General features: G+C 47.1%; 1 protein-coding gene across 2 annotated transcripts; it reads right to left on the reverse strand.

The window, feature by feature from the left end:
• Window positions 1–76,626: 76,626 nt before the first annotated feature.
• On the reverse strand, window positions 76,627–223,412 carry ENTPD1 (ectonucleoside triphosphate diphosphohydrolase 1). Of its 2 annotated transcripts, none has more exons than XM_075352245.1 (10): window positions 205,553–205,642; window positions 123,325–123,452; window positions 100,163–100,280; window positions 94,847–94,997; window positions 94,310–94,469; window positions 92,591–92,806; window positions 84,754–85,014; window positions 82,206–82,319; window positions 81,970–82,107; window positions 76,627–78,572 (listed from the first exon to the last, which is right to left on the reverse strand). In XM_075352245.1, exons 1-10 carry the CDS (start codon window positions 205,587–205,589, stop codon window positions 78,366–78,368), a joined length of 1,530 nt encoding a protein of 509 aa, XP_075208360.1. In that variant the 5' UTR covers window positions 205,590–205,642; the 3' UTR covers window positions 76,627–78,365. The 2 variants fall into 2 exon arrangements, with proteins under 2 accessions (XP_075208360.1, XP_075208361.1); XM_075352246.1 differs by lacking the exon at window positions 205,553–205,642 and adding an exon at window positions 222,849–223,412 and having other exon boundaries at window positions 76,628–78,572.
• Between the last annotated feature and the right edge of the window lie 64,946 nt (window positions 223,413–288,358).

Genomic DNA, 288,358 nt, shown 5'->3' on the forward strand with positions numbered 1-288,358 from the left:
CTGTACTGGGATCAGTGGAGACCGCAGGGATCTGTACTGGGAGCAGTGGAGACCGCAGGGATCTGTACTGGGAGCAGTGGAGACCGCAGGGATCTATACTGGGAGCAGTGGAGACCACAGGGATCTGTACTGGGAGCAGTAGAGACCGCAGGGATCTGTACTGGGAGCAGTGGAGACCGCAGGGATCTGTACTGGGAGCAGTGGAGACCGCAGGGATCTGTACTGGGAGCAGTGGAGACCGCAGGGATCTGTACTGGGAGCAGTGGAGACCGCATGGATCTGTACTGGGAGCAGTGGAGACCGCAGGGATCTGTACTGGGAGCAGTGGAGACTGCAGGGATCTGTACTGGGAGCAGTGGAGATCGCAGGGATCTGTACTGGGAGCAGTGGAAACCACAGGGATCTGTACTGGGAGCAGTGGAGACTGCAGGGATCTGTACTGGGAGCAGTGGAGACCACAGGGATCTGTACTGGGAGCAGTGGAGACCGCAGGGATCTGTACTGGGAGCAGTGGAGACCGCAGGGATCTGTACTGGGAACAGTGGAGACCGCAGGGATCTGTACTGGGAGCAGTGGAGACCGCAGGGATCTGTACTGGGAGCAGTGGAGACCTCAGGGATCTGTACTGGGAGAAGTGGAGACCACAGGGATCTGTACTGGGAGCAGTGGAGATCACAGGGATCTGTACTGGGAGCAGTGGAGATCACATGGATCTGTACTGGAAGCAGTGGAGACCACAGGGATCTGTACTGGGAGAAGTGGAGACCACAGGGATCTGTACTGGGAGCAGTGGAGACCGCAGGGATCTGTACTGGGAGCAGTGGAGACCGCAGGGATCTGTACTGGGAGCAGTGGAGACCGCAGGGATCTGTACTGGGAGCAGTGGAGACCGCAGGGATCTGTACTGGGAGCAGTGGAGACCGCAGGGATCTGTACTGGGAGCAGTGTAGGTCACATGGATCTGTACTGGGAGCAGTGGGGACCGCAGAGATCTGTGCTAGGACCGATTCATTTTATCTCTTTATTAATGATCTTGTGGATGGGATTTATATTAAAGTCTCAGGGGCACTCTGCACACTACGACATCGCAGGTGCGATATCGGTGGGGTCAAATCGAAAGTGACGCACATCCGGCGTTGCTGTCGACATCGTAGTGTGTAAAGCATTTTTGATACGATTAACGAGCACAAAAACGTCGTAATCGTATCATCGGTGTAGCGTTGGACATTCCCATGATTTGGGAAAGACCGATGTTACGATGTTGTTCCTCGTTCCTGCGGCAGCACACATCGCTGTGTATGAAGCCGCAGGAGCGAGGAACATCTCTTTACCTGCGTCCCGGCCGGCTATGCGGAAGGAAGGAGGTGGGCGGGATGTTTACGTCCCGCTCATCTCCGCCCCTCCACTTCTATTGGCCGCCTGCCGTGTGACGTCGCTATGACGCCGCACGACCCGCCTCCTTAGGAAGGAGGCGGGTCGCTGGCCAGAGCGACGTCGCAGGGCAGGTGAGTGCATGTGAAGCTGCCGTAGCGATAATGTTCGCTACGGCAGCTATCACGATGATATTGCAGCTGCGACGGGAGCGGGGACTATCACGCTCGGCATCACAGCATCGGCTTGCGATGTCGTAGTGTGCAAAGGGCCCCTCAGTCTTTGCTGATGACACCAAACTATTTAGGATATTAAAAACTGACCTTGATAGTACAATATCCAAAAATCGGGATAAGATGTCAGAATGGGCAGATACTTGGCAAATGAGATTTAATGTTGATAAATGTAAAGTAATGCACCTAGGACGGAGTAATGCTATAGCTGCATATACAATAAATGGAAGTAAACTCGGAACTACAGAACAGGAGAAGGACTTTGGTATTCTCATTACAAATAAGCTGAGCAGCAGCACTCAATGTCAAGCAGCAGCTGCTAAAGCAAACAAGATTCTAGGGTGTATAAAAAGAGACATTAGATCCCGGGATCCCAACGTATTGTTACCCCTCTATAAATCACTTGTAAGGCCACATCTGGAATATGGGATCCAGTTTTGGGCTCCACATTTTAAAAAAGGACATTCAGAAGTTAGAGTCAGTTCAAAGGCAGCAACTAGATTATTACAAAGAATGGAGGCCGCCCGTATGATGAGAGGCTGGAAAAGTTGGATTTGCTTACCTTAGAAAAAATATTTCATTTATATGTATAATTACATGTGTGGTCAATACGAGGGACTGGCACATGACTTATTCCTTCCAAAGACAATACTAAAGACCAGGGGGCAGTCACTGCGAGTGGAAGAAAAGCGATTCCGACAGCTAAATAGGAAAGGGTTCTTTACAGTTAGAGCAGTCAGACTGTGGAATGCCGACCACAAGAGGTAGTAATGGCAGATACTATAACAGCTTTTATATCAGGGCTGGATGATTTCCTTGGTACACACAACATTGTCGGTTATAATTGACAATGACAAAATGTAGAACTGGTGGAGGAAGGGGGAACTAGGTCTTTTTTCAACCTCTGTAACTTTATAAAATATCCATATTGTCAATATTGATGCATCAACATACACAAGGGTAAAGAAGCTACTTGTACACAAGTACAACACTGGAGCATTGTGGTCAAATGTCCCGGCCCAACTAATGACCCAAGACCCGTAGAACTATTAATAAGGACAACAAAAATGTCTTGGATCCCAATAGAGTGAATATGTCCCTCTGATGACAAAGATGATGCCACAAGGGATATTTTATGGCACAGCTGAAAGTTCTGGAACTTTTTGATCTACTTTGTGCTTCAATTCTTTATCAAGATGTCAGGTTCCGCACGTGAAGAAAACTAGTCTGTTTACGTCAAAAAAAGGGAAACCCAACTGATGAGAATAGATTTGTGTCTTCCTTTTAATATAGCAGCAATCTATCGTGTCGCGAAAGTTTGCAACAATGTATCGGTGCTGGTAAAATAGGAATCGAGCTGTTCAGCACGCAGAGAATTGTCTAGACTGGAAAAAATGTAACTGGGATAAATATTAGATTTGTGCCAATTTCTTTCTTCAGTGTGTAAATATTTTCATTCGTTGACAGAAAATAGAGATCTTGAAAATGGAGAGAAACGTAAACATATAGGGGCGAAGTCATCGGACAATTTTCACAAGTCGCAAATGTTTATGCAGTTTGTGGATGCGGTTTAGAGCTAAAGGGGGCTTTAAGCGCAACGACATATCTAACGATATGTCGTCGGGGTCACGGATTTCGTGACGCACATCCGTCCTCATTAGTAACGTCGTTGCGTGTAACAGCTACGAGTGAGTGTTAACGATCAAAAATGCTCACCTAATCGTTGATCGTTGACACGTCGTTCATTTTCAAAATCTCGTTGGTCGTTGTGGATGTAGGTTGTTCGGCGCTCCTGAGGCAGCACACATCGCTACGTGTGACACCCCGGGAATGACGAACAACACCGTACCTGCATCCTCCGGCAACGAGGTGGGCGTGTTGTTAATGCTCTCCGCCCCTCCGCGACTATTGGACGGCCGCTGTATGACGTCGCTGTGAAGGCGCATGAACCTCCCCCTTAACGAAGAGGTTGCTCGCCGCCCACAGCGACGTCGCTAGGAAGGTAAGTCCGTGTGACGGGTGTTAGCGATATTGTGTGCCACAGGCAGCGATTTGCCCGTGACGCACAAACGACGGGGTTGGATGCTTTCACGAGCAACATCGCTAGCGATATCGCTGCGTGTAAAGCAGCCTTAAGGCCAAGTCAAGAGGCCGAGACCAAGAGTAGGGGCTGGTTTTAGGGGTGTAGCCATGACATGCTGTTTTTGTGGGAGTTTTAATTTGTTTGAACTAAAAGCAAAGTAGATTAAAAAAAGGGGGTAAGCATTTTGGGTCTACTCCTGTGTTCAAGCCTAAAAGGGGTTGTCCGCTACTTTGACATTGAAGACCTATCCTTAAAGGGAACCTGTCACCACATTTTCCCTATTAAACCAAAAATATCACCTTCTGCAGCTCCTGGGCTGCATTCTAGGAAGGTGCACCTTGTTGCTGGCCCCCTTTTCAGACCTCCAAAACAACTTTATAAAATATTACCTTTTCGTATGCAAATTAGTTTTGTTGGCCAGATGGGCGGGCTCTATTTTGCCTTCTGTCCTCCCTCCTGCCGCTGTTTGCTGTCCCCCTGTCTTGATTTGAATGGATGACGACAGCTCCGTCATCCTCCACGCTGATGCCGAAGTCTTGCCCAGGCGCAGTCAGCAGGGGCCACTATCGCGGGCCTGAGCAGAAACTATCCCTCTCGCGCATCGGTGATGTATTTGCGCAGGCTAGAGCATCATCCTGAACAATGACTAAGGAACAACGTCCGAAACGCGTCTGTTTTTTATATGAATGGCTTACTGTTTTTTTGTACTACCATTCCTATGATTTTAAATTTTTGGACAATAAAGATTTTGGACTTTTAGAAGATTGTTTGCTGGATCTCTTTATCTATTAAAAAAAGTGTCCCGGAAGCTTTCAGTGGCTTGCCGCACAATGGACAGCTGGACTTCTCCAGGATGTCAACCTCATATAGTTTTTTAGCAGTGTAGGGAATGACAAGACTTTTGAAATCAGGTCCCTTATCACTTGCAGAACCAAGGGAGTAATTTACAGGATCCTTTGCTGCTGTGGCAAACAGTATGTTGGCAAGACCATTCGGGAGTTGCGCAGGAGGGTGGGGGAACACAAAAATGATATTCGTAAGAATAATGACACATCCATAGCTAGGCATGTCAACAGCTATCATGGTGGGAGGGAGGATGCCATAAGAGTGATGGGTATTGATTATATCAGACCCCCAGTAAGAGGAGGCAACTGGGACAGACTATTACTGCGGAAGGAGTGCTTTTGGATTTATACCCTAAAGACTGAGGTACCGACTGGACTGAATGAACAACTGTCTTTCCTCCCTTTTTTAGATGCACCTTAGTGTAGGGTGCATCTTAGGAGGGATAGACTACGGTGAGTGGGGGCGCCATTGGCGTGGGATTCTAGGGTGCCGACCTCCACAGGCTAGGTAGGGACAGTCTATAAGTTTAGGGTGTGTTCAGTGTGCACTTAGGCTTCTCCTTCTTTCTTTCTTTTCAACTTATGGTCTATGACAGTTCTCCTTTGGAATAGGGTACTGCCCCCTCTTTATGGACTCCTTTGCATGTCTGAGTCTGAGTCTAAACTATATCCCCCCCCCCCCCCTTTTCCTTGGTAACCCTTTGGGTCTGTTTGTCCTCCTGCTCACGCCAATTTTGTTTTTGTGCCTTCATTGGGGGTTCTTTTTGTATTTTTTGTATTTTATAGGTTGGAGTATTGTCTGATTGATCAATTGGCCTTTCTGTCTGAATTGGTATCTTTAGTATGTCTTGGAAGATCCTGCGATCGTGTAGGCCCTGTGCACCTTTACTGAACACAAGGATTAATACCTTGTTGTTGTAATTTTATGTAGACGTAGCCTGGTTAATAAGCAACTGTTTACCGTACACTTCCGGTTTTACTCCGACTATTGGCTTGCGTTCCAGGCTCCTGTCTATGACGTCGGCGGCGCATGTCTGTTGATGCGGCCGACGGACATGATTGTGACGTCGCGGCTTCCGGCACGGTGTATGCTGGGATTGACGTCACGACGCTGCGGTGGACTTACCGCGCATGCGCGGCCCCTATAAGAAGCGCGGTTTTTCAAATTAACCGGCGCGGCACCTGCAGCTTGGCGTTCTTCCTTGCTGGACGTTATTTGGGGTAAGCAGCTTGGCGTATGATGCTATTCCTCATGTTTGTTTGATTGGATGGGCTGTAATCTATGATTTTCATTCTACAGTCCGTCCATGGGGCAATTTTGACTGTCTATCAGTCCAGTTATTATTACTGATATGACGACTTGTACCCTAAGAAGACTCCCCTGATGATTATTCCTTGAAACGCGTCGGGAGGTACTTTGGTATGGTTCGAGCCAAGTGAAGGTATTTGTGTAGGACCTATATGAGGTCACCTGATTTTGAGCCATATCGTCTTATGCCCTAGAAAAATACGGTAAGGCCGTTTTTTCTGTTTTAATGGTTGCGAACAAATGTTTGATCCTGATGAAGCGACCATCCTAGCTGTGACTATCAATGCAGGTTTGAGTGTGACTTGTATTCATACCTCCTGTAGTGTGTGCCTTGTATGATTTGTTTGGAGGCTGGTATTGCACATTCTGCAGCCCCTGACAAACATTTTTTATTCTTTTATGGTGGCAGTCCACCTTTTATCTGCATATTTAATAAATGTTATGTTTTAGGAGTTTTGTATCCTTGTTTTGACCCCATCTGCTATCTATTATTAACCTCATATAGTTGACAAATATACACTGTATAAATGTATCATGTATCTATAAGATGAGAAATCAATATGTGATCACTGAGGGTCTGCCTGTTGGGTTCCCCACCGTTCCTGAAAAGTGAGGACCCCTTGTGAGTAAAGCCGTGGTGCGCACTGCTCTATTCACTTTCATGGGAGTGACACCAGTCCTATAGAGGTGAATGAAGATTTCTACAAAAAGTTATTTTTTACCTTTTACATTCATCATGGCACTTGCTGTTTTAGTCAACCCCATTGACACTGAATGGGGTGCAGGGTGAATGCATGGATGATGGTGGGTTTATTTTGTTGTCACTCCGTGACATCGATGATTGTGAATTTCAATTGCGATCTGTAGGTTTTTTCATAAGCCACAAACAAGGGGAAGTCGCACACATGTCATCATATTCTCTTACCTTGACCTACGTATCCTGTGTCCTAATGATATTCCGGTGTAATGTCGCATTATGTTCCTATGTCTGGACAGAATGTTACAAGTCATGGTATTTCAAAGTAATAGCTTTGTTTTGTTACCACATATAGGGCGACACGCATAAACAGTTCTGCAAAATGCCAAAAACTGGTCACACCAGACAGAGCAAGCTGGGACATAATTGGGCATGAAAAAAATAGCATTTTTCCTTTCCGAGTTTTTCCTAGGAAAATACGTATTTTATATAGAACATAGCCACTATCATGTATGGAACGCAACTCCATGAGCAAGTTAATTCAAAGTTTATTTTAATCAATAGATCTTGGAATAATTAATCATTTCCACAATTGGATGTATTTTAAAAAAATGTTCCTAGAATTCTTTTCTATACATCAAATGTGGATCTTATTAGTATTCCAAGATCTTTTCATTAAAGTTAACTTTGTCCATGGGAAACCCCCTTTAATGAAGCTTAGGGTGTCAGTCCTGGGTGTGTGGCCTGTGATCCTTAACTCGGTCCCTCTCAAGGCAGGCACAGTTACATCAAGGTTCAACAGGTATAGATGTGTACATAGTATGAGGGAACTAATGTAGCAGTTACAGTCTGGTAATGAGGGGAACATATTGGTAATTATATACAATAGCAAGGCAGAGAGCTTGCTGCTTGCCGGTTACACAACAGGATAAAGGCACAGAGCTTTGTGCTTACACATCAAAGACGAGGCACAGAGCTTGGTGGTTAGCACAGCAGAGTAAAAGCACAGAACTTGGTCGTTACACATTATTGGTGAGGCACAGAGTCTGAAAGTTAAAACACAGAGCTAAATGGTCCTTCACATGTTAGTTGCGTCATGGGCTTGGCCTTTACACATGTCAGTTGAGTGAAAGAGCTTGGTGGTTACACATCAAACTTAAGAACTCGATGCCTACAAATCAAAGCTGAGTTACAGTACTTGGTGGTTACACATCAAAGCTGAGGCACAGAACTTGGTGGTTACACATCAAAGCTGAGGCACAGTACTTGGTGGTTACACATCAAAGCTGAGGCACAGAACTTGGTGGTTACACATCAAAGCTGAGGCACAGTACTTGGTAATTACACATCAAAGCTGAGGCACAGTACTTGGTGGTTACACATCAAAGCTGAGGCACAGAACTTGGTGGTTACACATCAAAGCTGAGGCACAGTACTTGGTAATTACACATCAAAGCTGAGGCACAGTACTTGGTAATTACACATCAAAGCTGAGGCACAGTACTTGGTGGTTACACATCAAAGCTGAGGCACAGAACTTGGTGGTTACACATCAAAGCTTAGGCACAGGGCTTGGCACTTGCAAATTTTAGCTGAAGCTCAGAGCTTGGTGGTTACACATCAGAGGAGTTACAGAGATTAGCAGTTACATATTATTTGAAGCACAGTGCTGGGCAGTTACCCATCAGAATTGAGGTATCGAGCTTTGTGGTTATACACCAGCATTTAGGCACAAAGTTTGACAATAATACATCATATTCATGACACAGATCATGAAGCTTATACATCTGAGTTGAGTCAAGGACTCTAGCTACACATCAGAATTGAAGGACAGAGCATGAAGACTACACAACAGAGTTGGCAGTTACACATGTTATTTGAGACACAAAGCTTGGCATTTACATATCACAATAGAGGCACAGAACATGTTAGCTACACATCTGAGTTTAGGCACAAATCTGGGTGGTTAAACTTCAGAGCTAGGGCACAGAGATTAACAGTTACACATCTCAGTTGAGGCACAAAGCTTAGAGGTTATGTGACACCCCAGTGGTCATGGGAGCCACAGTGGCATTGTTCTCTTCACCTGGGGAGCAGTGTTATGCCTAGAAGCAGCGGGGAAGATCTCAATGTCAGGTACCATTGCACACAACACTTCCTGACTCAGACCAGAAGGGGGAGCTCAAGTCCTGGTTGGGCCGAGCCTCTCCTGTGCATTCTGGGATGGGAAGGGGTTAGTCTGAGGAACAGGAAGAGGAACCTCAGAACCCTGGAGGAGAGGAAGGAGACCAATCTCTGTAAGAGAGCTGTCTACAAGCTTTCCAGCGCATTGTACAGGACACAAGAGTCCTGGATTACTGGGTACTAAAGGCTCAGTAGTAAAACCCGAAGGGCAGGAGATTCCATGTTTCCTGGCCCACTAACAAAGCCCTAAGGCGAAGTAGCAAAATAGAGCACGGGGCTGCAGAGGAACACATGGGCCCCATATCTAGCTCGCGCTTCCCGTCAGAGAGGGACATAGCACTAAGCAACCAAGAACCGGGGTCCTCAAGTAGCTGCAAGCCACGGGGATCCAACATACAAAGCGCATAAAGGAAGGCCTCCAACGTACCTGGCATAGAGACCTTTTTCCCTGCTACAAGGCTGACTGGAGCATGGTAGCCTCGGGACTACAACCCATTACCAGTAAAGGTAAAAGGAAACTACCAATCTGTGTCGTCTGGTTACTGTCAGCACCCTGAGCCCTGCACCTCAACTCACCACTACTACCTCCATTATCTCCCTAGGGCCCGCTCCACCTGTGGGGAGCAGAAACATCCCGGCTGCCACTACCATCTGCCGCGGAGGACAGCGACAGCAGCGGTGGCTATTCCCTGGCCGCATACCACAGGTGGCGTCACGAAATCAAACCTCCATTACCACCCCCTCCTTTATTGTACACCTCTGGGCCACGAAACCGGGAGACCGGGGCCACCCTGTGACAGCCCCAGACCTGATATCACCAGGTCCCGCGACGATTAATTTAACCCCTGCCCCGTGGGTGCAACAGTTACATATCAGAGTTGAGTCATGGAGTTCAGCAGCTACACATCAGAGTTACAGCACAGCGCTTGCTGGTTACAGTTAGGATTTGAGGCACATAGCTTGGCAGTTAAACAGATTATTATAGACAGTATTTAGACACAGAGCTTACACATTTATTCATAGAGGTCACCTAGATATAACAGAACTAGAGAGCAGGTCCGCTGAATAGGCAACAATTACAATCCACCTTGTTGGATCTAGTCTTCTTAAAGGGTCTCCACAATGAAAGTAGATTGTACTTTGGGATAGATGGAATAATGCTGTCAACCAAGCAGTCAGTTAGATAAATCATCTATGTTATGTGCGTGTGCTAACCTTATGGATGCTCGAATTCAGGGGCATATTACTGTAGTGACTCTCAACGATTATCTTGGTGTGTTGCCTAAGTTTTTGAAAAGTGTGCGTCCAGGAAAAATTATAGCGTGTGTACAGGATTCTACTATATATTACTGTAGTGAGTTAGGAAACTTACAATTTGCTATTTTAATTTAATGGCACTTGGCTCTAGGATAATTCAGAGGAGCCGAACATACAAATACTCAGCTCGGCTTGATTTATGGGTTTGTTGGGTCAGTTACCAAGTGGGAGGCACTGTTGGCATCCACTGCTACAGACCATAGCGTTGTTTATATCTAGTGTTTCCAGCCTGGGGTATGTGTAGCATCAGGAGATACACACTTTTTCGTTAGGGATTACTTACACTGTCCTCAATACTTTTTTTTTCTCACTGGAATCTAGAGCCGTGTTCATCCTAAGCATCATGAATCTCATGTCAAAGCTTCAGATCTGCCAAAAGAATTAGGACCGGACGCATACAAGAGATCTATTATAACCTTTGGACCAAGGTCCTTTCTTTTCCAAATGCAATTACATTGGCCAGGATCACTCCCTGCCCGACGCACTGCATGTGATGAGGACAATCTGGCCAGGGGCCCCTCGGAATTAAGAACTTCGGACAACCAGATTGCCCTCATTACTAGAGATGAGCGAACCGGTCCCGGTTCGGCTCAAGGTCGGTTCGCCGAACGGAGGTCCCGTTCGAGTTCGGTTCGTCGAACGTTCGACGAACCGAACTCGAACCACATAGGAAACAATGGCAGGCATTCACAAACACATAAAAACACCTAGAAAACACCCTCAAAGGTGTCCAAAAGGTGACAAACAACTCACAACACAACACAAACACATGGGAAAGTGACAAGGACATATACTCATGCGAAAACAAAAGAGCTGGACAAGGAAAAAGAGGAGGAGACACAGATATAGGCATGGCACGCCCTTCTAAAATCATGTAAAACACCGCAAGGTGACTCCAAGCGGAGTCTCCCTTTTTTCCAAAAATTGGGCCCCACACACACCCACCCATTCAGTGGCAGCACTTGTGCCCTAGTTGTACACTTCACAGCTAGATTTGCATCAAGCACATTCAAAAATACGCCATACTTAACCGTCCCCAGGATGACTCCGGGGTAGGTAGCAAAGTCTTTCCTGATCCCAGCTCTGTGCATCTTGGATCATTTATAAAAAACATAGCAATCAAGGGTTACTCCAAGCGGAGTCTCCCTTTTTTCCAAAAATTGGGCCCCACACACACACACCCATTCAGTGGCAGCACTTGTGCCCTAGTTGTACACTTCACAGCTAGATTTGCATCAAGCACATTCAAAAATACGCCATACTTAACCGTCCCCAGGATGACACCGGGGTAGGTAGCAAAGTCTTTCCTGATCCCAGCTCTGTGCATCTTGGATCATTTATAAAAAACACAGCAATCAAGGGTTACTCCAAGCGGAGTCTCCCTTTTTTCCAAAAATTGGGCCCCACACACACCCACCCATTCAGTGGCAGCACTTGTGCCCTAGTTGCAAACAGGATGTTTTGATTTGCATCAAGCACATTCCAAATCCACAAGCATTTACTCTCCCCAGGATGACACAGGGGTAGTAAATTCCTTCTGGATCCATGACTTGTTCATTTTGATGAACGTTAGTCTGTCCACATTGTCACTGGACAGACATGTGCGCTTATCTGTCAGCACACACCCAGCAGCACTGAAGACACGTTCAGAGACAACGCTGGCAGCTGGACACGACAAAATCTCCAAGGCGTAACTGGATAGCTCTGGCCATTTTTCTAGATTTGAAGCCCAAAATGAGCAAAGCTCCATTTGCAAAGTCATGGCATCGATGTTCATTTGGAGATACTCCTGTATCATCCTCTCCAGCCGTTGAGTATGTGTCAGACTTGTCTCTGGTGGCCTTGCAAAGAAGGGTCTAAAAAAATTATGAAAAGATTCCATAAAATTGCTGTTACCAGCACCAGATACAGTCCTACTGGTACGGGTAGACTGTTGAAGATGACGAGACCGTCCCATGTTTGTCAAGTTACAACTGGGAGAATCACTCCCTGCACCTGCACGGTTGTTTGGTGGAAAAGCCGAGCTAAGATCGAGTAACAGCTTCTGCTGATACTCCTGCATACGTGCGTCCCTTTCTATGGCTGGAATTATGTCACAAAATTTGGACTTGTACCGGGGATCTAATAGTGTGGCAAGCCAGTAGTCATCATCACTTCTAATTTTGACAATACGAGGGTCATGTTGGAGGTAGTGCAACAAGAAGGTACTCATGTGTCTTGCGCAGCCATGCGGACCAAGTCCACGCTGTGTTTGTGGCATAGAGGTGCTAACCGTTCTTTCTTCCTCTGACATCTCCCCCCAACCTCTTTCAACAGAAATTTGACCAAGGTCTCTGTCAGGGCCGGGAGGACTGGTGGGCCCAGGAGGTGGATCCACTGGACCTTGCACCCCACCAGAGGGCAGGGCACACGGAAGCCGGAGCACTGACGTGGCAGGGACAAGTATAAGCAGGTTACCAGAGTCACAGAGTTCTTTAGGACAATAATGTAAACAGGCACAGGTACCAGAGTTCAAGGACAAGAAGTCAGTAGGACACGGTACCAGGGGACCTGAACACCTAGCTCATAAGACTAGCCACAAGACACGTTGATCAGGCCCCGCCCACATGGAAAGGCAAGTCTTATATACCCAGCACAGCCCTATGTCATTTCCTGCTTCAGGTGTGCTGGGCCTATAAGACCAGGAGAGTGGGCGCGGCCTGGTCCTATACAGAACCATGTGGCTAAGACTCAGAGTCAGACTCCTGAGACCAGGAACAGGACTCAGGGGAGCAAGAGCGGGAGCGGCAGCCATGACTGGTGAACACATGGACTGGATCAGTGGGTAAGGAGTGGTGCTGGGACACGGGGAGCGTGACAGTACCCCCCCTTGAAGCCCCCCTCCCCGCGGCCGGGACATGTAGGCACGCCGAAGAGGGGCAGCAACGTACTTCCGGGACAACCAGGACCGGGCCTCAGGACCACAATCCACCCAATCGACCAGGAAGGACTGCTTACCCCGGACTGTTTTCATGGCCACTATGTCCCGTATCGGAGAACCCAAGTCAGCGGCAATGGAGGCAACGGAAAGGGGAAGACAGTCAGAAGCCGGACTGGAGTCTTGGACGACCGGATCGGGCGTCTCGGACTGGGTACAGGACAGTGTCTCTTCCTCGGTAGCCGGTGGCATCACAGTCTCAATTGTCAGGGACGGTGGAACGTCGCTGGAGTGCGTCGTCTCCTCTGGTTCCGGTGGCACCACAGTCTCAATTGTCAGGGACGGTGGAACGTCGCTGGAGTGCATCGTCTCCTCTGGTTCCGGTGGCACCACAGGTACAAGTGACAAGAGTTGTGGCACGGCACTGGACTGAGTCGTCACCTCTTCAGGGATCGGTGGTTCCAACGGTTCAGGTGACAGGGACTGAGGAACAGGCTGTAGGCATTGGTCCTGACACAAGGGTCCCCAGCGGGAAATAGTGCCAGAGCGCCAACTAATGGCAGGATCATGGAGTTGAAGCCAGGGCAGACCCAGCAGGAGCTCAGGAGCCATTCTTGGGATGACATAGAAGGCTATAGTCTCGGTATGCGAAGCTCCAACCTGGAGGGTCACGGGCTCGGTGGTATACTGGACGGGTTTGTAGAGCGGTTTGCCGTCTACGGAGGCGAACCAGAGAGGCTTCTTCAGCGGAGTGACAGGGACCTGGTATTTGTCTACCGTGGCCTGGTGAATAAAGTTGCCTGTTGCCCCGGAATCGATGTGGGCCTCAGCTGGAAACTGGGTCCCCTCTGTCGTCACCCGCACAGTCTGTTTCATTGGAACCAAAGGGATTTCGGTGGCAAGGGTGGCGGTTCCCACCATCCCTTGGACCTGGGGTCTACCAGGTTTCTCCGGGCAAGAATGTAGCATATGTGACCCGTCTCCGCAATAGAAGCACAGGCCCCGAGCGAGCCGTTCTGCACGGCGTTGCTGGGCCTGGGTCAGACGGTCCACCTGCATGGGTTCTGGCGATAAGTCACGGAAAGGCAGGGACGAGGAAACGGTAGGTCTCTGCGGGAGCACGGCATGGCAAGGTGGTCGCTTCTCCCGGACTCTCTCTTTGGTACGCTCCTGAAAGCGAAGATCAATCCGGGTGGCCAGGGAAATCAAAGCGTCCAGGGTGTGAGGGACATCACGGCCGGCTAGTTCGTCTTTAATACGACCAGAGAGACCCTCCCAAAAGGCCGCTGTTAAGGCCTCATTGTTCCAGCCCAGCTCCGAAGCGAGCGTGCGGAACTGGATGGCGTATTGGCCGACTGTTTGGGACCCTTGGCGTAGCCGGAGGAGCGTAGAGGTCACTGCGGTAGTTCGTCCGGGTTCGTCGAAGGTGCCTTTGAAGGCTCGCAGGAACTCCTGGATGTCGGTGATCATTGGATCCTCGTTTTCCCACAGGGGGTTAATCCAGGCCAGGGCTTCGCCTTCCAGGTGTGACATCAGGAACGCCACCTTGGCCTGGTCTGAGGCAAACAAGTGCGGGAGCAACTGGAAGTGCAGAGAGCACTGGTTCAGGAAACCACGGCAGGACTTGGGATCCCCTGCATAGCGAGGCGGAGCAGCGAGGCGAAGTTGCGAGGCCGTGGAAGAAACTGGTTCGGACCTGGAGACTGGTTGCTGCGTGGACGAGACGGCAGTCTGCAGCGTATACAACCGGTGGTCCACGGACGTCATGAATTTCAGCATCCGGTTCAGGGTTTCACGCTGTTGTGCCAGCTCCTGGCGCAGCTCAGCCAGCTCCGATGTTTGTGCTCCAGCGGGATCCATGGCCTGATCAATCTGTCAGGGCCGGGAGGACTGGTGGGCCCAGGAGGTGGATCCACTGGACCTTGCACCCCACCAGAGGGCAGGGCACACGGAAGCCGGAGCACTGACGTGGCAGGGACAAGTATAAGCAGGTTACCAGAGTCACAGAGTTCTTTAGGACAATAATGTAAACAGGCACAGGTACCAGAGTTCAAGGACAAGAAGTCAGTAGGACACGGTACCAGGGGACCTGAACACCTAGCTCATAAGACTAGCCACAAGACACGTTGATCAGGCCCCGCCCACATGGAAAGGCAAGTCTTATATACCCAGCACAGCCCTATGTCATTTCCTGCTTCAGGTGTGCTGGGCCTATAAGACCAGGAGAGTGGGCGCGGCCTGGTCCTATACAGAACCATGTGGCTAAGACTCAGAGTCAGACTCCTGAGACCAGGAACAGGACTCAGGGGAGCAAGAGCGGGAGCGGCAGCCATGACTGGTGAACACATGGACTGGATCAGTGGGTAAGGAGTGGTGCTGGGACACGGGGAGCGTGACAGTACCCCCCCTTGAAGCCCCCCTCCCCGCGGCCGGGACATGTAGGCACGCCGAAGAGGGGCAGCAACGTACTTCCGGGACAACCAGGACCGGGCCTCAGGACCACAATCCACCCAATCGACCAGGAAGGACTGCTTACCCCGGACTGTTTTCATGGCCACTATGTCCCGTATCGGAGAACCCAAGTCAGCGGCAATGGAGGCAACGGAAAGGGGAAGACAGTCAGAAGCCGGACTGGAGTCTTGGACGACCGGATCGGGCGTCTCGGACTGGGTACAGGACAGTGTCTCTTCCTCGGTAGCCGGTGGCATCACAGTCTCAATTGTCAGGGACGGTGGAACGTCGCTGGAGTGCGTCGTCTCCTCTGGTTCCGGTGGCACCACAGTCTCAATTGTCAGGGACGGTGGAACGTCGCTGGAGTGCATCGTCTCCTCTGGTTCCGGTGGCACCACAGGTACAAGTGACAAGAGTTGTGGCACGGCACTGGACTGAGTCGTCACCTCTTCAGGGATCGGTGGTTCCAACGGTTCAGGTGACAGGGACTGAGGAACAGGCTGTAGGCATTGGTCCTGACACAAGGGTCCCCAGCGGGAAATAGTGCCAGAGCGCCAACTAATGGCAGGATCATGGAGTTGAAGCCAGGGCAGACCCAGCAGGAGCTCAGGAGCCATTCTTGGGATGACATAGAAGGCTATAGTCTCGGTATGCGAAGCTCCAACCTGGAGGGTCACGGGCTCGGTGGTATACCGGACGGGTTTGTAGAGCGGTTTGCCGTCTACGGAGGCGAACCAGAGAGGCTTCTTCAGCGGAGTGACAGGGACCTGGTATTTGTCTACCGTGGCCTGGTGAATAAAGTTGCCTGTTGCCCCGGAATCGATGTGGGCCTCAGCTGGAAACTGGGTCCCCTCTGTCGTCACCCGCACAGTCTGTTTCATTGGAACCAAAGGGATTTCGGTGGCAAGGGTGGCGGTTCCCACCATCCCTTGGACCTGGGGTCTACCAGGTTTCTCCGGGCAAGAATGTAGCATATGTGACCCGTCTCCGCAATAGAAGCACAGGCCCCGAGCGAGCCGTTCTGCACGGCGTTGCTGGGCCTGGGTCAGACGGTCCACCTGCATGGGTTCTGGCGATAAGTCACAGAAAGGCAGGGACGAGGAAACGGTAGGTCTCTGCGGGAGCACGGCATGGCAAGGTGGTCGCTTCTCCCGGACTCTCTCTTTGGTACGCTCCTGAAAGCGAAGATCAATCCGGGTGGCCAGGGAAATCAAAGCGTCCAGGGTGTGAGGGACATCACGGCCGGCTAGTTCGTCTTTAATACGACCAGAGAGACCCTCCCAAAAGGCCGCTGTTAAGGCCTCATTGTTCCAGCCCAGCTCCGAAGCGAGCGTGCGGAACTGGATGGCGTATTGGCCGACTGTTTGGGTCCCTTGGCGTAGCCGGAGGAGCGTAGAGGTCACTGCGGTAGTTCGTCCGGGTTCGTCGAAGGTGCCTTTGAAGGCTCGCAGGAACTCCTGGATGTCGGTGATCATTGGATCCTCGTTTTCCCACAGGGGGTTAATCCAGGCCAGGGCTTCGCCTTCCAGGTGTGACATCAGGAACGCCACCTTGGCCTGGTCTGAGGCAAACAAGTGCGGGAGCAACTGGAAGTGCAGAGAGCACTGGTTCAGGAAACCACGGCAGGACTTGGGATACCCTGCATAGCGAGGCGGAGCAGCGAGGCGAAGTTGCGAGGCCGTGGAAGAAACTGGTTCGGACCTGGAGACTGGTTGCTGCGTGGACGAGACGGCAGTCTGCAGCGTATACAACCGGTGGTCCACGGACGTCATGAATTTCAGCATCCGGTTCAGGGTTTCACGCTGTTGTGCCAGCTCCTGGCGCAGCTCAGCCAGCTCCGATGTTTGTGCTCCAGCGGGATCCATGGCCTGATCAATCTGTCAGGGCCGGGAGGACTGGTGGGCCCAGGAGGTGGATCCACTGGACCTTGCACCCCACCAGAGGGCAGGGCACACGGAAGCCGGAGCACTGACGTGGCAGGGACAAGTATAAGCAGGTTACCAGAGTCACAGAGTTCTTTAGGACAATAATGTAAACAGGCACAGGTACCAGAGTTCAAGGACAAGAAGTCAGTAGGACACGGTACCAGGGGACCTGAACACCTAGCTCATAAGACTAGCCACAAGACACGTTGATCAGGCCCCGCCCACATGGAAAGGCAAGTCTTATATACCCAGCACAGCCCTATGTCATTTCCTGCTTCAGGTGTGCTGGGCCTATAAGACCAGGAGAGTGGGCGCGGCCTGGTCCTATACAGAACCATGTGGCTAAGACTCAGAGTCAGACTCCTGAGACCAGGAACAGGACTCAGGGGAGCAAGAGCGGGAGCGGCAGCCATGACTGGTGAACACATGGACTGGATCAGTGGGTAAGGAGTGGTGCTGGGACACGGGGAGCGTGACAGTCTCCCTCATCCACTGAGTCTTCCATGTCCATGGACAGTTCGTCCTCCATTTCTTCATGTTCTCCTGCACCTTCCTCAACATTTAGCTTGCTACCATGCGCCCTTGTTGATCCCTGTCCCCCATGGTCCCATGCCTGCCGCGTTGGTGATGATGAACGTCTGGACCTTGGTGATGTTGTTGTCCCTTGCGCATATGAATCCTCCTGTAGTTCCTCCCCTTCCTATTGTCCCACCCCCTGACTCCGAATAGTGTTTAGCGTGTGCTCCAGCATGTAAATGACTGGAATTGTCATGCTGATAATGGCATTGTCAGCGCTAAACATATTCGTCGCCATGTCGAAACTGTGCAGAAGGGTGCATAGGTCCTTGATCTGAGACCACTCCATCAGGGTGATCTGCCCCACCTCTGCATCTCGTTGGCCCAGGCTATACGTCATGACGTATTGCACCAGGGCTCGGCGGTGCTGCCACAGTCGCTGTAACATGTGGAGAGTTGAATTCCAGCGTGTCGCCACATCGCATTTCAGGCGATGAACCGGCAGGCCGAAAGACTTCTGGAGCGATGCAAGTCGCTCAGCTGCGGCGCTTGAACGGCGGAAGTGAGCAGACAGTTTTCGTGCCCTGTTCAGAAGGCCATCTAGGCCGGGATAGTGTGTTAAAAATTGCTGGACGACAAGGTTCAACACGTAAGCCATACAAGGCACGTGTGTCACCTTGCCCAGGCGAAGGGCCGCACCCAGGTTTGCAGCATTGTCGCACACGGCCTTACCAGGCTGCAGGTTGAGCGGAGACAAGCATTTATTAAACTCGGACCGCAGAGCTGACCACAACTCCTCAGCTGTGTGACTCTTATTCCCAAGACATGTCAAGCTAAAGACCGCCTGATGCCGTTGCGCTCTGCTGCCAGCATAGTAATGAGGCGTGCGTGATTCCTTCTGCGCAGTGAGAACACTGGTGGCCTGACCAGGCAGACTTGGGGAGGAGGTGGAGGACCCAGATGAGGTGGAGGAGGCAGAAGCAGTGGCGGAACTTGAACAGACAGAGGATTGACACACAAGTCGTGGGGACGGCAAGACTTGTGCAGCGGACCCTTCACCATCTATCACCATAGTTACCCAGTGCCCAGTCAGCGACATGTAACGTCCCTGTCCATGCTTACTGGTCCAAGTATCGGTGGTGAAATGCACCCGTTCACACACAGAGTTTCTCAAGGAAGCGGTGATGTTGTGTGCGACATGCTGGTGTAGCGCGGGCACACCTTTTTTAGAGAAGTAGTGGCGACTAGGCATCTGGTACTGGGGCACAGCGACAGACATAAGGTCTCTAAAATCCTGTGTGTCCACTAGGCGGAAAGGCAGCATTTCGGTAGCCAAGAGCTTACAGAGGGATACAGTCAACCTCTTAGCTTTGTCATGGGTCGCAGGAAGTGGCCTTTTATTTGACCACATCTGAGGGACAGAGATCTGGCTGCTGTGTGTAGACGGTGTTGAGTAGGGTGTCCCTAGAAAAATGCAGGTTTGTGAGGAAAGTTTAGGCGGAGACCTGATGTTGCCTTGATCCAACGTTGGTGCTATCGATGTCTGAGAGAGCTGTACACACTCACTTGTTTCCCCTTCCAAACCAACTGACGACCTACCAAGCAAACTGCCTGTTGCGGTTACAGTGGTGGAAGTTGTGGGTGGAAAAACAGGTGTGACAGCTGTCCCCACAGTCATAGAAGATGAAGAGCGCGCGGATGCACTGGAAGGGGCAGGCGGTGGATGGTTCGCTCCGCTAGGCCGCATTGCAGCAAGGTGAGCTTCCCACCGGGACATATGATATTTATTCATGTGACGATTCATGGAAGAAGTTGTCAAACTGCTGAGGTTTTGACCTCTACTAATAGAACCATGACAAATTTTACAGATCACATAATTTGGGCGATCTTTTGCTATGTCAAAAAAGGATCAGGCTAGGCAAGGCTTAGAGGGCATGCGACCTGTTGATCCACCCCGACTAGTGCTCAGAGGCAGAGTGGTGGCTGAGGATGCAGTTGTAGACGTGCTACCAGTACTCCGACTCTGTCCAGGAAGGCGCAAGGTAACTTCGTCATCAGTTGCATCCTCCTCCACCACCTCTGTTGACCTCCTCGAGTGCCTGACTGTGGGTTGACAGTAGGTGGGATCTAGAACTTCATCATCAATTGTTGTGTTTGCACTCCCCTCCCCCTCAGACCGAGCCTCTTCTTGCCCTGACCGAATATTTAAGTTGTCATCCCAATCGGGTATCTGCGTCTCATCTTCATCAGTATGTTCCTCATTGTCTATAATCACAGGTGTTACAGTTTGTGACAAAGGGTCAACATTATGCTCAGAAACTTGGTCCTCACGGCCTGAATCAGAGTCACAAAGGTTCTGGGAATCACTGCAGACCATTTCATGTTCTGTACTCACTGTAGCTTGGGACCTCTGATTCCCAGGCTATAGTGTGACTGAACAGCTCTGCAGACTCAGCCATCTCAGTTCCACCATACTGTGCAGGGCGGATGGAGACTTCAGAGCTGGGAGAAAGCAAGTTTGATTGGGATGACAACTCAGAGGACTGGTGTTTTTTGGATGCGGTAGTTGAGGTGGCGGAGAGGGCACTTGTTGGACCACTTGAGATCCATTCAAGCATTTTCCTTTTTTGGCCATCATCTACCTTTGTTCCTGTTGTTCGTGTCCGTAAAAAAGGGAGCACATCGGATTGTCCACGGTAAGTAGTAGACATCTTACTTTTGCTGGTAGATGGTCTATCTTCAGCAGATGATAATGGAGCTTTGCCACCTTCCCCACGGACAAAACCTTTTTTTCCTTTTCCACCACGCCTCTTCCCCTTTCCACCAGCATCTGTCATTTTGACACTCATGTTGATTGCGACAAGATTGTGCACTGAAAATGTGGTAGTAAAAATTGACAGGTGGTGTAGATTACAGCGGTGGTCTAGCTTTATTAACAGCAGAATAATAAAGAATAAATATCCCTGACAATGCAACTACGGCCCTTAAACTGGCAGCAGTGTTTGCTAGTATAATGGCTTAGTAACAATGAGTTTGAGTGTGCAATGCAGGCAGACGTGCTGCAAATATCTTTGCACTAGTGGGACTAGACAAAAGTCCAATAGCCACGTTTAGGATGCCACTAGGTACACTGAGTGTTTGCTACGGTAGTATAATGGCTTAGTTATAATGAGTTGGAGTGTGCAATGCAGGCAGACGTGCTGCAAATATCTTTGCACTAGTGGGACTAGACAAAAGTCCAATAGCCACGTTTAGGATGCCACTAGGCACACTCAGTGTTTGCTAGTATAATGGCTTAGTTATAATGAGTTGGAGTGTGCAGAGGACAGGAGGGTACAGTGCCAGGATTGTGGGGCTCTGGGTAGAGGAATGGAAGCCTGCCTTTCTATTCCCTCCTAATGGGGAAATGCAGCGACGAAATCCCTGACCTTTGCTACACAGACGCTGTCTCTGTTTTCAGGACCTGTCACCTATGGCTCTCTGACCCTGCCGGTACGAGCCCTTAAAAGGACTTATAGAAAGTGCTATCCCTAAGCTGTACAGCGCTGTGTATGGAGCGCATACAGCAGTATCGGCGATAGGACAAAGGACGGAGCTGCGCCAGTGATGTCTGACACCAAGGACGCAGAAGAGATAATGGCGTCCGGACGGGCAGATACTCGTTTTTATAATGCAGGGACATGTGACATGGACATCCTATCACACATGCCGTTGCTTCTCTGGCTAAAAGTCCACTTAGCTGTGTGTGTGTCTGGGATTGGCTGACATGCTGGCCCGCCCCACGCGCGCGCTTAGGGAAGGAAGACAAGGAAAAAAAAAAAAATGGTGATCGCCATTATACAAACAGCAGTGATCTGAAGGCGCTGTTCACGCACACTATACACTGAAATGTCATAATAGTGTGAGTCACAGAGTGACTTACACTATTACAGCGGAAAGCCAGCTAGGAATTAGCTGTTTTTTTGCTGCTAGAACCATTATCGAACGTTTCTAGAACTATCGAGCTTTTGCAAAAAGCTCGAGTTCTAGTTCGATCTAGAACAGGCCCCAAAATCACTCGAGCCTAGAACTGGAGAACCTCGAACCGCGAACAGTGCTCAACTCTACTCATTACTAACCCGCTAGCAAGAGCCCCCCATGAACCTTTCAGCATCGGCGGCACCGGCAGTATGTCCGCCACTACATTGGATCCTAACCCCACACAGGACATGATGGCAATGAACAGTAAGTATATGCCATATTTTGAAGATACATTTGAGTTTAGTGACGGGCACTAAGGGATCTTGTCTGAGGTCCAAAATAATTTGGAGTCTGGCGTCTGATTTATGAGTGAATATGGCTGGTTGTGTCTCTTATCTCTCACTTTTAGCCTCTGAATCTTATTGCGAGCAGGAGAGGGATAGACCGCCAAGTTGGAGTAAGGTTACTCCTGCCCCTTCATCCCAAAGCAAAATTCTCAGATGCACCCAACCTTGGATCACCAATTTTCTTGTATAGTTGGTTGAAACTGTGTCCAAGTAAAAAGTGAGTTTGCGGGTAAGGATTTCGTAAGCTCTGACAGATGTCATTCTCAACTCCAGAAAGGATTTGGGGGACAGTTTGGAAAAAAATCATCATGTCATGGGGTAGCAAGAGAACTTGTCTCCTTGGATCCTGTGAACATTGCTGCAGATATAGTCCTCCTTTCCAGGAAACCTTGTTGAGTTTGACTCTCTAACATAACCCCTCTTGGCTTTTGTACAATGATTCTACTGAGAAAATATTGCACTGTAACCACGCTGGCAGTGACAGGACACCTCAGCTGAACTTCAGCGAGCAGCACAGGAACATGCCCGCTTGACCACCCACCTGGACCATGAGCCTTGGCCAAAGCTCCCTACTGCACTGCTGTCCAAAAGGCATTGCAGAAGCAGAATATATCACGTGGACATCTATCAGAATGGGGGCTGTAGGGTTCATCACCTCTGTCATATATTTAGGGCAACAATAGACAGTCCTCGGCAAACACTTCCAGTGAAAAAGAATCACTGACCTTGTGGAGTAGTAGATGCATAAGTGCTAAACTTCAATGGTCCATTGCTTCCCCCCAGCAATATAGCAAAGTAGGCTGGTGCCATGCACATTTCTGGAGATCTGCTTCCCCATAGACAAAGAAAAAAAAAATCTATTTATTTTTTTTTTTGCTTCAGTGGTTGTATGTAAGCTTGGTGCAGATTGTAGACGAACATATTTTTTCTCAGACTCTGATCAGGTTTGCTCGAATATGAAGAAGATAGAAAATCTTTTCTCTATCTTCCCCATTCAGTGATTCCATGAAAATCAGACTGCATTCAGATGTCACCCATTGACTTGAATGGCCGAGTGCGATACGATTTATGAAGCCAACTCGGGTATGCAGCATTTTTTCATTGGACATGTTCGGTCTTAGAAAAAAATCAGACTTGTGCACGACCCAATGGAATAACATTGGTCCGAGTGCAAGCCAATGTTTTGTCAGATCACACACGGACTGCAAATAGGGCTGTCTGCACCTAGCTTTAGCCCAGGTTCACATGACCGTTTTTTTGTCTGGTTTTTTTGTTTTTGTTTTTTTTTTTTTTTATGGATAGTGTGGCGCCCCTGAAGCTTCAGTCGCCACAGAGGTCCTGCACCTCACCAGAGGTGTGGTATTCCATCCTGGGTAAGGAGGAGGTCACAACCGGTTCACGCAAAAGCACAACACCCAGGCTCAGAAACACCTCATCAGACATGGCAAGGGCGTGATTATACCCGAAGCCAGGCTGGGGGAGTGGAGTCTTAGGGGCACTTTGCACACTACAACATCGCAGGTGCGCTGTCGGTGGGGTCAAATTGAAAGTTACGCACATCCGACATCGCAGGCGATATCGTAGTGTGTAAATCCTAGATGATACGATTAACGAGCGCAAAAGCGTCGTAATCGTATCATCGGTGTAGCGTCGGCGTAATCCATAATTACGCTGACGCGATGGTCCGATGTTGTTCCTCGCTCCTGCGGCAGCACACATCGCTGTGTGTGAAGTCGCAGGAGCGAGGAACATCTCCTACCGGCGTCACCGCGGCTCCCGTATGATATGCGGAAGGAAGGAGGTGGGCGATGTTTACATCCCGCTCATCTCCGCCCCCCTGCTCCTATTGGCCGCCTGCCGCGTGACGTCGCAGTGACGCCGCACGACCCGCCCCCTTAACAAGGAGGCGGTTCGCAGGCCAGAGCGACGTCGCACGCCAGGTGAGTACATGTGAAGCTGCCGTAGCGGAAATATTCGCTACTGCAGATATCACAATTATATCGCAGCTGCGACGGGGGCGGGGACTATCGCGCTCAGCATCGCAGCATCGGCTTGCGATGTCGCACCGTGCAAAGTACCCCTTAGGAGTGGGAACATAACAGTACAAGTGGGAACACAGTGTGAAGGGTGGAGTCAGCGAGTGAGGAGCTAAGACCCACGGCCTGGAGCAGGTACCGCTCGGTCTAGGCACAGATAGAAAGGGTCCTAGAGACCATGGGGGTTATCCTTCCGTTGCCTTCTTCCACATATAATCTACGGGTGGAAGGACTTTGTCGCAACACGGGGACTGGTCCCTAGGCTAGAGGAGAAGAACCTATGGGCTCTGCTAGCAAAACCAGCGGCTGAGGTGACTCCAAGCACTGCAGCCACACACACTGCACACAAATTTGCTGGAAGGTGACCCAAAAGGACCAAAGGATAGAGCTTCACGCCACCCAACAGGGTCCAAGGGCACTGGCACAGGGTTCAGTGAGCGAGGGCGCAAGTCAGGAGGGCGAAGCAAGCGCAGGAAGACAGCCAGGGAAGGTACACTTAAGAAATGTGCACCAGACTCGACCGCCGAATTATCCGGGATCGGCTGGAGCCCAGCACAGTAAAGCCCCAGCACAGTAAAGCCCCAGGTCACTGGCATGTCGTGTTACCCTGGAACCTGCTACAGCGAGTAAAAACCTTGAGACTGCATCCCTGTGTCATTCTGTTATCCTCCTGCGCCCGCCATCATAGACTACTACTACCACCTCCATTCGCCCTGGGGCCCTGCTTTACCTGTGGAGAGCTGCACCATCTAAGCTGTGTGACCATCTGCCCCAGGGAGCCCCATCCCGCAGCGCCAGCACCCAACTTGCCGCATACCACATCTGGCGTCACGAATAAACTGTCATCATTCCCTTCATATTTCCAAAGGCTGCTTTCACACATCAGTTTTTTGGCATCAGGCATGATCCAGCGAAAAAACTGATGCAACGGATCCGGCGAAAAAACGGATCACTTGCAGTTTTTCCCATCAGTTCCTTCAGTTTTTTGACGGATCTGTTGGGATACTAAGCATGCTCAGTTCAAAAAAACTAATCCGGCGGCTGTATCTGTTTTTTTGCTGCATTACGCTGGCGTCCATAGGCTTCCATTATAAAACACGCCGTACGGCGTGATGCGGTTTTTCGCCGGAGGAAAAAAAAGTTACTCTCTGCGTTCCATCCGGCCGCCGGACAAGCAAATTGTGCCGGATCCGGCGAAGGCCGCATGGAACGCAAGGCCATCCGGCACAAACCGGCGCTAATAGAAGTCTATGGGGGGAAAAACTGATCCGGCGGCAACAGACGCCGGATCCGTTTTTTCAAGTTTTTGCCGGATTGTGCCTCATGGCAAAAAACTGATGTGTGAAAGTAGCCTAAACAACACCACCAGAGTCACAGAGCCGGGCCATGCCACCACGGCGCCCCAGGAGCAGAACCACTGCCTGGTAACGAGTCACCCCACGGCCCCGGTGCAGGCGTGTCAATAGCACTTGGGCTAATTCTATTCAATGGGGTAGTGCAGATGACAGATTTTTGTCATTGACAGACTCTGTGTGTGAAATAAGTTGCAACATGCTCAATATTCCTCCAGAAAACGAATGAGACTTACCCATTTAAGTTTATGGGTGATATAAAAAAAAACCAAAAAAAAAAAACACAGATGCCACAGTATAACATTGAATTTTATGAATACATTGCAATTCTGCAACATAGAAAACTGTAAATGGTCCTGTAAATTATTAAAAGCTGCTATATAAAAAAAAAAAAAAAAAAAAATGGATTGTATACAGATGACGTGAAAAAAAATCACTTCTCTGGATGAAAATCAGACCGATTTTTTTTAAACTGTTGTGTGTCTTTAGATAGAGGAAAGGTTGCATCTATGTTGCACACAAAATGCAAAGTGACCACAGTATGCTTAGAGTTGTAGGGGCACTTTGCACGTTGCGACATCGCTACTGCGATATCGTCGGGGTCAAATTGAAAGTGACGCACATCCGGCGCCGGTAATGATGTCGCAATGTGTAAAGCCTAGATGCGCCGATAAATGATCGCAAAAGCGTCGTAAATCGGCGATCTGTGTAGTGTCGGTCATTTCCATAATTTCGGAAGGACCGATGTTACGATGTTGTTCCTAGTTCCTGCGGCAGCACACATCGCTGTGTGTGAAGCCGCAGGAGCGAGGAACATCTCCTACCTGCGTCCTGCCGCCAATGCGGAAGGAAGGAGGTGGGCGGGATATTTACGTCCCACTCATCTCCGCCACTCCTCTTCTATTGGCTGCCTGCCGTGTGACGTTGCTGTAACGCCGCACGACCCGCCCCCTTAGGAAGGAGGCGGGTCGCCGGCCAGAGCGACGTCGCAGGGCAGGTAAGTGCGTGTGAAGTGCCGTAGCGATAATGTTCACTACGGCAGCTATCACAAGATATCGCATGTGCGACGGGGGCGAGTGCTATCGCGCTCGGCATCTCTAGCATCGGCTAGCGATGTAGCAGCGTGCAAAGTACCCCGTAGTCTCATAATAGCTGGTGGCCACAGATTGGGAGCCACTGCTGTACAGGATGAGCATTGCAACTAGCGCTTCATTTATAATGAGTATTTACATAATACAGAAAAAAGAACAATGTAACCAGAAATGTAACATAATGATAAGCAGCTTTGTATGAAGGCTCTAAACATGGAACAGTGGCGCCTCCTATGGAAAGTGATGGTATTACAGTTATGAATTGAAGACTAGAAAAATGTAAGCAAAATTATTTGTCTGGTGGGCTGTTGTGTATTCAGTGGTCTCTGTACTTTCAGACAACTTGATCTGGCTTGATAGATAGATAGATAGATAGATAGATAGATAGATAGATAGAGTGATAGATAGATAGATAGATAGATAGATAGATAGATAGAGGGATAGATAGATAGATAGATAGATAGATAGATAGATAGATAGATAGATAGAGTGATAGATAGATAGAGGGATAGATAGATAGATAGATAGATAGATAGATAGATAGAGGGATAGATAGATAGATAGATAGATAGAGTGATAGATAGATAGATAGATAGATAGATAGATAGATAGATAGATAGATAGAGTGATAGATAGATAGATAAATAGATAGATAGAGGGATAGATAGATAGATAGATAGATAGATAGAGTGATAGATAGATAGATAGATAGATAGATAGAGGGATAGATAGATAAATAGATAGAGGGCTAGATAGATAGATAGATAGATAGATAGAGTGATAGATAGATAGATAGATAGATAGATAGATAGATAGATAGATAGATAGATAGATATTAGGATGGGTAGATAGATAGATAGATAGATATAGATAGATAGAGGGATAGATAGAGGGATAGAGTGATAGATAGATAGATAGATAGATAGATAGAGGGATAGATAGATAGAGGGATAGAGGGATAGATAGATAGATAATTAGATAGATAGATAATAGACGATCTGCAAATCACTTTATTTAGAGGACCTGTCATCAGGTCTCAAGTGGTCAATTTTTGCTTTTAGGTTATTCTCCTGTGACTCCCAAATGTTCCATTATTTATTTTTTTTTTATTAAAGGGAACCTGTCACCAGATTTGGTGACTATAAGCTTCGGCCACCACCAGTGGACTCTTATATACAGCATTCTAACATGCTGTATATAAGAGCCCAGGCCGCTGTGTAGAGCGTAAAAATGACTTTATAATACTCACCTAAATGGTCAGTTCAATACAGATGGGTCAAATGGGTGTCTCCGTTCTCCGGGTGCGGCGCCTCCTCTTTCGGCCATCTTTGTCCTTCTTCTTCTGAAGCAGGGGTGCATGACGCGTCCTACATCATCCACACTAGCCGGCATTGAGGTCCTGAGCTAGACTGCAGGAGTTATGTATGGCTCACTTAGGGTTCTTCTACGTTTGCTCACAACATTGTAGTGCTATGGTTTCATATCATTTAATTGAACAACAAAGATGCTAGAGGATAGTTATTTTGTGATTTGACAGCTTTGGGTTTGTCTAAGCTTGAATTTTTTATTGGATTGTCCATTTTACAAAAAAATAGTGCAAGAAAGTCAAATGGACATGTTAATCATGGTTCTACCACATTCTGCTTGTGATGGCCCATAACCCTGTTGGTCCTAATGTGGGATCTGAAACAAAGCCCCAAACTAGCACAGGTCTATAATAGTATTGGTCCTCATAAGAGTCCTTTTGGGCCATCCTAGGCTCCAGCGTGCAAGTGTAACCCCTGCACCCACTACATTTATGCCCCAAACTCTCAGGTCTAACACATCTACTCTATACCATAATTCTTCAAAAATGTTGGTATCAACAAGTATCCCTGATGGTGAGGGGACCGTAGAAGTCCTATCTATGATGGTGAGGGCAATAACCATCTGCTATCTGTCTAAAAGAAGTAAAATGATCACATAGTCCTGAGTGGCCTTGAATATAGTATATGGTGATATGTGATATACACGTTCTTTGACTACACTTTGACTACATATTCAAGGCAAGAGATGAACAATTCCACTTGGACACTGAAGCTTTAGGGAACTCAAAAAATCCTGATCCATAAAGATGCCACAGTTGTAAGCTAAGGCTATGTGCCCACGGGGACATTGTCCTGCGGATATATCCGCAGAAATCCGCAACAGAACTTTCTCTGTTTCAATGCTGCGGATATACAGCGGAATGTCTTGCGGATATGGTGCGGACATTCTGCATTGAGGATACAGTACCATGGCTTCGGCACTGCATCCTCAATGCAGAACAACTGCTGCAGTGATCGGGGTGCTCATACTTACCTCCATCATGCAGCACCTCGCTTTCCGGCGGCCGGGTCACTGTCAGGCAGCGTCTGGTTCACTGTGCTGGAGGTGGGCGGGCCTGAACTAGCTCCGGCTGTCACATGACCGGAGCTCGTGCAGGCCCCGCCCACCTCTTCCTTCCTGTACCTGGCTGGATTCACCGCGCTGCTGCCGCTGCCGCTACACCAGACGGAGAAAATGACTCGGGTCTCTATCAAGGCAGGTAAGTATATGGGACCCTGCGGAGAAATCCGCAACAATAATTGACATGCTGCAGATTTTTCCGCACGGAAATCCGCACGATTTCCGCTGCGGAAAAATCCGCAGCGTGGGCACAGCATTTCCCAAATGCCATAGAAATGGCTGGGAAGTAACTTTGCTGCAGATTTTCGGGAAATCCGTGGCTTTTCCGCGAGAAATCCGCGGCAAAATCCGCGCATTTTCCGCAGCGTGGGCACATAGCCTAAGGATAGGCGCAGATTTTGCCCCACTACCAATGGTAGTTGAATGGAAGTTGAAATCTCTTGGCTCAAAAGGGACCTTTCACATGCTATAAATATATTTTTTTGGGGGGTGTAAATGACTGTTCTGAATCTGGTGTGGTTTTCTGTTCCTTATATATTGTGAGGTAGCGACCACCAATGTTGTAAATTGGTCGCTATGTGTCACAGTGGAGAAGGCCCCCTGCGAAATGAATCTGAAAATACTACTATGGGACCTGTAGTTCCAAAAGTCTTGGTATTGTATTTAAGGGTCAGGTTCCCTGTAAGAATAGCCAGTGTGGTGGACAGGTCTGGATAATCACATACCCCTCCCATGGTTGTGTTTGACATGTGGCTCACAGGCCACATGGTTCTTTAATGAAGTCTGTTTGGCACATGGCAGACTGAGTTCAATGTGAGGAGGCCATTTGTGTGTGAAGCCTCTGGGAAGAATCCTCTGGGAGTAGAGAGGATTGGAGAGTTCTGACCTGGACCATGTATAGAGGCTTGAAACCTCTGGAGTAGACCTTCTAAAGGAGAGTGAAGGTCTACATCATCTGAATGGAGTGAGCAAGTGGAGGGAGACAGCTCCACTGGGATAAGTCTGAGGAGAGGTATCGGAATCTGAGCGGACGTACCGTGAAGATAGCCACGGTGTGCTTGGCCACTTCCCTGGTGCTGCTAGGAAGGAAAGGGTTAGTGGGAGGAGCACAGGGCATAAGAAGCACAAGCAGACAGGGAATGACAGGAGAGTCCCCCTGAGTAGCAGAGAGATACCACAGCTGTGGGAGGTGAAGCCCCTAGGGGAAGAAATTGAGACCCTCAGGATCATAACTTGGCACTGTTGAGAGTTGAGCTGACCGAACCATGTCCCAAAAGGGTGAAATCTGGAAGGACTGGATGTTGGCTGCCAACTGGCGTATACCCAACGAACCCCCTCTCCAGGCTGAAGGTCAATGGGCTCCTCAGAAGTAGGAGTAGGTACTGATGTACCGGGTCAAAAGATAGCCGTCCCCAGGGACCCCCGTCACAGCCTATAGCTATCCCTGTGGGTAGGAGACTCTGGCCAACAAATGAAGATGAGAGAAGGGATGAGGGGCTTGGAGGCCCGAGTACCAGGGACGTGGCTGGCCGGTAAATTGAAAGTAGTTCCAGTTGCTAACGGCAATGGCCGTAGGAAAGTACTGGAGCGGTTATCTGAAGGACTGTATATACTGAACCTGATATCCCCTGTACAGTTGAAGATCGGTTCCCGCTATTGCCGTGATGTAAATCCTGTTGAATTGGTTGATAAAGAAACGTTGATTGGAAAGAAAACAGCTTCTGAGTGGAGTTTGGGGACCCTGGGGCCTGCTGCAAACGGCAGCTGGGAAGAGGCCCAGAAGGCAAAGAAGAGAGGTCTGGTTTACAGTCCGCAAGAGTGTGTCCTGCACTACAAGTCCCAGCACCCCTTTCCCTTTATTAGATCAGCGACTGAGATGCAGGACACTAACCCAGGCAGCCAGTAGGCAATGTCTGCCACGACTGCCGGAGCACCCGGTCGCCCATCTAACAAATCTAGTCTTTTAAAGGCAAGTGGGTGTTTTCTTGAAGATCACAGCCATTTGGACAAATAAACTAGATAGATATGTGGTGAACGGGCGGCGATATCTTAGGAACGGAGAGGCACTGGAAAAAAAGAAAAGCAACTGTGACGCCCTGGCCTAGCCAGGTGGTCACAGACACAACACCATACACCCCTTCCCTGGACAGGTCACACCAGTCACACATTAAACCCTTGTTGCCACCCTCCAGAGTTGATGTCCACACCAGGTGGGGCTGAGTCAGGCGGTTTATCCCCGCCCACCGAGGAGTTCACAGGCCTGGAGGCGGGAAATCACAGGCAGTTAGAGAGTCCCGTTGTGGGCAGTAGAGTGAGAAAAGTGAAACTGTCGGTATCTGGGTTGGAGCCCAGGCACTTCAAGCAAGGTAGGCAGACGGTGGTGGCCGTCTGCAGGAGTTGGCTAAGGTCAGCGGAACCGTAGGACCGGGGTCGGACGGGGTCGGACGGTTCAGGCAGGGTACTCAGACCCCGACTAGGCTCGAAGCCAACCTTTAGTCAAATTTACTGATTACGGTCTGGACCTCAGGGGTTCATTCCCACCCAAGTCCTGAGTGAAGGCAAAAGTCCAACCATTCTGGATCAGTGCCACCGCCAACAGCCAGAGATCCACAGGGCCAGCGTCTGCGGGCAAAAGGGCTCCTCCGGCACATATATGTCGGGGAGCGGACTATCGGTGCCCAGGCATTGGAGTCAAGATACAAAACACAGGTGCAGGGAAATGACAGCCACCATCAACCCGTCCAGGGAGAGCACCGCAGCTGGCTGCGGGCCCCGTCCATCCAGCCGTTTGGTTTACCAGACACTCTGTCCATCTGTGTCTGAGTGAGTATACCTGTGCCATCCGGCACCGCGCTGCGCTGCACCGCAACCCTGCACCCTACCAAAACCCATCCTGCGGAACCCTCCGCCCTCCTATCGGGCCCCAGGACCACCAGCCCCTACCCACAGATGGGTTAACACCTGCTCCCCGTCATCGCTCCCGGGAACCCCGCCACCAGCAGCGGTGGTGCCCACCATCACCACAACCCGTGGGTGGCGTCACGAACTCTCCACATCTCAAACGAGCCCCAATCCCCCTTTTCACTCGAGGGCGAGGAGCGCTGCTCGAGCTCCGGGTCCGGCCCGCTCGAGCCACTGAGTAGGAGGCCCCCGCCCCCGACACAACGTCAGATCCAGGAGAACAATGGCATTTACACTAGGTAAAATATATATGTTTTTGATAAGGCTAGGGCCAGAGCAGAAAAATATTTTTAAAGAGCTTCTCTCTTTGAAGGACCAAGCACAATTCATTACGGTCAAAAGAGTTACAGGAATGGAGGGTGGGGGTGGGGGGGTGACTGGATGGGAGACACTACGCTGACCCTTAGACGACTAAGCATACCCTAGGGTTTCCCTCAAGCCAGATGCACGCTTAAAGGTAGCGAGGTCCAGACAGGAATGGGTGGTGACTGGATGGGAAACCCTACACTGACCCTCAGACTAAGCATACCCTAGACTTTCCCTCAACCCAGATGTACGCTTAAAGGTAGCGAGGTCTGGGCCCCCAATGTCTCCCTGCCTCTTGTCCTTGATGGTAAGACCCACAACCCACCTCCCGGGGGAAGGGTAAAGACAGAAGTAGAAAACCCCACCGACTAAAGTGACAGACAGGGGTACAAACAAAACTCACACCTAATACCAACAATAGGGAACACCAAAAGGTGTACAGGGCGGGGAAACATAGAAAGGAGAGCGTACAAAAACAAGCTACCTTCACATACACCAATACAACAGACAGCAGCAGCAGCAGCAGCAGCTCACAGCTCCAGGCCTGGCTCCAGACTGAACTGAATAACCAGCACCCTCTGCAGGAAGTAGAGGGTTTTTATCTAGGATCACTTGGGCAGAGTTAATGAACTTGCTGCTAGCAAGGAAAACTGATTTACCCAAAAGAAAAAACATACGTTTAATGTGTAAGGCCTCTGATGATAAGACAGACCCTGAGCCTGTCACTAACCTCACCAAGAGACGACCGTGACAATTGCACCACGTATTAAGAATTGGAATGGCAATGGTGTCTCCAGAGGCACTGCAGTTACTGGGGATCCCTACAGCAGTACCTCCTTGTTTTGATTCTTTTCCTTATAAAAAAAAGGAATGTCTAAAGCGAAGAACCTCTTCCCTTTGGAAATATATGCAAGGTATGACTGGTATTCAACATAAATCTTCAGATGTTTTCATGGATTACTCTCCTTGGAGATTCCATAGCAGGAGGTTGGACAAGGACATTGTTGGAGTAACCTTTACTACCTAATCTTAGCTCCCATGAAGAGGGAAAAGAGAAAACAGCCCGGAATCATACTACGGAAGGGCTGCATACACATGCGGGGCCGGGGACTGAAGAACATAAAAGCTCTGGCCTCCTGCTCTCTTTGGTGTTCAGCTGATGAGCTCTTTGAACCTCACTTCCCAGAAGATTTTGGCTTTCATCTTTGTCCAGCAGTTTGGTTCTTTGTTCTGTGCGTCAACTAATTAATGCCACCAGCAGTACCCATACATCTAAAAAGTACACAACAATAACAATCATTCTCAATGAACTAATGGATATCACCGGCATTTTACGCAACAAAAAGAACAAAACAGAAAACAAACACGCTACGGTCTATTAACGAGAGAACAGGTTAATGAACCGATCCAAGAGAACACTAAACCGTTTACTAACAATGGGCATGTGGCTCTGAAAATCCAATCAATTAAGGGACAGCAGGCCCCAATTAGTTTGCTGACTTGATAGCTAATTATCGTCATCAGTCAGAGCCAACCATTTACTCTCGAGAATTATTTGGCATAATTGGAGCAGGAAATCGTTTGTCCAGTTTTGGATTCCAATAGATATGATTGCGTTGGTAAATTAGGGGGGAAAATCTGTGTCCCCCCCCTATATGTAGCACCTCTTCTGTCCACAGGCTGTGTTGGGTATTGCAGCCAAGTGAGTTGCAATACCAGACTGAGCCAGGGTGGCGCTTTTCTTGGAAAAATACTGAATAGTATTTTAATATCACAATCTCACTTTATACTATATGTAGATTCTGACTAAATTCTGCTATTTGAGGGTATATGCGTGAATATTATTTATAGCAAATCTAATATTAGATTCTTTTTAATCTCTTTATTAATGACCTTGTGGATGGGATTGATAGTAAAGTGTCAGTCTTTGCTGATGACACCAAACTATGTAGGATATTAAAAACTGACCTTGATAGTACAATATTACAAAAAGATCTGGATAAGATGTCAGAATGGGCAGATACTTGGCAAATGAGATTAAATGTTGATAAATGTAAAGTAATGCACCTAGGACGGAGTAATCCTATAGCTGCGTATACATTAAATGGAAGTAAACTCGGGACTACAGAACAGGAGAAGGACTTGGGTATTCTCATTACAAATAAGCGGAGCAGCAGCACTCAATGTCAGGCAGCAGCTGCTAAAGCAAACAAGATTCTAGGGTGTATAAAAAAAGAGAGATCAGATCCCGTGATCCCAACGTATTGTTACCCCTCTATAAATCACTTGTAAGGCCACATCTGGAATATGGGATCCAGTTTTGGGCTCCACATTTTAAAAAGGACATTCAGAAGTTAGAGTCAGTTCAAAGGCAACAACTAGATTATTACAAAGAATGGAGGCCGCCCGTATGATGAGAGGTTGAAAAAGTTAGATATGTTTAGCTTAGAAAAAAGACGTCTCAGAGGAGATCTCATTTATATGTATAAATACATGTGTGCTCAATATAAAGGACTGGCACATGACTTATTCCTTCCAGAGACAATACTAAGGACCAGGGGGCATTCACTGCGAGTGGAAGAAAAGCGATTCCGGCAGCTAAACAGGAAAGGGTTCTTTACAGTTGGAGCAGTCAGACTGTGGAATGCCGACCACAAGAGGTAGTAATGGCAGATACTATAACAGCTTTTATATCAGGGCTGGATGATTTCCTCAGTACACAAAACATTGTTGGTTATAAATGACTTAAGGCTACTTTACACGCTGCGATATCGGTACCGATATCACTAGCGTGGGTACCCGCCCCCATCTGTTGTGCGACACGGGCAAATCGCTGCCCATGCCGCACAACATCGCCCGGACCCGTCACACTACTTACCTGCCCGGCGACGTCGCTGTGACCGGCGAACCGCCTCCTTTCTAAGGGGGCGGTTCGTTCAGCGTCACAGCGACGTCACAGCAGCGTCACTGAACCGCCGCCCAATAGGAGCGGAGGGGCGGAGATAAGCGGGACGTAACATCCCGCCCACCTCCTTCCTTCCGCATAGCGGCCGGGAGGCAGGTAAGGAGAGCTTCCTCGTTCCTGCGGTGTCACACGGAGCGATGTGTGCTGCCGCAGGAACGAGGAACAACTTTGTTACTGCTGCAGTAACGATTTTTGAGAATGGACCCCCATGTCACCGATGAGCGATTTTGCACGTTTTTGCGACGATGGAAAATCTCTCATAGGTGTCACACACAACGGCATCGTTAATGCGGCCGGATGTGCGTCACAAATTCCGTGACCCTAACGACTTCGCATTAGCGATGTCGCAGCGTGTAAAGCCCCCTTTAGTGACCATATATAGAACTGGTGGAGGAAGGGTGAACTAGATGGACCTAGGTCTTTTTTCAACCTAAGTAACTATGTAACTATGTAATATAAAGCACACCGAATAGGGTTCTCAGAAAACCCCTTTAGGAAGTCCGAAAAATAAATTTATTTTATCAATGTAGGAAAAAGAAATATAAAGATTTTAAAGCCCTGGACATAAAGGCAAAGACTGGATCAGGTCTACTAAGTGTACCCCGTTTCCCCCGAAAATAAGACCTACCTTGAAAAATAAGCCCTAGTAGGAATTTTTGGGCTTTTAAAAGTATGTTTAAAATATAAGCACTACTCCAAAATAAGCCCTAGCTGCGATTCCATAAGGAAGTGTCCAAGCAGCTAACAAACTGAAAGAATACAGCAGGACTCTTCATCAAAGAAAGCAGTCGCCCACAAAGAAAGCAGGCACCCCCCCCCCAAAAAAAAAATTACACTTACCAGACCCCAAACACTTACAATTGGCAAGTGCCGATGGTGGATGGGCTCTCACACTGCGTTGCTGTCAGGTCCCTCACCCATGCAGCTGCATTGTACTGCAGCTCTCACACACAGATCGGGTACCAGTGTCATTCCGCGCGAGTGATACTACTTCCAGTCACAAGGGGGAGCCAGCCGCTGTAGAACGCAGGGGGACCTGGCAGCGATGCAGATTTGTATGTGAGAGCCCATTCACTTGCCAATGCTAATTATTTGGGGTCTGGTAAATGCGATTCTTTTAGAGGGTGTCTGCTTTCTTTTGGGGTAAATTTAGCATTACATAGAGAATAATAAATGTAAGCAGATAATTTAAGCCTTTGTAAATATGGACTGTACCCACTACAATAGGATGGGTTCTGCACCATGAGAATAGCGGATCAGATAAGAAAATGTGCATCTGATCCAGTAATAGGATTAACACAAAATGTTGATGTTCCAGGATGTGATGACATCTTATATTTGAATAAATGTTAATAGTTTTGTTGTTCATGGGAAAATATAAGACATCCCCTCAAAATAAGCCCTAGCGCATCTTTCGGAGCAAAAACTATAATGACACGGGCTTATTTTTGCGGAATAGTTTATGAATATTTGTCTACAGAACAGTAAATATTAAAGGGCTGAATCACAAGCTATTGTTTTCTATAGTATCACTTTTGTTCCTAGAAAAGATAACATCCTTGTAATGTTTGGGTTCTTGGAGGACCCATGTAATAGCTTATCACATTTTGGTATTTGGATAATATTACTTCTTCATGCCTTGCTAAAACTACGAGTATACTATGTGGTTTTTGTTTGTTTGTAATCCTTTAATCCTTTTGTAAACTTCAAAAAAAAAAAATCACTTTATTATAACAAAAAAACAACAGTACAGACCTCACCTGTGTAGTAAAAGTATGTAGCGCCCCTGAGGTTTCAGTTGCCACAGGGTACTAGATCTCACTTAAGGTGCAGTATTCATCTTGGGTAAGGAGGGAACTAACCACCGGTATTGTGAATACGTTTTCCAGTTTGGGGCTCCCTCTTGTGGTCAGTGCTGGCGATGCAGTTGATGTGTGTAATGAAAGCCTCACACCTGCAGAGGACTGGCAATCAGGGTCAGATTGGGACTATATAACTGAGTAGTTTTCTCTTATTTCTTGCCGGTGCTCAATGGTCTTCTGTGTGTTAAGGACATTCTGTAACCAGCCCTGCTCACAACCAGAACTCCTCTCAGATAAGTGGTCTTTGTACCTCTGCTGTTTGTTTTCCAGTTTCTAGTTTTTTTTTTTTTCTGCTTTAATACTAATGCTTGATTCTCATTTGGTCTGTGTGGAGTTCTTGGTGGAATGGCATCAATCCCTGCTGGGAGTGTCTATACTTAGCTCCATGATTCTGCAAGGTATTGTGTTTGTCATGCTTGGTATTAATTCAGTCCGTCATCTGTATTAGTGTTTTTGGATTCCAGTAACATCAGTGAGCTGATATAGTGGGGGAGAGGTTGTGTGACCTCAGGATTTTTCTATATCAGAAGTGCTGGTATTTATTAGGGTTTTTACGGTTGCAGAAAGTTTCTCCTTCCTATCCTTTTCTATAAAGATAGTTTGGGCCTCACCTTTGCTTAATCTGTCTTTTCTGGCCTTGTATTGTGTTTTTCTATATCACCGTAGCCTTTACATGTAGGGGGCTATCTATCTATCTTTGGGACTGCTCCGAGGCAGATTAACTTTCTCATATTTCTGTGAGAATATTTAGTTTTCCGGCTGTGTCGAGACGACTAGGTCATCGTAGGCTCGTCCCACGGCTACTTCTAGTTGTGTGTCAGGATTAGGTCTGCAATCTGTTAAGGTTCCAGCCACTCTGTTACTATTTGGGATTCTGCTTTTTTTTATCCTCCTCGGTCCCTGAATCATAACACACTGGAGTTTCCACATTTCACCTCACACACAGCTTAGGTACCTTCTCACTGGGGACTGGACTAGGGTAGGCTGGGGGGGGGTGTCCATCACGAGGCATGGGACTTTCCCAGTCACTAGGACAACCACCTGGGGGGCACACACCTCTTGGGGTAGAAGTAGGAGCAACCTTACACAATCTTCAGTCACGTCGGGACTTCAGTTCTGACAGTACGACATCACTTTCTTCCTTCTTTTTCTTCACGGAACCTGAGGTTTTGTGCAGGAAGCTCAGCCCGGCTTCATCACTTCTGAAGGGGCATCCCTTGGGAAATGACACTTTTAAATACCGGTGGCTACCTCTAACTTATCCGAGATCAGCTGAAACCCATCACGGTAGACACCGGCACCTCCGGGCAACCCACAGTCAGTGAGTAAAGACCTGGAATCGCAACTGCTGTGTCTGTACTTCATTGCCCGTGCCCTGCGCTTCGGCGTCAACAGCCACTAACACCATCATTCTCCCTGGGGCTTAGCTTCACCTACGGGTAGCTGAACTATCCTAGCTACGACACCATCTGCCGCAGAGGACTGTGACCGCAGTAGCGGCTAATCTCTGGCCACATACCGCAGGTGCCGTCACGAGACAACTACTACTCCCATCCTCATCCTCAATCCTCCTCTCTTTTGGTGTACACCTCGCGGCCATGAAGCTGGGCAAGGGCCACCCGTGACATCCCAGACCCGGCATCACTGGCCCGGTGATGAGTAAATTAACCCCTGCCCCATGGGTGCTACAAGTACATATGACAGAATGTCCAGTTCTGACATTACATGGAAAAAAAATAATTTGTTAAAAGGCGTTTTCCAAAAATTGCATGTTATTCCCTACACGTAGGATAGATGGGACCCCATGCAATCCAGAGGATGGTGCTCTAAAACCCAAGAACAAGACTTTGCAGCGACCCATCTTAATGGAGTGGAGGTGTCATGCGCGACTTCACCCCCATTCATTGTTCATGGAACTGCTGGAGAAATGTTTCTGGCAGTTTCATAGAGAATGAATGTGCTCATTCATCGCTCTGCAGAGCTCCATTCTCAGGAAATTGTTGGTGGGGACATGCAATCATAACTCACTCTTGACCTCATTCAGTCCCTTGCTTAAGAGTGCATTGGCCATAGAGACTGCCAAGGCCAAAAAAATGCCACAAAAAGGTAGAAATTGGTGTTATAAATGACATATGGAACATTGGAAAACCAGAAGCTTCAAGGTCACACCTCTGGCTTAGTATGTACCTGTTGCTGGATGGTGACACCTCAACGACTGTATGTTCTTTGTTACTTACTTGTCATGGATCCGGGCTTTGCTTCCCTCACCACAGTTGGTTAAACTCTGTTGTGCTCCACATTGGGCTTTGCAAATGTCCTGCTGTGCTCCTTTTTGATAATCTACCTGGACTCATAAGGCTCACAAGACACACACCCATGTCTTGGTATGAAGACTAGTATTCCTGAGTCCTGTCTGTCTGCGGCTTCCAGTTCCTCTGCTATCAGCCTCCTGTTCGCCTGCAGCCTCCAGCACCTCTGCTATCTGTCTCCAATCTCCAAGATGTTTCCTGTCTACCTGTGTCTTCTAGTACCTCTGCTCAGGGTCGAACCGATCTCGGTTGCAGGGGTCGTGATTGCAACCGGGCCCGAGGACCTCAGCCAGTGGCATATCGCAAATGCAGGCCACGTAATTGCTATGGGGCCCATGAGTCAGGGAGGCCCGATGCCATAGCTGGCTCCAGGCCCCCTCACGGGCTCTCCGCCGAGGATCGCACTTTCAATTGTATTGGCATCGCAGATGTTGGCCGCCGTGCTGCAGCTCAGTGTCAGGGTGTTAATCTTCTTATAGCCTCGGCCATCTTTATGTAGAGAAACAATTTCATTTTCAGATCCTTAGAGAATTTTTTGCCATGAGGAGCCATGCTGAACTTCCAGTGACCAGTATGAGAGGGTGTGAAAGGGATAACACCAAATTTAAGACACCTGCCCCCCATTCACACCTGACACCTCCTAACACTAATGAGTCACATGACACTGGGGAGGGAAAATGGCTAATTGGGCACAAATTGGCCATTTGCACTTAGGGGTGTACTCACTTTTGTTGCCAGTGGTTTAGACATTAATGGCTGTGTGTTGAGTTATATAGAGGACACCAGATTTACACTGTTATACAAGCTGCACACTGACACCGTACATTGTATCACAGGGTCAGATCTTTAGTTCTGTGCCATTAAAAAATATTTCCAAAAATGTGAGGGGTGTACTCACTTTTGGGATATAGTATAATAAAATTATATATATATATATATATATATATATATATATATATATATATATATATATATATATATATATAAATAAATAAATAATATAAAATTTTATTTATTTTCTCAAAAAAGCACATAGCCAACAGTAAAAAATAGACTGAGAAATGACCACCTTTTCCGTAAACCCGAAACGCGTTCTGAGCAGTTACCACCTCCTTTCCTCCACTCCCTTTGGCATCAAAGTTTACTACTCAGCAGGGAACAACCATGAGCAAAGGAGAACCACCCTCCTATTCCAAAAAGAGTATGAAACTTATGCTGCTGTCTATGATATGTTATCTACTGAGTATAGCAGTAACCAAAGCTTTCGCGAACCCGGGCCAGATTATTCCGTACACATCAGCATTTAGAGAATGTGTTAGAATTTTGTAACCTGTAGAGAAAATGACTATTATAAATTGACAGAATGGATGGGGGAGGGAGGGCCGCAGCTCGGCAAGGAGAGGGGGTGCGGTGGTGACTCACAGCACTTGGCTCTCGCGCTCAGCTTTGTTTTGTATGCAGTAATGTAATATGGGCACGTTCCATGGGCTTTCTGTGAAAGTTTATATTTAAAGTCTTGTTAGCATCTGCTACGTAAAAAAAAAAAAACGCTACTTGCAACAAAAGATCTATTGGACAGAAGATTGCCGTTTTGATGGAGAATAGCCGGGTACCTGCAATGATAGAAGCATACCATACAGATAGATCACTACCCACCAGGAATGGCCCTCACCACCACATGTCACTGGTAAACCATGACCAAGTTTTAATATAATCTCCTCCATCTATATAATTTCTCTGCAACATGTGAAGAGCTGGGCAATATATCACCCAACTGGGCCATGAAGGTGCAGGGTCATAGCTCTGATTTATAGCTTTTTCCCATGGCCAGAGTGAAGCTGTGATGCTATTCTCTATGTGGCGCTAGACACTGCTTGCGTGCAGTATGAACAGAGGGGTAGTTAGACAAGCTGGGATCAGAAACCAGGACAATGTGACAGGACACAGGGAGCAGGCAGAGACGTAGTCAAGACACAAGCCAAGGGTCAGGATTCCACGGGAGTACGTATTCGACTCAGGGAGTAGACAGAGATGTGGTCAGGTAATGGTCCGAGGTCAGAAGCCAGGAGGTAACGACAAGAACAGGGAGCAGACAGAGACGTGGTCAGGTAATGGTCCGAGGTCAGAAGCCAGGAGGTAATGACAAACAACAGGGAGTGGGCAAAGAAGAGTCAATAACAGTCCAGGGTTGAGAAGCCAAGAACAGAACACTACACAAACGGGAGCCAAGAGCACTACTCAGGAACCAGCAAGTACAACTGGCGATGTTCTGGGAAAGCATGTTCATTAATGAAACAGAGCAATCGCCAGGAACGAGGAGCATTTGTGTAAGCACCTCCCAGAACCATCGTGGAACCCAGTGCTGAGAAACAATCCATCCGTAAGTGCTCAAGACACACAACAGAGCATCTCAACTGCAAAATGCTCTGCGCGACGGAGCATGCAAGTACCAGATCTGCAGATGAGGAGAGCATGGCAGAACATCACAGTGCACAAGTTGTTCCACACATCGGAACCGTGACAGAAGCTACCATTATGGCACCCAACTGAAACTGGTGGAAGTTAACAACCAGGGCCAGAATGGCCCACCAGAGTATCTTCACAATAAGGATCCAGTAGATTACAACCCCATATGGAGCTGACTTTGGAGCCAACCACCTACCATAGTTTTTTATAGGAGAGATCTATAAAATTATCAAACGGGTATGTGCACACTGACACTCCCATTAACCAAAGCTTTTTCATCAGAAAACTGGCATAAAAAGCTTAGAAAAATTGTGCAAAAAATGTTGCGACTTTTGGCATTTTCATACCACAAAGTGCCTGAAGCTGGGGCAGGACGGGACATGGCGGACCCCCGTACATCGAATTCATGATGACATTCCTTTATTACGCCATTCCCTGACTGGAGTGAGATTTGTAGTGAGGTGCACACAGAGGAGCAAGCCACTTTGCACCTTATCGGATTCATTTATAGACATGCACTTTGAAAGGGAACCGGTTATCAAATTTGGCCCCTATAAGCTGCGGCCACCACCAGTGAGGCCTTATATACCGCATTCCAAAATACTGTATATAAGAGCCCAGTCTGCTATGCAGAACGTAAAAAACACTTTTGTAATACTTACCTAGGCAGCGGTCCGGTCCAATGGTTGTCGCTGCACTCCAGTCCGGCGCCTCCTCTCTGCTGCGATCTCCGTCCTCCTTCTTCCAAGCCCAGTGTGGATGACACGTCTACGTCATCCACACAAGCCGAAATTGCCCTCCTGTGCAGGCGCACTTTGGTCTTCCTTACTCAGGGCAGATCAAAGTACTGTAATGCACAAGTAAAGTTATGCGCATGCGCACTACAATGCTTTGATCTGTCCTGAGCAGGGCAGATCAAAGTGTGCCTGTGCAAGACCTGTGGATGACGTTTGACGTGTCATGCACACAGGCATCAGAAGTAGGAGGACGGCAATTGCTGCAGAGAGGAGGCGCCGGACCAGAGAGCAGCGACACCCATCAGACCGGACCGCCCCTTAAAGTGTTTTCTGTTCTACACAGCGGTCTGGGCTCTTATATACAGTATTCTGGATCGCTGTATATAAGAGCCCACTGGTGGTGGCCACAGGTTATAGTCGCCAAATCTGGTGACAGGTTCCCTTTAATTAATCAGACACCTCGCACTCCACCTAGGCCCCTCATCAAGACTGCTGTGAACATCGCCAATCTCTATCGGGTCTGAGTCTTTTTGCTGAATTTTTTGAGCGAACATTCCAAGTTTTTGAGTAGTTTTGCGTTTTTGAGGAGGTTTTAGAAAATCTGCACATAACATCTTTTTCAAAAAGATTCCACACTGAAAAAGCTGCAGCAAAAAATGAACATAATGAACAGCGATGTAAAATATTTTGTTACTTTTTTTTTAATGGCTTTAGGGTTTAGAAACTATGAAGTGGATAAAAGAAGTAGCATGTACACTCCACCCCACTTCACTAGTTCTAGTTAAAAGCCAGGGTCAGACAGCCATATAACTTGGACGAGGATTGAAACGCAGTGCACATTCTGGCCGGTGGCTCTCCCGACCCGAGCATGACAGCTTCATGTATTTCTATGCAGCTCTCATGTTCAGGTCAAGACAGCCACCGGCCAATTCTGAGCATTTTAATGTGATCGTCGTCCGTTTTATATGGCCTTCTGACCCCAACCTAAATGATAGAAAAAAAGGGTCTAATAGTAGAGCCACCGCAAAAACGATTGCAAAAATCTCCAGGGAAGCTGCTTCAAGAAAATACTGCTGGCGGGTATGCTGATGTCCTAAAGACGCCGCGTGCCCATACCTTTAGGCTACATGCGCACACTGTGGGTTTTTTTGCCACCTTTTTTGGTGCAGTTTTGGTAGCAAAAAGTTCTTACTTTTGACTTCCCAGCAAAGTCTATGATTATTCAATTTGCTGTGCGCATGTTGCAGTTTTTTTGTCAGCAGTTTATTTGTCACAACCGCTCCAGCGGCCGCTCATTAGGCACATGCATATTCACTGCTTCCCCCGCCCACCGGCGTCTGTGATTGGTTGCAGTCAGACGCGGCCCCGCGCTGAGTGACAGCGTGTCTGACATTTCCAATTACAGTCAAGGGCAGGTGACAACAAAACTGCAGCGTGCGCATGTAGCCTTAGGGTATCTGCACGCTTGCGTTTTTTGTTGAGTTTTGGAGCAGAAACTGGCTGCACACACAACCTCTTTTAATCTCGGATGAACCCTTTAAGTATAATAAGCACAAGACTCTTCTAGAAACTCTGGAGTTTTCTGTTTTGAAAAGTCTTTTGTGACTTTTTTTGGGTTGTTTCTCAGATGTTTTCAGCCAGCAGTTTTTTGTAAATGTTTTCACTGGTTTTTTTTTCCACTACATTGAATAATGAAGAAACCGCTAGCAATAAGGACACAAAAACGCTCCAAAATATATTGTGTCATCTTGCAGGAGTCTTTTGAGCTTTCCCATTGACTTATCTTCTAAATTACAAAGCATCTTCAGAGTGGAAAACTCCAGAAGAATGAACATGATACTTCTTGTAACCATTCTAGGGTTTTAGGGTTTCCAAACTCTAAAGGAAATAACAAAAAGCTAAACATTGTATATAAACATGCATATGTGACGCCCTGGACTAGCCAGGTAGTCACAGTTAGGCCCTTGCACAAACACCCGTCCCCCTAAAATGGTAACAGCAGCCAACCTAAAAACCTAGTCACCTCCCTGGTCACACCAGGGGGCGGAGCCAGGTGGTTGGCCACGCCCACCAAGGAGTCCAGAGGGCCTGAGGCAGGAGAAACAGTAGTTGCTAGTTGACAGTTGACAGAGTTCAGTTGAAAGCAGATTAGTGACAGGAGTAGAGTGCAGCAGGCCTGTGGTCACAGGTCTGCAGCGGAAACTGACAGGTGTGAGGGTCGTAGCCCGCACACCTTGGCTAGGGGGCAGGTGGTGGCCTTAGCCTGCAGGAGCCGGGAAGACGGCCAGGTGGAACCGTAAGGGACCGGGACAGGGTAGTGGCCCGCCGGTACCGAACCGGGGAACCGACTGGAAACCGGAGCACCAGGGGGGTACTCAGACCGTAACGAGGCCCAGAAGCCACTGGACCACGTCGAATTTACTGATTGCGGTCTGGACTTTAGGTCCATTCCCATCCCAAATCCCGACTGAAGACAACAGCCCACAGAGGGGGATAGAAAGCCACCGCACAGGCAGAGAAATCCCATTGGCCAGTGTCTGCAGGCAAACGGACTCCACGACACATACACAGCCGGGGAGCAGACTCCTGTTGCTGAAGTACACAACACGGTGCAGGAGAAAGGCCAAGACCACCAACCCGAGTGGGGGACCAGACGCAGCCGACAGCGGGCACCGACCACCATCAACTTTGTTTACCAGAGACTTGTGTGTGTCAATAATCGTGAGTACAACAGTGCCATCCGGCTGTGCGCCGCCCTGCACCGCCCAGCCACTACTCTCCCCAAACAGGTCCCGGGGCCACATCCCTGCCCACGAAGGGATTAACATCTTGCTGCACGACCATCTCCCCCAGGTGCCCCCGTAACTGCAGTGGTGGTGTCTACACTTTCACCACGTCCCATGGGTGGCGTCACAAACTCAAACACGGCTCCGGCGGTACACCTACATAACCACCCCCCATCGAGATCGCCAGCAACCCCCTTGCAGAGCGACGTCACCCCCGGGTCCAGAGGTGCTCGAGCCACCTACCAAACGAGCCCGGATCCGAGTGGCTCGGCTGCAGCCGAGCGCGGGGCGGTACACATATGTTCATACTTTTGCACTAGAAATCTCCTCTTCAAGAGAATCAGATCACTATAATATTAAAAACCTATATGAAGACGAGAGAGAAGACGAGAGAGAAGACGAGAGAGAAGACGAGAGAGAAGACGAGAGAGAAGACGAGAGAGAAGACGAGAGAGAGAAATTTTTGTAACCAGAAATTATTTAACACCTCATCTGAGCATGCTTGGTTGAAAAAAAACGGATCCATCGCCAGAATCCATCAGTTGACGGATTGAGATGGATCCTGCGCCCATAGGCTTCCATTATACCAAACGACGGACGACGATGGATCCGTCGCTGTCCTTTTTTTCGACGCAGACAAAAAAACATTCACGTGGACGTCGGCTCCGTCGCCCGGACAAACATTTTATGATGAATTATCGCAGGACGGATGAAACATGAGGCTATCCGTTGCAATCTGTCACTAATACAAGTCAATGATAAAAAAACAGATCCAGCACTGGATCCGTGTTTTCCACAAAATGACGGATTGCGACTGATGGCAAAAAACTGATGTGTGAAAGTAGCCTTAGCTGACACTATCGATCCATTTCTCTCGGGAGAAAGTCTATACAGTTGTGTGACCGCAGGCTAAACTCTAATGACATCTTTACACACAATAATCATTGTCTCATGCAATTTCATCAGTCTTCTGGAATGGCTTCTAACAGTCTTGACGGCGTTCCAAGTAGTGATGCGCACTTGTTGGCTGCTTTGCCTTTACCCTGCGGTCAGACTCATCCCAAACCATTTCAAATTTTCTTTTGCAATAAAAATTGTGATATGAAAAGAAAAAAACCCCAACCTTTTGCCAAATATTTAAAAAAGAAAGCATGCAACACAAACCTTGATTTAAACCACAGATCATATTCTGATGATACGTTTCTTTTGCAGCCGTCAATCCTATATCTTATAGAGCTTGTCAGGATGATTTATTAGCTTTTACAGCCAGGGTAAGTTGACCTTTAGGCTGAATTCACACGATGGTACGGCATCTGATGCGAAAGCAATGGATGCAATATGCTAATGACCCTCGGCTCCTGCTGTGCTGCCAGTGTGACCCGAGTGTCAGGCAACTGTGATCCGATCCTGCGATCGGATCACAGCTGCGGAGAAGAGGTAGGGACTAATCTCCCCATCTCCACCATTCTCAGCTGATGCGATTATCGCACTGTACTCGGATGGATGTCATCGGAGTACAGTCCGATGTTTCTCTCGCACCCATAGACTTATGTGGGTGCCTCTCGCTGACAATCACAGCATGCTGTGACTTTTCTCTCATCCAGAATCTGGATGAGAAAAAAGCTGACCATCTGCTTTCCCTCACTGATTAACATGGGTCCGATTGCAATGCTAGATTTTCTCGCATTTCACTTGTCCGAGTCATACACTCGTGTAAGGGCTGTTTCACATCTCCGGTACATGACGCACCTGCGGTGTCTTGGGGGTAACTCGTCATTGGGCCGGTGTTTGGGGGAGTTTGGGTTGTCACAGTGGCCGGGCCCGACTCCGTGATCCCGCAGTGTCAACCAAGAATGAGGTGGATGGGGATGATGGTGGTGATGGGGGAGTAGTTGTGTTTTGTGACTCCACCTGTGGTATGTGGCTATATTGGGAGCCGCCGCTGTGCAGGGTCTCTCTCAGCTGGGGCGGATAATAACACAGCTCGGATGTTGCAGATCTCCACAGCCAGAGCTAGGCCCCAGGGAGAGTGTTGAGAGTAGTCGTCCACCCCAGTGTTGGAAGAGTGGGGCGTGGGAAGAATCAGACGACACAGCGGTTGCAGTTTAAGGTGTTTACTCACTGAGTTGCTCCTGCCGTTGGACTGCCAGACGATCCCAGATAGTTCAGTGGCCGGTACTGGAGGGATACTTTGTGAATCCTTCCTCCCTGTGCTCTTGTTGCGCCCTGGACAAGCCAGGTCGTCACAGAACTACACCAACACACCCCACACCCCGGTTAGGCACACCGAAGCCAAACACAAAATCCTTGTTGCCTTCCTCCATGGGCTGATGTCCACACCAGGGGGTGGGCCAGGCGGTTGGTCCCGCCCACCGAGGAGTTCACAGTCCTGGAGGCGGGAAAAGGAAGCAGATCAGATAGAGTTTGAAATGGAAGTGAGAGGAAGTAAAGTGGTAGAGGAGCAGTCTGAAGGCAGTCCGGGTGTGTGGCCCGGACGGAACAGCAAGGTTGGCAGACGGTGGTGACCATCTGCAGGAGAGGCTAATTGGAGCAAACCGTATGGACCGTGGACGGGTGGTGGCCCGGCGGTACCGGATCGGAGAGTAAAGAGAAGCCAGCACCATCCGGCAGGGCTTACGGACCCCGACAAGGCTAGGAGTCGCCGTTAAATGTGTCAAATCCGTTAGCGAAGGGAACCTCCGGGGTTTCCCAGCAATCAAGACCCGATTGAAGGCAACCGCTCAAACCGTAGAGGAAAACACAGTCACCGCCAAGGCTACAGTTCCCAGGGCCAGAGCCTGCGGGCAAAAGGGGCTCCCTCAGCCTCCATCCAAGCTGGGGAGCGGGTTACCGGTGGGAAGCCATCGGAACCGTAACACAACACAGGTGCAGGAAAAGGCAGTCACCATCAACCTGCCGGGAGGAGAAACACCGCAGCCATCTGTGGGACCCGTCCATCCAGCCGTTTGTTTTACCGGAGACTTTGCATTCGTCATTGGCTGAGTGAGTACCACCGTGCCGTGCGGCACAGCGCTGCCCCCGCGACCCTGCACCTCACCAGGCCCCGTAACCCGCCTGTCATCCACCCCTACCTCCCTCACCGTGTCCCGGGACAATCAACCCCCCTACCCACGGAGGGGAGAAACAACATCCAAGCTGCTCCCTGTCACCGCTCCCGGGATCCCTGTCCAGAGCAGCGGTTGTGTCACAGCCTCACCACAACCGTGGGTGGCGTCACGGACAATATCCCCAAACCACACACCACCCCCCTTTCACTCACGGGCGAGGAACGCCGCTCGAGTCCCCGGGATCCGGCCCACGCTCGAGCCACCACCGAGCAGCAGCAGCAGCAGCCGGACCCGAGCAGTGGGTGAGCGCAGCGTCCCCTCCTCCGCCCGCGACACTCTGTTGTGTCTTGAAGTTACACAGGGACCTCTGTCCTTTGGGGTGGTTATGTTCCCCGTCCCGTCTAGCAGGCAGCTCGAGTCCGTTGATGGGCCATGGTCACGGCTCCTGGCTTTGCTTTGCCACGGGTGCTGTTGTGGGCCAGAAGACTTGAAATCCTCTGCCTGGCGGATTCTGCTGGCAGGCCTTGAAGTGCCCACCAGCCTAGGGCTCTGCACCCTGAGATGTGCGCCAGTCCTGAGGGAGCTTTTAGCTCTCCCCTCAGCAACCGTATTCTCCTCTGTCTCACTTGGTTCCCGGTAATAACTCGGCTGACTAAATGTGTGCGCGGCTCCTGCTCCCCAGATCAGTTGCTCCTCCCACTCAAGCCTCAGAGTTAGTGGATGGAAGGCCCCAGACGATATGGTGACCATCCTAACTGACCCTACCCTAACCCTGTCCTGGTGAGAGGGCAACTGGCTTATGCGTGGTGGTGGAGGTCGTGAACCGGCACTGACCTCCTCCTTACCCAGGATGAGCACCACACCTCTGGTGAGATGCAGTACCCTGTGGCGACTGAAGCATCAGGGGCAGCATGCATACAGCAGTACACCAGAAGCTGGATCACCATGCACATGGACCGGAATCACATAAGCTATTACCGGCTTGGATAAGCAAATTCCACCAACTTTTAAAGGGCAGAAGGGACCGTGATAGGTCTCCAGAAACCCATGACCCAAGCATCAATTCACAGAGCAGCAGGAATTAACCCTTGCTCTACCGACCCCCATTAAACTCAAAACTAGTTGACGCCCGGCTAACTGTGCAACTCAAAGAGCACAAAAGTGAACTGTCAAACTCTGCAGTGTGTTGAGAGTCAGAAGACGCCATGACACCTGGTAAGTTTAGAGCTGAAAACCATGAGACAATATACATCCCTTCTTGATTTTGCTGCCTTCTGTCTGAATCTACAATGTGCACATTCCAGTAAGAATAAGGAAAACCATTGCATGAACAGGTGTGTCCAAACTTTTGACTTGTACTGTAGGTGATGCTGTATCAGATTCAAATAAACCAGGTTGATCCATCATCAATAAATGGATAAAATATTCCCAAATAATATAGGAATGTAATATCTAGATAGAAATCATACTACGCGTAAATAAGAGGGTCGTGATGAGTTATCCTCTGTCATTGGAAGTGCGGATCCCGGGCGTTCCGGCTGAATAATAGATAGTAGTAAGACAGCGACGTTACTGCCAGAAAGCAGTAGGTGGCAGCTGAACACACCAGATTGCCACTAGCAAACATCAACTCTCGTCCAACTCAAAGGGAACAAATATTTCCCAATAGTCGTTGTTTGTTCATTATTTATTCCTGACGTCACCGACTGAACTCAACGATCCGACACTGCCACTACGGAGGGTAGTACGATAGCTACAAGGAGGTTTGGCATGAGGAGGGCTTGAATATTTTTTTATTTTAATTTTTCATTCTGCTATTTTTTTATTTTTTGCTTTTTTATTGCATTCATCGTGTGAGAAAAATGATTTGGTTGCTTGATTTTTCAGGTCAGTAAAATTTTGGGGATACCAAATATATATACCATAAATATTTTTCAATATTTCCAACTTTTCAAAAAAAATGTAGAACTTTGAAAAAGGTGACACATACCAAATAATATTTTTTATAAAGTTCCATAACTTTTTTTTTTTAGTTAGTGGTCATGAAACTACAGAAGGGGTTGTTGTTGGTACCATTTTAGGGTAGTTGTTCACATTTTTTTTTTGGAGGTGATGTGATGGAAAAAATGCAATCCTGGAATTTCGATTTATTTTTGCTTTTCAGTATTTATCATAGGGGTTAAAAAAAAGTTACATTTTCAAAGATATGATTTTTCCAGACCCGACAATGTTTTTCTTGTTTGTTTTGTTTTTTTTTTTCATTTTAAAGTGTGATCATTTAAACTTCAATTTTTCTTTAGCTATTTTTTTTTTTTTATCTCCTTTAACTCTTGATTACTTTGCTTGCTCTACCGTATTTTTTCTTTTATAAGACGCACCCCAAATTTAGAGCTTTAAAAAAAATAAATAAAAAAATATGGGGTCCGTTTTATAATCTGGTGGTGCAGAATGGGGCCCAGGTGCTCACTGTGGAGCTGTGCTGCGGCAGAGGGCGCTGCTGTGTGCTGGGGCCGCCGACACTGCTGTGTGCTGGTGCTCGCTCTGGGCAGAGAGGCACTGGCCATTCTGAAGATGTCGGCGGTGCGGTCTTCAAAGAAATGGCGTCTGGAGTGGGCCCTTGCGCAGATGAGAGCTTGAGCTGCGAGCTGCACTTACGCATGTACCGACTTTGGGCGCCATTATTTGAAGAACCTACCGCTGGCATCTTCAGAAAGCCCTGTGTCTTGCTGGCCACCCGCCGCACAGAGCCTTGCCGCAGAGAGCAGCGCCCGCAGCACAGTTATAGCATTGCGCCTCCCTCCTGTGACCCCTCTCCACCACCCCTTGGTAAGCTACATTTGGATTGTAAGACGCATCCCTCATTTCCCTCCCAAATTTTTGGGAGGAAAAGTGCATCTTATAATCCGAAAAATACAGTACATTGTGAAAATAATGATCCCCTACCTGATCACGTTGTAGTGGGAGAGTCATGGTTAATTAAACACCCTTTCACCCCCAATCGCACCACCTTAATGCTGCGGTTATTGTTACTGACATTGGTTTTAAGGAGTTAAATAGAAGTGATCAGAGCTAGCTCTGATTGCTGCTGTTGAGGGCAGGTGTCAGCTGTATAACGGTTATGCGCACTAAAGTGCACATGAGGTAAATAAGGTAAAAAAAAGTCTTACTTAAAACTACTGCACTTGACCAGCCAGGTTCTTGTACAAACTAGGAGGTCCCAGCTGTGCAATGCCACAAGGCCCCTGCACAGACTGAAACAACCCTACCTGGATGACTCAGATGACCACTAGGACATCTGCTTCCTAAGTGGCCATCAACGGTTGCACATACCTCCATAAGAATCCAGGGAAAGGTACAGAGTAAAATAAAATAAACCAAAAGTGATACTCTTCCAGGAGAAACACAAGAAAAACCAGCTGTGGTTCCAAGCAGGGTCCTCTTCAGAAATATCACCAGTGGGAAATGGAAGCCTGAGGAAGCTTTAAATAGTTTCCCCCGCTGGTGATAGGGCAAACTAAATTGCAGTTTAGGAAACACTTGTTGGCAGAAAGGCAATGAACACACAAAGTGTCCACACAGAGACAAAGTGTTCAGAACCAGGACAGTGACCGAACCTGACTGTGGCTCAGTGGTGAGTGAAACGAACCACCGTACATGAAGCTGCTGGATCACATCTGAGGCATGACAGTAACACAGCTGGCGCCCACTGTGTATGAAGCTTGCTCAGTACCAGACATCCTCCGTACGTTTATTTTGCGTCTCATAACAAAAAAATTCTAGAACAGTTTTGTTTGAACTCTGCTTTCAGCCGTCCCTCAGTTATTCCTCCTACAAATTTTTTATTAAATTGACAACTGGGTGTTACCATTAAGCCTTGTGCGTGGGGTGTGTCTCTACACAGTCAAAAAGTCAGCCCTGATTGGTCAGTGTCAAACTTTAAAGGGAAACTTCACCCCAACTGAGATCACCCAACTGTCAATTTATTAATAAGTTTCTAGGAGAAATAAAGGAGAAACGGACATTACTTTGGGATTGTTATTTCAAAGCGCAATACTGTACAATTATTTATTAAAACGGATACCTGGAGGGGCGGGTTCTTTTATGTGGATGGCCACTATTTAAGTCTTAAATCAGAAAAAGGCTGACAACAGGGAACAATAGCCAACTATACAAAAATTATGCAGTATTCTTGGTCGTCTGACAATATAATAGAGGACAAGCAGCAATGGACAGGGGCAAAATTCACAAAATAAGTCAATAAGAAAGTTTTCTATTTAGTATCAATTTTGCAATGGTTCTTTAAGAAGAAAATCTCAATCTTGTATAATCTCCTAGAAATAACGTACAAAAAAAATGTGTCGGCTAGGTGTCAGAAATCTCACCTTACTGTCACTGGGATGGAAGAGATGGATTGTGGGAATGTACAGGTTAGTGGTCAGCGCTTGATAAATTGGGTCAAAACAGTAAGATTAGATGTAAGTAATCAAAGAATCCAATCTGACGGATCCAGTTTACAAAGTTTGGACTATTGGCAGCCTGTGTATTGAATGTAATAGTGTGACTTGTGATCAGATGGGCCAGTCATGAGAAATCTATGATACAACCCCTGGCAAAAATTATGGAATCACTCTGTAAATTTTCATTCCCAAAACTAACACCTGCATCAATAGGATCTGCTCGTTAGTCTGCATCTAAAAAGGAGTGATCACACCTTGGAGAGCTGTTGCACCAAGTGGACTGACGTGAATCATGGCTCCAACAGGAGAGATGTAAATTGAAACAAAGGATAGGATTATCAAACTCTTAAAAGAGGGTAAATCATCACACAATGTTGCAAAAGATGTTGGTTGTTCACAGTCAGCTGTGTCTAAAATCTGGACCAAATACAAACAACATGAGAAGGTTGTTAAAGGCAAACATACTGGTAGACCAAGGAAGACATCAAAGCGTCAAGATAGGAAACTTAAAGCAATATGTCTCGAAAACAGGAGATGCACAACAAAACAAATGAGGAATGAATGGGAGGAAACTGGAGTCAATGTCTGTGACCGAACTGTAAGAAACCACCTAAAGGAAATGGGATTTCCATACAGAAAAGCTAAACAATAAAAGATGACTGCCTGAAGAGAACATGTAAACTTCCACAGTCATTGATGATATGGGGCTGCATGTCAGGTAAAGGCACTGGGGAGATGGCGGTCATTACATCTTCAATAAATACCCAAGTTCACATTGAAATTTTGGACACTTTTCTTATCCCATCAATTGAAAGGATGTTTGGGGATGATGAAATCATTTATCAAGATGATAATGCATCCTGCCATAGAGAAAAAAAAAACTGTGAAACCATTCCTTGAATGAAGACACATAAGGTCAATGTCATGGCCTGCAAATAGTCCGGATGTCAATCCAATTGAAAATCTTTGGTGGAAGTTGAAGAAAATGGTCCATGACAAGGCTCCAACCTGCAAAGCTGATCTGGCAACAACAATCAAGCAGAGAAAGTTGGAGCGAGATCGATAATGAGTGACAAACAGAACTCTTCATGTCCATGGTGCACTGGGGGTGTCGAAGCAGCAGTCTAAGTGCATTGCCCCAGTGCACCTCCAGCCTGATTTTCAAGAGGCGTCAATCCTCGATTTCTCAAGACTCGCAAATTGGCTCTCTACAAAAAAGGTACAATTTTTTACAGAAAGTGGAAAAAAAGGCTCCAGGAAAATGCAAGTAAAAATGACTTAATTCCATTGCAAATATAAAACTTGAATATACTTGAATACAAATGTGAGGGGGTGAGGGAAACCAGTGATGCGTTTTGAACGCAGCTGCGTTCCTTTTCCAAAACCTTTTCCTCTTTTACCTGGGCTCTAGTTCTTGTTAGGCCCATAATTATTGGTTGGCCTTCCTTGTACATGCGTAATGTATATATTGTTGTATTCTTATCTTTTTACTTGCATATTATACCTTGTGATATCGGGAAGCACGTGTGAGGATTTATCATTTTTCCCATCCACCTATGCAGACCCATACCCACTCTCCTTTTTTTCTGTTTTGTATGTTTTTAATCTGCACATTTGGTGATTTTTGTCTTACTGGTGTTGTGTTTACACTGTATGCTCCTTGTCTTGTATCACTTTTAGTGTTAGATTCAATAAAATTAAATTTTTTTTGTCTGCTTAACTCTGTAATTGCCCATTCATGGATACTACTTTATAGGTACAGTGGAACCTCGGTTTACGAGTAACCCAGGTAGCGAGTATTTCGCTATACGAGCAAAGCTTGCTGTAAATTTGTAACTCGGTTTCCGAGGAAGCTTTGCTGTACGAGCAAATACTCACCGCACACACTTCCGGTTCCGTATTTTAACCGCGCTCTGACCTGCTCTTGCATTCCACACAAAAACGCACAAACACACATATTATGCTCACCTTACCTTCCGTTCCCTCACCGACCTCCTGGTTTTTGTAGTTCGCCGGTACAGGATGTGTATCGGGTAACCATCGCGACGAAGGAGGAACTTCCGCTGCCAGACGCTTTTCAAAGGCAACGCGCTGACCAATCAGAGGCAAGCGGCTCATGCCTTTGACATCAGCGCTCTGGCAGTGGAAGATCCGGCATCGGTCGCGATGGTTACCCGCTACAGATCCTGTACCGGCGTACTACAAGAACCAGGAGGCCGGCGAGGGAACAGAAGATAAGGTGAGCATAATATGTGTGTGTGTGTGCATGTGTGTGCGCGTGTTTGCGCGTGTGTGGAATGGCACAATAGGGGAAAAGGATGGGACATTTAACAAGTTGTGGTACAAATTGTCTGAGCTTCCATTATTTCCTATGGGAAATTTTGCTTTGCTGAACGAGTAACTTGTTTTACGAGAACAATCCGTTCTGGGACTGTAAAGTTCCACTGTATATGTTAGATTTACTGTAAGTTGTTGCTCTGTAATACCACTGGAGACCAGCAGGTGGTGGTATGTGTTGGCAAGGGACTGTATTGGAGGATGTCTGATCAATATCCGCTATAGGCCTGGTCACTATGGTAATCAGGGAGAGTTGACAGTTGAGACAAGCCGGGCTTGAGGTGATGAGTGAGGTGACAAGGGCGGCTAATGTCCTGTACCTCATCAGACAGTCTTTTCGGAGCCCATTGCAGTAGGGCTGAACCACAGTTACAGATTTTCAATATCAGAGCACCAGTCCAGTTGCCATCCAACCAGAGCCACAGGGTGTGCCAACATGCTATTCAATGCCCATTGCCCAGCGTCATGATCAGACGTCCCGGCACTTCCGGTCATGCTCGCTAGACATCTCTGAAGCCGGGACGCGCGTACACCCGGCTTCATAGTGCGCATGACCGGAAGTGCGGAGAGTTCTGATCATGCGCACTGAGCCTAAGCCCAAAGTGGTCACCTGAAATGGTGACAACGGGCACAGGTACACGTGTCACCGCTGATGACGCTGGGCAATGGATATTGAATAGCATGTTTGCACTACCCTGTAGATGTGCTAAGATACTAAGAGGGCAGACTGAGTGCAGGAACTAACTCCCTTGGGACTAGTCCCTGCGCTCATTAGCATATCATATAGAATATTTAGAAATACTTTTTTCTAAAGATTTCTTTATCTGTACTACTAGATACAAGCATGGTTAGGCAGGGATTAGCAATATACACCCAGAACTGCCTGCCTGTGGTTCTATGTGCATATTCGACCTGACAGGTTCCCTTTAAAAGATTGGCACGGTACAGGACATTAGCAATCCTTGTCACCTCGCTCATCACCTCAAGCCCAGCTTGTCTCAACTGCCATTTCTCTCTGGTTACCATAGTGACCATGCGATAACGGATATTGATCAAACAGCCTCCAATACAGTCCCTTGTCAACACATACCACCACCTGCTGGTCTCCAGTGGTATTACAGAGCAACAACTTAAATTATTCTACAAACTCCTATGAATGCAGAAACGTTTGTAATGGCTCCTACTGGGCTATTACACCCCCATAACATAATAACATAGCTAGTAGAGTATAATAATAATATTCACTTATATAGCACTATTCATTCCTATCAGTATGTCTTTGGAGTGTGGGAGGAAATCCATATAAACATGGAGAGAACATACAAACTCCTTGCAGATTCTGTCCTTGGTTGGAGTTGAATCCATGACCCCTGTCACAGTGCCCCCATAACATAGCCTACTACAGTATCCCATTATAGGATGCCAAATTACCCCCATAACATAGCCTGCCACAGTATGCCATTATAGGATGCCAAAGTACCCCCATAACATAGCCTGCCACAGTATCCCATTATAAGATGCCAAGTACCCCCATAACATAGCCTGCCACAGTATCCCATTATAGGATGCCAAAGTACCCCCATAACATAGCCTACGACAGTATCCCATTATAGGATGCCAAAGTACCCCCATAACATAGCCTGCCACAGTATGCCATTATAGGATGCCAAAGTACCCCCATAACATAGCCTGCCACAGTATCCCATTATAGCATGCCAAGTACCCCCATAACATAGCCTGCCACAGTATCCCATTATAGGATGCCAAAGTACCCCCATAACATAGCCTACCACAGTATCCCATTATAGGATGCCAAAGTACCCCCATAACATAGCCTACCACAGTATCCCATTATAGGATGCCAAAGTACCCCCATAACATAGCCTGCCACAGTATCCCATTATAGGATGCCAAAGTACCCCCATAACATAGCCTGCCACAGTATCCCATTATAGGATGCCAAAGTACCCCCATAACATAGCCTACCACAGTATCCCCATAATATAACCTTCCACAGTGCCCCCATATAATAGCTAGTCACAGTATCTGCCACAGTGCCCCCATAACATAGCCTGCCACAGTATCCGATCATAGGATGCCAAAGTACCCCATAACATAGCATGCCACAGTATCCCCATAATATAACCTGCCACAGTGCCCCATAACACAGGTAGTCACCGAATCTTCATAATATAGGATTCCACAATGCCCCTATAACATAGCTAGTCACAGTATCCCCATAATATAACCTGCCACAGTGCCCCCATAACATAGCTAGTCACCAAATCCCCAATACAGGATGCCACAGTGTCCCTATAACATAGCTAGTAACAGTAGCCCCATAATATAACCTTCCACAGTGATTTTATAACATAGCTAATCACAGTATCCCCATAATATAACCTGCCACAGTGCCCCCATAACATAGCTAGTCACAGTATCCCCATAACATAACCTGCCACAGTGCCCCCATAACATAGATAGTCACAGAATCCCCATAACATAACCTACCACAGTGCCCCCATAACATAGATAGTCACAGAATTCCCATAACATAACCTGCCACAGTGCCCCCATAACATAGCTAGTCACAGTATCCCCATAACATAACCTGCCACAGTGCCCCCATAACATAGATAGTCACAGAATCCCCATAACATAACCTGCCACAGTGCCCCCATAACATAGATAGTCACAGAATTCCCATAATATAACCTAACCTGCCACAGTGCCTCTGTAACATAGCCTGCTACAGTGCCCCATTAACAGCCAGCCATAATGCCTGATAGCAGACCAGTCCCAGTGCTTGTATACCACGCACAGCACTAGTGGACACAGATTGGAGGGGGCGCCTGTGCACAATTCCATCTGGACCTGCTTTTGAGGTGCAGGTGTCCCCTTGCCCCCCTGTACGGCCACACAGGTTGCACCAGTGATATATCCGCCCCTGGGTCACTGCGCCTATAGTCAGCCCCAGTGTCCCACAGCAGGGACAGCCACCGTGTGCCTATAACAGGCCTCAGTGCCCCCATAACTGACCCTCCGTTTCATTAGCACTAGAGTATCTGTTGATCTACATGTGTTTTTTTTTTTTTAAAAAAAAAAAAAGTTCACCAGATGTCAGGACACCAGATCAAGGACAAAATGTCACAATGATTGGGACATACGTGATGCAACTGAAAGAGGAAATGTGACCGTATTTTGGGTTTGTTGTCTTCTAATTATAAAATTTCTTTAAAATTCTTTGCAATGTTCAACTGTGATTTCCGCTTTGGGAAATCCTTCCAGAGGCTGCAGAGTATGAACCACAAGGGGCCTTCCCCTAAAATAAGAAGAGCTAGAGCTGTAACCCAGGCTGCAATATCACTTGTGACCAGCAGGTGGCGACGCAGAGCCGTGTAGTGCTGTAGATTGGGGCAAGGTGAAGAATGACAGCGGCTGTTACATTGTGACATTACACATGTATTTCTATTACTTACAGTATATAGCGCTATTAATTCCATGGTGCTTTACAGAGATGATATTTACAGTGTTTTATGTAGATTTGTAATTAATAGTATAATCTAAAACAAAATCCACACACGTTGCATGCCGAGTGACCCGGATGCCGCGGTCGAGCGCCCGTGCGTGGCGCACCACCTTGTTTGTAGCCTTTGTTTTCATGTGTTGCCATCCAGGACCCTGCCACGATTATAGCAGCACAGATGGCCACTTCCTTATCATTGTTGCTTAGGTAAACAGAAAAAAAAGACACATTTGCAATTTCACCAACCACAAGGAATAGCGCGCATCAGCAAAAGTGTAAAGGAAGGAAGGGAGAAACCGAATGACCTGCGGGTACTGAACTTATGTAACCAATGTCATGCACAGTGCCCACATGCCACTGCCAGGGGATCGCTATAAGGCTGGGGCACATAAGCGTATAAAAAAATAAATCAGTCCAATTTTCATACAAGAGAAGAAAAGTGAAATCCGTTTGGAATTTGTCACACTAGGTACAAAGAAGTAGCAAGCAAGCGGCAAAAGGTAAGGCAAGAGGACCCCTGCGTCTAAGGAAGGGGGAGATGGTGACCAAACCTACTGCTCTTCCCTGGGATCCCTCACCACCCCAGATACGTCGAGCTGGATACCTGACCCTAGGTATCCCTAGTGCTGGGCCCTAAATAGGGAATGGGTGGGATGAGCTCTTTCTCAATCCCACTAATCACCAGAATAGACACAAGGGGGACACACAGGGGAAAAGAGCATGAACTACTTATCTACAGATGACTCAGGTAGAAGTTCAGCAATGATACAACAGAGGAGTACAAGCCGCCTGCTTGCAACCAGAGCTAGACTGAAATGAATAAGATCACCAGCACAACTCCAGGGAAGAAGGGAGTATTTCAGCGCCAAGAGAATACTGATGATCAGCAGCTGCTTGGAAGGCGAGCTCCTGCTGGATCCAAAAGAGGGAGAAATGAATTCAACAGGAAAGCTACTTATACCAATGAATACTAACAGCAGGAACAATAGAAAGTCAGGGAGCATTTTGCGGAGCCAAATGCTGCGACCTTCTATTGCCAGAAACCACATGACTGTGTCACCCATGACACATTTGTGACAGTCTGAGCAGGTCACTGGTCGTTACAAGTACAGAGCACCTAAGCAAAGTAGTGCCCGCTCATCACTAGTTACGAGTACTGAGCACCCGAGCATGGTAGTGCCCGCTCATCACTAGTTACGAGTACTGAGCACCCGAGCATGGTAGTGCTCACTCATCACTAGTTACCAGTACTGATCACCTGAGCATGGTAGTGCTCGCTCATCACTAGTTACCAGTACTGAGCACCCGAGCATGGTAGTGCTCACTCATCACTAGTTACGAGTACAGAGCACCCGAGCATGGTAGTGCCCGCTCATCATTAGTTACGAGTACTGAGCACCCGAGCATGGTAGTGCTCACTCATCACTAGTTATGAGTACAGAGCATCCGAGCATGGTAGTGCCCGCTCATCACTAGTTACGAGTACTGAGCACCCGAGCATGGTAGTGCCCGCTCATCACTAGTTACGAGTACTGAGCACCTGAGCATGGTAGTGCCCGCTCATAACTAGTTACGAGTACCGAGCACCTGAGCATGGTAGTGCCCGCTCATCACTAGTTATGAGTACCAAGCACCAGAGCATGGTAGTGCTCGCTCATCACTAGCTACGAGTACAGAGCACCTGAGCATGGTAGTGCCCGCTCATCACTAGTTATGAGTACCGAGCACCCGAGCATGGTAGTGCTCGCTCATCACTAGTTACGAGTACAGAGCACCCGAGCATGGTAGTGCTCGGTCATCACTAGTTACGAGTACCGAGCACCCGAGCATGGTAGTGCCCGCTCATCACTAGTTACGAGTACAGAGCACCTGAGCATGGTAGTGCCTGCTCATCACTAGTTACGAGTACTGAGCACCCGAGCATGGTAGTGCCCGCTCATTACTAGTTACGAGTACTGAGCACCTTTTCATGGTAGTGCCCGCTCATCACTAGTTACGAGTACCGAGCACCTGAGCATGGTAGTGCCCGCTCAACACTAGTTATGAGTACCGAGCACCTGAGCATGGTAGTGCCCGCTCATCACTAGTTATGAGTACCGAGCACCCGAGCATGGTAGTGCTCGCTCATCACTAGTTACAAGTACAGAGCACCCGAGCATGGTAGTGCCCGCTCATTACTAGTTACGAGTACTGAGCACCCGAGCATGGTAGTGCCCGCTCATCACTAGTTACGAGTACTGAGCACCTGAGCATGGTAGTGCCCGCTCATCACTAGTTACGAGTACTGAGCACCCGAGCATGGTAGTGCCCGCTCATTACTAGTTACGAGTACAGAGCACCCGAGCATGGTAGTGCCCGCTCATCACTAGTTACGAGTACTGAGCACCCGAGCATGGTAGTGCCCGCTCATTACTAGTTACGAGTACAGAGCACCCGAGCATGGTAGTGCCCGCTCATCACTAGTTACGAGTACTGAGCACCCGAGCATGGTAGTGCCCGCTCATCACTAGTTACGAGTACTGAGCACCCGAGCATGGTAGTGCCCGCTCATTACTAGTTACGAGTACAGAGCACCCGAGCATGGTAGTGCTCATATATTACTAGTCAGGTGTCAATGGGATGCTACAATGGAAACGATGTGGCGACATGTCATTATTATTAATAGAAGGCAAAGTAGATCTGTGAACAGCATTCTTGTTGGCTATGGTCACATGGACTTTATTGAGGTGGTCATAACCCACAAATTTTTCAAACAGAACCCAATTATGGAATCTCTCCTTTTTGGGATGAGTTTTTTCCTTTCCTGCAGCTGTTTTTGAAGACTTTATTCCTAAATTGTTTCTTGCAGCCTTTTAATATGATGTCTAAAAACTCCTCATGGCATAAAAAAAGTTCAAAAACTCCTCATTTGAGCTGCAAAGTGGATTTCCAATACAAATGAAGTTGAACATTTTTTCACGATTTTTTGAGGAGGTTTTTTGGAAAGGATTTGCATACAAGAAAAACTCCAAAATTCTGTGTGATCATAGCCTGATATCATGATGTATACTTGTGCTCATTGCAGGTTCTATGAAATTGTGATAAAAGAGCTGATTTTTTTTTCCTGAGAAACAGCGCCATCCTAGAACACTGGCCGAGTCTGGTATTGCAGGAGTTAAGAAATAAAACTATAGCATCAAATAGGGAAATTATGACATCCAAATTTGCAAATTCAACAATAAAGTCTTCGGCATTCTTTGTTGCTGTGTAAAGTGGAAAATTATAACATTTCTCTAGGAACAGGAACCACCTATAGACATTATCAATGTGTATGACACATCAGGTAACTGGAGGTCGGGATTAATATCAATGTCACTTCCAGCAGCCAGTATAAGACCGGACTGGTTGTGACTGGTTATAAACTTTTCAATACCTGTCGCCATGAGCCGGGCCCCGCACCGGGAGCCTTGATCCGTAATCCCTGCCTTTATACCAGTATAAGACGCTGCATGGTTACTTGCTCCTGGGTATGACGATTAAGTTGCTAGGGGTGTCATATTTAGGAAAGTTTAGAACAATGCTGGGAAAAAGTTTCCATTCATCTATTTTGGAAATGAAAAGTGATTGTTTTGTTTGTACATAGACAGCATATACACATAATGATCTCTGGCAGAGCTATGACCAGGCTGGGTCCAACTCTCTGCTGATAGGATTGTTACAATGTATCCTGCAAACTGTAGATCTGCCTGCAGCTCTAGGCAATGCTCTGTGAGCTCAACGTCCTGATACATTGTTGCAAACTCCCAGAGCTGGAGCAGCGGCTGATGTGCTTCGCTCACAGAGCCTTGCCTAGACTGGATATAATCGTATCCACTTCTTCGCTGACAGCAAAGTGTGAACTGTGCTTGAATCAAACAGGGTCGACTCGAATAACTCATATAATGGAAGTCAATTATTGACTTTTGGGCAGCTTGGCTCTTCGCCAACATACATGCAGCCATAGACAAAGCATTGCAGACAAGTTTTGTTTTTTGTTTTACACATATTATCCAAATACATTGTTTTCACCCCGAGTGAGAGCCATTGAGAGACTGCAAGCGCCCCTCACTGGGGTGCCTGCTCCAATCATTCACTGAAGGGAGCCGGCTCTTTGTGTTGGATCGTTCACGAACGACACATCCGAGCACCTGCAATACTGGGCCGAGCACCACCTGTTCTAGAGCACCCTGACACTCAATCGATCGAGTATTGAGCACACTCACTCATCAATAATATCCATATATAAACTTAAGTGTAAAACCCACAAATTATATAAACACTAGTGATGAGCGGGCACTACCATGATCAAGTGGTCTGTACTCGTAACTAGAAATGAGCGGGCACTACCATGCTCGGGGGCTTAATACTCGTAACTAGTGATGAGCGGGCACTACCATGATTGGGTGGTCTGTACTCGTAACTAGTGATGAGTGAGCACTACCATGCTCAGGTGCTCTGTACTCGTAACTAGTGATGAGCGGGCACTACCATGCTCAGGTGCTCTGTACTCGTAACTAGAGATGAGTGAGCACTACCATGCTCAGGTGCTCTGTACTCGTAACTAGAGATGAGCGGGCACTACCATGCTCGGGGGCTTAGTACTCGTAACTAGTGATGAGCGGGCACTACCATGCTCGGGTACTCAGTACTCGTAACTAGTGATGAGTGAGCACTACCATGCTCAGGTGCTCTGTACTCGTAACTAGTGATGAGTGAGCACTACCATGCTCAGGTGCTCTGTACTCGTAACTAGAGATGAGCGGGCACTACCATGCTCGGGGGCTTAGTACTCGTAACTAGTGATGAGCGGGCACTACCATGCTCGGGTACTCAGTACTCGTAACTAGTGATGAGTGAGCACTACCATGCTCGGGTGTTCAGTACTCGTAACTAGTGATGAGCGGGCACTACCATGATCGGGTGCTCTGTACTCGTAACTAGTGATGAACGGGCACTATCATGCTCGGGTGCTCAGTATTTGTAACTAGTGATGAGCGGGCACTACCATGCTCAGGTGCTCAGTACTCGTAACTAGTGATGAGTGAGCACTACCATGCTCAGGTGCTCTGTACTCGTAACTAGTGATGAGTGAGCACTACCATGCTCAGGTGCTCAGTACTCATAACTAGTGATGAGTGGGCACTACCATGCGGAGGTGCTCAGTACTCGTAACTAGTGATGAGTGGGCACTACCATGCTTAGGTGCTCAGTACTCGTAACTAGTGATGAGTGGGCACTACCATGCTCAGGTGCTCAGTACTCGTAACTAGTGATGAGTGGGCACTACCATGCTCAGGTGCTCAGTACTCGTAACTAGTGATGAGCGGGCACTACCATGCTCAGGTGCTCAGTACTCGTAACTAGTGATGAGTGGGCACTACCATGCTCAGGTGCTCAGTACTCGTAACTAGTGATGAGCGGGCACTACCATGCTCGAGTGCTGTCTACTCGTAACTAGTGATGAGCGGGCACTACCATGCTCAGGTGCTCGGTACTCGTAACGAGCAGTTTGATGCTCGGTTGGGTGCAACTCAAGTACTTGAGTATAATGGAAATCAAAAGGGAAGATTTCTTGGAAAAATGCTCAACTTCCCCATAGACTTCCATTATACTCAAGTACTCAATTGGCACCCATCTGAGCATCCAACTGCTCGTTACAAGTATCGAGCACCTGAGCATGGTAGTGCCCGCTCATCACTAGTTACAAGTACCGAGCACCCGAGCATGGTAGTGTCCGCTCATCACTAGTTACGAGTACTGAGCACCTGAGCATGGTAGTGCCCGCTCATCACTAGTTACGAGTACTGAGCACCCGAGCATGATAGTGTCCACTCATCACTAGTTACGAGTACTGAGCACCCGAGCATGGTAGTGCCCGCTCATCACTAGTTACGAGTACTGAGCACCCGAGCATGGTAGTGCTCACTCATCACTAGTTACGAGTACTGAGCACCCGAGCATGGTAGTGCTCACTCATCACTAGTTACGAGTACTGAGCACCCGAGCATGGTAGTGCCCGCTCATCACTAGTTACGAGTACTGAGCACCCGAGCATGGTAGTGCTCACTCATCACTAGTTACGAGTACTGAGCACCCGAGCATGGTAGTGCCCGCTCATCACTAGTTACGAGTACTGAGCACCCGAGCATGGTAGTGCCCGCTCATCACTAGTTACGAGTACTGAGCACCCGAGCATGGTAGTGCTCACTCATCACTAGTTACGAGTACTGAGCACCCGAGCATGGTAGTGCTCACTCATCACTAGTTACCAGTACTGAGCACTTGAGCATGGTAGTGCCCGCTCATCACTAGTTACAAGTACTGAGCACCCGAGCATGGTAGTTCCCGCTCATCACTAGTTACGAGAACTGAGCACCCGAGCATGGTAGTGCCCGCTCATCACTAGTTACCAGTACTGAGCACCCGAGCATGGTAGTGCCCCCTCATCACTAGTTACGAGTACTGAGCACCCGAGCATGGTAGTGCCCGCTCATCACTAGTTACGAGAACTGAGCACCCGAGCATGGTAGTGCCCGCTCATCACTAGTTACCAGTACTGACCACCCGAGCATGGTAGTGCCCCCTCATCACTAGTTACGAGTACTGAGCACCCGAGCATGGTAGTGCCCGCTCATCACTAGTTACGAGAACTGAGCACCCGAGCATGGTAGTGCCCCCTCATCACTAGTTACGAGTACTGAGCACCCGAGCATGGTAGTGCCCCCTCATCACTAGTTACCAGTACTGAGCACCCGAGCATGGTAGTGCCCGCTCATCACTAGTTACGAGAACTGAGCACCCGAGCATGGTAGTGCCCCCTCATCACTAGTTACGAGTACTGAGCACCCGAGCATGGTAGTGCCCCCTCATCACTAGTTACCAGTACTGAGCACCCGAGCATGGTAGTGCCCGCTCATCACTAATAAAGAGGTTTACAAAAACACACAAACCTTAGGTGAGACGTGTTTTTCAAGCAAATACAACCTACTTTACCGATACTGTATCTTTAATGAACGCTTGTTTTTTAAGATTATAAAACAGAGCTCAATATCAGACGTGCGCTCTCTTTTGTGATTAGCAGCGACACGTATAATTACAAGAGCAGTGTTTAGAGACAGTTACTTACAAGCAATGATTAAGACTTCTCAGAGTTAGAGACAGAAAAACCGGATCTGTGGCTGCAAAGACTGAAAAACATTAATTAAAGCGGAACGTCAAAACAGATCAACAACACACTAACCAAACACACACCGATCTGGTGGAAGAAAAACAGGGATAATGTGGAGATCTGAGGAAACCATCAACATAATCCAAATCAGAGATACATTTTATCCTGGCCCTTCTCTTGTGACGTCTCCATGCTTATCCTGCTTCTCGCTCTGTGGCATCTCCATCCTCCTTCAATAATCCTGCCACATGGGACATCACAGGCTTACCCAGAAGAGACCTGTTTCTCACCATGTTTTTTGTGGTAAACTTGACTTCAATCTATGAGATCACTAGCCCTCCCTAGGTAACCTTGACCTCAATCTATGAGATCACTAGCCCTCCCTAGGTAACCTTGACCTCAATCTATGAGATCACTATCCCTCCCTAGGTAACCTTGACCTCAATCTATGAGATCACTATCCCTCCCTAGGTAACCTTGACCTCAATCTATGAGATCACTAGCCCTCCCTAGGTAACCTTGACCTCAATCTATGAGATCACTATCCCTCCCTAGGTAACCTTCACCTCAATCTATGAGATCACTATCCCTCCCTAGGTAACCTTGACCTCAATCTATGAGATCACTAGCCCTCCCTAGGTAACCTTAACCTCAATCTATGAGATCACTAGCCCTCCCTAGGTAACCTTGACCTCAATCTATGACATCACTAGCCCTCCCTAGGTAACCCTGACCTCAATCTATGACATCACTAGCCCTCTCTAGGTAACCTTCACCTCAGTCTATGACATCACTAGCCCTCCTTAGGTAACCTTAACCTCAATCTATGACATCACTAGCCCTCCCTAGGTAACCTTAACCTCAATCTATGACATCACTAGCCCTCCCTAGGTAACCTTGACCTCAATCTATGACATCACTAGCCCTCCCTAGGTAACCTTGACCTCAATCTATGACATCACTAGCTCTCTCTAGGTAACCTTGACCTCAATCTATGACATCACTAGCCCTCCCTAGGTAACCTTGACCTCAATCTATGACATCACTAGCCCTTTCTAGGTAACCTAAACCTCAATCTATGACATCACTAGCCCTCCCTAGGTAACCTTGACCTCAATCTATGACATCACTAGCCCTCCCTAGGTAACCTAAACCTCAATCTATGACATCACTAGCCCTTCCTAGGTAACCTAAACCTCAATCTATGACATCACTAGCCCTTCCTAGGTAACCTTGACCTCAATCTATGACATCACTAGCCCTTCCTAGGTAACCTAAACCTCAATCTATGACATCACTAGCCCTTCCTAGGTAACCTTGACCTCAAACTATGGCACCACTAGCCCTTCCTAGGTAACCTAAACCTCAATCTATGACATCACTAGCCCTTCCTAGGTAACCTTGACCTCAAACTATGGCACCACTAGTCCTCCCTAGGTAACATTGACCTCAATCTATGACATCACTAGCCCTCTCTAGGTAATCTTGACCTCAATCTATGACATCACTAGCCCTTCCTAGATAACCATTCTGCGCACACTGACATCACCAGTCCTCTACATGTAGCCTTGTACTTACTAAGATGACATCACAAGTCTTGCCCAGATAACCCTGCTCATCACCATCCATTTCAAGATTAGCCTGTCCCTCCATCAGTAACATCACCCCCTCTCCCCCGATAACCCATCCCTTCACCCTGTGACATCACTCGCCCTTCTTATATAACTCCTCCTATTTACTCTGTGACATCAGTCTTCCTTGAATAACCATGCCACTTGCTCTGCAATATCACCGGGCTTCTATAGATAACACTGCTCATCACCATGTGACATCAGTAGCCTTCATCAGATGACACTATTACATCACCAGCTCACTACAGATCAATCTGACCTTCATTGTGTGACATCACTAGAGGACAATGTGTACTTCCTCTGTGCCTGTGCATACACTCTGCTGCCTATAATTTTACTTTATACTGTAAAACAAGAGGATTTTTCTTTAGACCTGCTTGTAGTCTGTTTGGCCACTAGATGTCATTACTAGTGTTGAGCGGGCACTACCATGCTCGGGTGCTCAGTACTCGTAACTAGTGATGAGCGGGCACTACCATGCTCGGGTGCTCAGTACTCGTAACTAGTGATGAGCGGGCACTACCATGCTCGGGTGCTCAGTACTCGTAACTAGTGATGAGCGAGCACTACCATGCTCGGGTGCACAGTACTGGTAACTAGTGATGAGCGGGCACTACCATGCTCGGGTGCTCAGTACTCGTAACTAGTGATGAGCGGGCACTACCATGCTCGGGTGCTCAGTACTGGTAACTAGTGATGAGTGAGACCTACCATGCTCGGGTGCTCAGTACTCGTAACTAGTGATGAGCGGGCACTACCATGCTCGGGGTGCTCAGTACTCGTAACTAGTGATGAGCGGGCACTACCATGCTCAGGTGCTCAGTACTGGTAACTAGTGATGAGTGAGCACTACCATGCTAAGGTGCTCAGTACTCGTAACTAGTGATGAGCGGGCACTACCATGCTCAGGTGCTCAGTACTCGTAACTAGTGATGAGCGAGCACTACCATGCTCGGGTGCTCAGTACTCGTAACTAGTGATGAGCGGGCACTACCATGCTCGGGTGCTCAGTACTCGTAACTAGTGATGAGCGGGCACTACCATGCTCAGGTGCTCAGTACTGGTAACTAGTGATGAGTGAGCACTACCATGCTCAGGTGCTCAGTACTGGTAACTAGTGATGAGCGGGCACTACCATGCTCAGGTGCTCAGTACTCGTAAGTAGTGATCAGTGAATACTACCATGCTCTAGTTACAGGTACCGAGCACTTGTGCATGGTAGTGCTCACTCATCACTAGTTACGAGTATAGAGCACTCGAGCATGGTAGTGCTCACTCATCACTAGTTATGAGTACTGAGCACCCGAGCATGGTAGTGCCCGCTCATCACTAGTTACAAGTACAGAGCACCCGAGCATGGTAGTGCCCGCTCATCACTAGTTACGAGTATAGAGCACTCGAGCATGGTAGTGCCCGCTCATCACTAGTTACGAGTACTGAGCACCCGAGCATGGTAGTGCTCGCTCATCACTAGTTACGAGTACAGAGCGCCCAAGCATGGTAGTGCCCGCTCATCACTAGTTACAAGTACAGAGCACCCGAGCATGGTAGTGCCCGCTCATCACTAGTTACGAGTACTGATCACCCGAGCATGGTAGTGCCCGCTCATCACTAGTTACAAGTCCTGAGCACCCGAGCATGGTAGTGCCCACTCATCACTAGTTACAAGTACAGAGCACCCGAGCATGGTAGTGCCCGCTCATCACTAGTTACGAGTACTGATCACCCGAGCATGGTAGTGCCCGCTCATCACTAGTTACGAGTCCTGAGCACCCGAGCATGGTAGTGCTCGCTCATCACTAGTTACGAGTACTGATCACCCGAGCATGGTAGTGCCCGCTCATCACTAGTTACGAGTACTGAGCACCCGAGCATGGTAGTGCCCGCTCATTACTAGTTACGAGTACAGAGCACCCGAGCATGGTAGTGCCCGCTCATCACTAGTTACGAGAACCGAGCACCCGAGCATGGTAGTGCCCAATCATCACTAGTTACAAGTAGTGAGAACTCGACGTGGTAGTGCCCACTCATCACTAGTTACAAGTACAGAGCACCTGAGCATGGTAGTGCCCGCTCATCACTAGTTACGAGTACTGATCACCCGATCATGGTAGTGCCCGCTCATCACTAGTTACGAGTCCTGAGCACCCGAGCATGGTAGTGCTCACTCATCACTAGTTACGAGTACTGATCACCCGAGCATGGTAGTGCCCGCTCATCACTAGTTACGAGTACTGAGCACCCGAGCATGGTAGTGCCCGCTCATTACTAGTTACGAGTACAGAGCACCCGAGCATGGTAGTGCCCACTCATCACTAGTTACAAGTAGTGAGAACCCGACGTGGTAGTGCCCGCTCATCACTAGTTATGAGAACCGAGCACCCGAGCATGGTAGTGCCCGCTCATCACTAGTTACAAGTACAGAGAACTCGACGTGGTAGTGCTGGCTCATCACTTGTCATTACACATAAAATTGGTGATACAGAACAAATTATTTTTTCATGAATAGAAATAACAGTCCTATGGCAAGTCTTAGAATTTGCATGACTGTTCCAGGGACTGGACCACAAAGACGTACGGCCTACGCAAATCTGCATTAAACCCTATATTTTTGTGCAAAAACTGCATCTATCCCCTCAGTTTCACAAATAAAGGTAGCCTCTTACCAGACCTTTGCTGTCCAGTCTGAGAGCAGCAAAAAGTAGGAGCAGAAACTCTGATTCTCACTTACTGGGCTCCTTGCTGTAGTTTTGCTGAAACACTTCTTTATCTGCTGCAGCTCTGCTAGTCTTCTCAGTGATGAGCTCGTTCTCTGCAGTCCTTGATTTTCATAAGCTCTGGTGAACCCCAACCCCATATCTGATTAGCAGCTTTCTGCTTACATACAGTCTAGGCAAGAAGCTATAAGTCAACAGTATAGGCGAGCAGAGGAGGATGATCATTGAGAAGACTAGCAGAGCTGCAGTACAGAAAATATATCAAGACGCTCAGTAAGAGATACATCCTCTAGGATCAGCGTCTGTCGCTATTCAGATTGGGAAAGCAGAAACCTGGTGAAGTAATTGATAGTTTCAGGCTGAGACCAATCATAAAGAGCGGTATATGCAACAAACATAATAAAGCAATAAAAACTAAGAAACCTGATATGTTTATTTCATGTAATATAGAACTACATACATTTTATAAAGTACATAAAACACTCATTTCTTGTTTTTAGAACAAAAATTTCCTTTCAAGTCTCTCCCAGACCAGACATCGCTGCAAACACCTCGACATTTGTAGGGTACGGACCCCAGTCATACCACCATATTTAGCGGATACAATGCAATCTACTTCACAGGGCTGTATACTCATGAAATGCGATCGGCGCGGCTCTTCCGACCACCTCGCGATACCGGCAAGCAATGCCCACAATGACCAGTGTATTTCGATGGCTGCTCTAGACCATCGTCTCTGTATTATATTCGGCCGGTCTTAGGTTGGTTTACATGCGATTAGCTACAATCAATAAGAAAATCAGACTCACATACAGAGACCTGGTGGTCTGATGGATATGCCATGTACAGCGATGGGGGTAGAGTGCCCTAAGGCCCCAGTTTGGGCAACTCAACCAACTGGGATCATGTTTACGTAGTCGCTGGAAGGGGATATACGTCAGCTGGGTACACTTGGGGGTCCCTGACAGTGTGGTTTTCCCAATTAAAGGTTACTTATAATATTATTATGGGTAGCTCTGGTTTTTATTGACTTTAGTCCATTAATAATCAATTCCCAGTCTTCTTAAAGAGCCTCCCTACTACGTGGAGCAGAATAACCACCATCTGTGGATATCTCCGATGCAGATAGGCCCACACCTACAAAAGGCACTAGGGTGGAGAGAAGACAGTGGTGCTCTATGTGGGCCAAATTGTTATGTCTTCATGAGCTCCCCCTAGTGGCTGTATCAGATAGCAGTTTGTCAAGGTTTATAACTTCGATGCTCACTTGTTAACACCATGTCCCTTTTAGGTTCAGAAATCATTATTCAGTTAATCCTATAATATATTTTTCAGTTTACGTTCCATTTTACTGACACAGAGCTCCAGACCGTCTGCATAGACATAGGTAAGATAGAAATTATGGTCACCACTAGAGGGAGCTTAGTTAACTAATTATCATTTTATGATTTATGAGCATTGTATACAGTGAGCTCCCTCTAGTGGTAGCCAAAGGCAGCTACTATTGTATTACGTAAAGGGAATCTGACAAATTATACATGCTGCCCCATCCACGTATGTATGAACGTGTGTATGATTTCAGCTACGTATATTGGACCCTGAAATGTTGCAGTATTTTAAGAGAAAAAAAATACTTTAAAAGCCGGCAGGAACTAATCAACATGGGACAGGCGGGTCAGCAGTGGCTTGTCCCTGCTCAAATCACTTGAGTGATGGGTGTTTCAATGCTTGCGTATATAGGGAGAAAGCTATCAAGCAAGGGGACCCGCCTGTGCAACTAGTCTCCTGAACCACCCCTGATTAAGTTAGACGCGAAACGCACGTCGGGTGCACTTTGCCTGACTGGTGAGTTTATTCAATATGCCACTGTGCACTTTACCATGTGTGTATTTGATTTAATAGGTACAATTATTGTTTTAGGGTATTTTGACACTAGTATCTTTAAATTTTTTATGAGCATCCGTCTACAATTACAATATACAATTTTTTTTTTCCCACTGGGCACTAGTTATACTATTTTATTTTGTACTAATGTGTACTTTATTTACTTATGATTCCATATACTGTATTATACCCATTTTTCACATGAAATTACTTTTTATATCTCTTCACCAGTTCCGTTTTTGTATGGCTACTTTTGCATGTCTGTCTTTAGTCTTTATTTCTATTTATTAAATAAAATTGACTATTTTATTATACATTTTTGTATTTTTTGCCCTGTACTCTTTTTTTTTTTTTTTTTTTTTTAGTCTAGTCACCTATGCGGCTCGGTTGTTTTTTGCCAAAATGTTTCAGAGTCAACTTGCACATTGCCGAAATCTTACAGTGGATCAGGCCAGATGTACAGTGCCTACAAATAGTATTCAACCCCCTGCAGATTTAGCAGGTTTACACATTCGGAATTAACTTGGCATTGTGACATTTGGACTGTAGATCAGCCTGGAAGTGTGAAATGCACTGCAGCAAAAAAGAATGTTATTTCTTTATTTGTTTTTTTTTTTTTTAAATTGTGAAAAGTTTATTCAGAGGGTCATTTATTATTCAACCGCTCAAACCACAAGAATTCTGTTTGGTTCCCCTAAAGTATTAAGAAGTATTTCAGGCACAAAGAACAATGAGCTTCACATGTTTGGATTATTTATCTCTTTTTCCAGCCTTTTCTGACTAATTAAGACCCTCTCCAAACTTGTGAACAGCACTCATACTTGGTCAACATGGGAAAGACAAAGGAGCATTCCAAGGCCATCAGAGACAAGATCGTGGAGGGTCACAAGGCTGGCAAGGGGTACAAAACCCTTTCCAAGGAGTTGGGCCTACCTGTCTCCACTGTTGGGAGCATCATCCGGAAGTGGAAGGCTTATGGAACTACTGTTAGCCTTCCACGGCCTGGACAGCCTTTGAAAGTTTCCACCCGTGCCGAGGCCAGGCTTGTCCGAAGAGTCAAGGCTAACCCAAGGACAACAAGGAAGGAGCTCCGGGAAGATCTCATGGCAGTGGGGACATTGGTTTCAGTCAATACCATAAGTAACGTACTCCACCGCAATGGTATCCGTTTCAGACGAGCTCGTAAGGTACCTTTACTTTCAAAGCGTCATGTCAAGGCTCGTCTACAGTTTGCTCATGATCACTTGGAGGACTCTGAGACAGACTGGTTCAAGGTTCTCTGGTCTGATGAGACCAAGATCGAGATCTTTGGTGCCAACCACACACGTGACGTTTAAAGACTGGATGGCACTGCATAAGACCCCAAGAATACCATCCCTACAGTCAAGCATGGTGGTGGCAGCATCATGCTGTGGGGCTGTTTCTCAGCCAAGGGGCCTGGCCATCTGGTCTGCATCCATGGGAAGATGGATAGCACGGCCTACCTGGAGATTTTGGCCAAGAACCTCCGCTCCTCCATCAAGGATCTTAAGATGGGTCGTCATTTCATCTTCCAACAAGACAACGACCCAAAGCACACAGCCAAGAAAACCAAGGCCTGGTTCAAGAGGGAAAAATCAAGGTGTTGCAGTGGCCTAGTCAGTCTCCTGACCTTAACCCAATTGAAAACTTGTGGAAGGAGCTCAAGATTAAAGTCCACATGAGACACCCAAAGAACCTAGATAACTTGGAGAAGATCTGCATGGAGGAGTGGGCCAAGATAACTCCAGAGACCTGTGCCGGCCTGATCAGGTCTTATAAAAGACGATTATTAGCTGTAATTGCAAACAAGGGTTATTCCACAAAATATTAAACCTAGGGGTTGAATAATAATTTACCCACACTTTTATGTTGAAAATTTATTAAAATTTAACTGAGCAACATAACTTGTTGGTTTGTAAGATTTATGCATCTGTTAATAAATCCTGCTCTTGTTTGAAGTTTGCAGGCTCTAACTTATTTGCATCTTATCAAACCTGCTAAATCTGCAGGGGCTTGAATACTACTTGTAGGCACTGTATCAGCTGTCAGATTCACTTTGAAGGACCCCTGTCAGCAGAAATGTCCCTTTATTACACACTACGACCACCATATGTGAATAAAGGGTCAGGTGTCCACTGGGTGTATCTCATCCAAGTCTATGGGGCCGTTCCATCACAGCTTTTACACCAAAAAAGGCATAATAAAAGCTTTGAAAAAGTAAGAAGAAAAAAAATTCCACAAAAATTGGCAATTTTGAGTCTGGAGTTTGACTCCGCTCCACCGCCATGGGCAGAGCTGGGGAGGAGGTGGGATGGTGTGAAGTTATGCCGGCCAGACAAATTAATTAAAAAATGCCGGTATTTCGTATGCCAGAAATGCTACTCCAATTTTTGACTGGGAGGAGCATTTCTTGTGCGGCTCAAGACACTCAGAAGATACATCGAATTCAATAAGAGGTGTCCAACTATTAATGAATTCAACACCTTTTACTCCATCAAGACTCATGTAGTGTGAGTGTGCACTACGCCAGTCTTGCTGAATCAGCCCTTATGTGTGTCCATCAGAATCCATCTTTAGCCTGACCCTTATCGGTCAATTGATGTAGAGCCGAAACATGGTGTTTACCCTTGTAAGGGAAGAGTAATCAGTTTTGGTAAGCACATGTACCTATACCAAGACACTTGCAGGTCAACAGGACCGGAGCATGTGCAAACCGAAATAGTTTACTCTGTCAACACAGCGTGATGTAAACCTGCGCATGCGCAGGTTTACAACTTTTACCTGCAAGTGTTCGACTTCATGCAACCCCCAAATTAGAGATTATAGACCGAATCTTTGTCAATCAAAGATGGAGAAAGACTCCTAGACTAGCCGGACACACCCAGTGGACACTTAAGTCTGCCTTTGAATACATCGTTGGAGTTCTCTGAAGTGCTTTTAATAAGTGGTGCCACAATTGACTAATAGACATAACTTTATAAAGATATTTTCAGGTCGGGCAATGGGAAGTGAGAATTGAGTTAAAGGAAACCTGTTGCAATGATTTTACTGCTAAAACTAGTGGTATGGCTGTATAGGTCCTAGTACAACAATCAAAATGATACCTGTCTTGTAGTAATCCGATATTTCAGTGCTGAGAAATCAAGCTTTGAAACCACATGCAAATTAACCCGGAAGTGCATTGAAGGTGATGTCCTCTCGCCCCCGCTGCACTTCCTGCTTAATCTGCAGATTGCCTTGAAAGCTTGATTTCTTAGCACTAATGCATCAGATTTCTACAAGACCGGTATCATTTTTATTGTTTCACTATGACCTATACAACGGTACCGCTAGTTTCTGTTTTACAATTATACGGACATATTCTCCCTTATACCTTAGATATAGTATATTCACTGAATTTGTAGCCTTATATTAGAAAACAGAGCTCCAGCTACTTATAAATAATTTAATTTTATATTTAATTAGTAGGTAACTAATCTGCACAGGATTTTGAACATATTTATGTCATTACGTTTTCTATACTCAGGAGTGTTTAATAGGTGTATAAGTGGGGGAGAGGAGAGGGAATTGGCCCTCATTGAAGAGACCCAACTCAGTATGGAGAGTTATTTAAAATATGCAAAGTAGCTCATACCGGCCAACCACAATGCCTGTTTGTAGACACATAACAAATGAGAAAAAAAAAGAAAAAGGTCATCGATATGTCGTCTCTTCGTCAGACATCCTTAAAGGACATGTCCTTTTGATGATGTTGATTTTATACATGCACGTTAGTAGTCACAGTGCAAGTGTCCTATTCTAATGAACAGGATACATGCATGACAAATTGTGCATGTGTCTCAGTAGTTGTGAAGGGTCGTAACTAGTGATGAGTGAGCACTACCATACTCAAATTTTCGGTACTCGTAACTAGTGATGAGTGAGCACTACCATGCTCGGGTGCTCAGTACTCGTAACTAGTGATGAGCGGGCACTACCATGCTCGGGTGCTCTGTACTCGGAACTAGTGATGAGCGGGCACTACCATGCTCGAGAGCTCAGCATTTGTAACAAGCAGTTGGACGCTTGGATGGGCTTGAATTGTGTACCGAGTATAATGGAAGTCAATGGTGTTTTTCTGGAAGATCGTCCAGAAAAATACTTGAGTTGTTCATTGACTACCATTATACTCAGAACATGAGTTGAGCCCGTCCGAGCGTCCGACTACTTGTTACAAGCACGGAAGTGCTCACTCATTATTAGTTATGAGTACTGAGCACCCGAGCATGGTAGTGCCCGCTCATCACTAGTTATGAGTACTGAGCACCCGAGCATGGTAGTGCTCGCTCATCACTAGTTACCAGTACTGAGCACCCGAGCATGGTAGTGCTCACTCATCACTAGTTACGAGTACTGAGCACCCGAGCATGGTAGTGCCCGCTCATCACTAGTTATGAGTACTGAGCACCCCAGCATGGTAGTGCTCGCTCATCACTAGTTACGAGTACTGAGCACCCGAGCATGGTAGTGCCCCCTCATCACCAGTTACAAGTACTGAGCACCCGAGCATGGTAGTGCCCGCTCATCATTAGTTACGAGTACTGAGCACCCGAGCATGATAATGCCCGCTCATTACTAGTTACGAGTACTGAGGACCCGAGCATGGTAGTGCTCGCTCATCACTAGTCATAATCTCACTGACACTGGATAACTCTTTTAAAGAGGATCTGTCACTAAGTCAAAAAGAGGCCAGTTTTGCTCTTATTTTCATCCCCTCTGCTTCCTGGAGTACTCTGTTATTGTGTTTTGTTTTTATTTTAATCTGCCATACGGTTCCAGAGATATGGACCTATTTATCTAGTGCAATTTTTTATATATTTTATATATTTATTTTTTTGTCTTTACAAAGGGGGTGTAGTTCAGAAATCCTCAAGGGTGTGCCTTTAGGCTCCTCTGCATAATTACCTTTTGAGCTACGCCCCCTTGGTGCTAAAGAAATAAAATAAGAGCAAACATTGGCTACTTTTGACCTTGTATAAAGTCCTCTTTAAAAGAGTTATCTATCCGTGGCTATTTTATTTTTTTTCCTATGGGCCTAAGAATTTACAGCCAGGTATTTACTAACTACCTGCCTGTTCTGCCCGGTGCCAAACTCTGCTGGCTTCGAGCACTCAAGTCTTTTTCTGCTCTGTTGATGCATGGTGCTACTGCAGATCTCATGCTGACTGACAGCCGGCTCCCTGCGGCTTACCTGCAGGGAGCTAGCTATTAATCAACATGATGTCTGCAGTCACACCCCATCGATGGAGCAGATAGGAAGAGGAAGAGCTGCTCTGCTGACGAGAAGCAGCAGAATGGCCTGGAGGAGCAGTCTGTGACTGGTCTCAGTTGGCAGATATTGGCGCCGGGCAGAAGAGGCAGGTAGTTACCAGCTACCTGCCTGTCAGATCTTAGGCCCATACAGAAAAAAAAACAATAGTTCCGGATAACCGCTCTAAGGATAGGTCTTCAAAAGAAAAATCATCTTGGTCGAACTGAAAAGCATCTCTCGCACTTAACGACACAGTGTCTGGTCAAGCACTCACACCACAGTGACATTGGAAGTTTTTTTTGCAGGTTTTTTTTTTATATATAAATGTGTTGGAATACACAATAGCAATGCTATGGCTTTCTTGACAAGGACAAAAGGAATGCAACCTATTATAAACAAAAAGGGCTTATAAAAATACAATAATAGACCTAGTTATATGATGTCACCTGAGATCAGTTTTTTATAGTTCTGAACGTGAACTCCATCGTTACGTTCATTGATTTTTTATTTATTTTTTTATTCTCGTCTACTCACAGTCTTCCATCATCTTCCTTATGAAAAAATAATCTTAGTTAAAAGCTTCATAAATATGAAGTTGATAAAATATTCCATTCGAGAACTATAGTTGTGTGCTCCAAGCATGGCTTGTAAGGTCCCACATTGTAAGAAAAGGCTCAATGTTCTCTTCTCATCCTGGCTGATCCGGTCTGCAAAGTCACCATATGAATCCATGGCAAGGCAAATCCACTGAGCAGCTCGTAAATCTCATCTTGTGATCCACAATTTAAGATGGTCCTAAATGATGCCCTTCTGTATACACTTTGGCTTTCGGAAACTTAGCCAACAAGTCAAAAGGATGAATAGTAAGAAAACTGAGAAAAATACCATGAGTCCAACATAACCACCGTGAGACAGCGGAGGAGAAAGAGGAAGCTCTGATGGGATCATATTGGTCAAATTGAGCATATATCCAAGTGTCCATCCAGCGTCACTGCCGTGGATCTGCAAAAATGGAAAAGAAAGATCTGTAGAAAAGTAGATTGACAGATAATTGTGAAAGGCTATGCTATTTTGAGCCGAAATGTTGCATGGCCTTGATTACAATCTGTTTTTTTGACTGTCTGACCTTGGAGCTTTGAAACCACTATTTTTTTGGTTTTGTATACAAAAAAATTTGGTAATGATCTTTGCACCATTGCACCCATTTTCAAATGAAAAGTTGCTTTTAGCGCTAAATTTTTTTCCTTCTAGTTGGATAGATGAAAAATGTAAACCAAGCAATGTACAGCAACTGTCATGGGGTATGTAATGACAGAACAGGGGCTCCTAGGCTGGCCCTCAGACTTGAAACCCTGTGCTGTCCCTTACCTCAGAGGTAGGCTTGATGGTGGCCAGATCTGAGCCCCCAGTGTGACCCTAATTCCTGTCCAAGCCATAATAATACTTCCTCTCCCCCATCCATGGGGCGCTGAAAACACAATAACAAAACCCCACAGAAACAACACTGAGAAGGGAGAATGAAAACTCGTACACACTGCACTCAAAACACAAAAAGAAAGACAATATGGGTACGGGGGAACAAAGAAAAGGGAAGGAAGTAAAGGCATAACAGTGGAATGTCCACACCACTCAAAATCGCAATGCAAACCATAAACAAGATCACCACTAAGACCGGAATCGCTGGAGCTTATGCTGAAGCTATCATCGGCACATACTGGATGAAAACCGTCCCTTAAATAGAAAGGAGACAGCTGCATGTGGCAATTAGCAACCTGAGTTCCTAGTTCCTGCTAACCAGTTTGCAGGTACCAACTCCTGCCGGACTGAAGACCAGTGAACCTAAATCAGCTGACACCCAGCTCTGAAGCGATGTCGTTGGGGTCACGGAATTTGTGACGCACATCCGACCGCGATAGCGATGTCGTTGCGTGTGACACCTATGAGCGATTTTGAATCATCGCAAAAACGTTCAAAATCGCTAATCGGTGACATGGGGGTCCATTCCCAATTATCGATGCAGCTACAGGTACGATGTAGTACGTCGTTGCTGCGGCAGCACAAATCGCTGTGTGTGACACTGCAGGAACGAGGAACCTCACCTTACCTGCGACCGCCGGCAATGCGGAAGGAAGGAGGTGGGCGGGATGTTACGTCCCGCTCATCTCCGCCCCTCCGCTTCTATTGGGCGGCCGCTTAGTGACGTCGCTGTGACGCTGCACGAACCGCCCCCTTTGATGGTGATGAAGCTTCCAGACGTCTCTTGTATGGAGAAACATGAACATGCTTTTTCTTCAGCAATTGAGTCTTGCATTAGTGAGCATGCATACAAACCATGGAGGGTGAGTGCATTTATTTTCTTTGAAAGACTTTTACCTGCTGATTCAAGGTTTTTCTGTAGCCCTTCACAGGTGGTTCTTGGCTCTTGGACAACTCTTCTGATATTTATATTCACTCCTCTGTCTGAAATCTTGCAGGGAGCACCTGGACGTGGCCAGTTTATGGTGAAATTATGTTTTTTTTCCACTTCAGGATTATGGCCCAAACAGTGATCACTGGACCCTTCAGTAATTTAGATATTCTTCTGTGCCAAAACGATTGGTATGTTTTACAACAATAAGGTTGCGAAGGTCTTGAGGCAGCTCATTGGTTTTACCCATCATGAGATGTTTCTTGTGTGGCATTTTGGTAATGACTGAGACAACTTTTTAGAGGCCACCGGTTGAACCAGTTGATATTTTTCTCTAAGGCTGGACTCACACGAGCGTATGGCATCGGATGCGATATGCTAATGCCCCCTGGCTCAGGCTCTGCTGCGAGCCTGAGCCGAGTGTCATGCGACTGTAACCCGATCTTGCGATCGGGTCACAGCTGTGAAGCTGAGTGCGGGCGCAGCGGAGGAGAGGGAGGGGTTATTTCTCCCATCTCCTCCACTGTCAGCCTGTGCGTATATCGCACTGCACTGGGATAACATCCGAGTGCAGTCCGATGTATCTCTCGCATCCATTCACTTGAATGGGTGCGAGGGATACGGCTCTCGCAGACAATTGCAGCATGCTGCCGCTTTTCTCGCATCCAGAATCTGGATGCGAGAAAAGCTGACCAACAGCTCAACCTCATTGCCTGACATTGGTCAGAGTGCAATGCGAGAATTTCTCGCATTGCACTCGTCCGATTTTCACGCTCGTGTGAGCGTACCCTAAGGGGCAGGATTGCTTTCTAATTACTGATAGATTTCAGCTGGTGTTATGACTTTCAATGGTTTCCTTCTTCAAGTGTTCAATACTTTTTATACTTGTATCATTTCTCAGTGTTACACATAACTTATGGTATGGACATTTATGGTTTGATTTCTTTGCCTGTGTGGATTGGATGGGTTGTGTAATGCCTGCCTGGATCCACAGACTCAGACGGGCTGTAATGGACAGGCTAGAGGGAAGCCACTCACCAAGCAGGACCACTAGAACCCTGAAACCCTTTAACCCCTATACAGGGATTTGGAATTACACAGGGCCCTGGAGATCACTACCTGTGGAAGGCTGCAGTCTGAGAGAGTAGTCGTCAGGCAGGGTCAAACCAGGAATTGCGGAACAGGGACAGAATCGGCAGGCAAAGACGTAATCAGAAATAAGCAGAGGTCAAAACCGGATCAGGCAGCGAGGTACAAAAACAGCAGGCAGGAGGGTAGTCAGGAAACAAGCGGTACGCAGCACATGAAATCACAGGACGAAACAGGGGCCAGAATTCTCATAACTATTTCTGGCAGAGGTCAGCAAACAAGAGGGGAATTAAAAAGGGTGTGGTGTCTTCCCATAGGCTGTAGCTGAATGATGGTACCTCAGCTGGGAGACACCCGCCACCTACAGCCAGCCAGTGGCACTGCAGATCCCCAGGAAACGCAGACCAGTGGATGAACGGAGCCTGCGCCCACCGGCGCCGCTGGCATCGACTCCTCTCCCATCACCAGCACCATCCACGGCAGGAACACGGCGTCGCCTGGCGATCGGAGGAGAAGTCGATGGAGCGGACTCCGGTGGTGACGTAACAGGTTGTTACCTACATGTGATGAAAATTTCGTGTCAATAGCACCTTTAGAAATATATTTTCTTAGAAAATTGGTGACGTGTTCAATACTTATTTCACTCACTATAGATAGAAAGTAGATAGTAGACAGCCGGTTAAATAGCAAGATAAATAAAACAGATTAAAAGACCTAATGTACAAAGCCAAAGTATAGCATCTACTGGCTAAATGAACATTTGCATTTTTTTCATTGGACCTGCTAGTCTTGAGGCTGCCTTTGTTGGACCACGTAGGAGAAGATCAAAAGATATGAGATAGAGAAAAGGATCATGAGTTTAATCTTTCCATTTATCCATCTAAGAGCATAAAATATCATTACCTTGCCTAAAAATGTGATATCCTCCCAGCTGCTTGAGTTAAAGCCATAACCAAGTTCAAGAAGTGTTAGAATATAGACTCCAGAAAAGCAATATTCACTTAGATACTTTTCCTTGACTTTTCCCGACTCGTTCTTTACCTTAATAAATGCAAAATTAATATAGAACGTTTAAAAAAACACGACTAAGACCATGTTTCCATCATCATACTATAAGGAGGTCGTAATAAGATACTTGCCTCACTCCAAGGCTTGGAGCAGTGTCTTACCACCGTCTCCTTCACCGTGTCCAGAGAAACCTTTTCCTTACTGAGCTTTAAAAAGTCCATAACAAAGTAGAAAGCGGAGAACGCCTGTAAGAAGAGGACATGGAGTATATAAGAAGCTATACATGCAATACACAGATTATATTCCTGGTCAATGTCCATGTAGTTCTCCAAAATGGGGCCAACTTCTGTGTCCGGCACGGTAATCCCGATATATCAACAGTAAAAGCCAATTAATGTTGGGGTACACATATGGCATAGTTACCAACAGTTAAAAACATGGACTTGATACCGTAAAAAAAACCTGGTGATTAGGCGTTAAGATTTAAATCGCACTGTGCCACCAGGGGCTGGTTATTATAACACTAGCTCACCAGGGATTAGACTATATCACAGTTTATAGAATTTGGATGGTATAACACTAGATCATTCAGGCTTCGACTTACATAGTGATAGTTCATAGGTAGGCTACCAAGAGTTAATCACTGGTAGTCTACTTGTTAGTCTCCTTTGATCACATGCTGTGGGGGAGCCAATTACATCTGCTCCCCTCCTATCTATGCTGGCTAGATCCTTCCTTCTTTGTCAGCTATAGTTTATCTTAGCTGGTCTGGTGAGGTGTTGTTATCCAGACTATTGTTGCTGAGTGCGGTTGTGGAGTTAGGGCTGTTTCACACATCCAGCATTTCGCCGGATTGACGGATTCAGCACACTCCAGTATAGTGTTAAAACTGTACAATAGCATCGCGGCAAGCTTGCAGTGATGCCATTGCACTGTATACGCTATACTGGAGTGTGCCGGATCCGTCAATCCGGCGAAATGCCGGATATGTGAAACGGCCCTTAACCCTTGTTGCCTTGTGTTGCTACCTTCCTGTTCTTGCTTTTCTCCTGAGTCTCTTCCTCTGTGTGTGCAATGTTTCAGAGTTTTGGTTTCCCCTTGTCTGTCTTTATCGGTGTTTCCATCTCTCCTCTGGCCATGACCATAACCAGGCATGGGACTCAGGCATCTCCACCATCAGGAGTAACCCTGATGTTAGGGATAGCCTAGGGTCCCCTAGCATGAGTGACAGTATAGGAGGCCCTGTCACTCGTTATCCTACAATCACATCACATTGTGACAGGTAAATAGCAACAGCATTCAACTCCAAGCCACACACATACAGGATAAGACAATAAGAGATTCAGGAGGAAAACAAGAGCAGGAAGGAAGAACAAAGAAACAGGGGTACTGTACACTCCACAACCACAAAAAGCATAACTAAAGCACAACTTTCACCAGAGAGTCTAGGACACCAAACCTGACAAACCAACATAGAATAAACTATAGCTGGCATGATAAGAGTTTTGGTTTTCCCTTGTCTGTCTTTATCTGTGGTTTCAACACACGCCTGTCCTGTCCTTCCCTGATGGAAGGTGATGAGGGAATTAGATCAGGACTGGTCAGGAGCAGGGCCAGTAAGGAGACTCAGGTATCTCCACCATTAGGAGTATCTCTGACGTTAGGGATAGTGTAGGGTCCCCTAGCTTGAGGGACCGCCCAAAGGCCCTGGTTCCCTGCTATCCCAAACTCATTGTGACAGTGTAGTTAGATATGGCGACAGAGATTTTACCCTAATATACAATAGATATTTATCATCCTCTACCTCTGGCCAAATGTTATACTGTATTATGCGGTATTCATGTCCCTGCAATATTAAGCAGTCTACTGTTTTTACCCATGGGTGATATTTATACTGATATATAGGAGTGATAATTATTAAAGTATTTTGGCTATTATATTCTCCCATTGGATACATTTTTAATGTCCAACTCTTCAGTGTTGCAGTATAAATGAGTTTTAGCCTCTAACCCTGGCCTAATGTGCATCTCTGTTGGGATTTATCTTACATAAATTCGTAAAATATTGTCAGACACTTTTTTTTATTTATTTTTTTTTTTCGAATTTTCCAGGTCAAGCGAACATTAAAATTAAATGAGAATTTGACTGACGTTGAATAGTTAGGGATACTAAAAATCTTAAAAAAAAAAAAAAATAAAAAAACAAATACATTTAAATAATAAGTAAATTTTCTGATAACTCGTTCCCTTTAATTTGCTTCAATTTTGATGATGGATTTTGGAAAGTAATTTGGGCGTTGTCAGCAAATTAAGATTCTGGTTTGGCTTTTATCCTAAGTCATGTGGCAAGGCTCGTTAAAGGGTTGATATTGACGTATAGGATTGCTACTTCCAGTAGGTGGCGCAACAGTTCTCTTTGTCAACGAATAAGAAATTTGAATATGTCCATTTTTTTGCAATAAGCTTTATATTATACACTTCTGTTTTGGCTATTTGGTCATTAGTGATGCAAGGAGTAGTGTTGGCCCGATATGTGGCCGAGACGCACCTGCCTATCAACTATATCTAGTGCTGCTTCCATTCTCGCCATTTATATGTGACTATTTGGAAAATCATCGAGTCAAAGGGCATCACAAACAGGACACATCAATGAGCTCTAAGCCTACAGAAGTGACCTTACCCCAAATTCCCCTTGTAAAATTGGTTGAAAAATGCCATTGAATGAACATCTGGAGTAGCTACAGTGGGAGACATTGAAGATTTCCTGGACTTTCTGCTTGCATAGATTGTAATCCCCCGTCCCAATAATTCGAATGCTCGGTGGTGCCGCTAGCGTCCGCCGATCAGATACGCAGGGACTGGTGTAGAGCTCCGTTGTGTTGAGATTTCTTGTATATCCTGAGTGAAAGCAGGGATCCAACAGGGAGGCATTCTGTAGGTTCTGTAATAGAGATTAATGGAGGGGGGATCAGAGACGCTTACCAAAATCAAATATTTTCTGCAGCCTGAATAAGAGTCTGTATACATGGTGCAATACATTGCAGAGGCCTATTAGGCTCCAAAACAGATATGCAAAATACAATAATAATAATAATAATAATAAACTCCTGTATTGCAACATAAGACTGAAATTAATGGTGCACAAAGAGTTTCTAAAAAAATTCCAACAGAAAATAAAAAAGAAAAAACACCCAAGGGAAAGAGGAAGTAGAATAGGAAGAAAGCGAAAGAAGGGAGAAAGCGAAAGAAGGGAGAAAGCGAAAGAAGGGAGAAAGCGAATGAAGGGAGAAAGCGAAAGAAGGGAGAAAGCGAAAGAAGGGAAAAAGCGAAAGAAGGGAGAAAGCGAAAGAAGGGAGAAAGCGAAAGAAGGGAGAAAGCGAAAGAAGGGAAAAAGCGAAAGAAGGGAGAAAGCGAAAGAAGGGAGAAAGCAAAAGGGAGAAAGCGAAAGGGAGAAAGCGAAAGAAGGGAAAAAGCGAAAGAAGGGAGAAAGCGAAAGAAGGGAGAAAGCAAAAGAAGGGAGAAAGCAAAAGAAGGAAGAAAGCAAAAGAAGGGAGAAAGCGAAAGAAGGGAGAAAGCGAAAGAAGGGAGAAAGCAAAAGAAGGGAGAAAGCGAAAGAAGGGAGAAAGCGAAAGAAGGGAGAAAGCGAAAGAAGGGAGAAAGCGAAAGAAGGGAGAAAGCAAAAGAAGGGAGAAAGCAAAAGAAGAAAGAAAGCGGGGAAAAAAGGAAGAAAGCGGGAAAAAAGGAAGAAAGCGGAAAAAAAGGAAGAAAGCGGAAAAAAAAGGAAGAAAGTGGGGAAAAAAAAGGAAGAAAGTGGGGAAAAAAGGAAGAAAGCGGGAAAAAAGGAAGAAAGCGGGAAAAAAAGGAAGAAAGCGGGAAAAAGGAGGAAAGCGGGAAAAAGGAAGGAAAGCGGGAAAAAAGGGGGAAAGCGGGAAAAAAAAGGAAGAAAGCGGGAAAAAATAGGAAGAAAGCGGGAAAGAAGGAATGAAGAAAGAAAGAAAGAAACAAACAAACAAAGAGAAACAGAGAAAAGGGAAGAAGAAAGAAATGAAAGAGAGCAGAAGAAAAAAGGAGGATTAAAGAGGAAAGAAAGAAAGAAAGAAAGAAAGAAAGAAACAAGGAGAAAAAGGAAGAAGAAAGAAATGAAAGAAGGCAGAAGAAAAAAAGGAGGATTAAAGAGGAAAGAAAGAGAAACGAAGAAGAAGACAGAAACAAGAAAGTGAGGAAGCAGACAGAAAGAAAGAAAAAAGCTATACATATACAACCTACAAAATTAGTCAAGGGACCCTGTGTAGTCTAATCATGTAATTATATTACTTCTTATCAACAAAGTTAAGGTTAAAGACAAGATAATTAAGAAACAAGTAAAAAGATATTAGGAGATGAATGCAGCATCAGACTACATAGGGTTGGATTGCAGTCTGTTACCATGGAGACACAAGTTTACAAATGATCTGAAATTGTAGAAACTTGGCAGCCCGAGTAAGAGGTGAACACTGGTTTTTATTGTAGAACAATTGTAGGAGCCTGCACAATCCTTCGATTGTAAGAGTAAAGGCCGCTTTACACGCAACAACATCGCTAACGAGATGTCGCTGAGGTCACGGAATTCGTGACGCACATCCGGCCTCGTTAGCAACGCTGTTGTATGTGACACCTACGAACGACCGCTAACGATCTGAAAAACGTCAAGAATCGTTGATTGTTGACACGTCGCTCATTTCCCAAATATGGTTGCTCATTTTGGACACAGGTTGTTGGTCGTTCCTGAGGCAGCACACATCGCTACATGTGACACCCCGGGAACAACGAACAACAGCGTTCCTGCGTCCTCCGACAACGAGGTTGGAGTGACGTTAATGCGGCTGCTCTCCGCCCCTCCGCTTCTATTGATGGCCCGCTGAGTAACGTCACTGTGACGGCACAAGAACCTCCCCCTTAAAAAAAAGTGTTTGTTTGCCAGCCACAGCGACGTCATTAGGAAGGTATGTGCGTGTGACACGTACTAGCGATATTGTTCTCCACGGGCAGCGATTTGCCCGTGACGCACAAACAACGGGGGCGGATGCAATCGCTAGCGTAGTGCTCACTCATCACTAGTTACGAGTACTGAGCACCTGAGCATGGTAGTGCCCGCTCATCACTAGTTACGAGTACTGAGCACCCGAGCATGGTAGTGCCCGCTCATCACTAGTTACGAGAACTGAGCACCCGAGCATGGTAGTGCCCGCTTATCACTAGTTACCAGTACTGAGCACCCGAGCATGGTAGTGCCCGCTCATCACTAGTTACGAGTACTGAGCACCTGAGCATGGTAGTGCCCGCTCATCACTAGTTACAAGTACTGAGTACCCGAGCATGGTAGTGCCCGCTCATCACTAGTTACGAGTACTGAGCAACTGAGCATGGTAGTGCCCGCTCATCACTAGTTACGAGTACTGAGCAACTGAGCATGGTAGTGCCCGCTCATCACTAGTTACGAGTACTGAGCAACTGAGCATGGTAGTGCTCACTCATCACTAGTTACGAGTACTGAGCACCCGAGCATGGTAGTGCCCGCTCATCACTAGTTACGAGAACTGAGCACCCGAGCATGGTAGTGCCCGCTTATCACTAGTTACCAGTACTGAGCACCCGAGCATGGTAGTGCTCGCTCATCACTAGTTACGAGTACTGAGCAACTGAGCATGGTAATGCCCGCTCATCACTAGTTACGAGTACTGAGCAACTGAGCATGGTAGTGCCCGCTCATCACTAGTTACGAGTACTGAGCAACTGAGCATGGTAGTGCCCGCTCATCACTAGTTACGAGTACTGAGTACCCGAGCATGGTAGTGCCCGCTCATCACTAGTTACGAGTACTGAGCAACTGAGCATGGTAGTGCCCGCTCATCACTAGTTACGAGTACTGAGTAACTGAGCATGGTAGTGCTCACTCATCACTAGTTACCAGTACTGAGCACCTGAGCATGGTAGTGCTCACTCATCACTAGTTACGAGTACTGAGCACCTGAGCATGGTAGTGCTCGCTCATCACTAGTTACGAGTACAGAGCAGCCGAGCATGGTAGTGCCCGCTCATCACTAGTTACGAGTACTGAGCAACTGAGCATGGTAGTGCTCGCTCATCACTAGTTACGAGTACTGAGCACCCGAGCATGGTAGTGCCCGCTCATCACTAGCTATGAGTACTGAGCACCCGAGCATGGTAGTGTCCGCTCATCACTAGTTACGAGTACTGAGCACCCGAGCATGGTAGTGCCCGCTCATCACTAGCTATGAGTACTGAGCACCCGAGCATGGTAGTGCCCGCTCATCACTAGTTACGAGTACTGAGCACCTGAGCATGGTAGTGCCCGCTCATCACTATTGGTGATTAGGATTATGAGCGGCTGCCTTGTCCTATGGCGTCTAAAAGGTAAGGACTCCCGCAGCATGCTTTCTATGAATGATAGCTATTCCTGTAACTTGGACAATACCAAAACTATATTCATTCCTAGAATATTGAAAAAATTCTCATGGCGCTATCCATAATCACTAGATAATAATGCTCTGCATACACTGAAAAGCGACAGTAAAACATAATAGACTTTATTTAAATCACCCCAAAGTCTAAAATTCCCATACTCCATGTGATAGCAGCTTAATATTTTGCTATAAATAATCAGAACTGCTGGAGCAAAAAGTTTCAGAAGCGAAACAAGAATCGCAGAGCAATTTGTAGAAACAATTACCCAACTGAAATACTCTGCAAGAGATATAATAACCCAGAATAGGAGAAAAAGGGAACAATTAAAAAAAATACTGGTAATTGCCGCCATTGTGAAGCTGGCAGGGAAAAGATGGCTGAGCTAGGGTGGAAAATTATGTTTTTTCAGCATCAATTGTGGGGTGTAAGAATGTTCCTAAAGCAGATGAACACAAGATATATTTTAGTCTGCTTAAGCCTAGCAATGAATCCAATGATTTGAGCTATGGTCTATTAAAGGGGTATTCCCATCTTCTAGAGCGATGGCAGATTAGTAGGATATGTCAGCTGTAGAGATGGGCAAAGTTCCCAGGACCCTGGTCCAGTGGCTAGGTCAGTGTTCCATGACTACTGGATGGGGAGTTGCAAACCACCACTTACTAGCCACAATCTCTGGAGGGGACCCCTGTATGCCATCTGCCAGCATCCTCTTTTGATTAGTCACCCTCATTACGGCATCATACACCTACGACAACGTACCAGGCTTGCTAATGTACCACCCCGCGGCCTCGGCTGCCGAGCCGCTCGGATCCGTGCTCGTGTTCTATGGGTGGTGGCTCGAGCCTCTCACGGACCCGGGGGTCACGTCGCTCTGCAAGGGGGGTTGGCGCTACGCGCGGGGGATGCGGGTGTTTGGTTTTGGAATTATAGTTTGTGACGCCACCCACGGGTCGTAGTGATTGTGAACACCACCGCTGCGGTGAAGTTACGGGGACTCCCGGGAGCGGTGTAATGGCGCAGCTAGGTGTTGACCCCTCCGTGGGTAGGGGATGTTGGTCCCGGGGCCCGGTTGGTGAGGTCTGGGGTGCAGGGCACAGTGTTGCGATGCAGCGCAGTGCGGTGCCTGATGGCACTGGTGTACTCACTCTGATAGAAGACACTGGAGTCGCTGGTGAACCAAACGGAGTGATGAACGAAACCCGCAGCCAGCTGCAGGTTTTCCTGTTAGGTTGGTAATGTCCGCCTTTCTCCTGCACCTATGTGTGAATCTTGACTCCTGTGCCTGGGCATTGGTAGTCCGCTCCCCGGCGTATAAGTGTCGTAGGAGCCCCATTTGCCCGCAGACGCTGGCCCTTTGGATCTCTTGCCTTTGGCGGTGGCACTTATCCGGAATGGTTGGGCTGTTGCCTTCAATCGGGACTTAGGTGGGAATGAACCCCTGAGGTCCAGACCGCAATCAGTTAATTTGACTATGGTGGTGGCTTATAGCCTAGTTCAGGGTCTGAGTACCCTGCCTGGTGCTCCGGTATCCAGTTGGCTCCCCGGTTCGGTTCCGGAGGGCCACTACCCTGTCCCGGTCCCTTACGGTCCCACCGGTCATATTCCCGGTCTCCTGCAGGCGGCCACCACCGTCTGCCTCCTTGCCAATGGCGACTGGGCTCCAACCCAGCCACCGGAGTAGTCTCTGGCAGGCCTGAGCACAGGTCTGCTCCAGGACACAACCTCCCTCCTTCACTGTCAGAACTCCTCTCTCAACTACTTGAACTTGACTTCTTAGATTCCCGCCTCCAGGCCTGTGAACTCCTCGGTGGGTGGAGCAAACCGCCTGGCTCGACCCCCCCCCGGTGTGGACATCAAACCTGGAGGGTGGTCACAAGGTTTTCTGTGTTTGACTGCTGTTACCTAACTGGAAGGTGTGTGATGTTGTGTGTGTGACTACCTGGGACGACCTGGATAGTCCAGGGCGTCACACTAATCAAAAGAGGATGCCGGCAGATGGCATACGGGGGCCCCTTCAACGGACATGGGACACTTACCAGGCTAGTAGACAAGGGGCCTTCAAATCGATTCATGCATCTCCAGTCAACACTTTATGATCTGTGGGACTCTGAACTCTGGACCATTGACTGATTCCAAGAATTAATGGGTGGCATAAAAGCTTCACTGATATTGCAGACACTGGAGTACCCAGAGGAAACACACAAATATATAAAAACTCCATGTGGAAGTTGTGTCTCGGTTGACTTTGAGCCGCCAAGGATCCCAGTGCTTCAAGAAAAAAAAAGTACCCTAAACCCGCGGCTGGACATATTGGTGCAACCTGTGCAGTCACATAGGGGACCAAGAGGCCCCATTTCCACCTCCAAAGGTGGTGGGAATTGCATTTTGAGTTATTGGATGGCAAAGGGTCTAGATACTCTTCTTGCACAGGAGCCCTTTTCAGTCTGTGTGCACCAGTGTCCTAAACTAATAGTTTTTGCGTACAAGGATAACAAAGTTGTCCGGCAACGTTGCATCCAAAAGCTAAAACCATTAGTTTATTCCCTCCAAAAAATGTATTTAAAAATGACATGAAAGTTTTAGTATCCACTGGGAACGTGCTAAGACGCGTTTTGACCAAGTGGTCTTTATCATAGTGCAGTTGTTGGCCAAAATGCGTCTTAGCACGTCTGCAGGGGATTTTAAAACTTTTTCATTGTCATGCTTTAAATTTATTTTTTAGAAGCAATAAACTAATGGTTTTATCTTGCATGCAACTTTGGCAAAAAACTCTTTTTTTTTTTTCACGAGCACTGCAAAAGTATCCCTCCGTTCATATAATGCACGGTGAGATGGAGATTTTCATTGGTAAGGATCTGTTACTGTACTGACAATATACTAAACATGATGCAAAGAAAATCCACAACAGAAATTGATCTGTGCTGCAGATTTATAATCCTCAGCATGCAAATTTACCCTACAGATCAAGATAGTGGATGTTACTGAGCATTTCAACAACGTACAGCAGCGTTTTGTTCTGCTGCCGCTTTAGAAAATCCACAGCGGATCAGTCCTTCTTAGTCATATGTGTCGCCCAGGGATAGGGGGTACTCAGATCCGGGCCAAGGGGTCGCTTCTAAAGGTATCACGGTGGCGTGACCCGGTCTGTGATCCCAGGCACCACAACAAAAGGGGCATTATATACAGGGAAGATTTGGTAGTCTATGTTCTGTGACGCCACCCGTGGTGTGCGGTGAGGTAATGGAGCACCGCCGCTGCCGGTCACAGGATCCCAGTGATGGTAATGGGCAACAAGGTGGTGATTTTCCCTCCACGGGTAGGGTGTTGATGTCCCGGGACCCCGGTGTGATGGATTGGGGAGTAACGGGTGCAGTCCACGGCTTGGACCGGGTGGTGCAGGAGTACTCGCAGTATAAGGCAATAACTGACACGAGTCCAAGAATTAACCAAGTTGCTAGTAGCCAGTGCCCACGGCTGCTGTGAGGACGGGTCCCACACCCGTGTGTGTAATTCGGGTGTTTTTCTCCTGCCTGGTATCTGTGTCTGCTCCGTACATAGGAAATGGCTGGCCTGTTCCTGAGGCCCTCACTGCTACTTCTCCTAGCCAGACTGACTGAAACTACACTCTGCACTCTCCAAGCTCCTCTCTCCCCCTCCCTTTTCCTGAGGAGGGGGCGAGTGGGGCCAGATTGGCTGGTGTGTATTGGTGTGGGAAACTCCCCAAGGGAGAGTGAGCTCTGCACCATAAAGATGTATGCAGACCTCTGTGACACCCTGGTTTTGCCAGGGCGGCACACATACCCTAAAGGTTATGTGTAATCAAATATTGCTCCAATGCATCTAATGCTCCTGTGCAGAACTATGTAAGGTGCTGCCATGTTTCCACACTACAAATAAACATTCATGTAGTCCGATCCTGCGATCAGGTGCTTCCTCCATGTTATGTGCCTCCTTCTACTACTATCCGTATATAGTAGAAGGAGGAAAGGAAGAAGCAGAAGTAACACACGACTATGATCCATGAGATACAGAATGGTGATTTTTGGACTTACGGTTATACTGTTAGCCAGCTGCTTGCGGAGGGCTTGGTCTTTTCCGTAACATAAAAAGCTGTGTGTATAGACATCGTAAGTCCGTCCGTACAATCGGAAGTGCAGGGAATTCTCTTCTGATTCAATATTCTCATTGGACTCGAACGTGATCTGCGTTGAGGCTCCTCCTAGATCGAGGGCACCCGACGTTCTGATCGATTTAGATTGTGACAATTCCTAACAGATAAAAAGGAATTTTAGGAAGAAACTAAATTAGATCACTGAGAGTTGTGCATGCCCATAGCTTTTGGGTCTAACTTGGGGTTAAATTTAGTACTGCATTTAAGCCATATTACATATACACACACACAATTAATATATATATATATCTTTTGCTGTATTCTAGCCATTCTTCAAATTTGCACCAAATTCTTTTAATTTGTGCCTTTTTTTTTAAGTCCTTTTATATGAGTTTGTTTTTTTTTAATGGTTTGCCAATGTGGTTATGTTTTGTTTTCTTTTTGTTTTCTAGATATCTGTGACTGATTTATCAACTGCAACTTTTTAACAAGACATACATTTTTGGGGGTAAATACACACTCCCCTGGAGTGATTTTATCCATATCTGAATTTTTATTTATTTTTGTGTGCATCTTTTAGCTTTAAAAAAAAAAAAATAAAAAAAAAAGGTACAAAAAATCCCAAAAAAAACAGAATAACATTTCTGATTTTGCACAAAATTCTTGAACTTTGCGGGCCATTCTGAAGAACTTTGACAAACACACTACCTGTGACCGTTAGACGCTTTTTGTTAAAATTGCACATTTATTCTTCCTTTTAAATTGTGAAACATCAGGAAGATTTAACATCCGTGCGTAAAGATAAGATACCAAAAGGTTTCGGCCTAAAGGGGGCTTTACACGTTGCGATATCGCTAACGATATATCGTCGGGGTCATGCCATTTGTGACGCACATCCGGCGCAGTTAGCGACATCGCAGCGTGTGACACCAAGGAGCGACGATCAACGATCGCAAAAACGTCCAAATTTGTTGATCGTTGACACGTCGCTCCTTTCCTTAATATCGTTGCTGGTGCATGCCGATGGTTGTTCGTCGTTACTGCGGCACCACACATCACTATGTGTGACACCGCAGGAACGACGAACATCTCCTTACCTGCGTCCACCGGCAATGCGGAAGAAAGGAGGTGGGCAGCATGTTCCTGCCGCTCATCTCCGCCCCTCCGCTTTTATTGGGCGGCCGCTTAGTGACGTCGCTGTGACGCCGAACGAACCGCCCCTTTAGAAAGGAGGCGGTTTGCCGGCAACAGCGACGTCGCTAGGCAGGTAAGTATGTGTGACAAGGCCTAATGAGGTTGTGCGCCACGGGCAGCGATTTGCTCGTGTCGCACAACCGACGGGGGCGGGTACGCTCGCTTGCGACATCGGTAGCGATGTCGCAGCGTGTAAATCCTTACCGGAGTGTGTTTGCTGAACTTCTTCAGAATGGCCTGCAAAGTTCTATAATACATTTTCTCTTTAGCATCCAAATTACTGCTGTAAGTCCCGGACAGACCATTCACTAACATAAGGATCCATGATGATGCCAGTTCAGGGCAAAAGTCTCTCAATCAGGCCAGAGCCTGCAGTTACAATACTAAAATGCGTCTACCTTAGACAAAACACGGTGCGTTCCTTAAAATAAAACATCCAAGCTGCATAAAAAAACTTTGCACTAACTTGAATAAAGTTTCCTAGAAGATAGTTAATTGTGATCCAACCATAGGCCCCTTCTTCTTGTCCGGTGATGATTCTGGCACCTTGAAAATCAAAGGGAGACGATCGCAACACATTCTCCACGGACGTCAGAACTTCACTGGCCACCATCGGGCTACTGCGCCTAAAAGACAATGAGATCAATGGTCAATAGTGAGTGCGTTTATAAAATGGGATTTGCAGAAATGAAAAATAAATCGATAAAAAGCCTTTTCTTGAGTAACTAGAAATACTTGAATATTGATTTACGGATCCAGAGTTACTCTGTCTCATATAATGGGGCACAGTATCTAATTATTTTGCACCGCTGAGCAGTGTAAGCCATATAAAAGGGGTTTTGCCATCTCTGAAACTTGTAAGGATTTGTTGTCGGTGGTACCCTACCAAAGTTATCCCACCGATGTGACCACCACCGATCCTGACCACTGCAGTAGTCAAGTATGCACACTCCGGATCCATTGATGTTTTGTTAGAACCGACAGATCTTCAGGGTTAACATACCTTAGTAATCTCATTCCAGCAGTGGCTCCTAAATACACCGGCGTCTCCTTCTGCTGTCTGTCGGGAACAATTTTTTGGGCTCTGTTTATGCAAGACTGAAGAGAATGACCGGCATCCACGGGATTCAGGTAGTAGCTAGAAATACCGTTACCTTTTTGGAAGAGAGAAAATAATTAAAAAAAAAAAAAAAAAGTTATTTTATTTTCTTATATCCTTTGAGACATTTTTTTTTTTTTTTTTTTATTACTAGGACCTCGTAATTTAAAGGGAACCCATTGGCATTATATTTTTACATATGGAAGTACTCATAAGGCTGTCCCTCAATAAAAATGACATTTTGTAAAGATTTGAAGCACCAGTCATAAGAAATCTAGTGTAGAAGACGTATGCAAATCAAGCTGGAAGTGCACAGAGATCGGGGGGGGGGTCATTGCACTTGGAGAAAGTAGTCTACAAGTATTGACCCGCCCCCAAGGAACTTCCAGCCTGATTTTCCTATGGCTTCTGCACTAGATTTCTCATTGTATCTCTACAAAAATGTTTTATTTTTATTGCTGTAATTTATAGTTAGGTATAAACATGCTGACAAGTTCCTTTAAAAAAACATGCAAGTCTTAATATCTGCAATAACATAGACGACAGTAGAAAATCGACAATATATCTGGACGTCTACACCTATAAAATTTGCAACCCCAGCAAAAAGAAAAAAAATATTTTTATTTTTTTTGGTTCAATTTTTTTTGGTTCAATGTATAAATAGTATGAAACCAACTTTAAAAGCGTCCTCTAGTGGTGGCAGAAGGTAAGTAAAATTATATTATTCAATAAGTTTATTTTTTCGAATTTTTTTTTTTTTTTGTTCACACAAAAGCTGAAAAATATGGGCAATCACTTTAGGAGGGGTTTTCCCAAGATTGAAAGTTATCCACTTTTACATACGATCGTTCAAATAGAGCTGAAATCATTGTCTATGGGACTGGCAGAATAGCTGAGCACGCCTCATCTTTCTCCAGGAATCCCATAAACAATGACTGGAGAGAAGCTGCACAAGCATGGGTCAGAACTCATCTGTCACGGGTGTGTTACGGGTGACAGACAGTCATGGTATCTGGCAATAGAAGGTCACAGCGTTTTGCTGTGCAAAATGCTCCCTGACTTTCTATTGTCCCTGTCATTAGTATTCATTGTACTAGGTAGCTTTTCATCTCTTCCCCTTTAGGACTCCTTCTGTCCAGCTGATGATTATCAGTATTCCCCTTGTGCTTAAATACTCCCATCTTCCCTGGACTTGTGCTGGTGATATTATTCAGGTCTTTCAAGCTCTGGTTGCAAGCAGGAGGCTTGCACTCATCTGTGGTATTGTTAATGAACTTCTCCCTGAGTCATCTGTGGATAAGTAGTTCATGCACTTTTCCCTTGTGTGTCCTTTATGTGTCTTCTTTAGCGTTTACTGGGGTTAACTTAGAGCCCATCCCTCACGTTCCCCATTTAGGATCCGGCACTAGGCATACCTAAGGTCAGGTATCCAGCTCGGCACATAGGTATAAAACCCATCTATGGTGGTGAGGGACCCAAGGGACCAGCGGTAGGTTTGGTCAAAGGACACCATCTCCAGTCCTTCCCTAGACGCAGGGGCCCCCTTCACTTCCGCTTGGTATTCCCCCGTACCTAGCGTGACATTGCCATTTCATGATAATAATTAGTCAGTAATATTTTATAAAATTTGTTTCCAAATATTCTGGATTATTGCGTCTTGAGTTTTTTTGAGTGCACTTATGGGAGGAGTCCTTTTGACTTTTCCTCATATCCCAAAATGATCAGGCTTTTTTAAAAAATAAACATAATTTTGTGATACTCTGTCAGGAGACGTTTATAGTATATGTGTCTGTGTGTATATGTGGCCACCCAGTGGTTGTGATGTGAATTGCAGGTCTGATATACAATTTACACACAGGTATAAGGGATGTATGAACATCGGCGTAACAGATCTGTGCCTTTGTCCGTGAGCAATCACCAATCTGCCGATGCTCTGGTGTCATCATTTATCATGTATCCTCTTCCTTTTCTGCTGATTATTTGCCAGCTTTGTCATTGGCAGACGCACAGCTCTGACATTGTGAGACAGAAATAAAATAAACATTTCAGAAATCTGCTATACTTTCCTTTACGTCCAAATTTAAAACTAATGGACAAGGGCCAGGACTTATGTTTTATCCAACTGGTGTTCACAGCTTTGGACTAAATTAGAAGAAAAAACGGCTGCGCACAGGAATTCAGTCTCATTAATCACTCACGGATGTCTATTTTTGGAAACCCACAACAGAATATCCAATTTCTTTAGTTTATGTTAGTCATAAAGATGGATGAGTGGGGATAAAGAAAGCAATGGAGAAATACACAAAAGGAACCACAGTTTAGACGTCGCACTATGATGGATGTTTGAAGGACTTACAGTAATTTGAGTTATGCAGGTCACATCCAAAACCTGCCACTGATTAGCAATATTAGAAATATGTAGAACAATTTGTTTTTTATCTGGTTCACTATATAAAAATAGTGGTTCACCCAAATATAGATATGCATTAAGTCAAGACCAAAGATCAACTGATCGCTTCTGTTAAAAGCTGGAAAACTTTAGTAAACCTTGCAGTGACCACTACAGGCAAAATGTAGACTTGCATACCCAACTGTCACTCGAAGTTTTGCTCAAAACTCGCCGAGTCTCATGGCAGCATCATGCTGCTCACATTACAGATTCCGACACTCCACCCCCAAGTTGTGTCTGGCATTTCTGAGGCTTGCTCCCCATATAAAGAATACGGCTACAGGCTGCAGCCCCCAGCCGTGCACTTATCTTGGCTCTGTATCAAAATAAGAAGAACCGCATGCAATTTTTTTTTATTTATTAATTATTTAAATAATTAATTTTAAAAACAGGAATGCGGTCCCCCTCAATTTTGATACCCAGCCTTGATAAAGCCTGACAGCTGGGAGCTGGTATTCTCAAGCTGGGGAGACCCATGGTTATTGGGCCACCTCACAGCCTGAAAATAGCAGCCTGCAGCTGCCCAGAATTGTTGCATACATTAGATGCGACAATCGAAGCACTTTACCAGGCTGTTCCCGATTGCCCTGGAGTAATAAGGGGTTTATAACAGCCTACAGCTGCCACTAAGCACTAGATTAATAATGAGACTCCCTCATTACTAATGTGTAAGTGAAAAGAAATAAACACAAACACCAAAAAAATCCTTTATTTGAAATAAAATATAAAAACACCCTCTTTCACCCCTTTATTAACCCCAAAACAACCCTACAGGTCCGACATAATCCAAACCCCCACAACACCCCTACAGGTCCGACGTAATCCACACAAGGTCCCATAACGATTCCAGCTCTCCTACATCTTAACTGACAACGCACAATCATGGAACATGACTGCCCGCTGTGAATTTCAGGCAGAGAATGAATGAGCCGCAATGATGAGCGGTGAGGTCACTCAGGTTAGTTGCTGTCACAGCTGGAGTCCTCCACCTGTGACCACAGGTAACCTGACCTCAGAGAACTCATCTGCATCTCCTGAGAGAAAACCATGTTTTTTGCCAAGAGATGCAGATTTAGTGCTGACATTTTTATACCATATTCCTGCACCCATTCTACACCTCCTGGCAAAACCCCCCAGAAAAATTACATCACTACGGTATGATTCGGTACTAATGTAGGTTTTTTGCCAGGAGGTGTAGATTGGGTGCAGGAATATGATGTAAAAATTTCAGCACCAAATCTACATAACTTGAATAATAAAAGCAAAATAAAAAAAAATGCGGTTTTCTGCCAAGAGATGCAGGTGTCACTTGAGGTGAGGTCACTGACTTTACTGAGATGACCCGAGGTTAGGTTACCTGCGATTACACGTGGAGGATCATGGGAACCTCAAGCTGCGACCGCAAATAACCCGAATGACGTCACCGCTGATTGCGCAGCTCAGTCTCTGCTTGAAATCCACAGCGGGCAGTAATGTTCCATGATCGCGCTCTGTGACCTCAGATATGAACCAGAGCTGGACTTGTTGTGGGACCTCGTATAAATTACGTCGGACCTGCAGGGTGTTTTTGAGGTTAATAAAGTGGTGAAACAGGACTTTTTTGCATGTTATTTCAAATAAAGCATTTTTTTATGTTTGTGTTTATTTTATTTATTTACTTTCACTTAAAAATTAGTAATGGGGGGTCTCATGGACCCTCCCCATTACTAATCTGCGGCTTAGTGGCAGCTGCGGGCTCTTATTAATCCCTTATCACCCTGATTACATGGCTCTTCCCAATTGCGATGGCAAAGTGCTGGGATTGTCGCATGTAATGGATGCGACAATTCCGGGAGCCTGTAGATTGCTATTTTTAGGCTGGGAGGTGGCCCAATAAGCATGGGTCTCCCCAGCCTGAGAATACTAGTAGCCCAGCTGGCAGAGTTTATCATGGCTGGGTACCAAAATTTGGGGATACCACACGCTGCTTTTTTAAAAATTATTTAAATAAACTTTAAAAAAAAAAAGTTGCATACCGTTCCTCCTATTTTGATACATAACCAAGAGAGGTGCACGGCTGTGGGCTGCAGCTTGTAGCCGTATACTTTATCTGTGCAGGGTATCATAATATGGGGGGACCTTATGCCAAATATTTTATTTATTTTTACTGTAAAATAGACCCACAGACAGCGCCTGTGATTGGAAGCATCAGACACTGTCACACAGGCTGGGGGTCAGGGCCAGGAGTGGTCTATGACCTCACTCTAGGTTTTAATGTAACTTGGAATAAAGAAGACAATCTTTAAATTTAGGCAATGTGCCGGGACTTCTTTTCTCCTCTATTTGTGTGACACATCCGGATGGCGGAACGCACCCGAGCACTCCCAGATGAAGACCGTGATCGGTGAAGTAAGAACGTTACATGCAAGGTGTCGATTCGTATTGAATTGATGATGTCCTACAACTTTGTAATTCACTTTTTTTCTCTACCTCGTTCCGTTTGAGATAAAAATGCTAACTCCGTTGTTTTAAACCAGGTGGCGCTATAGGTGGTTTCATTGCATAGCGCATGGCTACTTTACTATACCTAGACACCACTTCTATGCCTATAGCTGCCGCCATTCTCAAGTTAATGGCGGTGGACAGGATATGGGTGGACACAGTGTACAGTATATATTTATATATATATATATATATATATATATATATAATGTGTCTATGTGTGTATGTGTATGTATGTATATATATATATATATTATAAAGATAGACCAATAGATAGATAGTATACTAACCATCAACTTTACATTCGAACACCTGTTCAACAACTCCAGTGTCGTTTTCCTTCTCTGCCGGCCATTGATAGATGTACAGGTTGGTGTGTGAGGAGCCGGCATCCAGCACAATGCCATACTGCGAAGAAAAGACAAGCCATCCGTTAACGACTTGCTACTAACACGGCTTACTGTTTATGCAGCTTTGTGTCCACTATATACACTGGATAGATAAGAATGTTTGAAAAATAAGAATGGTTCGAACAGGATAATTATATAGCATATGTATCAATACTTTTGGACAACATGCATAGATGACTCCTGGTGAGAGGTATTGATTACGCCTCTTAATAAACAATGAGAGAACCAGTGATTTCATCCACAGCGACAACCCCCATGTAACCAACAGTTTGTCATTGTCACGCTGTGACTATCGGGGTTCTACCAGGTATAAGGGAAAATGAGCATCACCACAAGCAGGGTGCACTGGTGAAACAATACAATGGTGGGCCCTGGCGCTGGGGAGAGGGGAGCAGGGTCACCACCTGCACTCACCTGTGGCTGATCCCTGCACTTTCTAATGTTTCTATATGGGTTCTTTCACTCAGTTGCTGATAATGTGCTTATGCCCTTGCTAGCCCCGAACTCACCCTAACTAGTGAGAAGGCCGGTGAGAGAGTACTAGTCTTACCACTGCCATAATCAAACAAAGAGGGTAGGTAGACAGACAGGGGGAAAAAAATAAAACTTCATGTCTGCATCCAGACACCAAGGTTGCAAGCAACACAGCTCAAAACAGCAGAACTACTGCAGCAAAAGCTCCAGCAGCTCCTAGCCGCTTCTTCCTTCCTCCAACAATGACAGAACAGAATGGGATTCTATTTCCAGCAACAGGTGATGGATTATGTGACTATTTAAAGGAGATGTAAGCTGTCACAAACTGGCTACATGTGAGGTGAATTAATCAGGAACAGCTAGCAATGAAAAAATGACATTAATCCTTACTGTACTAACAGAAAGCAAATACATTTAATATATAGAGCCTCACAAGTTAATGCAGAGCTAAGATCCCAAAACTGTCACAAATATCACAAGGACGGCAGACACTCGTGACAGTCAGCCCTTTCAATGACAAGTTTCAAAAATCTAGATCCCATTTCACAATGGAAGGGAATTTAGACAGAATGTGGAGGTGGAAAGTTTCAATGTGTTATTGAATGTTGTTCAGGGGATTAAATGGAATGTTCATGATTAGAGAATCCTTTCTGAGTTAATATGAGGAAATCTTGTTTTCAGGATCCCTATATTGCGGTGGAAAGCGGTTAGAAAGAATGTCTCTCAATCTGAAGGAGCCGCCTGCCCTTCAATTACACAGATTTAAAGCACTTCTCCAGTGTTTTGTGTTTCCTTTTTTTTCAGTGGCTAGAATTCAGAAGTTACTTCACAATTGCTCAAAACAAGTCTATGGGAGCAAGAACGAGGCTCTCATAGACTTGTATTAAGTTGTGACCTCTGGTGAGCTCCATGAAACCCTGGTGAATCCAGCAAATCATGGAGATCGACCAGAGTGACAGAAATAACAGTAAAAGACAGTGGCAGGTGAGTGTAAGACAGGGCTCAGGACACTTAGATTTAAAGCGCCACTCCAGCGGTGAAATGAATAAAATGCTGGGTGGTATTTTAATGGAAATTGCATAACACTTAATGTCCTTTGCGGTGTGGCTGCAGGAAAATTATCCACTTATTACCCATGTTCCCCACGGATTACAGCAGGGAACATTTTGTTATCATTTTAGCAAGCAAATTTTAGCAAGTGGAGATTGTTCAAATGCAAAGCATCCCTTTAAAAGTAATAAGCTGGGGCCACAAAAGGAACTTTTACCACAAGGAAAAGAAAACCTAAGCCTATGACTGTGTTGCATGTAACAATTAAAAGAGAACATATCCCACAGGGTATAGTGCACATGCAGTTGAATCTAGAAGTTTATATATATTCCCATCTTGCTTGTACTTGCGTATAATTGTTTGTACAGATGAACGAGGCACCTTCAGGTATCTGGAAATTGCACCCGAGGATGAACCAGACTTGTGCAAGTCCACAATTCTCTTCCTGAGATCCTAGCTGATTTCCTCTTTGTGTAGTATTATGGGAAAGTCTAAAGCTAAAGAAGTGTGTTTCAGTTGTGCATTAAAATACATCCACAGGTGTGCCTCTAACTCAGATGTTGCCAATAAACCTATCAGAAGCTTCCAAAGACATGATGTCATCATATGGGCGGTCCTATACTGTTTACAGGCGTAGTACTCTTAACTTTTGACCTTGCAGAAAGTAATAAAAATGCCTTAAAATATTCTCTCTCGTTATTCTGTCATTTGGCAAATATAAATAATTGTAGTTCCTAATTGACCTAAAAAACGGGAAAGGTTTATTCTGATTTCAATTCAGATAGTGAGAAAAACCTGCAGATGTGTCTTTATAGAGAATGGAGGGAAAAACCTGCAGATGTGTCTGTATAGAGAGATGAGGGAATAACCTGCAGATGTGTCTGTATAGAGAGCGGAGGGAAAAACCTGCAGATGTGTTTTTATAGAGAGCGGAGGGAAAAACCTGCAGATGTGTCTGTATAGAGAGAGGAGGGAAAAACCTGCAGATGTGTCTTTATAGAGAGAGGAGGGGAAAAAAACTGCAGATGTTTCTTTATAGAGAGCGGAGGGAAAAACCTGCAGATGTGTGTCCCTGCAGATGTGTCTTTATAGAGAGCGGAGGGAAAAACCTGCAGATGTGTGTCTCTGCAGATATGTCTTATTAGATAGTGTATGTAAACTTTTGGTTTCAACTGTATATACAGCTCAGACCTGGGCACAGAGCTGGCAATTTTTATGTGTAAAGGAGCAGAATTTTAAATTCAGTTCCGGATGTGAAGTATGTAAATAATAGAACTCAGGATGAGTAAGAGACTGGAAAAGTATTTAACCCCATAGCGACGGCCTAACGTCTCAAGACGTCGGAAAAACAGGGTACTTATTCTGTTCCGACGTCTTGAGACGTCAGGCCGGAAAAAGCTTGTAGCGCCCCCCAGTGACGAAAAATCTCGGGGGTTTCAGCTACCGGAGGTAGCTGAGACCCCCAAGATTATGAATCGGGGTGTTTTTTTTGGACCCCGTTAATGCGATCGCCGGTATACACCGTATACCGGCGACAACATTAAAAAAAAAAAATGGCCGGTAAAATTGATTTATTTCTCATCTGACGTGATCAAACATGTCAGATGAGAAATAAATATAATCCTCTAGTGCCCCCAAAGCCCCCGGTACCGGAGAGTCCCCCCACCACCCCTACCCCCCCTCCGGAAAATCCAAGATGGCGCCGACGCGCGCTGAAAACTGCCGCCGCCGCCGGCTCTGTATTCATTTCCCTCCGATCTGAAATGATCAAACATTTCAGATCGGAGGGAAATGTCCTCCCCCTGACCCCTCCTCCGGTACACCGGAGATCTCTGGTCCCCGGAGCCCCCTCCGGTCTCCAGAGCCGCCTCCCCCCTCCCCCCTCCGGAGCGTGGAAAATGGCGGCCGCATTCATCCTACTCTTTCTGCCGCATGTGACACGTCACATGCGGCAGAAAGTTGTCCCCAGGTCCCCCCGTCACCCTCCGTCACCCCCCCAGCCCCCGGTCATACGTTACCTGTCTGCTGGTGCTCCGGCCCCGCGATCACGCCGCCTCCTTCTCTTGAATGCTGGCGGCGCATGCGCAGACAGCGGCTGTCAGCTGGATCCCTGCAAGCAGGGATCCTGCTGACATCGCTGATGCACAGGCTCCACTGTGGACCGGGGGAGGGTGAGTGCAGTGATCTGCAGCCACACTCCTCACATGGAGAGGCTGCTGTTCCAGAAAATGGGGGGTACGTTCTGTGAGCGTGCCCCTCATATTCTGGAATGAGGTTACTGCAGGTCACTCTGCCCTAGGTTGGACCGGGGCAGTGTGAGTGCAGTATTCTCAGATTACTGCACCCACACTGCTCATGGAGAGCTTGCTCTTCCAGAAAATGGGGGATACGTTCCCTGAACGTGCCCCCCATATTCTAGAAGATCCAGAGACGGCGTGGGACCTCAAAAATGGATTACAGCGACCGAAATTTATTTATTTTCAATAAATTGGGGAAAGAGGAATGTTTCGGGGAGTTTTTTTTCAAATAAATTTTTTTTTTGTCTTTATTTTTTTCTATTTCTTGACTGGGTTAGTGATGTCGGGTATCTGTTCAGATGCCGTGACATCACTAACCCCAGGGCTTGATGCCAGGTGACATTACAGCTGGTATCAACCCCATATATTACCCCGTCTGCCACCGCACCAGGGCGCGGGATGAGCTGGAGCGAAGCGCCAGGATTGGCGCATCTAATGGATGCGCCACTTCTGGGGCGGCTGCGGCCTGCTATTTTTAGGCTGGGAAGAGTCCAATAACCATGGCTCTTCCCACCCTGAGAATACCAGACCCCAGCTGTCTGCTTCACCTTGGCTGGTGATCTAATTTGGGGGGACCCCACGTTTTGTTTTTTTTTTTAAAAAACACCTGGGGAGCCCTCCAAATTGATCACCAGCCAAGGTGAAGCTGTCAGCTGTGGTTTGCAGGCTACAGCTGTCTGCTTTACCCTAGCTGGCTATCAAAAATAGGGGGGACCCCACGTCGTTTATTTTAATTAATTTTTTGGGGGGCTAAATACAAGGCTAGGCACCCTTTAGTGCCACATGAAAGGCACTAAAGGGCGCCAGCTTAGAATATGCAGGGGGTGGGACGTTATATTTGTTTGACATCTATCCATTCATCCATTGTAGCATTTTAGGCTGTGCGCCCACAATCGGGATTTGCAGCGTTTTGGGCGCAGAGTGTTTTCCCTGCGTCCATAACGCTGCATTGTGCAGTAGAAGCACAGTGGAAGGATTTTTAGAAATCCCATGCCCAATGTGCTTGCCCAATGTACTTCTCTTCTCCGCAGCATAAACCGACCTGTGGCGCAGCTTCCCGAGCCTCAGCATGTCAATTTATGCTGCGGAGATGAGTGTTCTCTGCAGGTAGCATAGAGCTCCACAGCGGCCTGAACCCAAATCGTGGGCATGGGCAGCTGCGTTCTCCCGTGGACAACACTCACATCTCTGCAGGAGGCTGACACTGTGTACTAGACGCCGTGTCGCTGGATCATGGCCACATAGCCTAAAAGTGAGACATTTGTTGCTACAGCAACATTTTTGTGAAGTACCTGTGGATTCAAAATGCTACTATACTCCTGAATAAAATCCAGTTTCCAAAATGGAGTCACTTGTGGGGGGTTTCGAATGTATAGGTACCCAAGGGGCCCTGCAAATGTGACATGGTGCCCGCAATTTATCTCAACTTTTCCAGAATTCAAATGGTGCTCCTTCCATTCCAAGCCCTCCCATTTATCCAAACAGAGGTTTTTGGCCACATGTGGGGTATCCCTGTGCTCATAAGACATTGGATAACAACCTGTTGGGTCCACGGTTTGTTGTTGTCTCTTGAAAAAGTGAGAAATTTGATGCTGAAGCAACATTTTTGTGAAAAAAATGAAAATTTTCAATATGGCAACCTAAGCTTATCAAAATCTGTGAAGTATTCGTGGATTCAAACTGCTCACTATACACCTAGATAAAAGCCTTGAGGTGTCTTGTTTCCAGAATGGAGTCACTTGTGGGGGACAGCCACTGTTTAGGCACCTCAGGGGCTCTCCAAATGCAACCTGGCGTCCGCTATTGATTCCAGCCAATTTTGCAGTCAAATGGCACTCCTTCCCTTCCGAACCCTGCTGTGCACCCAAACAGTTGATTTCCACCACATATAAGGTATCGCCAAACTCAGGAGAAATTGCACAATAAATGTTATGCTGAATATTTTCCTTTTACTCTTGTAAAAAAAAAAGCTACCTGGTTGAAATAACAATTTTGTGGTAAAATTTTTTTTTTTTTTTTCATGGCTCAACGTTATAAAATTCTGTGAAGCACCTGGGGGTTCAGGGTACTCACCAAACATCTAGATAAATTCCTTGAGGGGCCTAGTTTCCAAAATGGGGTCACTTGTGCGGGGTTTCTGCTGTTTAGGTACCTTAGGGGTCCTCCAAATGTGACATGGTGCCCGCAATCTTTTTCAGCCAAATTTCCTTTCCAAAATTCAAATATTGCCCCTTTCGTTCCAAGCCCTCCCATTTGTCCAAACAAAGCTTTCAGACCACATGTGAGGTATCACCGCGCTCATAAAAAAGTGGTTAACAAACCTTGAGGTCAAATTTTTGGAATTACCTCTTGAAAAAGTGAGAAAATTGATGCTAAAGCAACATTTTTGAGAAATTAAAATTTTCAATATGACAACGTAACGTTAACAAAATCTGTGAAGTACCTGTGGATCTAAAATGCTCACTATACCCCTAGATAGAATCCTTGAGGGGTCTAGTTTCCAAAATGGTGTCACTTGTGAGGGATTTCTTCTGTTTAGGTACCTTAGCGGACCTGTAAATGCAACATGGTGCCCGCAATCTATTTCAGCCAAATTTGCTTTCCAAAATTCAAATATTGCTCCTTCTGTTCCGAGCCCTCCCATTTGTCCAAACAGAGGTTTCTGACCACATGTGGGGTATCGGCGCACTCATAAGAAAGTGGGGAACAAGTTTTGGGGTCCATTTTGTTGTGTTATTTCTTCTAAAAGTGAATAAATTTGGGTTAGAGCAACATTTTTAGGTAAAATTTAATTTTTGCTTTTTTTTCATTCCACATTGCTTTTGTTCATGTGAAGCACCTGAAGGGTTAATAAACTTCTTGAACGTGGTTTTGAGTACTTTGGGGGGTGCAGTTTTTAGAATGGTGTCACTTTTGGGTATTTTCTATCATCTAGGCCTCTCAAAGTCACTTCAAATGTGATGTGGTCCCTAAAAAAATGGTTTTGTAAATTTTGATGTAAAAATGAGAAATCGCTGATAAACTTTGAACCCCTCTAATTTCCTAACAAAAAAAAATTTTGTTTCCAAAATTGGTCTGATGTAAAGTAGATAAGTGGGAAATGTTATTTATTAACTATTTTGTGTCACAGAAATCTCTGGTTTAACGGTATAAAAATTCAAAAGTTGAAAATTGCAAAATTTTCAAAATTTTTGCCAATATTCAATTTTTTTCATAAATAAACGCAAAAAATATTGTCCTAAATTTGGTACTAACATGAAGTCCAATATGTGACGAAAAAACAATCTCAGAATCACCGGGATCCGTTGAAGCGTTCTAGAGTTATAACCTCATAAAGTGACACTGGTCAGAATTGCAAAATTTGGTCTGGTCATTAAGGTGAAAATTAGCTCCGTCACTAAGGGGTTAAGTTTCTTAAAGTTTTGTGTATATTTAAATTACGATATTTTGCTGATGTGAAAAAAAAATACATCTGCCTTTCTAATATTTCAGAATCCAGTTATTGTATAGCAGGGATCATCCGCCTTCATTATAATGCTGACTTCTGTTAGAGGAGAATGTTGTAGGACATATCAGAAGCACGTTGTGCTGCATTTCGGGTGTTTCAGTGGTTATTGGAGAGATTGATTCCTTACAGGTTCTGAATCTGACAAAGCAAATCTGCTAACATTGGGTGTGTCACATGCGAAAGTCATGTGGTTTCTGGCCATAGAAGGTCACAACGTTTGGCTGTGCAGAATGCTCCCTGGCTTTCCATTATTCCTGCTGTCAGTATTCTTTGGTATAGGTAGCTTTTGTGCTGGATTCATCTCTCTCCCCTTTGGACTCAGCAGGAACTCTTTGTGCACCCAGCTGCTGATCATCAGCATTATCTTGGTGCTTTTGTAAGGGGTGGATGGACCCCTTACAAGGAGGCACAGCTTTCCCCCTGAAGATACCCCATGCTGGGGTAGATAAAGCTGTTAATGTTAATGTTAATGTTATTGATAAATTGTGTTTTGACTGTGTCAGTGGGTTTCCCCTAGTGGCCGGGTGGGACGGCTGTCCCCATAGAAACAGTGCAGGAGAGAGGTGGAGCCGGCAGCTTGGGGGAGGGAGAGAAAGTGTTGTAGAGGAAAAGTTTGAGTTTGAGGCAGTCGAGTCCGGGACAGGAGAGAAGGAGCAGCGGGGGCAGGGTATGGGAGCTAGGTGAACAGCTAACGAAGAAAAGGGAAAGAGAAAGTGTCCTCTATGGTGAAGCAGAGTTGGGTGGGTCAAGTCTGTGGTAGCCGGAGTGGGAGCCCAGGTGAAGTGGAGTAGCCGGGCACATCCCCATGAGAGGAGACGACAAGAAGAGGTTTCCCCCCCAGCAGAAGTTGTGAAACGACGCTATCAGATTGCTGCCTTTGTTGTGAAGATGTGTGCAATAAACATGCCTTCTGATTCACCTGATCTTCGTCTGCAAAGTCTTTCTACGTCTGACAGCGTTCTCTGTACCACCACACTCTGCCCCACCAAGCAATCTCCTGTCCCAATAGTGACGGCGGAGCCGGGGGTTAGCCTGATAGGAAAAGGGGCCACGACTACAATCCCCGAGGCACCCCCGGCACCCCGTTACATGTGGCGTAGTCGGCAGGATCCGGATTATCTGCAGGGGGTCCCGATCCAAGAAGATGGAGACCAAGTGGTGCCTAAGGCGTTGGACCAGGCACAAGACGGCGGTAAGATGGCCGCCGTCTTCACGAGTACAGCGAGCGCGCGAAGAATTGGCGCCAAGCGAAGAACCCTGAGCTGGCCGGCGAAGAAAAAGAAGTACAGAGTACGCCGTCCAAAGAGGGGAGGTGCTGGCCTTAAGATGTTGCTGAAAACATGTGAAGAGGGCGGCAGTACAGAGAAAAAGAAGAGTCGCTTATGCTGGGTCGATTTGATGTGTGGGACTGGGGGTGGAGTGTATACAAGAGCGGGAAAAGAAGGCCCGCCTCCACCTTCTCCAGCATCTCCACTGTCCCCGGCGCCATTACAAGAAGGGCTGCAAGAAAAGCCAACTCAGAGACTGACTCCGAGCGAGATTGAGACCCAGACAAAACAGCGAGCTGCAGTGGGCGCGCTGGTAGCAACCAGCCTGGGGAGAGGACGCCCAAAGCAGACTGCGACCGCGGAAGGACTTACCATTAAACTACCGGCTGTGCCAGGAGGTCCGGAGCGGCCCGCAAAAGTAACGTGGGTCACTTCCTGGGATGCCGCGACCGGTGAAACCTCGACTGAAGTCCGGGCCACCTACAAGACGCAGCTACGGCCGGGAAGCGAAGCCCTGGGAGCACCTCTCCAGAGTCCGGAGGTGGTTACACCAGACAAGGTGGGTCCCCCAGCCCCCACAGAAGTTCCGGCCCCGGGAGGGCAACATAACCAGGAGTTAGAAGAAGATGAGTGGGGATTCTTCTGGGAGCCGGTAAAGCCGACGCCCCTGACCCGGCGACAGTCCCCACCGCCTGAAACCGATCCAGTGCAAGAAAGGTTACTGGCCGAGACCGTGGCCCGTGAGATGATGGCCGGTCCCCTCAGCGACGAGTTTGATCGGCAGTGCACCGTTGGCACCGTGGTCAAATTCAATCAGGCGGAGGGCTATGGGTTCATAGAGGACGAAGAGACCGGGGACCATTTTTTCTACAACCGGGTTAACCTGGACACTGAGGGCTTGCCCCAACGTTTGCATACCCTGTACCCGGGAGAAAAAGTGAAATTCCGGAGAGAAGTGGGATGCCGGGGCCTATTTGCCGTAGGAGTGACCCGGATGCCCACTGCGCAAGAGGCCGCACAGTGGCAACAAGAGATTGAGTGGGAAGAGTGTCAATACCGGAGACGTACCCAACAGAGACCGGTGCTGGCTGAGACTTGCCGGCCGAGAAACACGCTGGCGGTGTCGCCAGAAGTCATCACAGGACTGACAGCTGACCCAGAAAAGGGGACACCGGCGGTGTTAGCAATCCACCAGAGTATGATTACGCACCCGGTGGTCGTCGTTGGTAGTCCCCAGCCGTCCCGTTCAGCGACCCCGTCACCCCCGTCGGGGGTTGAGGAAGCAAAACCGGAGACAGAGGTACCAGAACCGCCAGTCAATTACGAACCGTTCCGGAGACTGCGCCGCTTGCCAGGCCAATCCCTCTCCGATTACGTGAGGGCCCAGCGGGCTGAATGGCAGCGCGCTTATCACCCCGTGTGAATTGTAGCGACCGGAGGTGGTGGACATGATCGTGTTAAGTCCCGGCATTGTTGAAAGAACCGGTGAAGAGTTATAGTTTGTAACCCTGTTTAAGTTACCGAGCCCGGAAGGAGCCTGATGCCGGACTGTGCAAGGACTCCCTCTGTGTTGTTGACGGAGACTTTTATTATCTGTGCTCCCTGCCTGCAAAGACCGGGAGTGCTGTGAAAGCCTCCGGGCAGAAGATCAGCAAAGACCGGGAGCGCCTGTTGAAGGCCTCCGGGCAAATTGCCTACCAAGACCGGGAGCTCCCTTGGAGGGACTCCGGGCGCAGAACTTGTGCGCTCAGTGGTTGTTTCTTTCTCATGAAGGTTTTAAAGTTTTATTCAAAGTTTGCCTTGCTGCTAAGATTGTGTTTTATAGGTGCGAGCCTTGCCGGGAGGCTAAGGCAAAAAGAGGGGAGAAATGTAAGGGGTGGACGGACCCCTTACAAGGAGGCACAGTTTTCCCCCTGAAGATACCCTATGCTGGGGTAGATAAAGCTGTTAATGTTAATGTTATTGATAAATTGTGTTTTGACTGTGTCAGTGGGTTTTCCCCCAGAGGCCGGGTGGGACGGCTGTCCCAATAGAAACAGTGCAGGAGAAAGGAGGAGCCGGCAGCAGAAGGGGGAGGGAGAGAAAGTGTTGTAGAGGAAAAGTTTGAGTTTGAGGCAGTCGAGTCTGGGACAGGAGAGAAGGAGCAGGGTGTGGGAGCTAGGTGAACAGCTAACGAAGAAAAGGGAAAGAGAAAGTGTCCTCTATGGTGAAACAGAGTTGGGTGGGTCAAGTCTGCGGTAGCCGGAGTGGGAGCCCAGGTGAAGTAGAGTAGCCGGGCACATCCCCACGAGAGGAGACGACAAGAAGAGGTTTCCCCCCCAGCAGAAGTTGTGAAACGACGCTATCAGATTGCTGCCACTGTTGTGAAGATGTGTGCAATAAACATGCCTTCTGATTCAACTGATCTTCATCTGCAAAGTCTTTCTACGTCTGACAGCGTTCTCTGTATCACCACACTCTGCCCCACCAAGCAATCTCCTGTCCCAATAGTGACGGCGGAGCCGGGGGTTAGCCTGATAGGAAAAGGGGCTACGACTACAACCTCCGAGGCACCCCCGGCACCCCGTTACACTTTATTACTCCTTCCTTCATGGGACTGGTGATATTATTCAGTTTCTTCAAGAATAGGTTGTAAGCAGGTGGCTTGTACTCCTCTGTGGTATTGTTGCTGAACTTCTTTCGGTGTCATCTGTGGATAAGTAGTTCATGCTTTTTCCCGTGTGTCTCCCATGTGTCTTCTCTAGTGTTTCGTAGGATTGATGAAGAGCTAATCCCATCCGTTCTGTAGGGTCAGGTATCCAGCTCGGCGCATAGGTGCGGAACCTATCTAGGGTGGTGAGGGACCCCAGGGACTAGCAGTAGGTTTGGTCAGGGGGTCACCATCTTCCCTTTCCGTAAACACAGGGTTTCCCTTCCCTTTCGCCGTGCACATGGTACTTCCCCATACCTAGCGTGACATTTAGTGGCGTTCGGTTTGTCCTTTGTTATCTCTGACTTCCAGTAAATGTGGGATAATCTAATATATAAAGCTCATTGTATGTATGTGTGTATGTATGTGTGTGTATGTCCGCTAAAGGAATCCGCACCATCACATTTACAGTCACAAAACTTTGCACAGACACCCCATGTGACCCAGGGAACGTCGTAGACTATGTTTTGATGGGAAAATGTAACCCCGACCTTTACAGTTACTATCCAAAAAATCCTGCCTCCATTAAAGTGAATGGAGCCTGGAACTACTGGTTATTAATAGCAGCTGTGATTGGTTGCTATAGGAACAAAGGACAGCCACAGTATAAGAAGCTTATGTACGTCGGTGGGGAGACTGATCGAGAGAGACAGAGAGAGAGAGAGAGACAGATGGGGAAAGAGACAGATGGGGAAAGAGACAGATGGGGAAAGAGACAGATGGGGAAAGAGACAGATGGGGAAAGAGACTGACCTGGAAAGAGACTGACCTGGAAAGACACTGACCTGGAAAGACACTGACCTGGAAAGAGTCAGGCAGACAGGGACGGAGAGTCAGGCAGACAGGGACAGAGAGTCAGGCAGACAGGGACAGAGAGTCAGGCAGACAGGGACAGAGAGTCAGGCAGACAGGGACAGAGAGTCAGGCAGACAGGGACAGAGAGTCAGGCAGACAGGGATAGAGAGTCAGGCAGACAGGGACAGAGAGTCAGGCAGACAGGGACAGAGAGTCAGGCAGACAGGGAGAGAGACAGACAGAGAAATCGAGAAAGACAGATGGGGAAAGAGACAGACTTGGTTAGAGACAGACAGAGACAGGACGACAGGGAAAAAAACAGACAGAAAAAGATACAGACAAAGAGATGGACAAAGAAAGATGGGAAAGAGACAGGAAAAGAGACGGGGAGACAGACGGGGAAAGAGACAGACCTGGGAAAGAGACAGACCTGGGAAAGAGACAGACCTGGGAAAGAGACAGACCTGGGAAAGAGACAGACCTGGGAAAGAGACAGACCTGGGAAAGAGACAGACCTGGGAAAGAGACAGACCTGGGAAAGAGACAGACCTGGGAAAGAGACAGACCTGGGAAAGAGACAGACAGACACAGAGATAGAGAGACAGACACACAGAGACACAGAGATAGACAGACTGATATAGAGACAGACAGAGAGATAGAAACAGACAGACAGAGACAGACACAGACAGACAAGGAAAGAGACAGACAGAGATTGGGAGAGAGACAGTGACAGTTCCTATCCTGGCAACGCCGGGTACTACAGCTAGTTGATAATAAAATGAAGGGGAACCACCTGCTTAAATTTAGATGCCTTTATTTACGGGCCTCAGATGAAGGCTGCAACAAAGAAAATACAGCAAACACCAATCATCCTCGTGTTTTCTAGACCCTTCAACAGGTTTGTATTTTAATTTTTCTATTACATTCTAGGAGGACAAAGCAAATTTGTAGCTGGGGGTTGGAAACTAATGGCGCCTGATGGACTCCATTCACTAAAATTAAATCTGATGGGTTTCTATTGAGGAATCTGTCATTGTACCACTAAAAAAAATAAATAAAATAATAGCGCAGCATGTGGAACACTGCATAACGCCACCACGCCAAACACTTGTGTCTGTAGCGCTGCATATACTGAGGGTAAAGCTCTAGTAGATGTGAATGAGCCATTGTGTTTGGCTCTTTTGTGGAGTGTTTATCTGGGCAGTTACAAGACATTTTCTGTTTATCTGGGCAATGGAAGACATTTTCAGCAGAATGAATTTGTGTCAGGGCTCATGCAGACAGCAGTTTTTCACATAAAAGTGCTATCTGGTTTTATATGGATAGCATGCATACCCATAATAGCCTATGGGGCTGTTCCCATGACTGATATTCGTCCTAGAAAGACTGAATAGTCCCAGCAAAACCGCTAACACGTCTTATTTTGCTCCGAATGAAGGCAATACAAGTCTACGGGTCTATGAGAAAACAGAGAGCACTTGGATGCCGGCAGAGTGATGCCCGATTTTCAAGGACTGCTAGATGGTAAAATAGAGAGAATATAAAAATTATAAATATATATTATTTTATTTATCTTTATTTTTTTTTTCCCCACGAACAAGAAAAACTGAAGACACTCGGCCCAAATTCTGACGGAAAAAAAAAAATAAAAAAAAATAAATAAAAAAAAAATCAGTTTTTCTAGTACTTAAAAAACCCCTGACGTCTGAATGAGACCTTGTAGGTAATTGTATGGCATGATTTATCTTGTCAATATATTCACTATTTATCTGTGTACTTTATGAGAGTCTTTAGATTTCATGGAAGTGTCTGGGCACTGTATAAAGTATTTATCTGTGACTTTCTTGTGTGTATTATTTACCTGAGCACTTTATGATATTTATCTTCATATTTCATCACTTATCTGGGCACTGTTCAATATATTTATCTGAGAATGTACTATTTATCTTGGCACTAAATGAAGTATTCACATGAGCAATGTATGTATTATGTATCTGTGCACTTTATGACACTATATTAATATTTCATGGTATTATCTGAGCACTGTAAGGATTATTTATCTGGGCAAATTATCACATTATTCATCTTTAGATTTGAGTCGCTGTCTGGGGACTGCATGAAATATTTATCTGAGAAATTACTATATGTACTATTTATCGGAGTACTCTGACATTTTATATTTGTGCACAATATGACACTATTTATCTGAATACTTTGTGACCCTATCTGGGCACTGCATGACGTATATATCTGGTAAGTGTATGGGAACATTATTTGGGGTTTTTTTTTTGTACTATTATTTTGGCTCTGTAGGAGAGTATTATTTCAGCATTATTAGGAAGTATTATTCTAATATTTGTGCGATTCATACCTGTTAAAAGCACTGCATTTGGGGAGGTCTGGTGAAGTCTAAAATTTTAGAGAGCAGGGTGTATAAAACCTTTTTGCCTGCAAAGAATACAGCAACAAATGAATGTAAAGCGGTATTCTGGTAATAAGTTTTCACTTGTCTGCCTCCATCAGTCCCATAGATTTTAAACCAAGCATCAACATTCCTTTCATGGGTGGGCTAGGCTAGCTGGGAGGACCTGAACTGGCCTTAAGACTGGGATCCCTGCACTGACCCTCCACCCAGAAGTACACTTAAGAGTAGAGAGGTCTGGGCCCCCAGCATGTCCCTGTCTACTAGTTACACCCTTACCTAACCACCTGGAAACCCACCATGGGTGTGGGCAGGACACCCAGAGATAACCTCTGTCCCAAAAAGACATGAACAGGGGGAATAACTAACTCGTTCACTCTGCAGACAACCACAAAGGGGAAACAATAAAGGCACAGGAGGAAATAAAATACAGGAGGAAGAAAGGCACACCAAAGGACACTTCCACACCACACAAGCAACAGATCGCAGGTCACGAAAGAGGATCGCCAAGGGCATCGGATAGTCGCAAGAGCAGATGGTATCTTCGGTGATCCCTATTTAAGGCTGGGGAGTTTGTAAAGAGAAGGACCAACTGTGGATGGTAATCAGCAACCTGACTCAGAAGTTATGCACATTGCTCGCAAATAGGATTAGTTTCTGCATGGCTGGGAGCAGTGGAAACAACTCAGCCGATGCCCAGCTGAGCTGAGCACTTATGAGAAACCAGGCTGCATGTCGGACTATGCAGTGTGAACAGGGTCAGATGCGGTTGCTGAAATCCGCGAGTGCGGATCCAGGCAGTGCATGACAGCACCCATGTGACCAGCGCTCCACTGAAATGGAGAACACATGAACCCCATTCTTGAGATTGGTGATGGTCCCAGTGGTCAGACCCCTACAGACCTAGCAGATATTGCCTATTCACATGATGGGTACCTTGTTATTTTAGTCGGCATACCACTTTAAAATAATTTTGTGGATTTTGTCAGTCTGGACCCCGAACTGACAAGATAAGAAGCAGCATCACACGCCGATACCTAGGTTAATAGGCACAACCTTGCCGTTTGCTCTGGCATCCGCACATGTACGCCTATATAGGATAAATATAGGATGGCACATTGTAACATGTAAGAGCAGCCTAATTGTGTAATGCTGTATATAATCTTGCACATTTGTCAGCAGTTTTAGTCCTGGAATCTCTCCCAGACTCAGTAAATGGTACGTTACAGTCTGAAGCTGACACTAATGAGGTTCTCTCTCTTGGATAAAAGCTGCACAATGAAAATAAACCTGACAAGGAGAGATAAGGCATATTATGGAGTATGCGCTGCCATCTTAATTATGCCTTACACATAGCGAGCACGAAGCTTTAAGGAAAGTTCTGACCCCACAATTCCCATATGTACAACGTTGACAATATTTATGTAGAGATCAATCTTTGCTACATTTTTACTATTGTTTAACCTGGTTATTCTTTGTTTACAAAACAAATGTTTATATTGTACCAGGATTCTGTTACAATGTTACTGCCTTTTGAAACATTCTAAATAAAGACTATATACAAAAAAAAAAGTACCATCTCCAAAAATAAATGTGTCAAGTGCAAAATTCCTGACGAGTACATTTTACAACTTCAGTGCAACCTCACATCTCTCCTGTCAGCTCTGTTGTAGTAAAAACCGTACTTGTCGGTTTATAAGACGCACCGGACTATAAAAGACGCACCCCAAATTTAGAGAAAAAAGGGGGGGGGAAGATAACAAAAAAAAAAATATGGGGTCCGTCTTATAATCCGGTGGTGTCTTATCGGAGGGGGGGTGGCAGCGGTGGTTAAGCACGGTCGTAGGAGGCAGAGGCGGTGCTGGAGTAGGGCGGTGCAGCGGGTGTCACAGATGCTCGCTGCGGGCACTGTGAGGCAGGAGGAGCAATCAGAAACTGTCGGTGGTGCAGGCTTAAAGAAATGGAGCCCAGAGTTGGCGTGTGCGCAAATGGAGCTCTCAGCTGAATGACAAGCCGAGATCTCACCTGCGCATGCGCCACCTCCGGGCGCCATTTTCCTTAAGTCCGCTGCAGGGAGAGCAATGGGCCGGAGGTGGCCCGTGTGCAGATGAGACCTTGAGCTGAGAGCGCCATCTACGCACGTGCCATTATTTGAAGCCCGCACAGCCAATATTTTCAGAATAGCGGCCCCTGCCTCACAGCCTGCAGCACAGTGCACCGCCAGCAGTAAGCTCGCAGCACAGCGCCCGCAGCATCTCCTGTGACCCCTGTCCACCTCCCCCAGTAAGCTACATTCAGAATACAGTATAAGACGCACCCTTCATTTTCCTCTGAGATTTCTGGGAGGAAAAGTGCGTCTCATAATTCAAAAACTACGGTACTTGTTTGTTTTTTTTGTTTCTTTGTGTTTTTTAGAACGGTATGTGGTATTGTTCCTCTGTTATTCCTCCAGAAAATGTATGAATAAAACAACAACTAAAAACTACCATAACCTAGGACAGCGGGGGTGTAACTACACTTATCCGTCAGCACAATCTGTCAGTATTTGGATGCATTCAGACAGCCATGTAAATTGGACTGAGATCAGACCGCAATGCACGGTGGGTCTCCCGACTCGTTAGAGTCATAGAAATATATGAAGCTGTCACGCTTGGGTCATGAGACTAGTAGGCATATTGCTGTCCAATCTTGGTCCACTTTAGGCCTCTCTCACACATACGTGAAAATCACGCACGTGCCGCGAGACACGTATTTTCCCTGCGTGTTGCGAGAGGTAAGTACGTGTCTCCGGTACATGCGGGCCACGTGTGTTCTCAGTGTGCTATCCGCGATAGCACACGGAGAACCGGTAATTTGCATACTCACCTGGTCCTTGCTGCTGTCCAGGGTACTGATCTTCGGCTCCAGCCCCGCCCACTCCCCGCTGATGCTGCTTCCGGCCGAGCGGAGGGGCGGAGATTAGCGCCCGTGACATCACGCCCACCTCTCCTTAACACGCTCATAATGTGCGGTGGTCGGCAGCAACTGTTTGCAGCGGAAGAATCTGCTGGGCTTATGGAGGTGAGTATGTGTTTTTTTATTTTAAAATAATGACACGCGTTTCTCCGGCGCGTGTCTCACGGGACGACACCCGTGATGCATGAGAAACACACCGACACACGTTCCGTTCCGAAATACTTACGTGTGTCCTAACCATTAGGAATACATAGGTCCACCTATGCACGTGTCTCCGGTACGTGAGAAAACTGTCAAACATACCAGAGGCACGAACATGTGACAGAGGCCTTATACGGCCGTCTCAATGCACCCTTAGGGGTACTTTGCACGTTGCGACATCGCTATTGCAATCTCGTCGGGGTCAAATCGAAAGTGACGCACATCCGGCGCCGGTAACGATGTGGCAACGTGTAAAGCCTAGAAGCACCGATAAATGATCGATAAATGATCGCAAAATCGCTGCAGCGACAGGTACGATGTTGTTCCTCGTTCCTGTGGCAGCACACATCGCTGTGTATGAAGCCGCAGCAGCGAGGAACATCTCCTTACCTGCGTCCCGCCTGCAATGAGGAAGGAGGAGGTGGGCGGGATGTTTACGTCCCGCTCATCTCCGCCCCTCCACTTCTATTGGCCGCCTGCCGTGTGACGTCGCTGTGACGCTGCACGACCCGCCCCCTTAGGAAGGAGGCGGGTCGCCGGCCAGAGCGACGTCGCAGGGCAGGTAAGTGCGTGTGAAGTGCCGTAGCGATAATGTTCACTACGGCAGCTATCACAAGATATCGCATCTGCAACGGGGGCGGGGACTATCGCGCTCAGCATCGCTACAATCGGCTAGCGATGTCGCAGCGTGTAAAGTACCCCTTAAGCTATGTGCGCACACTGAGTATTTGGTTGCACAAAATCTGCATTTCCTAGCAGAAAACAATGAGTGTTTTGCTTTTTTTTTTGGTGCATTTTAATGCTTTTTTGTATGCATTTTTTCCATGCATTTGGGGTAAAAAAAAAAAAAAATTACAGAATTGACATGCTGCAGTTTATTTTCTGCTGCAAATCTGCAAGAGGAAAAAAAGCAACATGTGCACAAAACTTCCAAATTCTCATTGACTTTACTGGCATAAGGATTTGCATGCAGTTTTGTGACAAAAATGCACCCAAAAACACATAAAATACACATAAAATAAGCAATAAAAATGCACTGTGTGCACATAGCTTTTGGCTGTCTTCACACGTTGCAGCTAAGTTGAAATTTTTTTCTTATATTCATGGAGAAACTGCAACATTTTTGTTGTAATTTTTTTTTTTTTACAAACTACAGGAAAACACTGAATTTTTGTCAAAGTTGCGGCAAATAAAAAATGCAAAGTGGCCAAAGTGTAATTACTTCTGCACACCTTTGCTAAAATTTTTTATTTTTTTTGTTCTTATTTTATTTTTAATGCTCCCCTCAGTATGACATTTCTTGTTTCTCTAAAAATCCGCTATATGGTTCAAGACTAGAGATAATTTTTATGATCTTTACAATAAGGCATGGTTCAAATAATTTTTGGGGGGCATGTCTTTAGGCTATTCATTATTCTTACTCTGGCCCCTGGGTAAAGACCATGATAAAATAGCACTAAATAAAAAATGCCCATGTACAAGCAGATGAAATAGAAAATTGATGACGTGTTCAATACTAAAGTAAACATATTTCTAAAGGTGCTATTGACATGAATTTCTCACTAGATGTCGGTAACAATCCATCCAATCCAAATAGGCAAAGAAATCACACCATAGATATCAATAAATTAACTTATGTGTAAGAATGAGAAATGACATAGGAAAAAGTATTGAACACATGAAGAAAGAGAGGTTGCCAAAAGCCATGGAAAGTCATGACACCAGCTGAAATCTATCAGTAAATAGAGAGCAATTTGGCCACTTGGTGAAAAATAATATCAGCTGGTTCGGCTGATGGCCTAAAAAAGGTGTCTCATTACAAGGTGCCACACAAGAAACATCTCATGAGGAGTAAAACCAGTGAGCCATTATTATTATTTATTATAGCGCCATTTATTCAATCTCACGACCTTCACAACCTTATTCTTTTGCAATGAATACTGATGGTATTTGTTTCAATAGAATTTCTAAACTACTGAAGGCTCCAGTGAGTTCTGTTGGGGACATAATCTGGAAGTGGAAAAAAAACATAATTTCACCATAAACCAGTGACGACCTCTCTCTTATGAAAGAAAAGTAAAAAGAATAATCAGAAGAGTTGTCCAAGAGTCAAGGACACCTGTGGAAATCTAAAGAAAGACTTGGAATCAACAGGTACAATTGCTTTAAAAAAAACAATAAGTAATGCACTCCCCCCTCCATGGCCTGTATGCACGCGCCTGTATGCACGCTCCTGTATGCACGCTCCTGTATGCACGCTCCTGTATGCACGCTCACCACGCAAGACTCCATTGCTGAACAAAAACAATGTTCAAGCGTGTTCAACAACTCTGAAATACTGGGAGAATATAGTCTGGTTAGAGGAGACCAAAATTTAACTCTTTCGAGGCCATAACATATACCATATCTTGAGGCTAAAAGGCAAATCATCCGCAAAAAACCCCAACAATGAAGTGTGGAGGTGGGAACATCATGGTGTGGAGCTGTTTTTCAGGTTACGGCACTGGCAAACGTCATGTGATTAAAGGAAGGATGAATGGTCAAATGTATTGATACATTCTTGATAAAAATCTGCTGCCATCTACCAGGATGCTCATGAAACAAGAGAGGATATTTCAGGAAGACAATGATCCCAAACACATATCCAAGGAAAGTCTCAACTGGTTTCAGAGAAAGAAGATAAAGCTGCTAGAATGGCCGAGCCGATCACCAGAGCTGAATCCAATAGAAAATTTATGGAAGGAACTAAAGCTCCAAGATCATAGAAGGAGTCGGGACCTAGAGATGTGAAGAGTGTTTGTGTGGAAGAATGGGCCAAAATCCCACCTGAGCAATGCAAGTGACTAGTTTCTCCATACAGGAGGCATCGAAGCATCATCACTAACAAAGGCTTTTGTACGAAGTATTAAACACATTTCAGTAAAAACTTGTTCACTACTTTTTCCCTGAGTCATTTCTCATTATTACACATCACTACATTTATGCACATTGTTTGATTTCTTTGCCTGTGTGGATTGTATGGGGTGTTACTAACATCTGGTGAGAAATTCATATCAACTGTACTTTTAAAAATATACTTAGAAAAATTGGTGACGTGTTCAATACTTTTTTAAACCACTATATGTATCTATCTTATCATCCATCTAGGTCTTTCCAAAGAAGCAGAATACTTAGGTGACCAGCGTTAATAAAATAACAGAAAAAAAACTGGTCACTTTTGAAGTCATGTTTAGGTGGGGTGGTTCCAGGGGGGAGACTCTTCCAGAGCACATCATTAGCCCCCCTCTTTGCAACATAGAAGAACCTCATTTTTACTAAATACTGCAATGTTCACGTATTGTGCTAACTATATAGTATATCTGATTAAAGGATTGAAGATTCAAGTCTCTAATTACTAAGTTAAAAGTAGTTCTAAAAAAGTTTTTAAAAGTTTAAAAACGTTTTTAGAATGACTTTAAATTTAGGAATTAAAGACTTGAATAGTCAGTATATACACATATATACATATATACATATATATATACATATGCACAGTACAGACCAACAGTTTGGACACACCTTCTCGTTCAAAGAGTTCTCTTTATTTTCAGGACTCTGAAAATTGTAGATTCACATTGAAGGCATCAAAACTATGAATTATAACATGTGGAATGAAATATTTAATAAAGTATGAAACAACTGAAAATATGTCTTATATTGTAGGTTCTTCAAAGTAGCCACCTTTTGCTTTGATTACTGCTTTGCACACTCTTGGCATTCTCTTGATGAGCTTCAAGAGGTAGTCACCGGAAATGGTTTTCCAACAGTCTTGAAGGAGTTCCCAGAGATGCTTAGCACTTGTTGGCCTTTTTGCCTTCATCTGCGGTCCAGCTCACCCCAAACCATCTCAATTGGGTTCAGGTCTGGTGACTGTGGAGGCCAGGTCATCTGAACCCATCACTCTCCTTCTTAGTCAAATAGCCCTTACACAGCCTGGAGGTGTGTTTGGGGTCATTATCCTGTTGAAAAATAAATGATGGTCTAACTAAAAGCAAACCGGATGGAATAGCACGCTGCTGCAAGATGCTGTGGTAGCCATGCTGGTTCAGTATGCCTTCAATTTTGAATAAATCCCCAACAGTGTCACCAGCAAAGCACCATCACACCTCCTCCTCCATGCTTCACGGTGGGAACCAGCCATGTAGAGTCCATCCGTTCACCTTTTCTACAAAGACACGGTGGTTGGATCCAAAGATCTCATATTTGGACTCATCAGACCAAAGCACAGATTTCCACTGGTCTAATGTCCATTCCTTGTGTTCTTTAGCCCAAACAAGTCTCTTCTGCTTGTTGCCTGTCCTTAGCAGTGGTTTCGTAGCAGCTATTTTACCATGAAGGCCTGCTGCACAAAGGCTCCTCTTAACAGTTGTTCTAGAGATGAGAAGGTGTGTCCAAACTTTTGGTCTATACTAATATATATATATATATATATATATATATATATATATATATATATATATATATATATATATATATATATATATATATATATATATATATATATATATATATATATATATATATACATACATACATACATACATACATACATATACACACACACACACACACACACACACACACTAAAAAAGCCTCTTTTCCTTAACTAAAGAAATTACTATAATGTGTTTCTTCTTTTTTTATTTCTTTTTTTAGATCAGGAAAAGAGGCGTGAGTCAAGCTTTTTTAGTATATGTGTGTGTGTAAAATATATATATATATATATATATATATATATATATATATATATATATATATATATATATATATATATAAAAAATAAATAAATAAAAATATATATATATATATATATATATATATACACACATACATACATACATACATACATACATATATATATTTTATTTTTTTTTTTATTTTTTTTTTTGACTGTTCAAGTCTTTAATTCCTAAGTTTGAAGTCATTCTAAAAAAGTTTTTAAACTTTTAAAAACTTTTTTATGACTTTAAACTTAGGAATTAAAGACTTGAACATTCAATATATTCTGTATATACACATATACTAAAAAAGCTTCAATATATTCTGTATATACACATATACTAAAAAAGCTTGAATCAAGCCTCTTTTCATGATCTAAAGAAATTAAACAAAAAAAAAAAAGAATTAAACACATTATAGTAAATGACTTAAAAATAAAATTAAAAAAAACCTCTAAATGTTATAATTCCGGTTCCAAAAATGCAATAAAAAGAAAGACAAAATTATATGTTCCCCAAAATGATATCTATAAAAATAACAGTTGGCTACACAAAAAGAAGCCATTGTGCGTCTTCATGATTACTTGAGCCGTTCCCATAAATGACAGTGATGTGAAAGGCTTTACCTTGAGATTCTTTGGAAGAGGTCTGTTCTGCACGACTGCAACTACAATTAAAGCAATTATCCCCAAGATAAAAAGAACTCCTAGGATGAAGAGGACCTTTCTGCTCCATGTCTTCTTCTGTTTTGCAACTGTAACAAAAGCAAAAAAAGTAATGTAAATGTTACATGTGCAGAGAAAATGAATCCAGACACTCGCACCATCGCCTATGAGCTCTCCTAATGCTTGCAGATTACTTTTCCATGGTTTCAGTTTGGAATGACATGATGATAAAGGCAGGGTTTTAGCCTTTGGATATAAACAAAAACTTTTTTTTTTAATTAAAATATTAGCAAGTATATGTCATAAACGGCGAACAATCGGAGCACAAATATCCCTAGTGCTGGACCCGCAATAAGGAATGGATGGGATGAGCTCTTCGTCAACCCCACTAACCGCTATAGAAGACACAAGGAGGACACACAGAGGGAAAATGCATGAGCTACTTATCTACAGATGACTCCGGTAGAAGGTTTACTAATTATGGCAACTTATAGGACATATTGTTATGGGTGAGTTTGTATTTTAAAGAGAAGGCTCCATGAATACGTAAGTTTCCAATAGGTTATCTATAAGATACTTTCCATGAAGCAGATGTCACGCCCAGAGTTGGAGATGTCTGTGTACAATGCGTGACACACGCGATCACACCAACGGGCGTCTGATTCATTACCAAAAACCACCACAAAATAGGGGACACACCGGGGTAATGATACAATGGAGGTCCCTACCGCTAGGGCGAGGGGGTACCTTTTGCACTCACCCCAAGCTGACTCCTGAGCTCCCTAGAGTCCCTATACAGGTTTTTTTCAACCTGTCACTGAGCAGGATACCTGCTGGCCCTAAACTCACCCCGCCTAGTGAGTAGGCCGACGAGTACACTAGACTCGCCACTAAACTAATAAGGGAAAGGGAAAGGAAAGACAGACGGGGGAATAAACAGAAGGATACAAAACACCTAACTTCATCACAGAAAACGGACTCGAAAGTAGCAGGTGGATGAGCACAGGACATAACCTCAGCAGTTCCTTCCACCAGGCTGGCCAGAGTAGAAATGATTCTAACAGCAGCAAGGTCTGCTGGGAAGGCTTCAGTATTTAACCTAAATGGGCGTGGACCCAAAGCACCAACAGCTGACTTGCCCTGCTCAGAGCTGCTGGTAACAAAAACTGAAATTAACTCATGAGACGCCAATGGAAAGGAAACCTCATTTAAATGAGGAGTCAAGATGGAGATGGGAGGCTCCAGTCCTAAGTCTGTCACTAGCCTCAAAACAACAGGGAGACGGCCGTGACAGCAGAACGGTCATGTAAAGCACATTTTTTTGTGACTGATCGGAATAAGAATAAGCTGTCATGGTTCTGTTTGTAAATAATGCATTTCTGGCATAAGTATTTCCACCAGTGTGCAGACTCTATCTCTGGTTCTCAGTTGTCTCTGAGCTAGTGGGTGTAAACTAGTTGTCATACACAGACACAGATATGAGTGATTCTTCGCTCCAGTCTCTATATTCTATAGAACACATGTCCAGAAACAGCACGGAGTAAATTATTCAGGAGTACTGAGCATTGTAGATGTGAATCCAGCTCTTGAATGAGTTAAACACTTACTAGTAAGCACAGGCAGCGGCTCCATGGTAGAGCTGGTGCCTATGGACAAAGAGCTCACAAGCTCATGAGTTCTAGTCCTGTCCCAGGAAACCATAGGTCTGTGTATGTCCGTTCGTAGCTTTCGTTCACTTTGCTTTTCATTCGGCTCCCCGATGTTTCCAAACATTTCAAAGGGACAGTTGTCTGATCTTTCACCGACCAAGCAGTTCATTTTATTTTGACCAAGAGGAGAGAATTAGGGGTTTATGAGGCAGGGAGAGGAGAATAAATGTGTCATGCTAGGTACGGAGAAGTACCAAGTGAACGGCAAAAGGGAAGGGAAACCCTGTGTCTTGGGAAAGGGAAGATGGTGACTCCTGACCAAACCTACTGCTGGTGCCTGGTGTCTCTCACCACCCTAGATAGGTGCTGCACATATGAGCCGAGTCGGATACCTGACCCTAAATATCCCTAGTGCTGGACCCGCAATAAGGAATGGATGGGATGAGCTCTTCGTCAACCCCACTAAACGCTATAGAAGACACAAGGAGGACACACAGAGGGAAAATGCATGAGCTACTTATCTACAGATGACTCAGGTAGAAGTTCAGCAGTTTTCAGCAATGATACCACAGATGAATACAAGCCACCTGCTTGCAACCAGGGCTTGCCTGAACTGAAACTATCACCAGCACCAGTCCATGAAAGGAAGGAGTATTTAAGCACCAAGAGAATGCTGATGATCAGCAGCTGAGTGGAAGGCGAGCTCCTGCTGGGTCCAAAAGGGAGAGAGATGAATCCAGCAGGAAAGCTACCTATACCAATGAATACTGACAGGAGGAACAATGGAAAGTCAGGGAGCATTCTATGCAGCCAGATGATGTGACCTTCTATGGCCAGAAACCACAATTCTGTGTCACCCGTGACATAATGTCTCATCAATGGAGTAAAAAAATTAAAAAAAAAAATATTAAAAGTATATTTCTTGGATAAGTGGAGAAAAAAAAAAAGAAAAGATATATTAAATATTTGTTCAAAGTTTGACCCTAATGAAAAATCTGTAACAGGGACCAACAGCTATAGATCATATGTGACCCCCTTTAAACTCCAGGTGAACAGCAACCTCTACCCCCCTATATTTATGCCCGTACCATAGAGAATCCTTTCACACAAACTTGACATTAAGACCTTCTAAGTTCATGCCCCGAATATTAACGATGGAAACCTTTCCAGAAAGGAAGTTTTTTTTTTTGTTTTTTTTTCTTAATTTTGATTGAGAGAAAAAAAAAAGGGAAGCGATACGTTTCTTTCCGGTGGAATTATGTCATAGAAGTGTAAGCCGGGATTCCCTGCGGCATGGCCTTGTGCAAATTAACAATCTGTACCATTCACTGCCTCTTACAAAGCACATTCTTTCCATCTGGATTTGGTCCCGCTCAGCCCAACACTTCTGTAAAAGAAAAAGAAGTGCTCAAGATAGAATCGCTTTCCTTAGCTGAACTGTTTTTTGGGGTTTTTTTGCTTTTTTTTGTGTGACTCCATTTACATAATAAGCAAGAGAACAGGCCAGTGTCTTGTCGGCATCGCTTGACATTAAGAATGACCTCAATAAACTGGGCATTTGTGTGCTGCGCACTGTGCGGGACCTGTTCTGTAGGAAATGGGGAATAAAGCCGTCTTCTAGTAATAAGCAAGAGGCCAAGGAGTAAGGATATTTAAAGAACGCGTCCTGGAAACCCTGGCTTACAAAACGTCTCTTGTCTTTGGACTATTTGTATCTATATATTTTTAGCATGGCTCCCATAAACGTTTATGATGATCATATTTTGTAGGATCTGACCGGAAGAAAACACACCGGAAAAATCAATCAATTACACAGAACGTGGCACATTTCCTACTGGTTAAAGCGCATACGTCAGGAGATTTTACACCATACATTATTACATAGATTTCTTAAACCTGATGAGGCAGGTGTACTTACTTTGAAAATCCATGTCAAAAGTCGCTGTGTAATACAATTAGCAAAATAAGCAGCTAAAGAAGGAGCTCTTTAGTATAATCAGTTTCCATCTATCCTGACTTATTAGCAACATAAGGAGAGGAGGAGGGGGGGGGGGGGCAGAGGAGCTGTAAATCAGGCTGTGTGTGCAGGGATTCACAGCAGGGAGGAGGAACACTGAGGAGCTGACAATGAGGCTAGGTGGATGGATATCCAGCAGCAGGGAGGAGGAACACTGAGGAGCTGTCAATGAGGCTAGGTGGATGGATATCCAGCAGCAGGGAGGAGGAACACTGAGGAGCTGTCAATGAAGCTAGGTGGATGGATATCCAGCAGCAGGGAGGAGGAACACTGAGGACCTGTCAATGAGGCTAGGTGGATGGATATCCAGCAGCAGGGAGGAGGAACACTGACGAGCTGTCAATGAGGCTAGGTGGATGGATATCCAGCAGCAGGGAGGAGGAACACTGACGAGCTGTCAATGAGGCTAGGTGGATGGATATCCAGCAGCAGGGAGGAGGAACACTGAGGAGCTGTCAATGAAGCTAGGTGGATGGATATCCAGCAGCAGGGAGGAGGAACACTGAGGACCTGTCAATGAGGCTAGGTGGATGGATATCCAGCAGCAGGGAGGAGGAACACTGAGGAGCTGTCAATGAGGCTAGGTGGATGGATATCCAGCAGCAGGGAGGAGGAACACTGACGAGCTGTCAATGAAGCTAGGTGGATGGATATCCAGCAGCAGGGAGGAGGAAAACTGAGGAGCTATCAATGAGGCTAGGCGGATGGATATCCAGCAGCAGGGAGGAGGAACACTGAGGACCTGTCAATGAGGCTAGGTGGATGGATATCCAGCAGCAGGGAGGAGGAACACTGAGGAGCTGTCAATGAGGCTAGGTGGATGGATATCCAGCAGCAGGGAGGAGGAACACTGAGGACCTGTCAATGAGGCTAGGTGGATGGATATCCAGCAGCAGGGAGGAGGAACACTGAGGAGCTGTCAATGAGGCTAGGTGGATGGATATCCAGCAGCAGGGAGGAGGAACACTGAGGAGCTGACAATGAGGCTAGGTGGATGGATATCCAGCAGCAGGGAGGAGGAACACTGAGGAGCTGTCAATGAGGCTAGGTGGATGGATATCCAGCAGCAGGGAGGAGGAACACTGAGGAGCTGACAATGAGGCTAGGTGGATGGATATCCAGCAGCAGGGAGGAGGAACACTGAGGAGCTGTCAATGAGGCTAGGTGGATGGATATCCAGCAGCAGGGAGGAGGAACACTGACGAGCTGTCAATGAGGCTAGGTGGATGGATATCCAGCAGCAGGGATGAGGAACACTGAGGAGCTGTCAATGAGGCTAGGTGGATGGATATCCAGCAGCAGGGAGGAGGAACACTGACGAGCTGTCAATGAGGCTAGGTGGATGGATATCCAGCAGCAGGGATGAGGAACACTGAGGAGCTGTCAATGAGGCTAGGTGGATGGATATCCAGCAGCAGGGAGGAGGAACACTGACGAGCTGTCAATGAGGCTAGGTGGATGGATATCCAGCAGCAGGGATGAGGAACACTGAGGAGCTGTCAATGAGGCTAGGTGGATGGATATCCAGCAGCAGGGAGGAGGAACACTGACGAGCTGTCAATGAGGCTAGGTGGATGGATATCCAGCAGCAGGGATGAGGAACACTGAGGAGCTGTCAATGAGGCTAGGTGGATGGATATCCAGCAGCAGGGAGGAGGAACACTGAGGAGCTGTCAATGAAGCTAGGTGGATGGATATCCAGCAGCAGGGAGGAGGAACACTGAGGAGCTGTCAATGAGGCTAGGTGGATGGATATCCAGCAGCAGGGATGAGGAACACTGAGGAGCTGTCAATGAGGCTAGGTGGATGGATATCCAGCAGCAGGGAGGAGGAACACTGAGGAGCTGTCAATGAGGCTAGGTGGATGGATATCCAGCAGCAGGGAGGAGGAACACTGAGGAGCTGTCAATGAAGCTAGGTGGATGGATATCCAGCAGCAGGGAGGAGGAACACTGAGGACCTGTCAATGAGGCTAGGTGGATGGATATCCAGCAGCAGGGAGGAGAAACACTGAGGAGCTGTCAATGAGGCTAGGTGGATGGATATCCAGCAGCAGGGAGGAGGAACACTGACGAGCTGTCAATGAAGCTAGGTGGATGGATATCCAGCAGCAGGGAGGAGGAAAACTGAGGAGCTATCAATGAGGCTAGGCGGATGGATATCCAGCAGCAGGGAGGAGGAACACTGAGGAGCTGTCAATGAGGCTAGGTGGATGGATATCCAGCAGCAGGGAGGAGGAACACTGAGGAGCTATCAATGAGGCTAGGTGGATGGATATCCAGCAGCAGGGAGGAGGAACACTGAGGGGCTGTCAATGAGGCAAGGTGGATGGATATCCAGCAGCAGGGAGGTGAACACTGAGGAACTGCCAATGAGGATAGGTTGCTGGAGATTCAACAGCAGGGAGGAGGAACACTGAGGAGCTGTCAATGAAGCAAGGTGGATGGATATCCAGCAGCAGGGAGGAGGAACACTGAGGAGCTGTCAATGAAGCAAGGTGGATGGATATCCAGCAGCAGGGAGGAGGAACACTGAGGAGCTGTCAATGAAGCTAGGTGGATGGATATCCAGCAGCAGGGAGGAGGAACACTGAGGAGCTGTCAATGAGGCTAGGTGGATGGATATCCAGCAGCAGGGAGGAGGAACACTGAGGAGCTGTCAATGAGGCTAGGTGGATGGATATCCAGCAGCAGGGAGGAGGAACACTGAGGAGCTGTCAATGAGGCTAGGTGGATGGATATCCAGCAGCAGGGAGGAGGAACACTGAGGAGCTGTCAATGAGGCAAGGTGGATGGATATCCAGCAGCAGGGAGGTGAACACTGAGGAACTGCCATTGAGGATAGGTTGCTGGAGATTCAACAGCAGGGAGGAGGAACACTGAGGAGCTGTCAATGAAGCAAGGTGGATGGATATCCAGCAGCAGGGAGGAGGAACACTGAGGAGCTGTCAATGAAGCTAGGTGGATGGATATCCAGCAGCAGGGAGGAGGAACACTGAGGAGCTGTCAATGAGGCAAGGTGGATGGATATCCAGCAGCAGGGAGGTGAACACTGAGGAACTGCCATTGAGGATAGGTTGCTGGAGATTCAACAGCAGGGAGGAGGAACACTGAGGAGCTGTCAATGAAGCAAGGTGGATGGATATCCAGCAGCAGGGAGGAGGAACACTGAGGAGCTGTCAATGAAGCTAGGTGGATGGATATCCAGCAGCAGGGAGGAGGAACACTGAGGAGCTGTCAATGAGGCTTTTTTTTGTGTGACTCCATTTACATAATAAGCAAGAGAACAGGCCAGTGTCTTGTCGGCATCGCTTGACATTAAGAATGACCTCAATAAACTGGGCATTTGTGTGCTGCGCACTGTGCGGGACCTGTTCTGTAGGAAATGGGGAATAAAGCCGTCTTCTAGTAATAAGCAAGAGGCCAAGGAGTAAGGATATTTAAAGAACGCGTCCTGGAAACCCAGGCTTACAAAAAGTCTCTTGTCTTTGGACTATTTGTATCTATATATTTTTAGCATGGCTCCCATAAACGTTTATGATGATCATATTTTGTAGGATCTGACCGGAAGAAAACACACCGGAAAAATCAATTATACAGAACGTGGCACATTTCCTACTGGTTAAAGCGCATACGTCAGGAGATTTTACACCATACATTATTACATAGATTTCTTAAACCTGATGAGGCAGGTGTACTTACTTTGAAAATCCATGTCAAAAGTCGCTGTGTAATACAATTAGCAAAATAAGCAGCTAAAGAAGGAGCTCTTTAGTATAATCAGTTTCCATCTATCCTGACTTATTAGCAACATAAGGAGAGGAGGAGGGGGGGGGGCAGAGGAGCTGTAAATCAGGCTGTGTGTGCAGGGATTCACAGCAGGGAGGAGGAACACTGAGGAGCTGTCAATGAGGCTAGGTGGATGGATATCCAGCAGCAGGGAGGAGGAACACTGAGGAGCTGTCAATGAGGCTAGGTGGATGGATATCCAGCAGCAGGGAGGAGGAACACTGAGGAGCAGACAATGAGGCTAGGTGGATGGATATCCAGCAGCAGGGATGAGGAACACTGAGGAGCTGTCAATGAGGCTAGGTGGATGGATATCCAGCAGCAGGGAGGAGGAACACTGAGGAGCTGTCAATGAGGCTAGGTGGATGGATATCCAGCAGCAGGGATGAGGAACACTGAGGAGCTGTCAATGAGGCTAGGTGGATGGATATCCAGCAGCAGGGAGGAGGAACACTGAGGAGCTGTCAATGAGGCTAGGTGGATGGATATCCAGCAGCAGGGAGGAGGAACACTGAGGAGCTGTCAATGAAGCTAGGTGGATGGATATCCAGCAGCAGGGAGGAGGAACACTGAGGACCTGTCAATGAGGCTAGGTGGATGGATATCCAGCAGCAGGGAGGAGGAACACTGAGGAGCTGTCAATGAGGCTAGGTGGATGGATATCCAGCAGCAGGGAGGAGGAACACTGACGAGCTGTCAATGAAGCTAGGTGGATGGATATCCAGCAGCAGGGAGGAGGAAAACTGAGGAGCTATCAATGAGGCTAGGTGGATGGATATCCAGCAGCAGGGAGGAGGAACACTGAGGAGCTGTCAATGAGGCTAGGTGGATGGATATCCAGCAGCAGGGAGGAGGAACACTGAGGAGCTGTCAATGAGGCTAGGTGGATGGATATCCAGCAGCAGGGAGGAGGAACACTGAGGAGCTGTCAATGAGGCTAGGTGGATGGATATCCAGCAGCAGGGAGATGGAGGGACAAAGAGGAGCTACCATTGAGGCTAGGTTGCTGGAGATTCAACAGCAGGGAGGAGGAACACTGAGGAGCTGTCAATGAAGCTAGGTGGATGGATATCCAGCAGCAGGGAGGAGGAACACTGAGGAGCTATCAATGAGGCTAGGTGGATGGATATCCAGCAGCAGGGAGGAGGAACACTGAGGGGCTGTCAATGAGGCAAGGTGGATGGATATCCAGCAGCAGGGAGGTGAACACTGAGGAACTGCCAATGAGGATAGGTTGCTGGAGATTCAACAGCAGGGAGGAGGAACACTGAGGAGCTGTCAATGAAGCAAGGTGGATGGATATCCAGCAGCAGGGAGGAGGAACACTGAGGAGCTGTCAATGAAGCAAGGTGGATGGATATCCAGCAGCAGGGAGGAGGAACACTGAGGAGCTGTCAATGAAGCTAGGTGGATGGATATCCAGCAGCAGGGAGGAGGAACACTGAGGAGCTGTCAATGAGGCTAGGTGGATGGATATCCAGCAGCAGGGAGGAGGAACACTGAGGAGCTGTCAATGAGGCTAGGTGGATGGATATCCAGCAGCAGGGAGGAGGAACACTGAGGAGCTGTCAATGAGGCTAGGTGGATGGATATCCAGCAGCAGGGAGGAGGAACACTGAGGAGCTGTCAATGAGGCAAGGTGGATGGATATCCAGCAGCAGGGAGGTGAACACTGAGGAACTGCCATTGAGGATAGGTTGCTGGAGATTCAACAGCAGGGAGGAGGAACACTGAGGAGCTGTCAATGAAGCAAGGTGGATGGATATCCAGCAGCAGGGAGGAGGAACACTGAGGAGCTGTCAATGAAGCTAGGTGGATGGATATCCAGCAGCAGGGAGGAGGAACACTGAGGAGCTGTCAATGAGGCTAGGTGGATGGATATCCAGCAGCAGGGAGGAGGAACACTGAGGAGCTGTCAATGAGGCTAGGTGGATGGATATCCAGCAGCAGGGAGGAGGAACACTGAGGAGCTGTCAATGAGGCTAGGTGGATGGATATCCAACAGCAGGGAGGAGGAACACTGAGGAGCTGTCAATGAGGCTAGGTGGATGGATATCCAGCAGCAGGGAGGAGGAACACTGAAAAGCTGATAACGAGGCTAGATGGACGGTTATGCAGCTGCAGCAGCAGGGAGGAGGAGGGACAACAAGGAGCTACCATTGAGGCAAGGTGGCTGGAGATTCAACAGCAGGGAGGAGGAACACTGAGGAGCTGTCAATAAGGCAAGGTGGATGGATATCCAGCAGCAGGGAAAAGGAACACTGAGGAACTGTCAATGAGGCTAGATGGATGGTTACCCAGCTGCAGCAGCAGGGAGGAGGAGAGATAATGCGGAGCTGTCAATGAGGCTAGGCAGAGGAACATCAAGCAGCAGCACGAAGGAGGAGGGACATTGAAGTGCTATCAATCAGTCTAGGTGGGTAGAAATACAACAGCAAAGAGGAGGGATACTGAGAAGCTGTTAATGAGGTTAGGTGGACAGATATCCAGCACTATCAGGGAGGAGGAGAGACATTGGAGGAGCTGATAATCAGCCTAGGTGGGTAGAGCTTGAGCAGCACTAAGCAGAAGCACTGAGGAGCTGTCAATCATGCTCGGCGGGTAGATATTCATTTAGCAGCAGTGGGGAGGAACACTTAACAGCTAGGTGGATGGATATCCAGCAGCAGCAGAGAGGAGGCGGGACAATGAAGAGCTGTCAATCAGCCTAGGTGGGTAGAGATACAACAGCAGGGAGGAGGGACACTGAGCAAATGTCATTGAGGCTAGGTGGACAGATATCCAGCAGCAGAGAGGAGAGACATTGAGGAGCTGTCAATTAGCTTAGGTGGGTAGAGATTCAACAGCAGGGATATTGAGGAGCTGTCAAAGAGGCTAGGTGGATTGATATCCAGCAGCAGCAGGGAGGAGGGGAGACATTGCGGAGCTGTCGATCATGCTTGGTGGGTAGATATTAATTTAGCAGCAGTTGAGAGAGATGTTGAAGAAGATCAGTTTATTAGGCTAGGTCAGCATAAGCAGGGAGGAAGGACCCTGAGGGACCGTCAATCAGACTATATAATTCCTTGTGAAAGTTTAAACTAGCCTAAGATTTTCAAAATATTTACACCAGCCTCATCAGACCTATGAGTAATATATGGAGGTTGTAGTGTGTAATTAATGATAAATCATCTTTAAAAGAGATTGAGGCGCCCCTCATATGATTTGGAAGAGAAAAAAAACACAAGGTCGTTGAGAAGTCAGGAACATATTATGGGTCGGTTATAAGAAATTTCAATTATGGACTAAATGTCCACAAACTGGAGAATGTAGAAGCCATAAAAAAAGTGTCGTTTCATATGCGGAATTCCTTAGGGCTTCTTATCTCTGCAGAGAAGGTCACAAAGTCTTGGGAAAGCGAAGGATAAATGTATGAATTCATTATGGCAAATTCTATCCTAAATTCTAAACTTTGCTTCTCTGCTTAGAACAATCCTTGTTGGAACAAAAAATAATAAAAGCATTACTTATTTGTTGGAGTCTCTGGAACTACATTGCTGCCCACCAGTGTTTGTTTACAGGGTTTACAACATGTGACCACTGCAGCTAATCACAGGTCAGAGCAGTGATGCCAATGTTGATGGCAAGAGACCACTGCTGACAATCATTGGTTGCACACATTGTTGTAGACAAGATGTCACTAGTGAAGTTCTGCGCGGCAGAGAGTCGGCGCTAGAGAAGCAGGGGTGTAAGCAAGCAAGCAAAGCATTTGTAGCCCACTTAGTTTGGTCTCAACCAATCACCAAGCCCCCCCCCCCCAAAAGAAAAAAAGAAAAAAAATCAAATCATATGGATGTTGGCCTAAAGGCCGCTTTACACGCTGCGACATCGCTCAAGCGATGTCGTTGGGGTCACGGATTTTGTGACGCACATCCGGCCGCTTTAGCGATGTCGTGTGTGACACCTATGAGCGATTTTGTATCGTCACAAAAACGTTCAAAATCGCTAATCGGTGACATGGCCCCCTATTCCTAATTATCGTTGCTGCTGCAGGTACGATGTCGTTCGTCGTTCCTGCGGTAGCACACATCGCTATGTGTGACACCGCAGGAACGAGGAACCTCACCTTACCTGCGCCCACCGACAATGTGGAAGGAAGGAGGTGGGCGGGATGTTCAGCCCGCTCATCTCCGCCCCTCCCCTTCTATTAGTGACGTTGCTGTGACGCTGAACGAACCGCCCCCTTAGAAAGGAGGCGGTTCACCGGTCATAGCGACGTCGCTAGGCAGGTAAGGCTGCTCTCACACATCAGTTTTTTGCCATCAGGCACAATCCGGCAAAAACATGAAAAAACGGATCCGGCGTCTGTTGCCGCCGGATCCGTTTTTACCCCATAGACTTTCATTAGCGCCGTATTGTGCCAGATGGCCTTGCGTTTCATCTGTTTTTTGACGGTTCTGGCAAACTTTACTTGTCCGGCGGCCGGATTAAACGTTGAAGTGAACGTTTTTGTGTCCAGCAAAAAAAACGGATCGCGCCGGAGCCGTACGGCGTGTTTTATAATGGAAGCCAATGGACGCCAGATCCGGAGTAATGCGGCAAAAAAAACGGATCCGGCCGCCTGAGCCGGTTTTTTTTTAACTGAGCATGCTCAGTATCACAGCGGATCTGTCAAAAAACTGAAGGAACTGATGGAAAAAACTGATGAAACTGATGTTTTTTCGCCGGATCCGTCGCATCAGTTTTTTCGCCTCATCGTGCCTGATGCCAAAAAACGGATGTGTGAAAGCAGCCTAAGAAGTGTGACAGGTCTGAGCGATGTTGTGCGCCAAAGGCAGCGATTTACCCGTGTCGCACAACCGATGGGGGCAAGTACACACGCTAGCGATATCGGTAACGATATCGCAGCATGTAAAGCGGCCTTTAGGGGTATGTCATCAGTGCTTAATTGATAACTTCTCAAAGAGTGTAACTGGCCCTGATGGCTTTAGCACCTGGACATTGCACCCTAGGTCGCACATTTGATACATAAAATTAAAGATCGCTACCATCTCTAGTTCATTGATTGGCCAGTGTAATTGAAGGAAAGTGCGGTCGCCGGGCCATTAGGGGTTCTGCACTCCTTCTCCAGAGAGAACCAGTGCTTGTAAATGGCTTTGGATGGTTTCTGCGACACTTACTATCTTCTTCAGGGCAGCGTCCTTCACCCTTCAGCCGGCCACCATCGAAGACGTAGCAGAGGGACACAGGACACCGGATAACTCTTGGCAAAACAACAGTAAATGATTTATTGGATCTTCCACCGTCACAACAGACATAGCCACACTTATACAAGGGGCTGCTGATAAGTCTTTGGCTTTACCCGGAAAGAAACGAGATAGCATGATGAAGCTTTACATTTATTCCACATACTCTCCACTGATGTCAACACACTTCTTACATCGGTATTCCAAGTCCTGTAAGCCTAGCAAAAAGAGGGATTTCGGCTGTGCCTTAAACCAGACATCCGTAGCAGCCATGGCATCAGCAATAGTGTGAAATTTGGTACCTTGAGGTGTTTCTTCAGGTTTGGAAACAGATGTTAGAGGGAGCTAGATCTGGTGAATAAGGTGGGTGGTCACCAGCTGGAAGCCCAGCTCTGACAGTTTTGCCGTGGTCACTTGTGCAGTGTGAGCGGAGGCGTTGTCTTGCAGGAACAAGATTCTTTTGGATAGCTTGCCGAGCCTTTTGGCCTTCAGAGCTGCATTCAGTTGGTCCAAAGGTTCAATGTAATACCTTGCATTGATTGTGGAACCCTTTTGAAGGTAGTTCACTAGCAGCACGCCCTCCTTATCCCAGAATACAGACGCCATCACCTTAGTGGCTGATTTTTGCACCTTGAACTTTTTTGGATGAGGAGAACCACTGTGCCTCCACTCTTTTGACTGCTCCTTGTTTTCAGGGTCATACAAATATATCTATGTCTCATCCATAGTGACCGGTCGATCCAGCAAGTTCTTATGAGTCCGGAAATGCTGACAAATGGACTGGGAAGTTTTCACTCGCATGCTTCTCTGATCTGTTGTCAAACATTTGGGGACTCACTTTGCAGATCGCTTCCTCATGTCCAAATGTTCATGGATAATGACATAAACACGTTCACGGGAAATCCCCATGATGTCTGCTATTGCTTTAGCTGAAATTCGTGGGTTCTCCAGTATGAGGTTGTGCACAGCATCGACGATCTCCGGAACAACAACCACTCTCGGTCGTCCAGGACATTCCTCATCATTGGGGCTGAAGTGGCCCATTTTAATATTGGCAACCCAGTTCTTAATTGTGGAATATGAAGGACATTGATCCCCCAATGTCTGCGACATATCACCATGAATATCCTTTGCGGACTTTCCTTGCAAAAACAAGAATGTTATCACTCCTCTGCTCTCAGTTGCTGTGAATATCGCATTAGACTCCGCCATTTTGTTTTCCTGCTTGCGTAGAACATATTAGACACATAAGGCTTTCATGTGATGTAACACTCATTACCAAAGAAACAAAAAAAAAATATCACAAAGCCAAATACTTATCAGCAGCCCCTCGTACAGTTCTGCTGCTGCTTTCTTCCGGGGAACGTGGTCTTGGTCGATTCCGTTCCGTTATCTGGAATCTAGTTCTCCAGCTGCTGGGCATATGCCTCCTCCTTCCACTTTCTTATTCTTCGGGTAAGTATGATCCTCTCACTGCCTCGGACAACTTCTAGTCACTCAACTTCCAGGTACTCTACCTTGACGGCCGTCTAGTCTTTGGACTCTTAGCCCGTCCCGAGGTGAGCCGTAGGCTCCGGACCCTTGGAGGATACCTCCGGGTTCCCCAATGGACCCAAAGTAACAAGGTGATGCCTTCACTCCAGGAACTCTACGGCAGAACGGGCACCACACAATGCCCATCTTTCCAACTGGCCATCTGTCACTCCTCTCACCTTGCGCTAATCTCCTTCTGTAACTAGGAAGTGGCTAAGGGGTACTTTGCACGCTGCGACATCGCAGGCCGATGCTGTGATGCCGAGCGCGATAGTACCCGCCCCCGTCGCAGCAGCGATTTCCTTGTGATAGCTGCCGTAGCGAACATTATCGCTACGGCAGCTTCACATGGACTCACCTGTCCTTCGACGTCGCTCTGGCCGGCGACCCGCCTCCTTGTTAAGGGGGCGGGTCGTGCGGCGTCATAGCGACGTCACACGCCAGGCGGCCAATCGGAGCGGAGGGGCGGAGATGAGTGGGATGTACACATCCCGCCCATCTCCTTCCTTCCGCATATCCTGCGGAAGCCGCAGTGACGCCGGTAGGAGATGTTCCTCGCTCCTGCGACTTCACACACAGCGATGTGTGCTGCCGCAGGAGCGAGGAACAACATCGGACCGTCGCGTCAGCGTAATCATGGATTACGCCGACGCTGCACCGATGATACGATTACGACGCTTTTGCGCTCGTTAATCGTATCATCGAGCCTTTACACACTACGATGTCGCATGCGATGCTGGAAGTACGTCATTTTCAATTTGACCCCACCGACATCGCACCTGCGATGTCGTAGTGTGCAAAGCCCGCCTAACACTGCTACATGTGGGGGAAGGGGGGGAACGCGACCACCTTCTCCATAATTTCATCATAATAATGGTATATCACTAATGTCAAGATTATAGGTCAACAAAACAGCACCAAACATAATTTGGATTTGTCTTTGTGATTCATGCATCTCAAATCAAGAAAAGCTGCACCAGAGATATCAACTCAATGTCAGATTTATGCCTATCCTCTTACCGATTCTGAGCAGACCATAAATCACCCTTCATCTACAGAATAAAGCTACTGGATCTGACAGATGGCCAGGCTCGGAGAACTCTTAGCACGTCCTTCACCTGCATTCATAAGCCCGTGGCGAAAAACCTTTAACCTCTCACACTTCGCATTGTAGAGAAATCATGGCGCCCGGAGACTATGTGTCATATCCATCAGATGCGCGCCAAAAGTGCGAGCGCATGGTGTAGAGTAAGAAGGATTCATGACAGCAGCTGCCACGTTCCATCTCATTTCACATTCAGAATGTATAGTCTGGCTCAATGTATTGTTTGGGGACGATCACACGTTCCTTCTCAACCCAACAGCACAACCGGACAAACCCCCTCCAAAAAACAGTATATCCATCAATCACTATAAAATATGCTCCTCACCAAGAAATGTCCTATAGCTACAGTATGAGTAAATGTATGCAAATACTACACAATATGCACTTATAATTGCAAGAAAAAGCAAGTGATCCATTTGGAATTACCTGCATTTTGGCATTGGTTACTAGTGATGAGCGGGCACTACCATGCTCAGGTGCTCCGTAGTTGTAATGTGCAGTTGGATGCTCAGATGGGCGCTACTCGAGTACCCGAGTATAATGGAAGTCAATAGGGGACTCATTCAAGAAGGTTTCCATTGACTTTTATACTTGGGTACTCTAGTTGTGCGCATCTAGCTACTCGTTATGAGTACTGAGCATGGTAGTGCCCACTCATCACTAGTTACAAGTACTGAGCACCCGAGCATGGTAGTGCCCGCTCATCACTAGTTACAAGAACTGATCACCCGAGCATGGTAGTGCCCACTCATCACTAGTTACGAGTACTGAGCACCTGAGCATGGTAGTGCCCACTCATCACTAGTTACGAGAACTGAGCACCTGAGCATGGTAGTGCCCACTCATCACTAGTTACAAGTACTGAGCACCCGAGCATGGTAGTGCCCGCTCATCACTAGTTACGAGTACTGAGCACCCGAGCATGGTAGTGCCCACTCATCACTAGTTACGAGTACTGAGCACCCAAGCATGGTAGTGCTCACTCATCACTAGTTACAAGTACTGAGCACCCGAGCATGGTAGTGCCCGCTCATCACTAGTTACTAGTACTGAGCACCTGAGCATGGTAGTGGCCGCTCATCACTAGTTAAGAGTACTGAGCACCTGAGCATGGTAGTGCCCGCTCAGCACTAGTTACAAGTACTGAGCACCTGAGCATGGTAGTGCCCGCTCAGCACTAGTTACGAGTACTGAGCACCTGAGCATGGTAGTGCTCACTCATCACTAGTTACGAGTACTGAGCACCCGAGCATGGTAGTGCCCGCTCAGCACTAGTTACAAGTACTGAGCACCCGAGCATGGTAGTGCTCGCTCATCACTAGTTACGAGTACTGAGCACCTGAGCATGGTAGTGCTCACTCATCACTAGTTACAAGTACTGAGCACCCGAGCATGGTAGTGCTCGCTCATCACTAGTTACGAGTACTGAGCACCTGAGCATGGTAGTGCTCACTCATCACTAGTTACAAGTACTGAGCACCTGAGCATGGTAGTGCCCGCTCAGCACTAGTTACGAGTACTGAGCACCTGAGCATGGTAGTGCTCACTCATCACTAGTTACGAGTACCGAGCACCTAAGCATGGTAGTGCCCGTTCATCACTGGTTACGAGTACTGAGCACCTGAGCATGGTAGTGCCTGCTCATCACTAGTTACGAGTACTGAGCACCCGAGCATGGTAGTGCTCACTCATCACTAGTTACGAGTACAGAGCACCCGAGCATGGTAGTGCCCGCTCATCACTAGTTACGAGTACTGAGCACCCGAGCATGGTAGTGCCCGCTCATAACTAGTTACGAGTACTGAGCACCCGAGCATGGTAGTGCCCACTCATCACTAGTTAAGAGTATCGAGCACCTGAGCGCTCATCACTAGTTACGAGTACCAAGCACCTGAGCATGGTAGTGCCCGCTCATCACTAGTTACGAGTACTGAGCACCTGAGCATGGTAGTGCCCGCTCATCACTAGTTATGAGTACTGAGCACCCGAGCATGGTAGTGCCCGCTCATCACTAGTTACCAGTACTGAGCACCTGAGCATGGTAGTGCCCGCTCATCACTAGTTACGAGTACTGAGCACCTGAGCATGGTAGTGCCCGCTCATCACTAGTTACGAGTACTGAGCACCCGAGCATGGTAGTGCCCGCTCATCACTAGTTACAAGTACTGGGCACTCGAGCATGGTAGTGCCCGCTCATCACTAGTTACGAGTACTGAGCACCTGAGCATGGTAGTGCCCGCTCATCACTAGTTACGAGTACTGAGCATGGTTAGAGCCTCCTCAGCTCTACAATATCTATTATTGAATACTGTTTGTATTGTGAAATCTGGCGTCATGTCCCGTTAGTATTAGGACATGGAAAGTTATATTGTTCTAAGTATCTCTAACTCTACATTACATGGCTGATGTCACAGACCCCCCAATCACACATTGATATGTAGAGAAAAGCATTAGTAACTTTGAGTCTTTGTCGCAGCGCGTCATAAAACATTAATCATTTATTTCCATATTAAAACCTGAAAACTCTTATTCAAGGCCATAATTAGTCCTGCGTGATACGTAGGATGAGCAATGATCGCACCTGTTGACAATTTGCAGCGATGATGATGACACCTTTTTTTTTACCAAATTCTAGAACCCACGTAAGATGACAAATACGTGGTTCCAAGTGCTCCGAAGTAAACTGCCTGTGTTCATTGCTACATAGAGCACAATGCCCAATCAAGTGCTCGGAGTTGTGCTAATTGCTGCTATTCAGCGGGGACAGACTCATACGTAATCAGCTAACATACTTCTAGCGTTCACTTTCGCATGTAATCAGACGCTCACACATTTTCATTTTCGCACAACCTGTGACGCCAGATCTGCTTTTGACGTCCGACGGAGCTGCATAGCAGATGCGAAATTCATTCTGAATGCTGTGTCATACTGCTAAATAAAGAAGCAGATTTTGTGTACAGAAGTTACCCCACTATGACCCGTTTTAACCATTTATTGACTGTGGGATCCATGACAAAATATTCCACGATATCGCTAAGCCAAGGGTGTATGTACAGAAGAGGCAGATTAGATGGCGGCTAATGGGTGCTAGGAGAAAGTGGACTTTAGCGCTGATTTACTATTTGCTGATACAACCTGTGCAGTAGCAAACATGCGAGTTGGTCATGGACAGTTTGTGGTGTCACAAGGAGGTTTTTACAGACATTGCCGACTGTCTTGGTGGAGTCAAGGTCTGTGTCTGATCGGAGCACGCGCCGACCCACACATTGATAGTTCATAGACAGGCTAGCAAGAGTTAATCTCAGCTGGGCTGCTTGTTAGTCTCCTTTGATCACATGCCACATTCGCTCCCTCATATATATGCTGGCTTGACACTTCCATTAATGCCAGCTATAGCATCTCTATACTGGTCTGGTGAGGTGTTGGGATCTAGACTTACTGGTGGTTGTAGTATTGAAGAAGAAAAAAAAAAAAGACAAAAGTCCAGATAAGACTCATCGCAACTGCATATGAAGTCCTTCTCAGCACATAAAGTGACATTCCATTAATGCCAGCTATAGCGTCTCTATACTGATCTGATGAGGTGTTGTGATCCAGACTTACTGGTGGTTGTAGTACTTTGTTGCTGTGAGTAGTGGTGTTAACAATGGTTGTTCTTTTGTTGCTACCTTCCTGCTCTTGCTTTTCTCCTTAGTCTTTTACTGTTTGTTCCTCTGAGTTTGCAGGGTGTCTGAGTTTTGTTTTTTCCCTGTATGTCTTTATCTGTATTACCATCTCACACCTGTCCCTTCCTTCCCTGGGGGGGGTAAGGGGGGGAGGGGACAACACACAGATTAGTTCTGGTTACGAGAACACTAAAGGCACGGGACTCCGGCATCTCCATCATCAGCGGTAATCCGGAGGTTAGAGATAGCCTGGGGACCCCCTGTCCATTGTTATCCTACAGTCACATCGTGACATGTGGAATGAGAAATAAATATCAGGCTTTTATTTCTTAAGTGGCAAATGCGTCCACTATAAGGCTATGTGCCCACGGGACAATGTACCCGCGAATATATCCACAGGTTTCCCGCAGCTGCTCCCCGAAATCTGCAGCTATACATTGCTGTGGGATTCCAGCGAAATATCTGCAGTAAACCTGCGGACATTCGTGCGACTTACCTGCGGAAGCCGCGGCCTCTATCTCCATAGTGAAGGGCCGGGATTTCCGCAGATATTTCCGCAGGAATAATTGACATGCAGTTATGTGCGGCTGCGGGACATCCTCAGCATATTCCGCAGCCGCACATACCGCAGCATGGACACAGCACTCTCCATGTCCCATAGGATAACATGGGGAGTGTCTGTACTTGCTAAAACCTGCGGAAAAATCCAAATACGCAGGTTTTCCGCAGCAAAATCCGCGGGTAAATTGTCCCGTGGGCACATAGCCTTATGTGAAACACAGATTGCTCTTTTCTGTGAGCCATGAAATGGGCCATAAAGAGGTACAGACAAGGCCAATTCTGGTTAAAAAGCACCATCATCAGTATCACCGAAGGTGTCCATGGGCAATGGCATAATTTTGTTATCCAGTTTTAGAAAAACAATTCATTGATTCTTTTGTTTTAAAGTGTAACTGCAACTTTTACAGAAACTTTTGACGCGATAAAACCATGTAAGAAGTTTTGGCAGGTTGGGGTTTTGAAGAAGAAACAAGAGGACGACAACTGCCCTCCGCCAACACTGAAGATGAGCTAAAAAAAAAAAAAAGTTCATTTTTAACCTTGGAAGACCGAGAACGCAACTTAACATTTTTTATTTTGGTGAATGGAGTGAGTTACAGCTCTCAATTTTTACTCTGAAAACTTTTGAGAAGTTTCGGAGAAGAGAAAAAAGTTTTGTAAAAGTGCAATGATAATTTAAGTATCTAAGTTTCTCATATTTTCTGACCCAAATTTTGTGATGGAATCCCACAAATAGTTTTAACTTTGGGAGCAAAGTCTTCGCCCCTCTCCTCTGTCCAAGTTTAGTCACCCTGAGAAGATCTCTCAGAAGATTGATGTCAGAGGAGAGTTCAGAACTTTCACCCACGGGACTCTGTACCCCCCCTCCCCCTCCGGTATAATGATGGAAAACAGCTCTATATACCATAGAGGACACAGGATCCACCATTCACAATAGGTGTCACAGCTCCCCTCCTCCCCCTCCTGTATAATGATTGAAAACCCCTCTATGTACCATAGAGGACACAGGATTTACCATTCACAATAGATGTCACAGCGCCCCTCCTCCCCCTCCTGTACAATGAATGAAAACATCTCTATATACAGTCATGGCCAGAAGTTTTGAGAATGCTACAAATATTAATTTTTACAAAGTCTACTGCTTAAGTTTTTCTAATGGCAATTTGCATATACTCCAGAATGTCATAAAGAGTGATCAGCTTATCAGCAATTACTTGCAAAGTCAATATTGGCTAAGAAAATGAACTTTAACCCCCAAAACACATTTCAACATCATTGCATTCCTGCCTTAAAAGGAGCAGCTAACATTGTTTTAATGATTGTTCCATTAACACAGGTGTGGGTGTTGATGAGGACAGGGCTGGCGATCAATCAGTCATGATTTAGTAAGAATGACAACACTGGACACTTTAAAAGGAGGCTGGTGCTTGGTATCATTGTTTCTCTTCAGTTAACCATGGTTATGTCTAAAGAAACACGTGCAGCCATCATTGCTCTGCACAAAAATGGCCTAACAGGGAAGAGTATCGCAGCTACAAAGATTGCACCTCAGTCAACAATCTATCGCATCATCAAGAACTTCAAGGAGAGAGCTTCCAATGTTGCCAAAAAGGCTCCAGGGCGCTCAAGAAGGACCAGCAAACGCCAGGACCGTATCTTAAAACTGTTTCAGCTGCGGGATGGGACTACCAGCAGTGCCGAGCTAACTCAGCAATGGCAGCAGGCTGGTGTGAGTGCTTCTGCACGCACTGTGAGGCGGAGACTGCTTGAGCAAGGCCTGGTTTCAAGGAGGGCAGCAAAGAAGCCACTTCTCTCCAGAAAAAACATCAGGGACTGATATTCTGCAAAAGGTACAGGGAGTGGACTGCTGAGGACTGGGGTAAAGTCATTTTCTCAGATGAATCCCCTTTTCGATTGTTTGGGACATCTGGAAAACAGCTTATTAGGAGAAGAAGAGGTGAGCGCTGCCACCAGTCTTGTCTCATGCCAACTGTTAAGCATCCTGAAACCATTCGTGTGGGGTTGCTTCTCAGCCAAGGGAATCGCACCACTCACAGTCTTGCCTAAAAACACAGCCATGAATAAAGAATGGTACCAGAATGTCCTCCAAGAGCAACTTCTCCCAACTGTCCAAGAGCAGTTTGGCGCCCAACAATGCCTTTTCCAGCATGATGGAGCACCTTGCCATAAAGCAAAGGTGATCACTAAATGGCTCATGGAACAAAACATAGAGATTTTGGGTCCATGGCCTGGAAACTGCCCAGATATTAATCCCATTGAGAACTTATGGGCAATCATCAAGAGACGGGTGGACAAACAAAAACCAACAAATTCTGGCAAAATGCAAGCATTGCTTATGGAAGAATGGACAGCTATCAGTCAGGATTTGGTCCAGAAGTTGATTGAGAGCATGCCAGGGAGAATTGCAGAGGTCCTGAAGAAGAAGGGTCAACACTGCAAATACTGACTCGCTGCATTAACTCATTCTAACTGTCAATATAACCTGGTCTCATAATATGATTGCAATTATATTTCTGTATGTGATGTAAACATCAGACAAACACAATTAAAAACCAGAGGGCAACAGATCATGTGAAAACATAATTTTGGTGTCATTCTCAAAATGTTTGGCCATGACTGTACTGTAGATGACACAGGATCCACCATTCACAATAGATGTCACAGCTCCCCTCCTCCCCCTCCTGTACAATGATGGAAAACACCTCTATATACTGTAGATGACACAGGATCCACCATTCACAATAGATGTCACAGCTCCCCTTCTCCCCCTCCTGTATAATGATGGAAATCACCTCTATATACTGTTGATGACACAGGATCCACCATTCACAATAGATGTCACAGCTCCCCTCCTCCCCCTCCTATTCAATGACGGACAACACCTCTATATACACAGTAGATAACACAGGATCCACCATTCACAAAATGTGATGTCACAGCTCACCTCCACCTCCTCCTGTTCAATGACTGAAAACTCCTCTCTATATATTGTAGATGACACAGGAACCAACATTCACAATAGGTGATGTCACAGCTCACCTTCTACTTCTGTACAATGATTGATAACACCTATATATACAGTAGATAACACAGGATCCACTATTCACAAAAGGTGATGTCACAGCTCACCTCCTCCTCCTGTACAATGACCGATAACACCTATATATACAGTAGATAACACAGGATCCACTATTCACAATAGGTGATGTCACAGCTCACCTTCTACTTCTGTACAATGATTGATAACACCTCTATATACAGTAAATAAAACAGAATCCACAATTCATTATAAGTAATGTCACAGCTCACCTTCTCCTCCTGTACAATGACCGATAACACCTATATATACAGTAGATAACACAGGATCCACTATTCACAATAGGTGATGTCACAGTGATGTCACAATCCCCTTTGCCCAGATTAGAGCATACACAGTTTATACTTCTATGCAAAACAAATCAATCTATTGCTAATGTCCGTTTGAAGAATAGGAAGTGTTAATGTAGTATTAGACTTAGTAGCCAGTATGTAAATTGCAAGATTTTTTATTAGTTATTTTTAATATACTAATGAAAAAAATAAAATACATTTAGCATAAAAACCAGATTTAAATTAAAATTGAAATTAAATTAATTAAATTTTCAGAAGACACATTCCGGCTTAATCCTATAAACCCGCTCTTAATTAGACATATAAATGCCCCCCCAGCATCATCACAAAATGTAACTCTCTATAAGACTGAAATGTTGAATCTACAATTAAGAGGTTTATTGGCAAATTAATAAAATCACAAAAATTCTCACAGCGCCATTTAAAAACTAGAGAAAAACATTGAAGACATATTTCAATGAATCTCCTGGTATTTGGACAGAGTGGCACACATGGGGTTACAGTCTATTCCAGATATAACAATGGTCCCTTTCTTCAGCCTCGGAGCCCAAGACATTTTGATACAAATTATAAAGTTTGATGATTTGACATTAGCGGTGAAATCACTGCACAATCCTCCTTTGATGGAGAGTTCAGCTCATAGTTTCCCATGTAGAATTAATTTTGAGAATGAATCTTCTGACTTAAAAGACATCTAGCAGTGTGGATATCAGAATGGAATCTCCATGTTTTGCCATTATGTCATTTTTAATTATGTGCTGATTAATTTAAGCTGATCTGGCAGGTTGATTGACAGCGCCGGATTCCATGCTGGTTCTGGGAGGTGCTGATTACCAGGAAGATGGAACACTTGAGTAATTGCCCTGCTTCTTTACTGAGCATGCTCCCCCCAGAACCTTGCCAGTCGTACATTCTGGTTCTATAGTTGTGCTGTTGGCCTGTATTTGTGCATGTGTTCTGATCTTGTTTCTAGAGATGAGACACCACCCTAGTGATCGAGTTCGTTTCGTTTCGTCGAACTTGGGGTGTGTTCGTTGAACGTTCATCGAACACCTTCGAACACCATTGAAAACAATGGCAGGCAAACACAAACACATACAAACATGCACAAACCCGAATGCGCACACACACATATGCTCACCTTACCTTCCATTCCATCGCCAGCCTGCTGGTTCTTGTAGTCCACCGATACAGGATGTGTATCGGGTAACCATCGCGACCGATGCCGGAACGTCCGCTGACGTCAAAGGCAGAAGCCGCTTGCCTCTGATTGGCCAGCGCGCTGCCTTTGAGTAGCGTCTAAAGGAGAGTAGTAGAATCGGGTGTCAAAGCCGCGCCAATAACTGGTCGATCATGGATGTAGGAGATAATTGTAAATTTAATTGAGCATAAGTCAACGCGTTTCAGAAGCCACCGCTTCCTTGTGGATGACTTCATCAAGGGCACAGAAGAAGTCAAAACTACACTAAGCAGCCCAATAAGTAACACAACGCTGGAATCAGGATCTCTGCCCCTACATTATGCGGCTCTGAGATTAGGTGGCAAAAACCTGGTGACAAATTCCCTTTAATTAGCAGTAGTTATGATTATAGGACTACTTGGCTTGTTGCAGGTAGTCCAGCATATTCATGAGCTCTGTATAACTGCTAGATTTGCAGCAGATAAAACATTGATTTTATCAAAATGACAGCACACAGCTCAGTAAGTGACACATCACTGGAATCAGGTTCTTTGCCTCTACATTATGCTGCTCTCAGACAGGGGAGCAAAAATTTGGTGACGGGTTCCCTTTAAACTGTGTTTTTGTCAAAACTACACTAAGCAGCCGAGTAAGTTACACAGTGCTGGAATCAGGATCTCTGCCCCTATGTTATGCTACTCTCAGATTAGGTGTAAAAAATCTGGTGCCAGATTCCTATAAGCAGCAGCCTAGGGGTATAGCATTTTCCCCTGCCTTTTATCTAATAGGTTGCTCGTCTTCTAAAACAACAGCAAAAAAAAGTTCAAATGTAATAAAATTTAAAAAAGTCAGTAAACAAAAGCCTGGAACAACTTTTTTTAATTTTAATCCTCTATATACACACACGTGCAGGAAGAAAGCCTAATATCGATGTCTGTGACCTGCACATATGGTGGCACGGGTTCTTGAAAAACTTGGAAAGCGGATCCTCCAGTCAGTGGATGGGAATGGGTGGCAGGAGATGGTCTCTCCTAAGTACTGGCCATCAATATTAACGTTCTGGAATGTGCCTACGTCTAATAATGAAATGCTGTATAGAATATATACACTAACATTCTACAATATACGTTCATTAGCAGGGCAGGATTATAGTTACTGCGGTGGCCATTGCTGCCATTCTCCAGAGCAACCAATTATAGCACAGCTTACATCTGTAATAGTGCTTTTAAAAAATGAAATCTGATCTGTGATTGGTTTCTATGGGCAACATAGACTGGTTCTCGTCTATACATTTGCCCATTTGTGTATTATATTATATACTAGCTGTAGTACCCAGCGTTGCCCAGGATAGTAACTGTCACTCTGTCTCTCTCCCAGTCTCTGTCTGTCTGATACAGACGGAGACAGACACACAGAGACAGACAGAGACTGGGAGAGAGACAGAGAGACTGAAACAGACAGAGACAGACACATAGAGACAGACAGAGACTGGGAGAGAGACAGAGAGACTGATACAGACAGAGACAGACACACAAAGACTGGGAGAGAGACAGAGAGACTGATACAGACAGAGACAGACACACAGAGACAGACAGAGACTGGGAGAGAGACAGAGAGACTGATACAGACAGAGACAGACACACAGAGACAGACAGAGACTGGGAGAGAGACAGAGAGACTGATACAGACAGAGACAGACACACAAAGACTGGGAGAGAGACAGAGAGACTGATACAGACAGAGACAGACACACAGAGACAGACAGAGACTGGGAGAGAGACAGAGAGACTGATACAGACAGAGACAGACACACAAAGACTGGGAGAGAGACAGAGAGACTGATACAGACAGAGACAGACACACAGAGACAGACAGAGACTGGGAGAGAGACAGAGAGACTGATACAGACAGAGACAGACACACAAAGACTGGGAGAGAGACAGAGAGACTGATACAGACAGAGACAGACACACAGAGACTGGGAGAGAGACAGAGAGACTGATACAGACAGAAACAGACACACAGAGACAGACAGAGACTGGGAGAGAGACAGAGAGACTGATACAGACAGAGACAGACACACAAAGACTGGGAGAGAGATAGAGAGACTGATACAGACAGAGACAGACACACAGAGACAGACAGAGACTGGGAGAGAGACAGAGAGACTGATACAGACAGAGACAGACACACAGAGACTGGGAGAGAGACAGAGAGACTGATACAGACAGAGACAGACACACAGAGACAGACAGAGACTGGGAGAGAGACAGAGAGACTGATACAGACAGAGACAGACACACAAAGACTGGGAGAGAGACAGAGAGACTGATACAGACAGAGACAGACACACAGAGACAGACAGAGACTGGGAGAGAGACAGAGAGACTGATACAGACAGAGACAGACACACAGAGACTGGGAGAGAGACAGAGAGACTGATACAGACAGAGACAGACACACAGAGACAGACAGAGACTGGGAGAGAGACAGAGAGACTGAAACAGACAGAGACAGACACATAGAGACAGACAGAGACTGGGAGAGAGACAGAGAGACTGAAACAGACAGAGACAGACACATAGAGACAGACAGAGACTGGGAGAGAGACAGAGAGACTGAAACAGACAGAGACAGACACATAGAGACAGACAGAGACTGGGAGAGAGACAGAGAGACTGATACAGACAGAGACAGACACACAGAGACAGACAGAGACTGGGAGAGAGACAGAGAGACTGATACAGACAGAGACAGACACACAAAGACTGGGAGAGAGACAGAGAGACTGATACAGACATAGACAGACACACAGAGACAGACAGAGACTGGGAGAGAGACAGAGAGACTGATACAGACAGAGACAGACACATAGAGACAGACAGAGACTGGGAGAGAGACAGAGAGACTGAAACAGACAGAGACAGACACACAGAGACAGACAGAGACTGGGAGAGAGACAGAGAGACTGATACAGACAGAGACAGACACACAGAGACAGTCTCTCTGTCTCTCTCTCTCTCTGGGTCTGTCTGTCTCTCTCTGTCTGTCTCTTTCTCCGGCTGTCTTGTTCACCCGGCTGTCTCTTTTGCTGTCTGTCTCTTTCCCCGTCTCCGTCTCTCTTTTCCTGTCTGTGTCTGCCTCAGTCTTTTTGTCTGTCTGCCTCTGTCTCTTTGTCTGTTTGTCTCTCTTTCCCTGTCTGTGTCTGTCGCGGGCAGAGGAGGGGACGCTGCGCTCTCCCACTGCTCGGGTCCGAACGCTGCTGCTGCTGCCGCTGCTCGGTGGTGGCTCGAGCAATGGGCTGGATCCCGGGGACTCGAGCGGCGCTCCTCGCCCGTGAGTGAAAGGGGTTGATTGGTGGTGGGGATTTGGTTATTGTCCGTGACGCCACCCACGGTTGTGGTGATAGGGTTGACACCACCGCTGCTCTGGACGGGGATCCCGGGAGATGTGACAGTGAGCAGCCGAGTTGTTAGTTCACCCCTCCGTGGATAGGGGGTTGGTTGTCCCGGGGCCCGGTGATGGGGTAGGGATGGATGGTGGCAGGCGGGTTACGGGGGCCTGGCGAGGTGCAGGGTCGCGGGGGCAGCGCTGTGCCGCACGGCACGGTGGTACTCACTCAGCCTGAGACGATGACACAGTTCACGGTAAAACACACGGCTGGAGAGACGGGTCCCACGGACGGCTGCTGATGCTTTTCCCCGGTAGGTTAACGGTGACTGTCCTTTCCCTGCACCTGAGTACTGCTGTTGGTTCCAATGGGTTCCCACCGGTAACCCGCTCCCCGGCTTGGATATGGGCCGGAGGAGCCCCTTTTGCCCGCAGGCGCTGGCCCTGAGAAACTGATGCCTTGGCGGTGGCGGTGTCTCTCCCACACGGTTGAACTGTTGCCTTCAATCGGGACTTAGTTGTTTGGAGACCCAGGAGGTCCCCTTTACTAACGGATTCGGCAAATTCACGGCGACTCCAAGCCTTGCCGGGGTCCGAAAAGCCCCTGCCAATGGTGCTGGCTTCTCCTTGTGTACCGGTCCAGTACCGCCGGGCCACCGCCCGTCCACGGTCCTTACGGCAACTCCGATAGGCCACTCCTGAAGACGGTCACCGCTGTCTGCTAACCTTGCTGTCTCGCCCGGGGCACACACCCGGACGCAGTCAGATTGTTGCTCCTGTACCACACTTTTCCTTCCTCTCACTTGCCTAGCTTATCTGCCACTTTTCCCGCCTCCAGGACTGTGAACTCCTCGGTGGGCGGGACCAACCGCCTGGCCCACCCCCTGGTGTGGACATCAGCCCCTGGAGGAAGGCAACAAGGATTTTTGGGTCTAGCTTAGATGTACCTAACCGGGGTGTAGGGTGTGGTGGTGTAATTACCTGTGACCCCTGACTTGTCCAGGGCGTCACATATCTGCCTCTGTCTCTTTGTCTGTCTCTCTTTCCTTTTTCCTTATCTGCCTCTATCCGTCTCCCCACCGATATCATATTACCTCACACATAAGCTTGTTATACTAAGAATGTCTTTCGTTCCTATAGCAACCAATCACAGCTGCTATTAATAACCTGTGGCTTTCAACTCCAGTGACTTTAATGGAGGCAGGTGTTTTGGAGAGTAACTGTAAAGCGCGGGGTTACATTTTCCCGTCAAAACATAGTCTAGGATATTCCCTGAGTCACATGACGCGTCTGTGCAAAATTTTGTGATTGTAAATGTGACAGTGCGGATTCCTTTAGCGGCACACACACACACACACACACACACACAGCTTTATATATTAGATGAATAATAACAAAACAATAAGTGGTTCAGTGCATGGATATGAAGTCACAAACCCCAGGAATGTGCTGTAGACAGCAGGGAATGGAGGATTATGAGCACTGACACTGTAATAAGACAAGACTTGCTGACAAGGCTCCCAGCAGTGATGGGGCAGAGGACACCTGCATGGCCGGCACCGGCTGCTGACGATTAGTCACAGGTCATTGTTGGATACGGGATGAGATCACTTTTTTTATCGTAATTAAAGCTTGTAGTTAAAAACAAAACAAAAACACAATAATTCTGACATAAATTACAGCCTTTCTCTGCCAAATTGTACCCCAGTCCTGAAATGCACTCTTCCTATAGCTCCCATACACTATAATGCAGAGATGGGATTCCAATTTTTAACATTTTTTTGGGGTTTGTAAAAACCCCGCCCCTTTTGAATGCCACACCCATTGTTAGCCACACCCACATTAGCGCACACTTTCCTCATCCGTAAAATACAATTACCGGTAGCTAAAAGCAAATAACCTTTGCCCTTCTTGGTCTCATTGCCTCCTGTCGAGTACCAGTTGCTCCAGTCACTTCTTAGCTTGGCGTACTGTATAAAAAGTTTTTTTTGACAATTTTTGAAAATCAGTACTAAAAGGAACCCTGCTCAAAATTGTAAAGGATGACCTCCTGTCCTTCTGTCACCTGAACGGTCTTCCCCGCCCGATCTCCGGCCTCAGCAGCCACAGATCAAATATGTACAAGTAACCACCGAGGCCAAGGGATGACTGAAGCAGTCAGGATATCAGCCCATACAGCTAAAAGCTACTCCACTACAGGACATTCCTTTCTAACATCTCTAATGTGTCCAATAAAAAAATAAAAAGCATCCCTACTTCCTGGACGGGCTCTGCGCCAAGCACAGCAGTCGATCAGCGGATGCTGGTGTAGCGTCCCTGAACCCCTCAGGGCACTACTAGGTACTGCATCCTGACAAAGATGCAGGGCCTACCCCCAGGGACCTGGAAGACCAGTGCCGGTACCACCAAAACACATAACATCTCCAGCTTCCCACTCCCAATTAGGGATGACTAGTCTGGGACCCAATGGATGGCCACCCAGAGGTGGAGCCAGTCCAGTCCACTAGACGGCAACCCGGTGGGAGGGGACAGACACAGACAGTTAGAGTCCGGTAGTGACAGTTGAAGAGGACGGACGTGTCTCCAGACGGAGTCGTGTAGCAGGGGCCTAGGTGGCGTAGGAGAGTGGTTGCCAGGGAGGGTACAGCCAGGTACTTCTGGAACCAGAGCACCGACGGGGCACAGGGCCCTAGGTCAGGGGACAGCTTCAGGCAACCTGACAAATACCTGCACAGTGAGGGGACCTTCACGGATCTCATTGACCCTAGAATCTGGGGGCCCCATCAGTAAAGATTGAGCCAGGGATCAGAAAAGAACACCAACCCTACAGGGTTCGCACTAACCGCCGTACGGACGAGAGACTGCCGATAGACAGTAAGGGACCCACAAACGCTCCAAGCTACAGGGTCCCACCAACCAGTGAGAGGTGCCGTGGAAAGAGACTACCAGGTCACCACACCGGCACTGGGACAAAAGGGACCAGGGGTTTGAACCAGCCGTCCTCAGGGCCACAGCTCAACATCACTGAGTAAACATTAGTTGCACTGCATCCCCATCTTGTGGTCTCCCTTCTTTCTGTGACGGACCCCTACATTCACTCCCTGGGTCCCAGCCCTACTTGCAGAGGGCCTACCATCCAGGCTGCCACCACCACCAGCCCCAGAGGTAACAGACTGTGCAGCGGTGGTTCCATCACCATAACCGCAACCCGCAAGTGGCGTCACAATACAAACTCTTTCATCTCCTTTGTACATAAACCCTTTTAAAAAGCGTCCCCAGGGTCACGGAACCGGGCATCGGCCATTACACAACTGTGACACAGCATCCCTGTACATATACGGCCCGGGACCGAGTACCCCATAGCCCTGGGCAACATACTGGAACGCTACAAAGCTCACAGGACAATGTCGCGAGACTGTGGCCTACCGTAGGCTCAGAGTGGAGCCCCCTCAGGAGGTAAGTATGGTGGTTCTTTTTTTACTACACCCATTATGAACATTGAAAAAACAGGGTTATCCAATAATGGAGCGCCATATTAATTTACAGCAGAGCAGACCACCACCACAGGAGGAGATGCAGGCAGCACAATGGGCGGCTTATTTTGCTATTCTAGGACAACCAGTCTATTTGGTGCAAAATTTCTGAAGCTTTTCAAAATAATGAAAATAAGGGCGCAGGTTGCACAATGAATAATATCCCTCTTAGCGAGGCAACACTAGGACCACAAAAGACATTTGGTGTGTGACGAGACACCACCAAGAGGCACATAGATGGTGAGAAGGCACTACTGAGAGCCAATGAGGCAGAGTGATGGCTGAAGAGGCGCCAAAATTGGTCAGTGAGTCCCGGCAATTGGTCAGTCAGGACTCCTGACCCACTGCATACCAGCCATCACTGACCCTTTTTCTGCCTTCTGACCCGCTGCATGCTGGCCCTCATTGACCCTTTTTCTGTCTTCTGACCCGCTGCATGCTGGTCCTCATTGACCCTTTTTCTATCTTCTGACCCGCTGCATGCTGGCCCTCATTGACCCTTTTTCTGTCTTCTGACCCGCTGCATGCTGGCCCTCATTGACCCTTTTTCTGTCTTCTGACCCGCTGCATGCTGGCCCTCATTGACCCTTTTTGATGCCTCCTCACTCAAAATAAACAAACCACAATTCTGACATTTCCATTTTTATTTTTTTGCTTTACGCTGTTACCATACGGGCTACAGAACTTTAAACTTTTACTAATATGACTTTTACGTCAGGGCTTCATGGAATCACCAAGATGGCAGCGGCAGATAACATTTTCATGCCTAACAGAACCTATGCTGCTACTTGGCAGGAGACAAATTGTGAGACACTACTACGCTCACTGTTTTTGTTTCCCTTCATTTCTTCGAGATGCTTTATCTCTCTCAACCTAAATTGCACCACTGAATCCTATGAGACGGTTATAGATAAAAGATAGATGGGGTGGAACGACAGATAAAAGAGAAGAGCATCCCATTAGAAGAAGGAAGTGGCTCCATTGTGCAAAACCAGTTAACCACTGCCTTCCAGATCACACAGAAGTTGAGGCAACACAGAAGGTCCAGGTAGTTTTCCAAGACAAAAAAACCCCAAAGAAATAAAAACACAAAAAAAACCAACCCAAAACTTCCTTTTACTGGCAGATAAACGCCAGTATGAAGAGGACACTGTATAAAGTACACATATGCTGTATATTACGTCTGCTGTACACTACTTCCGGGGCCGCGTATTAGCCTTCATTGCATATGCACTCCTTTCCCCGCCCACCGACATCTGTGATTGATTGCAGTCTGACGCCTCCACACCCTGAGTGACAGCGTGTCTGACACTGTTGAGGAGAGCCATAAAATGAAATACTTAATTAACCTCTGGACATAGAGCATTGTGGGAAATATATCGTTTTGCCTTACATAATTTAGGTTTCAGATCATATAAATGACACAGATATAAAGATGGCCGCTATTTCCTGTTATCCACACCTTGCTTGGAATGCAAGGAATGTCCAGATGAAAGAAGACCTCCATATAAGGGAAGATCCCTGGTCAAGCTGGAAATCACAGACCAAACCATCAGCATGGATGCACCAGATGACGTCCCTCCCATTGTCATGGTTTCATCCACTGGAGTCAGACCCGCCCATCAACAGCAACACGGATCTCCCCATTGGCTAGCTCATGAACTGTCCCACTAAATGGGCATATCTGAACTTGTGTACGCCCCTAGCCTATATCAAGAGGACGCATGAGTCTCCTCTGTCTGTGTTTGGTGCCATTTTCTACTGTGACCAAGAAGAGATTACACATCCGACTGTGTCTGGTGTGGATTCTTTTATGCATGCACTTGGCCCATATCAATTCAGCCAGGTAGTAGGCAACTAGTGATCTCTGGTTATGAGTTCACCTTAACATTTTTGGCGCCCAACGTGGGGCGAATAGACGTAGACACCTGAAATCCTGATGAACCGGCAACTGGAATGGCATGACGTGCTGGACACCCCAGGAAACTGATCACTTCCTAACGAGAGTACGGTAGGTCTGCTGATTTTTCATAATCTGTAGTCTTCCCGTGGTCTCGGTGGGGTGTGTGGCACTGATTGCCTGACTGTGTCCGGTTTGTTGGGGTATCTGTTGACGGGCAGACGGGTCTCACGGCTATTGGCCATATTAATCTCGGAAGAACCGTCACATATTCAGTTGCCTGCTGCCTGTTGTGTGTATTTGTGAAGAGGGGAAATTAAGAGAGCATGTGGGTTTGTGAGTTCTGTTAGTTGTCGCCTGTGATATGGTTTGTGGTTCTAGTGGAGACTTAAGTAGTTAATGCGGTTTGGTACAAGACCTAGAGATATAGCGCAGGTTTTAATTGGTCAGGTTAGGCACGTGTTTTTCACGGGCTCTCAAATTTGTTGATATGGTAAAGGATTTTGTCTGTGGTATAGTATACGGTTGTCGCCTGTGGTACAGTTTATGGCTCTGTAAGGAAATACGTGGGACTGCTGGTACGTGGTAATCTTGGGGCCTAGCGCAGTTTAGCGTGGAATGGCTGGTACGGATACCATTGGGGCATAGCGTTTAAGTTGCGCATTGTGGCTGGTACGTGGTAGTCTTGGGGCCTAACGCTGGACGTGAAATGGCTGGTACGGATACCATTGGGGCTTAGCGCAAGCTTGGGTGATATAATTGGTATGAGGTGTCTTGGGGTCTAGAAAAAGCGCTGGACGTGAATCGGCTGGTACGGGCACCTTGTAGCCAGGGGTGACACCATTGGTGTCTTGATGAATTACGGACCATGTAGAAACTGGGCAGGGACACCGTGACGAGGCGCCTGCTGCAGACTTTACAAAACTTTACTTAGTGTTCAAGTTGTGTGCCAGTTGTGAGTCATCTCCTCCTGTGTTTGTTTGTTGGTTTTGTTGATATTGTTTATCTTGAGAGAAAGATGGAGAAATTGGTGAAGTTGCGTCTAGTTGTGCTGGAAAAATCCGGATGAGAGTGGATTTTGTTGGGATGGGGGGACTCTAGGCTGCAATCCTGTGATAAACCATGTGCTATTTTTGGTTGCGGCCATTTTAGGTCAGATTTTAAAATTGTGGATGAAGCACATGGCTGAGGCATGCATGGTTTAAACAAAGAAAAGGCAGGGGATGTGTGAAGAAGACCATGTGCTCTGTAAATGTTTGAGCAATGGATTGGATGAAGTACTATATACTTAGCCAGAAAAATAAGTGTTTTTATCTATAATTAGACTTAGATTGTGGACACGTGTGTGTGTGTGTGTGTGTGTGTGTGTGTGTGTTTGTGTATATATATATATAAGTACAGACTACAGAAAATAGGAGAGAGAGAGTTGGAGCAGATGTGAGGTCCTTTTTCCCTGCCACATGCCAAAATGGTGGATGAAGGCCACATGGTGGCCGAGGCATGTTTGAGACAAAGAAAGGAAGTTTGTGGGGGGGAGGTGTGAGAGAAGCCATGTGCTATTCTGGCAGTGGCCATTTTGTTAGTAAATCTGTATGGAACCCTTCAGTGGAGCTGACAAAACTGCAGCCACTGAATAACATGAAGTGTTAGTAAATGTTTATAGCACTAAAAGATGGAATATTGTATGATTGGGGAGTTGTGGAAGACACTTAATATAGATCCAGTGTGCAGGTTGGATTGAGTCAGGACAGTCACAAGGAGCAATATCTTATTAATTAATATGCAATAAAAGAATAAGAGAAAAACCTTAAAATAAACGTACCTTTGCGGCAGATGTCATGATAAATAATACATATTCCAATTACGAATGTGGCGAATAATCCTGAGAGTTGAATGTTTTAAGAAAATAAATAAATAAATAATAATAATAAAAAAAAAAATCCAACAGAAGGAGGGAAATTGATTTCACTTGTGTCCAGGGAAAATGAACATGTGTTTCTGGCTTTTGGGGGAGGAACAACTTGTTTGTGTGTTTGTGGCTACAGGGGGTGGATGAAAATACAGGTTCTTCCACTAGAGTATCAAGTTACAAGGGGGGTTAGTTCTATCTATTTAAGTGTGTAAATGTTTAGATTTATTGGTAGATACAAGAGCATAGGAAGCTGTTTAATCAGATGGATTTCTATGGTAAATCAGCATTTTATAGAAAGTAATAGTATTTATGGACAGAATTATCACAGAGATGCTGAAAATTTACTGATGATGCCCTCAGTTTTGCAAATATGAACGCCTCTATATCCAGAGGTTGTGTTACGTTATTAACATTATTGTTGTTAATAATAATGATAAAATAATAATTTTTATTAATAATAATTTATTCATAATTACAATAATTTGGTTTAAAAGTATGTGGATGATTTATGGAATTCTGTGTTTTATATATAATGTATTGAATAATCTGCTTTCTTTTTATAGAAAGAATGATTGCAATGCAGATTTCTGTGGTTCAAGCAAAGGTTATAAAAGCCATTGAAAGGGTTTTCCATTATTAAGTTACAGATAAAAACAATATTTCTGCTGTTCCTGATTAGGTACAATCTATACAATGTGACTTTCATGCCTGAATGTAGAGCTCCGGGGCCACACACTTTTTTGAATCTAATTATGTTTTAGATAATAGATTCAAAAAAGGGGGGGAAGATGATGTGGAAAATCACACATATTATTTAAGGTTTTAATTTGTTAATCGATTGAGTTTTTCTATTAAGTTGTCTTTATATTTTTATCTGTAAGGAGGATACAGCAGACATACATATATCTCATGATTGCTCTGATGTAACAAGAATGGTCAGGTTTTGAACATGTCTCAGATGAGCCCATTGCTAATGCAGATTTTGAGTTTTTCCATAGATGGATCCAGATACCAAGATGCTGGTTGATTCTGCACTGGATATGCTGAGGTTACGCAACATGAGGTATTAAAAATCAAACCACTCCTCTCTCATCAAAATAGGAGAATGAGATGAAGATTTGCGATCGCTGTGGTTTGTAGAGCGGAGGGGGGTAAGATCGGAAAATGTGGAGTGTGACGTGATAAATCTATAAAGACCGTAGAGAGTGTATATGAGCCCAGGTGGAGGCGCTCTCCTGTTATCAAAAGAGCCGGTGACTGATGGAGCAGGCAACAAAGAAGCAGTGAATGGGCCTAGAGTTGAGAGTCCAATGCAGACCAGTACCTCGGTGGCTCCTGTCACGTCGTCCGTGACATTGGTCACTCCTTGTGTTCTTAAATCCTTACAGGAACAAGCGATTCAGCAAGGAACGGAGTGTGAGACGCAGGGAGCCAGTGACTGAGGAAGGTCTGTGGATAAAAGGCGGTAAGCTTTCTCTGCCATGAGAGCTCTACTCAATAATGGCCCAGGTAACCCATGTGACAAAGGTGTTGGGATGGACAAGATCTGGGCGGCACCACTGCTCAGTACCCAGGTGGCCAGTCACATCCAGTCTTGTAAGACGTGTGCCTATTAAGGTAGAAATACTGTAAAGACCTCGTAGAAACACCCCCTCATCCGCTCTACTGCTCCGGTGATTGCAGATTAGTCATATACATCTACCATGAGTAGGTTTATATGAGTTTTGTGCATGTTGAGTGAATTTCTTTTCAGGCCTGCTCTGAAACATATCCAGTGTGGAAAACGTTAGTGCTAAAAAAAACTCATGGTGCTGGTGGTATGTAAAGATGGAGTTCCTAAAAAGCGGTAAAAGAACATATTCTATAGCAGAGGTCACTATAGAGATCAGTACCTGATGAACCCATCTGTCATTGTGAAGAGGGGAGAAACGCGTTGGAATTCTTTCATGCTAAGTGTCTGACAAATATGTGTTTATTTTATTAGCCTGAGTGTGAATTGGACAGTGGAGAGTCTGTGATTGGACGAGATCTCCTCATGACTTTACCTGGCCTTATTATTATTATTATATTTATACAGTGGGTACATGTTATACATGTGAGATATTTAATTTATTTTAGGGTTTGGTCCTTGAATTTGCTGTATCATATTGATTTAAGCTACCAAACAGCTATGTAAATACAGAGTGTGAATATTTAATCTTTGGGAATGGATTGGATATATATAATTGCATATTGACGCCTCTTTATCCCTGTATCTCACGGTTTCTATATTCCCTCACTGACATTAGCAGCACGTATTAGCTTAGCAGTGTAGGGATAGGGAGGGCGAGCCGTCGGTGAGCGGGGGCGCCAATTCGCCTTATAGGGTGCCGACCTCCGCTGCGAGGTAGGGAGAGTTTAGGGCTATTGCCCCAATCCCTGCCCCTCGTTTATTGGAATATCTAATTGTGTCTATAGTCACATGGGTGTATGTTGTTTGGAATTTTAATGATCATAACATAAACATGTAACGATCCACAAGATAATGGTGGACGCTACAAATCATGTAACAAATGTTTGTTTTCCTTAATAATTCGATCTTTATATAAGGTATTTTTGGTTTAGTACCTAGAGCGTGATTATATTTCTCACAGATACTGCAGATACAGTGTGATATCCTGACCAGTGATGTATGAGCCGTATACAACTGCCTATATAGTGTGTAAACAGGTGTATCCTCCAATTCCAGATCCTAAATCAGTGTCAGGAGCACGTGGTCTCCAGCCAGGAGACCGGGTGATCCTAAAAAGACAAGTCAGAATGATCCCTGAGTCAGAATCAGGTGGACCGATCCAGCTTATCCCAACCACAGCAACTTCCATGAAGCTTGAGGGAAAACCCATCTGCAGACAACAACCACTGTAAAGAGTCCATCGTACCAGCAGAATGAGGGTCACAACACACATAGTGCTGGATTATCTCATATAGAACTTTATGGAGAATTTCTAGATTGGGGATGATACATGGGAAATAACCATAAGGGAACAATGGGTACAGGAACATTACACAAATAAGGGCTCATGGTGGGAAAAACATTATCTGACCTGAACCAATCAATTATTTTAAGGGTTTAAGTGACTTAAGGATAACATACACTTATAGGTAACTGGTATTGTTTTATTTGTTGGTATTTGAAGCCGTAAAAGTGCTACTCTGTGTTACTGAAGGTAATCGGATCCATGCGTAAGGGAAATCTTGTTAAAGGCCTCTTGGTGGTAGATTGTGGACCCGAGACAAGAAGAGATCCATTAGTGTGTATTCGGGTAGAAGAGTCTCGAGGACGCGGACAGCACTCGGATATTGACTGAGAATCAGCCTTTCAGAAACAGTAACGCTAAAAGCTGCAGCATAACAGTAAGAAACTTATTCTTACAATTGCCTTACTCTTTCTAATCGATTAATCTCAAATTCTGAGTAAGCTCTTCAGCATTAAATAAATCTGTTTAGTTACCTGTGCCTCTGTGAACTGTGTGTGCGGGATGTGATCAACTCTCTGATCAGCAGTCTGTACCAGCGGGGGCAAAAGCTTAGTATTGCTTGTATAGCAGATAGAAAAAATGAAAAAAAAGGTTGCAGTTAAAGCATTAGAGCTGATGTGTTAGAGGACCACGGTAGGGTCAGAAGGTTAATAAAGTATTTAGGGGGGACTGTTGAGGAGAGCCATAAAATGAAATACTTAATTAACCTCTGGACATAGAGCATTGTGGGAAATATATCGTTTTGCCTTACATAATTTAGGTTTCAGATCATATAAATGACACAGATATAAAGATGGCCGCTATTTCCTGTTATCCACACCTTGCTTGGAATGCAAGGAATGTCCAGATGAAAGAAGACCTCCATATAAGGGAAGATCCCTGGTCAAGCTGAAAATCACAGACCAAACCATCAGCATGGATGCACCAGATGACGTCCCTCCCATTGTCATGGTTTCATCCACTGGAGTCAGACCCGCCCATCAACAGCAACACGGATCTCCCCATTGGCTAGCTCATGAACTGTCCCACTAAATGGGCATATCTGAACTTGTGTACGCCCCTAGCCTATATCAAGAGGACGCATGAGTCTCCTCTGTCTGTGTTTGGTGCCATTTTCTACTGTGACCAAGAAGAGATTACACATCCGACTGTGTCTGGTGTGGATTCTTTTATGCATGCACTTGGCCCATATCAATTCAGCCAGGTAGTAGGCAACTAGTGATCTCTGGTTATGAGTTCACCTTAACAACTCTTCCAATCACAGACGATGTCTGCGGGGCTATCGTACAGGAAAAGTTAAAAAATTGGCGTAAGGCCCCCCCATATTAGGATATCCAGCACAGATAAAGCCTATGGCTACAGGTTGCAGCCCCCAGCTGTGCGCTTATCCTGGCTGTGTATCAAAATAAGAGGAATCACATGCAGCTGTTTTTAAAATTATTTAAATAAATAATTTAAAAAAACACACAACGTGCAGTCCCCCCAATTCTGATATCCAGCCATGATAAAGCCCAACAGCTGGGGACTGGTATTCTAAGGCTGGGGAGACCCATGCTTATTGGACTGCCCTCCAGCCTAAAAATAGCAGCCTGCAGCTGTCTAGAATTGTCGCATCCCAGCACTATACTAGGCTCTTCACGATTGCCCTGGTGCAGTGGCAATTGGGGTAATATAAGAGGTTAATGGCAGCCTACAGCTGCCACTAAGCCCTAGACTAGTAATGGGGAGGGTCTATGAGACCCCCCCCATAACTAATCTGTAAATCAAAGTAAATAAACACAAGCACCTAAAAAAATCCTTTCTATGAAATAAAGATACAAAAAAAACTTTCACTGCTTTATTAACTCTAAAACACCCCTGCAGGTCTGACATAATCCACACGAGGTCCCACGATGATTCCAGCCCTGCTACATCTGAACTGACAGCGTGCAATCATGGAACATGACTGCCCGCTGTAAGCTTCAGGAAGAAAAATGACTGAGCCGCAGCGATGAGAGGTGACATCACTCAGGTTAGTTGCAGTCACAGCTGGAAGTTCCCACGATCCTCCACCTGTGACTGCTAGTAACCTGACTTCAGGTTGATTAGTGCTGCAATACCAAACACCATCAGTGGACTAAAGTGGTGCTGTTTCTGAATAAATAATAAACTATCTTTTCTTATCTCGTATCTCCCCCTTTGCAAGGAGAAGAACAAAGTTGGTCACCTGGAGAGTAGATTCCCCGGTATAAACTTGTAGTTTGCACACTTTCTTGGAATTCGAAAAAAAAAATATTGCATAAAATTCACTTTTCCTTGAAATTCAGCTACAATCTTTTATGCCTCAACAAACAAACAGCTGATCATCTGTTACAGTTCTCAGGCCCAGAACAAAGCTGGTGTCGACAAGTTAAAGTATTGACCATCCTGGCTGTAGATAAGGTTTTTCTCTATCTGCATTTCAGCTCTTACAGCTTTACTGTTTGTGTGTTTTTGAAGTTTTATTTTTTCCTATCCTTCTCTCGCTCTGTCTATTTTTGTAAATATTTTTATTTTACCTTTTCATGGGACAAACCTGAAGTTCTGACCCTGTGATACAATGTACAGTGTCAGTGTGCAGCTTGTATAACAGTGTAAATTTGGTGTCCTCTAAATAACTCAACACACAGTTAATGGCTAAACTGCTGGCAACAAAAGTGAGTACACCTCCAAGTGAAAATGGCCAAATTGTGACCAATTAGCCATTGTCCTCCCCGGTATTTTGTCACTCATTAGTGTTACAAGGTCTCAGGTGTGAATGGGGAGCGGGGGTGTTACATTTGGTGTTATCCCTCACACACTCTCTCATACTGGTCACTGGAAGTTCAACATGGCTTCTCATGACAAAGAAATCTCTGAGCTGCTTTATGTAAAGATGGCCTAGGATATAAGAAGATTGCCAACACCCTGAGACTGACCTGCAGCACGGTGGCCAAGCCCATACAGCGGTCTAACAGGACAGGTTCCACTCAGAACAGGAGGCCAAAGAAATTCATTGCACGTGCTCGACGTCATATCCAAAGGTCGTCTTTTCAAAATAGACATCTGAGTGCTGCCAGCATTGCTGCAGAGGTTACATATGGGGGATCCGCCTGTCAGTGCTCAGACCATACACCACACATTGTATCACATTGGTCTGCATGGCTATAACTTCAGAAGGAAGCCTCTTCTAAAGATGTGGAAGAAAGCCGCGAGCAGTTTGCGGAAGACAAGCAGACTAAAGGCCCTGTCACACACAGAGATAAATCTGCGGCAGATCTGTGGTTGCAGTGAAATTGTGGACAATCAGTGCCAGGTTTGTGGCTGTGTACAAGTGGAACAATATGTCCATGATTTCACTGCAACCACAGATCTGCCAAAGATTTATCTGTGTGTGTGTGTGACAGGGCCTTAAGGACATGGATTACTGGAACTGTCCTGTGGTCTGATGAGACCAGGATAGACTTATTTGGTTCAAACAGTGTCAAGCTTGTGTGGCAGCAACCTGGTGAGGAGGACCAAAGACAAGTGTGTCCTGCCTACAGTCAGGCATGGTGGTGGGAGTGTCATGGTTTAGGGCTGCATGAGTGCTGCTGCCTGTGGGGACTACAGTTCATTGATGGAACCATGAATGTCAACATGTCCTGTGACATACTGAAGAAGAGCATGATCCCCTCTCTTCGTATTCCAACATATCAATCCCAAACACTCCTCCAAGAGGACCACTGCCTTTCTAAAGAAACTAAGGGTAAAAGGTGCTGGACCTGCCAAGCGTCTGCGGACCTGAACCCTATGGAGCATCTGAATCGGAAGGTGGAGGAGCTCAAGGTCTCCATCCTCCACCAGCTCCGTGATGTCATCATGGAGGATAGAAGAGGATCCGACGGCTCCTGTGAAGCTCTAGTGACCTCCATCCCCAAGAGTTAAGCAGCAAAGGCAACAAGAAAGAAATGAGAAATATCTTTTGCAGAAACAGACCCCCATTTTTTCTTGGTTGCTTTATACGCAGAAGACTTTGTAGAGAAGAATCCAAAATGTATGTTTTCACACGTAGGACTATTACCTTTTGGAATACCTGTTACGCACATGTGACAATTCAGAGGATGTTTTTCCTTCCTTTCCTAACCAGGAAATCCTAATTTTTTGACTCATTGGAAATGTTCTTGAACAGAACACAGCTGAAGGTGGAAACAGTTGTGGAAAATCAAAACCATTTCCATTCTTAGTTCACTACATTGGAAAATGAGAAAAAATAAAAATATAAAAAACAACAACTCCGAGGAACAGTGTCTGTATCCTGAGTACAAAAGGAAGCATTGACTGAGCAGAAGTATCACTAAGGTCAGGTTTTTCTGAGTTTCCATCATCCGCAGCAGTTTCCAGTTTCAGCAGAGCGTCAGTCAGTACGCCAGAGATTACTTCTTGGAGCGCCGTGTTTATTGAAGTGGATTGACACATCCTCAAGAAGCTTTGAAGGCTAAAACAAATGACTCGGACATCAAAGAAATCAAGCTCTTGTTAAACAACTTTGAGACAGACGGACGGCTCGGCATCCCCATGTAAGGAGATCGAGAAAGACCGAATATGCACTAAAAGGAACACGTCCGAATCACTACATACTGATATTCCCCATGAAACACCAATACAGGAGTATATGTTATTACAATTTATAAATTGTTACATTCCTCTGTTATTCCTCCTGGAAATGTACAAATAAGAAGGAAGTTACTATTTCCCTAATCAGTGGGGTGTGTTACTATATAGTGTTACTGTCACGATTCCTCTGTGCAGAGCATCTTACACACTAGGAGATGCTCTGCGGTGTTTTCCTGAGCTACTGAGCTGGCAGGTTGATTGACAGTGCAGGCTTCCATGCTGGCTCCGGGAGGTGCTGATTGCTCAGGTGTTCCATCTTCCTGATAATTGCTCTGCTTCTTTACTGAGCATGCGCTCCCAGAACCTTGCCAGTCGTACATTCTGGTTCTGTTGTTGTGCTGTTGGCCTGTGTTACTGCTTGTGTTTTGGTCTTTATTTCTTGACTCCTCTCTGCCTACTCCCTGTTCCTGTTGTGACCTCCTGGCTTTTGACCTTGGACCGTTACCTGACCACATCTCAGTTTACTCCCTGAATCTATTATGTGCCCTCCTGGAATTCTGACCCTCAAATTGTGACCTGACTACGCCTCTGTGTACTCCCTGTATTCATACATGTCCTCCTGTTACCAGACCCCGGCTTGACTGACTACTCCTCCTTCTGTACCATCTGTAAAGTAAGTAATGGCATAGAAAATTTCTGCATATCGATAGTATAGATAATAATATAACAATATTATATAATAAGCAGAACACAAGACTACAATATAAGGACCAAATCGCAAAAAAGTACTACAGTAAACACACAAAGAGGCGATCAAGTAGGTCCCATCTGTAAGTAGTGACTTCCATTACAGTTACTATATACACTTAAGATCAAAATGAGAGAACAAAAACACACAATTTCCTAAATGTTGCGGTCATTGTATCGTCCTATGTGATTATTTCTTAAAATGAGTTAACTCGCAGTATTTTAAAGCTTATTTCATATATTGAATTTATTCAAAAGCACATAATAAAAATGTAAATTAGATAAATGGATAAGAACATGGATCAAAATTAGAGAACACTTTCAGATACCTGCAAGTTATTGGTGTTAATCTGGCACCTGGTTCTAAATTCCTGATTATCTGACAAACACTATGTAACTGGCAGCCTAAATTTCCAGTTTGCACTGTCTTTACAACAATGGTGTGCCGTTCCAAAGTGACTGAAACCCTCCGGAAGCATTGCATCTTTACAACATCAAAAAACTCTATCAAGTATTCGAAGAAGGCTGGTCACCCTCGAAAGACAGATGCAAGGGAGGACAGGATATTGTGGAGAATCTCCATGGATAATCGTTTCAACACTGCAACTGGAATTGCTCTGTAGTTCAGCATTGAACAGGGTAAGGATCTGTCTCGTCACGACGTTTAAGAGCATTTGGACTGAAAGCCCACTCTGCAGTGACCAAACCTCTCATTAGGAGAAAGAATCAAAAAGTTACTCACCTTTGATGAACAGCATGTTGTGTGGACAGAGGAGAAGTGTCCACAGTTCATTTTAGTGATGAAAGCAAGTTTAATTTATTTGGGTCTGATAGGTAACATTATCTTTGTCGACAAACTGGGGAAAGGCTTCACATGCTGCATATTTGGTGCAAGTTGTACTTATTCAATTAAATGAGAATTCTAACTGTGGGTTACATGCATGCATTTTTTGTTTATTTCCACAAATAAAAAAAACAAACATGTAAAGATATATAAATAAATGCAGATGCATTGGATTTAGATGCAAAAACTCTGGATTTTTCTATTAGAAATCTGTACAAAAAAAGCTGCAACATGTGAAACCAGCTTTAACCAGAGATGTAAGAGGAGAAGAAGTGACAAGTTTTGTTAAAAGATGATTCACCCAAATTACACCAATTAGTTATTTTTTTTTTATTTTGCTTTTGTATATAATGCAAGCGTATACCACAGCGCTTTATAGGTGTTATCATTGCTGTCTCCATTGGAGCTCATAATCTAAAATTCCCTATTAGTATGTTTTTGGAGTGTGGGAGAAAACTGAGAATTCGGGAGGTAACCCACAGAAACACAGGGAGAACATACAAACTCTGTGCAAATAAACTTATACTAGGGAATCAGACCATTAACTAAAATGTAGGTTTTAGGCTAGGGCCCCACTTTGCGTTTTTAACCTGCGTTTCTGCAGCGTTTTGAGCTGCAGCGTCTTATGGCCAAAATGGCTTGCGTTTTGTTTTTCCATGTTATCCTATGGAAATTGTGAAATTTCTGACCGCACTTTGCTTTTCAAAACGCTGCGTTTAATTTGCATAATTTGTGGCAAAAACCAATGCGTTCAAAGAAGCAGTATGTCAATTGTTTTTGCCATTTTGGGTGCGTTATGCTAACATTGAAGTCTATGAGAAATGGCAAAAACCAAGATTCCCAGCAAATTCCTGCGTTTTACCTGCTTTTCCAGTGCAGAAAACATGCGTTTTGGACTTCAAAATAATGATTTCATATGTCCCTTTACACACACATAGTCCGACAATTAAAAATAGGAATTTTAATAAATTATTGCAATTTTTCCATTAAATATCATATTACCGCTATAATTTCATTAAATTAATCTATTTTCATTATTTTTCACAAAAATATAGATTTACCGTATATTTCGGACCATAAGACGCACTTTTTTCCCCCCAAATGTTGGGGGAAAGTGGGGGGTACGTCTTATGGTCTGACTATAAGGCTGCGGGGAATGAGGGTGCTGCGGTGCAGCGGGTCATCGGCGGCACGAGCAGGCTGTAACAGCCTGCCGTGACCACGTGGGCCCGCTCATTACATATGCACGCCCATCCTCCCACCCATCATCTCTCAGCGAAACCGGCGCTGACAGGTGGGCGGGGTGATAGGCGGGGGGGGGTGCGTGCATAATTAGCAGCCGGCCGTGATCACCCCTGGCAACTACAGCCTGGAGTGATCATGTGCGGCTGTATTCACTGCCCCCCGTGCATCATTATCAGCGCGGGGTGCAGTGAATCAGTGTACTCACCCGTCACCGTGTGTGGAGCCGCCCCCCTGCAGCATCGCGTCTTCCTGTCTGTGCCGGCGGTCAGCTGATCGGGACACTAGCGGCGCGCACCGCGATGACGTCATCGCTGTGCGCGCCGCTAGTATCCACCAGAATCGATCAGCTTACCGCCGGCACAGACAGGAAGACGCGATGCTGCAGACACCGGTGACGGCTCCACACAGCGGCGCTGCAGCTGAGACAGAGATCGGTGCTTCAGGGAGTGAGGAAGGGTAAGTATAAACGTTTATTTTTTTTTTCCTGTGCCACAGGATACACGCCATTTACCAGGATGGGGGCATTTCATGAGCAGGATGGGGGCATTTCATGAGCAGGATGGATGGGGGCATATCATGAGCAGGATGGATGGGGGTATATCATGAGCAGGATGGATGGGGGCATTTCATGAGCAGGATGGATGGGGGCATATCATGAGCAGGATGGATGGGGGCATATCATGAGCAGGATGGATGGGGGCATATCATGAGCAGGATGGATGGGGGCATATCATGAGCAGGATGGATGGGGGCATATCATGAGCAGGATGGATGGGGGCATTTCATGAGCAGGATGGATGGGGGCATTTCATGAGCAGGATGGATGGGGGCATTTCATGAGCAGGATGGATGGGGGCATATCATGAGCAGGATGGATGGGGGCATATCATGAGCAGGATGGATGGGGGCATATCATGAGCAGGATGGATGGGGGCATTTCATGAGCAGGATGGATGGGGGGTATATCATGAGCAGGATGGATGGGGGTATATCATGAGCAGGATGGATGGGGGCATATCATGAGCAGGATGGATGGGGGCATATCATGAGCAGGATGGATGGGGGTATATCATGAGCAGGATGGATGGGGGCATATCATGAGCAGGATGGATGGGGGCATATCATGAGCAGGATGGATGGGGGTATATCATGAGCAGGATGGATGGGGGCATATCATGAGCAGGATGGATGGGGGCATATCATGAGCAGGATGGATGGGGGCATATCATGAGCAGGATGGATGGGGGCATATCATGAGCAGGATGGATGGGGGCATTTCATGAGCAGGATGGATGGGGGCATTTCATGAGCAGGATGGATGGGGGCATTTCATGAGCAGGATGGGGGCATTTCATGAGCAGGATGGATGGGGGCATTTCATGAGCAGGATGGATGGGGGCATTTCATGAGCAGGATGGATGGGGGCATATCATGAGCAGGATGGATGGGGGCATATCATGAGCAGGATGGATGGGGGCATATCATGAGCAGGATGGATGGGGGCATATCATGAGCAGGATGGATGGGGGCATTTCATGAGCAGGATGGATGGGGGCATATCATGAGCAGGATGGATGGGGGCATTTCATGAGCAGGATGGATGGGGGCATATCATGAGCAGGATGGATGGGGGCATATCATGAGCAGGATGGATGGGGGCATATCATGAGCAGGATGGATGGGGGTATTTCATGAGCAGGATGGATGGGGGCATATCATGAGCAGGATGGATGGGGGCATATCATGAGCAGGATGTGTGGCGCCCCTGACCTGGTCAGGCACCACTGAGTACTGCACCCATGCTGGGGACAGTACAACACAGGTAATCCAGAAGGCTGACCGAGGTGTGACTACACAGGCGCATAGTGATCAGGTCTCACACATGTACCTTTGAGAGGACCCCTGGGGATCCCAGGAGGGGGCAAAGCCTTCACCTCCACTGGAAGGGTGGAGGGGGCAAAGCCTCCATCTCCAATCGAGGGGTGTGGTGGAGAGCCTGGTTGCTAGGTGGCGTAGGCAGGCACAAGAGGGAGAAGGAGGAGAACAGTCTGAAGCAGAGTGGGGAGGAGTGAGGAGCATGGAAGTGGAGCTCTGACAGGAGCAGCAGTGCAGGTCCCTCGAGTGAGCCGGTTTAGTGTGCAGCTCAGGAAGAGCGGAAGCAGACCCTGGAGCTGTTGCAGTCTAACAGCGTCCGCGCAGTGACTACCGACGGGGGAGAACGGTCACCTAGTCGTGCTACCCGAAATCCACACACAGCTAAAGAGAGAGCAACGTAGTGGGAAGTAAGGAGACTGCTAGGGAGTTACCAGGCCCAAACGGGTAGTAGGTCCCAGTGCAGGGATAGATCCATCTTTCCTTGCCAAACCTGCTTGAGGGGGCACTTCACACCCCCAAGAACACACTACAGAGTCCGCAGCCACGTCGCCACAGTTAGGGCCCATAGTTCACAGGAGGCAAGCAGCCGGAGTGTCCTGGTCCAGGCTACAAGCAAACGGGCCAAAACGAAGGGGAGAGAGGCACCAGCAACTTCCCTGGGTGACCCCCATAGGGACTAAAAGTCGGGGTTACCCCAAAACGCAAAGGGCTAAGGAAGGCGAGTCGGTAGTCACCCTCATCAGTCAGCCTGACGGACACCTGGTTCCAGCCTGGTTCATCCCAGCTACGCCCGGGTTACTCACCCTGCCATCTTCAGTGAGTAAAACCCCTGAAAGACATTCTGCTTGTGTTGAGTTATTCTGCGCCTTGTGGTTCTACACACCTACACAGGGCCCTGGGGCTTGCCTCACTCTCAGGAGGCTCTTACAACTGACTGCACTAACCATCAGCCCCAGGCATCCCTTAATCTGCAGTGGCGGTCCCCACTGACCGCAATTCTGAGAGTGGCGTCACGACAATCCTAGAAGAAGATTTCCTACCTGTGACCAGACTGATCCAGTGGAGTCCCTGAAGGTAATGCACCGACACGATACTTGTGGGGCTTCACATCTGGCGTCACGAACAGGATAAGGACTAGACCTGTTCAGACAGGTGACCATGTGCCTGGGCGGTCCGCTTGAAAAATTGGAAGCGCCGCCATATTGCCACCATGAAAAGCGCGCTGAAAAACAACAGCAGCCCGCGCTGGGAGAAGTTACCGCCCACGAAGAGGTGTGGCTACCCAGAGATCCCCTGCAGAGTCCTGACCTCGCAAGTGATGAGAGCGGAGGCGTTCAGAGACGTCGGGACAGAAAGGGAGCCAGAAGTCTGCTGTTAGAGGAAGGAGACGCAGAGAAAATGGCGTCTGGATGCAGAGACCCAGAGCCAGGCTCCGCTGCCTGGTGGGCCCGGGAGCTTGCTCAGTTCTGTGACCAACTGGAGACCAAGGTTCTACGGCAGATCAGCGAGGGACGCAAGGAGCTTCTGGGGATGGCTGCGGCGGTTCAGGCCTACGAGGGGAGAGCCACGCGACGAGTGCCAGACCGAGCGGCGACGACTCAGACCCCGATGATGCTACCGATGGGTGAGTCCTGTGTTGCCACTGCCAGCGCGAGTGCCCCGACCCCTGCTTCCACGCCCGCGGTCCCAGAAGAGGCGCCCGGTGCGGCGACGCTGAACCAGGCCGCAGCCACGCCAGGTGCGGCCCGCCAAGCCCAGGCCGCCGCAGCGATGCCCTGCCCGGCCCGCAAAGATTCGGCTGCCACCGCGACCCTCATCCACGCCGCAGGTGTGACGCTGACCCAGGCCGCCGCCCTGCTAGGCCCGGCCCGCCAAGACCCCACCGCAGCAGCGACGCTCGTCCGCGCCGCAAGTGAGGTGCTGAACCAGGCCGCAGCCACGCCAGGTGCGGCCCGCCAAGCCCAGATCGCTGCAGCGACGCCCAGCCCAGCCTGCACAGATCCCATCGCAGCTGCGACGCCAATCCAGGCCGCCGCAGCGATGCCCTGCCCGGCCCGCCAAGAACCGGCCACAGTAGCGATGCCCGCTAAGACTCCCGCTGCAACAGCGACGCTGATCCAGGCCGCCGCCATGCCAGGCGCGGCCCGCCAAGACCAGGCCGTCGCCACGCCAGGCGCGGCCCATCAAGACAAGATTGTACCACCATTTACCCCGGCCTGCAAGGCCAGAGCAGACACCGCTCCCCAGTCCAAGGAGGTCCCTGCTAGGAAGTCTACGCTGGGGGAGGACCCCGAATACCAGAAGCTGAAGGCTGACCTAGAGGCCCAGTTCCCAAAGGAGGTGGTGGACCGGTATCTGCTCCCTCCGCATACCCCCAAGAAGACTCTGGAGATATCCACGCCAAAAAGTTCACCGCCCCGGCCAGCTGATGAACACCCATCCCCAGCGCTGCCACAGCAGGAGTGCTCAGAAGAACTAAGGGGGAGAGGAGGCCAGGAAGCTGAGGAGCTGACCCCAGAACCATCAGCAGTGGACCTATGCCCAGAGCCCGAGATGTTGCCATATTCCCGCTGGGATGAAGAGAGCCTGACACCCTCCGCTGAGGAAGATCTGTCCAGGTACCTCACCTGGGAGCCTGCAAGCAGTGAAGCAGCAACCCAGCAGAATCCAGCCCGTAGGACACGGCGCCGTAGCAGAACAAAGTTTTCCCCTGCACCGCAGTCTCCAGAGAAGAAAGATGAAGTCATGGCCAGAGACTTGGAAGAGAAACGGTTCCTGAGAAGGGCCAAATCCCAGGTTAGAGGTCCACTTTGTCGTGGTGTAGTCGAAGACTTCAGCTTGAAATCAGGATATGGCTTCATAGTTGCACCTGGTATGAAAGAAGGCATATTTGTGAATAGAAGGGATGTTAGAGCCCATTTGCCTAGAGGACATCCAGGAAGAAATCTACGGACCGGAGACTCAGTGGAATTCACCATGCACCAAGGAGAAAGAGGATGGTATGCGCTCGACGTTACGCCATGTACCAGAAATCCTTACAGCAGTCCTGCAAAAGAGACAGACACAGAAAAAGAAACAGATACAGAAGATACAGAGGAAAGGAAAGATAAGGAACCCATTGATGACCAAGATAGAGAAAGCAACAGGTGCCGCAGCCCTACAGGCCCAAGCCCTGGTGAGGAGGAATCTGTATAAAGTAAGAAGTACAGCAGTTGAAAAGTTAAAGTTTTGACCAGTTTTGCAACGTTAATGTTCAAGAAATGTGCCCACATGAACTAATGTGAGAAACCCATAAACCTTAAGGCTATGAACTGGCTATAGCCACAAACTCTCGCAGTGTACATAGTTACCCCAGAGGTACCACCACCAGAGCCAGCCTGTTTAGGGGCCTGGCTCGCCTGCAACCAGGGAGCACGCCTGTTTATGGGGCCTGGCTCACCTGCAACCAGAGAGCACGCCTGTTTATGGGGCCTGGCTCTCCACCACAAAGAGGGTACCTGGTCAGCACCAACTGTGGAGGCCGCCTCTACATCCTGCCAGAAGAGGCTGAAGGCGCGGTTCCACCAGGCCAGGTATACCCTGAAACCACCAGACCATGAAAGCCGCTTCTACATCCTGCCAGAAGTGGCTGAAGGCGCGGCCAACGTGAGAGGGTTTTGGGTGGGTTAACGGACTTGTGGGTGGAGGGTGGTGATGTATGGTACCTGGTGGTTTTAAAATGTTTTACCATGTTTTACTGTTTTATGCATTTTAAAATGTTGTCTTGCAGCCCGAGGACGTGCTGGTGATAACTAAGGGGGAATGTGGCGCCCCTGACCTGGTCAGGCACCACTGAGTACTGCACCAATGCTGGGGACAGTACAACACAGGTAATCCAGAAGGCTGACCGAGGTGTGACTACACAGGCGCATAGTGATCAGGTCTCACACATGTACCTTTGAGAGGACCCCTGGGGATCCCAGGAGGGGGCAAAGCCTTCACCTCCACTGGAAGGGTGGAGGGGGCAAAGCCTCCATCTCCAATCGAGGGGTGTGGTGGAGAGCCTGGTTGCTAGGTGGCGTAGGCAGGCACAAGAGGGAGAAGGAGGAGAACAGTCTGAAGCAGAGTGGGGAGGAGTGAGGAGCATGGAAGTGGAGCTCTGACAGGAGCAGCAGTGCAGGTCCCTCGAGTGAGCCGGTTTAGTGTGCAGCTCAGGAAGAGCGGAAGCAGACCCTGGAGCTGTTGCAGTCTAACAGCGTCCGCGCAGTGACTACCGACGGGGGAGAACGGTCACCTAGTCGTGCTACCCGAAATCCACACACAGCTAAAGAGAGAGCAACGTAGTGGGAAGTAAGGAGACTGCTAGGGAGTTACCAGGCCCAAACGGGTAGTAGGTCCCAGTGCAGGGATAGATCCATCTTTCCTTGCCAAACCTGCTTGAGGGGGCACTTCACACCCCCAAGAACACACTACAGAGTCCGCAGCCACGTCGCCACAGTTAGGGCCCATAGTTCACAGGAGGCAAGCAGCCGGAGTGTCCTGGTCCAGGCTACAAGCAAACGGGCCAAAACGAAGGGGAGAGAGGCACCAGCAACTTCCCTGGGTGACCCCCATAGGGACTAAAAGTCGGGGTTACCCCAAAACGCAAAGGGCTAAGGAAGGCGAGTCGGTAGTCACCCTCATCAGTCAGCCTGACGGACACCTGGTTCCAGCCTGGTTCATCCCAGCTACGCCCGGGTTACTCACCCTGCCATCTTCAGTGAGTAAAACCCCTGAAAGACATTCTGCTTGTGTTGAGTTATTCTGCGCCTTGTGGTTCTACACACCTACACAGGGCCCTGGGGCTTGCCTCACTCTCAGGAGGCTCTTACAACTGACTGCACTAACCATCAGCCCCAGGCATCCCTTAATCTGCAGTGGCGGTCCCCACTGACCGCAATTCTGAGAGTGGCGTCACGACAATCCTAGAAGAAGATTTCCTACCTGTGACCAGACTGATCCAGTGGAGTCCCTGAAGGTAATGCACCGACACGATACTTGTGGGGCTTCACAGATGGATGGGGGCATATCATGAGCAGGATGGGGGCATTTCATGAGCAGGATGAATGGGGGCATATCATGAGCAGGATGGATGGGGGCATTTCATGAGCAGGATGGATGGGGGTATATCATGAGCAGGATGGATGGGGGTATTTCATGAGCAGGATGGATGGGGGCATATCATGAGCAGGATGGATGGGGGCATATCATGAGCAGGATGGATGGGGGCATTTCATGAGCAGGATGGATGGGGGCATATCATGAGCAGGATGGATGGGGGTATTTCATGAGCAGGATGGATGGGGGCATATCATGAGCAGGATGGATGGGGGCATATCATGAGCAGGATGGATGGGGGCATATCATGAGCAGGATGGGGGCATTTCATGAGCAGGATGAATGGGGGCATATCATGAGCAGGATGGATGGGGGCATATCATGAGCAGGATGGATGGGGGCATATCATGAGCAGGATGGATGGGGGCATATTATGAGCAGGATGGATGGGGGCATATCATGAGCAGGATGGATGGGGGCATATCATGAGCAGGATGGATGGGGGCATATCATGAGCAGGATGGATGGGGGCATTTCATGAGCAGGATGGATGGGGGCATTTCATGAGCAGGATGGATGGGGGCATTTCATGAGCAGGATGGATGGGGGCATATCATGAGCAGGATGGATGGGGGCATATCATGAGCAGGATGGATGGGGGCATATCATGAGCAGGATGGATGGGGGCATATCATGAGCAGGATGGATGGGGGCATATCATGAGCAGGATGGATGGGGGCATATCATGAGCAGGATGGATGGGGGCATTTCATGAGCAGGATGGATGGGGGCATTTCATGAGCAGGATGAATGGGGGCATATCATGAGCAGGATGGATGGGGGCATATCATGAGCAGGATGGATGGGGGCATATCATGAGCAGGATGGATGGGGGCATATCATGAGCAGGATGGATGGGGGCATATCATGAGCAGGATGGATGGGGGCATATCATGAGCAGGATGGATGGGGGCATTTCATGAGCAGGATGGATGGGGGCATATCATGAGCAGGATGGATGGGGGCATTTCATGAGCAGGATGGATGGGGGCATATCATGAGCAGGATGGGGGCATTTCATGAGCAGGATGAATGGGGGCATATTATGAGCAGGATGAATGGGGGCATATCATGAGCAGGATGAATGGGGGCATATCATGAGCAGGATGGATGGGGGCATATCATGAGCAGGATGGATGGGGGCATATCATGAGCAGGATGGATGGGGGCATATCATGAGCAGGATGGATGGGGGCATTTCATGAGCAGGATGGATGGGGGCATATCATGAGCAGGATGGATGGGGGCATTTCATGAGCAGGATGGATGGGGGCATTTCATGAGCAGGATGGATGGGGGCATATCATGAGCAGGATGGATGGGGGCATATCATGAGCAGGATGGATGGGGGCATATCATGAGCAGGATGGATGGGGGCATTTCATGAGCAGGATGGATGGGGGCATATCATGAGCAGGATGGATGGGGGCATATCATGAGCAGGATGGATGGGGGCATTTCATGAGCAGGATGGATGGGGGCATATCATGAGCAGGATGGATGGGGGCATTTCATGAGCAGGATGGATGGGGGCATTTCATGAGCAGGATGGATGGGGGCATATCATGAGCAGGATGGATGGGGGCATTTCATGAGCAGGATGGATGGGGGCATATCATGAGCAGGATGAATGGGGGGTATATCATGAGCAGGATGGATGGGGGCATATCTTGAGCAGGATGGATGGGGGCATATCATGAGCAGGATGGATGGGGGCATATCATGAGCAGAATGGATGGGGGCATATCATGAGCAGGATGGATGGGGGCATATCATGAGCAGAATGGATGGGGGCATATCATGAGCAGGATGGATGGGGGCATATCATGAGCAGGATGGATGGGGGTATATCATGAGCAGGATGGATGGGGGTATATCATAAGCAGGATGGATGGGGGCATTTCATGAGCAGGATGGGGGCATATCATGAGCAGGATGGATGGGGGCATATCATGAGCAGGATGGATGGGGGCATTTCATGAGCAGGATGGATGGGGGCATATCATGAGCAGGATGGATGGGGGCATTTCATGAGCAGGATGGATGGGGGCATATCATGAGCAGGATGGATGGGGGCATATCATGAGCAGGATGGATGGGGGCTTATCATGAGCAGGATGGATGGGGGCATATCATGAGCAGGATGGATGGGGGCATTTCATGAGCAGGATGGATGGGGGCTTATCATGAGCAGGATGGATGGGGGCATATCATGAGCAGGATGGATGGGGGTATATCATGAGCAGGATGGATGGGGGTATATCATGAGCAGGATGGATGGGGGTATATCATGAGCAGGATGGATGGGGGGTAGATTATTAGCAGGATGGGGGGTATATGAGCAGGATCATATACAAGGCAGGAGGATCCTTATCAGAATGGGGTACCTTAGTAGAGAATTTGGGGACATTACCCCCATGACAGTGTCAGCAGCAGATCCTCACCCCATAACAGTGTGTCATGACCATATTTTTTGGTTAAAATTTTATTTTCTTATTTTCCTCCTCTAAAACCAGGGTGCGTCTTATGGTCAGGTGCGTCTTATAGTCCGAAAAATACGGTATTTATTTTTTTCCAATTTTTTAATTGAGTTTGACTATTTAAACTTTATTTAGCAGCGTCATGATGTTCAAAACGCATTAAAACGCAGGTGGAAAAGCAGGTAAAAAACGCTGAAAATGCATCTAAAACGCGGTAAATACGAATGCGTTTTCAGCGCTAAATTTCTGAAAAAGGCAACTTTGGTCAAATCAATTAAGCCCAAAACGTGCGTTTAGAACTGCAAGTAGATGAACGCAAAGTGCGGCCCTAGCCTTAGAGATATTGGTATTTTTCGATTCTGTGCTGTCATTTTTGGATATTGGACGTCTGCTTCTGCAGCTCTATTAGTTGTCATTTTAATAGTTTCTCAGCAACTGATGGGAATACTATTGTTAGAATGGACTATTAGGTAGGACTGATTTATGGTCTGTTTCTCGGAAGATAACTCAAAGTGGCAACAAATATTGCTGAATTTCCTGTTGCAAAATAAAAATAAAGAAAGAAATATACGGTACTTAAAGTTAAAGTCAGAAATATTAGGAAACAAACAAAGTTCACCACCTTCCTCCTTACAGAAAAGTAATGTGTATAATAGACGTCTAGCCACAGAATGCTCCTCACAGTGCTAGAGGTGGCCCCTGTAAAGACCCAGTGCCAGAGGTGGCCCCCGTACAGACCCTGCGCCAGAGGTGGCCCAATACAGACGCCAGAGGAATACAGACACCAGGGGTGGCCCAATACAGACGCCAGGGGTGGCCCAATACAGACGCCAGGGGTGGCCCAATACAGACGCCAGGGGTGGCCCAATACAGACGCCAGGGGTGGCCCAATACAGACGCCAGGGGTGGCCCAATACAGACGCCAGAGGTGGCCCAAACACAGCCGCCAGAGGTGGCCCAAACACAGCCGCCAGAGGTGGCCCAATACAGGCGCCAGAGGAGGCCCAATACAGCAGCCAGAGGAGGCCCAATACAGCAGCTAGAGGAGGCCCAACACAGCAGCCAGAGGAGGCCCAATGCAGACGCCAGAGGAGGCCCAATGCAGATGCCAGAAGTGGCCCAATGCAGACACCAGAGGAGGCCCAATACAGACGCCAGAGGTGGCCCATTGCAGACGCCAGAGGTGGCCCAATGCAGACTCCAGAGATGGCCCAATGCAGACGCCAGAGGTGGCCCAATGCAGACGCCAGAGGAGGCCCAATGCAGATGCCAGAGGTGGCCCAATGCAGACGCCAGAGGAGGCCCAATGCCGACGCCAGAGGTGGCCCAATGCAGACGCCAGAGGTGGCCCAATACAGATGCCAGAGGTGCCCCAATACAGACGCCAGAGGCACCCCAATACAGACGCGAGAGGAGCCCCAATACAGACGCAGGAGGTAGCCCAATACATTAATAGAGACCCTTCCTAAACCGGACAAGGTTGCATTGCATTCACCAGTGCAGTGTGCACACATCAGCATGTCAATTTGTCAATCTATATTGGTAAAAGTCCTGAAAATGTTTGCACGTACTAAAGTAATCACTAAGTACAATAATGAAGTCCGTACACGTGGCAGGTATGTATTACATAAATTAAGCATATCTCCAAATATAAATGTAACAAAGTAAAAAGAAACACAAATACACAAAAATCAATCCAGTAATGCCTATTTTTAGTTACTTTTGAATTTGCACTGACCTGTGAGGTTGTTTCACAGGGCAATGCTGTAAAAAGTGGGATGGTAGGGAGGTACAATGAAGTCATTGGGTTTAATGCTATTCCAGACATTGGGAATGTACAAATCTCTGTACATGAAAGGATTTGGTGGTAAGGTTATGGTAAGTGTGCATGCAGCACCTGAGTGCCTTCTGTGCAACTTTCTATGGCCGGCCGCCAAGTGTAATCCGTCAGAGAGGATATGATGGATTTCTGGAAACTTGTGTCAGGTTTCTACAGGAAACACTGGGTCATCTTTTGTCAGAGGAGGGTCTTTGTCTTTGGTTCGTCTGTTTCTATTTGTCACACTGCATACAAAATGACAGACAGGCAAACTGACAGTTCAGGACATTTAAGCCAATGGATGCTGGCAAAAGCAATGTATATGAAGAAGAAGAAAGAAAGTCCCAGCACCTATAGTGCTGGCGGAACATTAATTACCTACTCAGAAATGCTAAATTCCCCTACATGAGAATAAAAAACAGTTTCTGGACATATGAGAGTGCTGTTTATAACAAAAGCAGTTTTGGCTTATTCAGGGGGTAAGGGATAAAAGTTGTTTTTTTGTGAAAGGACACGCATTATGCACACATATCCTTCTAATGTTATATTTATAAATACTACTGCAATACATCTGTGTATATAAATAATGTGTGCTCACAGATTATATCAGATTTATCTGGTGAGAGGGTGAAATACGCGAACAGTGAAATCTCTTCTCACTTTGACAAGAAGACAGAAATGTAAATAAGATCAGAGCCGGAGGCGGACGGAGAAGATCTGTCTCGGTTGTAAGAAGAGACTCATTGTTTATAGGGATTGTAAAACATCGCTGGATATTTATATACGGTATATATATATATATATATATATATATATATATAAAGTATGTGTGTGTGTGTTCATGACATTGAATGAAGGTCGTAGAACGGCAGATAATGACGCTTGTATCAGACTTTCCTGCTTTTCATAATTAATTTCAGGCAGAAGTGACGCTTTATTGCAGTATGCTTTCAAGCAGTAGAATACCTCCCTCCTCCATACAGGCATAGACTATAAAAGGAACCGCAGCACAATTTTTACATATGGATGTAGTGGTATGGCTCTATAGTTGCTTACCTCTAATTAAAATTATACCTGAGCCAGATACCTGACCCTAGTTATCCTCCATGCTGGGCCTTAAAAAGGGAACGGATGGGATGAGCTCTTCGTCAACCCCACTTAACACTAGAGAAGACACAAGGAGGACACACGGGGAAAAGGCATGAACTACTTACCCATAGATGGTAGAAGTTCAGCAAAGTAACAGCAACGATATCACAGAGGAGTACAAGCCACCTGCTTGCAACCAGAGCTAGAATGAAAATAATAATATTACCAGCACCAGTCCAAGGAAGATGGGAGTATTTAAGCATCAAGAGAATACTGATAATCAGCAGCTGGATGGAAGGAGAGCTCCTGCTGGGTCTTAAAGGAAAAGAGCTGCAAATCCAGCAGGAAAGCTACCTAATACACTGAATACTGGCAGCAGGAACAACAGAAAGTCAAGGAGCATTTTGCGCAACCAAACGCTGTGACCCTCTATTTCCAGAAACCTCATGACTGTTTGTGACCCGTGACATCAGGTCAGTGTTAATAGTTTTAATTGGATATGTTGAGGAACTGAAAGTCAATGAAGAGATTTGCAGAGGGAAGAAGTGGAGGAGTAGCGAGGTGAATTAGTAAGGCAGCAGAGTGAAGGACAGACTAGAGAGGTGCGAGAGTATTAGCAGGAAGGCCATAGAGATACTGCAGTAGTCGAGGCGGGAGATGATGAGGGCATGCACTAACAATGTATTAGATTGAGGATTGAATGAAAAAGATAGATTCTGGAAATATTTTTGAGTTGGAGGAAGTAGGAGGTAATAAGGAGCTTGTATGTTCGATTTGAAGGGCAAGGCAGAGTTGAGGGTTACTCAGAGGCAGCGGACTTCCCATCCGGGGCTGACTGCCAAATGTTGGCCTGTGGTGCAATCACAAAGCAGTGGCCATCAAGTTGCAGCAGCCAACCTTTAGCAGGTTTATCTATAGCCACTACATTAAAGCAGCAAAGGTAAATGTCTTTCAAAATAATGATGGCAGGTACATAGATACAAGAACAAAATTGAGCTTAGTACAAAGATGCAAGAATAGAACTCACTACATAGATACAGGATCAGAACTGAGCTTAGTACATAAATACAGGATCAGAATTGAGCTGACTGCTTAGATATAGGAACAGAAATTAGCTTATTATATAGATAGAGGATCAGAATCGAGGTAACTACATAGGTATAAGGAACAGAACCGAGCTTACTACATAGCTACAGGATCAGAAATGAGCTTATTATATAGAGGATCAGAATCGAGGTAACTACATAGATATAGGAACAGAACCAAGCTAACTACATAGATACAGGATCAGAACTAAGCTTATTATATTGAGGATCAGAAGCAAGCTTACTACATAGATATGGGAACAGAACCGAGCTTACTACATAGATACAGGACCAGAACCAAGCTTTCTATATAGATACATGAACAGAACCAAGCTTACTAGAGATGAGCCCGGGGAATATTTGCCCTCTGCTCCCAATCTCAGCCTGTCTCTACTTCTGGCACAGGGCAAAGCGTGATGTCATTTATAGTCATGGATAGGTTAGGTAGGGAAGTTAGGAGAGATGGAGAAAAGATGACGAGTTAAGTTTTGTCCACATTGAGTTTTAGGAGAAGAGGATATGGCTGATAGACACACCGGGATTCTGGACAGCAGAGAGGTGACGTGTGGGCCAGAGAGGTAGTTGTGAGTGTCATCAGTTTATAGCTGGTAATGGAAGCCATGGGACTTTATGAGTTGTCCCAGGCCAGAGGTATAGATTGAGATGATTAAGGGTCTCAGGACAGAGCATTAAGGGACACCAACAAAGACAGGGTGGGATGAGGAGGTTGTGTGGGAGTGGAAGACGCTAAAAGTGTAGTTGTAAAGATATGAGGAAATCCAGGAGAGGACACTGTCTGTGACGCCAGGGGAAGAGAGGATCTGTAGTAGGAGGGACGGGTCAACATTGTCAAAGGCTGAGGACAGGTCTAGAAGTAGAAGTATAGAGAATTGTCTGTTCACTTTGATATAGCTTCTGCTCTAAATTTACCAAGACTAGCCCATCAAATCTCAACAAAATATCCTCTAAAGCCATAATACTAGTTCCATAAAAACGTGCTGACAGGGTACTCATTATAGACATTTAAAGCATGTCCACCAATCTACCCCAATTTCCAAAATGGGGTTCCTATGTCCCGTCCTGCCTGCCGAGACCGGTGCTGCATTGTGGAGGAGGAGCAGAGGTCTCATCACATGTGAGTAGAATTCTCCATTCCATTCTAGGAGCTACAGAAATAGTTGAGCAGGATTTCTTGGCTTTAGCTATAACTTGGCTGTGTTACAGAAGGAATTCCACTCTTGAGCCACATTTCTGCAATATTGGGCTGTACAGAAGCACTATAAAATTTCGGGACCACAGGGAGTCGGTACACGCTCCCTGCACATGGCGCTACCATTACAGGCTGCAACTAGTCAGAATTTCACTCCTCACTTGCTCTTCTAGGCTACAACTCCTGACACTACAACTCAACATGTGTTAAAGAAGCCCTCACCTTGCGAAATCTTTGCCAAGCGCTGCAACTTGATGAGTCTTAATGGTGTGCAACGCGTACATCATTAGAATTCAGCTGCGCGTGCCAGTATCAATTATCATGTGTATGTAAGTATACAATTTGAAACTAGCTTGATGTTCTATTGAGACTGGTCTGAAACTTTGATCTGAACTGGGCCGCAAAATTATGGAAATAGCATAATTGCCGGTACATGATAACCACTGGAAACTGCAAGTGAAGCTACATCTTTAATGGGGTGTATGTGGCACCCCAGTGGCCTTGGGAGCCACAGTGGCGTTGTTCTCATCACTGGGAGCAATGCCATGCTTGGAAACAGTGGGGAAATCTCTGACAGGTACACTAACATGCAACACCACTTCTTTCTCAGGACCAGTAGGGGGAGCTCATAACCTGTGTTGAAGGGAGCCTCTCTGGACATACTGACCTGGAGGAGGGATTAGGGAGCAACAGGAAGCCAGACCTCAGAACAGTACTACAAAGCAAAGAGAACGGTCGCTGTCTGAGAGCTGCTACCCAGCTCTCCAGGACCGAGCGCATTGAGCTGGACACCTGCGTCCCAGGCTACTGGGTACTAACAGTCCAGTATTGGCCCACCTAAAATCCGGAGGCGAAGAGGCAAGAAAGAGCCCAAGGTCGCTGCTACAGAGTGGGCCCCAGTACCGGCTCATGCTACCCGTCAGACGGAGGACACAAACACACTTAGGCCCCCTTCACACGTCCGTGAAAAAAATGATCCGTTTTTTTCACATACGTGTTAAAAGGGGTGTTTTGCTCCCCGTGTGCCGTGTTTGTGGCACATTCCTGTTTACCGTGTGTTATACGTAATAACACACGGAGAACGGAAAGTCCCACCTTACCTGATTCTTCCTGAGCTGTCTGTGGTGCTGAATGACAGCGTCCGTCACAGGCCACGCCCCGCTGACGCTGCTTCCGGCCCCCAGTGAAGAAGACGTGTTGTTCAAATTCACTGGGGGACGGATGCAGGTGACAGCCGCGGCAGAGACTGCAGGTATGGTGGAGGTGAGTATGTGTTTTTTTAAATTTTTTTACAATGCCACGTGTGTTTCTCCGGCCCGTGTCACGTGCACCCGCATCCACACTACATCCGTGTGGTACGTGTGCAGGCCCGTGCTGCCGGAGAAACACGGACATGATCCGTGTGGAGCACACGGCACACGTCTGCTCCACACGGAGGCACGGGCTACTAGCAGAACACGTGCGTGCACATATACCCATTGATTTTAATGGGCATACGTGTGCCCGTGTCTCCGGTACATACGGGCACGGACCTAGCACGTACCGGAGACACGGACGTGTGAAGGGGGCCTTAGAAAGAGGGATGCTGTGCGCCTTCAGGCCACAGCGACCTACACCTGCGCATAGAAGGAGGCTTCTACCCACTGGGCAGATAGAAACTCCCCTGCTGCTTCCAGGCTGACCGGGCCACCAACTCCTGGACTTCACCGGGTACCAGTAAAAGGGGATTCCAACTTATGTCGTCCGGTTCTTGTCGTCGCCCTCAGCCCTGCACCCCCAACCTATCACTCCGTTCCACTGTCATCCTATCCCTGGGGCCTAGCTTCACCTGCGGGAAGCGAATCTACCCTAGCTGCAGAGACATCCGGCCCAGAGGACAGCGACACCAGAGGCGGCCATTACCTGGCCGCATACCGAAGGTGACGTCACGATCATCTAAAGACTTTCCTCCCTACCACACTCCTCTCTGTACGCCTAGGGGGGGTCACGAAACTGGGTCAGGCCACCCCATGACGACGCAGAGGATCTGCACCACCGGCCCGGCGACGGGACAGGTTAACCCCCTCGACCCCGGGGCGCTACATGTACATTCCACATGATTAGGATTCGGCAAGCGCTAGCCAAAGATTTCACCGGGGGTGAACGACACTTTTTGCAATCCATGTGTTGTAAAATTGCATAATTCACATGTACAAAATGTAATTATCCCCCACGTCAAATGACTCCATGAAATTGTTTCTACGTGAGAAATTGAGTTACAGTCCTATAATGAGATCCAGGGATAGGATATGGCGACCAGATGATTCTCCAAAGGGAGAACGGCTCATTCCAAGACAACAGAAAAACCAAACAAAAATTAACTAAAAGGCAAAATTACCGCGCCCCAGGACATGATTTATATATTTGGGATTTTGTAATAAATCAAACATGGTGATGACAAACCAAACTGACAGCTGCAGCATAAGGAGAGTTTGGGGTTTTATTCACATTAGTTATAAAACAGAACAAAATGCAATATTCTCATCTGTTATTACCCAACGCTGCTGGAATTTTTTAAATCATCTTCAATGGAGGCCAACGGACGCACGTTTCACACTGACTGACACCATCATCTTCCACAATTAGACTTTTAGCTCTGGTTCTGCACAGATGACTTTTCATCAGTCTCATTATCATCACAGATAAGATTACAATGACATATAAAACACCTTTATACAGTACAGACCAAAAGTTTGGACACACCTTCTCATCTCTAGAACAACTGTTAAGAGGAGACTTTGTGCAGCAGCCTTCATGGTAAAATAGCTGCTACGAAACCACTGCTAAGGACAGGCAACAAGCAGAAGAGACTTGTTTGGGCTAAAGAACACAAGGAATGGACATTAGACCAGTGGAAATCTGTGCTTTGGTCTGGTGAGTCCAAATTTGAGATCTTTGGATCCAACCACCGTGTCTTTGTAGAAAAGGTGAACGGATGGACTCTACATGGCTGGTTCCCACCGTGAAGCATGGAGGAGGAGGTGTGATGGTGTGGGGGTGCTTTGCTGGTGACACTGTTGGGGATTTATTCAAAATTGAAGGCATACTGAACCAGCATGGCTACCACAGCATCTTGCAGAGGCGTGCTATTCCATCTGGTTTGCGTTTAGTTGGACCATCATTTATTTTTCAACAGGACAATGACCCAAAACACACCTCCAGGCTGTGTAAGGGCTATTTGACTAAGAAGGAGAGTGATGGGGTGCTACGCCAGATGCCCTGGTCTCCACAGTCACCAGACCTGAACCCAATCGAGATGGTTTGGGGTGAGCTGGACCGCAGAGTGAAGGCAAAAGGGCCAACAAGTGCTAAGCATCTCTGGGAACTCCTTCAAGACTGTTGGAAGACCATTTCCAGTGACTACCTCTTGAAGCTCATCAAGAGAATGCCAAGAGTGCGCAAAGCAGAAATCAAAGCAAAAGGTGGCTACTTTGAAGAACCTAGAATATAAGACATATTTTCAGTTGTTTCAGACTTTTGTAAAGTATTTCATTCTACATGTTTTCATTCATAGTTTTGATGCCTTCAATGTGAATCTACAATTTTCAGAGTCCTGAAAATAAAGAAAACTCTTTGAATGAGAAGGTGTGTCCAAACTTTTGGTCTGTACTGTATATGATAGTTAAACACAATTCACCATTCACTATAGGTGATATCAAAGGTCACCTCCTCCTCCTGCACAATGGCTGATAACATTTTTTTTTTATTTTTTTGTGTTTTTTGTCTGTTATCTTGCTTTTCTGCAAGTTGGGGGCGCAGCCCTCCTAATACTGAGACTGAACAACTAATTGCGTCTCACTTCACTGTGTATTTAATCTGGGACACAGCTGACCACTTGCCACCATTCATATTGGAGTTTGACATGACACAAGTCAGGTATTGATAATGTTTTTAACTTCAGTAGGTTAGGGACTGTCTCAGATGGGTACACCTTGACGAGGTGAGACAGCTTTTTACCTTTTTGCAAAAATGTATACACTAAGTACCCTGTTATTAAGCACTTGCAATTTATTTATTTATAGTCAGGGTATTTTTCATGCAATTTTCTCTTTGGTTTTTTTTTTTTTTTTTCTAGTCTTAAGGCTGCAATTCACATGCTTAATGTTGCATGTTTACTGAACATTGTTTCAGCTCAGTTTTTTTGTGTTTTAAGACATATTTTCAGTTGTTTCAGACTTTTGTAAAGTATTTCATTCTTCATGTTTTCATTCATAGTTTTGATGCCTTCAATGTGAATCTACAATTTTCAGAGTCCTGAAAATAAAGAAAACTCTTTGAATGAGAAGGTGTGTCCAAACTTTTGGTCTGTACTGTATATGATAGTTAAACACAATTCACCATTCACTATAGGTGATATCAAAGGTCACCTCCTCCTCCTGCACAATGGCTGATAACACAGGATTAAACATTCACAATGGGTGATGTCACAGCTCACCTCCTCCTCCTGTAGAATGACTAATAACACCTCTATATACGATACACAGGATTCATCATTCACAATAGTTGATGTCACAGCTCACCTCCTCCTATACAATGACTGAAAACCCTTCTATATACAGTAGATACACAGGATCCACCATTCACAATAGGTGATGTCACAGCTCACCTCCTTATGTACAATACCTGATATGACCTCATTATACAGTAGATAACAGGATCCACAATAGGTGACATCACAACTCACTTCCTCCTCCTGTACAATGACTAATAACACCTCTATATACAGTAGATACACAGTATCCACCATTCACAATAGATGTGGGCGGCACGGTGGCTCAGTGGTTAGCATTGCAGTCTTGCAGCTCTGGAGTCCTGGGCTCGAATCCCACCAAGGACAACATCTGCAAGGAGTTTGTATGTTCTCCCCGTGTTTGCGTGGGTTTCCTCTGGGTTCTCCGGTTTCCTTCCACACTCCAAAGACATACTGATAGGGAATTTAGATTGTGAGCCCCAATGGGGCTAGTGTTGCCAATGTATGTAAAGCGCTGTGGAATTAATAGCCCTATATAAATTAATAAATATATTATTATTATTAAATCACAGCTCACCTCCTCCTCTTCTTGTGCAATGACTGATATCACCTATTGGGAATGGTGGTTCCTGTGTTGTCACAACTCACCTCCTCCCTCTTCCTTGAGAATGGGCTTTGCTCAGATTATAGCATGCACAGTTTATACTTTATGGAAATAAGTTAGGTCTATTACTGCTAATGTCAATGTGAAGAAAGCAAAGAAGAGGCTATAGTAAAAATTACAAGATTTTTTTAAAATGGATATTTAGAAACCCCCAAAAACAAACAAACAAACAAACAATTAAAAACTAAATAAATGTAACACTAAATTTTGATTAAAGCAATAGCTATATTTCTGATCACATATTGGATAATTGCTTTCCTGACAGTTTTACCAAGATGGGACCTTTAATTTATATAATAACCAAAATATCAATTTCAGTTGCTGATTACGGACAATATTGTGTATTGTTTTCTCCGGGTTTTCTGTGCTGCAATAGCCAGAAAATACTGATAAGTAGCAGCTGCTTCACTTTCAGGAAATTAATATTTATTTACTGGCTATCTTATTAATGTGCTAAAAAGCAAATAGCTGAAATGGACTGTCAGATAATGACAGAATATAAAACTGACATAAACCATGGCTTGTTCCCTGCACACATCATATTTAACTTATTTTTAATGGAGGCGAGAAACATTGTTTAATATCAGTGTGTGCCTCTGTAATTTAAAGGGCTACAGCGACCTACCAAGCGTGCGGCCCCCAAACTCCCAATGCACGAAGACTACTATATCCAGGTAAGGCTACTTTCACACATCCGGTTTTTGCTCTGCGGCACAATACGGCGCTCTGCAGTAAAACCGCAACCGTTTTTTTTTTGCCGCCGGTGCGGTTTTTTTTTTTCATAGACTTACATTAGTGCCGTATTGTGCCGCATGGGCTTGCGTTCGGTCCGGTTTTTGCCGCATGCGGCAGATTTAGCCGATGCTGCGGCCGGATGGAACGTTCCCTGGCACGTTTTTTGCTCTGGTAAAAAAACCGCATCGCGCCGCATCCGGCCGCTGCGGCGCATTTTTCAATGCATGCCTATGGACGCCAGATGCGGCGCGATGCGGAAAACACCGCATCCGGCCGCCGCATGCGGTTTCTTCCACTGCGCATGCTCAGTAGCATGCCGCAACCGGAAAAAAACGGATGGGCCGCATGTAAAAACTTATGCAAAGGATGCGGTGTTTTCGCCGCATCCGTTGCATAGGTTTCACAGCCGGATTGAGCTGCAGTGCGCAAACCGGATGTGTGAAAGTAGACTAAAGGGGGCTTTACACGCTGCGACATCGCTAATGCGAAGTCGTTGGGGTCACGGAATTTGTGACGCACATCCGGCCGCATTAGCGATGCCGTTGCGTGTGACACCGATAAGCGATTTTGCATCGTTGCAAAAACGTGCAAAATCGCTAATCGGCGACATGGGGGTCCATTCTTAAAAATCGTTACTGCAGCAGTAACGAAGTTGTTCCTCGTTCCTGCGGCAGCACACATCGCTCCGTGTAACACCGCAGGAACGAGGAAGCTCCCCTTACCTGCCTCCCGGCCGCTATGCGGAAGGAAGGAGGTGGGCGGGATGTTACGTCCCGCTCATCTCCGCCCCTCCGCTGCTATTGGGCGGCGGTTCAGTGACGCTTCAGTGACGTCGCTGTGACGCCGCACGGACCGCCCCTGACGGCTCTGGGCGATGTTGTGCAGCACAGGCAGCGATTTGCCCGTGTCGCGCAACAGATGGGGGCGGGTACCCACACTAGCGATATCGGGACCGATATCGCAGTGTGTAAAGTAGCCTTAAGCATGACCTGTTACCGGTCATGACTACATTCTCCTAACATTATTGGTTTTTTTGTCCCTCAGATTTTACCACCCCCCCCCTCCTAAAGGCCATTTTACACATAGCGACATCGCTTGCGATGTCGCTGCTGATCGCACCCGCCCCCGTCGTTTGTGCGTCACGGGCAAATCGCTGCCCGTAGCGCACAACATAGTTAGTCCCCGTCACACATACCTGCCTAGCGACGTCGCTGTGGCCGGCGAACCGCCTCCTTTCTAAGGGGGTGGTTTGTGCAGCATCACAGCAACGTCACACGGCAGCCGTCCAATAGAAGCAGAGGGGCAGAGAGCAGACGAAAGAAAGTCACGCCCACCTCGTTGCCGGAGGACGCAAGTAAGGAGATGTTCCTCGTTCCTGGGGTGTCACACGTAGCGATGTGTGCTGCCTCAGGAACGACGAACAACGTGTTAACGATCAACGATTAGGTGAGTAATTTTGATCGTTAGTTGTCGTTCGTACGTTTCACACGCAGTAACGTCACTAACGAGGCCGGATGTGCGCCACGAATTCTGTGACCCCAACGACATCTCGTTAGTGATGTCGTTGCATGTAAAGCCCCCTTAAGTAAATCTACTCTTGTTATACAAGGAGACATGGACCTCAAGAAGACTCCAATAAATAGTTGAAGACCAAGAAGACCAAGAAGACTAGTATTTTGTTCCAGAGATATAGCCCCCCCCTTCCCTGTAAGTAGATCTACTCTTGTTAGACAAAGGGGTGTGATCCTCAAGAAGACTCCCTTTTGTACAGGGAAATAGCAGCCATATCTCAGGAATGGAGAAGAGCAGGAACAATAAAGAAACAATGTTGGATTCAGGAGAACATCATCATTTAGAAACACTCAAGATGCATGGATGTTTTACCAGTGTTCGATATGTAATACAGACACAAAATGAGGCATATCTAAAAGGTTTATAATCTGGATTTGGAGAACTAAGGCGGGCTTTGCACACTACGACATCGCAGGTGCGATGTCGGTGGGGTCAAATTGAAAGTGACGTACTTCCGGCATCGCATGCGACATCGCAGTGTGTAAAGCCTAGATGATACGATTAACAAGCGCAAAAGCGTCGTAATCGTATCATCGGTGCAGCGTCGGCGTAATCCATAATTACGCTGACGCGACAGTCCGATGTTGTTCCTCGCTCCTGCGGCAGCACACATCGCTGTATGTGAAGTCGCAGGAGCGAGGAACATCTCCTACCGGCGTCACCGCGGCTTCCGTAGGATATGCGGAAGGAAGGAGGTGGGAGGGATGTTTACATCTTGCTCATCTCCGCCCCTCCGCTCCTATTGGCCGCCTGCCGTGTGACGTCGCTGTGACACCGCACGACCCGCCCCCTTAATAAGGAGGCGGGTCGCCGGCCAGAGCGACGGTCGCAGGACGGGTGAGTCCATGTGAAGCTGCCGTAGCGATAATGTTCGCTACGGCAGCTATCACAAGGATATCGTACCTGCGACGGGGGTGGGGACTATCGCGTGCGGCATCGCAGCATCGGCTTGCGATGTCGCAACATGCAAAGCCCGCCTTAGGCTATGTGTCCACGAGAGAATGTAGCTGCGGATTTTTTTTTTCTTTCAAATTTTAAAGCCAAAATCCGGATGAAAATCCGCAACAATAATTGACATGTTGCAGATTTTTCCGGATCAAAATCCGCACGAAAAATCCGCAGCGTGGGCACAGCGTTTCCAAAATGCCATAGAAATGGCTGGGAAGTGCCTGAGCTGCAGATTTTCGGGAAATCCGCGGCTTTTCCACGAGAAATCCGCGGCAAAATCCGCGCATTTTCCGCAGCGTGGACACATAGCCTTAGGGGATGGACCCAACCTAGTAAGGATCACATATCCACAAGAGGGTGAGAACGTGATAATTCTTGAGGGTTCCAATGGAGGAACCTTCCCCAGTCTTTAGAACCTGGTTGTGGAGTGGTGATCAGACTTGGTTCCTGTTTAGTTCGACTCATGGAATTGTCCCCCATCCTTGGGTTGTCCAGCTAGCTAACATTTGTCAAAACTTACTTAGAACACTGTGAACAGAATATAAGAAAGTAATTCCATTACGAGGATTTCGGAGTCCTCACTTCTTCCACCCAGTTTCTATTTTTTCTGCTCCAGTGATGATGCCTTCACATGAAATGTGACCATTAGAACCAATCCCTTGCTGTAGCGGTGACAAGTCAACATCAATCAGATCACTCCTATGGACAAGTATTGGCTGCAGCAGTCACTTGTCTATGTTGACAGGTCAAATGTCAACGCTGGAGCAGGAGGAACAGAAGAGTAGGGTCAGAAGAGGAGCAGTGGAGAAGCAGCAGCGAGAGTGCTAGGTCTTATTTTATAGCATTTTCAATATTTCAAAGAAAAAAAAAAACTGTAGTCAGACAACCACTGTACACTTCATAGACCTAAAGAATGATCTCTAGCCACAAGAAGGTTTTTACAAATATCACCAACTCTCATGGTCGAGTCAGGGTCTGCGGAGAGTACAGATTCTGGCACTCTGCCAGCTACCTAGTTACAACTACTGAGCACCCGAGCATGGTAGTGCCCACTCATCACTAGTTACAACTACTGAGCACCCGAGCATGGTAGTGCTCACTCATCACTAGTTACGAGTACTGAGCACCCGAGCATGGTAGTGCTCACTCATCACTAGTTACAAGTACTGAGCACCTGAGCATGGTAGTGCCCGCTCATCACTAGTTACGAGTACTGAGCACCTGAGCATGGTAGTGCTCACTCATCACTAGTTACCAGTACAGAGCACCCGAGCATGGTAGTGCCCGCTCATCACTAGTTACCAGTACTGAGCACCTGAGCATGGTAGTGCCCGCTCATCACTAGTTACGAGTACAGAGCACCCGAGCATGGTAGTGCTCACTCATCACTAGTTACGAGTACTGAGCACCCGAGCATGGTAGTGCCTGCTCATCACTAGTTACAAGTACTGAGCACCTGAGCATGGTAGTGCTCGCTCATCACTAGTTACCAGTACAGAGCACCCGAGCATGGTAGTGCCCGCTCATCACTAGTTACCAGTACTGAGCACACGAGCATGGTAGTGCCCTCTCATCACTAGTTGCGACTACTGAGCACACGAGCATGGTAGTGCTCACTCATCACTAGTTATGAATACTGAGCACCTGAGCATGGTAGTGCTCACTCATCACTAGTTACGAGTACCGAGCACCCGAGCATGGTAGTGCCCGCTCATCACTAGTTACCAGTACTGAGCACCCGAGCATGGTAGTGCCCTCTCATCACTAGTTGCGAGTACTGAGCACTCGAGCATGGTAGTGCCCACTCATCACTAGTTACGAGTACCTAGCACCCAAGCATGGTAGTGCTCACTCATCACTAGTTATGAATACTGAGCACCTGAGCATGGTAGTGCTCACTCATCACTAGTTACGAGTACCGAGCACCCGAGCATGGTAGTGCCCGCTCATCACTAGTTACCAGTACTGAGCACCCGAGCATGGTAGTGCCCTCTCATCACTAGTTGCGAGTACTGAGCACACGAGCATGGTAGTGCTCACTCATCACTAGTTATGAATACTGAGCACCTGAGCATGGTAGTGCCCGCTCCTCACTAGTTACGAGTACAGAGCACCTGAGCATGGTAGTGCTCACTCATCACTAGTTATGAATACTGAGCACCTGAGCATGGTAGTGCCCGCTCATCACTAGTTACGAGTACTGAGCACCTGAGCATGGTAGTGCCCGCTCCTCACTAGTTACGAGTACAGAGCACCTGAGCATGGTAGTGCTCACTCATCACTAGTTATGAATACTGAGCACCTGAGCATGGTAGTGCCCGCTCATCACTAGTTACGAGTACTGAGCACCTGAGCATGGTAGTGCTCACTCATCACTAGTTATGAATACTGAGCACCTGAGCATGGTAGTGCGCACTCATCACTAGTTACGAGTACTGAGCACCCGAGCATGGTAGTGCTCACTCATCACTAGTTACCAGTACTGAGCACCTGAGCATGGTAGTGCCCGCTCATCACTAGTTACCAGTACTGAGCACCTGAGCATGGTAGTGCCCGCTCATCACTAGTTACGAGTACTAAGCACCTGAGCACGGTAGTGCCCACTCATCACTAGTTACGAGTATCGGGCATGGTAGTGCTCACTCATCACTAGTTACCAGTACTGAGCACCCGAGCATGGTAGTGCCTGCTCATCACTAGTTACGAGTATCGGGCATGGTAGTGCTCACTCATCACTAGTTATCAGTACTGAGCACCCGAGCATGGTAGTGCCCACTCATCACTAGTTACCAGTACTGAGCACCTGAGCATGGTAGTGCCTGCTCATCACTAGTTACGAGTATTGGGCATGGTAGTGCTCACTCATCACTAGTTACCAATACTGAGCACCCGAGCATGGTAGTGCCCACTCATCACTAGTTACCAGTACTGAGCACCCGAGCATGGTAGTGCCCACTCATCACTAGTTACCAGTACTGAGCACCTGAGCATGGTAGTGCCGGCTCATCACTAGTTACGAGTATTGGGCATGGTAGTGCCCACTCATCACTAGTTACCAGTACTGAGCACCTGAGCATGGTAGTGCCCGCTCATCACTAATTACAAGTACCGGGCACGGTAGTGAGCATGTTGTGCTCGCTCGTCGCAAGTAACTAACAACTTTAAACACTTCTAACAACAATTTAGTTTATCTGATCAAACTCTTTAGTTATTCATCGGAAAATATGAGCTGTGGTCAACCAAAAATAAAAAAAAAAAATAAAATAGTGAAAAAGAAAAAAGGACTCAAAAAAAGGTGACCATCATAGTAGGTTACCATAGTTCAGGTTTACGTGAGACCACCTGCACGGTTCAAAGCACGACTAAGACAATATTCTGTGAACGGATACAAGAAAGATAAACTTTACTGTTAATGTGCACAAGTTTATGCCAGGAGAACACAGACGCTGCTTAATCAACACAAAGACCTCATCCCAGATGTAGGGAGCAAGGTTCTCTCCGAGGACTCGGACTTTTGACCGCTCGCAATCACTGAGGCACAAATAAATTCCAAATTGTTTCTGGAAATCCTACGGCAGAACGTCATGGCTTCTGACAGATCCAAAGATCAAAAGTGGTTGGGTCATGACTGAGAACAAAATATGCAAACCGCGCAAGTAAATGAAAACCAGAAGCATTACAGCATGAAAAATGCTAGAATGCAGAATGGCCAGGAGGCGCAGCAGAATGGCCAGGAGGCGCAGCAGAATAGCCAGGAGGCGCAGCACATTGCATCAGGTCTGACCGCAGCGTCCCTCCACCAAATGGAACATTCGTATTGAAGGACAGAGGAGAGAGAAACCTGGTTATTGAGCAAAAATAAACTTGTTCACGAGTAATAAATAAGTTTCTAGAGTATATTAGGCTTGCTTTGAAATTGTGGGGATGACTTTTTGGTCAGGTTTGAACCTTTTGTGAGCCACCGTGGAGAAACTAACTGTACAAACATGAAGTTCACATAGAAGTTCAACAGTGCTTGTTTGCAGTTCTTGGATGTCCTTCATGTGGTGGAATATAATGTGTTTGTTACCACAAATTACAGGAAAACCACAGCTACTAATTCATTTTTTGGCTGCCAAAGTTCACACCACCAAGATGTGAAAAAAAGATCAGTCCCACAGTCAATTTGTGAGACTGCAAAAGATTACAGTGGATCTGTCTACAATACACAGCGTACATTACTATATACATATCGTACACCTGATGAGGCTAGTGAACTTACTTTGAAAATCCATATCAGAATAGCTGTTTATTTCTTTATGAATGTGTAACATCCTCTGCCACCCTAGCCTGATAAGCTCCGCAGAGTCCCTCCTTCCTGCTGCAGAATCTCTGCCCTCTTAGCCTGATAAGTAGATCCTCAGAGTCCCTCCTCCCTGCTGCCAAATCTCAACCATCCTAGCCTGATAAGTGAATCTTCATAGTCCCTCCTCCTCGCCAACCTAGCTCCTCAGAGTCCCTCCTCCCTGCCAACCTAGCTCCTCAGAGTCCCTCCTCCCTGCTGCAATCTCTGCCATCTTAGCCTGATAAGTAGATCCTCAGAGTCCCTCCTCCCTGCTGCAGAATCTCTGCCATCTTAGCCTGATAAGTAGATCCTCAGAGTCCCTCCTCCCTGCTGCCAAATCTCAACCATCCTAGCCTGATAAGTGAATCTTCAGAGTCCCTCCTCCCTGCCAACCTAGCTCCTCAGAGTCCCTCCTCCCTGCTGCAATCTCTGCCATCTTAGCCTGATAAGTAGATCCTCAGAGTCCCTCCTCCCTGCTGCAGAATCTCTGCCATCTTAGCCTGATAAGTAGATCCTCAGAGTCCCTCCTCCCTGCTGCAGAATCTCTGCCATCTTAGCCTGATAAGTAGATCCTCAGAGTCCCTCCTCCCTGCTGCCAAATCTCAACCATCCTAGCCTGATAAGTGAATCTTCAGAGTCCCTCCTCCCTGCCAACCTAGCTCCTCAGAGTCCCTCCTCCCTGCTGCAATCTCTGCCATCTTAGCCTGATAAGTAGATCCTCAGAGTCCCTCCTCCCTGCTGCAGAATCTCTGCCATCTTAGCCTGATAAGTAGATCCTCAGAGTCCCTCCTCCCTGCTGCCAAATCTCAACCATCCTAGCCTGATAAGTGAATCTTCAGAGTCCCTCCTCCCTGCCAACCTAGCTCCTCAGAGTCCATCCTCCCTGCCAACCTAGCTCCTCAGAGTCCGTCCTCCCTGCCAACCTAGCTCCTCAGAGTCCGTCCTCCCTGCCAACCTATCTCCTCAGAGTCCCTCCTCCCTGCTGCCAAATCTTAACCATCCTAGCCTGATAAGTGAATCCTCATAGTCCCTCCTCCTCGCCAACCTAGCTCCTCAGAGTCCCTCCTCCCTGCCAACCTAGCTCCTCAGAGTCCCTCCTCCCTGCTGCAATCTCTGCCATCTTAGCCTGATAAGTAGATCCTCAGAGTCCCTCCTCCCTGCTGCAGAATCTCTGCCATCTTAGCCTGATAAGTAGATCCTCAGAGTCCCTCCTCCCTGCTGCCAAATCTCAACCATCCTAGCCTGATAAGTGAATCTTCAGAGTCCCTCCTCCCTGCCAACCTAGCTCCTCAGAGTCCCTCCTCCCTGCTGCAATCTCTGCCATCTTAGCCTGATAAGTAGATCCTCAGAGTCCCTCCTCCCTGCTGCAGAATCTCTGCCATCTTAGCCTGATAAGTAGATCCTCAGAGTCCCTCCTCCCTGCTGCAGAATCTCTGCCATCTTAGCCTGATAAGTAGATCCTCAGAGTCCCTCCTCCCTGCTGCCAAATCTCAACCATCCTAGCCTGATAAGTGAATCTTCATAGTCCCTCCTCCTCGCCAACCTAGCTCCTCAGAGTCCCTCCTCCCTGCCAACCTAGCTCCTCAGAGTCCCTCCTCCCTGCTGCAATCTCTGCCATCTTAGCCTGATAAGTAGATCCTCAGAGTCCCTCCTCCCTGCTGCAGAATCTCTGCCATCTTAGCCTGATAAGTAGATCCTCAGAGTCCCTCCTCCCTGCTGCCAAATCTCAACCATCCTAGCCTGATAAGTGAATCTTCAGAGTCCCTCCTCCCTGCCAACCTAGCTCCTCAGAGTCCATCCTCCCTGCCAACCTAGCTCCTCAGAGTCCGTCCTCCCTGCCAACCTAGCTCCTCAGAGTCCGTCCTCCCTGCCAACCTATCTCCTCAGAGTCCCTCCTCCCTGCTGCCAAATCTTAACCATCCTAGCCTGATAAGTGAATCCTCATAGTCCCTCCTCCTCGCCAACCTAGCTCCTCAGAGTCCATCCTCCCTGCCAACCTAGCTCCTCAGAGTCCGTCCTCCCTGCCAACCTATCTCCTCAGAGTCCCTCCTCCCTGCTGCCAAATCTCAACCATCCTAGCCTGATAAGTGAATCCTCAGATTCCCTCCTCCCTGCCAACCTAGCTCCTCAGAGTCCCTCCTCCCTGCTACTGAATCTTAACCATCCTAGCCTGATAAGTGAATCTTCAGAGTCCGTCCTCCCTGCCAACCTAGCTTAGGTAGTTCCTCAGAGTCCCTCCTCCCTGTTGCTGCTAAATTTTCACCTACCTAGCCTGGTTGACACCTCCTCAGTTTCCTACCTTCTGCTCCTTTGGAGTCTCAATCCTCACCATGCCTGACAGATGGCTCCTCAGTGTCCCTCCTCACTGCTGAGTTCTGGCTGATTAGTGCAATCTGCAGCTGACAGATCAGAGATTAAAATAACTCAAGAGTCAGAATGTATTTATTCTGCAGCAGGAATAATGAACTGCTGATCATAATATCAGGATTACGCAGCAATTCTGACCTGGATTTTCAAAGTATATTCACCAGCCCCATCAGGCCTAAGATATAGGAATTAGACAATGCACTTAAAAAAAAGCTTTATGTAGTATATGCACTCCTGTCTGGTGCAGTATATAGAGGATCTGTCAATTCTCCTGTGTGGTGTAGTGTATAAAGTTAGGTCCACAAAAATGTGTACAGTGACCAAATCTTTATGACTTCAGCTCTGGATGCCGCTATAATATATATATATTTATTTTTTTTTAATTTAAAATGAAACAACTGAGACACAAATGAAATGTAGATTTGCAAATTTAATTAAAAGGGGCCTAACTAATCAACCTGTACCCATCGTTCTGGTATAGGTTGATCTTCATTTCATCTGTCCTCTACTGCTTTTCTAGAACTAGGTGGATTCTATAGATTTTTTTTTTTTTTTTTTAAAGTCTAATCTGGCCTTTCTCTTTTTTAGACTACTTAATAGTTTGCACCTTTTGGTGAGCCCTCTATTTGCTCTCATGAAGTCTATGATAGATACTGAAACATCTACTCCCTGGAGAGTCTTCTTCACTTGGGTGGATGTCGTGAAGGAGTTTTTCTTCACCATGGACAGAACTCTGCGATCCTCCACGTCTGTTGTCTTCTGCCGACCTCCAGGCCTTTTTGAGTTCCTAAGCTCTCCAGTGCCATCTTTTTCTTTAAAAATTCAGCCGGAGGTAGAGATCGTAAAGTCAAGAGCTAGTGATATTTATTTATTTAATTTTATTTTTTTAGTTATTTTTTTTTTTTTTTTTACATGAAACTGTTGATTTGGCGGCTCCTGACATTTCTATGATATCGCTGATGGATTTATTTTTTTACTCCACACTAATGATGGTCTGTTTCTCTTCCATTGATAACTCCTTTTTGGGTTGCCATCAGAGCATGACAACCATGACTGGTGTTTGGGGCCCGGGAAAGAAGGGGGGCCGGCAGGGCTAGGGGTAATCACTTAGCTTTATTGAGCCCCGGGCCGGGCCCCCCCCCCCTCTTCACCTAAGCCCAGTCGCAGCAGCAGCAGATGGGGTTTGGCCATGTCGTTTCGGCCACTACACTGGCTAATTTGCATGCAAAGATGCATCACATCCAAGTTAGCCATGTAATGGAGGTAAGGCCAATGGAGCAGAGCAGGGCACCGGCATGCCATCCCATGGCCCAGCGTTCTCCAGAGATGATAATGTCATCACTCTGCAACCTCATCACACTGCTGCAGGCAACGCAGGGGTGGAAAGGACGCGTGCAGCTGGCAGTGAAAGTTAAGCCCTCCGTGAGCTGAAGACAGGAGTGGGACTATCGCCGGGGATGGTGAAGGGGAGGCTCTGCTGACCCCAGTCCCTGCCTTGCTTTAGTTGGATGTGCATTGGAAGGCGCACATTTAGCTAAAATGCATCGTGGCTCAGAGAGGATGCCCCGGAACGTGGGAGCCAGGCAGGGTGAGTAAAATGTTTTGTTTTCTTTTTGCGGCAGACAAATATACTAGGTGGGGCCCAGGAAGGGGACATATATACCATGAGGAGGACATGTATGCCAGGAAGGGGACAGAAATCAGGATGGGGACATATATCCCCCTACTGAGCACATTCTGGTATATATGTCCCCATCCTGGTTTCTGTCTGTCTCCTTCCTGGGCCCCTCCTAATATATATATATATATATATATATATATATATATATATATATATATCACACATATATTATATACAGTATATATGTGTGTATGTTGTCATCCTGGTATATACAGTTAGGTCCAGAAATATCTGGACAGTGACACAAGTTTTGTTATTTTAGCTGTTTACAAAAACATGTTCAGAAATACAATTATATATATAATATGGGCTGAAAGTGCACACTCCCAGCTGCAATATGAGAGTTTTCACATCCAAATCGGAGAAAGGGTTTAGGAATCATAGCTCTGTAATGCATAGCCTCCTCTTTTTAAAGGGACCAAAAGTAATTGGACAAGGGACTCTAAGGGCTGCAATTAACTCTGAAGGCGTCTCCCTCGTTAACCTGTAATCAATGAAGTAGTTAAAAGGTCTGGGGTTGATTACAGGTGTGTGGTTTTGCATTTGGAAGCTGTTGCTGTGACCAGACAACATGCGGTCTAAGGAACTCTCAATTGAGGTGAAGCAGAACATCCTGAGGCTGAAAAAAAAGAAAAAATCCATCAGAGAGATAGCAGACATGCTTGGAGTAGCAAAATCAACAGTCGGGTACATTCTGAGAAAAAAGGAATTGACTGGTGAGCTTGGGAACTCAAAAAGGCCTGGGCGTCCACGGATGACAACAGTGGTGGATGATCGCCGCATACTTTCTTTGGTGAAGAAGAACCCGTTCACAACATCAACTGAAGTCCAGAACACTCTCAGTGAAGTAGGTGTATCTGTCTCTAAGTCAACAGTAAAGAGAAGACTCCATGAAAGTAAATACAAAGGGTTCACATCTAGATGCAAACCATTCATCAATTCCAAAAATAGACAGGCCAGAGTTAAATTTGCTGAAAGACACCTCATGAAGCCAGCTCAGTTCTGGAAAAGTATTCTATGGACAGATGAGACAAAGATCAACCTGTACCAGAATGATGGGAAGAAAAAGTTTGGAGAAGAAAGGGAACGGCACATGATCCAAGGCACACCACATCCTCTGTAAAACATGGTGGAGGCAACGTGATGGCATGGGCATGCATGGCTTTCAATGGCACTGGGTCACTTGTGTTTATTGATGACATAACAGCAGACAAGAGTAGCCGGATGAATTCTGAAGTGTACCGGGATATACTTTCAGCCCAGATTCAGCCAAATGCCGCAAAGTTGATCGGACGGCGCTTCATAGTACAGATGGACAATGACCCCAAGCATACAGCCAAAGCTACCCAGGAGTTCATGAGTGCAAAAAAGTGGAACATTCTGCAATGGCCAAGTCAATCACCAGATCTTAACCCAATTGAGCATGTATTTCACTTGCTCAAATCCAGACTTAAGACGGAAAGACCCACAAACAAGCAAGACCTGAAGGCTGCGGCTGTAAAGGCCTGGCAAAGCATTAAGAAGGAGGAAACCCAGCGTTTGGTGATGTCCATGGGTTCCAGACTTAAGGCAGTGATTGCCTCCAAAGGATTCGCAACAAAATATTGAAAATAAAAATATTTTGTTTGGGTTTGGTTTATTTGTCCAATTACTTTTGACCTCCTAAAATGTGGAGTGTTTGTAAAGAAATGTGACAATTCCTACAATTTCTATCAGATATTTTTGTTCAAACCTTCAAATTAAACGTTACAATCTGCACTTGAATTCTGTTGTAGAGGTTTAATTTCAAATCCAATGTGGTGGCATGCAGAGCTCAACTCGCGAAAATTGTGTCACTGTCCAAATATTTCTGGACCTAACTGTATACCAGGAGGGGGACATGTATATTATTTATATATAAACTTGGCTTTTATTGGTACAAAACATACATTTCTGGACCTAACTGTAGAGGATCTGTCTTGTATGGGAAGTTTATAAGGAGAATGTCAGCTCCCCTGTCATGTCGGAGAGTAAAGCATCTCCTGATCACTTTTTACATTTAAGACAAAACTTTATTACTCCTCGTGCAGGGATGCGGGGGAGGTGTGCGACAACATCAGGATTCCAATAACACCAAAGTCATGATGTCTGTGTCATGCAGCGGCAGAGCCTGCACCTGGCATTACACAATGCATTCGTTTTGCTCAGCATTTTTATTTAAAGCACACTAAAACAGTCAAAAGAATACAAAAGAGCATTAAAAAAATCAAAGTGCACGATGCAAATCATCTACACCTTCTGCATTAGCTTACATACTATTATACTACTACCTCGTCCACCAAGAATAGCCCAGATAATAAGAGCATTTTACGCCTGGAAGATGTGGTATATTGTTTATTTAAGGACATGTTACAGTTTCCTGTTTTTCTTTCATGTGTCACTCTGAGGAACACGATATTGTTCTAGTTTGGGCTTTTAGAGAAGAAGCACTTGAACTAGAGGTCAATTTCTAAATTTGTTTAAGAGAGGCTCCATTGGAAGATTGATTTTATAAGCGAAAGAGGATGTCTGGTTTACAAGAAAAAAATCATTCTGAATACCATGTTAGGGAACTGGGAGTTATAGAGGGAGATCCCCTACGCCAAACTTCATCTATCAGTAGGAGAGGAGCGGGACCATAAAGAGCGTTTTTAAATTTGGAGGACCCGACATATCCACTCATTACTTGTACAGTGCACTGATTTCAATGAGAAATGTAATACTTCATTTGCCCTGTGGAGGCACTGCAGAAAAATGAAAAACCAAGTCCAGGGTCCTCCATCCTTTGGACTGTAATGCCCATACCAACGTCCCCGCACTGCCCTGCCCCCTTCCCCTGGTGGGGCATCAGATCTTTCACCTGCCCGGCCGTCCCCAATCCATGTTGTTGTCTCCCAGAGCCGGTGTACACCTCACTGGCTTCTTGGTACTGCCCGATGGGTGCACACGCTGCCACGATCCTTTTCTTAAAGGGCCAGCACACCCTGACCAGGAAGTGCCTCTCAGGTCAGTTGAGAGTTTTCAGGTATTTAAGGCACCTTCCCCTTAAGGGAAGTGCCTGGGCAACAAGTTCCCAACGTTGCTAGTTTTCAGGTCCCATTGTGCTGCTGCTGACACTTTTCTACATATCAGTGCTGTGCTGTGTGCTGACCTACTGCTGCCGCTACCATCCTCGCTGGCCGGCTACCAGAACACCCACCACTGCAAGTATCCACACCGGTTCCTGCTCTATCCTTCCGACGGATCCAAGACTATGCCTGCTGTCATTACGATCAGAGACTTTATTGTGTCTATTGCACCATCTACCGGGGTACCGCAGATCTCCCGGGGCTGTCCTCTGCCGGCTGCTTACCAGCATGTGTACCCGCTGCTACCTCTGGTGGTGGTAGTGATGACTCGGTGGTCGGTTCAGTTCACTCCGCCATGCAAGTGAACGGCATCTTTGGTCCAGTGGAGTCACTAACACAGTCGTCGCCCTGCAAGCATAACATGGACACCCTGAGATGCTTCTCTCTAGTCCCCTGGACCAAAACCCGGATCCTGGAGTAGATGACAGTTTCCCCCTGATCTACGCTATTAGCCGTCACTTTTGTAGGATCTTTCATCTGCGTAGCTTCTTCTGAGCCTTTGTTGCCAGACGTAATGCTGAAGGAGTTTGCTAATTAACACTTAATAAGGAGGGGTGGATCCAAAAAGCGACAGCTAGAACCAGATATGTCACTAGACTGTCACCTCCCTTCCCCCACACTTCTTGGTATCCCATGTAAAGCGGGATTCAGTAGTGTCTCCCACTCACAGCATGGCCTCCTACCGCAGCTGCGGTACATGAAAAAATGATTAAAATGAGAAGTTACGGTTTCACAACTTAGGTCACCAAAATGAGACTGGAAAGGGTCTGACCCCCGGCACGGGCAACAAGCCTGGTGGCCAGAATTACACAAGCCATAGATCTAGAACAGCTCCGCTCCCAACACAATTCTGAAGCTCGGATTTTTATTTTAATATATATATATATATATTATATATATATATATATATATATATATATATATACACGCACACACACACATATATACGGTATATATAATTTATATATTTATTTTATATATATATATATATATATATATATATTTATTTATTTATATGGAACCTAACAGCAGACAGTAGCAGCTTCTCTGCACTCTCATTGCTGGATTGGAAGTAAACTTGAAATGTCAATTAAAAGGTGTCCGGAAGAACTTGTTACACTCACAATGTATTATTAGGCAAAGGCAGACATTGTATTTCACTTTTAGACTGTAAAACAGGTTGTTCTGGTCCATTTGTGTACTAGACGATGCTCTGGAGGTCAAAGTTCTGACAACAGTCGACTCTAAGATGGCGTACCTTGTATGACCCAATGGGACACTAGAACTCTCTGAAGCTGGGACGTTTACACCCGGCTTCATAGTGCTCATGACCGGAAATGCCGCGACTTCTGATCATCCACGCTGACCAACCTGGCGTTCTGAAGCGGTGAAAACGGACGCAGGTATGTGTGTCACCGCTGATGACACTGGGCAATGGGCATTGATTAGCATGTTAGTACACCCCTGTTGGCATGCTAACAGGGCGGACTAGTCGGAGGATATAACGCCCTTGCGGCTAGTCCCTGCGCTCATTAGCATATCATAAAGGATCTTTAGAAATGCTTTTTCGAAAGGTTGCTTTATCTATGCTACTAGATACAGGAAGAGTTAGGAAGGGATTAGCAATATATACCCAGAACTGCCCGAGGTTCTGGGTGCATATTGCACCTGACAGGTTCCCTTTAATCTTTTTTTTTTTTTTTAAGCACTGCTCCAGTCCCGTGGCGCCATCCTGTGACCAAATTCTGTCTGGCCGGAAGTCAGAAGTTACATCACAATCTCTCAATGTCACTCTATGAGAGACAGAATGAGGCTCCCATAGACTCTTATTGAGTTGTGACCTCCGATGCCCTCCATTAAACACTGGAGCTGCTGGCAGGTGACAAATCTCTGGAGACAGTCAGGAGCAAAGCTAAAGATGGGGAAGACAAGTATAAAATAGAGGGCAATAAAGTGCTTAACGAGGTGCAATAAAAACAAAACTCTGGAGTGGGGCTTTCTGGTGCAGCCTCCCAGTACACATTGACCGATGCCCTCTTCTATTTTAGGGCAGAACGTTTAGAAAACAGAAGGAGGACACAGTAGTGACTCTTGTGCCATCCTGACTTCCTTTATTTACAGGGTTCCTCATTTCAGTTTAGTAAAATAGCAAAAAAAAAGTGCTGTCAAACAACTGTCAGTGATATATAGAAACCAGCAACAGGTTCTTGTGCATAAAACAAGTAATAATTACCATCCTGACTGTCAGCCGGTCCGCCCCCGAGCTTCATGGTGACCCTCCGCAAAGTACCTACAGACGTGGCGCTGCTGTGGCACGGCCTGGGCTCCAGATCCGGCACTGAGGACGTTATGTGCACACTGCTCTATCCACAGCAGCCTTGTTTTACATGTGCACATTCCTCCAAATACCATTCACATTGCTAAGTAATTTACTAACCAACAGCCAATGATTAAAATGAAGACAGACGAGTCTGGGCTGTGACTAACCATCCATTATCACAATGGCCATCAGCTGTTTATGCAAAATAATACAGTGCATATAAATGACATAGTAATATATGATGAGAACAGCAACATAAAAAATAAAATAAGAAAAAAAAATATAAAAAAGAAATTGACGATCGATCATTCATTCTGTGCATTTAGTGCCCAACTGTTTATGAATTATATTGACTCCTTACACAAGGTGCTGGTGGGTAACATATGATGGCAGTGATTACGGTGGTCTGATATATGGGGTCACTCAGTATGGCAGAGTTGCACTCTGTAATACTGAAGCATGAAAACTATGAATGTAAGAGTACACACATGCATTACTGCTAAAGGAAATCTGAAAAGAAAAAAATTGAGCTATTTAGCATACAAAAATGACCATTTTAATATCTGCCCAGTAGCCACGTCAAGGAATAGCTCATATACTGAGAATCATATATGAGATATGCCTTGACGTGGCTACTGGGCAGATATTAAAATGGCCATTTTTGTATGCTAAATATCTGCCCAGTAGTCACGTCAAGGCATACCTCATATGGTTCCCAGTATATGAGGTGTACCATGAATGTGAAAATGTAGATATGCATTACTGCTAAAGGAAATCTGGGAAAAATTGAGATATTTAGCATACAAAAATGGTCATTTTAATATCTTCCCAGTAGCCACGTCAAGGTATACCTCATATACTGGGAAACATATGAGGTATGCCTTGACGTGGCTACTAGGCAGATATTAAAATGGCCATTTTTGTATGCTAAATATCTGCCCAGTAGCCACGTCAAGGCATACCTCATATGTTTCCCAGTATATGAGGTATACCTTGACGTGGCTACTGGGAAGATATTAAAATGACCATTTTTGTATGCTAAATATCTCAATTTTTCCCAGATTTCCTTTAGCAGTAATGCATATCTACATTTTCACATTCATGGTTTTCATGCTTTAGCATTTCAGAGTGCAACTGTCTTTTTTTGTCATGTTCAGCTATGTACCTTTTCACATTGCTGTTTTGGGAGTGCCGTCAGTCTATGTCTAGTCATGAACCAGACAGCTCAGGATGAGCAGAGCAATGCATACATTCTAGACAGGTGGTGCAGAGAGCAAAAAAAATTCTGGGTTAAATGTGTCGGCAGAGTGATCAGTTATCACAGGGTTGAGGCTCATTCCGATTTTTCTATGTACAAGGGGACCGATTTTTCTAATCAGAGTGTGGTACGAGTGTCATCCAATTTTCTTGTATGTGGAAAAAAATTGTAAAAAAAATAAATAAAAATTTAATTGACCCATTGGCTAGACAATCGGATGAAAATTGGACACGAAAACGCAATTTTTTGCACACTGATCTGTTAGCGAAAAATCCCAGACGTGTGAATGGCCCCATATCACCGGTAAGAGTGCGACCAGTGAAATCCCATTGACGTGTGACTGGCCCCATATCACCGGTAAGAGTGCAATCAGTGAAAACCATGGCCGTGTGAATGGCCCCACATCATCGGTAAGAGTGCGATCAGTGAAAACCATGGCCGTGTGAATGGCCCCATATCATCGGTAAGAGTGCGATCAGTGAAAACCATGGCCGTGTGAATGGCCCCATATCATCGGTAAGAGTGCGATCAGTGAAAACCATGGCCGTGTGAATGGCCCCATATCATCGGTAAAAGTGCGATCAGTGAAAACCATGGACGTGTGAATGGCCCCATATCATCGGTAAGAGTGCGACCAGTGAAAACCATGGCCGTGTGAATGGCCCCATATCATCGGTAAGAGTGCGATCAGTGAAAACCATGGCCGTGTGAATGGCCCCATATCATCGGTAAACGTGCGATCAGTGAAAACCATGGACGTGTGAGTGGCCCCATATCACCGGTAAGAGTGCAATCAGTGAAAAACATGGACGTGTGAGTGGCCCCATATCACCGGTAAGAATGTGATCAGTGAAAACCATGGACGTGTGAGTGGCCCCATATCACCGGTAAGAGTGCGACCAGTGAAAACCATGGACGTGTGAGTGGCCCCATATCACCGGTAAGAGTGCGACCAGTGAAAACCATGGACGTGTGAGTGGCCCCATATCACCGGTAAGAGTGCGACCAGTGAAAACCATGGACGTGTGAGTGGCCCCATATCACCGGTAAGAGTGCGACCAGTGAAAACCATGGACGTGTGAGTGGCCCCATATCACCGGTAAGCGTGCGATCAGTGAAAGGGTTTAAGCTATATCAGGCCACACATACAAATATACTATTGCAAGCAGGTGCCTCCATGTGTGAGGCCCTATGTGGGGCTTATGGTGTGTGAGGCCCTATGTGGGGCTTATGATGTGTGAGGCCCTATGTGGGGCTTATGGTGTGTGAGGCCCTATGTGGGGCTTATGGTGTGTGAGGCCCTATGTGGGGCTTATGGTGCGTCAGGCCCTATGTGGGGCTTATGGTGCGTCAGGCCCTATGTGGGGCTTATGGTGCGTCAGGCCCTATGTGGGGCTTATGGTGCGTCAGGCCCTATGTGGGGCTTATGGTGTGTGAGGCCCTATGTGGGGCTTATGGTGTGTGAGGCCCTATGTGGGGCTTATGGTGTGTGAGGCCCTATGTGGGGCTTATGGTGTCAGGCCCTATGTGGGGCTTATGGTGTGTCAGGCCCTATGTGGGGCTTATGGTGTGTGAGGCCCTATGTGGGGCTTATGGTGTGTGAGGCCCTATGTGGGGCTTATGGTGTGTGAGGCCCTATGTGGGGCTTATGGTGTGTGAGGCCCTATGTGGGGCTTATGGTGTGTGAGGCCCTATGTGGGGCTTATGGTGTCAGGCCCTATGTGGGGCTTATGGTGTGTGAGGCCCTATGTGGGGCTTATGGTGCGTGAGGCCCTATGTGGGGCTTATGGTGTGTGAGGCCCTATGTGGGGCTTATGGTGTGTGAGGCCCTATGTGGGGCTTATGGTGCGTCAGGCCCTATGTGGGGCTTATGGTGTGTGAGGCCCTATGTGGGGCTTATGGTGTGTGAGGCCCTATGTGGGGCTTATGGATACCGTAGGAGGTTTGTTTTATTGCTGCATCTGCGGTTTCTCGCTGCTTTGCTTTGTCATTGCTCATCTTCTTATGCAACCCGGGAACTGATGTGCAGGCATTTTCTTGTATCGCACAAAAGAATATGTTTGCACTTTATAAATCCTAGGCAGCCGTAATGGTGCATTCAGCCTGTACTGCCGCACTTTGCACGACCTCTTTGCAAATTTCGTAGATATAGATCCCTCCATGCTGCTGGGATTTCATTTCTTCCTCGGTGATCAGCGGTTTTCACTGCAGACGCACACGTTCACCCCACTACCTGAGCCTGCCCTGCTGCGGGAACCGGTCAGTAATGGTGTATCTGCCTATGCATTAGTCTCGTTATAAAAATTATTCCTTTATTGTACAAATCCGGAAGTTAAAGTCTAGTGTAGAAGCCACATGCAAACCAGTCTGGAAGTGCACGGGGGCAAGTCAAGGAGCTCGAGCGTCTTCTTCCCTTTTTATTACTTCCTCTCCCTAACTGACAGCTTTGGCCTCTGTTATGCCAATTCTTTGGCAGGATTTAAAAGAGGTTGTCCACTACTTTTACACTGATAGTGTATCTTAAGGATCGGTCATCAATGTCTGATCGGCCAAGGTCTGACATCCGGCACCCGCACCGATCAGCTGTGCTCTGTGCCGGCAGCCAGAAATCTTCAGTTCCAGAGCTGTCCTGTGTTATGCTTGCGGGGCGAGCACTGTTTTATAGTGGGTCCATTGGTCCAACAGTACCGTTCACTTGTCTGGGGGAGCTAACTGGACCAGCCGCCAAGTGTTTACTACTGCCACAGCAGGTACACACGCTGGTAAGCAGCCAGCAGAGGGCAGCCCCAGGGTATCTGCGTTACCCTGGCAGCTGGTGCCATGGACACAGTACAGTCTCTGGTAGAAGTAGCAGCAGCAGACAGTAATGGATCTGTCCGGGATGGATGGATATCGTAGCAGACAGCCAGCATAGGTGGCACCTGAGAACTAGCAACGTAACAAACTCATTGCCCAGGCACCTCCCATAAGGGGAAGATGCCTTAAATACCTGCATCCTCTCAGCTGACCTGAGAGGCACTTCTAGGTTGGGGAGGAGTGCTGTCCTTTTAAGAAAGGGGGCATGGCCACGCGCACACTCTTTAGGCAAAACCAGGAAGCCTGTGAGGTCTACACCAGCATGGACCAGGAATGGGACAGCTACCGCAGGGCAGGTAAGAACTAACGTCCCCACGGGAGGAGGGGGGCAGGACAGTGTGCGGACGTCAGTATGGGCGTTACACCCTGTCAACTGATCGCGATTGCACATCTCCTTTTGATTTGAATGGTAGGTGGATGTGCAGTACCCAGCTGCTATCAGAAGACGAGGCAGCTCCACCGTGCATTTCTGCCACTAACAGCTGAGCAGCAGGTTTGCGGTGTGTCGGACCCCAACCAATCAAATATTAATAACCTATCCTAAGGATAGGCCTTAAATGTTAAAGTAGTGGACAACCCGTCTAATTTTGCACATGCGCCATGCCTGGGTTCACACGTTAGCAGCACGTCTTCATGTAACGGTAAATGAGACTACATGAATGATGGAAGAGGAGGACGGCACCAGATTGGGGGAAACCGTACAAGAGCATTGACGCATCCGCAATGTATCACAACCTGATTTACTTATGGTGTCCATTACTTCTCATAACTGGATCTCTACAGGTAAAAGGTATCATTTTTTATCTTTTTTTTGGCAGGGGAGACAAGCTTTCATGCAGTTATACCACAACCTTAAAAACAGGGTAAAGGCCCCGTCACATGCTACGATACATCGAATGATATGTCGTCGGGGTCACGGAATTAGTGTCGCGCATCCGGCATCGTTAGAGATATCGTACCGTGTGACAGCTACGAGCAACTGTGAACGAGCAAAAATACTCACCTTATCGTTGCTCGTTGACACGTCATTCATTTTCATAATGTCGTTCCTCCTTCTGCGCGCCGGTTGTTCGTCGTTCCCGAGGCGGCACACATCGCTCCGTGTGACATCCCGGGAACGACGAACACAGCTTACCTGCGTCCTGCTGGCAATGCGGAAGAAGGAGATGGGCGGGATGTTACGTCCCGCTCGTCTCCGCTCCTCCGCTTCTATTGGGCGGCCGCTGTGTGACGTCGCTGTGACGCCGAACGTCCCTACCCCTTCAGGAAAAGGATGTTCGCCACCCACAACGACGTCGTGAGGGAGGTAAGTGCGTGTGACGGGTTTAACAACTTTGTGCGCCACGGGCAACTAATTGCCCGTGACACACAAACGACGGGGGCGGGTGCGATCGCTGATGGGATCGCACGATATATCGATGCGTGTGACGGGGCCTTTAGGGTCTATCCAACCCAGGTATAAACAAGCAACTATTCTTCACAGCCCCATGTGTCCATGGAGCACAGTCAGCTGGAGAAATGTTATTAGAGAAAGCAACTAATGGCCAAGGGATAGAAGAGTTCAAACAACAGATGTACCTGCTCCCAATCCCCATAGACCAGAGTTACATAGCTACCAAAACTGTTCTGGAGGATTGCAAAGCCCTCTCTGGAGAAATCGCTATTCTGCCCGGAGACTCCAGAGATGGAGATCTCACCTGGAAACCCAACATCAGACATTACAGAGGCCGAGATAGCAGACACCATCCATGACACACTCATCAGTCATCACTTCTATAGGCAGGAAACAAATCTGAATCATGGCTGGCAGGTAATATAGAAGGATTGCCACGTCTCGTAATGAATGGAGGAAATGGACAAGAATCTATTCTCAGTATTGGTAAATGATGAATTACCATATGCAACGTAATGTCTGCAGCAATCTTCTGCCTCTTATCACATTCCAAAAACTCCATGAATATTCATCATATGTGTAATGCTTTTACATATGTCGGGTCACGTGGCTCTATAGTGTTCTGTGCATGGATTCATTAATAAATATTTAAAGAATAATTGTTACCACTTAAAAGTCGGAATTCTTTTTGTGCACCACGGCCTCTAGCCTCCCTCCATTCTGGGTGATAACGTGTCTGTGTGTCTCTCCCAGTAATATAGGCTGGATGTGAGCTCTGTGTGTCTCTCCCAGTAATATAGGCTGGATGTGAGCTCTGTGTGTCTCTCCCAGTAATATAGGCTGGATGTGAGGTCTGTGTGTCTCTCTCAGTAATATAGGCTGGATGTGAGCTCTGTGTGTCTCTCCCAGTAATATAGGCTGGATGTGAGCTCTGTGTGTCTCTCCCAGTAATATAGGCTGGATGTGAGCTCTGTGTGTCTCTCCCAGTAATATAGGCTGGATGTGAGCTCTGTGTGTCTCTCCCAGTAATATAGGCTGGATGTGAGCTCTGTGTTTCTCTCCCAGTAATATAGGCTGGATGTGAGCTCTGTGTGTCTCTCCCAGTAATATAGGCTGGATGTGAGCTCTGTGTGTCTCTCCCAGTAATATAAATAGGAATAACGTTTGGAACACCATTCTAAGTCCGAACTGGGTGCAAAAACCTATTAGCTATTGGATTTTTCAAGTCAGTATTCACACAGCAGTTTCTGCTATTTCATGTATTCCCCTTACATAGTCACTGGTGTGCATACCTTATCTCCCCATAGTGATGTTTTTTTAGGTTTTTGCACCCAGTTCGGACTTAGAATGGTGTTCCAAACGTTATTCCTATTTGTTAGTATTTTTTTCGTTTGTGAACCCTCCCCAACCACACCTATTGCCAATCCATATCATACGTATATATAGCCTGGGTCTCAGCTTCCCATACACGGTAGGTTTTTTAACTGCATGAGAGGACACACACAAGCTAGGGACCCCAACGTAGAGAAATACTTTGGCGTAGTGTTGGGGCTCTATTGCATTGATCAATTCAGTAGCTAAATTTCTCTTGATTCATATGTTCATGGCAGTAATGCAGATTCCATTTTTCACATATTCACTCTTGCATGTAGCTATTGGATTTTTCAAGTCAGTATTCACACAGCAGTTTCTGCTATTTCATGTATTCCCCTTACATAGTCACTGGTTTGCATACCTTCTCTCCCAGTAATATAGGCTGGATGTGAGCTCTGTGTGTCTCTCCCTTTAATATAGGCTGGATGTGAGGTCTGTGTGTCTCTCCCAGTAATATAGGCTGGATGTGAGCTCTGTGTGTCTCCCAGTAATATAGGCTGGATGTGAGGTCTGTGTGTCTCTCCCAGTAATATAGGCTGGATGTGAGCTCTGTGTGTCTCTCCCAGTAATATAGCCTGGATGTGAGCTCTGTGTGTCTCTCCCAGTAATATAGGCTTGATGTGAGGTCTGTGTCTCTCCCAGTAATATAGGCTGGATGTGAGGTCTGTGTGTCTCTCCCAGTAATATAGTCTGGATGTGAGCTCTGTGTGTCTCTCCCAGTAATATAGGCTGGATGTGAGCTGTGTGTGTCTCCCAGTAATATAGGCTGGATGTGAGCTCTGTGTGTCTCTCCCAGTAATATAGGCTGGATGTGAGCTGTGTGTGTCTCCCAGTAATATAGGCTGGATGTGAGCTCTGTGTCGCTTTCAGTAATATAGGCTGGATGTGAGCTCTGTGTCGCTTTCAGTAATATAGGCTGGATGTGAGCTCTGTGTGTGTCTCTCCCAGTAATATAGGCTGGATGTGAGCTGTGTGTGTCTCCCAGTAATATAGGCTGGATGCGAGCTCTGTGCGTCTCTCCCAGTAATATAGGCTGGATGTGAGGTCTGTGTGTTTCTCCCAGTAATATAGGCTGGATGTGAGGTCTGTGTATCTCTCCTAGTAATATAGGCTGGATGTGAGCTCTGTGTGTCTCCCAGTAATATAGGCTGGATGTGAGCTCTGTGTCTCTCCCAGTAATATAGGCTGGATGTGAGCTCTGTGTCTCTCCCAGTAATATAGGCTGGGTGTGAGCTGTGTGTGTCTCTCCCAGTAATATAGGCTGGATGTGAGTTCTGTGCGTCTCTCCCAGTAATATAGGCTGGATGTGAGCTGTGTGTGTGTGTCTCTTCCAGTAATATAGGCTGGATGTGAGCTCTGTGTCTCTCCCAGTAATATAGGTTGGATGTGAGCTCTGTGTATCCAGGGTGCCACAGTCATCATTAGCTCATACATCAGCACAGCTTCTACCCTGCACCATGTTCTGTGCATGCACTTTATTACTATACTATGATTTGTAAATACCTTCAGCTTGGAGCTCTTGTAGCACATGAAGTGTTAATAAAACTTAGAAAGGAGCTGATACATGCTGTCCAATTCACGGACACTGTCTGCATGATGGTAACCATGTATCTTTATCTCTGAAACATTTTGGATTCTCAGAGAAAAATATATTTTACGAGTGTTCGAGCCACATAGGAAACCTTTCAGACCGGTGATTCCCCGGTGGCTTCTCCTCGCCCACTCCCCTGGAATGAGAGGTCTCTTTCTTCGCGAGTGCATAAGGAGAGTCCTGTCAGTCACTGGCAGAGGGCGGGGAGAAGTCAGTAGAGTCCCTACCTGTCCGACAGTTCTCCCGTGCGGTTCAGTCCCTGGAGGCGTTTAAATTAGGTGTTCTTCTTGACTCTGTAACACTATGGCGCTTTGGAGGAAAACCTATCTAGTAAAAAGATCATCTATCCACAGATATGTCATAATTAGCGATGAGCGAGCATGCTCACCAGTGCTTCTTACTCGATCAAGCATCGGAGTTAAAAAATGCTCTAGTTTCCCCTTGACTACCATTATTCTCAGTACACTAGTTGTTCCCAGGCATCACAATGCTCGGTTGAGTACGCTTGCTCATCACTAGTCATAACATATATTGTTAGGGTTCTGCCCCATGGACTCTTACCAATGTCTGGAATGGGGCACTTTCATACTCCATTCTCCATGGTGCCTGCTGGAAAAAAGGTGAGTGTAGCGCAAAGCAGTCCCATAATGAATGCTCCATTCTAACATGGAAAAAAAGTGTCCTATTCTGACAATTGGTAGAGATAGAGAATAACGTCTTTTCACTGGAAACATATATTGGTGTGGTTCCATGGAATTCGGCAGTTGCATTCTAGAATGGAGCGACTGCGCATGCTCAAGCGCCGCTCCATTCATTCTCTACACACAGCACTCACATGATTGCTCCATTTGAACATGGATAAAAGTGTCCTATTCTGACAATTGGTGGGGATAGAGGATAACCTCTTTGCACTGGAAAAGGTATATAATGGTGTGATTCCACCTCTTGGACCCTCCCCAATCAGTGGAATTCGGCACTTGGAATCTAGAATGGAGAGACATGCGCACTGCGCAAGCTCAACCGCTGCTCCATTCGTTATCTACACACCGCACTCAGCTGTCCCATAATGAGTACTCCATTCTAACATTGATAAAAGTGTCCTATTCTGGCAGTTGGGGCGAACATGTAGCACCCCTGAGCCATTCAGGACACTACTAGGTACAGCGTCCTCACCAGGATGCAGAGCCTACCCCGCAGGAACCTGGAACACCAGTGCCAGTAACACCTAAACACACCAAAATCCCAGTTTCCACTCCACACCAAGGGTCATTGGTTAGTCGGACACAAGGGGTGGCCACCTAGAGGGCGGAGTCAATCCAGAGGACTAAAGACAGCCTGGTGTGAGGGGACAGTCGGCTAGAGAACAGTAGTAGAGAGTGAAAGTGGAAAGAGATGCCTGAGAGCTGGGTCATGTAAGCGGTGACCCGGGGGCACAAGAGAGGGTCGCCAAGGCAGGTACACCCGAGTACTGCTGGGACCAGAGCACACACGGGGCACAGGGCCATAGGTCAGGCGACAGTTTCATATGGCCTGGCAAATACCTGCACAATGAGGGGACCTTCACGGACCTCACTGACCCACAGATCCAGGGGCATCAGCAGTAAAGCAAGGATCAGGGTTCGGGATACAGACCAGCCCTACAGTGTCCACACTGCCCTCCGTACGGACAAGGAGACTGCCACACAAAGGGACAGTAGGGGCCCCAAACCGCTTCAATCTACGGGGACCCAAAACACAATGAGAGTGCCGGGGACAGAGCAACCAAGTCATCAACTGGCACTGGACTCCCAGGGACCTGAAGCGGCCATCCGAGGGTTAAGAGTGAGTAGAGACTGTTAACTACAACCACGGTGTAGCCTCCTCTATTACCGGGGAAGGTCTCCATTATACAAATCCCCTACCTGCGGAGGGCCTACCATGATTGCTGACATGACCACCAGCCCTAGGGGTAACCAACTCAGCAGTGGCGGTTCCACCATACTAACCGCAACCCGCAGGTGGCGTCACACTAATGACTTTAATCTCCCCTGTAAATACTCCCCATTACAAAAGCCCCCAGGGCACGGGACCGAGCAACGGCCACCAAAATGACATTCCCCAGTTGCAAACCGCCCGGTACCGAGTACCCCATTCCCTGGGCGACACAAATACATGATCACTTCGTTTCACCAGACAACCACTCTAACTTTGTATAAGGATGAAACTCATCTACTCCTTTCTGCCTTGGACGTTTGCGTGTGACGTGCTTCACAGGAAATAAAGTAACGCTCATTATCTTCCATGTTGGTCAACCATGTGGTTCACCTTTACAAGAAGAGACAGATAAAAGCACTTACAGCACAAAGAGCTACCACAAAATTGCACTTCAGTAAATAACACACAGTGACTCATTTAGTTCTTAAGGAAACCTACAAGAGTTCTTCTAAAAAGGTCCTAATAGGTCACAGTTATGCTCATAAAGGGGTGATAATTCCATTTCCATTTTCCGGCCATAATTTTATATTTATGCATCACTGCCAGCATTTAGCAACTTCATGTATGTTCTCTGTATGCATAGCACTCTTCATCCTGAGCCTCCTGGTTCAGGAATAGAATGGCGGACTTGTCAAAATATCGGGCAGATAGAACATTAAGAGGGACAGATTAGTGACGCATATAGTGAAATCCCATGGATGTCTTGGGGAGAGCGGGTAGATGTTCTCCAACTAGGCTGAACGGAGCCAGGGCAGAGCCGTGGGCATAGTGACCCATGACTCACCTTTGCAGGGCAACCAAGGGGTTAATTGCATTTCTAGAAAAGAGCGGGTTTTCTGCGGGGTCAGGAGTTTAAGGGGTGGACTTATAGGGCCAGGGGAGGGAATAGTGGGGGGCTGTATATATATGTCCAGGGAGAGAGGGGGGGCATCACTTTGGCATGAGGCACCTATAGAGAAAGGTCCCACCCTCCCGGCCTATGTTTAATCTGTGTCAGGGGAAGATGGGGGGAGTTGAGTTTAATTTAACTTCTTATAGTGTGCTCGGGTCATTTCGGCGAGCGGTTGCGAGGAGGGTTCTTGGAGTCGGTGGAAATGTCGGGGAGGGGGGGGGGAGTGGTACATCGGATAGATGGGGGACCACCCCCCTTGTTTATTCTGGTATGGTAATTGCCTGGCGGACTTGGGGGGCTCTACAGGGGTGGGGTCTCCGGCAAAAGGTGGTGCCCCCGAGCTTCTGGTCGCGGCTGGGGGCAAATATGCCGGATGGTTTTGGTAACATACTTGGTGTCCGCCAGGTTTTGGGGGCTCCAAGAACCGCCCTTGAATTGGTATAAATGATTATTTATGGTTATTTATGTGTTATGATGTTTGTTAATAAACCGGGCCGATTTGGCCAATTTATCCAAATAATGGTGTTGCGTGTTTATTAGTGGGTCTGATAAATTGGTTATGGTTCGGTGTTGAGCCAATGGTGGGGGGAAGCCTCTGCAGTAGGGCAGTCATGTAATGTCAATCAATGGACATTCTAGAACTTGTTGATGGGCAGGTCTATTCTCTATCCAGCGTTATCTTACTGCACAGCAAGGTCATATCTTTCTGAAAAAGATGATAAACCTGTAGCAAAATGTCAGCACTCACACCAACAGATAAGCGCCCACTCACTATGCACGAGTGCAAGTCACTGGTGAAATGCCAAATATTGGAAAAAAGGGCTATATTATGTTTGTAAATAATTGCTACAAAAATAAAAAAAAATAAACAAAACAGACCCTCAGATAATAAACACCTGATGTGAAAAAGCCTGTCTGTCTGGGTCGACTAAAATATACATTAATAACTTCTGTGCACAAAAGTTACAAAGGTTAGAAACTCCAAACTGAAGATTCCGAATAACTTGTTATAGTAGATCATTTAGAAATGCCTGGAAAATCATATGAGGCCAATACCTGGAAGATGTAGGTCTAAGGGCCCAATTCACTATTGCATGTGGCGAGGATTTGGCGGTTTGTCCATATTTTTCTTTTTTTTGTTTACACCAAAGTCGATATATATTATATAGATTAGCTGTAGTCCTCGGCATTGCCCGGGATAGTAACTAGCTCTGTCCGTCTCTTTCCCTGCCCATCCGTCTCTTTCCCTGCCCGTCCGTCTCTTTCCCTGCCCGTCCGTCTCCTTCCCTGCCCGTCCGTCTCCTTCCCTGCCCGTCCGTCTCCTTCCCTGCCCGTCCGTCTCCTTCCCTGCCCGTCCGTCTCCTTCCCTGCCTTTACGTCTCCTTCCCTGCCTTTACGTCTCCTTCCCTGCCTGTCCGTCTCTTTCCCTGCCCGTCCGTCTCTTTCCCTGCCCGTCCGTCTCCTTCCTTGCCCGTCCGTCTCCTTCCCTGCCCGTCCGTCTCCTTCCCTGCCCGTCCGTCTCCTTCCCTGCCCGTCCGTCTCCTTCCCTGCCTGTCCGTCTCCTTCCCTGCCTATCCGTCTCCTTCCCTGCCCGTCCCTCTCCTTCCCTGCCCGTCCCTCTCCTTCCCTGCCTTTACGTCTCTTTCCCTGGCTGCATTTTGGCTTCCAGCTCCATTGACTTTAATGGAGGAAGGTTTTTTTGGCAAATAACTGTAAAGCGCAAGGTTAAAATTTTCCCTCAAAACATAGTTTATGACATTCCCTGAGTCAAATGGGATGTCTATGGAAAAATTTCGTGATTTGTACAATTGACGGTGCGGATTCCTTTAGCACACACACACACACACACACACACACCTTTATATATTAGATATATCTATGCAATAGTTTCTTCCATTTTTCAGATGAAATTTACCCATACAAGTGTATGGAGGTTCAACAACAAAAGTTGGATCCCATAAAGATCAACCATGTTACGTCCAATTTTTATGGATATATTGCATTTCTTTAACACATAAAACTGTATTTGGTGTTGGGAATTTTAATAAATCGCTGTTGTATAGAAACAGACGACATACAGGTTGAACATAGATGATAATTGAGATGAGATTTGGACTTATTGTTTCCTGGATGAAAAATCGGATCAGGTGTGAACTTAGCCTGAGACAGTTCCCTTTTAAGTAAAGAACCCATCACATAATCCAAATAACATTATATAGGTGTAATAGGATCCACAAAGTTTTCAAAACAGTGAACTGTAAAAACTTGGAGGCGGTAGTAAAATATTCACTAAGCAGATGCTACAAGGAATCTACAAGATGCCATCATTTACAGGTGTTTGTCATTCAGTAAGATTCTCGAAGTCCTTTAGTATTTATTTTGGAAAAGAACATGGCCAGTATGGATTTACTAACAACCGGACAATCTTAAATACCGTACATTAAAACGTAATCCTGGCATGATGGGAGTTGTAGTACTAAACCAACTTATCAACTGAAGGAAATGTAGCAAATATAAAGTGAAATCATTAGTACAGAGTCATATCCATATATTACAGTCATACAATAATCAATAAACACGGTGCAGGTCATATTATTAACCACAAAGGATCCTATAGTGACCATTACATATGATATACCGGATACAGAGTCATATCCATATATTACAGTCATACAATAATCAATAAACACGGTGCAGGTCATATTATTAACCACAAAGGATCCTATAGTGACCATTACATATGATATACCGGATACCGTGTTAAATAAATTACAAAACACATAGTAAATGGCATAATAATATATGGACTATTATAGCAATATACACACAGGTCAGGTCGTTTGATCATCCTCAAAGGAGACAATAGTGAATATTACACATGGGGGTAAATAAACTATAATAAACAGAAGTGTAGTTAGTATTATATGTACTTTACAAGCTCTAAAGTAAATGAGGATAGTGTACATCATACTATGTGTCGTATAAAAGCCATAATAATAATAAAGATAGCTCTAACATTAGTATATGTAGTATACAAACTCCAATATAGAGGAATATATATGTACTATATAAAGCTGTATAATAAGCATAGTGCTGGCAAATGTCATATGCAAAGTCCAATATAACTAAATATATGTCCAATAGAAGCTCTAAGAATAAGCAGAACATTGTCATTATATGTACTATACAAGCTCCAATGTAGATAAATATAGTGTACATCCTACTAGTCTATGTCCGATAAGTATATGTAGTATACAATCTGCAATATAAATGAATATATATCCTATATAAAGTAATAATGATAGTGCTGTCATATTACTATATGTCGTATACAAACTCCAATATAAATGAATATATACCCTATATAAAGTAATAATGATAGTGCTGTCATATTACTATATGTAGTATACAAACTCCAATATAAATGAATATATATACCCTATATAAAGTAATAAAGATAGTGCTGTCATATCACTATATGTAGTATACAAACTCCAATATAAATGAATATATATATACCCTATATAAAGTAAAGATAGTGCTGTCATATTACTATATGTAGTATACAAACTCCAATATAAATGAATATATATACCCTATATAAAGTAATAAAGATAGTGCTGTCATATCACTATATGTAGTATACAAACTCCAATATAAATGAATATATATACCGTATATAAAGTAATAAAGATAGTGCTGTCATATTACTATATGTAGTATACAAACTCCAATATAAATGAATATATATATCCTTTATAAAAAGCTCTAATAATAAGCACAGTGCTGTCATATGTATATGTAGTATACAAACTTCAATATAGATGAAATATCTTATGTAAAGCTCTAATAATAAGGATAGTGCTGTCATATTACTATATGTAGTATACAAACTACAATGTAAATGAACGTATCCTATATAAAGCTCTAATAATAATAGTGCTGTCAAGTAAGTATTTGTTGTATACAGACTCCAATATAAAATATATATTCTATATAAAGTTGTAATAAAATTATATCCTATATAGTAAATCTGTAATAATAAGCACAGCACTGTCAAATAAGTATATGTACTATACAAACTCCAATGTGAAAGGATATATATCCCATATAAAAGATGAAATAATATTATATATGCTATATAGCATAGCTGTAATATTCTATGTCCTATATAAAGCTGTACTAATAAGCATTGCACTGTCATATATGTATATATAGTATACAAACTCCAATGTGGAAGGATATATATCCTATATAAAAGCTGTAATATTATTATATATCCTATATAAAGCTGTAACAATAAGAATTGCACGGTCATAGAAGTATATATAGTATACAAACTCCAATGTGGAAGGATATATATCCTATATAAAAGCAGTAATAATAAGCACAGTACCGTCATATAAGTATATATAGTATACAAACTCCAATATAAATTAATATATCCTATATAAAGCTGTAATAATCTATATCCTATATAAAAGCTGTAATAATAAGCATAGAACTGTCATATAAGTATATATAGTATACAAACTCCAATATGTAGGGATATATATCCTACATAAAAGCTGTAATAATAATATTCTATATCCTATATAAAAGCTGTAATAATAAGCACAGTACTGTCATATAAGTATATATATAGTATACAAAATCCAATATAAATTAATATATCCTATATAAAGCTGTAATAATCTATATCCTACTTAAAAGCTGTAATAATAAGCATAGAACTGTCATATAAGTATATATAGTATACAAGCTCCAATATAAATTAATATAGCCTATATAAAGCTGTAATAATCTATATCCTACATAAAAGCTGTAATAATAATATTCTATATCCTATATAAAAGCTGTAATAATAATATTCTATATCCTATATAAAAGCTGTAATAATAATATTCTATATCCTATATAAAAGCTGTAATAATAAGCACAGTACTGTCATATAAGTATATATAGTATACACACTCCAATATAAATTAATATATCCTATATAAAGCTGTAATAATCTATATCCTATATAAAAGCTGTAATAATAAGCACAGTACTGTCATATAAGTATATATAGTATACACACTCCAATATAAATTAATATAGCCTATATAAAGCTGTAATAATCTATATCCTATATAAAAGCTGTAATAATAAGCACAGTACTGTCATATAAGTATATATAGTATACAAGCTCCAATATAAATTAAAATAGCCTATATAAAGCTGTAATAATCTATATCCTACATAAAAGCTGTAATAATAAGCATAGTACTGTCATATAAGTATATATAGTATACACACTCCAATATAAATGAATATATCCCATATAAAGCAGTAACAATATGCCATGTCCTATATAGTAAAGCAATAACAATATGCCATGTCCTATATAGTAAAGCAGTAACAATATGCCATGTCCTATATAGTAAAGCAGTAACAATATGCCATGTCCTATATAGTAAAGCAGTAACAATATGCCATGTCCTATATAGTAAAGCAGTAACAATATGCCATGTCCTATATAGTAAAGCTGTAGTAATCAGCCCAGTGCTTCCATATAACATGGACTGTATATACCCTATATATTAACCATCCAGGGTACAATAGTGATATCCCACATGCAGTACATGATGCTGCTGCCCCAGCAATATCTCCCCTGATCTTACCTATACAATTACTATGAAGCTACATGATGTGATACATAATTCATTGAAAACTTTTCCAAGCCACAGTCAGGAGACACCAGCAGCCTCTCCCAGGCAGAAGGGGCTATGCTCAATGAAACAATGTGTCAAATGCACAGAGAAAAGTTCAGCTCTGGAGTGTTCCAGGGCAGGAGAGGTTAATGCGAGCCCCCAGAGCAGCACTCACCCTTTGGTTCTTCCATCAGCTCTGCTGTCCTTGCTCAGCCTGTGCCTGCTGCAGTCTCACTGACTGATGCACAGGAGTCTTGCCTATTTAACGGTGCATGCATGTGGGTGGACTCAGATTTTTTTTCTACATGGAAGATCCCAGTTGACAGGAGGTCAGTGTCTTGATAGTGGCTGTGGATGATGGAGAAGACACCAGGGCCTGGCTGCTCGGAGCCGGGGATTCCTCCAGGATGGAGCGGGCTCTATCTGTGCACACAGCCCATGTCTTCAGCTTGCACAGCAGCAGCAGCAGCAGCAGAGCACAGTCCCATGGAGGCTTTCCCTGGCAATAATAATAACCCTGGGTTGCAGACAGAGGAGGTCATTATTCATCCTTTGAAGCAGCTCCACACTGGAAAGAATACATATGAGAAAAGGAGAGAGGGAGGAAAAAAATATGTCCTGTTCTTAAAGAGCCAGTCCCTGCCCTACATGGCTTCCAAGCACACAAAGCAGCCTGTCTATGTGTGCACACTGCACAGACATTCCCATCAGATCACCTTTCATTTCAGGGGCTGATTGTTCGCCTGGCTGACTGCAGAGCTGCCAAAACAACAGCTAGGAGAGCACAGGGATCAGCAGGAGAGCACACTGGGATCAGCAGGAAAGCACACTGGAATCTGTAGGAGAGCACACAGGGATCAGCAGGAAAGCACACAGGGATCAGCAGGAAAGCACACAGGGATCAGCAGGAGAGCACACAGGGATCAGCAGGAGAGCACACAGGGATCTGTAGGAGAGCACACAGGGATCAGCAGGAGAGCACACAGGGATCAGCAGGAGAGCACACTGGGATCAGCAGGAAAGCACACTGGAATCTGTAGGAGAGCACACAGGGATCAGCAGGAAAGCACACAGGGATCAGCAGGAAAGCACACAGGGATCTGTAGGAGAGCACACAGGGATCTGTAGGAGAGCACACAGGGATCTGTAGGAGAGCACACAGGGATCTGTAGGAGAGCACACAGGGATCAGCAGGAGAGCACACAGGGATCAGCAGGAGAGCACACAGGGATCAGCAGGAGAGCACACAGGGATCTGTAGGAGAGCACACAGGGATCTGTAGGAGAGCACACAGGGATCTGTAGGAGAGCACAGGGATCAGCAGGAGAGCACACAGGGATCAGCAGGAGAGCACACAGGGATCAGCAGGAGAGCACACAGGGATCAGCAGGAAAGCACACAGGGATCAGCAGGAGAGCACACAGGGATCAGCAGGAGAGCACACAGGGATCTGTAGGAGAGCACACAGGGATCTGTAGGAGAGCACAGGGATCAGCAGGAGAGCACACAGGGATCAGCAGGAGAGCACACAGGGATCAGCAGGAGAGCACACAGGGATCAGCAGGAGAGCACACAGGGATCTGTAGGAGAGCACACAGGGATCTGTAGGAGAGCACAGGGATCAGCAGGAGAGCACACAGGGATCAGCAGGAGAGCACACAGGGATCAGCAGGAGAGCACACAGGGATCAGCAGCAAAGCACACAGGGATAAGCAGGAGAGCACACAGGGATCAGCAGGAGAGCACACAGGGATCAGCAGGAGAGCACACAGGGATCAGCAGGAGAGCACACTGGGATCAGCAGGAGAGCACACAGGGATCAGCAGGAGAGCACACTGGGATCAGCAGGAGAGCACACTGGGATCAGCAGGAGAGCACACTGGGATCAGCAGGAGAGCACACAGGGATCAGCAGGAGAGCACACAGGGATCAGTAGGAGCAGCACACAGGGATCAGCAGGAGAGCACACAGGGATCAGCGGGAGAGCACACTGGGATCAGCAGGAGAGCACACTGGGATCAGCAGGAGAGCACACTGGGATCAGCAGGAGAGCACACAGGGATCAGCAGGAGAGCACACAGGGATCAGTAGGAGCAGCACACAGGGATCAGTAGGAGCAGCACACAGGGATCAGTAGGAGCAGCACACAGGGATCAGTAGGAGCAGCACACAGGGATCAGTAGGAGCAGCACACAGGGATCAGCAGGAGAGCACACAGGGATCAGCGGGAGAGCACACTGGGATCAGCAGGAGAGCACACTGGGATCAGCAGGAGAGCACACTGGGATCAGCAGGAGAGCACACAGGGATCAGCAGGAGAGCACACAGGGATCAGTAGGAGCAGCACACAGGGATCAGTAGGAGCAGCACACAGGGATCAGTAGGAGCAGCACACAGGGATCAGTAGGAGCAGCACACAGGGATCAGTAGGAGCAGCACACTGGCTCTGCTCATCCTGTGCAGGGGGGCTGGGGATCACTCTGCAAGGTAACTTGGTGCCTGTGCCTGCTATCCATTGTGATGCAGGATGGATGGGTTGGCACTAAATAAATGCATCTAATTATAAGGTGTGGTCACATGTGCTGGGGTTTAATTGCAATGAGACATCCTATTATAATATCAGCTTTCATGTTTAGTCACTACTAGAGCAAGTGACCACATTCATATTAGCTGAAAATAAGTTGCCCCCAAGTTGCTTGTTGTCCCAGTAAGTTACCCACCTACTAGATAGGGACAATCATTGTATTCATAGAATATAGAATTGGTGAGTCAGAAACTTATGGTACCTTAGTCCTCGATGGTGTTTTTCTAGTGATGAGTGAGCACTACCATGCTCGGGTGCTCAGTACTAGTAACTAGTGATGAGCGGGCACTACCATGCTCGGGTGCTCAGTACTGGTAACTAGTGATGAGCGGGCACTACCATGCTCGGGTGCTCAGTACTCGTAACTAGTGATGAGCGGGCACTACCATGCTCGGGTGCTCAGTACTCGTAACTAGTGATGAGTGAGCACTACCATGCTCGGGTGCTCAGTACTCGTAACTAGTGATGAGCGGGCACTACCATGCTCGGGTGCTCAGTACTCGTAATTAGTGATGAGTGGGCACTACCATGCTCGGGTGCTCGGTACTTGTAACTAGTGGTGAGTGAGCACTACCATGCTCGGGTGCTCTGTACTCGTAACTAGTGATGAGAGGGCACTACCATGCTCGGGTGCTCTGTACTGGTAACTAGTGATGAGCGAGCACTACCATGCTCAGGTGCTCAGTACTCGTAACTAGTGATGAGCGGGCACTACCATGCTCGGGTGCTCTGTACTGGTAACTAGTGATGAGTGAGCACTACCATGCTCGGGTGCTCAGTACTCGTAACTAGTGATGAGCGGGCACTACCATGCTCAGGTGCTCAGTACTCGTAACTAGTGATGAGCGGGCACTACCATGCTCAGGTGCTCTGTACTGGTAACTAGTGATGAGCGGGCACTACCATGCTCGGGTGCTCTGTACTCGTAACTAGTGATGAGCGAGCACTACCATGCTCGGGTGCTCAGTACTCGTAACTAGTGATGAGTAGGCACTACCATGCTCGGGTGCTCAGTACTCGTAACTAGTGATGAGCGAGCACTACCATGCTCGGGTGCTCAGTACTCGTAACTAGTGATGAGCGGGCACTACCATGCTCAGGTGCTCAGTACTCGTAACTAGTGATGAGCGGGCACTACCATGCTCAGGTGCTCTGTACTGGTAACTAGTGATGAGCGAGCACTACCATGCTCAGGTGCTCAGTACTCGTAACTAGTGATGAGCGGGCACTACCATGCTCGGGTGCTCCGTACTCGTAACTAGTGATGAGCGAGCACTACCATGCTCAGGTGCTCAGTACTCGTAACTAGTGATGAGCGGGCACTACCATGCTCGGGTGCTCTGTACTGGTAACTAGTGATGAGTGAGCACTACCATGCTCAGGTGCTCTGTACTGGTAACTAGTGATGAGTGAGCACTACCATGCTCGGGTGCTCTGTACTGGTAACTAGTGATGAGCGAGCACTACCATGCTCGGGTGCTCAGTACTCGTAACTAGTGATGAGCGGGCACTACCATGCTCAGGTGCTCAGTACTCGTAACTAGTGATGAGCGGGCACTACCATGCTCAGGTGCTCTGTACTGGTAACTAGTGATGAGCGAGCACTACCATGCTCAGGTGCTCAGTACTCGTAACTAGTGATGAGCGGGCACTACCATGCTCAGGTGCTCAGTACTCGTAACTAGTGATGAGTGGGCACTACCATGCTTGGGTGCTCAGTACTCGTAACTAGTGATGAGCGAGCACTACCATGCTCAGGTGCTCAGTACTCGTAACTAGTGATGAGCGGGCACTACCATGCTCGGGTGCTCTGTACTGGTAACTAGTGATGAGCGAGCACTACCATGCTCGGGTGCTCAGTACTCGTAACTAGTGATGAGCGGGCACTACCATGCTCAGGTGCTCAGTACTCGTAACTAGTGATGAGCGAGCACTACCATGCTCGGGTGCTCAGTACTCGTAACTAGTGATGAGCGAGCACTACCATGCTCGGGTGCTCTGTACTGGTAACTAGTGATGAGCGAGCACTACCATGCTCAGGTGCTCAGTACTCGTAACTAGTGATGAGCGGGCACTACCATGCTCAGGTGCTCAGTACTCGTAACTAGTGATGAGCGAGCACTACCATGCTCGGGTGCTCAGTACTAGTGATGAGCGAGCACTACCATGCTCAGGTGCTCTGTACTCGTAACTAGTGATGAGCGGGCGCTACCATGCTCAGGTGCTCGGTACTGGTAACTAGTGATGAGCGAGCACTACCATGCTCAGGTGCTTGGTACTGGTAACTAGTGATGAATGAGCACTACCATGCTCGGGTGCTCAATAGTTGTAATTAGTGATGAGCAGGCACTACCATGCTCGGGTGCTCAGTACTCATAATTAGTGATGAGCGGGCACTACCATGCTCATGTGCTCTGTACTCGTAATTAGTGATGAGCGGGCACTACCATGCTCATGTGCTCTGTACTCGTAATTAGTGATGAGCGGGCACTACCATGCTCGGGTGCTCAGTACTCATAATTAGTGATGAGCGGGCACTACCATGCTCATGTGCTCTGTACTCGTAATTAGTGATGAGCGGGCACTACCATGCTCATGTGCTCTGTACTCGTAATTAGTGATGAGTGCCCACTACCATGCTCGGGTGCTCAATAGTTGTAATTAGTGATGAGCGGGCACTACCATGCTCATGTGCTCTGTACTCGTAATTAGTGATGAGTGCCCACTACCATGCTCGGGTGCTCAATACTCGTAATTAGTGATAAGCGTGCACTACCATGCTCAGGTGCTCGGTACTCGAAACGAGCAAGTTGGATGTCTGGACAGGCGCAGCTCGAGTATAACGGAAGAAAATGGAAAACAAGCATTTTTGCTGAAGATCTTCCCATTGACTTCCATTATACTCGATACTCGTTTGCGCCCATCCGAGCATCCAACTGCTCGTTTCGAGTACCAAGCTCCAGTGCATGATAGTGCCCGCTCATCACTAAACTAATTACAAGTACCAAGCACTCAAGCATGGTAGTGCTCACTCATCACTAGCTACGAGTACTGAGCACCCGTATAAATTCCAGCACCAAATCTGCATCTCTTGGCAAAAACCCCCCACGTTTTTCTGCCAGGAGATGCAGGTCTCATTGAGTTCAATGAGTTCACCTGAAGTGGTTTACCTGTGGTCACAGGTGGGGTACTGTGGAACCTCCAGCTGTGACCGCAGGTAAACTCAGTGACATCAGCGCTGTGGCTCACTCAGTATCTGCCTGAAGCCGCAGCGAGCGGTCATGTTCTCTAATGTGCTGCCACTTCAGTATGTAGCAGAGGCAGGATCATCGCGGGACTTAGTTTTTTTTTAATAAAGGATTTTTCTCTGTGTTTTGTATTTATTTATTTTGAGTTACAGGGTTAGTAATGGGGGGTCTTATAGACCCCTCTCCATTACTAATCCAGGGTTTTGTGGCAGCTATGATTTTTTTTACAAATAACAGCTGTCATGAACCCCTTATACCACCCTGATTGCCACCGCACCAGGGCAGTCGGGATGAGCTGGGTAAAGCAAAGGAATTGTCACATTTAATGGATGCGACAATTCTGACCAGCTGCGGGCTGCTGTTTTTAGGCCAGGGGGGTAATAACCATGGGCTTCACAGCCTGAGAATACCAGCACCCAGCCGTCAGCTTTATCTTGCCTGAGTATCAATATTGAGGGGGAATGCAAGTCGTTTTTTAAAATTATTTGCTTAAATAATTAAATGCATGGAGTTCCTCTTATTTTGATACACAGCCGAGATAAGCGCACGGCTGGGGGCTGCAGCCTGCAGCCGTATGCTTTATCTGTGCTGGGTATCATAATATAGGGGAACCCTACGTCATTTTTATTTAATTTTACACCACCATAGGGACGCAGACAGTGTTTGTGACTCCAACCAATCACAGATGCTGAGGGTTTGGCGCAGTCTGACTGCAACCAATCAGAGACGCCGGGACTGACGGTCAGCGGGGGAAGCAGTGGATATGCATGAGAGCTAATCATCGGACCCGGAAGCAGTGTACCATCCGCAGAGAAGGTCGGTAAGTATAACGCTCCTGCTTTATTCCTTATGGGGTTTTTTGCATCCCCCTTACCCCCTACCAACACCATTTTATAACACCTAACTTCGGGTCCCTTAAACTTATGTAGAGTTCGGCGTCCGGGGTCAAGTTCGGGGTCAGGTTTTGTTGCTGAACCTGATTTATTTTTAGTAGTCCATGTCTGTTCAGCGTGCCTGAATATCTACGGGTTTACTCATCACTATCCCTCATAGAGTAATGGAAAAATAAAGAGATAAATCGGGAAATTGGAAAACAATGAAGACACAAAAAAACAAAACTGTCTGTGTCTTTAACGGAATAATAGTACAATTCTTTCTCCCGCAGCAGCCTTTAGGGGGAGCTATTTACATATTAGGTATACAGCTAGAAGGAAAAAGTATGCAATGAGCTCCCTCTAGTGGTGGCTGCAAAAAACCTGAATTTCCTGTAAATTTAATTTACAAGAGATTTCCTCAATATACAGAAAAATCAGAACGTCCACACAAAAATAATATTGGTGATTGGATATATAATAATCCTTTTCATTATTGTGCAAATAAAAGCAGATCTGTGCTGATTGCATTAATACAGTTTATTTTACTCTTTAATGTCGGGGGACCCATCCTGACACTGGGGGGACCTATGAATGTTTATTACATCCTCAGCTATGACTAAATTGTATTATTAGCTATTTTAACATATAGGAATCACTAGTTCTGTTACAATTAAAAAACAGATAGTGTTATTTATTTATTTTTTTTCCTGCAGCGCCACTACAGGTGACTTGAAACCTAAAACAGGCTTCCTCAGCTAATTGATCCAGGTTACAGGAAAAATTATCCCCATTATTAAACTGAGAAATTAATCAAAAAGGTATTAAACTTGTTTTTTTTAAGCTCCCCCAAAATTGTCAGATTCTATAGGAGGCTACAAAAATAATATATACTGTATATACAGTACAGACCAAAAGTTTGGACACACCTTCTCATTCAAAGAGTTTTCTTTATTTCATGACTCTGAAAATTATATATTCACATTGAAGGCATCAAAACTATGAATTAAAACATGTGGAATGAAATACTTAACAAAAAAGTGTGAAACAACTGAAAATATGTTTTATTCTAGGTTCTTCAAAGTAGCCACCTTTTGCTTTGATTCTGCTTTGCACCCTCTTGGCATTCTCTTGATGAGCTTCAAGAGGTAGTCACCGGAAATGGTTCTCACTTCACAGGTGTGCCCTGTCCGGTTTAATAAGTGGGATTTCTTGCCTTATAAATGGGGTTGGGACCATCAGTTGTGTTGTGCAGAAGTCTGGTGGATACACAGCTGATAGTCCTACGGAATAGACTGTTAGAATTTGTATTATGGCAAGAAAAAAGCAGCTAAGTAAAGAAAAAGGAGTGGCCATCATTACTTTAAGAAATGAAGGTCAGTCAGTCTGAAAAAATTGGGAAAACCTTGAAAGTGTCCCCAAGTGCAGTGGCAAAAGCCATCAAACGCTACAAAGAAACTGGCTTACATGAGGACCACCCCAGGAAAGGAAGACCAAGAGTCACCTCTGCTGTGGAGGATAAGTTTATCCAAGTCACCAGCCTCAGAAATCGCAGGTTAACAGCAGCTCAGATTAGAGACCAGGTCAATGCCACACAGAGTTCTAGCAGCAGACACATCTCTAGAACAACTGTTAAGACTAGACTTTGTGCAGCAGGCCTTCATGGTAAAATAGCTGCTAAGAGACCACTGCTAAGGACAGGCAACAAGCAGAAGAGACTTGTTTGGGCTAAAGAACATAAAGAACACAAGGAATGGACATTAGACCAGTAGAAATCTGTGCTTTGGTCTGATGAGTCTGAATTTGAGATCTTTGGATCCAACCACAGTGTCTTTGTGCGACGCAGAAAAGGTGAACGGATGGACTCTACATGCCTAATTCCCACCGTGAAGCATGGAGGAGGAGGTGTGATGATGTGGGGGTGCTTTGCTGGTGACACTGTTGGGGATTTATTCAAAATTGAAGGCATACTGAACCAGTATGGCTACCACAGCATCTTGCAGCGGTGTGCTATTCCATCTGGTTTGCGTTTAGTTGGACCATCATTTATTTTTCAACAGGACAATGACCCCAAACACACCTCCAGGCTGTGTAAGGGCTATTTGACTAAGAAGGAGAGTGATGGGGTGCTACGCCAGATGACCTGGCCTCCACAGTCACCAGACCTGAACCCAATCGAGATGGTTTGGGGTGAGCTGGACAGCAGAGGGAGGGCAAAACGGCAAACAAGTTCTAAGCATCTCTGGGAACTCCTTCAAGACTGTTGGAAAACCATTTCCGGTGACTACCTCTTGAAGCTCATCAAGAGAATGCCAAGAGTGTGCAAAGCAGAAATCAAAGCAAAAGGTGGATACTTTGAAGAACCTAGAATAGAAGACATATTTTCAGTTGTTTCACACTTTTTTGTTAAGTATTTCATTCCACATGTGTTAATTCATAGTTTTGATGCCTTCAATGTGAATCTACAATTTTCAGAGTCATGAAAATAAAGAAAACTCTTTGAATGAGAAGGTGTGTCCAAACTTTTGGACTGTACTATATATATATATTTTTTTTTATAAAAAATATAATAAAAAAAAGTAATAGTGTGAATTTAGCCTAGTAGTAGTAGATATATTCTCGTACATGGGGACAGTATTATAGTAGTTATATTCTTGTCCATAGGGGGCAGTATTATAGTACTGTAGTTATATTCTTGTACATAGGAGCAGTATTATAGTAGTTATATTTTTGTACATAGGGGCAGTATTATAGTAGTTATATTATTGTACATAGGGAGCAGTATTATAGTATTTATACTGTTGTACATTGGGGCAGTATTATAGTAGGTACTATATATTCTTGTACATAGGGGGGAGTATTAAAATAGGGACATTCTTGTACATTGGGGGCAGTATTATTGTAGTTATATTCTTATACATAAAAACCGTGTTTTAGCAATTATATTCTTAAACATTGTTTCAGTATTATACTGTAGTAGTTATATTCTTGTACATAGGGGCAGTATTATAGCAGTTATAGTCTTGTACATAGGGGGCAGTATTATAGTAGTTATAATCTTGTACATAGAGGCAGTATTATAGTAGTTATATTCTTGTACATAGGGGGCAGTATTATAGTAGTTATATTCTTGTACATAGGGGGCAGTATTATAGTAGTTATATTCTAAAAAGACACATCTGCAGGTTTTTCCCCCTACTCCCTATAAAGACACATCTGCAGGTTTTTCCCTCTACTCCCTATAAAGACACATCTGCATGTTTTTCCCTCTGCTCTCTATACAGACACATCTACAGGTTTTTTCCTCTGCTCTCTATAAAGACGCATCTGCAGGTTTTTCTCACTATCTGACATGAAATCAGAATAAATCTTTCCCGTTTTAGGTCAATTAGGAACCAAAATTATTTATATTTGCCAAATGCCAGAATAACGAGAGAGAAAGAATGTTTTTAGGCATTTTTATTACTTTCTGCAAAGTCAAAAGTTTCCCTCCATGTCATTAGTATTTGGTGGCATTGCCCTTACACTGTATGACTTGGGTGAAACGTTTTGGATCTTCTTCCACAGCTTCTCACAATAGTTGGTGGAATTTGGGCCCATTCCTCCTGACAGAACTAGTGTAATGAACCATGTTTGTAGGTCGTCTTGCTCGCACCGACCTTTTCAGCTTTCCCCATAAATCTTCAATAGGATTGAGATCAGGGTTTTGTGATGGCCACTCCAAAACATTGACTTTGTTATCCTTAAGCCACTTTGTAACCAGTTTGGCAGTAGCTTCAGGTCATTGTCCATTTGGAAGACCCATTTCCGCCCAAGCTTTAAGTTTCTGGCTGATGTCTTGTGATGTTGCTTCAGTATTGTTATAATCTTCTTTCCTCATGATGCCATCTATTTTGTGAAGTGCACCAGTCCCTCCTGCAGCAAAACAACCCCACAACATGATGCTGCCACCACCGTGTTTCACAGTTGGGATGTTCTTAGACTTTAAAGATTCTTCCTTTTTCCTCCAAACGTAACGATGGTCATTATGGCCAAACAGTTCAATTTTAGTTTCATCAGACCACAGGACGTCTCCAAAAATGTAGGTCTTTGTTCCTGTGTGCATTTGCAAACATTAATCTGGCTTTTTATGTTTATTTTGGAGTAATGGCTTCTTCCTGGCAGAGTGGCTCTTCAGCTCATGCTGATACAGTACTCAGTTTACTATGGGTAATGACACAATCTTACCAGCTTCCGCCAGCATTTTCACAAGGTCTTTTGCTTTTGTTCTTGGGTTGATATGCACATGTCTGACGAACGAGCGTTCATCTTTGGTACACAGAACCCGTCTCCTTCCTGAGTGGTATGATGGCTGGACATTCCCATCTTGTTTGTAGTTGTGTATAATTGTTTGAACAGATAAATGAGGCACCTTCAGGTATCTGGAAATTGTACCCAAGGATGAACCAGACGTGTGCAAGTCCACAATTCTCTTCCTGAGATCTTGGCTGATTTCTTTTGACTTTCTCCTGATGCTACACAAAGAAGCAGTGTGTTTCAGGTGTGCATTAAAATACATCCACCGATGTGTCGCTAATTAAATCAGATGTTGCTAATAAACCTATCAGAAGCTTCCAAAGACATGATATCATCATATGGGCTGTCCGATATTGTTTAAAGGCATAGTACTCTTAGGCGGGCTTTACACGTTGCGACATCGCTAGCAATTGCTAGCGATGTCGAGCGCGATAGCACCCGCCCCCGTCGTACATGCGATATCTGGTGCTTGCTACCGTAGCGAACATTATCACTACGGCAGCTTCACACACACACACATACCTCCTTCAAAGGGGGGTGCGTTCGGCCTCACAACGCGACGTCACTAAGCGGCCGTCCAATAGAAGCGGAGGGGCGGAGATGAGCGGGACATAACATCCCGCCCACCTCCTTCCTTCTGCAGTGCCGATGGACGCAGGTAAGGAGATGTTTGTCGTTCCTGCGGTGTCACACACAGCGATGTGAGCTGCCGCAGGAACGACAAACAACATCGTATCTGCAGCAGTAACGATATTATGGAAATGAATGACGTGACACAGATCAGCGATTTTTTACGCTTTTGCACTCGTTCATTGTCGCACCTAGGATTCACACATTGCGATGTCGCCGGATGTGCGTCACTAACGACGTGACCCTGATGACGCAACCTGTAAAATCCCCCTTTAGTGTATGTAATCTTTTGACTTTGCAGAAAGTAAGAAAAATGCCTTAAGACATTCTCTCTCTCATTATTCTGGCATTTGGCAAATATAAATAATTTTGGTTCCTAATTGACCTAAAACGAGGAAGATTTATTCTGATTTCATGTCAGATAGTGAGAAAAACCTGCAGATGTGTTTTTAGAGAGAGGATGGAAACTTCTGGTGCCAACTATATATTCTTGTACATAGGAGCAGTATTATAGTAGTTATAGTCTTATACATAAGAGCAGCATTATAGTAATATTACAGTCAGGGCCAGAAATATTTGGACAGTGACACAAGTTTTGTTATTTTAGCTGTTTACAAAAACATGTTCAGAAATACAATTATATATATAATATGGGCTGAAAGTGCACACTCCCAGCTGCAATATGAGAGTTTTCACATCCAAATCGGAGAAAGGGTTTAGGAATCATAGCTCTGTAATGCATAGCCTCCTCTTTTTCAAGGGACCAAAAGTAATTGGACAAGGGACTCTAAGGGCTGCAATTAACTCTGAAGGCGTCTCCCTCGTTAACCTGTAATCAATGAAGTAGTTAAAAGGTCTGGGGTTGATTACAGGTGTGTGGTTTTGCATTTGGAAGCTGTTGCTGTGACCAGACAACATGCGGTCTAAGGAACTCTCAATTGAGGTGAAGCAGAACATCCTGAGGCTGAAAAAAAAGAAAAAATCCATCAGAGAGATAGCAGACATGCTTGGAGTAGCAAAATCAACAGTCGGGTACATTCTGAGAAAAAAGGAATTGACTAGTGAGCTTGGGAACTCAAAAAGGCCTGGGCGTCCACGGATGACAACAGTGGTGGATGATCGCCGCATACTTTCTTTGGTGAAGAAGAACCCGTTCACAACATCAACTGAAGTCCAGAACACTCTCAGTGAAGTAGGTGTATCTGTCTCTAAGTCAACAGTAAAGAGAAGACTCAATGAAAGTAAATACAAAGGGTTCACATCTAGATGCAAACCATTCATCAATTCCAAAAATAGACAGGCCAGAGTTAAATTTGCTGAAAAACACCTCATGAAGCCAGCTCAGTTCTGGAAAAGTATTCTATGGACAGATGAGACAAAGATCAACCTGTACCAGAATGATGGGAAGAAAAAAGTTTGGTAGAAGAAAGGGAACGGCACATGATCCAAGGCACACCACATCCTCTGTAAAACATGGTGGAGGCAACGTGATGGCATGGGCATGCATGGCTTTCAATGGCACTGGGTCACTTGTGTTTATTGATGACATAACAGCAGACAAGAGTAGCCGGATGAATTCTGAAGTGTACCGGGATATACTTTCAGCCCAGATTCAGCCAAATGCCGCAAAGTTGATCGGACGGCGCTTCATAGTACAGATGGACAATGACCCCAAGCATACAGCCAAAGCTACCCAGGAGTTCATGAGTGCAAAAAAGTGGAACATTCTGCAATGGCCAAGTCAATCACCAGATCTTAACCCAATTGAGCATGCATTTCACTTGCTCAAATCCAGACTTAAGACGGAAAGACCCACAAACAAGCAAGACCTGAAGGCTGCGGCTGTAAAGGCCTGGCAAAGCATTAAGAAGGAGGAAACCCAGCGTTTGGTGATGTCCATGGGTTCCAGACTTAAGGCAGTGATTGCCTCCAAAGGATTCGCAACAAAATATTGAAAATAAAAATATTTTGTTTGGGTTTGGTTTATTTGTCCAATTACCTTTGACCTCCTAAAATGTGGAGTGTTTGTAAAGAAATGTGACAATTCCTACAATTTCTATCAGATATTTTTGTTCAAACCTTCAAATTAAACGTTACAATCTGCACTTGAATTCTGTTGTAGAGGTTTCATTTCAAATCCAATGTGGTGGCATGCAGAGCCCAACTCGCGAAAATTGTGTCACTGTCCAAATATTTCTGGACCTAACTGTATATTCATAAACATTGTTGCAATATTATAGTAGTTATATTCTTGTATATAGGAGCAGTATTATAATAGTTATATTTTGTACATAGGAGCAGTATTATAGTAGTTATATTCTTGTACATATGGGCAGTATTATAGTAGTTATATTCTTGTACATAGGAGCAGTATTATAGTAGTTATATTCTTGTACATATGGGCAGTATTATAGTAGTTATATTCTTGCACATAGGGGCAGTATTATAGTATTTATTTTCTTGTATATAGGAGCAGTATTATAGTAGTTATATTCTTGTATATAGGAGCAGTATTATAGTAGTTATTTTCTTGTACATAGGGGGCAGTATTATAGTAGTTATATTTTTGTATATAGGAGCAGTATTATAGTAGTTATATTCTTGTACATAGGGGCAGTATTATAGTAGTTATATTCTTGTACATAGGGGCAGTATTATAGTAGATATATTCTTGTACATAGGAGCAGTATTATAGTAGTTATATTCTTGTACATAGGGGCAGTATTATAGTAGTTATTTTCTTGTACATAGGGGGCAGTATTATAGTAGTTATATTTTTGTATATAGGAGCAGTATTATAGTAGTTATATTCTTGTACATAGGGGCAGTATTATAATAGATATATTCTTGTACATAGGAGCAGTATTATAATAGTTATATTTTGTACATAGGAGCAGTATTATAATAGTTATATTTTGTACATAGGGGCAGTATTATAATAGTTATATTTTGTACATAGGGGCAGTATTATAGTAGTTATTTTCTTGTATATAGGAGCAGTATTATAGTAGTTATATTCTTGTATATAGGAGCAGTATTATAGTAGTTATTTTCTTGTATATAGGAGCAGTATTATAGTAGTTATATTCTTGTACTTTGGGAACAGTATTATAGTAGTTATATTTTTGTACATAGGAGCAGTATTATAGTAGATATATTGCTGTACATAGGAGCAGTATTATAGTAGTTATATTCTTGTACATAGGGGCAGTATTATAGTAGTTATATTCTTGTACATAGGGGCAGTATTATAGTAGTTATATTCTTGTACATAGGAGCAGTATTATAATAGTTATATTTTGTACATAGGAGCAGTATTATAATAGTTATATTTTGTACATAGGGGCAGTATTATAGTAGTTATATTCTTGTACATAGGAGCAGTATTATAGTAGTTATATTCTTGTATATAGGAGCAGTATTATAGTAGTTATATTCTTGTATATAGGGGCAGTATTATAGTAGTTATATTCTTGTATATAGGAGCAGTATTATAGTAGTTATTTTCTTGTACACAGGGGGCAGTATTATAGTAGAGACAAAGAGAGAATCCAGCTCACCGATCAGCTGAAGGCTGATAATGAAAATGTCCTGTGCACGGAATGGTCTGGCCACCAGGTAATAGGATTAGAAAAGGAGATCCAGCGCGGTCCAATCAATAAAACTCCACTTTATTTAGGTTTTCTTAAAATCCAGCATATACAGCTCATGATACAGAGGTCAGTGAGAACTACGCGTTTCAATGCTAGGTCTTACTCATGTTCATGCTCTCACTACTGGGGCTGGTGTTAGTGGCTGCCTGGATGTTAGGCCCGCCGCAAGCAGGGCCAGGCCCCAGAAGATAGGTGATGCAGGTGGGCGTTGAAAGAAGGTAGTCCACCCAAGAGGGTGCAGTGTAACTGGTTCTTTTACTCACTGCAAGCTGGTACTGGTCACCCGAGGCCGGCTGGTTTCAACTGCAGGTCCCCTTTGTCCCAGTGCCGGTTTAGTGACCTGGTGGCTTCTTTCCCCTGCACCTCTCTTTGGTTGGTGGGTCCCCGTGGCTTGGAGCGTCTGGGGGTCTCCTCCTGGTTGTCTCTTTTACAGTAGTCCGTATGACGGTAGCGTGATCCCTGTGGGGCTGGAGTCTCTGGTCCAGTTCCCCGGTTCTCCCGTTGCTACTGTGTCCCGAACTTCAAGGTCACTGAGGTCCTTGATGGTCCCCTCACTGTGCAGATTTTATCAGGTCTGCCTGGAGCGTTTGTCTGACCTAGGATTCTGTACCCAGTTGATGCGTAGTTCCGGGAGCACTCCACCGTACTCCACTGGCAACTAACCGCCTGGTCCCTCAGGTCACTGTTACACTCTTGACAGTCCTTCCTCTCTCTTTCACAGTCACTGACTCACTAACTTAAGCGGAGTTTACATGCTGCGACATCGCTAGCACCGGCTAGCGATGTCGAGCGCGATAGCACCCGCCCCCGTCGTACATGCGATATTGTGTGATCGCTGCCGTAGCGAACATTATCGCTACAGCAGTGTCACATGCACATACCTGCTCTACGACGTTGCTCTGGCCGGCGACCCGCCTCCTTTCTAAGGGGGCGGTTCGTGCGGCGTCACAGCGACGTCACACGGCAGGCGTCCAATAGAAGCGGAGGGGCGGAGATGAGCAGGACGTAACATCCCGCCCACCTCCTTCCTTCCGCATAGCCGGTCGAGGCAGGTAAGGAGATGTTCGTCGCTCCTGCGGTGTCACACACAGCGATGTGCGCTGCCGCAGGAACGAGGAACAACATCGCTAAAAAAAAGAAAACGATTTTTTGATTCAGGACGACCTCTCCGCGGCAAACGATTTTGACCGCTTTTGCAATTGTTTAAGGGCGCTCATAAGTGTCACACACTGCGATATCGTTAATGACGCTGGATGTGCGTCACAAACACCGTGACCCCGACGATAATTCATTAACGATATCGTAGCGTGTAAACCCCGCTTAACTGTCTTTGTGTCCACTGTCTGACCCTCCCACTTGGTCATCTAGTGGACTGCATCGGCTCCACCTCTAGGCAGCCATCCATTGGTCCAACCCTAGCCTGGTACAAGTCTATGGGGGAATTTTTGGGAAAAACAAGGATTATCTGGAGTGTTTGGTTGTGACCGGCACTGGTCTTCCGGGTCCCTAGGGGGTAGGCCCCGCATCCTGGTGGGGATGTGTCGCGGGCGGGGGGTGCGCTGCACTCACCACACTCGGGTCCGGCGCTGCTGCTGCTGCTCGGTGGCTCAAGCGATGGGCCGGATCCGGGGACTCGAGCGGCGCTCCTCACCTGTGAGTGAAAGGGATGGTTTGTTGGTGTTTGGGATGTCAGTTTGTGACGCCAGTCACGGTGTGTGGTGAGGTTGGGGCACCACCGCTGCTCTGTACGGGGATCCCGGGAGCGATGGCAGGGAGCAGCTGAGATGTTTCTCTCCCCTCCGTGGGTAGGGGGATTTTGGTAGTCCCGGGGCCCGGAGTTGTCTGTTTGGGGGCCTGGCCAGGTGCAGGGTTGCGGGGCAGCGCAGTGCCAGGCGGCACGGTGGTACTTACTCAGCCAGTAACGCACACGGAGTCTCTGGTAAAACAAACGACTGGGTGGACGAGTCCCACAGACGGTTGCGACGGTCACTCCCGGTAGGTTGGCGGTAACTGTCTCTCCCTGCACCGGTATTACGTTCTCGGCCCCGATGGCTTCCCACCGGTAACCCGCTCCCCAGCGGTAGGTTGGCTAAGGGAGCCCCTGTTTGCCCGCAGGCTCTGGCCCTGGGAGCTCTAGCTCTGGTGGTAGCTTTCTCTCCCTCACGGTTTGGACGGTTGCCTTCAGTCGGGTCTTTACTGCTGGGAAACCCCGGAGGTTCCTGTCGCTGACGGATTTGACCCGTTTAACGGCGACTCCTAGCCTGGTCGGGGTCCGTAGGCCCTGCCGGATGGTGCTGGCTTCTCTTTGCTCCCCGATCCGGTACCGGCGGGCCACCGCCCGTCCCCGGTCCTTACGGTTGTGCGTCAGTCGGCCTCTCCTGCAGACGGTCACCACCGTCTGCCAACCTTGCTGTCAGGTGCCCGGGCCACGTACCCGGACACGGCCGGTCAGTTCCTCCACTACCACTTCCCTGACTCTCCTCAACTCTACTCAACTCAACTGCCTTCCTTTTCCCACCTCCAGGACTGTGAACTCCTCGGTGGGAGAAGCCAACCGCCTGGCTCCGCCCCACCTGGTGTGGACATCAGCCCCTGGAGGGAGGCAACAAGGATTTGTTTCTGACTTTGATGTTCCTAACCGGGGTGTGGGGTGTGTTGTTGTAGTACCTGTGACGTCCTGGCTTGTCCAGGGCGCCACAGATGCAGTACCTTGTAGCTCCCTGATGGCTTCAGAAGTATCAGTCTATTGTGAGGTTCAGTGGACAGAGTGAAAAAAGTGAGTTTTCGAGATCTTAAAATCACTAGTAAAATTAGTTAGAAAAGTAAACAAAATCCTTTAAAAATATGTTTAACATAGAAACCTGATGTAAACAATAGTGAATTTTCTTGTTTGTGGCCGATGTTTTAGTGATGTCAGAGGAGTGATAGTTTTGCCCGTGTATTATATGAGGATAATGCTGGGCAGAATCAGTATTGAGCATTGTCACATGAGTAATATTGACTGTTCCATTTCATTCACAAATACGTAAAAAAAATCCACGCTGCTCCGTGATGAGACGCGAGAGCCGGTGACAACGCCATTAAAGGAGTTCTGATTTCCAGAACTTTAGCGGAGAATGGAGGCAAAAAGCCAACGATGAAATCCATCTGTGTGGCTGCACCGTCGTCACTGGGTCCCCTCCTTTGTGCGGGACGTGGGTGGAGAAGACGGGGCTCCCGGTGTTATGGAGATAAACTTAATCTGTTCCCTCACGTGGGTGTCTGTATGGTAGATACAAGCAGAAGGCGAGGAAACTTGCTGGCAACGTGACAGCCCCTAACGCATGAATTTCAAGTGCTAAACAGAAGCAAAAAGGAAAAAACGTTTAGATTGTAGATTATGAGAAGCAATGACGCTGCCGAGTCTTCACAGTCATTGACTGATGATTGTCTTCAGATGACTGTACGCAATCAAATCTGTAAGGAGACAGCCTGACTGTCCCCAGCATCTCTTACTGAGCGAAACACGAGTCAGGCAGACTGCATGTTAATATTTTATATCTAGTAACGAACAAGCACTACCATGCTCAGGTGCTGGGTACTGGTAACTAGTATTAAGCGGGCACTACCATGCTCAGGTGCTCGGTACTAGTAACTAGTATTAAGCGGGCACTACCATGCTCGGGTGCTCAGTACTCGTAACTAGTGATGAGCGGGCACTACCATGCTCGGGTGCTCAGTACTTGTAACTAGTGATGAGCGGGCACTACCATGCTCAGGTGCTCGGTACTGGTAACTAGTGATGAGCGGGCACTACCATGCTCAGGTGCTCGGTACTGGTAACTAGTGATGAGCGGGCACTACCATACTCAGGTGCTGGGTACTGGTAACTAGTATTAAGCGGGCACTACCATGCTCAGGTGCTCGGTACTGGTAACTAGTATTAAGCGGGCACTACCATGCTCAGGTGCTCGGTACTGGTAACTAGTGATGAGCGGGCACTACCATGCTCAGGTGCTGGGTACTGGTAACTAGTATTAAACGGGCACTACCATGCTCAGGTGCTCGGTACTGGTAACTAGTGATGAGCGGGCACTACCATGCTCAGGTGCTCGGTACTGGTAACTAGTGATGAGCGGGCACTACCATACTCAGGTGCTGGGTACTGGTAACTAGTATTAAGCGGGCACTACCATGCTCAGGTGCTCGGTACTGGTAACTAGTATTAAGCGGGCACTACCATGCTCAGGTGCTCGGTACTGGTAACTAGTGATGAGCGGGCACTACCATGCTCAGGTGCTGGGTACTGGTAACTAGTATTAAGCGGGTGTGAGGTAAATCCTGGGATATGAAGAGGAATTATGACTAGAAGTCATAATTGCTCTCATCACTCCCTGGCAGTGCCCCCCTCCCTTCTTGTGCTCAAATGTCCAGCATCTGTGAAGGTGTCACATCCCACTTACACCTCCAACAGCCATCTCCTCTGATATGGAGATGAGATGATGTGAGGACAATGGACCCAGGATGACTCCCTGCCGTCACCCTGTAACCAGAGTTGTATCTCATTAGCAAGGCTTGGAAGTAGCCAGACAGAACGACTCCAGTAAAAAATGGTTCATATCTCGCAAGCCATATCTCCGATAAATATGGCAACCATAAAAATGGTGTTTGCGCAGGCGGACGATGCTGGCACACCTTTTTTATGGAAGGGGGAGCTTGGGAAATACCCCAGGCGTGATATCAGCCATATGGGAACTCGTAGACAGGTCATGAGTCCCCTCGTTCTGTAGCTAAATTCATAACTGTCACAATGAGAGCATTGGCGTCCGCCTACGACGCTCCCAGGCAAAGTTATGGCCCATATTCCATGTTGTGAATTTGTCCATAACTCCAGCCAGGGGTGGAGCAGTGCTCCCTGTGAGGTCACTAAGGTAGGAGGGGACCTGGATTTGCCCAGGTTGATAACCCTACTTCGGCCATTTTCCAGTGTTCTTCTGCTCGGGGGCCTGGTTGGGAAAGACCTGTGAGGGAGTTCCTGGAAACCTGGTCTACAGCGCCCCCCTGTGGCCAGACACACAAGGTAACTGATGTAATTGTATACCTGTTTGTAACCCATGCTTTATCTGTAACTGTACTCTGACATATGTATATTCTGTAGATTCCCTATTGTATATATTGTAGTTTCTAGTGTGCTTTAGGCGATTAAATTATATAATTAATCTTGGGCTGTTCTGTTATCTCGATCTTGAATCCCACGTCTGTGTGTTCGGCTAATAGTTACCGTGAAGCGGTTGGTGGCAGCGAGTTGTGCCAAGGATTATTGTGGGGAGGCCAGTGAGATTCGGGGAGAGTTTATATATTCCGCCCGCGGAGGTCGGGGGAATATATACCCTTCTCTCGCCGGGGGCCCTTCAATAATCGGCATAAGTAGTATAGCGGCCTCCTTGCTTATTGTCGGGCAATTCCATAATTGGCCTGACTATAAGAGGGGCGCTAGAGAGCGCGTCACGTGCTCTGTCTGTCGGTCGGGAGGTATAAAGTAGGGGTGACCCCCACTTGTTACCCCCCGATTGTGACGTACTGGTAGCCAGCGCGGGGGATTTCTGAGTGACCCCCCCCGGTGGTTTGTGACATATTGGTGGCAGCGGTGGGATCGAGATAATAGTGTGTGTGAGTGTGAGACCCATACTCCCAGACACTAAAGACTGCCTGCAGCAGCTGTGGCTGCTGGGGTCTTCAGACTAGCTCAACACTAGAGTGTCAGAGTGCAGATACTGTAAGGTGTGTGGAGGCATCAGGTGTCAGTTCTGTGTCAGTGACCAAAGTCTGCAACAATGGCTGAGAGCACCAGGAGCAAAGCCAAAGGAATGGCCGATGCTCAGGCCAGAGACGATGAGGAGGTTTTCCACGAGTCCTCCAGGAGCCCGACGCCAGAGAACAGCTCTGCAGAGGACATCGCACAACCTTGCACTGCTGGACAAGATGAGGAGGAGCTCGCCCAAGGTTCCTCAACGAGCCAGATGCCAGCCCTCCGCTCTGCAATGGACCGTGAAGCACCAGGCTCCGCAGCGGGCCGCAGATCACCACGTGCCATTCCACCGAGCCTGGGAGGCTCGGATAGCCTTCTTCAAATGGCTATGGCCCTACGCCAGGCTGGAGACCGGGAGGGCTACAAGGAACTCATGGCCGAGCGTGAGCGGCAAGCAGCGCGTGAAGAGCGCCAGGCAGAGCGTAACTACCAGCTGCAGCTAGCTCAGCTCCGGCCCTCATCAGCCACCCGTGACCTTCCAGACACCAAACTTCCAAAGGTCCGTGTTGAGGACTTCCCAGTGCTGGAGAAGGATGGAGACTTGGACTCTTTCTTGACTGCTTTTGAACGGACTTGCTTGCAGCATCATCTGAACAAGGACCAGTGGGCCAAATACCTGACCCCCCGTTTAAGGGGTAAGGCCCTGGATATCCTTGGGGACTTGCCTGCTGAGGCGGATCAGGGCTACGACACCATCAAGCGGGCCCTGATCCAACAGTACAACCTCACTCCAGAGTCCTACCGCAAGAAGTTCCGGAGCCTACAGAAGGGACCAAAGGACTCCTGGGCTGACCACCGGCGGGCACTTGCCCGAGCTGCCGACCACTGGACCCAAGGCCTGCAGCTTTCCACCGGACCGGAGATCCTGGACTTGTTCATCACGGAGCAACTCTTGTGGAACTGCCCTGAGGATCTCCGCCAGTTCATCCGAGACCAGAAGCCAAAGGGATCCACGGCTACAGCTGCCCTGGCAGATGACTACACCAACAATCGGGCTCCTGAAGCCAGGAGAGCAGCCACCAGCAGCACCTGGAGAGGGGGTAAGATGAACTCTGCGACTGCCCCACCTGCCCCTAGACTGCAGGGGGTGTCCCCCTCAACTCCCCTCTCCAGGCCCGGGGCAGAACCAAGACGGTGCCACCAGTGCAACCTACCTGGACACTTCAAGGCCATGTGCCCTCAGCGTCCCAAGGCCCCGGCTCCGTCCCCGTCCCAAGGGCCGCCCAAGGTGTATTGTGTGGGTGGGGGTGGTGGTAGGTCCCTGGACAGCTTCCAACCTGTCACCGTCGGCCAGTCTGTGACCATAGGACTGCGAGACAGCGCCTCGGAGGTGACTCTGGTGCGGCCTGAGATGGTGTCCCCCCAAGACTTGATCCCTGGAAAAACCCTCGCTGTCTCCGGGATTGGAGGCATTGACCCGGCGCTGCCTGTTGCTGACCTTTATGTGGACTGGGGCGCAGGGCGAGGGGTGAGGGAGGTGGGGGTAACTGATCGGATCCCTGCAAACGTGCTACTTGGGACCGATTTGGGGCAAATAACCTCCCAGTTTGGCCCCGCCCCAAAGGCTGAACCTTCAGCCAGTGCTGACGTGCCTCCGGACAATGTTAATGTGTTATCTATGAATGATGTAAGGGAGGAGGGAGTGAACTCTGATATTTCTGCTTGCACAGACACCATAGACACACACACAGCTGCAGCTGTGACAGGGGAGGGGGTCAGAGAAAGGTGTGACAATGCCTCTACAAGTAACCAGCCTGTGAGCTGGGATCTGTTGCCCTCTGCAGGGATAAGCAGAGAGCAGGGTGCTGCAGGGGGAGGACCAGTGTGTGGGGTGGGGGCTACCACAGCAAATGTGGGGTCCCCAGAGATTTCACAGCGGGGTTCTGTTGCTGCAGGGGGGGAACAGGCAGGTGAGATTGGGGCCGGTCCAGGAGCGGAAGTGCTCCCAGGTAAGATCTCGGTGCAGGGTTCCCCCACAACCGGGGTGTCAGGAAGCCAGGTAGGTCTGCCTGAACCGGCGACTTGGTCAGGAACGGAGGAGGAGCAGGCACGACCCACGGTCGCAGCGGCTGTGGCCGCTGTCACCCGCAGTGGGAGTGCTGGAAGCCAAGGGGCCTCCCGGAGGTCCGATAGCTCTTCCCCTTCTGACCAAGTGGCAGCCGAGTCAGGTGGAGGCCAGGACACAGGTCCCGGGGTACTGACTGAAGATGTGACAGTCTCGTCGATTCTGGCCACATCTAGTCAGGAGTTTCAGGCAGCGTTAGAAGCTGACGACAGCCTGAAAGCTCTAAAGGAGCAGGCGGCACAGCCTCCCTCGGACTCGGACCCGGAGCGAGTGGTCTGGGACCAAGGACGGCTGTACCGGGCCACGGTCCAGCAGGGTTCACCGGAGGCGTGGCCCAGGGACCGACAGTTGGTGGTACCCTATCCGTTCCGGACGGAGTTGTTGCGGATCGCACATGAGATTCCGATGGCCGGACACCTAGGGATCGCTAAGACCAAGGCCAGGTTAAACCAGCATTTCTACTGGCCAAAAATGGGGGCCGATGTGGCTGCCTACTGCCGTTCGTGTGAAACCTGTCAGAGAGTGGGGAAGGCGGGGCCACACCCCAAAGCCCCACTAGTATCTCTGCCAATCATCGATGAGCCTTTCAGGAGGGTGGCTGTGGATCTGGTCGGCCCGCTGGCCATCCCCAGCAGCTCCGGGAAACGCTTCATACTGACGGTAGTTGACTATGCCACCCGGTACCCAGAAGCAGTGGTCTTGTCGTCCCTTCGGGCTGACAAGGTGGCCACCGCATTGCTGGAGATTTTCTCCCGAGTGGGTTTTCCCCAGGAAATGCTCACCGACCGGGGGACCCAATTCATGTCCCAGCTGATGGAGACCCTCTGTAAGCAAGTCCAGGTGCGACATCTGGTGGCCAGCCCGTACCATCCACAGACTAATGGCCTGTGCGAGCGGTTCAATGGCACCTTAAAGCAGATGCTTAAGATGTTGGTCGACTCCCATGGGCGTGACTGGGAGCGGTATCTCCCACACCTGTTATTTGCTTACCGGGAGGTTCCACAGGCCTCAACAGGATTCTCACCGTTTGAGCTCCTGTACGGGCGACGTGTGCGGGGCCCCCTGGCTCTGGTGAAAGAGGCTTGGGAAGGGGATTTGGCCACCCCTGGAGTGTCGGTTATCGAGTATGTCATGCGCTTCCGGGACAAAATGCAGGCCTTGACGCAACTGGTACACGACAATATGGCTCAAGCCCAGGCCGATCAGAAGCGTTGGTACGACCAGAACGCTTGTGAGAGGACCTACCAAGTGGGTCAAGAGGTGTGGGTACTGGTCCCCGTACCACAGGACAAGCTTCAGGCAGCCTGGGAAGGCCCATACCTCGTGTACCAGCAGCTCAACCCTGTGACGTACCTGGTCACCCTGGACCCTGCCCGTGGAAGGCGGAAGCCCTTCCATGTGAACATGATGAAGGCACATCATGAGCGGGAGGCATGCGCACTCCCTGTGTGCAACCTGCCCGAGGAGGGAGAAGCGGAAACCCTCTTGGATATGCTAGCCCAGGTTAGGGCAGGCGGATCCATTGAGGATGTGGAGGTTGGCCACCAGCTCTTGGAGGACCAACGGTCCCAGCTGTGGGCCACCCTCCTCCCCTTCCGGGGGTTGTTTACCAACCAGCCCGGAAGGACTGACTTGGCTGTCCATCACGTGGACACTGGGGATCATCCCCCGATCCGGCGTTCAGCATATCGGGTCTCCCTGGAGGTGCAGCAACACATGCGCCAGGAGATTGACGAGATGCTGAACCTGGGGGTGATCCAGGCATCCAACAGCGCTTGGGCCTCGCCTGTAGTCCTCGTCCCTAAGAAGGACCGAACCACTCGGTTCTGCGTGGACTACAGGGGGCTCAATGCTGTCACGGTCGCCGATGCGTACCCAATGCCACGCATCGATGACCTGCTCGATCAGGTGGCCGGGGCTCAGTACCTGACCATCATGGATCTGAGCCGGGGATATTGGCAGATCCCCCTGACTCGCAAGGCCAGGGAACGCTCTGCCTTTATTACCCCATTTGGACTGTACGAGTCCACGGTGATGCCATTCGGGATGAGGAATGCCCCTGCCACTTTCCAGCGGATGGTCAACACCCTGCTCAAGGGACTTGAAGGGTACGCGGCCGCGTACCTGGATGACATTGCCGTCTTCAGTCCCACCTGGGAGGACCACCTAGAGCATCTAGCACAGGTGCTCAGGCGGATCCACCGGGCAGGTTTGACCATCAAGCCGGGAAAGTGTCAGCTGGCCATGAGCGAGGTCCAGTACCTCGGTCACCGGGTAGGTGGGGGAACGCTGAAGCCCGAGCCTGAGAAAGTGGAGGCCATCGCATCCTGGCCCACCCCCAGGACCAAGAAGCAGGTGATGTCCTTCTTGGGGACCGCTGGGTACTATAGGAGGTTTGTTCCATGCTATAGTAGCCTGGCAAAGCCCTTGACGGACCTCACCAAGAAGAAGCTGCCCTCTGCAGTCGATTGGACAGTGGACTGCGAGACAGCCTTCCGGGCCCTAAAGGACGCCCTGTCCAGCCCGCCCGTGCTACAGGCAGCCGACTTCACGCGGCCGTTTGTAGTACAGACCGACGCCAGTGACTTCGGCCTCGGTGCGGTGCTCAGCCAGGTGGACTCTGCGAGCCAAGAGCACCCAGTCTTGTACCTGAGCAGGAAGCTGTTACCAAGGGAAGTGGCCTATTCTACAATGGAGAAGGAGTGCCTGGCCATAGTGTGGGCCCTGCAGCGTCTGCAACCCTATCTATACGGGCGCCACTTCATCGTGGAGACGGACCACAATCCCCTCAGCTGGTTGCACACCGTCTCTGGGACGAATGGGCGATTGTTGCGATGGAGCCTTGCGCTCCAGCAATACGACTTCACCATTCGCCACAAAAGGGGCCGTGACCACGGTAACGCAGACGGGCTGTCCCGACAAGGAGAGGTCGCGGACGGGCGCACGGGGGAACACCGGAGTGTGCTGCCCCCTAGCGCCCTCAAAAGGGGGGAGGTGTGAGGTAAATCCTGGGATATGAAGAGGAATTATGACTAGAAGTCATAATTGCTCTCATCACTCCCTGGCAGTGCCCCCCTCCCTTCTTGTGCTCAAATGTCCAGCATCTGTGAAGGTGTCACATCCCACTTACACCTCCAACAGCCATCTCCTCTGATATGGAGATGAGATGATGTGAGGACAATGGACCCAGGATGACTCCCTGCCGTCACCCTGTAACCAGAGTTGTATCTCATTAGCAAGGCTTGGAAGTAGCCAGACAGAACGACTCCAGTAAAAAATGGTTCATATCTCGCAAGCCATATCTCCGATAAATATGGCAACCATAAAAATGGTGTTTGCGCAGGCGGACGATGCTGGCACACCTTTTTTATGGAAGGGGGAGCTTGGGAAATACCCCAGGCGTGATATCAGCCATATGGGAACTCGTAGACAGGTCATGAGTCCCCTCGTTCTGTAGCTAAATTCATAACTGTCACAATGAGAGCATTGGCGTCCGCCTACGACGCTCCCAGGCAAAGTTATGGCCCATATTCCATGTTGTGAATTTGTCCATAACTCCAGCCAGGGGTGGAGCAGTGCTCCCTGTGAGGTCACTAAGGTAGGAGGGGACCTGGATTTGCCCAGGTTGATAACCCTACTTCGGCCATTTTCCAGTGTTCTTCTGCTCGGGGGCCTGGTTGGGAAAGACCTGTGAGGGAGTTCCTGGAAACCTGGTCTACAGCGCCCCCCTGTGGCCAGACACACAAGGTAACTGATGTAATTGTATACCTGTTTGTAACCCATGCTTTATCTGTAACTGTACTCTGACATATGTATATTCTGTAGATTCCCTATTGTATATATTGTAGTTTCTAGTGTGCTTTAGGCGATTAAATTATATAATTAATCTTGGGCTGTTCTGTTATCTCGATCTTGAATCCCACGTCTGTGTGTTCGGCTAATAGTTACCGTGAAGCGGTTGGTGGCAGCGAGTTGTGCCAAGGATTATTGTGGGGAGGCCAGTGAGATTCGGGGAGAGTTTATATATTCCGCCCGCGGAGGTCGGGGGAATATATACCCTTCTCTCGCCGGGGGCCCTTCAATAATCGGCATAAGTAGTATAGCGGCCTCCTTGCTTATTGTCGGGCAATTCCATAATTGGCCTGACTATAAGAGGGGCGCTAGAGAGCGCGTCACGTGCTCTGTCTGTCGGTCGGGAGGTATAAAGTAGGGGTGACCCCCACTTGTTACCCCCCGATTGTGACGTACTGGTAGCCAGCGCGGGGGATTTCTGAGTGACCCCCCCCGGTGGTTTGTGACAGCGGGCACTACCATGCTCAGGTGCTCGGTACTGGTAACTAGTGATGAGCGGGCACTACCATGCTCAGGTGCTCGGTACTGGTAACTAGTGATGAGCGGGCACTACCATGCTCAGGTGCTCAGTACTGGTAACTAGTGATGAGCGGGCACTACCATGCTCAGGTGCTCAGTACTCGTAACTAGTGATGAACAGGCACTACCATGCTCGAGTGCTCGGTAATCGTAACTAATGATGAGCGGGCACTACCATGCTCGGGTGCTCAGTACTCGTAACTAGTGATGAGCAGGCACTACCATGCTCAGGTGCTCAGTACTCGTAACCAGTGATGAGAGAGCACTACCATGCTCAGGTGCTCAGTATTAGTAACTAGTGATGAGTGAGCACTAACATGCTCAGGTGCTCGGTACTGGTAACTAGTGATGAGCGAGCACTTCCATGCTCAGGTGCTCTGTACTGGTAACTAGTGATGAACGAGCACTACCATGCTCGGGTGCTCAGTACTCATAACTAGTGATGAGCGGGCACTACCATGCTCGGGTGCTGGGTACTCGTAATTAGTGATGAGCGGGCACTATCATGCTTGGGTGCTGGGTACTCGTAATTAGTGATGAGCGGGCACTACCATGCTCGGGTGCTCTGTACTCGTAACTAGTGATGAGCGAGCACTACCATGCTCGGGTGCTGGGTACTCGTAATTAGTGATGAGCGGGCACTATCATGCTTGGGTGCTGGGTACTCGTAATGAGTGATGAGCGGGCACTACCATGCTCGGGTGCTGGGTACTCGTAATGAGTGATGAGCGGGCACTACCATGCTCGGGTGCTGGGTACTCGTAATTAGTGATGAGCGAGCACTACCATGCTCAGGTGCTCTGTACTCGTAACTAGTGATGAGTGGGCACTACCATGCTCGGGTGCTCAGTACTCGTAACTAGTGATGAGTGCGCACTACCATGCTCAGGTGCTCAGTACTCGTAACTAGTGATGAGTGAGCACTACCATGCTCGGGTGCTCTGTACTGGTAACTAGTGATGAGCGGGCACTACCATGCTCGGGTGCTCTGTACTCGTAACTAGTGATGAGTGGGCACTACCATGCTCGGGTGCTCTGTACTCGTAACTAGTGATGAGTGAGCACTACCATACTCGGGTGCTCGGTACTCGTAACTAGTGATGAGCGGGCACTATCATGCTCAGGTGCTCTGTACTGGTAACTAGTGATGAGCAAGCACTACCATGCTCGGGTGCTGGGTACTCCTAATTAGTGATGAGCGGGCACTACCATGCTCAGGTGCTGGGTACTCGTAATGAGTGATGAGCGAGCACTACGATGCCTCCTCATTACTAGTGACTTGTACTTATTTTTACTTCATCTAAACTTGCGGTTGCTAGAACATGAGTTACCAGACTGTTAAACAAGGTGTGTCTATTTATTTGTCAGTTCGGGCTCGAAATGAAACACAATTATGGCATTGTTCCTACTATGACAGCATGCTTAACTCATGTTGTTTCCTGGCCCAGTTCCTCATTGCAGTGGAATATAATTAATGATAATTAATACCGTGTATTTTTTTATAGGCGATCGTGATTTCAAAATGATAAGGCTATGTGCGCATGCTGAGTTTTTTGTTGCAGAAATTTTCAGCACTAAAAACTGCACCTTGTGGCAGAAAAACACAACAAAAAAACCGCATGCGTTTTTGGTGCTTTTTTAGTGTGTTTTTGTGCAATGCATTTTTTAGTGAAATCATTGACTGGAAGGACTAAAAACTGCAGGAAAAAAGGCCCCAAGAATTTACATACTGCTTCTATTTTCTATACCTAAAACTGCAAGGTAAAAAGAAGCAATGTGTGTACAGTACTGAAGAATTCTCATTGACTGGAAACAAGCCAGTCAGATGCCCGGACGTGCTGAACTAGATTACCAAGTACATTGGAAGTCAATGGGAAACTTGAGCATTTTTCCGGAAGAGTCTGGTATTGCTTTCGGAAGAGTCTTCTGGAAAAATGCTCAAATTTCTCATTAACTTCCATTTTACTTCATAATCAAGTTGAGCTTGTCCGAGTTCCGACCTGCATGTTTCAAGTACCGAACCCTTGAGCATCTTAGTGCTTGCCCATTACTAGTCTTTGCCACTCCAGAATTAGGAGTTTCATCCTTCACCATGTATACAGTCATGCGCCTGGCTGACCCTTGACTAGCCCTAGCTAGTGTGTAGGGCAGTAAGACGCTAGTCTTACTTTCGCAATATGCCCACACCTGGAAAGAGGCAAACAAGTGGGATAAAACACAAAGAGAATTCCAAATCTTCTCCAGAGAGAGATTTCACAGCTTTCACAGCTTCTACTGGAAAGAACTCCACAGCTTCAACTGGAACAACTTCACCAGAGTGGTCAGCATAGAAAATCTATAATCGGCATAGGAGAGAACTAGGAGTGAGTTTAACTAGAGAAAGGGAGTGATCATAAAGTGCAGCAGCTGAGATTTAAAGCAAGAAGGATTCTCAGCAGGAAAAAAAAAGCTTGAAAGAACTCCACAGCTTCAACTGGAACAACTTCACCAGAGTGGTCAGCATAGAAAATCTATAATCGGCATCGGAGAGAACTAGGAGTTTAAATAGAGAAAGGGAGTGATCATAAAGTGCAGCAGCTGAGATTTAAATCTAGAAGGATTCTCAGCAGGAAAAAAAAAAAACACTCTAAACTCCTTCAGCACAAAAAGAAAATAATTCCACTCTACTCATGATTATTACCGAGCTGGCTCTAAAGAGGATCTGCCATCATCCAAACACCATGACATTCTGATCCTAGATACCCCAGACTGATGACAGTATCCCCTCTTTCTATGAGTGGCCTCCGAACCCTCAAGACCAAGTTTATCCAGATGAGAGGTATGGAAGGAATGCACCAACCTAGTTGTATTAACTTTCGATGCTGGAACCTACATTCTTTCCTCCGGACCATAACCCTTCTAGTGTACCAAGTATTGAAGAGCGCAACTGATAAAAAGAAAACCACAATTCTTGCCACTTGGAATTCTAAATTATCAACAATGACTGGAGGAGACCGTAAGGGTGACGGGTCATATTTTCTGAGTAATGATCAATGAAACACATTGTGAATTTTAAGTGCTTGTGGTAACTCAAGGTGAAAAGCCACAGGATTAATGACGGCGACTACCTTATACAGATTAATGAACCTAGGACCTAATTTCCAAGAAGGGATTTTCAACTTAATATTTCTGGTAGAAAACCGCATGTAGTCGTTCACACACAGGTCCGGGCCTGAGGAACGCTTCTTACCAGCTAAACGGTTATATCTATCTGTAACCTTCTGATTGTCCTGTACCCCTTGCCAAACATAAGAGAGCAACAATGAAGAAAAGCATTCCTCCCCAGTAACCCCCAAGGATCCATCTCTACTGAGAGCACAAAAAATGATGCCACTCCTCAAAAGCCAACTCAATGGCCAGAAGTTCTCCATTACAAACATCATAGTTTCTTTTGGCTGTCGATTACTTTTTAGAGAAGAAGGCACATTGAGGCACCCTTTAGATCAAACTGCTCCGACCCCCACTTCAGATACATCAACCTCAATAATAAATGGTTGAGAAACATCGGGTTGAATGAGTACAGGTGCCATAGAAAAGCATTTCTTCAGAGATTAAAATGCCCAATGGGCAAGGTCGGACCACTTAGAGAAATTTGTACCCTGTTTAGTCACGTGAGTGAGCAGTTTAACAATAGATGAAAAGTTCCGAATAAACTTTCAACCCCTAAAATCGTTGTAAGGCTTTCAAATTTTCTGGATGATCCCATTCAAAACTGCGAGGACTTTAAAAGGGTCCATCTGGAAACTCGAAGACGACACCAGAAAACGTAAAGGTTGAACCTCCTGTTCGGTGAATACACACTTTTCAAGTTTAGCATACAGTTTATTAGTCTGTAATATCTGTACAACCTACCTGACGTGTACCTAATGTATCTTTAATTCCGGGGGAGTAGAACAAAATGTCATCAAGATATACAACCACAAATCTACACACCAGATGAGATGACGAAATATATAATTGACAAAATCTTGAAAAACGGCAGGAGCATTAGTCAGAACAAAAGGCATAACAAGATTTTCACAATGCCTTTCAGGAGTATTAAAGGCCATTTTCCACTCAATACTTCTTTTTGTTTCTAATCAGATTATTATAGGCCCCTTAAGGACCAACTTGGAGAACCATTTACCTTCAACAGTCTGATTAAAAAAATCAGGAATGAGCAGAAGTGGATAAGGGTCTCAGAAGGTTATCCAATTTACCTCACGAAAATCTAAACAATGATGCAGACCCCCATCTTTTTTCTTAACAAAGAAAAACCCTGCCACCATGAGAGAAGAGGAGGGTCTAAAATGTCCCTTAGAAAGACTTTCAGAGATGTCGTCTTTCATAGCTTGTCTTTCGGGTGGAAAGACTATATAACCTGGATTTGGGTAATTTTGGTCCAGGAAGCAAGTTAACGAGGCAATCATGTGCATGAAGAGGGGGCAGTTCTTGACACCCATTTTCTGAGAAAACATCCGCAAAGTCGGACAGAAAAGAGGGTAAGATTTTAGCCGAGAGAATAGTATTTATTCTTACAAAAATCCCTCCCCCTATCTCTCCAGACTGCCAATCAACAATAGAATTGTGCATAACCATCCAGGGAAGGCCCAAAACACTAAGAGTAGTAAGGCTTTCAAGAACATGGAAAGAAATGCGCCTCTATGCAAAGGTTTACATTATGCACAGTCTGCATAAAACACCCCTGGCAAAGAAGTGCAGAGTCGATGACAAAAATGGAGATGGGTTTCTCCAAAAAACTACAGGCAAGACCAAGTATCTGAGCAAACCTGGAAACCACCATAATAGCCCCTGCCCCACTATCCAAGAGGATTGAAATTATCTTAGTTTTCGTACTTAAGACAACCTCAGCAGGTGGGACAAACTAAAATGCACATGAGGAGGAGGTATATACGCCCAGGTCATAATCCACACAACCTGGAGTCAGAAGTTTTCCAACATTTTTTTATGTTTAGGTACAGAAAGACAATCCCCATTAAAATGACCCCTTAGGCTGCAAAAGAAATAAACCCCCATCCTATGCGAACCGCAGGAGAACCAGAATGAGGAGAGATTCCCCATAACTGCATATGTTGCGGGCGGAGGAGGGGACGCCGCGCTCTCCCACTGCTCGGGTCCGGTTGCCGCTGCTGCTGCGGCCTCTGCTGCTCGGTGGCTCGAGCGATGGGCCGGATCCCGGGGACTCGAGCGGCGCTCCTCGCCCGTGAGTGAAAAGGGGATTGGTTTTGGGGATTTATTGTTGTCCGTGACGCCACCCACGGTTGTGGTGATTGTGTGGACACCACCGCTGCTCTGTATAGGGATCCCGGGGACGGTGACAGGGAGCAGCTTTGTTGTTATTCCTCCCCTCCGTGGGTAGGGGGTTGGTTGTCCCGGGGCCCGGTGATGGGGTAGGGATGGATGGCAGGCCAGGTGTGGGGCCTGGTGAGGTGCAGGGTCGCGGGGGCAGCGCTGTGCCGCACGGCACGGTGGTACTCACTCAGCCTGAGACGTTGACACAGTTCTCGGTAAAACACACGGCTGGAAAGACGGTTCCCACGGACAGCTGCTGTTGCTTTTCTCTGTCCCTGCACCTAGTGAAATGTTGGTAGCGATGGGTTCCCACCGGTAACCCGCTCCCCGACTTGGATATGTGCCGGAGGAGCCCCTCTGTGCCCGCAGGCGCTGGCCCTGAGAAACTGGTGCCTTGGCGGTGGCGGTGTCTCTCTCCTACGGTTGGACTGTTGCCTTCAATTGGGACTTAGTTGTTGGGAGACCCGGAGGTCCCCTTCACTGACGGATTTGGCAAATTCACGGCGACTCCTAACCTTGCCGGGATCCGAAAGGCCCCTGCCAATGGTGCTGGCTTCTCCTTGTATACCGGTCCGGTACCGCCGGGCCACCACCCGTCCACGGTCCTTTCGGCAACCTCCGATCAGCCTCTCCTGCAGACGGTCACCACCGTCTGCTAACCTTGCTGTCTCAGTCCGGGGCACACACCCGGACCAACTTCAGGCTTTCCAAACTGTCACTTTCTCCTTCACTTCAACTCCTCTCACTTGCTCCTCTACCACTTCACTCTAACTTCAACTCCCAAACTCATCTGCCTGGTTTTCCCGCCTCCAGGACTGTGAACTCCTCGGTGGGTGGAGCCAACCGCCTGGCCCACCCCCTGGTGTGGACATCAGCCCCTGGAGGAAGGCAACAAGGGTTTCTGGTTTAGCTTTGGTGTACCTATCCGGGGTGTAGGGTGTGGTGGTGTCATTACCTGTGACCCCTGGCTTGCCCAGGGCGTCACATTCCCCCTTAGCAAAATGCAGACCGTCCGCGGGCTGCCCGTCCAACACCGGTTTTATTTTTCTGAAAAAAGATTAAAAAAAACGGTAACACATACAATTATAGTAACATCATCCCACAACGGGAGGCACTTTCCTTAAACGTTACAGTAACGGTTGCGGCTGCCGCTCTCTCCCACCCAAGTAACCTGGCCCTGATGCTGCCCCTAAGAAACAGGCAGCACCCCTTGACCCCAGTCCTGAACCAAGTCACCCGAGCGGGATCTGTCCTTCCCCTCCAGAGGGTAGCCACCGGTTCCGGTGGTGGCTGGGCCCCAGCCTGCTCCACTGCGGGCCCTCCCTCCAACCTGCCTCTCCGGAGGCGGTAACGGTAAGCTGCAACAAAACATATTTACATGCCACTAACGTTTGTGGTTGCCCTGCAAGTTCTCGGGCTTGTCCGTAAGGAGTCCCTTACGCAACTTTTCAAACGGTCCCCACGGGGACAACGGTGCCGGCAACGTCAAGTTGCTGACAATCAGATGAGATTTCGGTGATCATTTTCATTTTCTCATAACTTTCAAAACTTTTAAACACACACACAGATGGTCCCGACGGGGACGGTGCAACGGTGCTCCGCTGCCCTTACTCTGAGTCCTCGACATCACCTGAGGGAGGGGGCGCGGCGCTCACTCGGGCCTCCTGGCTGCCCCTTAACTTGGCATCCAGCGCAAACCACCCCCTCTCCCCGCAGTGGCGGGTGTACTGTACAAGGTCCCCTGGCATCAAGTTGCGGCCTGGGTGCTCTTCTGGCAGGTGAGCATTAACATCCCGCCGGGCTATAAACACTTCGGCCTCCAGGCCTGGTTCATAGATGAATCCATAGCCCCGGCGGACATCAAACCGCCTCACCTGCCCCTCATACAGCGGGCCCCGGACACGGAAAGTCGCTTGTCTCAGGCTCTCCTTCTCCCGTATCGTACGGGCCACCATCTCCGCCTTCCTTCTTTCTCTCTCCTCGATTTCCAGGCCCAACGGTACCGGCTCGCTGTCCCAGTACGGCGCTGCTGCGAGCTCCGGCGCACGGGTCGGGCCCCGCGGGACCTGTTGGACACTGCCCACTGCTGGTGATCTGGGCGGCAGGTCCCGCGGTGTCTTGGCCTTGGACGCCGCTTTGCAGCGGCAACCCGGCGCAACCTCAGCCGAGGTGTGGGGGATGGGCACAGGGGCTTTCCTCTGCTGGGCCTTCGGCACGGAGCGGGCTGTCGGCTCCGGCTCGGGGACTTTCTCGGGGGACGCCTCCGGTTCGGGTTTCGGGGCTTTCCACGGCAGCACCTCCGGTCGGCTACGGGCTCCGGCTACAGGTCCGTCCGCCTGGGCGGACATGCTGGGTATCGCTACCGGTTGCGGTGGCAGCGGGCCTAGTGGCGGGGTCACGGCTTCCGGGACGGGTGGCGAGGGAGGTAGCAGGGCGAGAGGGTTTAGACCGGGTCCCGCAGCCGCGATGACCAGCCCTTCAAGGGCATCGGGGCGTGGGTCACTCACCCTCCCTTCCGCAGCTTCCTCCTCGCGTCTCCGCACGGTCGCTATGACATCCGCCATGTCGGTCTCCCACTCCTCCATGAGGAGCTGCATTTTGACCTGCAGCCTCTGGTAGAGCTGTGCGGTCCGGATTTCCACCCACGCCGCGGTTCCAGGCGCGGGGGCTACGGTGCTTCAGGACGGCATCCACATGCTGCTGGCGGCTTCTCCCAGGAACAAGATGACTGCAGAGTCCTGGCGTCCCCGCTTTTATAGCCGCGGCTACATGCGACCAGTCGCCATTTCGTCCCCCTTAGCCTCTTTCCGGCCCCTCCTCTATCGGGGCGGGGTTTTGGCCTTCGCGCCTCCACTACTCGAGAAGACGCTCGAGCGTGAACTTTTCGCGCCAAAGATGGCGGCTTCTGGAATTTTCCGGCCGGACACCTCCGGCGGTAACAAGGCGCACCTCTACCCAACGGCAGAGTGGTAAGATCCTGTTCGTGACGCCAATTTGTCGCGGGCGGAGGAGGGGACGCCGCGCTCTCCCACTGCTCGAATCCGGCTGCCGCTGCTGCTGCGGCCTCTGTTGCTCGGTGGCTCGAGCGATGGGCCGGATCCTGGGGACTCGAGCGGCGCTCCTCGCCCGTGAGTGAAAAGGGGATTGGTTTTGGGGATTTATTGTTGTCCGTGACGCCACCCACGGTTGTGGTGATTGTGTGGACACCACCGCTGCTCTGTATAGGGATCCCGGGGACGGTGACAGGGAGCAGCTTTGTTGTTATTCCTCCCCTCCGTGGGTAGGGGGTTGGTTGTCCCGGGGCCCGGTGATGGGGTAGGGATGGATTGCAGGCCAGGTGTGGGGCCTGGTGAGGTGCAGGGTCGCGGGGGCAGCGCTGTGCCGCACGGCACGGTGGTACTCACTCAGCCTGAGACGTTGACACAGTTCTCGGTAAAACACACGGCTGGAAAGACGGTTTCCACGGACGGCTGCTGTTGCTTTTCCCCGGTAGTTGACGGTGACGGTCTCTGTCCCTGCACCTAGTGAAATGTTGGTAGCGATGGGTTCCCACCGGTAACCCGCTCCCCGACTTGGATATGTGCCGGAGGAGCCCCTCTGTGCCCGCAGGCGCTGGCCCTGAGAAACTGGTGCCTTGGCGGTCGCGGTGTCTCTCTCCTACGGTTGGGCTGTTGCCTTCAATCGGGACTTAGTTGTTGGGAGACCCGGAGGTCCCCTTCACTGACGGATTTGGCAAATTCACGGCGACTCCTAGCCTTGCCGGGATCCGAAAGGCCCCTGCCAATGGTGCTGGCTTCTCCTTGTATACCAGTCCGGTACCGCCGGGCCACCACCCGTCCACGGTCCTTTCGGCAACCTCCGATCAGCCTCTCCTGCAGACGGTCACCACCGTCTGCTAACCTTGCTGTCTCAGTCCGGGGCACACACCCGGACCAACTTCAGGCTTTCCAAACTGTCACTTTCTCCTTCACTTCAACTCCTCTCACTTGCTCCTCTACCACTTCACTCTAACTTCAACTCCCAAACTCATCTGCCTGGTTTTCCCTCCTCCAGGACTGTGAACTCCTCGGTGGGTGGAGCCAACCACCTGGCCCACCCCCTGGTGTGGACATCAGCCCCTGGAGGAAGGCAACAAGGGTTTCTGGTTTAGCTTTGGTGTACCTATCCGGGGTGTAGGGTGTGGTGGTGTCATTACCTGTGACCCCTGGCTTGCCCAGGGCGTCACACATAGGTTCATCAGAGCATACAAGAGTGATTTCACCCCTAGGGAGTACTACCGGAAAAGGGGTCAACACAGGTCTATTCCAGAGACATCTATCAATCCATACAGCTATGGCCATAGTGGCCTTCAAGGACTCAGGAGCTTCATATAACACCACAACGTCCTTTAATCTTTCTGACAGACCCTGACAAAAATGGCTTCTAAGGGCACGGTCGTTCTACCTAGTGTCAGTGGCCCATCTCTAGAACTCCAAACAAAACTCTTCCGCAGGCCGAACACCCTGCTGAAGCTCACAAAGCTTTTACTCGGCAAGAGAGACACTGTTAGGTTCATCACAGATGAGGCCCAGATTCGCAAAAAACTCCTCTACCGATCGGTGAGAGTGCGAGTTGGAAGGAAGAGAAGAGGCCCAGGATTGAGGATCTCCCTCAAAGAGAGAAAAAACAATCTCCACCCATTGTTCCTTACTCCCAGAGGAGCAAGGACAAAGCTTGAAAGAAGAGTTTTCAAGCTTCATGAAATACCACAATCTTATCCCACCCACCAGAAAACCTGTCTGAGAGGACCACCTTTGGCTCAGGTTCAGGCTGACTGGCTGCTGAGACCTTCCGAGGTCTGTTGTTGCTGTTGCAAAACTATTGACCACAGGTCTGACACCTCCAGAGTCATCCATTTTGCAAGAGCAACAATAGGATTCATTTCAGTAAAAAAAAATATTTTTTTTTTATGGCTAGCTATAATGTCATACTGTAGCAATGAAACACTCAGAGGAGAACACAAGTCAAAAGGTAAAAGAGAAGCTCTGGTGATAGGGAGAGGGAAGAAGGGTCACCCCTTAGCACTCACCTGAATCTGAACCCTGCACTCCCTATTGTCCCTAGACGGGTCTTTCCCCCGTGCGCGATCACGTGCCTAGGCCCTGGCTGACTCTTGACTAATCCTAGCTAGTGTGTAGGGCAGCAAGGCGCTAGACTAACTACTGCGATAATACCACACGGGATAGAGAAAAACAAGTGGGACAAAATACAAAAATGAACTCCAAAGCTTCTCCAGAGTTGTATTACACAACTACTACGGGAAAGAAGTCCAAAGCTTCAACTGGAACAACTTCATCAGAGTAGTCAGCATAGAAGATCTATAACCAGCATCGGAGAGAGCTAGAAGTGAATTTAAATAGAACAAGGGAGTGGTCATAAGGAGCAGCAGCTGAGATTTAAAGCTACAAGGGTTATCAGAAAAAGAAAGCCACTCTTCATCCCTTTAGCGTAGAAAAGAAATAATTTTGCTCCACCAATGATAATCACTGAGAGAGCTAAAGAGGACCTGCAATCAGCCAAATCCAGTGACCTTCTGATCCTAAATACCCCGGAGGTTGCAGCTAGGTGCAACACATTCCTGAAAAGACTGTAGTGAAATAGTGGGCACTTTAAGTAGATCAAGTATGGACATCATATTCGTGAACGAGTGCTTTATGCAGATCCATCATAGCACTGCCAACTATGACTCAGTAATACATTTAGTCACTTATTAAATGCATGAATAAAAAGCAGTTATATCATTCCTGTGAAAAGTATGAATAATGGAAGCGTTCCGGGAGGTTCCTATGATAAAAGAATTGGGACTAGATGTAGCCAAACTACAATAATCCAGACATATTGGAAGTTGTATTTTCACAACTGAAGTGTCGAAAATCATTATTGTGCACAAGATTTGAGTCTCACATCATGGGGCTGTAGAGTGGCACCGGACGCCAAACGCCCCAGCACACTACATAAAATACTTGGTCCTGGCTGGGTGTGTAGACTTCGGCCGTGTGGGCTGGGAACCCATGTAGGCCGAATACTGCGGCTGATGTTGGCTAGCCAGGAATGGATAACGACAAACAGAAGGAGACCAACAATTCACTATAAACCACAACTCTTTACTTGACAGCTCATTCTCTTTCACAATTCTATGTTCCAAATAGCGCAACCAGCATGTTACAGTTTTACTCAGCATTAACAGACACGGTTCAACTTTCCTCTGGGTTACGTCTGATCTAACTGGGCCAATGAGTCCCAGTGCAATCCATTCCAGCGTTACTGTGCAAAACACGACGGTCACATTCCCTTCCTGCAGTCCCACGTCCAGTCTCCTTAAAGGGAACCTGTCATCAGAAATGTACCTGTAAACCTAAAAGATTCCCCCTCTGCAGCTCCTGGGCTGCATTCTAGCAATGTTCCTATAGTTTTTGTGGCCCCTTTTATACCAAAATAAATACTTTATAAACTTGTACCTTTTCGTATGCAAATTTTGAAAATTATCCATGGGGGCGGCCTGCCTGGTGTCGGTTACTGTCCTCCTGCCGATTTACGCCGCCCCCGAACGCTGAATTTCAAACCTCAGGACGCCGCCCCTGGGCGCCCGTGGTCCCGCGCATGTGCTGTGCGACTGTAGCGGTGCCATGCACTGTGTGCACGTGTGACCGCTGGTAACGCTTTGCGCGGGCACGAGATTATGGGCGGCGCTGTGAGTGTCATCAGCAAGTGCCGCCCATAACCTCGTGACCGCACTTTCTCCTTTCCCTCCTGAGTTCTGCGCAAGCGTCTCCTCGTAACCTGTGGTGGCGTGATCCGCTCCTCCCATCTATTTCCTGCTGCAGGGCAGGATGGGAAGAAGGTGACGTCGGATCATTTGGCCAGCGCTTGCGCAGAACGCAGGAGGCAAAGGGGAGAGTGCGGCCACGGTATTATGGGCGGGCACTTGTGATGCATTTACAGCGCCGCCCATAATATCGTGCCTGCGACCACGTCACCAGCAGTCCTCACGTGCACGGGACCTCGGGCGCTGTGGGCAGCGTCCTGATCTATGAAATGAAGCAATGGGGGACGGCGTAAACCAGAAGGAGGGACAGTAACCGACACCACACGGCCCGCCCACATGGAGAATTTACAAGAATTGCAGGCAAAAAGGTACAACTTTATAAAGTGTTTAATTTGGTTTAAAAGGGGGCACAAAAAGTACAGGAACCTTGCTAGAATGCAGCCCAGGAGCTGCAGAGGGGGAAACTTTTAGGTTTAAAGCTAAATTTCTGATGACAGGTTCCCTTTAAGGGGTCCCATAATTACCGGATTAAAGCATTGCACTCCCAGATATCTAGTGTGAAACTGCTCAGTTGGTTGACTACATTCACATAGCAGTTGAGGTTATCCCAGTACCTTGACAGTTACGGGGCCTGGCCACTAGTCATACACCAGTAGAATTCACCCTGTACCTTGACGGTTAAGGAGCCTGGATGTTAGGGTTCTGTCACGCTTGCCGGGGATGACAAGCGTCGCAGGGGCGTTAAGACCTACATGCGTCTGATGCACAACAAAACACAGCTAACAAAGGGGACACCGGGGACAGCGGGGACACCATAACAGTGGGGGGCCCTGGAACTAGTGCGATTGGGATGTTTTGCGACAGAATGTTCGGTGCGTGTCTTTCCTCCTCCACACCCTATATACCTGACCTAATTCCTCTGTCCCTCAGCCTTTTCCCATAGTAGCACCATAGTCTGGTTCATTATGTGCACTTTATGCCCTAATCACCCAGCTGCGCAGATTCCTACACTAAGCTATATTAGTCATCGACAAAGCAACTTATCAAAGTGGAATCATTTTTTAAATTATGCAAGAATTATTCAAACACTGTCAGATCTTACAATAGGCGATAATTGTAATAATTCCTATAAAATGATCAGATCTGACAAGAAACTGACCTCGATTGCTGTACCCCCTAGTGGCAGACAATGTGTACTGCTGAGTTCTATATTTTTTCCAAGCATTAATAATAGGAATAAGTTTGATCCTGCCTCAATTTTTTTAATTTTATTGCTAAAAAATGAATAAAAAAGTGCACCTATTTATTGCCGAAAGCATTTAAAATATTCATAATCTGGTTAGTGCTGGCTGTGTGTTACAATATGATTAAACCCTTTTATTTCTAGTGTCATTGTCTCATCCTAAAATAATCTGGGGTTTAATATTGATGAGTTGTTCTTACAATAGGTTATCAATGTCAGATGGGTGTGGGGCCAACACACAGGACACCCACCGGTCACTGAGGCGGAAGCAGTGCACTGTATGTCTACACCTGCCTATCTATATCGGTTCCACTCAAGTGATCAGATATTAGAGCCAATATTAAAAGCCCACAAAAAAAGCTATAAGGCACCAGCGTATCTAGAGCTGGGGACAGGCGGGGCATTTTCCACAGGCGCTGCCGGCAGGGGTACACCGTTGGGCCGCCTAATGCAGCAGTCCATGGTGTCTCCCTGGTGGCTACGTAGTAGGTGTAGGCTGTTCTCAGAGCTGGCTGTCAATTTGATTACACAGTATGGGGAGCAAACGGGGGAGAAGAAATTTGAGGACACAGTATGAGGAGCGAGGAAAGGAGAACTTTAAGAAAGTATGCAAAGCAAGGGGGTAAATTTGAGGATACAGTATGGGAAGCAAATGGCGGGGAGAGGGAAATTTGAGGGCACAGCATGGGGAGCAAGGTGATGATTTGAGAACACAGTATGGGGACCAAGGGGGGAATTTGAGGCCGTATGGGGAAAAAGGGGGGATTTGAGGATACAGTATGGGGAGCCAGGAAGGGAGAAATTTGAAGACAGTATGGGGAACAAACAGGGGGAAGAAAATTGAGGACACAGTATGGGTAGTGGAGGGGAGAAATTTGAGGACAGTATGGGAAGCAAGGGGGAAAATTTGAGGACACAGTATGGGTAGCAAGGGGGAATGTATGCGGACATAGTATGGGGAGAAAACCAGCGGAGAAATTTGAGGACACACCATGGGGAGAGAAAGAGTAATTTGAGGATACAGTATAGGAAGCGAGGAAGGGGAATTGAGGACACAGTACGGGGAGTGAAGTAGGGAATTTTAGGACCGTATGAGGAGCGAGGGTGTAAATTTGAGGACACAGTATGGGGAGCGAGGGGAGATGAGTGTGGAGGTAGTGAAGAGACAGTATGGGATTAGTAAAATGTGAGTGGGCACAGAATAGAGACTGGGTAATGAGGGGACAGTATGGCGGGGAGATGAAGTATGATAGAAACAGTATAGATACTAGGCAGCATAGCAGGAGGACAGTATGAAGATCAGGCTCAGTATGGAAAGGAAAGGGCAGTGTGGAGGGCATGCATCATAGGAGGAACAGTGTGTGGGTCATATTTTGTGCAGGGAACAGAAGGAGGATCAGTTATTTATTCGGGCGCACAACAAAGGGCAGATATTTTATTCAGGAACATTATAATGACACTGACATTCGGGCGCACAGCAAAGGGCAGATATTTTATTCAGGAACATTATAATGACACTGCTATTTTTAAGGGTAGCATGTTGGGATGTGCTGCAGAAGACCAGAGAAGATCGAAGTCTGCAGAGACAGGATGTGGATTTGAAAAGTCATCATGGCATCTGGACAAGATACAGAACAGAAAGAGAACGACTATCATAAATGTCTTCTAAAGGTATCTGGATCTCAATTAATATTTGTGATAGTGGCTACTTCTCATCAGTACTGTGGTTCCTTTAAGGGTACCTTCACACTTAGCGATGCAGCAGCGATCCGACCAGCGATCTGACCTGGTCAGGATCGCTGCTGCATCGCTACATGGTCGCTGGTGAGCTGTCAAACAGGCAGATCTCACCAGCGACCAGTGAACAGCCCCCAGCCAGCAGCGACGTGCAAGCGACGCTGCGCTTGCACGGAGCCGCCGTCTGGAAGCTGCGGAGACTGGTAACTAAGGTAAACATCGGGTATGGTTACCCGATGTTTACATTAGTTACCAGTGTGAGCAGGGAGCAGGGAGCCGCGCACACTGAGCGCTGGCTCCTTGCTCTCCTAGCTACAGTACACATCGGGTTAATTAACCCGATGTGTAATGCAGCTACATGTGCAGAGAGCAGGGAGCCGCGCACACTGCTTAGCGCTGGCTCCTTGCTCTCCTAGCTGCTGTACACATCGGGTTAATTAACCCGATGTGTACAGCAGCTACATGTGCAGAGAGCCGGAGCCGGCAGCACAGGCAGCGTGAGAGCTGCAGAGGCTGGTAACTAAGGTAAATATCGGGTAACCACCTTGGTTACCCGATGTTTATCTTGGATACAGCTTACCTCAGCTGTCAGACGCCGGCTCCTGCTCGCTTCATTTGTCGCTCTCTTGCTGTCACACACAGCGATCTGTGTGTCACAGCAGGAGAGCGGCTTTGAAGAAAACGAACCAGGGCTGTGTGTAACAAGCAGCGATCTCGCAGCAGGGGCCAGATCGCTGCTCAGTGTCACACACAGCGAGATCGCTAATGAGGTCACTGCTGCGTCACAAAAAGCGTGACTCAGCAGCGATCTCGGCAGTGAGCTCGCTGTGTGTGAAGCACCCCTAAGGTCTGCAGTCTGATGATGACTGATAACAACAACTCTCAGTATCTCCTTACCATTGTTAAGGATGTACTGAATGTAGTAGGGTCATGCGATACAAATGTATATATTTCTGACCTAACATTACAAGTGATTTACCATGTAACACTAGTAGTTATTCCTGTACTGATGGTGGTTCTTGTGATGTATTCCTGTACTGGTCAGGGTTTGGATGCTTTGGTTCTGTACTGCTCATGGTTCATGTACTGCTCATGCTCCCCTCGTATGCAATTTTCATACTTATCGTCATGTGACATCTAGCTTATCTTCCTGCTTCTCTCAGTTTTTCACCGAACGTTGAAAGAATTAGGAAAATTAGCTCATAGGCACGTGACTGTAAATGTTACGTCCCCACCAGAGTCTGTTCCTGCAACTTCTGCTTCGATCACCAGGTGGTGCCTTGTTCTCGCTGTGGATAGTGCTGGTGACAGTAGAGGAGTTGGTGCCAGCGGCTTGTTGATATGTATGTAGATCCTCTCTATACCATTGATCAGTGATTGGTCCATGTTGTGATGATCAAGATAATAGTTGCTGTATCTCCCAAGTAAAACATTTAATTTCCAAAATGTCTGAGATTCTGCTGAAAGCTGAAATCTGCAACAGTAATGGTGGGATCACACATGGTGATATATTGAATTCTGTCAGCCTTGGATGAAGTTTCAAGAGGCCATCTATATACCTATAAGTATTGAACAAGTCATCAATTTTGTGTCTCTCACTCCCACACAACCTCTTCATCCCGTCCTCTCTCTGTTGGCGTCCCTCAAGGCTCTGTCCTGGGACCCTTACTCTTTTCCATCTATACATTTGGCCTGGGACAACTCATAAAGTCCCATGGCCTACAGGACCACCTATACGCTAATGACACTCAGATCTACCTCTCTGGCCCAGATGTCACACATCTCTGCTGTCCAGAATCCTGGAGTGCCTATCGGCTATATCTTCCTTCTTTTCCTCTCGCTTCCTAAAACTCAATGTGGCCAAAACTGAACTAATCATATTTCCTCCACCTCACCTACACTCCCTAACTGATCTATCTATTACAATAAGCAATATCACGCTCTCCCTAGTACCCAAAGTTCGGTGCCTCGGAGTGACCCTCGACTCTGCCTTGTCCTTCATACCACACATCCAATCCCTCACCACCTTCTGCCGTCTTCAACTAAAAAATATATTTCCAGAATCCGTCCTTTCCTCAATACTCAATCTACAAAAATTCTAGTGCATGCCCTCATCATCTCCTGCCTTGATTACTGCAACATCCTCCTCTGTGGTCTCCCTGCTAACCATCTTGCACCTCTCCAGTCCATCCTTAATTCTGCTGCCCGAATGATCCACCTCTCTCCTCAACATTACCCCACTTCTCCCCTCTGCAAATCCCTCCACTGGCTCCCAATCTTCCACCGTATCCATTTCAAACTACTAACACTGACCTACAAAGCCGTCCATAATCTGTCTCCTCCGTATATCTCTGAACTAATCTCCCGCTACACTCCAACACGTAACCTCCGGTCCTCCCAACATCTCCTTCTCTCTCATTCGCTCCTCATGCAACCGCCTCCAAGACTTCTCCCGAGCATCTCCAGTCTTCCGGAATTCACTGCCTCAACACATCAGACTATACTCAGCTACACTCGCAAGGGCGGCACGGTGGCTCAGTGGTTAGCACTGTAGTCTTGCAGCGATGGGATCCTGGATTCAAATCCCACCAAGGACACCATCTGCAAGGAGTTTATATGTTCTCCCCGTGTCTGTGTGGGTTTCCTCCGGGTACTCCGGTTTCCTCCCACACTCCATAAACATATAGATAGGGACATTAGATTGTGAGCCCCAATGAGGACAGTGTTCCTGATGTATGTAAAGCGCTGCGGAATATGTTAGCGCTATATAAAAATAAAGATTTGATTTTGATTAGATTTTTTCAAATGGAACTTGAAAACTCATCTGTTCATAACTGCCTATAATCTCCAATGACCCCACTGTGTCACCACCGTGCCGAAACTGCCGCCCGACCGAAACCCCACGGTCTCCTCCCCAAAATGCTATAGAATGTATGCCCGCGAGGGCAGGGCCCTCTTCCCTCTGCACCAGTCTGTCTATTGTCATTTGTATATGTATCCTGTAAGTAACCCCTTCTCATGTACAGCACCATGGAATCAATGGTGCTCTATATATAATAATAATAATAATTGTCTAAGTAAATTATATTTCTAAAGGTGCTATTGACATGAATTTATCACCAGATGTCGGTAACAACCCATCCAATCCACACAGGCAAAGAAATCAAACCATAGATGTCCACGGGACAGTCTTGATAAAAATCTGCTGCCAACTATCAGGATGATGACGATGAATTGAGGGTGGATATTCCAGCAAGACAATGATCCCAAAAACACAGCCAAGGAAATTCTCAAATGGTTTCAGAGAAAGAAAATAAAGCTGCTACAATGGACGAGCCGATCACCAGAGCTGAATCCAATAGAAAATGTATGGAGGGAGCTAAAGCTCAGAGTTCATAGAAGGAGCCTGGACCTGCAGGATGTGAAGAGTGTTTGTGTGGAAGAATGGCCAAAATCCCACCTGAGCAATGCAGACGACTAGTTTCTCCATACAGGAGGCGTCTTGAAACGTCATCATCAGGAAAGGCTTTTAAATATATTTCAGTAATTGTGTTCAATACTTTTTCCTTGTGTCATTTCGTTATTACACATAATGTATAGACATCTATAGTTTAATTTCTTTGCCTGTATGAATTGGATGGTTTCTTACCAGCATGTGGTGAGAAATTCATGTCAATAGCACCGTTAGAAATATATTAACTTGTGTATATTAAAATATGCGTTGTGTTTAATACTTATTTCACCCACTGCATATTCTCTTCTGAAATTAGATCTCTATGTTCTGGTTATTATATTTCTACTGAATGTGATGACAGAACACCATTACCATTGCCTCATTTCCCTTAGGAGGTTATTACAATAATTCCCTGTTTAGAGTAACGAGGATTTATAGGTCTTATGCAGCTTAGATCAAAAATCATACTTGTTATTACCAATGTGCACTGAAGAAAAAACACAAATCTTAAAGGGAACTTGACAACTGACTCTTAATGCCCGAATTACAGACAGTATGACTCAAATTTTGGCTAACTATTTCTTACCCTTCAGAGGTCTAAGGAGTAATGTCTCTTCTTGTGGAAAGTGACATGTCTGACAAGCCAGTGTAAGGAGACATATAAGCCACGCAATGCTTCTCTTTGAAATTAAATATGGAAATTGCTTTGTCAGTGTGGAAGAGGGCTTGAACTTTGGTGCCATTTTTTGGAAGTTGGAATCCTAAAAGTCAGAGAAAACATGTTATGCTCGTCACTGGAGGATGGATGAGGCGGCAAGCAGTTGGGATAATAGATGTCACGCTTCCCGGTCCCCTTGTCCCGTTCTCCGGTCCCCGTGGCCCGCTTCCCGCTCCCCGGCGGCGTCCCCTGCTCACCACTCCGGTCCCGTCCTCCTCGTCCCCGCCTGCAGCCTCCACGCGTCCTGCTCCCCGCTCCCGGCGCTCCTCTGCGAGGTGGGACTCCCAGCCGGGCGCTCCTGCCTCCTCCTCACCGCTTCCTGGACTGACTTCTGGCACACGGGCCTCGCGCATGCGCATTAGGGCGCGCGCGCGGTCATTGACCCTTTCTTAAAGGGCCAGCACCCAGAAACAGGATATTGCATAGAAAGGTACAGGGTATATAAGGGTTCTCTTTCCTGGTGAGCGGGGCCTGTTCTACGTGTTTAGTAAGCTAGTGTTCAGGTACCCTATTGCTTTGCCTTGTACCTTGCCTGCATTAACCCTGTCCTGTCTCGTAGAGCCTGTCCTGCCACGCCAGCCGCTCCGAACCACGCTCATTCCCGTACCCTGACGGTGACTTCGGCGGATGTTCCACCATCTCTGCAGCTCCGCCAGTCTCCAGTCCCTGGCTCCGCTTGGTGACCCGTTCCATCGCTCAGCAAGTCCCGGATCCCGCCTGACCTTACCACCTGGCCTCGGACTCTGAGCCTCGTCACCCGGACCACCGTCCAGAACTCCATCCACCTTTCCTGCTCCCATACGGACTGTCCGGCTACCAATAGTGCTTCGGCCGCCGTGCACCCGGACCCTCTGGCGGGGTGACCTGCCTGGCTGCCTCCTCAAGGGAAACCGGTGTACGGTCCAGAGGTTCCACCACCCGGACGTTACAGCTAGAACAGGCCATGGATCCCGCCGAAGCACTAGCGGCCCTGCAGCAGGAACTCACACGACAGCGCGAGACCCAGACCCGCATGCTGAACTTCATGACTTCTGTGGATGCCCGTCTGAACGCGCTACAAGCAGCGGCCACGCCTGTGGCATCTCGGGTTCCCACTGCACAACCCACGACCGCAGCTCCCGTGGCAGTCTCCTCGGATGCTTCCAAACTCCGTTTGGCCTCACCACCCCGGTACGCCGGTGATCCCAAGACCTGCAGGGGATTCATTAATCAGTGCTCCCTCCATTTCACGCAGCTGCCGCACCTTTTTGCATCTGACCAAGCTAAGGTCGCCTTCATGATGTCCCATCTGGAAGGAGAGGCACTGGCCTGGATGAACCCCTTGTGGGAGAAGGAGGATCCGGTAACTACCAACATCCAGGAGTTCCTGCAGGCATTTCGTACCACCTTTGACGAGCCCGGACGCGCCTCCGCGTCTGCCTCATCCCTCCTCCGGCTACGTCAGGGGACTCTGACGGTGGGCCAATACGCCATTCGGTTTCGCACCTTGGCCTTGGAACTCGGGTGGAACAATGAGGCCCTAACCGCTGCCTTCTGGGAGGGACTCTCGGGTTGGATTAAAGATGAGCTGGCGGGTCGGGACGTGCCGTCCTCCTTGGATGCCCTGATTGCTCTAGCGACTCGAGTGGATCTTCGTTTCCAGGAACGATCCAAAGAGGTGTCCCGCGAGAGGCGTCCGATGCGGCACGCCTCCCCACCACTGAAGCCCATCGCTCCCCAGTCGGCATCACCTGGCGCTTCTACCTACGAGCCCATGCAGATTGACCGCCTGAGGCAGTCTGAGCAACGCAGAGCAGAACGACTAGCAAAAGGTCTCTGCTTCTACTGCGGAGCTGGCACACACCTGCTACGCTCTTGTCCCGAGAAGCCGGGAAACTCCAAAGCCTAGGCCTGGTAGGAGAGGCCACCCTAGGTGCTGGGACACTCTCAGACTCCGTTACCTGGACTATTCAAGTCACCACAGAAGAGACCCGGTTCACGGCAGAGGCGTATCTTGATTCCGGAGCAGCAGGCAACTTCATCCAGCAGGCCACGGTGGATAAGTACCAGGTGCCTGTCCTCCCACTAGAGAAACCGCTGGTGATCGCCTCTGTAGATGGGAGACCCCTCTCTGACACCGTCTCACTGATCACCAAGCCTGTGGAAGTACGGATCGGTGCTCTGCACACCGAGAAGATCACCTTCTACGTCCTCCCGCGTATGTCTCATCAGATCCTGCTGGGACTCCCATGGTTACGGACACACGAACCGTCGGTCAGCTGGAGTACAGGTGAAATCACCCGATGGGGCTCTTCGTGCCACGAGAGATGTCTGAAAACCATCCAGCCCGTTCGACGCCCTCCGGTTCCAGAGTCTCTACCAGGACTGCCTTCTGCCTACTGGTCCTTCTCGGACGGTTTTGATAAAAAGGAGTCAGAGGTACTACCGCCTCATCGTCCCTACGACTGCGCCATCGATTTACTGCCAGGAACCACGCCTCCTAGAGGAAGAATATACCCCTTGTCCCCTGCGGAGACACGAGCTATGTCTGCCTATATTACCGAGAGCCTGGCAAAGGGGTTCATTCGGAGGTCCTCATCCCCTGCCGGAGCAGGGTTTTTCTTCGTCAAGAAAAAGGAAGGTGATCTGCGCCCTTGCATCGACTACCGGGGTTTAAACCAGATCACCGTAAAGAACAAATACCCTCTGCCGCTTATCCCCGAACTATTCGATCGGCTCCGAGGAGCCCGGGTCTTCACCAAGTTGGACCTTCGTGGGGCCTATAACCTGGTTCGCATTCGCTCTGGAGACGAATGGAAAACCGCCTTCAACACTCGGGATGGGCACTATGAGTATTGTGTCATGCCCTTTGGTCTGTGTAATGCTCCGGCAGTCTTCCAAGAACTGGTGAACGACGTGTTCAGAGACCTCCTCTATGTCTGTGTCGTGGTGTATCTTGATGACATCCTGGTCTTCTCTCCGGACCTACAGACCCACAGAGAGAACGTGCAGCTAGTTCTCCAGAGGCTTAGAGAGAACCGTCTGTACGCCAAGTACGAGAAATGCATCTTTGAAAAGTCATCTCTTCCCTTCCTGGGTTATGTAATCTCGGACACTGGCCTGCAGATGGACCCAGAGAAAGTGTCTGCCATCATCAACTGGCCTCCTCCTTCCGGACTGAAGGCTATCCAACGCTTTCTCGGCTTTGCGAACTATTATCGGCAATTCATCCCGCATTTCTCCGCCTTGACTGCGCCTCTCTCTGCCTTGACTAAGAAAGGAGCTAATCCTAAGGACTGGCCCCCGGCGGCCGATGCCGCGTTCTGCTCCTTGAAACAGGCGTTTGCTTCCTCCCCGGTTCTCCATCGCCCTGAATTGAACCGACAGTTCACCTTGGAGGTGGATGCCTCCTCCTCAGGAGCCGGAGCAGTGTTGATGCAGAACTCCCCCTCCGGCAAGCTGGTCACTTGTGGATTCTTCTCCAAGAGCTTCTCAGCACCCGAACGCAACTACACCATCGGGGATCGGGAGCTACTGGCCGTGAAGCTTGCCTTGGAGGAATGGCGCTACCTCTTGGAGGGCGCAGTATACCCTGTAATCATATACACAGACCACAAGAATCTGGAGTACCTGCGGTCAGCCCAAAGACTGAACCCACGACAAGCCCGCTGGTCCTTGTTTTTTGCCCGATTTGATTTCCAACTCCATTTTCGGCCTGCGGACAAAAACGTGCGGGCAGACGCCTTGTCCAGGTCCTTAGTGCCCGTGGAGTTGGAGGAGGAGACGTTCCAGCCCATCATCAACCCCAGCAACATCATGCCGGTGAATCCTGTCACGGTAACTCAGATACCCCCTGGGAAAACCTATGTCCCAGATACTGACAGACAGAGAGTCCTGCACTGGGGCCATGTCTCGAAGATCGCCGGCCATGCTGGTCAGAAGAAGACTTGGAGCACGATTGACCATCACTACTGGTGGCCGTCCCTCCGTAAAGACGTCTCAACCTTCGTCTCGGCCTGTCCGTCCTGTGCCCGGAACAAGACACCCAAGCACCTACCATATGGACGTCTCCTGCCTCTGCCCATTCCTTCTGTTCCGTGGCAACTTATCGCAATGGACTTCATTACGGACTTACCTTTATCCTCTGGACACACAGTCATATGGGTTGTGGTGGACCGTTTCTCCAAAATGGCTCACTTCATTCCCATGGCCGGGCTGCCCTCTGCCCAGGAGCTAGCTGACTCCTTCATCCAACATATATTCCGATTGCATGGCTTTCCCGCACACATTGTGTCCGACAGAGGAACTCAGTTTACCTCGCGCTTCTGGAGGGCCCTCTGCAAACATCTGGAAGTATCTCTGGACTTTTCTTCGGCCTACCATCCTCAGTCGAATGGGCAAGTGGAGCGGGTCAATCAAATCCTGACCTCCTTCCTGCGCCACTACGTTAATGCCCATCACGATGACTGGTCCACGCTTCTTCCTTGGGCTGAGTTCTCCCACAACCATCACATCAGCGAGTCCACCTCCAGCTCTCCATTCCGAGTCGTTTACGGACTTCAGCCTTCGGTTCCGTTGCCAGTATCCTCGGCTTCCGATGTCCCCGCAGCAGATGCTCTGGTCCAGGACTTCTCAGCCATATGGAGCTCTGTCAAGACCTCCCTTGAGCGGGCTTCTTTGCGGATGAAGAGACATGCGGACAAAAGGCGCTTGGATCCCCCGTGTTTCTCCCCTGGTGATCTGGTCTGGCTTGCATCCAAGTATGTCCGATTGAAGTTGCCATCGTACAAGTTGGGTCCTCGTTACATCGGGCCGTTTAAAGTCGTCAGCAAGATTAATGCTGTCTCCTACAAGCTGCAGCTCCCGGCCACGATGCGGATACCCAACTCTTTCCATGTCTCCTTGCTCAAGCCTGTTGTCCTTGGTCCCTTCTCCGCTGAAGTCGGTACTGCTCCTCCTCCCATCGCTGATGATGACATCTATGCGGTAAGGGATATCGTGGCCATGAAGACCGTACGTGGTCGGCAATACTTCCTGGTGGACTGGGCGGGTTATGGTCCTGAGGATAGGTCCTGGGAGCCCCGGGAGAATGTTGGCACTCCTCTGACTCGTGCCTTCCTGTCCCGCTTGCGGGGGGGGGGGGGGGGGCGTGGGGGAGGGGGTACTGTCACGCTTCCCGGTCCCCTTGTCCCGTTCTCCGGTCCCCGTGGCCCGCTTCCCGCTCCCCGGCGGCGTCCCCTGCTCACCACTCCGGTCCCGTCCTCCTCGTCCCCGCCTGCAGCCTCCACGCGTCCTGCTCCCCGCTCCCGGCGCTCCTCTGCGAGGTGGGACTCCCAGCCGGGCGCTCCTGCCTCCTCCTCACCGCTTCCTGGACTGACTTCTGGCACACGGGCCTCGCGCATGCGCATTAGGGCGCGCGCGCGGTCATTGACCCTTTCTTAAAGGGCCAGCACCCAGAAACAGGATATTGCATAGAAAGGTACAGGGTATATAAGGGTTCTCTTTCCTGGTGGGCGGGGCCTGTTCTACGTGTTTAGTAAGCTAGTGTTCAGGTCCCCTATTGCTTTGCCTTGTACCTTGCCTGCATTAACCCTGTCCTGTCTCGTAGAGCCTGTCCTGCCACGCCAGCCGCTCCGAACCACGCTCATTCCCGTACCCTGACGGTGACTTCGGCGGATGTTCCACCATCTCTGCAGCTCCGCCAGTCTCCAGTCCCTGGCTCCGCTTGGTGACCCGTTCCATCGCTCAGCAAGTCCCGGATCCCGCCTGACCTTACCACCTGGCCTCGGACTCTGAGCCTCGTCACCCGGACCACCGTCCAGAACTCCATCCACCTTTCCTGCTCCCATACGGACTGTCCGGCTACCAATAGTGCTTCGGCCGCCGTGCACCCAGACCCTCTGGCGGGGTGACCTGCCTGGCTGCCTCCTCAAGGGAAACCGGTGTACGGTCCAGAGGTTCCACCACCCGGACGTTACAATAGAGGTGGATCCTCTGGACCACAGGGGGAACCCAGGCTTACTGGGGAGGCACTGTACTAAGCGCACGCCACAAGACAGAACGCCAGGTGCCACTCCCAGGGCAGCAACCGGTGTGACAGGGCAACAGCAGTACTGGGGTAACATCAACTCAGAGAAGAGCAAGGGGCACAGTCCTGAAGGGGAACAGGCACGACAGGCACCAGCAGACAGAGGACATCAGGCCCTAGGCACCAGGTGCAGGATGTCAGGCATATTTCCCAGGGGACAATGTACCTAGGATTTCACTGTCTTGAGCGCCCTCGCTGGCTGCTGGCAGTGTTTTCTCTGGCTGGTCTCCCCGAGATCAGTGATTGTTTTGTTTTGTTGGTCTACTAGGCATTGCTCCCACCTGGCCAGAATCCCACTCCACACTGATGAGGGGCAATACCCCAAAACGGCTGTCTGTGGATGGATACCTGGCCTTGGTATTTCCCTTGTCATATCTTTAAACTTGTCAAAAAGTTGGATATTGACTAAAAGGGCCACTTAATATGGTGGTTATGGTGGTCTCCTAAAAAGAGTCACCCCTTGGCTGGGCCCTTCCCGGAGGGATATCTGGCTGGTTTCTGTGTTGAGACTCCTAACAGAGGCTCCACGGACTTTTTTGATCACTATACCCTGCACAGAGATACTGGGTCCCGGGGCAACCATCCCTACCCACGGAGGGGTTAACATCCAGCTGCCACTACATCTCCCCCGGGTGCCCCACAACAGCAGCGGTGGTGACCCATTTTACCACACACCGTGGGTGGCGTCACAAACGTAATACGGCCAAGCCTGTACATCTACGTCCCCCCCTTTTATTCGGCGTGTCCGCGTGACACCGGATCCCTCGATCCGGTGGATCCCTCGAGCCACAGACACACACAGCGGGTCCGGATCCGAGCAGCGGCGGCTGCTGGCACGGGGGCGGCACACAAACAAAATGTTAGCTGTGCGATTTGGTTGTGTTTTGGATGCATTTTTGTCAAGAAAAACGCAGGTCACCAACTTTTCTCTATTCTCTCTCCCTCTCTGTGTCTCCACTTCATACTCACCGATCTCCGGCGCGGGTCAACTGTCACACTGCTCCCGCGGCCTCTGCAAGCCGCTCATTAGACTCATTTCATATTCACTGCTTCTTCCACCCATCGGCACCTACGATTGGTTGCAGTCAGACGCTGAGTGACAGCTGTCTGACTACAACCAATCACAGACGCCGGTGGGCAGATCTACACTACAGTTCAAAAGTTCGCGGTCACCCAGAATATTTTGTCTTTTCCGTGAAAAATCATACTTTTATTTGTCAATGAGTTGCATAATGAATAGAAAATATCATCCAGATAGTGACGAGGTTAGAAATAATGATTTTTACTTGAAATAATGATTTTCTCCTTCAGACTTTGCTTTCGGCACAGAATGCTCCTTTGCAGCTATTCCAGCTTTGCAGGCCTTTGACATTTGACATACTATTTAATGAAGCTGCCAGTTGAGGACCTGTGAGGCATCGATTTCTCAAATTAGAGACTCTAATGTACTTGTCTTGTTGCTCAGTTGTGCAGCGCGGCCTCCCACTTCTCTTTCTACTCTGGTTAGAGCCTGTTTGTGCTCTCCTCTGAAGGGAGTAGTACACATCATGGTATTAAGTATTCAGTTTCTTGGCAATTTCTAGCATGGAATATCCTTCATTTTTAAGAACAAGAATAGACTGTTTAATTTCACATGAAAGTTCTCTTTTTCTCACCATTTTGAGAGTTTAATAGAACCAACAAATGTAATGCTCCAGATTCTCAACTAGCTTAAAGGTAGGTCAGTTTTATAGCTTCTCTAATCAGCAAAATTGTTTTCAGCTGTGCTAACATACTTGCACAAGGGTTTTCAAGGGATTTCTAAACATCCATTAGCCTTCTAACACAGTTAGCAAACACAATGTAGCATTAGAACACTGGAGTGGTGGTTGTTGAAAATGGGCCTCTATACACCTGTGTAGATATTGCATTCAAAACCAGACGTTTGCAGCAAGAATAGTTATTTACCTCATTAACGATGTATAGAGGGGATTTCTGTTTAATTTAATGTTAGCTTCACCGAAAAAAATGTGCTTTTCTGTCAAAAATAAGGAAATATCTAAGTGACCCTAATCTTTTGAACTGTAGTGTATATCGTATAATAAAATAAATAAATAAATTAAAAAAACGGCATGCAGTCCCCCTCAATTTGATACCCAGCCAAGATAAAGCCTCACAGCTGGGGGCTGGTATTCTCAGGCTGGGGAGACCCACATTATTAGGAGCCCCCCAGCCTAAAAATATTAGCCAGCAGCCGCCCGGAATTGTCACATCCGTTAGATGTGACAGTCCGGGACTTTACCCAGCTCATCCCGATTGCCCTGGTGTGATGGCAAGCAGGGTAATAAAGAGTTAATGGCAGCCCATAGCAGCCACTGAGTCCTAGATTAGTCATGTCAGGCATTAAGGATCCGGCATGTCCGATTTTAGACTGCCGTTCCTTTTGTTCCCGGTGAGATAATCCAACACCAAAGTTGTTCGGAAGTGGCTTTCTCATATAAAACACAGGACAGTTCAATTGAGCAAGTTATCCTGTGTGTGGGAAAGTCTGAGAGATAACTTGCAGCTGTCATTTGGCCAACAGCTACCCTGTTTCCCTGAGAATAAAACCTACCCCAAAAATAAGACATTTCTATTTGGGCACAGTAGCAGAGGGGCACACTGAAAGGCACTACAGCCAGAGAGTGCCAGGCGCAGTAGCAGAGGAGCAAGCTGCAAGGTGCAGTAGCAGAGGTGCATGTTACCAGGCACAGTAGCAGAGGGGTGAGGAGAAAGCTGCCAGGCACAGTATCAGAGGGGCATGTTGCCAGGCGTAGTAGCAGAGGGGCGAGGCACATGCTGCAGGCGCAGTAGCAGTGAGGCATGGAGCATATTGCCATGCAAAAGTAACAGAGGGGGAGCGCTGCAGCTGGGGGGAGGACACTGCGAGGCACCACTGCAGAGTGGTGTGCTGACAGGCGCCCCAGCAGACGGATGTGCTGCCAGGTGCCAAAGCAGAGGGGTGCGCTGTCAGGCACCACAGCAGAGGGGCACGCTGCCAAGCACAGCAGCAGAGTGGTGGGGGGCAAGCCGCCAGGCGTAGTAGAATATGGGCAAGGGGGACTCTGCCTGGTGCAGTAACAAAGAGGCGTGCTGCCAAGAGAAAATAGCAAGAGGGGAAAGGGGCCCAATGCCAGGCGCAGTAGCAGAGGGGCAAGAGGCAGAATGCCAGGCACAGTAGCAGAGGGGCAAGTGGAATAATGCCAGTTCCAGTTGCAGAGGGGTGAGAGGCACAATGCCAGGCATTGTTGCAGAAGGGCAAAAGACACATTTCCAGGCACAGTTGCTGAGGGGCGTGCTGCCAGGTGTAAGTAGCAGAGGGATGAGGGACACACTGTCAGGCGCAGTAGCAGAGGTGCGGCGTGCTAGGCGTAAGAGCAGAGAAGTGTGCTGTCAGATGAAAAAAGCAAACGGGCACAAGGCAAAATGCAGAGTGCGATGGGCACAATGCCAGGCATAGTAGCAGAGGGGCACATTGCCAGGCACAGTTGCAGAGGGATGAGGAGACACATTGCCAGAGACAGACAGCTGCAGCCGGGCGAGGCACTGGTGGCCGCAGCAGCGGGGGGTGAGGAGTTTGCTGACCAGGAGGTGTCCCAGGCAGTCACTATACCAAGTGTGCACTTCTATGTTTCCTATGGGCACAGATAGACTTATCAAACTTTTGAACTACAACTTCCAGACTGCTGTGATTTCATCGCTACGCGTCCTGTCCGGTTCATCAATGTGTTGTCTGCACTGGGAACAGCTGCTGACTGTTCACAACTCTCTGTTATCAGCCACTCACCTGCTCATTGGGTCCAGAGGCCACTCTGTGTTTATCAGCAGATCATAGAGAAGGTTTTCTTCACTTTTCCCGTTGTCATGTCCATATGCTCCGCCATCTTTACTACTGGAAAGTGAACTAACAGCGCAAGAGGGGGCGGAGCCTCCTGTATCACAGCGCCGGGGTCAACTGTTCTGAAGAGGAACTGATAGCGGCGCTGTCCTGCACGAAGGGGAGGATTAGGCAGGGGAACCATGTACTAGAGGAGGAGGCTGTATATAGATGAGAGGAGCCATGTACTAGAGGAGGAGGCTGTATATAGATGAGAGGAGCCATGTACTAGAGGAGGAGGCTGTATATAAATGAGAGGAGCCATGTACTAGAGGAGGAGGCTGTATATAGATGAGAGGAGTCATGTACTACAGGAGGAGGCTGTATATAGAAGAGAGGAGCCATGTACTAGAGGAGAGGGCTGTATATAGATGAGAGGAGCCATGTACTAGAGGAGGGGGCTGTATATAGATTAGGGGAGCCATGTACTAGAGGAGGAGACTGTATATAGATGAGAGGAGCCATATACTAGAGGATGAGGCTGTATATAGATGAGAGGAGTCATGTACTAGAGGAGGAGGCTGTATATAAATGAGAGGAGCCATGTACTAGAGGAGGAGGCTGTATATAGATGAGAGGAGCCATGTACTAGAGGAGGGGGCTGTATATAGATGAGAGGAGCCATGTACTAGAGGACAGGGCTGTATATAGTTGAGAGGAGCTATGTACTAGAGGAGAGGGCTGTATATAGATGACAGGAGCCATGTACTAGAGGAGGGGGCTGTATATAGATTAGAGGAGTCATGTACTAGAGGAGGAGGCTGTATATAGATGAGAAGAGTCATGTACTAGAGGAGGAGGCTGTATATAGATGAGAAGAGTCATGTACTAGAGGAGGGGGCTGTATATAGATTAGAGGAGCCATGTACTAGAGGAGGCTGTGTATAGATGAGAGGAGATATGTACTAGAGGAGGAGGCTGTATATAGATGAGAAGAGCCATGTACTAGAAGAGGAGGCTGTATAGAGATGAGAGGAGGCATGTACTAGAGGAGGAAGCTGTATATAGATAAGAGGAGCCATGTACTAGAGAAGGAGGCTGTATATAGATGAGAGGAGCCATGTACTAGAGGAGGAGGCTGTATAGAGATGAGAGGAGCCATGTACTAGAGGAGGAGGCTGTATATAGATGAGAGGAGCCATGTACTAGAGGAGGAGGCTGTATAGAGATGAGAGGAGCCATGTATTGTAGGCTGGAGCTGTATATAGATGAGAGGAGTGATGTACTGTAGTAAGTGGCTGTATATAGATGAGAGGAGCCATGTACTAGAGGAGGAGGCTGTATATAGATGAGAGGAGCCATGTACAATAGGATGGAGCTGTATATAGATGAGAGGAGCCATGTACTAGAGGAGGAGGCTGTATATAGATGAGAGGAGCCATGTACAATAGGATGGAGCTGTATATAGATGAGAGGAGCCATGTACTAGAGGAGGAAGCTGTATAGAGATGAGAGGAGCCATGTACTGCAGGATGGGGCTGTATAGAGATGAGAGGAGTGATGTACGATAGGATGGAGCTGTATATAGATGAGAGGAGCCATGTACTAGAGGAGGAGGCTGTATATAGATGAGAGGAGCCATGTACAATAGGATGGAGCTGTATATAGATGAGAGGAGCCATGTACTAGAGGAGGAAGCTGTATAGAGATGAGAGGAGCCATGTACTGCAGGATGGAGCTGTATAGAGATGAGAGGAGCCATGTACTGCAGGATGGGGCTGAGAGGAGTGATGTACTGTAGTAAGTGGCTGTATATAATGGGATAAGAGAGGAGATGTACTGTGCAAAGCATGACCGCAGAACCAAAATCACCAAAAGGAGACTTGTTGTGAGACACTACACCCATGATATAGTTTATTGGAGCGTACCATTTATATATTTTATGTTTTTCGTACAAGGCTGTATAACACAAGACGCGGCCCCCATTACATCTCCAGGGGTCTCTCCCGGATTTCTAAAAATTCAGAGTTTTTATTTACTTTAACATCTCTCATTTAGCTTTCCCAGAATCCTTAGTGGCTGATCCTCCGGCTCCAGAGCTGTGAGTTCAGGGAACCATTGATCGCACATTTGCTTTTTATAGCACTAAGTCCTCTGCTTTGTAACTACACAAGAAAACTGAACCCTGACATCTGTGCGCCGCAGCCATGAATGGTTCAGATGATGATGACGGCCGGGCCCCGAACGGAATGTTCATGTCTGTCCTCATTGTGGTGACATCAGAGGTTTATGGCATCATGAAATATGCAAATTCCATCCAAGTTTATAGAATATGCAAATTGTATCTGACCACATCCGATGACTAATAAAGGTGCTCCGCCCACTTGTCTATGTCATCACTTTATGATGTCACAATGATCAAAGGCTCTAAACAAACCGCTCCTGGGAGCTTTACAGCCATTTTCCACTTTTTTACTATAGAGGCAGGACAATAGGGGCGAACTATGGCAGCCAGAAAGACGTAAGTGGAGCTCTGGGAATATAAACCATGGAGCCCTGCAACAATATTACTTTCTTATATAGGACAAAGGAGAAGAACGAGCCTCTGGATTATAAACTGTGGAGCCCTGAACCCTTATTGCCATTTTGGAGAGAAACAGGATAAGGACGCTACAAGAGCCGATGGAGGACGACCCAGCACCATGATGTGAACCTGGTGACGTATACCCCTCCCCTGCTCTGTATCTGCTAATGTCATGTGACCCTTTGGTGGCGTTTAATCAAGGCTGGTGTTTTTCTATACCAACCTTCATGAAGCGCCCATTGGAGTAAGATACACCAAATTCATTCCCTCTTAATGAATTTGACTCATCTTTTAAAGGGAATTAGTCAGGAGGTTTTTGCCAACTAATCTGCATAATGTACAGGCAGAGATCCTGATTCCAGTAATGTATCACTTACTGGGCTGCTTAGTGTAGTTTTGATAAAATCACTGTGTAATTAGCAGGAGATTATCATTACAGGACTACTTGGCGTGCTGCCAGTTAGTCCAGCATATTCATAAGCTCTGTATAACTGCTAGATCTGCAGCAGAGAAAAGATTGATTTGATCAAAATGACAGCACACAGCTCAGTAAGTGACACATCGCTGGAATCAGGGTCTCTTGTGGCTTCTCCCTGTATCTTCAGCTCCTTGGGAGACTCATGTACAGGGTGAAGTGTAAAATATTCAAAACAATTAGCGATTTTTTTTATGAGCTTTCTGGTTTTAAGTCCTGTGAAAAATCTATGGGCAAATCTTTTTTTTTTTCAGAATTTTAATTCAGGTTTGTTAAATGGGTTTTCCAGGCTTGAGGTAATAGTCTGCAGTTGCTGTAGGTGTCTGCACCTGAAGGCATGTATGCAAGTCACATACTAGTGGTCACGACGGCCCGCTACCGGCACAGGTGAATCCTGGCAGTGCACAGTGCAGTTCCTGTTAGGATTCAAAAGTCTGTCGTTAACCTCAAACCTGGACATCCCCTTTAAGACAAAAATTACATATTAAAATGATTGTCCAGGGCGGCAAATCACTTTTAAAGGAAATAGTTCCCCTTGTAAAATTTCTGGTGCAAACTGCTTGAAGAGTGAACTCTTAAGGCGGGATGTTATGTCCCGCTCATCTCCGCCCCTCCGCTTTTATTGGGCGGCCGCTTAGTGACGCCGCTGTGACGCTGCACGGACCTCCCCCTTAGAAAGGAGGCGGTTCACCGGCAACAGCGACGTCGCTAGGCAGGTAAGTACGTGTGACGGCTCCAAACGATTTTGTGCGCCATGGGCAGCGATTTGCCCGTGACGCACAAACGACGGGGGCGGGTGCTTTCACCAGCGATATTGCTAGCGATATCACTGCGTGTAACACCCCCTTTAGTGTCTGCATGTCAGTTATAATATATTGTGTTATGATTGGAGATGAGCAAACCCGAACTGTAAAGTTTGGGGTTCATACCAGACACAGTGTTCAGGGCTCGAACTCCAACACAGACTTTTAAAAAAAAATTTGCTAATAATGTTCATTTGCTAATAATGATTGTTGAAAGGCTGCAGTGCAACCAATTAACAATTTGGCCCTTCCCAGCCTATAAATAGCAGCCCCTAGCCACTTCAGAAGTAGCACATGCATTAGATGCACCAGATGTGGCGCTTTGCCCAGCTTTTCCTGATTGCCCTTGTGTGGTGGCAATCGGATTAATACTTTTGGGGCTGATGTTAGCTGTGAATTGACAGAGGGCATCAACCCCGGGGGTTAGTAATGGAGACGTGTCTATCAGACACCTCCATTACTACCCCGGCTGAAAGAAAAAAGTTCATGGATGGCATATGTGCCTTTTGTGAATGATAGAATATTGCAGGTTATTGTTACTAGATTTTGTTATGGGACGTTGATCCACGGAACTAGTCTGATTGCCATATGTGGAGTCGGGAAGGAATTTTTCCCCTAATATGGGGCAATTAGTATCTGCCTCATGGGGTTTTTGCCTTCCTCTGGATCAGCACATTAGCTTTTAGAATGAACTTGATGGACTTAGGTCTTTCAATCTTAAAGCTATGAAACTGTCTTTGTATTGAGGCTCAAGGGTGTAGGCCGGGGTTTCTTTGGGACCAGCATTAATGGAGTGTTTTTCTCCAAGTCTATCCCAGGAAGCCTTTTTGAGCTGATGTCCTTAGACAGATCCCAACATTTAAGGGGGGAAAAAGCTTTAGTTAGTTAAAGGGGTTTTCCCATGAGCAAACTTAATTTTAACAAATTTTAATCCATAAATCTTGGAATAATAATAATTTCCAGAATTGGATGTAATTAAAAAAAATGTTCCTATGGTGAGATAATCTTATACATGTGCCCCTGCTATGTACTGTGTAATGGCTGTGTCTGACCGTACAGGGACATGGTCTGATCATACTCCTAGGCAGGGGAGGACTTAAAAAAGTATGCAGACATTACAGCACAGGATCACAAATTATTCTTTCTTTGAGGAAAAAGATTTTTTAAAAGCAAGTAGGGAAATGTTTTACCTCACAAAAAGAATCAGCTGTGATCCTGTTCAATTGATTAAGTTTAACTTTATTCGTGGGGAAACCCCTTTAAGGGTGAATTAAAAGCAAAGCCACAGAAAGATTTAGGATTTTTCTTGCTATATTGAACTTTCGAGGAATTTTAATTCCTTTTTCTGTGGCTTTGCATTTAATTTTAGGTAGGGACTCGCAAGATAATGAGGACCCTTGACGTGGGTTGCGAGCATGTATATTTTGGCCAAAATATTGACCCATGCCACATAAATTTATAATATATTTTTGCACATTGTATCTCTTTTTATGCAAGATGCAGCCAAGCCCATCTATGTTGGCCTTGTAAACTAGGGTGTCTGTGATTGTGGGGTGCGCTGATAGAGTGCTGGGCAGCCCGCCTCATCTAATACTATAGGCGTCACTAATAGGCTGTAAGCCAGGCCCTGTGCACTTCATGTGTGTGACCAGCCCCCTATTCAGGCCTTCTCTGTGTGCAATGTTAATACTGAGCAATCACCCCTCCATGATTTGGCGGGTTGTGAGTGGTTGTCTCATCAGTGTTTTGCACTTTTGTTACCTCCATATTTATCAGGGAGGGCTGCTCGATACGGTTACTGCATTACATTCTGTGACCTGGGCAGGTCAATACTGGTGCCCATTTTTTGCTATATTGAACTCTGAAATTTTGGGAAATTTTAATTTTTCTGTGGCTTTGCTTATAATTTTAGTATAGGGACTCACACAACAATGAGAACCCTTGATGTTGGCTTGTGAGCTTGCGTATTTTGGCCAAAATATTAACCAATACCTCATTTATTTATATTTTTGTGTACACGATTATCAATTACAGCCAATCCCATCTATGTTGGTCTTGTAAACTAGAGTGTCTGTCCCGGTGGAGTGCAATGATAGAGTGCTGGGTAGGGTGTCTTTCCCGGTGGAGTGCAATGATAGAGTGCTGGGTAGGGTGTCTGCCCCGGTGGAGTGCAATGACAGAGTGCTGGGTAGGGTGTCTGTCCTGGTGGAGTGCAATGATAGAGTGCTGGGTAGGGTGTCTGTCCCAGTTGAGTGCAATGATAGAATGCTGGGTAGGGTGTCTGTCCCTGTGGAGTGCAATGATAGAATGCTGGGTAGGGTGTCTTTCCCGGTGGAGTGCAATGATAAAGTGCTGGGTAGGGTGTCTTTCCCGGTGGAGTGCAATGATAGAGTGCTGGGTAGGGTGTCTGCCCCGGTGGAGTGCAATGACAGAGTGCTGGGTAGGGTATCTGTCCCGGTGGAGTGTAGTGATAGAGTGCTGGGTAGGGTGTCTGTCCCGGTGGAGTGCAATGATAGAATGCTGGGTAGGGTGTCTGTCCCTGTGGAGTGCAATGATAGAATGCTGGGTAGGGTGTCTTTCCCGGTGGAGTGCAATGATAGAGTGCTGGGTAGGGTGTCTTTCCCGGTGGAGTGCAATGGTAGAGTGCTGGGTAGGGTGTCTGTCCCGGTGGAGTGCAATGATAGAGTGCTGGGTAGGGTGTCTGTCCCTGTGGAGTGCAATGATAGAATGCTGGGTAGGGTGTCTTTCCCGGTGGAGTGCAATGATAGAGTGCTGGGTAGGGTGTCTTTCCCGGTGGAGTGCAATGATAGAGTGCTGAGTAGGGTGTCTGTCCCGGTGGAGTGCAATGATAGAGTGCTGGGTAGGATGTCTGTCCTGATGGATTGCAATGATAGAGTGCTGGGTAGGGTGTCTGTCCCGGTGGAGTGCAATGATAGAGTACTGGGTAGGGTGTCTTTCCCGGTGGAGTGCAATGATAGAGTGCTGGGTAGGGTGTCTGCCCCGGTGGAGTGCAATGATAGAATGCTGGGTAGGGTGTCTTTCCCGGTGGAGTGCAATGATAGAGTGCTGGGTAGGGTGTCTGTCCCGGTGGAGTGCAATGATAGAGTGCTGGGTAGGGTGTCTGTCCCTGTGGAGTGCAATGATAGAGTGCTGGGTAGGGTGTCTGTCCCGGTGGAGTGCAATGATAGAGTGCTGGGTAGTCCATTTGATCTAATAGTAGGGGCTTCAGTAATAGGCTAAAATACTGCCTTTTCGTTTGCTATGCTTAACTTATTCCAGACCTACGGCAGCACTGAATGCACAAACACAAAGATCAACCACAAGAAATGCTATGCAATGCTCTGCTGCCTCCCATCAGGGGGAGGAGCCTTAAATAAATTGTGCTTCCCAGAGATAGGCTGGGGACACCCTACCAAGGTGCGCACACCACCCTATAAAAGAATAGGAAGTGTGCGTGTCGCGGGCGGGGAGGAGGGTGTCAGCACACTACGCTCACCCCTTCTGCTCGGGTCCGGCGGCTGCCGCTGCTCAGTGGTGGCTCGAGCTGTGGGCCGGATCCCGGGGGTTCTCGAGCGGCACTCCTCGCCCGTGAGTGAAAGGGGGGTATTTGGGTGTGGGGATTGTTTATTGTCCGTGACGCCACCCACGGTTGTGTTGATTTCACCACCGCTGCTCGGTGTGGGGATCCCGGGAGTGATGGTGGGGGAGCAGCCAGTTGTTGTGTTGCCCCTCCGTGGGTAGGGGTTGGTGATCCCGGGGCCCGGTGATGAGGTGGGAGATGCAGGGCCTGGTGGGCGCAGGGACGCGGAGGCAGCGCTGTGCCTTGCGGCACTGTGGTACTCACTCAGCCTGAGACGTTGACACAGTTTTATGGTAAACCACACGGCTGGAAAGATGGTTCCCACGGACGGCTGCACTTGCTCTCCCAGTAGGTGATGGTGATGTCCCTTTTCCTTGCACCTTTGTTTCTGTGTTGGTAGCGATGGTTTCCCACCGGTAACCCGCTCCCCGGCTTCAAGCTGGACCGGAGGAGCTCTACTCTTTGCCCGCAGGCGCTGGCCCTGAGAAACTGGTGCCCTGGCGGTGGCGGTGTCTCTACTACAATGGTTGGGCTGTTGCCTTCAATCGGGACTTGGTTGTTGGGGGATCTACGTCCCCTTCACTGACGGATTTGGCAAATTATGGTGACTCCTAGCCTTGCCGGGGTCCGAGAGGCCCCTGCCCTGGTGCTGACTGTCCTTTGGTACACTGCTCCAGACCGCCGGGCCACTACCCGTCCGCGGTCCTTCCAGGAACTTCCAAACGGTCACCCCTTCACACAATCACCACCGTTGCTGACCTTGCTGACTCTGTCCTGCACACAGCTGGACTCACTTCAGGCTTTCTCTTACTCCTCCTTTACCACTTCCACTTCACTTCACTACTTTCACTTCCTTAGCTCATCTTAGCTGTTTACTCCTTTCCGTCCCTAGCTTCACTCTTCTCTAGCCCTCAGCTAGACTTCAACTGCAGGTTTTCCCGCCTCCAGAGCTGTGAACTCCTCGGTGGGCGGAGCCAACCGCCTGGCCCACCCCCTGGTGTGAACATCAGCCTCTGGAGGAAGGCAACAAGGATTTTAGTTTAGCTTTGGTGTTCCTAACTGGGGTGTAGGGTGTGTTGGTGCAATGACCTGTGACCCCTGGCTTGCCCAGGGCGTCACATGCGCGCGCACCCCTTAGGCTGGAGAGAAGGAACCCCACAAAGAATGTGCAGAACCTGCAGCGCAGGCAGGAGCAGAGCTGACAATCACGTTGGCATCCACGGGGGAACCGACCCAGGGAATGCACTTACATGTGGACGGCAAAGAAGAGGGAAATATGTACACTGCGCAAGGCGCAGAGGAGCACCGGCGTATTAGGGGTGCAGGTGTTACACCAACAATAACGTGGGCATCCACAGGGGGGACAAGCCGAGGACTGCACCACAGTGTGTTGGAAAGGAGGGATACCAGGGACACGGCATGAGAATGCAGAAGAGCACTGGCATACTAGGGAAGCCAGCGTTACAAGACGTACATTTAAATGTCAACTGTGGACCAGGTAGCTTGGGTGACTAGTCCAAGAGGCAGTTTCCCAAAGGTTTCTCCC

Source organism: Anomaloglossus baeobatrachus, chromosome 5 (genome assembly GCF_048569485.1).
Source record: "Anomaloglossus baeobatrachus isolate aAnoBae1 chromosome 5, aAnoBae1.hap1, whole genome shotgun sequence".
In the NCBI taxonomy this organism is placed as follows: domain Eukaryota; kingdom Metazoa; phylum Chordata; class Amphibia; order Anura; family Aromobatidae; genus Anomaloglossus; species Anomaloglossus baeobatrachus.

Bases quoted from the DNA above. Each gene is read 5' to 3' on its own strand.
- ENTPD1 (XM_075352245.1), bottom strand. From the start codon at position 205,589: ATGAAGCTCGGGGGCGGACCGGCTGACAGTCAGGATG. The intron at 94,998-100,162 runs GTTAGTATACTA...TCTTCCAAAAAG, and splicing joins GTTCGAATGTAAAGTTGATG to GTAACGGTATTTCTAGCTAC. The intron at 82,108-82,205 runs GCAAGTATCTTA...GCATTTATTAAG, and splicing joins GCTCCAAGCCTTGGAGTGAG to GTAAAGAACGAGTCGGGAAA.